Here is a 288,301-nt window from a genome sequence, read left to right as displayed (position 1 = left end):
AAAACAATGTCACAGTACCCAAGGTTGTCAGAGAAGGCCTTCACACCATACTTGGATAGACAGTAGTCTCCTCCATTGAGGGAAAGCCTCCCCCGGGGATACTGGCAACATTGACCACGCTTCCTTGAGCCTTCTTTAAGAGTGGGAGGAACTTCAGGGTCACTTCAATCAGACCTATTAAATTCACATCCAGAACCTTCCTGAAGTCCTCCAGCTGCATCCATTCAGTGGGGCCTATAGGTGAGGTCCTCTCAGCGTTGTTGATCAGTCCCCAGAAACCTGACTCAGAGAGGTAGAGAGAAATATGTGGGGGAAAGGTACACTGCCAGGGTTGATTTATTTCCATGACAGAATTAAAAAGCAATGTTGGACTGACCAAGATATTTTCAAATACATGATACTTAAAAGTTTCAAATCAATACATTTTGATTTGAAATCTTTTGGACATCTGAGCAACCTTGAGGGAATACTATTTGAGGCAGGAAATGATGTTCATATGATAGGTAAGACATACAAAACCTTGCAGAGAGCCTATCCAGCTGACAATCCCGTAGAAAACTATTTTAACTATTGTAACCCGGTGGGTTACACAAAATTGCTCTGGTCAATCATCTTGAAAAAAAAACGTAGTAACCGACACAACCCTGTACATTGCCACTGTTTAGTAAAATAAATGCAGAAACAAAGTATTTTCCACTCAGAGAAGGCTTCTACTGTACTGAACAAAAATATAAATGCAACATGTAAAATGTTGGTCCCATGTTTCATGAGCTGAAATAAAAGATCCCACAAATGTTCCATATGCACAAAAAGCTTTTTTCTCTCCAATTTTGTACACACAATTGTTTACATCCCTGTTAGTGAGCATTTATTCTTTGCCAAAATAATCCAGCCACCTCACAGTGGCTGATTAAACAGCATAATTATTACACAAGGGCACCTTGTGCTGGGGACAAGGCCACTCTAAAATGTGCAGTTTTGAGGGAGTGTGTAATTGGCATGCTGACTGCAGGAATGTCCACCTTAGCTGTTGCCAGATTTGATGTTCATTTATCTACCACAAGCCACCCCCAACTTCATTTTAGAGAATTTGGCAGTACGATCAACCGGCCTCACAACTGCATACCACGTGTAACCATGCCAGCCCAGGACCTCCATGTCCAGCTTCTTCACCTGCAGGATCATCCAAGACCAGCCACCCGGACAGCTGATAAAAAACTGTGGGTTTGCACAAACAAAGAATCTCTGCACAAACTGCCAGAAACCGTCTCAGGGAAGCTCATCTGCGTACTTGTCGTCCTCACCAGGGTCTTGACCTGACTGCAGTTTGGAGTCGTAACCGACTTCAGTGGGCAAATGGTCACCTTTGATGGCCACTGTCACACTGGAGAAGTGTGCTCTTCACAGATGAATCCCAGTTTCAACTGCACCGGGCAGATAGCATGTATGGCATCGTGCGGGCACATGGTTTGCTGATGTGGACAGAGTTCACCATGGTGGCAGTGGGGTTATGGTATGGGCAGGCATAAGCTACAGACAACAAAAACAATTGCATTTAATCAATGGCAATTTGAATGCACAGAGATACCTTGATGAGGTCCTTAGGCCCATTGTCGTGCCATTCATCCGCAGCCATCACCTCATGTTTCAGCACGATAATGCACTGCCCAACGTTGCAAGGATCTGTACACAATTAATGTAATTTGAAAATGTCCCAGTTCTTACATGGCCTGCATACGACAGCGTGTTCCAGTTCCCACTGTTATCCAGCAACTTTGGACAGCCATTGAAGAGGAGTAGGGCAACATTCCACATGCCACAATCATCAACCTGATTAACTCTGTGAAGGAGATGTGCCGCGCTGCACGAGGCAAATAGCGGTCACACCAGATACTGACTGGTTTTCTGATCCAAGCCCCTACTTTTGTTTTTTAAAGGTATCTGTGACCAACAGATGCATATCTGCATTCCGAGTCATGTGAAATCCATAGATTAGGGCCTAATCTATTTATTTTGTCTGATTTCCTTATATGAACTGTAACTCAGTAAAATCTTTGAAATGGTTCCATTTATATTTTTGTTCAGTGTACATGTAATCCTACATTGATGCCCCCTAGTGAAACCTGTGTCCCATCAATAGCTAGTTGAATTCTGGGAATGTCAAATGGCAATTCATCTTTAACCAGATATTTTAAATCTACTATAATCCCAGCTGGGTATATGCAGCAAACCTTTAATAAATCTTCCATTCCATTTCATCTGCTTGTGAAAATGTGTGAAAGGATACATGGCATGCTTGTGGATCTTGCACCACATATACTGTATTTCATTCTATAGGGGTTATGTGGTCTATGTATAGAAGTAGTTTTTCAAAGCTTGGGACAGCCATAAATCAATATGTTTTAGTGTTCATTGGAAGGAAATAGATTAAAGCTTGACATTAAAGCATGAATATTGCAATTAGGCATCTAATTAAAATCCCATAGATCATTTCTGTAATGCAGAAGAAACTTAGCGGATGACTGACAAAAGTTTGTCATCACTGTGTCCATATTATGACAGGTATTCTAGATGTTTCCTCGGCAGCTCTCAGGGTGACAGTGGTTTGAAAATATGCAGATTTATGGGTCAGTTAAGAGGGTTGCGAGGTAGTCAACCACCCCTATCTCGTTTTTATCTTTCCCAGTGCCTGCCTCTGACTGGCACCCTTATCCACCCCCTGAACAGAACTGTGTTCAGTCTGGGAGAGGCCCCAGCCTTCAAATCCGAGCCACCTTTCTCAGTGAGACATGGGGATATTACATGAAACCCCTTTCAGTCAAGCCGACTTGCCACCAAATGTCCAAATCCGCTATCACTGCCCGTGATAAAGACATGTTTCTTGTCAAAATCTTCCATTTTGAAAGAATCTCTAATAAACCAGGCGATGGTTATGGCTGTAACTGAAATGAGTGTGGAAGACAGGGCCAAATGTGATAGACCAACAAATATACATGTTTTATTTCATAATACATTTATTGCAATGTAATACATTTTTTTATTTTTTTAATAACAGACAAAGAACTTTATCAAAAATCTACCAGATATTCTCTTCAGAGACCACAGGGAAGACCTGTAAGGAGTCATTTCAGTTATATAAGGGTATTTCTTCAGTAACACATTTTTTTCCTTCTTCTTCAAAACACTTACACCAGAGAAAGCTGAGTCTAATTGCTCGTTCATTTGAATAGTTTACGTGTTTGCCAGTATAATAAAAACCCCACAACAGTAACGACAAAGTGGAAAAGGCTGTTTCAAAAATAATGAGTCTTCAAAATTAAACAATAGCTCAGTGTTTAGAGCTTAGGCCTACAATATTATTCCTTACTTTATTTTCATAATGCTATTGCTTGTGTATGCCCTCCAACTTCATAATCCTCTTCTATCTTACTCATAAAACTGGTCAACAGCTGAAGGATTCGATTATTGTTTTATCATAATCACATGCAGCAATGCACCTGATCATAAGCACAGTTGGCTGCAAGGTGCTCACAGCTTTTTATATGACATGCAGTACCAGTCAAAAGTTTGGACACACAAACTCATTCAAGGGTTTTTCTTTATTTTTACTATTTTCCACGTTGTAGAATAATAGTGAAGATATCAAAACTATGAAATAACACATATGGAATCATGTATTAACCAGAAAAAGTGTTAAACAAATCATAATATATTTTATATTGGAGATTCCTCACCCTTTGCCTTGATGACAGCTTTGCTGATTCACCTGGAATGCTTTTCCAACAGTCTTGCAGGATTTCCCACAAATGCTCAGCACGTTGGCTGCTTTTCCTGCACTCCACGGTCCAACTCATCCAAAACCATCTCAATTGGGTTGAGGTCGGGTGACTGAGGAGGCCATATCATTTGATGCAGCACTCCATCACTCTCCTTCTTGGTCAAATAACCCTTCCACAGCCTGGAGTTGTGTTGGGTCATTGTCTTATAGAAAAACAAATGATAGTCCCACTAAGCGCAACCAGATGAGATGGCGTATCACTGCAGAATGCTGTGGTAGTCATGCTGGTTAAGTGTGCCTTGATTTCTAAATAAATCACAAAGAGTGTCACCAGCAATGCACCCCAACACTATCACACCATCTCCTCCATTCTTCACGGTGGGAAACACACATACAGAGATCATCCATTCACCTACTCCGCATCTCACAAAGACATGGCGGTTGGAACCAAAAATCTCACATTGGGACTCATCGGACCAAAGGACAGATTTCCACCGGTCTAATGTCCATTGCTCGTGTTTCTTGGCCCAAGCAAGTCTCTTCTTCTAATTGGTGTCCTTTAGTAGTGGTTTATTTGCAGCGATTCAACCATGAAAGCCTGATTCACACAGTCTCCTCTGAACAGTTGATGTTGAAATGTGTCTGTTACTTGAACTCTGTGAAGCATTTATTTGGGTTGCAATTTCTGAGGCTGGTAATTCTAATTAACTTGTCATCTGCAGCAGAGGTAACTCTGTGTCTTCCTTTCATGTGGTGGTACTCATGAGAGCCAGTTTCATCATATCGCTTGATGGTTTTTGTAATTGGACTTGAAGAAACTGGACTTCCAGAGTGACTGACCTTCATGTCTTAAAGTAATGATGGACTGTTGTTTCTCTTCGCTTATTTGATCTGTTCTTGCCATTTTATGGACTTGGTCGTTAACCAAATAGGGCTATATTCTGTATACCACCACTACCTTGTGATTGTCTCAAACGTATTAAGAAGGAAAGAAATTCCACAAATTAACAAGGCACCTCTATTAATTGAAATGCCTTCCAGGTGGCTACCTCATGAAGCTGGTTGAGAGAATGCCAAGAGTGTGCAAAGCTGTCATCAAGGCAAAGGGTGGCTACTTTGAAGAATCTCAAATACTACATAATTCCATGTGCTATTTCATAATTTTGATGTCTTCACTATTATTCTACAATGTAGAAAATAGTACAAATAAAGAAAAACCTTTGAATGAGTAGGTGTGTCCAAATGTTTGACTGGTACTGTACATGTCTAGCAGGGTGAAAAAATCTTAATTTGAGAAGCTCAGCAGGCTATTGGGTATTTCTGGTCGGAGAGAATTTAGCTGAACAGAAAAAAATATCTAAATTCTACAACTCTTTTTGCAATAATTATTTCTGATTCCTTTAGTTGGAATTAATGGTAGCAAGTCACAGGTTTATCAGAGTAAACATATTTTGATCAGGAATTTCTTGCACTGTAAGAGTTTGCTTTTTGATAGGAAGAATTTGCTGTAAGTCATACAGTGAGCTAGGGTACAAGCTAATAGTTCTAACAGAGACAGAATATCACTTACTGTATGTATCAAATGGACTCAATGCAACCACCGCTTCATTTGAATTACTGAAAATCTCTCCATTGGTTTTATTATCAGACCAGGGAAACAGACAGGACAAATCCAAATGTGATTAGACAAAATGCAATTCACAACTATGTTTAAGTTTGAAAACAAATTAGTGTTCTTTTTTTCCCCATTCATTGGTTGAATCCCATGCTATACACTTATTCCATTTACATTTTTCTTCTTCTCCTGTGGGTGTAAATAAAGACTTCCTCCTACATTCGGTCAGAGAACCATTAACATTAAAGAATAGATCCTGTTGGTTTGGCCATATCTTTTAAGAGCATTTTGTCTGCGATCCACGTTGGCAGGTAGGACATAGGCAACCATAAGAACTTGGCATCCCAGCCAGGTGAGTAGCGGGTACGAGGGTGGACAGCAGAGATGGCGTGCTCCATGCAGCTCACAACCTTCATTAGGTCCCCATCCAGCAACGTCGCAACATTCTTCTCCAATGTAACATTTGCTGGAAGAAAGGATTTGCCTCCATCAACAAGCTGATTTCAACATCTTGGAACACAATGAAGAAATTGTATGTCTGACTGTTTGAGGTCTAGGTCAAAGGCAGGCAGGTTGAACTTGCCTGACTGCTCAGTTCACTTGCTCTGGGCAATCCTTGTCAATTCGTTCTTGGAGTGTTTGTCATTCTGTCACACAGGTTACGACAATCCTATTTGCATCTATCATATTACAGCAGCATGCACAACAGATTCATGTGTGTTTGTTTTGTAAAAAAAAATAATGAAATGTTACCTCTCTCTGGGTAATCATGTCCATATTGATCCTTGATTTCTTCAGGCAATTTGTCCCACAATGTCTTCACATTTTTTCTCAGGAGATGTAGATCAGTCACACTTGTTTTGAAAAATCCTGGTTCCAGACACAGGACTTTAACTCCAAAAAACGACATGTTCATCCTGGAATTCAAAAACAAGAATATGCCACAACAAACATGAATACGTCTGCATTACAGTATTCATATGAAGTCGGAGACATAGAAAGAAATGCTCTGAGCATCACAGTTTCAAATTCAAACAAGCGTGATACAGTATATGCAGTATATATACAGTATAGACAAAAAACAGGGCCTCTCACCGTAGACTATCATTGAAAGCCTCCACTCCATATTTTGACACACAGTAGGGTCCCCCGAAGGCGCTTATCCTCCCAAACACACTGGCCACATTCACCACCCTGCCCCTGGCCTTCTTGATGAGGGGCAGGACACTCAGAGTCACACCAATGACTCCAATAAGGTTAACATCCAACATGGACTTGTAGTCGTCGACGGTCATCCAATCACAAGGACCAGATGGTACAGAGACTCCAGCATTGTTCACCACAGCCCACAGACCTGAAACGGCATGAAAGTAGGGCATAGTTAAGTACCAACATCACAGCCACAGCAGGACACAGGCAGCAGTCACAATGAAGGATGGAGGAAAACATTCCATGCCTACAGGTGTCAACAAGTGCTTACATGCCAGTTGTCACACGTGGGAGTGAGGTCTCTTTCAGTGAGAAGGTGTGTTCTGAGATGTTGGGTTAACTTGTTGTTTGTGGTTGTAAATTCCATAGTAACGGTTGACACTGACTCATGGTAGTAGAATGAATGCGTAGACCAGTAGTCGGCCTTGATACTTGGATATTTTTGAATACCAAACGCTTCCCCCAATTTAAGTCAGAAAAGTCTTAGAGGCTATTTTTTTTACAAGAGTTTGGCTAGACTGGTCTTCAAAGACACTCACCCTTCTCCCCAACCAAGGTTTTGATGAATGCTGTTGCTTTGCTGACACTGTCAGTGCTGACGACATCCAGGTGGACTGTGTTCAATCGTTCAGTAGAGACCTTCTTCAGTTCATCCTCCCCCTTCTCAGTGTAGCAGGCTGCGATCACACGGAAGCCCAGCTTGTCCAGATGTCTGGCCAGAAGGTTCCCGAACCCAGAATCACAGCCAGTGATGTAGACATATTTCTGTCCTTTATTGGGTACTCTTGCGAGTTCCCTGTACCAGCGGAACACAAACCAAAAAGCCACCAGTCCAAGAATGTACAGGAACATTTCTGAGACAGAAGAACGAGGTTCATTCAGATAAACACCTATTTTTCATCATATTACAAATCGTACATTTCTATTGCTCTTTTTTGCAAAGATAGTAAAATAGTCAGAACATAAAATGATATGCCCCCGATTAACCTTCATTTGTCTGAGGAACAGATAGTAACAGCTTTGGTAAATTTAAAAAAAAAAGGTACATTTCCATCCATTTCAATTGGATTTTAGAAACAAATTCATATCAAATCTGCTGTTTGCATTAAGTTCAAGTATTTAAGGTTTTCATAGGCCTATTTAAATTTATCTGGTGTGCGACTGCAAGTTTAGCTTAGTGACTAATAGGGATAGGCATGAGTAACTGAGTACTCCAGTATGCGAACAGATGTCAAAGCTCGATCTTTAACCAGATATTGTTTTTTAAATCTAATACTGAAACTATTTGGTGGAATGTGCTTTGTGGCTGCCCGATCAGGTAAGTTACATTTTGTCTTGAAACCAACGTTAACACTCTAGTGTTCCATTTGTACATGTGCATTTGTGGGCCACAAAAACAAAAAAAAAGAACCAAGCCAAGCATCACACAGTTCTTCTCCCTAAATTCTCTTTCCCCTCTGTCTCTCATCCACTTAATTGCATTCCGACCGCTGCCTACACAAATGTGCTGAGTGCGCACGCAAGCTCCCGTTACGTCTATAGAAATAAATGCCTATAAACGTATCTAACTGATGGGATACACAAGCTACATTCCTTGACAACAGTTGACAACAGTTTTGACAACAGTTTTATCACAAATTCAAAATGGACTGGTTGATTGAAGTAGGAAAATATGTGTTCCAGCAACGAGCTGCAGTTTTGGAATATTTGCATCCCGTCTACTTCTGCTTAGGCTATTTTGTGAACTGCTAGTGCCATTAAGAATGGGTTAGCCTAGGACAGGCATGGGCAACTGGTGGCCCTTGGACCCCCTTTTGTAGGCCTGTGGATCAATATCACTGAAAAAGGAACTAATTCGGGGTCTCAATTGACCGTTTAGTTACGATTGTAGAATATACAGTGCCTTGCGAAAGTATTCGGCCCCTTTGAACTTTGCGACCTTTTGCCACATTTCAGGCTTCAAACATAAAGATATAAAACTGTATTTTTTTTGTGAAGAATCAACAACAAGTGGGACACAATCATGAAGTGGAACGACATTTATTGGATATTTCAAACTTTTTTAACAAATCAAAAACTGAAAAATTGGGCGTACAAAATTATTCAGCCCCCTTAAGTTAATACTTTGTAGCGCCACCTTTTGCTGCGATTACAGCTGTAAGTCGCTTGGGGTATGTCTCTATCAGTTTTGCACATCGAGAGACTGACATTTTTTCCCATTCCTCCTTGCAAAACAGCTCGAGCTCAGTGAGGTTGGATGGAGAGCATTTGTGAACAGCAGTTTTCAGTTCTTTCCACAGATTCTCGATTGGATTCAGGTCTGGACTTTGACTTGGCCATTCTAACACCTGGATATGTTTATTTTTGAACCATTCCATTGTAGATTTTGCTTTATGTTTTGGATCATTGTCTTGTTGGAAGACAAATCTCCGTCCCAGTCTCAGGTCTTTTGCAGACTCCATCAGGTTTTCTTCCAGAATGGTCCTGTATTTGGCTCCATCCATCTTCCCATCAATTTTAACCATCTTCCCTGTCCCTGCTGAAGAAAAGCAGGCCCAAACCATGATGCTGCCACCACCATGTTTGACAGTGGGGATGGTGTGTTCAAGGTGATGAGCTGTGTTGCTTTTACGCCATTGCATTGTTGCCAAAAAGTTCAATTTTGGTTTCATCTGACCAGAGCACCTTCTTCCACATGTTTGGTGTGTCTCCCAGGTGGCTCGTGGCAAACTTTAAACGACACTTTTTATGGATATCTTTAAGAAATGGCTTTCTTCTTGCCACTCTTCCATAAAGGCCAGATTTGTGCAATATACGACTGATTGTTGTCCTATGGACAGAGTCTCCCACCTCAGCTGTAGATCTCTGCAGTTCATCCAGAGTGATCATGGGCCTCTTGGCTGCATCTCTGATCAGTCTTCTCCTTGTATGAGCTGAAAGTTTAGAGGGACGGCCAGGTCTTGGTAGATTTGCAGTGGTCTGATACTCCTTCCATTTCAATATTATCGCTTGCACAGTGCTCCTTGGGATGTTTAAAGCTTGGGAAATCTTTTTGTATCCAAATCCAGCTTTAAACTTCTTCACAACAGTATCTCGGACCTGCCTGGTGTGTTCCTTGTTCTTCATGATGCTCTCTGCGCTTTTAACGGACCTCTGAGACTATCACAGTGCAGGTGCATTTATACGGAGACTTGATTACACACAGGTGGATTGTATTTATCATCATTAGTCATTTAGGTCAACATTGGATCATTCAGAGATCCTCACTGAACTTCTGGAGAGAGTTTGTTGCACTGAAAGTAAAGGGGCTGAATAATTTTGCACGCCCAATTTTTCAGTTTTTGATTTGTTAAAAAAGTTTGAAATATCCAATAAATGTTGTTCCACTTCATGATTGTGTCCCACTTGTTGTTGATTCTTCACAAAAAAATACAGTTTTATATCTTTATGTTTGAAGCCTGAAATGTGGCAAAAGGTCGCAAAGTTCAAAGGGGCCGAATACTTTCGCAAGGCACTGTACAAGGTGCAATTTCGAAATTTAGTTGTGCCTCAGAAGTGTTTCTGTTGTTATGTCAGTCACTGACAGTCACTCAATTAGCCGATGTCAGCTAACATGTTTTGGGGTAAATTAGTCTAGCGGCTAACTATCAAGGTCGAATTACTGCCCCCATTGATTTTGTTAGTCACTCTCACTCAGATATCATATTAAAAACGGCAAACGTTTCTCTCCACACTATGGCAAAATGTGTAGGATTGCAGGAAATTAGCAGTTAAACTAAATGTTGCTTAGGGCTCCCAAAACGCTAGGGCCGACTCTGTCTGCATGTTTGGGTATGGGCCTGGATGTGGGTACGCAGACCAGTGAGTCACTGCGGCACCTCATGATGATTTCAGATTTTTTGGTGGCCCCCACCCCATTAAAAAGTTGCCCATCTCTGGCCTAGGATATAGCCCCTTAAACATAGCCAGGTTCCACAATGAAAATATGCAAAAAAAAACATTATTTTGATAAAGACAACAAGCTTTTTTTCATCAGAATCATTAAGCAAAGGCCTACTAAAAAACAGATGTTGTGGCCATAATTCATCACCATGCAGTGTTCAATACAGAATTGTTAATCCATTTTGAAAACATACATGTTCAAAGAACAGGCAGAATAAACTAAATCGAACTGGAAAGAAGACAGATTTTGGTTTGAAACCCTAAAAAGAAATTGTCTTTCAACTCGCCAAATTGAGCCCTGTTTCGAATAATCACTCTGAGAATAATTGTTCCAGATATACAAGATGCACATCACTTCACACTGGCAGCTTTTTTTCAATTGGACTACAGTTCTTTTTAATATTCAACCTTTATTTAACTAGACAAGTCAATAAAGAACAACTTATTTACAATGACGGCCAAACCCGGATGACACTGGGCTAATTGTGCGCAGCCCTATGGGATTCCCAATCACGGCCGGTTGTGACACAGGCTGGATTCGATCGAACCAGGCTGTCTGTAGTGATGCCTCTAGCGCTGATATGCAGTGCCTTAGACCACTGCGCCACTCGGGAAGGTTTATAATTTTAACAAAGAATGATCGTTTTGACCACTATGTGTTATCGATTATGGCTAGTAGGTTGCTCTATATATTGAGGGAAAAAAAATGCCAGATAAATGCCTCACATGCTTGGACAACATTTACATTAACCTACAACAGCACCCAAAACGGCGTTACATGGTCAATCCATAGTCTGCATTGGTTGTGCAGCATTTAAAGTGATACGGCTTCTGCAGAAGTCAGGGCATCCATACGTCTGGTGCTTCGCCGAGCAGCTGTCAACTAAGTGAGTTTGTGTTTATACAGGATACCGTCAACCAATCATGTCTATGCCGTGCCCTCTGCATTGTTACAAAATTTGAGAGGCGCACTGCGATCCCGTATAGAGTTCCCGACCACATTTTCAGATTAAGCATAATTTTAGGTCTACAGGTAAAAAAAAAAAAGTGCCCACTTTTGGCATCACGTGATAACGATGCACCTTTCAACGCCAAGACAAGCCACGCCCACTAGACAATCAATTCCAAGACCGGCACAACAAATATTTAAAATCGACAAAGAAATATGAAAATGGTTTCAGATTCGGACGCAAAGCGATACAATTGGCTCGTTAGAAGTAATAACATATTTCAATAACCATGTCAGTAGGCAGTTTACGTGAATGACTATTCAGTCATTGGTGAACTGCAACTTTTGCAACTTTGTCAACTCATCTAACGGTTGTCCTTTTTGTTTATAGCTTTTTAACTTTTCATGTTCATCAAACACTGAACTGTCCGATAAATATGCCTTCCTCAGAAGTCAAGATATGGCAAAGAAACGTTACTGACACACTTACCCCAGGCGACAAACGTACGCTCCTTGAGTTGCTGGTAACAACAGTGACTCGTTTTTTTTTCTTTCCCTGTGTAATTCACCTTCCGGTGTGTGTGAACTATTGCTCTGTCAGAAGGTTTGGTCAACTATTTTTTGATAGATGGTAGACGTCCTCCATCTACTGGACATTTTAAGTTTACGTTCAAATTTATTCATATGCACAGGATACAAACATGGTGTGGCTAGGCCTACACAGTACCATGAAATGCTTATTTGGGGAGGCTCACCTCTCAACAATGCCCCCCAAAAATATGTAAGAAATAAGAAATTATAAAATTGGGCAGAAATATAAATACAAGGCAGGCACTGCAACTAAATTGTATTTGTATTTAACTAGGCAAGTCAGTTAAGAACAAATTATTAATAACAGCCAAACCCTCCCCTGATGACACTGGGCCAATTCTGCACCACCCTATGGGACTTCTGATCATAGCCAGTTGTGATACAGCCCAGTATTGAACCAGGGTCTGTAGTGACAAGCTCTAGCATTGAGATGCAGCACTTTAGACCGCTGCACCACTCAGGAGCCCACTTATATGACAGCTGGAAACCAGTTGTTAATTTCAAGAGCTTTATTTATATATAATTGAACATGTTATAAAGACAGATGGAGAGGCAGGCAGGTAGGGAAAACATAGCAAGAGTGGAGACGGGATTTAACCCCAGTTGGCCAGTCAGGGAGAGTAGAATATGTGTGATTAATACCTTGAGAGTTACTACTAGACCATAAACTCTGCACGTTAATTTCAAAAGATTAATGTGAACGCAATTTATTATATGGCTGACTGAAATATGTATTCAAAAAAATAATGAAAGGTAGATTACATGATGAGTTGAAATGATTGCCTATTGCACCATGGCTACTGAGGGCCTACCATTCAGGTTTGGTAGGTAGAGCTGGTATGCAGTTGAAGTCGGACGTTTACATACACTTAGGTTGGAGTCATTAAAACTCGTTTTTCAACCACTCCACAAATTTCTTGTTAACAAACGATAGTTTTGGCAAGTCGGTTAGGACATCGACTTTGTGCATGACACAAGTAATTTTTCCAACAATCGTTTATAGACAGATTATTTCAATTATAATTCACTATATCACAATTCCAGTGGGTCAGAAGTTTACATACACTAAGTTGACTGTGCCTTTAAACAGCTTGGAAAATTCAAGAAAATGATGTCAGGTCTTTAGAAGCTTCTGATAGGCTAATTGACATAATTTGAGTCAATTGGAGGTGTACCTGTGGATGTATTTCAAGGCCTACCTTCAAACTCAGTGCCTCTTTGCTTGACATCATGGGAAAGTCAAAAGAAATCAGCCAATACCTCAGAAACAAATATTAGATCTTCACAAGTCTGGTTCATCCTTGGGGGCATTTTCCAAATGCCTAAAGGTACCACATTCATCTGTACAAACAATAGTATGCAAGTATAAACACTATGGGACCACACAGCCGTCCTACCGCTCAGGAAGGAGACATTGTCTCCTAGAGATGAACATACTTTGGTGCAAATCAATCCCAGAACAACAGCAAAGGACCTTGTGAAGATGCTGGAGGAAACAGGTACAAAAGTATCTTTATCCACAGTAAAAACCAGTCCTATATCGACATAACCTGACAGGCTGCTCAGCAAGAAAGAAGCTACTGCTACAAAACCGCCATAAAAAAAGCCAACTGCACATGGGGACAAAGATTGTACTTTTTAGAGAAATGTCCTCTGGTCTGATGAAACAAAAATAGGACTGTTTGGCCATAATGACCATCGTTATGTTTGGAGGAAAAAGGGGGAGGCTTGCAAGCAAGCTGAAGAACACCATCCCAACCGTGAAGCATGGGGATGGCAGCATCATGTTGTGGGGGTGCTTTGCTGCAGAAGGGACTGGTGCACTTCACAAAATAGATGGCATCATGAAGTAGGAAAATTATGTGGATATATTGATGCAACATCTCAAGGTGTCAGCTTGGTCGCAAACGGGTCTTCCAAATGGACAATGACCACAAGCATACTTCCAAAGTTGTGGCAAAATGGCTTAAGGACAACAAAGTCAAGGTATTGGAGTGGCCATCACAAAGCCCTGACCTCAATCCTATAGAAAATTTGAACTGAAAAATAGAACTGAAACTGAAAAGGCGTGTGCGAGAAAGGAGGCCGACAAACCTGACTCAGTTACACCAGCTCTGTCAGGAGGAATGGGCCAAAATTCACCCAACTTATTGTGGGAAGATTGTGGAAGGCTACCTGAAACGTTTGACCCAAGTTAAAAAATTTGAAGGCAATATTTCCAAATACTAATTGAGTGTATGTAAACTTCTGACCCACTGGGAATGTGATGAAAGAAATAAAAGCTGAAATAAATAATTATCTCTACTATTATTCTGACATTTCACATTCTTAAAATAAAGTGGTGATCCTAACTGACCTAAATCAGAGAATTTGTTTTGGGATTAACTGTCACGAACTGTGAAAAACTGAGTTTAAATGTATTTGGCTAAGGTGTATGTAAACTTCCGACTTCAACTGTATGTTGGCTCTGGGTGAATGAACTGTATAGACTGATGGCTGACCTTCAGGTCATACTCATTTTACAACGTTCTGCTGATGACATTCGGGTGATCCACGCCTATCACCAGAACAGAAGTTCTTTAAACAACCCAACTGTTTATTTACATAGGAATAATGTTGATAGAATTGACTTTTACAGCATTCATATTTACCACCACATTGAACATTCATCCCATATTATTTAAGAGGCCATTTTAATTCAGTATTCAAGTTTATTCAAATGTATTTATAAAATGTACAGTATATAATACACACCTGAATCTTTCTTAGAGAACAAATAGTCAGACAGGTATTTTTCCATTCATGTACTGTAATTTATGTTTATCTTTTAAAAAATGGTTCAGAATTTGTCAGGGTAGCTCCTTTTTTTATTCAATAAAATAACTTTCAATTATCAAATGTTATGTCCATATTATAGAGCACTAACGACTTATTCAATGCCTCTTATGGTATCAAGTCCTTCATAGTGCAAAAGTCCTAATTCCCAGCGTGTCATGGACAGTCCGTGGTCATGACAAACAGATGACACAATATTGAATTCCAAAGATTTTAAGATTGTTTTGTTATATATTTTATCCCACAAAAAGTGTTATCATGGAAGTCACATTTGGATGGCAGCACAGACTGTTCCCTACAGTACACAGTACAATAAAGACAGTGAATGTATTCTGTGGATTCCCAGCACGTCAAAGAAGTCTGTGCGCTAAAATGACCATTCTTTCCCATTAGGCCCAGTGAGGAGGTGCCTGTCAGGATGAAGGCTACATAAATGATGGATTCTATTTACCTGAAAAAGTTAACTTCTCTACAGGAGAACACTGACAAAGAATATTGACAAACAAAACCAGACCGAAGAAGAAGGTAAGTGGCCCATTTCTTCCTGTTATGCCACAAATGCCATAATATAAACATGATTATGCCCCAGCAAGAGTTGAAATTATGTTGTTGATCTCTTCCTAAAAAGTTTAAATTGAACTTTGACCTCTCTTTTTGAACAGAGAATGGAAAAGGTTAAGGGTCTGTTTTTGATTGGAATTGAAACAATAGTATGGTTCTTCTTAGCATGATATCTATCATACTGGTATACACTTTTATCATCATGAAAGTATCATATAAACGTATATCATCACCATGCAAGAGCTTTTCTTATTTGATTGTATTGATTGCAGAGATGTAAAGAAAAGCTCTTGGGTGTTGGATTCTTTCAACTGTTTTATCCTTACATTTTTATTCATTATTATTATTTACTTTTTATGCTATTATTGCACAATATTATATCTCCCTTTATTTTCTTAATTATTATTAATTAATGTAATTATTTATAAATGATTCATTTGCAACATGGAAGGATACAACATCACCTGGATTAATGGTTCAATATATGAAATAGCAGAGAGCGCAACGGTCTTCTGTGGGTGAGTTGACACTTTACAATTATATTTTACTCCTGCGTAGAGGTTGGAAAGTTATATTCTATTTTGATCTGTTCATATTACTGTTTATAAAAATATATACAGCATACATAAGCATCTATTATTTTTACAGGGTGGATATTGAAGCACGGATGACCATGTTTGCATATTACTACGCTTGTATTGGATTAGAATATTTCATTGTTAGTTATTTCCAAGTAAGTGGGTTCCACTTCATTCTCAAAGTGCTTTCGTTCCACTGAGTTTTGCAACCTTGATAGGTGATTTAATCTACAACTGTTCTTTTTAAACATGTATTCAACCCTGCTCTGTGTAGATTGTCCTCTGCGTATCTGCTTCTACAAGACAGATCCAGAGAATCAAGAAAACTTACTTTAGGAAGATCATGAGAATGTATATTGGTTGGTTTGACTGCAATTCAGTTGGAGAATTAAACACTAGGATGTCAGAGTAAGACCTAAACCCATGGGTTATTTTCTACAGAGATGTGTGGACAATTGAGGGCATTCCTGAAAGATGTTTCTAGAAAAACCTCTCAAATTTAGGGTTTGACCCATTTTAGCCGGTTCACTATTTTGGACATGTTCTTTCACCTCCTTGACATCAACAAGATCAGCGATGCTATAGCTGACCAGGTGTCTATCTTCATCAAGAGGATCTCCACTTTCATCTTCAGCTTCATGGTGGGGTTCATCAGAGTTTGGAAGTTGACCCTGGTGGTCATCACAGTAGGCCCACTTATAGGACTTGCTGCTGGGCTAATGGCCATGGTGTGATGGGTTGAATACAATGTATTAAATTCCTAAATTCAGTGATGGTCATTCTGCTTTCGGATGTAACAGCCTCTGAGTCTGTGTGTGCGGTAGTCTCACACCACCTCTGTATTCTCTGTGACGCTGTGATGTGTGAAATGTACTATGGATAAACCAGTCTGGTTTGAATGTGGGAACGTTGTGAAGTGTTCTCCACTCATTGACTTCTCAGGCTGTTGCCAGACTGACAGTTCGGGAGCTCCAGGCCTATGACAAGGCAGGGGCAGTAGCTGATGAGGTACCGTCATCCATCAGAACAGTGGCAGCCTTTGGAGGAGAGGGTAACTTGAAATACTGACAGGATCTTAATTCGATCACCAAGTTGTTGCAGGAAATGCAAATGTGTAGTGTATTACATTTTTTTTAAAGCTCATACATTTTGTAATTTACACTTTAAAATGTCAGACTTGATTTGCCCTAACAAAAAATGAATCAACCCCTACAAAAAGGTCAGTTAATTATAATCCTGCTGTGAGAAACTTGTCAAATTAACCGTCCCTTCCCTGACTTCAATGTCTTGGCGCTTGAAATTAGTTATAAAAATGCATTTCACATTTGAACAGGTATGACAAAAACCTTATTGAGGCTCCGAACTGGGGTGTGAAAAAAGGGGACGATCATTGGAGTGTTTCAAGGATACCTGCGGTGTGTCATCTTCCTCTGCTATGCTTTGGCATTCTGGTATGGTTCTAAACTGGTGATAAATGCTGCTGTAAGAGTACTCTTATCCACTTATGGTAACTCAGATTACCGTATAATAAATATGTATCCAATATTTTATACTATGATTGGTGAAAATGTAAGGATATGTTGGCTTGTATTTTGGTCTCCAGTTGTTCTTTGTGGTTCCCATGGCAGCTATGAACCTGAGTCAGGCCTCTCCCTGACTGGAAGCCTTCGCCTCAGGTCCAGCTGCAACCAAGACAATCTTTGATACCATTGACTGGGTAAGGCCAGACTTCTAGAAAAAAACATTAACTAAGAACAACTACATTTCAGTTAAGAAGTATTTTATCAATCTTAACTTTCAGGAGCCAGAAATCTATTGTTTCTCAGAGGAGGGTCACAAACTACAAGGTGAAGGCTGATATTGAATTAGACTACATCACATTTAACTTCCCCTTTCGACCAGAAGTAAAGGTAACCCTTTTTGCTCAGCTCTTTATTTTGTTCACCAAAATTATTTCCCAAAATATACTGCGTCTCGATGTAAAACGACCTGTTTATTTGAGCATGCTGATTAGAGCAGGAGAAACCACAGCTTTTGTTGGGCCAAGTGGTTCAGTTTCTCATTCATGGGTGACTTTGGATGGCCGTGACATCTGCAGCCTGAACATCCAGTGCCTTCGCTCTCTGATTGGCATAACTATTGCTGAGAACATCCGCTATGGGTGACCATGGACGACATTATCCAGGCCACCAAGGAGGCTAACATCTATAACTTCATCATGGACCTACCACCGGTACCACACCTTTAGCAAAGAAATACTGTGCATTTCTCTGATACCGTCTCATACAAGAAACACATTGAAATGTCAAAATTAGGAAATGTTTGTCTGTGGTTATATAGAGGTTTGATACACTGGTGGGTGAGGGTGGTGGTCAGATGAGTGGAGGACAGAAGAAGGATTCATATCGCCCACGCTCTGATCCACAACCCCAGGATCCTGCAGCTGGACATGACTACCTTGGCTCAACGAGAGTGAGGCTGTTACACAGGAGGCACTTGACAAGGTGGGTGACTCCCAGCACAAAATCTATCAATCATTATATCACCACAAAGTCAAAGCCTGTGATCTCACATCCAACTGTCAACTGAAATCATCCCTGATGCTATAGCTGGCAGTATCATAATTAAATCAGACAAATTCCTTAACACAATGGAAAATTAGATTGAACCTCAAAGGTCAAAGGTACTGAGGTCATTCTATAACACTATAACACTCCATAACACTCCATTATGGGTTTATTAATTTAATAAAGGTCCTTAAATGGGTTATTAAAATACTTCTGTAACATTAAGCGAGGCACTAGTTCTGTCGTAAGGCTGGCCATGGAGAGCCTATATTTGAATCAATATGAACAGCAGCTGGAGGCTCCCCATAAATCTGCCAAGAAGGACAATATCTATGACATCTGTTTTGCCTTTGATCAGTGTGTTTTCTTTATTGTGTATGCTGCCTCATTTAGATATGGAGGCTATCTGGTTAGCTGTGAAGGATTACATCACCTGGTGGCAATGACGGACTGGCCATCTGGTGCCCTGGGAGTTTTCCCGGTGGGCCGCTTGACAATTGGGGCCGATGCAACGCAAAATATAAATAACCCCAGCCCCCTCTTAAATAAAAATAACCAAGTGCTGTGTGTCTGACTGGCCCAGGCGAGTGGGCTGCCGGCCCACTGCCACCGCGGTTGGGTATTACATCTGTCAGCCTCTCTCTCCCAGCCAATTACTTTTGGTCTAGTCCATTCTAATTTTACCTGGGCCCCGCCCCTTTCCCATCTCTGTTAAGTGGTGACATTTGGATAAATAGTGGAGTGGCGCAAGATGGACAAACAAAAAGAGAAACAGTGTAAAGGTGGTGCTGAAAAGCCGAAAGAGAAGAGGTTGAAGTCCCTTGAGGCTGATGCAGCCAAATGTTTTAAAATAACAAATTATTCATTTGGCGCCATTACCAGTCCATCATCTCAGCCGAGTGAGCATGAAGGCACTGGCAGCACAGAGAGCAGCCCATTGAGCCCAGCGATACCAGTTCAAATGTTAGTCAAGGCTTTTCAGCTGAAGCGGTAAAACAGAAGACAATAGGGATAAGATAAGCGATGTTTGGGTTTGGCTAGCTGGCTATTTAGTTATATCGGGTGCTTTTGTTCAAGCAAGCGCTCGTTAATGTCACTTTCGTGAACCGACCAATCACAGCCTGGATGGGGCGGGACATTAAAAAAGCTTGACGTGCAACAGCAAACTTTGGAAATGTTGAACTCATTGTTATGCATGAATAGTTATGATTATTGACCAGTTAGTACTTAGCGTTAACAAATTAGAGACTAACCACCAATGTCGACCATTTTCCTTTAAAGTATTTAATGACGGAACAAAACCTACAAAAATTATAAATGTTAGTTGTGTATTTCACTGCTGTATTGTCCAATTGGAATTAATATTATACTAGTGGTAGAAAGTGTACTATTATATGTATATACTAACATTATATAATTAATATACTAATAGCATACCATTACATTACATTAACATTATACTTTTTATTTCATGTTATATTATTATACTAATTTATACTAATTATTCATCCAGGTTGAGGATAGTGCATCTGCAGTGGACAGATGTAGATTGAGCCAAGATGCCACTGCCACCCCAATTTTTTATTATTTTAAGAGGCCGAAGTCAGGGGATCTAGATATGTTTTTTAGTTTCCACCCCCAACAAAAGATGGAAAAGTCTGTGGTGCAGAAGGTATTCTTTTGTAAAGATGGGACCAACAGGAAGTGGCCGTCAGACAGTGAAGTGAACTATGCTTTATTCTACTTAATTTGTATGGCATTTGCAAAGCCCACAGAGAACAGCCCTTTCATGAATGGAATGGCAGACTGGAAGCATATCCATCAGAGAGTGGAAGAGCATTATGCATAGAGGTTATGCTGAGGCCTACTTTCTAAGGTCCTCCAAAGGTAACATTGAGAGCCTGTTCATCGGCAGTCAGATGTATGCTCACGGAGCGCAAGTGCGCAGAAGAAGGCAAGTGCTAGAGCGCATTATAGATGTTGTTAAAGTCAAAGGCAAGAGGGGTCTGAGCCACAGAGGCATGCAGTCTGAAGCAACTTATACACTAGATGACAGCAGCATTGACCATGGCAAATATTTAGAGATTATAATTCTGCTGGGAATGTATGACCTGTCTATGAAAGAGCATCTCAGTGCCTGCAAAGAGAAAAGCAAAAAACTGCATGAGTCTGGGTCAAGAGGGGGCAGAGGCTCTCTAATCACTCTATCATCAAAGACTAACATCGATACCGTCATTACCACAATCCAACACACAATGCAGGCCACCATAGCAAGTTAAATCCAGGAAGCTGGTATGTTTTCAGTCCAGATTGACACTGCAAAGGACATTACAACACAAGGTCAATGCTCTGTCATAGTCAGATATGTGACAAACGTCATCCATGAGAGGCTTGTGGCTGTGGTGAAATTAACAACATAGCTGTGTTCTTCCGTGAATCCTACCAGAGGATGAACATTTGGGAGAAGAAGTGCAAGGACCCAAGACACAGACGTCTTGCTCCAATTGGAGAGACATGCTGGTGGGCTAAAGACAGTGCCTGAAAGAACGTCTTTGGAGCTTTTGGAAATCCAGATGAGGGTGTGTTGATGTCCTTCTCACTCTTTCAACCATACAAGATCAGAAAAACATCAACACTACTGCATGGGTCAAGGCACAAGGATACATTGAGGTGTTGCTGAAGTATGAAACAATACCTCCCGCTCAGATATTCCTCAGAATATTTCAGGTCACCTCACCAGTCTCAAAATATCTTCAAACAAGTGGAATGGACATTCTGTCTGCGCATCGTATGGTTGTGTCTACAGAGGAGCAGCTGAAAGGAATGGCAAGAGATTTTGAAAAAGTCAAAGCAGCTGCAGACACATTTGTTCAGTGGGCCAACAGGAAGTTGCAGGAACGGGATGGGGAAACAGAGCTGGAGTTAGAGATCACTCTGCCAACAAAAAGGGCTTGAAAGAAGAAAACCATGCCTGGAGAGATGGCACAAGATGAGACTTTTTCTGGGGCAGAGAGTGCATTGGATTGGTGTCCATCATCAAATTCTGTATACAGTTACAGATAGCATCCATTGTCGATTTCTGAGTAATGGCACTTTGTATGCCAACCTGGCTCTTCTGCACCCTAAACACTTTAGTCAGCTAACATACAGTGCCACTGGCCTTCCACAGACAGTCCTTCCACAGACAGCCCTTCAAGAACTAAGCAAATGTTTGATCAAATTTGACAGCAGATGGTGGCCAATTTACAGAGTGAGCTCGTGAGTCTGGCAGAACAGTGGACTAGGTTAAAACAATTGGGATTTGAAGAATACACAACCAGGACTATGGAGGATCATGGACCTGAAGGAAATGAAGACGAGGTGGAGATGGTGAACAAGAGCTGTTCATCTTGCAAGTAATGTCCATGTGTTGCTACAATATTCTTAGTCCGTACAACCTATTGACCGACGCATACCACATCCTGGGGGGCTTTGGGTCTGAGTCAATCAGACTAATGCCAATGTTGTGTGATTCCCCAGAGTGATCTCTGCCATTGTGATCAGTGGGAAGGCACTGGGAAAAGCTTTCTCATTAAGCCACAGATTATGCCAAAACCAGATTACAGCTGCCCAGTTGTTCAAACTGTTGATGAGAGAAACGTGTCTAAATTTTTCCATTACAAATTCAATTTATTCAATCAGACATTTTCAGGAAAATTTGGTGTGTAATAATGCCATGCCCTCTCTCCAGGAGCATTTAAAAAAAGGGGGGTTAAAATTCATGAACTGCAAGTTCACCTATCCAACCCGGACTGACATCCAGGTGTTACATGGACTACTGGTGTCTTTGAAGCCGGGCCAGAACCTGACCTTTGTGGGCAGCAGTGGCTATAGGAAGAGCACTAGTGTACAGCTGTGGGAGAGGTTCTATGATCTAGATGAGGGCAGAGTGGATGAGATGCCACACCAGCCACAACCTATTTACATTACCTTTATCTTAGTTCTGCCATGTAGATGGAATCAGAGGGACACACAGTGCCTGTGATAGTTTATTTGTATTTACAATAAACACATCCTTGCTCCCATTTCATTTTAGTTGATTGATGGCTGTCCATCACACACTGTCAACGTGCCCTTCCTGAAGGCTCAGATTAGCATTGTCTCCCAAGAACCAGTGCTGTTTGACTGTGGTATTGCTGAAAATATCCAGCATGATGATAACACAAGGAACGTGAGCATGGTGGAGATTGTTGAAGCTGCCAAGAAAGCTCATCTCCAATACTTTGTGATGACTCTACCAGATGTGAGTAGTGTAACTGAAATTGTACTATCTTTTGTAATACTTCTATGTCATAATATCCCACTTCACTTTGTACTGTGGCGAATGTCAAAGATGAATATTTTATTGTGGTGGGAACATGTTATTATCTTCTGATACTGTTTGCTCTCATTGTATTGTAAGTACTGTACTGGACATTCCTGTGTTTGACTATCGCCAATAGAAACTCAAGATTCTGGTACTGGATGAGGCCACCTCTGCATTGGACACAGAGAGTGAAAAGGTTCCCAGATAGCATAGCCGTCATGTCCCAAGGCGCTGTCATAGAAAGAGGGACTCATGAGAAATTCATGGCTGAGAGAGCTATCTACTTTAGAAATCTTTATACTCTCTTTGGATAATTCATTCCAATCATTTAAAAGTTAACAGCAGGTATTTTGCATAAACTAGTCACAGCAGGGGCTCCAATCAGCTAAACCAAATTTTTCTAGAGATGGGATGCATTACGAGGAGATGGAGTTTGTCACTAACCAAAGTACATCTATGTGATATTTTTATGATACATGTGGAATAACTATAGACTAAACATCAAAGTCCATGGCGGGAAGTATTCAGACCGCTTAATTTCTTACAAATTCTGTTACATTACAGCCTTATTCTAAAATGGAATACATTTTTTAAAATCCTCATCAATCCACACACAATAGCCCATAATGACAAAGCAAAAACAGGTTTTTAGAATTTGTGCAAATGTATTAAAAATACAAAACAGATAACTTATTTACATTCAGACCGTTTGCTAAGAGACTTAAGATTTTGCTCAGGTGCATCCTGTTTCCATTGATCATCCTTGAGCTGTTTCTACAACTTGATTGAAGTCCACCTGTGATAAATGTAATTGTTTGGACAATATTTGGAAAGGCACACATCTGTCTATATAGGGTCCCACAGTTGACAATGCATGTCAGAGCAAAATCCAAGCCATGAGGTCGAAGGAATTATCCGTAGCGCTCCGAGACAGGATTGTGTCGAGGCACAGATCTGGGGAAGGGCACCAAAAAAATGTCTGCAGCATTGAAGGTCCCCCAAGAACACAGTGGCCTCAATCATTCTTAAATGGAAGAAGTTTGGAACCACCAAGACTCTTCTTAGACCTGGCCGCCCGGCCAAACTGAGCAATAGAGGGAGAAGGACCTTGGTCAGGGAGGTGACCATGAACCCGATGGTTACTCTGACAGAGCTCCAGAAGTACTCTGTGGAGATGGGAGAACCTTCCAAAAGGACAACCATCTCTGCAGCACTCCACCAATCAGGCCTTTACGGTAGACTGGCCAGACGGAAGCCACTCCTCAGTAGAAGGCACCTAAAGGACTCTCAGACCATGAGAAATAAGATTCACTGCTCTGTTGAAACCAAGATTGAACTCTTTGGCCTAAATTCCAAGAGTCACGTCTGGAGGAAACCAGGCCCCGCCCATCGCCTGGCCAATACCATACCATTGTTTTTCAGCGGCATGGACTGGGAGACTAGTCATGATCGAGGGAAAGGTGAACAGAGAGATCCTTGATTAAAAACCTGCTCCAGAGCGCTCAGGACCTCAGACTGGGGTGAAGGTTCACCTTCCAACATGACAACGATGCTAAGCACACAGCCAAGACAACTCAGGAGTGGCTTCGGGACAAGTCTCTGAATGTCCTTGAGTGGACCAGCCAGAACCCGGACTTGAACTTGATTGAACATCTCAGTGCTTGAGAGGATCTGCAGAGAAGAATGAGAGAAACTCCCCAAATACAGGTGTTCCAAGCTTGTAGCGTCGTACCCAAGAAGAATCGAGGCTGTAATTGCTGCCAAAGGTGCTTCATCAAATTACTAAGTAAAGGGTTTTGAAAACTTATGTAAATGTGATATTTCTGAAATTTGCAAAAATGTCTGAAAACTTGTTTTTGCTTTGTCATTGTGGGGTATTGCGTGTAGATTTAGGATAAAACATTTTTTAATGAATTTCAGAATAAGGCTGTAACGTAACAAAATGTGGAAAAAATGAAGGGGTCTGAATACTTTACGAATGCACTGTACATTGGGAAATGTAATGTGTTGTCCTTGAGAAACAGTGATGGTGTGTTGATGGCGTGTGCTGCGACCATAAACGACAGGTAACATTGGTTTGTTGTATCTGTCTTAAATTGTCCTTGATGAAAAGAACACCTCAAACCGTATATATTTGATGGATATGTAACTGAATAAATGAATGATGGACTCTAGATATGAAGGAAACTTCTCTTTGGTCTCAATTCTGTATGAAATACTGTATGTCATAGGTGACCTCTGAATGAAGCTGTAGTTTACCATTGAACTGTGGTGTTGAAATGCCCAACACAATTGTGTGCTAGTAAATGCTAACACCTTTCACAAACCACCAAGTAATTGTACATCATTTTGTGCATTAAGTAAGCCAAGGATTTTTCACAAACGATGTACTCCATGAACTTAGTTTGCCAAGTGATTAGTGGGTATATTCTGAAAGCACCTGCTGATTTATCAGCATTATGAACCTCCTGCTGAACCTTTCCAGGTTCAGCATTAACACGTAACAACACACAATCACAGATGTCTCCTCAGGCCTGGATAGGCTGAGCAAGCACTAAGCGGACAGTTATATAATTTATCTAACCAAACTTGCAAGGTAACCATGTAGCCTCCTAGCAACAGATAATGGGGGTAAGCTAAGGAGAGTACCCTGTTAGAAAATGTACATCTTCTTGAAGAGTTACATGTAATATAAAATATGATATTTAGCAGATGCTTTTATCCAAAGCGACTTGATGTAATGCTTCATACATCTTACGTATGTGTGGTCCTGGGATTTGAACCCACTACCCTGGTGTTACACACTCTACCAACTGAGCTACAAAGATCCATGTGTATACCAGACAATGTGTTATGCAGTACATTTTGGTATAGGCCTACATCCAAATTGGCTTGTACAGAGTGACATTTAGATACATTTAAGTTATTACATTATAGTAACAGCTGTGATAAGGATGGGTATTTACTACAGTAGCAAAAAGCAGGGCTGTTAATAATCATTTATTTTTGCTACATTATCATTAGTAGTAAGGTTTATGCCAGAATAATATGGTTATGATGATGAGGTAAATTGTTATTGTCATGAATTCTATATTTTGGTGAAATGGCTCATGTTTCACAAAAAACAAACACTGATAGAACAATTCAAAACTTCTCAAGGAATTATCTGTTATATTTAAAGTTCCAATGCAGCTGTTTTTAATCTCAACATCAAAACAGTTCTGGGAGTGGTCTGAGTGGGGAGAACTGATTTGGAACTCTCTTATTAGTCTTAACTAATTTAATGCTTGGTGATGTCACCAGTCTGACCAAAACTCCATCCCACCTAGCGCTGAGCAATTTAGTGCTTTTTGAGGTCATTTCAGTTCGATAATTTTTTGGACATTAAATGTGCTATTCATTATGTGGGCTGAATGCTGTAACAACACAGATTTTTATTAGATTTTTTATTAAAGTCCCATGATGCTAGTGACTGCCCATAATTGCTTAACCATCATTTATTCACATGACTTTACTTTAATAAAATATTTCAGTTGTTGTGTATATTACATTTGTTTTATTTGATGACTTATTATTTCAGTCATCATCTCATCTCTATAGAGCTGCTGCCTACGCTGTCTGACAAAATCACTATTTTGTAGTTCTTCAAATGAAATAAGACATACTTTTATGACTGCTGAATATCAGCAAGTGTAAAGATACCTCACAGCTGTTCTCTATATCGCCTCAAGGTCTGGTATTCATCTCTCTTCCATAGCAGGCTTAAAAGAAACACAGACAGGACAAGGAGCTGTGCAATGGATTTGGGTCATTGTAGTTAATTACCACATTTAACTCCCTACTACATCACACAGTTCAGCCTGGCTCTGATTTATCTGTAGAGAAACTGTGATGTGCGTGTTGAGCTCACAGAAGAAAAAAAAATGAAATGGAATTCAAATAATTGAACTGACATCAGTCAATTTGTTGTTTTAAAAAAAAGAAAAATAACTGACATTTTGGTTAATCAACCAGCACTAAACACCAAAACAGGCTGAAATTTCAGGCCATCTTTTCAAACTAAAATGGCATCATCATTTTCACAATTTCACAGTATTACTCCAACCTCATAAAATGGAAATATATATATATATATATAGTAACTCTTTCTCAAGGAAAAACATTAATCTAAATTGGAATCACAGTAGAATGAGAACATTTACAGGCTCCTGAGTGGCACAGCGGTCTAAGGCACTGCATCTCAGCGCAATAGGTGTCACTACAGTCCCTGGTTCAAATCCAGGCTATATCACATCTGGCTGTGATTGGGATTCCCATAGGGTGGCGCACAATTAGTCCAGCATCATCCGGCCATCATTGTAAATAAGAATTTGTTCTTAACTGACTTGCCTAGTTAAATAAAGGTTAAAAACAGTAAAGGAAATTGATAAAACACATTTTGTTTACAATTTACTTTAATTTTTTTTGTCTTAAAAAAACACCAGCTCACTCGTTTCACACTGTACATGTAACATACAATTTAACATTGCAAAAACTATAATCCACATTTTCCAACAAGGTAAATAGCTTAGCAAAAGATATCTACATTACAACCATAAACAAATTGCCATAGGAGTCAGGCAATCTATGTTCATTATAATGCAATTCGTCATTGTGTCAAGTGACGATGTACAAACATTTAGTCTAATTTCCTCTCCTTGTCTCCTATCAACAAGTGAACACCGTAGGGGATGAGTGCCACCACACTAAGAGGGACTGCAGCACTCTTACAGAATGAGAGTGTGTAGAACAGGATCTCTGTGTGAGTGGGAATTTTGATGAAATCGTACAGCTGCAGAGAGGTCAGATTGGCTGCTACACACATGAGTTTAAACCTAGTCTTGTAGCCGTTCTTCACTTTGCAGCTCTGGATGAACATCTGAGAGTTAATGGCCAGGCCAAGTCCAAACAATGCTCCCAGGTTCCTCACTAAACCAGCAAAAGGTGTAGTGTCCAGGTGTATCCAGTCTGGATTGGCACACCACTTCTTTGCTTTAGGTATCGACCACAATAGGTCAATGTCTATCATTTTAAGGAGCAAGTAAAGGCTGACGGCAAAGGAGAACAGAAATAAGCTAGTGTGAAGGTAGACTTTTAAACTGGCTGTGTGGATCGAGGGAACATGCTCAAATGCTTCAGCAACTAGAATACCTGTTGAGAATTAAAACATAAATATACTGTAGTGAAAATGTCTACCAAGTGAAAACACACACCATGTAAACACTAATTGGTCATAATAGAAGTCTTACCAGCTAGAACACCAAGGATAACCTGGTGAGGGAAGTGTGTGGCGATGAAGATCCTGGAGATGCCAACACTAATCTGAATGATCCAAAATGCCATCCACAAAAAGGACCACACAAGCCCAAACCTGAGAAGATTGAAGATAATTTAGGCCCTAATAGAGGCACACATTATACAGGCACATACATTAATTCACAAAGCAACATAGTAACAGCATGCTCATGAATATGCCTACCTCTGGCAACCCTGAGTTGAGCTGTCACAAAGGCGTCTGGTAAAGTTGAGTGCTGATGTGATCATTACATACCAGACACACGAAGAGCCCATGGCATGACCGGATGGACTGCCTATACAAATGAACAGGGTTTATCTATCATACAAGCATGACACACATTCAGATCTTCACAAAGATATATTTCAGTTCACAAAACAATACATCAGACAGTTTTGCCATTTTGCAATCCATTACATGGAATAATCCTTCAATCTCCAGAATGCATGATCATAATGATTGTCAGACAGGAAATTACACTGACCTGGTCCTGTTTCACAGGTAATGTGGAACTGCTCCAGCTGGGGGAGTGAATTATTCTGGTAAAAGAGAGTTTCATGCACCCACCAGTATGGCCGTTGACCAAACAGAATCCTAAAAACAAGAGAGTCAGATTTAAGCAATAATGCACGAGAGGGTGTGGTATGTGGCCAATATACCACGGCTATGGGCTGTTCTTATGTATGACGCAAGGCGGAGTGCCTGGATACAGCCCTTAGCTGTGGTATATTGGCCATATACCACAAACCCCCAAGGTGCCATACTGCTATTATAAACTGGTTACCAATGTAATTAGAGCAGTAAAAATAAATGTTGCGTCATACCCGTGGTATACAGTCTGATATACGGCTGTCAGCCAATCAGCATTCAGGGCTCGAACCACCCAGTTTATAATAACATTTATATAACAATATGTGTTTCAATACAATCAAATTCTGTATACTATGACAAACAAACTATATCTGTCAAAATATTTATGCAATGTCATACTGATCCCCTAGACAGCATGAGCATGAGCATAAGCATCAATACGCATAATGTTACTACACTTTCACTCACTATCTCTCCCTGCCTTTACTAGTTATGGCAACACAAGTGTAAAAATATATTTTTTAAACACAGTGAGCAGATGGTGTCCTACCATTTGAAAATTAGGTTGAACCAGTCTCCGATAACTGCCACCCATATCATCTTGGTGCCGACAATTTGGCTAAGCTGAAACCACAGAGGAAAATAGAGAGAAAAGATGTTACGAGGGTCGCCCACAGAGGACATGAAGTCAAGGAAGTCATGGTAGTCCTTGTAGTTGCTCTGGAGGTGCTGGATCACCAGCACCCCACTGCTGTGGATGAGGTCCATCTGGGGTTCAGTCTGTCTGGCACGACTGGGACAGCTGCTCCCTTGGCCACAACTACAATGCTGCACCGTGGACATCAGTCTCTCCCTTTTTAATAGAGAGAGAGAGAGAGAGAGAGAGCTGTCTTCTTTATATGTAAATGTACCATCATAAATCATTCAAAAGCTAAGTGTATGGGTTGACATTGTTTGATTGTGTTGGTATAATGTGAAATCAGCATTTTAAGGCATGTTGCACAAAGTTGTTTACAGGATGATAGTGTGGACATTAGATTGTCCACAGGTCATTACTTTTATTGGTTAAATATTAGCCATTCTATCCACCTCTGAGGACAGTGTTCGCACGCAAATGCACTGTTCGACCACTGGGGTCATTTACATAATGACATCATTTTCCCATTCAGTGATTCTCTGGTGGGGTGATTGGGCACTGTAACAACAATGGGTTTCTAACTGTGAAGTAAAACATCACGATATGTACTATTATTATTATATTGTTTATTATTACAAGTAATTTTGGATTTTAATCATTACCCTAAGATAAGTGAACATCCCCTACTACAGTGGTTCTCGAACCTCTGCTCTGGGACACCCAGATATCTCACAACTTGATTCACTTATCAAGGGCTTTATTATTAGTTGACTGTTCAGCTGTTCTGTCTGGAATAGTTCAAATACATTGAATGGCTGCGGACCCCAAAGGAGCAGTTTTGCTCTTATTTTTCTCAACTGAGAAAAAGGCTACCAGATGCCCCAGTGAGACCAATGGGATATCTAATGAAAATGAAGAACCGTGAACAGACCCCTTTTCTAGACAACTTCCAGGGACTAAACTGGTACTAAACTATGCTTTCTTAACATTCTGTATCTTCATGCAGATATAAACTCGACTAAAATGTACAAATATATTTATGTATAAAGTTGATTTAGGCTTTGCCTACAGGTACATGTCTTATATCGCCACAGGGTGGCGCAAATTCATGAGCACAGACAAAGAGACTAAAAACTTTGCATTGTGAAAAACGTGTCTCATTCCCTTTTTATTTTCATATCTGGTTTTAGACGAGACATAAGGAATACACATCGCATTTGATAAATACTGTGCATTATAATTTGTATTGCATACATTTATTTCTTAAAGGACTAGAAACTTTAACTTTACATTAAAAAAACTCAATTTCCGGTGTGCAGTCACAGTCCTTGTTTCCGTGAGCTGAAATTTTGAAAACTACTGCGAAAAGCTGACAGGAGTTCTGGGTCTAGGAACATCCGAAAATTGCTAAGGTAACGTTGGCTAACAAAATTCACCATATTTTTTTTTACAATTATAGCTAAAATAATTGTTATATGAATCGCGTCGGCCACGTTTGTTCATGAGTTGAGAGGTGGTTTGTTTTAAGCTAGCTGGGTTTGCTTAACCATGAGTTCATATATTTCAGTGTAAAGCTACAACAATCTGGGATTAGCTGTTTTATCAGAAAAATTGAACCCCCGACACTTGATTTATGGATGTGGCAGCTGGGAAAAATATGGCCTAAACTAGCCCAGTATTGGACCAAAGGAGACTAACGTTACACCGAGGACCTTACATGTTCTGATTTACAAGGGCGAATTGGCTCTGGAAGCCAAAACAAATGACATTACTCCATGTAAACAGGAAGCAATTCTCAATTGCGGTACGGTTCTATAAACATATACCACTCCTTTCAAATCACGAATACAAAATACACACTTACTATACCTGTTTTAACAGTTGCAGCCGACAGTATTTATCAGTGACAACACATTTGTGGCTTCTCTTCCATTTACACACAGGTGTTCAGAGACGCAGACCAGGTAGTTCACTCGGTCTTCCATCTGTTTTCCGTTAACAGGAGCTGCGACATGGAAATATGGCGGTGTGGGGACCCTAACCCTATAAGGTTGTGTATCAATGTTATTTATTGTTTAAATCTTTTTTTAGCAAACCTATCATCAATTGAAATTACCTTTATCCTGTCACGTGCACTGTATATAGCATGCGTAAACAGTAGTGAAATGCTTATTGCAAGCTCTTCTTCAACAATGACTAAGTCAGATGAAAATACACACTTGAATAAAGAAATACACAGGAGAAAAGTCACTACATACAGTGCCAATATCAGTGCAGGGATACTGGTGATAGTTGTAACCAGGGTTAAAAGCAACTGAGCAGCAGGATAAATAGTAGCAGCAAATAGTGATTGTGTGTGCATGTGTGTTTGATTGCACCTGCAATACATTTTTGGACTTTTTTATTTTCGAGGTGTGTATATATAAAAATCACACACACACTACCATTCAAAACTTTTGGGTCGCTAAGAAATGTCCTTGTTTTTGAAAGAAAAGCACTTTTTTTTTGTCCATTTAAAATAACATACAATTGATCAGAAATACAGTGTTGACATTGTTAATGTTGTAAATGACTATTGTAGCTGGAAATGGCAGATTTTTTATGGAATATCTACATAGTCGTACAGAGGCCCATTATCAGCAACCATCACTCCTGTGTTCCAATGGCACGTTTGGTTAGCTAATCCAAGTTTATCATTTTAAAAAGGCTAAATGATCATTATAAAACCCTTTTGCGATTGTTAGCACAGCTGAAAACTGTTGTACTGATTAAAGAAGCAATTAAACTGGCCTTCTTTAGACTAGTTGAGTATCTGGAGCATCAGCATTTGTAGGTTCGATTACAGGCTCAAAATGGCCAGAACCAAGTAACTTTCTTCTGAAACTCGTCAGTCTATTCATATTCTGAGAAATGAAGGCTATTCCATGCGAGAAATTGCCAAGAAACTGAAGATTTTGTACAATACTGTGTACTACTCCCTTCACAGAACAGCTCAAGCTGTTAAATTAAATAACCAGAATAGTAAGAGGAGTGGGAGGCCCCGGTGCACAACTGAGCAAGAGGACAAGTACATTAGTGTCTAGTTTTGAGAAACAGACTCCTCATAAGTCCTCAACTGGCAGCTTCATTAAATTGTACCCGCAAAACACCAGTCTCAACGTCAACAGTGAAGCGACTCTGGGATGTTGGGCTTCTAGGCAGATTTGCAAAGAAAAAGCCATATATGATTTCCAAAGCCATGTGGAAACCATATATCCTGAGGCTGCATTTATTGTAGCTGGGGTTTACTAAATTCTATCAGCATATCGAATGCACGGCACGAACTGGTAGCATTCTGGACCATTGCGACTCTAACTTCCGCAATGAATACAAAGCCCTCCCCCACCCTCCTTTCGGCAAATCTGACCATGACTCCATTTTGTTGCTCCCAGCCAATAGACAGACACTAAAACAGGAAACGCCCGTGCTCTGGTCGTATCCAATGCTGGTCTGACCAATCAGATTCCACGCTTCAAGATTGCTTCGATCACGTGGACTGGGATATGTTCCGGGTAGCTTCAGACAACAACATTGACGTATCCGCTGACTCGGTGAGCAAGTTTTTATTAGCAAGTGCATCGGTGATGTTGTACCCACTGTGACTATTAAAACATTCCCTCAGCAGAAACTGTGGATTGATGGCTGCATTCGCCAAAACTGAAAACGCGAATCACCACTTTTAATCATGGCAAGGCAACTGGAAACATGACATAATACGAACAGTGTAGCTATTCCTTCCAAGGCAATCAAACAAGCAAAGCATCAGTATATAGACAAAGTAGAGTCGCAATTCAACGGCTCAAACACGAGACGTATGTGGCAGGGTCAACAGTCAATCACGGATTACAAAAAGAAAACCAGCCCCATCGGACATTGACGTCTTGCTCCCAGACAAATTGCTCGCTTTGAGGACAATACAGTGCCACTGACACGGCCCGCTACCAAAGCCTGTGGGCTCTCCTTCACCGTCGCCAATGTGAGTAAAACATTTAAATGTATTAACCATCGCAAGGCTGCTGGCCCAGATGGCATCCCTTGCCGAGTCCTCAGAGCATGCACAGACCGGCTGGCTGGTGTGTTTACGGACATATTCAATCCCTATTCCAGTCTGCTGTGTCCACATGCTTCAAGATGGCCACCATTGTTCTTGTTCCCAAGAAAGCTAAGGTAACTGAACTAAATGACTTCTGTCATCATGAAGTGCTTTGAGAGACTAGTCAAGGACTAGTCCACCCTCTCTGATACCCTAGACCCACTCCAATTTGCTTACCGCCCCAATAGGTCCACAGACATCGCAATCGCCTGCACACTGCCCTATCCCATCTAGACAAGAGGAATACCTATGTCAGAATGCTGTTAATTGACTACAGCTCAGCATTTAACACCATAGTACCCTCAACTCGACATTAAGCTCGAGACCCTGGGTCTCAACCCCACCCTGTGCAACTGGGTCCTGGACTTTCTGACGAGCCGCCCCCAGGTGGTGAGGGTAGGAAACATCTCCACCCCGCTGATCATCAACACTGGGTCCCCACAAGGGTGTGTTCTCAGCCCTCTCCTGTACTCCCTGTTAACTCATGACTGCGTGGCCATGCACATGGACTTCAGGAAACAGCAGAGGGAGCACACCTATCCACATCGACGGGACAGCAGTGGAGAAGGTGAAAAGATTTAAGTTCACAGACAAACTGAAATGGTCCACCCACACAAACAGCATTGTGAAGAAGGTGCAACCAGGGCTGTATCACCGCCTGGTACGGCAACCGCTCCGCCCTCAACCGCAAGGCTCTCCAGAGGATGGTGCGGTCTGCACAACTCCTCACTGGGGGCAAACTATCTGCCATCCAGGACACCTACAGCACCCGATATCACAGGAAGGCCAAAAAGATCATCAAGGACAGCAACCACCCGAGCCACTGCCTGTTCACCCCGCTATCATCCAGAAGGCGAGGTCAGTACAGGTGCATCAAAGCTGGGACCGAGAGACTGAAAAACAGCTTCTATCTCAAGGCCATCAGACTGTTAAAACAGCTGTCACTAACAGACTCAAATCTCTGGCCACTTTATTAAATCTATTCATTAAACTGATTAAAGGTATCAGTAGTCACTTTAAATAACGCCACTTTAATAATATCTACATATACTACATTACTCATCTCATATGTAGATACTGTATTCTATACCATCTACTGCATCTTGCCTATGCCGCACAGCCATCGCTCATCCATATACAGTTGAAGTCGGAAGTTTACATACTTAGGTTGGAGTCATTAAAACTTGTTTTTCAATCACTCCACAAATTTCTTGTTAACAAACTAGAGTTTTGGCAAGTCGGCAGTAGTATCTATCTACTAACTAAATATCCTTTCCTGCAACCCGGCTCACCCAATGTGGTACGGATCTGCTATTTCTATTCCTTATAACTGGAACCTCCATCAGGAGCTAGCCAGCTAACTAGCTACTAACTATCAGTCTTTGTTAGCCACGGCTAGCGGTCTTCACCTTTTAGCTCGGACACCAGCAAGCATTAGCTCGGACAATACCTGCCAGTCTGCACAGCGCGACATCAACCCAGAGCATATCGTACTGCTTCTCTCTACCACATCACCAGATTCCTGCCACAAGCTCTGGACCATTACATCAGATCATCGCAGCCAGCTATCTGCAATCGAGTGACTACTTTTAGCTAACGCCTATGTCCCGAAGGAAGCACCAGTTAGCCTTGAGCTAGGCCCATATACCAGCTAACTTCTTGGGCTACAGTACCTCTTTTGCCAATTGACCTGAACCCTTTATTGTCGACACGGAGCCCCGCCGATCCATCACGACTGGTCTGCCGACGTAATCGTCCGATGTGGTTTCAACAGACTTTTCCATTGCGTTGACGCTAAAAACCCATCCGCTAGCCCCGGCCCGCTAGCTCTCTGAACTCCGTTATCTCTCGCTCACCTAGTGTAGTAGCGACTATCGAACGGTGACCTAAACTGGGATATGCTTAGCACCCCGGCCGTCCTACAATCTAAGCTTGATGCCCTCAACCTCACACAAATTATCAAGGAACCTACCAGGTACAACCCTAAATCCGTGAACACGGGCACCCTTATACAGTGGGGAAAATAGTATTTAGTCAGCCACCAATTGTGCAAGTTCTCCCACTTAAAAAGATGAGAGGCCTGTAATTTTCATCATAGGTACACTTCAACTATGACAGACAAAATGAGGGGAAAAAAAATCCAGAAAATCACATTTTCTGTCAACTTATAAAGCACGTTTGATCCATAAAAACTACAAAATATTTAAAGTTGCCTATAAACTTTGCCAAAATATTTCAAACTACTTTTGTAATACAACTTTAGGTATTTTTAAACGTTAATAATCGATCAAATTGTAGACGGGTCTGTTGTTCAATACAGGAAGACAACAAACCAGCACTACTTTTCACGTCTTGCGCAACTCTCAACGGTGTTGCCCAATTCCTAGTTGGCCTACTTCTTCATTGCACAAAGGAATAACCTCAACCAAATTCCAAAGACTGGTGACACCCAGTGGAAGCGGTAGGAACCAGTTCCTAAGAAATATCGTTTGCCAACGAGAACTCACTGAACAGACAGAGACCTAAAAAAAATCTGAACGGTTAGTCCTCTGGGTTTTGCCTGCTACATACGTTCTGTTATACTCAGACATGATTCAAACAGTTTTAGAAACTTCAGAGTGTTTTCTATCCAAATCTACGAATAATATGCATATCTTATATTCTTGGCTTGAGTAGCAGGAAGTTGAAATTGGGCACGCTATTTATCAAAAAGTGAAAATTCTGCCTCCTTGCCCCAAGAGGTTAATCGAACAAAAGGACCAATTGTGATGTTTATGGGACATATTGGAGTGCCAACAAAAGAAGCTCGTCAAAGGTAATGCATGTTTTATATTTTATTTCTGCGTTTTGTGTAGTTCCTGCAGGGTTGAAATATGCTACCCTCTTTGTTTACTGGTTGTGCTATCATCAGCTTATTATGCTTTCGCCGAAAAGCCTTTAAAAAAAATCTGACATGTTGGCTGGATTCACGAGTGTAGCTTTAATTGAGTATCTTACATGTGTGATTTAATGAAAGTTAGATTTTTATATTTTTTAATTTGCTGCGCTGCATTTTCCCTGTTTTTTTGCCCAAGTGGGACGTGACTGTCCCGCCTATCCGTAAGAAGTTTTAAATAAGCATGCTCCATCCAAAAAATTGTAGAACAAAGAACAGATATAGCCCTTGGTTCACTACAGACTTGACTGCCCTGACCAGCACAAAAACATCCTGTGGTGTATGTACTGCATTAGCATCGAATAGCCCCCACGATATGCAACTTTTCAGGGAAGTTAGGAACCAATATACAATCAGTTAGGAAAGCAAAGGCTAGCTTTATGAAACAGAAATTTGCATAGATTTTTAGATTTTTGTCCTATATACACTTTTTTTTTGTTGGTTTCAGTAGATGAGTATTCAGGAAAAAACAGGACACGTTTACTTTTTCCTTTAAAGTGATCGTGTCCCCAAACAAAGCCAAGAAAGACAGAATATATCAACAAAGCCAAACAGGGATTTCGGGATTGGAAATTAGAGCAATTTATGGTAAATTGGGAAGAAATCTGTTGGCAATATTGTACCGTTTGAATGTTGACCATGTGTTAAACCACAGAAGTCAAATGATTTGTTTTTCTTTTATTCAAGGTGAGATATTGCATTTTATTTTCCGAGACATCAACCAAAGTGACTGACTGTGCATACATTAAGTCGGAAGTTTACATACACTTAGGTTGGAGTCATTAAAACTAGTTTTTCAACCACTCCACAAATTTCTTGTTAGCAAACTATAGTTTTGGCAAGTCGGTTAGGACATCTACTTTGTGCATGACACAAGTCATTTTTCCAACAATTGTTTAGACTGATTATTTCACTTAATCCACTGTATCACAATTCCAGTGGGTCAGAAGTTTACATACACTAAGTTCACTGCCTTTAAACAGCTTGGAAAATTCCAGAAAATTGTCATGGCTTTAGAACCTTCTGATAGGCTAATTGACATAATTTGAGTCGATTGGAGGTTTACCTGTGGATGTATTTCAAGGCCTACCTTCAAAATCAGTGCCTCTGCTTGACATCATGGGAAAATCAAAAGAAATTGTAAAAACATTGTAGACCTCCACAAGTCTGGTTCATCCTTGGGTTCAATTTCCAAACGCCTGAAGGTACCACCTTCATCTGTACAAAACAATAGTACACTAGTATTAACACCATGGGACCACGCAGCCATCATACCGATCAGGAAGGAGACACGTTCTGTCTCCTAGAGATGAACGTACTTTGGTGCGAAAAGTGCAAATCAATCCCAGAACAACAGCAAAAGGACCTTGTGAAGATGCTGGAGGAAACCGGTACAAAACTATCTATATCCACAGTAAAACGAGTCCTATATCGACATAACCTGAAAGGCTGCTCAGCAAGGAAGAAGCCACTGCTCCAAAACCGCCATAAAAAAGCCAGACTACGGTTTGCCACTGCACATGGGGACAAAGATTGTACTTTTTGAGAGATGTCCTCTGGTCCTTATGTTTGTAGGAAAAAGGGGGATGCTTGCAAGCCGAAGAACACCATCCCAACCGTGAAGCACGGGGTGGCAGCATCATGTTATTGGGGTGCTTTGCCGCAGGAGGGACTGGTGCACTTCACAAAATAGATGGCATCACGAGGCAGGAAAATGATGTGGATATATTGAAGCAACATCTCAAGACATCAGTCAAAGTTGATGTTTGGGTCTCAAATGGGTCTTCCAAATGGACAATGACCCCAAGCATACTTCCAAAGTTGTGGGAAAATGGCTTAAGGACAACAAAGTCAAGGTATTGGAGTGGCCATCACAAAGCCCTGACCTCAATCTGATAGAAGATGTGGGCAGAACTGAAAAAGTGTGTGCGAGCAAGGAGGCCTAAACTTGACTCAGTTACACCAGCTCTGTCAGGAGGAATGTGCCAAAATTCACCCAGCTTATTCTGGGAAGCTTGTGGAAGGCTACCCTAAATGTTTGACCCAAGTTAAACAATTTTAAAGACAATGCTACCAAATACTAATTGAGTGTTTGTAAACTTCTGACCCACTGGGAATGTGATGAAAAAAATTAAAGCTGAAATAAATAATTCTCTACTATTAATTCTGACATTTCACATCTTAAAATAAAGTGGTGATCCTAACTGACCTAAGACATGGACTTTTTTACTAGGATTAAACTGAGTTTAAATGTATTTGGCTAAGGTGTATGTAAACTTCTGACTTCAACTGTACATACACCTTCATGCTGAGGATCCTACCAGAGCGAGTACAGTAAATAGTAGAGTACAATAACAAGCGGTTTGGGCAACTTGTAGCTTTATCATGAATGTTATTATGTATGTGTTTCTTGTTATTCAAAGGCAAAATCAGAATGATAAATCTTTGATCGTACTTGTGTATGGGTGTTACTTTCCTCTTCATCAGTCTTGGCTGTGGCTTTATCTTGGATGAAAGCATTGAAGACATTTTGCTTTCACTGGGGCCTCTGATCTCACACTCTGAGAGGGTCCTTAGTAAATGATGAAGCTCCTGATTTTGACTGGACGAGCCAATTGAATAATACTCTGCTCACAATCCTTTTGAAAACAGAACATAATCTGGTTAGGATGTATATTAACATACTTGTTGAATTGCATATAGTGTTGTGTCATCAAAGGTTATGCTATGGTGTTTGTGCTGTCTAAATCTGAATGAACATGCACAATATGGAATGAACTGTATAGGTTGTAAATTATATAATCTAGGCTAGAATGAATTTGCTCAATGCTCTGACAAATGCACATTGGTTATGAACCTACACTATGTAATCAAAAGTATGTGGACAACTTTCAAATTAGTTGATTCGGCTATTTCAGCCACACTCGTTGCATGGCCGTGTGCTCGATTTTATACACCAATCAGCAATCTCCATAAATTAACATTGAAAGTCACTGAGGCCATTCTACTACCAATGTGGCACCCTCATAGGATGCCACCTTTCCAACAAGTCAGCTTGTCAAATTTCTGCCCTCCTAGGGCTGCCCAGGTCAATTGTACAGTATGTGCTGTTATTGTGAAGTAGATATGTCTAGGAGCAACAACGGCTAAGCCGTGAAGTGGTAGGCCACACAAGTTCACAGAACGGGACATCCGATTGCTGAAGCTTGTAGTGCGTAAAAATCTTCTGTCCTCTGTTTCAACACTCACAAGTTCCAAACTGCCACTGGAAGCAACGTCAGCACAAGAACTGTTCATCAGGAGCTTCATGAAATGTGTTTACATGGCCGAACAGCTGCACACAAGACAAAGATTACCATGCACATCTGACAGTCCAACGGACAAATCTGGGTTTGGCAGATGCCAGGAGAACGCTACCTACCCAAATACATAATGCCAACTGTAAAGTCTGGTGGAGGAGGAATAAGGGTATAGGGCTGTTTTTCCATGGTTCAGGCTAGGCCCCTTAGTTCCAATGAAGGGAACACTTAACGCTACAGCATACAATGACATTCTAGACAATTCTGTGCTTCCAAATTGTGGCAACAAAGGCCCTTTCCTGTTTCAGCATGACAATGCCCCCGTGCAAAAAGTGAGGTCCATACAGAAATGGTTTGTCGATCGGTGTGGAAGAACTTGACTGGCCTGCACAGAACCCTGACCTTAACCCCAAGAATTGAAACACCGACTGCATCCATGCCTAATCGCCCAACATCAGTGCCTAACCTCACTAACGCTCTTGTGGCTGAATGAAAGCAAGTCCTCGTAAAAATATCTAGTGGAAAGCCTTCCCAGAACAGTGGAGGCTATTGTAGCAGCAAAGGGGGGACCAACTCCATATTAATGGCCTTGTGAATGTTGACCTGTTTTAAAGGTCTTCCTCACATCGGCTACGGAGAGCGTGATCACACAGTCGTCCGGAACAGCTAGTGCTCTCATGCATGCTTCAGTGTTGCTTGCCTAGAAGCACGCATAGAAGTCATTTAGCTTGTCTGGTAGGCTCATGTCACTGGGCATCTCACGGCTGTGCTTACCTTTTGTAGTCAGTAGTTTACAAGCCCGGCCATATCCAACGAGCGTCTGAGCAGGTGTAGTAGGATTCAATCTTTGTCCTGTATTGATGCTTTGCCTTTTTGATGGTTTGTCGGAGGGCATAGCGGGATTTCTTCTAAGCGTCCAGGTTAGATTCCTGCTCCTTGAAAGCAGCAGCTCTAGCCTTTAGCTCAGTGCGGATGTTTCCTGTAATCCATGGCTTCTGGTTGGGGTACGGTCACTGTGGGGACGACATCATCGATGCACTTATTGATGAAGCCAGTGACTTATGTGGTGTAATCCTCAATGCCATTGGAAGAATCCCAGAAACATATTCCAGTCTGTGCTAGTGAAACAGTCCTGTTCTTATCTCCTACATCTGACCACTTCCGTATTGAGCGAGTCACTGGTACTTCCTGCTTTAGTTTTTGCTTGTAAGCGGGAATCAGGAGGATTGAGTAATGGTCAGATTTGCCAAATGGAGGGTGAGGGAGAGTTTTGTACGTGTCTCTGTGTGTGGAGTAAAGGTGGTCTGGAGTTTTATTTCCCCCTCAGCTTGAACATGTAACATGCCGATAGAAATTAGGTGAAACAGATATGTTTCCCTGCATTAAAGTCCCTGGCCACTAGGAGTGGCGCCTCTGGATGAGCATTTTCTTCTTTGCTTATGGCCTTATACAACTCGTTGAGTGTGGTCTTAGTGCCAGCATCGGTTTATGGTGGTAAATAGACAGCTATGATAAATATAGATAAACTTTCTTGGTAAATAGTTTATTTACCAAGAGAGTAAATAGTCTATAGCTACCTCAGGCAAGCAAAACCTTAATATTAGATTTCTTGCACCAGCTGTTATTGACAAATAGACAAAGACCGCCACCCCTTATCTTACCGGAGGCAGCTGTTTTATCTTGCCGATTCACCGAAAACTCAGCCAGCTGTATGTTATCCATGTCGTCATTCAGCCACGACTCGGTAAAACATAAGATATTACAGTTTTTAATGTCCCGTTGGTAGGATAGTCTTGATCAGAGCTCATCCAGTTTATTATTCAATGATTGCACGTTGGCTAATAGGACTGATGGTAGAGGCGGGTTACTCAATTGCCGTCGGAGTCTTACAAGGCACCCCGTCCTACCCCTATATCTCCATCTCTTCTTCATGCGAATGACAGGGATTTGGGCCTTGTCTGGTGTCTTTGTCCAGTACAAGGTGATTAATTGCTGTTCTGATATTCAGAAGCTCTTTTCGGTCATTTGGGGGAAACATAATGTACAAAATGTTACAAATAACGCTAAAAAAAACAATTGCACAATTGGTTAGGAGCCCGTAAAAAAGGCAGTTGTCTTCTCTGGTGCCATTATTACAATTCCTCTTGTAATCGCTCCTCTTTCACCCCAGCTGCCAAACAACCCTGATTCAGATTACCTTGATTCCTACCCCTGCTAGATTAGAGACATAATTTATAGATCTGCATGTAAGGGTGCTCTCGAGCGGCTAGATGTTCTTTACCATTCGGTCATCAGATTTTCCACCAGTGCTCCTTATAGGTGTAATGATGTATGCTGAGAGTCCGGAAGCAAGTTCAGGGAGTGAATACATTTAATAAATAAACAAAACAAGAAACACAAACGGCGCACCGACATGAAACAGAAACAATGATGACTGGGGAAGAAACCAAAGGGAGTGACATATAAAGGGCAGGTAATCAAGGAGGTGATGGAGTTGAGGTGAGTGTCATTATGCACAATTGCACGAAATGCTGGTGACAGGTGTGCGCCATAAACGAGCAGCCTGGTGACCTAGAGGCCAGAGAGGGAGCACACGTGACACTAGGACCTCACTGCACTCTATTAAACTGTTCATCTCCGTATACCCATTGCAAGACCCACTGGTTGATGATTATTTATAAAAACCCTATTAGGGCGGTGTGAGGCCTATCTGAGATATCTACTGCAGCCCTCATCCTCCACATACAACACCCGTTCTGCCAGTCATATTCTCTTAAAGGTCCCCAAAAGCGCACACATCCCTGGGTCGCTCCTCTTTTAAGTTCGCTGCTGCTAGCAACTGGAACGAGCTGCAAAACCACTCAAACTCTCTTCATTCAAAGACTCAATCATGGACACTCTTACTGACAGTTGTGGCTGCTTCGCCTGATGTGCTGTTGTCTGTGCCCAATAATGTTTGTACCATGTTGTGCTTCTGCCATGTTTTGTTGCTACTATACCATGTTGTTGTCATGTGGTGTTGCTGCTATGCTAATGTTGTCTTGGGTCTCTCTTTATGTAGTGTTGTGGTGTCTCTGTCGTGAATTGTGTTTTATCCAATATTTTAATTTTAATCCCAGCCCCTGTCCCCACACTTCATGGAAATGAAAACAACATCATGTAGTGTTTTTTCAGCACTATTACAACTTTTATAAACATTGGCACATGACATACTTAGTAGATATTTTATAGAAAAGGTAACCTACTCACTTGTCATTCATCAACTTGGATGCCTTGAGTTTCCCAGCAAACTTCTGCAGTCCCTTGGCATAACTGACCTCCAGCTCAGCCCTAGTCACAGAGAAATGTCATCAAGGCACGTTACTTTTGTCACACTGAGGTGAAACCGTAACTACAGGTAATTCAAATTCAATCCGGAAGTTAGGACTTCAGCATGCAATTATGAATGGATGTGTAGGTACGTCCCAAAAAAAAGAATGGAAATGTCATGAAAAATAAATATGTGCAGTCCAGCTTCAAAAGTGTAACTTTTCCAATCTGAGAGAGCATACTATGCTCAAATAAATTACCTCAAAGGATATTCTCAAGGAGTTGTGTATGCAAATACAGTACATCACATTGACCATACCTTTGCTGACATACTGTCATGACCTTGCAGAAATGCTCCCCATTGTTGGAAAACCTCTTCAGATCTTGGTACAACAGGTTGTACTATAACACATTTGCCAAGTCATGGTGTTGTCAAACTGCGGCTATCTTGAGTAACCACTAATACAAACAGCTTTGAAGAAAATCCATTACATTTTGAATTATGTTACACACATATAAAGGAGAAATAAGCAACATTTGTCTTTGCCATTTGACTAAAAGTTGTCTTTGAAAAGAGGTAGAGTGAGTACTCACCGTACAGTTGCTCACAGGGTCCGGCATTTTCAGTCTAAGGTGGTTTATTGACTTTGCACTTTGAACACGCTCCTCCTAAAGCCATTTATGCGGAAATCACCCGAGCATATACACTGAGCATACAAAACATTAAGAACATGTTTTGCGTCCTCCGTGTATACGTTCAGGTGATTTCCGCATGAATTACTTTAGGAGAGGTGAATCCAGGTAAGCTATGATCCCTTATTGATGTCACTTGTTAAATCCACTTCAATCAGTGTAGATGAAGGGGAGGAGAAATGTTAAAAAAATATGTTTAAGCCTTATGACAATTGAGACATGGATTGCGTATGTGTGCCATTGAGGTTGAATGGGGCAGGCAAAATATTTGTGCTTTTGAATGGGGTATGGTAGGTGCCAGACGCACCAGTTTGGGTGTGTCAAGAACTGCAACACTGCTGGGTTTTTCACACGCATCAGTTTTCTGTGTTTCAAGAATGGTCCACCACCCGAAGGAGATCCAGCCAACTTAACACAACTGTGGGAAGCATTGAAGTCAACATGGACCAGCATCCTTGTGGAATGCTTAACACCTTGGTGTTCCTAATGTTTAGTACACTCAGTATATAGCCAGTGCACAGGAAAATTCCATTGGAAGATTCAACCATTTATGTCCTCACCCATCCACTGTCACTTTGTGCACATGAAAATGTCAATAATGACTTAATTCATGAAAACCCTTTTCCCATCAACAACAGGGATGATCGATACTGCATTAGAGACCTACACAATACACATTCTATTCAATCCATGTGTCCTTGGATGATTCATATATGCCAATACAAGTAAAAAGAGAAATTACATGGGCTCCTGGAGAGCTATTATTTTTCTCTGAAACACAAACGCTACTTGAAGTTGAATATGCAATACATCTAGTTATATTTCAATGAGAATGTATAATGAGAATGGATTAGCGAGATGAATGTCCCGAAAGCATTGTTGAATGAATATCAATGACAAGAATTCATAGTCATAATTATGCAATCACATTAATTATTCACTTAGCCTTGAGAGGGAATCAGTTTTGGAACAAAAAAATAACAATCCTTCATAGTCAACTTGCCATGCCACAAAAATTCTAATTCTGTAATCTACCAATATTACTCCGTTACTTCTCACAAGAACAAGTATGTACAGCAACTGCTAGTTTCAATTAATCAGATCGACAAATATACGTTCTTACTTGCAATCTTTAATTATTGTCAAGGGTTTTAAATGCATCATTGCTTAATAATACCTTCCTCTGTCTTTCAAGAGGGCCATGAACAATTAACGAAATACTTACCAGAAATGTTGTAGAATACTTAACAAAATTTAATTGGAAATATAGCATGGCCCTATTTTTACACACACACATACATAATGCTGTTACTGATATCTCTTACAGCTTATGGATGGATAATGTGTGTTTGTATTTCCCATAATAATGCATTGTTGTAAGACCACATTATTCATTTGTGAGCAAAACAAATGCAATCAGTTTTAGCAAGTGAAGGGGGGGGCATCACTGAAAACAAATCCATTTGTTTAGCATTTTTGCCAATGAAAAGACTCATGCTGTAATGTGTGTACCCGTTGATGGAATAGTGAAATGATATGCATTACGGATTGGTTCACAATTAGCCAATCTTAACACTGACAAAGTCATTGAGACATGTTGACAATAATTAGCAAATTTACAGTACCAATCAAAAGTTTGGACACATCTACTCATTACAGGGTTTAAAAAAATATTTTTAAAACTATTTTCTACATTGTAGAATAATAGTGAAGACATCAAAACTATTATAACACATGGAATCATGAGATTCTTCAAAGTAGCTACTCTGCCTTGAACTTTGCACACTCTTGGCTTTCTCTCAACCAGCTTCATGATGTAGTCACCTGGAATGCAATTAAATTATGTGTGCCTTGTTAAAGGTTAATTTGTGGAAATTCTTTCCTTCTTAATGTGTTTGAGCCAATCAGTTGTGTTTTAACAACGTAGGGATGGTATACAGAAGATAGCCCTATTTGGAAAAAGATGAAGTCCATATTATGCCAAGAACTGCTCAAATAAGCGAAGAGAAACAACAATCCATCATTACTTTAAGGTCAGTCAATGCAGAAGATTTCAGGAACTTTGAGTTACCAGCCTGCTGCACAGAGTTCAAGTAACAGACATTTCAACATCAACTGTTCAGAGGAGACTGCATGAATCAGGCCTTCATGGTCGAAATTGCTGCAAAGAAACCACTACTAAAGCACACCAATGAGAAGAGACTTGCTTGGGCCAAGAAACACGAGCAATGGACATTAGACCGGTGGAAATCTGTCCTTTGGTCTGATGAGGCCAAATTTGAAATTGTTGGTTCCAACCGCCGTGTCTTTGTGAGACGCAGAGTAGGTGAATGGATGATTTCCGCATGTGTGGCTCCCACCGTGAAGCATGGAGGAGGTGGTGTGATGGTGCTTTGCTGGTGACACTGTCAGTGATTTATTTAGAATTCAAGGGACACTTCACCAGCATGGCTACCACCTGGTCTGCGCTTAGTGGGACTATCATTTGTTTTTCAACAGGACAATGACCCAACACACCTCCAGACTATGTAAGGGCTATTTTACAAAAGGAGAGTGATGGAGTGCTGCATCAGATTACCTTTCCTCCACAAATCACCCGACCTCAACCCAATTGAGATGGTTTGGGATGAGTTGCACCGCAGAGCGAAGGAAAAGCAGCCAACAAATGCTCAGCATATGTGGGAACTCCTTCAAGACAGTTGGAAATGCGTTCCAGGTGAAGCTGGTTGAGAGTGCCAACAGTGTGCAAAGCTATCATCAAGGCAAAAGGTGGCTACTTTGAAGAATCTAAAATATATTTAATTTGTTATTTCATAGTTTTGCACTGCTGTTTTTTCACTGCTATTCTACATTGTAAAAAAAAATAGTAAAAATTAAGAAAAATCCTGGAATGAGTAGGTGTCCACATTTGACTGGTACTGTATATCTATCCAAAATAAATAACAGACACATAACATAATTAACTACCCCCAGTATGCCAGTCAGACTACGTTTAAACAGCATGCTTTCGTCATAATAGTGGAATGCGTTCATTCATTGGCTAAACAGAGAGACTGGGCTGTACCGACAGGAGTGCTTTGATATTTCATTGAATGCAGTTTGATGCAAATATAGAGAAAGATAATAAAATGGAGGGGAAACATGGAAATAATCAAACTGAAAACTAAGAACTTCCAGTACCAGACAGGCAATGTTGTTCATGTCGCACACATGTATCTATGAATGGTGTCTGCAGCTTTGCTCCAGTGCTTATAAAATGTCTCATAGCAGTGGTCAGTGTTCATCTAGACAAGGGGCCCCTGCTGACAGGTACCCATTGGTCCCGTGGACTTTATTGGTCCCGTTGGTGGTACTGTTGTGGTGCTTCTGAACAGGAGTGGGCGGAGGACCGTTGTCCTCATCCGAGCTGGACTCAATGTCACTGCGGTCGTCTTTCGACACCTGTGGAGAGGTGCAGACGCTGTCAGAACAGCTCATATACCATCTGATGTCATGACAGAGGAAGTAAAAGCAGTTGGCCATCGCTATTGGTTTCCTCATTTTACAAATAAGATCATGTAAAAAAAGAAAGAAAGGGATGTCATGTGATTGTGACTTGATAGTGAGATGACGTGACAATACACAAAGAAGTTTGTTCCCCTTCTGTTCCAACTACTTACATGTAAAGGATTCCACTTCCCTGCCTTGAAGGTTGAAAGGTTAGCATGAGGGATAGAAAAAGTAAAATCAATGAAGGTTATTGACAACAAAACAGGCTCTTTAGTGAATAGCTTCTGTAGTACATGTACAGTGAGCTTGACTGCTAAGATTACCCTTTGCTTTGCATTTACAATTACAAAAAGTAACATGGTAGTGCTAAATTCTAACTACATACATAATGAGAATGACTTTTTAACTACATAAAGACGGTCCTCTTGAGTGTACTCTGTCATATTTTCATAATGTCTGCCAAATGGCACCCTATTCCCTATGGGCCCTGGTCAAAAGTAGTGCACTACATATGATGCCATTTAGGACCCTGAAATGCGAACTGGGGGAGAATCTCAACGTTTCCTTGACTACTCGCATTCTCTTCTCAACTCAGGAGAAGAGGAGAAGCTCAGAGAGGGACCTCTGACATTCTCAACCAATGAGTTTTGAGAACCAGGCAAGAGGACGCGAGGAGTCAAGAAATTGTAATTGAGACTCTCCCTTTGTCTCTCACCTTTCCTCTGGAGATGGCTCGACAGGCTATCTTCACTATGAGGTAGGACCAGAAGGAGTGCAGGAACTGCAGCAGGATCAGGAGTAGGTTGAACACCCACCAGGAGGGGTACGGCCCCACGATCTCCCAGCTCTCAAACAAGGTAGTGTTTAAAATCCTACGTGAAAGAGAGAGAGAGCAAGAGAAAAATAATTAGTCAACTCATTTGATAAGTAAACCACACTACACACACATTCAGAGCAGCTCATAATGACAGGATGTAGTAATGAGACAACCACGTCATCTCTATTGGGAATTGGGTAACATACTGGAAATACTTATTGGTTTTAATATGGGTCGCTCTCTGAAATTAACAAAAACCTGTCAACTAAAGTACACGCCAGAAAACCCAGTCTGAGGCAGCTGTCACCAAATAAGCTACTTGTTATTGTCTTAGGATTCTAGGTGAACAGAAGACAGTAAATATTCCTGGTGCTCTAAGGTAGAGTGGAGGAATACAGATGGCCAGGTGGTTGAGAGAGACCCACAGGGACAACATAAGAGGCTAACGTCCAGAGCCTTCAGCCCCTAGCTAAGGGTTTCCCAAACTCGGTCCTCGGGACCCTAAGGGGTGCACGTCTTTTCTTTTTTTTTTTGCCTTAGCATTACACAGCTGATTCAAATAATCAACAAGCTTTGATAATTTGAATCAGCTGTGTAGTGTTAAGGCAAAAACCAAAACGTGAAGTCTCCTAAAACCCTTGGGGTCCTGAGGACCGAGTTTGGAAAACACTGCCCTAGCTTGCTCTCCATCCTCCACGACAGACAGGCAGAGACAGACAGACCCTCTCTTAACAGCCAAGGATAATTATCACCCAGGAGAAGACAGACAAATAACTTTATCCCTTCTCCCCGCTATACTGTGCGGAAAAGCTCATGCAGCACTTTACTGTATGAAGTCAATCTGTTATAATGTACACACTACTCAAACCACTTTAAAGAACATATTAAATCCTTCATTCACTTCTCTGATGAATGGCTTGATAGCTATTTCAGGGAAGGTAGAGATATAGTTGGATAATTGTACATGATATGAACCCAGCTGATACTGAAGCCATGGCAACAGTTGTACAGTCACACTACCCTTCTGGTTGCTGTGGTGCGCTCTGCCTGCACTGTGATATACTGTATAACTCACGACGGCATACTAACAAGAGGAAATCACTGAATGAGACTTTTCTAAAGGATTTACATTTCTTTAGAGACAGTGCACTGTACTGTGGAGGTTCATGCTTTAATATCTTTCGAATAAAGAGTCGTTTGTCATTTTGATCTGGTAATTAACCGCGCTGTCCTCGAGTGTGGGCTCAAAATTGGGGTGACGTCTCAGAGCGGGATAGTAAATCACGTCGCTGTTTTCTCCTCGTACAGTGACGGTAGTGCTGAGAGTGTGCTTAGGACATGACACAGTAAGATGGTGCGCACATATTCCTCTACTACGACTAATTTGCTACTGCTTCTCTCTCTCTCTCATATCAAAAAAGGTAGGATGTCTCTCTGACACATCAAAAACATTCCGGTGCAATTCAAATTCATCATCTAATTGGAAGTCCAATATGTAAAAAAGACAACATTCTGGCATTGATACCAACTGATACAGGCACTGTGATAACATAAATCATTTGTTAATTAAGGTTTTCAAAGTGTACATTGAATGTGCCATTTCAGATTCCAGTCTCAAATCGACCCTGGTTTACATAATTAAATTATCTCAAAATAATGGTCCGTCTTTCATTTTTATTTCCCCCTCCCTCTTTACTGGAGAAGATGCTTACGTCCATATTGTTGCTGTAGTATCCATAGTAACTATTACTAAGCAACAAAACTCACCAAGACCTGTATAAAATGAAAACCTTCCTGGAAAAATTGCAAAGCCCATTTGGAAAAAGTGTCAATATTCTGAGATCTACAGTACATTCATGTCTCCTGTATTCGGAGACAGATTATACACTGAAACAAACATGCTCCGATATACAGTATCATCCTGGTCTGTCTCAACTGGCAGCACACAAGTGCATCTAAAAAACACTAAACTCCATTGTTTCAATTGAGCTGTAGTCTTTCACAGAGAAGACATTGGTTGAGTCCCAAATGCCGCATTATTCCCTACATAGTGCACTATTTTTGACCAGTGGCCGTAGGGAATAGGGTGCCATTTGGGAAGTATTCATTCTATGTAGAGACAAAGCCTCCTTACCAGACAGGATAGACACCCAGCCTGGAGCTGATGAAGACCATTGCAAACATGACAAACAGGAGGTTGCAAAGTCTCTGAAACTTGGCATAGTTGGCCATTTTGGCAGCCTGCAACAGATGACACAGACACACGTAAAATGGTTACAAGAACAAAACGTGGATGTTGTATCTATCTTTTTCCTACACTGAAATTGGTTTCGGCAGTACATAATTGAAATCTACAGATGGCCGATTTTCCCTCTGATCACAAGCAAGCACAGTAGCTAAAACAACCACAAAAGAACACAGGACCCTCCCACATGTCCGTGGGGTGTGAAGAACACATCAGGGCCACGTTCAGCAGGCAAACCTTGTGGAACATTGCAGAGAGAAATGTAATTTGTAGAAATAACAAAAATCTCCCCCCCCCCCTACATGCCAGACACCTGAACATGCCTTGCTGAACGTGTCCCTGTGTCTCTACTCACCTCCACCAGGACGTCGGCGGAGTCGTGGAGACACATGACCAGCGTGCCCACTCTAGCCATGTTGTTGACGTAGGCGAAGGTGATGAGGGAGATTGTCGCCAGGTGGTGCAGGAACATTATCAGGAAGTCCTGCGGGGGCGGGGGGGGGGGGGGGGGGGGGGGGGGCACAGGCGTCATAGTCATGTCACACAATGGTAGAGGGAGAAAGCATTCTCTACCATGTGACTCACATCAAGGAGACATGTACAGCATGTGGGTTTTATGAAAGCTTCGGCGTCATGCAGAGAACATGACCGCTGCTGTATTCTTTGTGCTCACAGTAGATAAGTGGACTCCTCTGCACCTTGTACACTTGCTGGCTGCGCACTATGCAGAACATCTATGGTGACAAGGTGCGGGTGACATTCTGACAAGGACATTGCCCCTTTGTAAACATCACACTCCGTAAATGACAATTCAACTTCCCTCCTCATCTGCTTTTGCTTTGTGCTGACAATTCTATTGTTTCTCTGAACGCAGGACTCAAGGGCAGCTGACGCCTTCCTTTCTCATCTACTTTGGTGGCTAGACAGTTATTCTTTTCACAAATTAATGAATATGAAAACTAAGTCTAGTGAAAATGTACTATATATATTTAAAAAAAAAGAGAGGCGAGTCTACATGTACTACAGCTAAAGTAGTCCGTCTAGAAGGTTAATATCCCCTGATGAGTGAGGCTGTGGCTGAATAAGGATGACATGCCCTCCTGTGCCCCACAGGGTTGAAAAGGCTCAGGACAGCAGCAGAGCAGCCAGCCCAGAGCAGGAGGAGGAGCAGTGGTGCAAACACAGAATGGAAGCAACAGAGTGCAGGGAACATACTGGAATTGGCAGGGGGTGCAGAGGACCTCCTCAATGCGTAGCTTTGTGCAATGAAAAAACTGAAAGGAGAAACAAAAAACAGACATGCCAACAGTCAACACGGAGATGAGAGGTGAGGGCATAAACACCACGGCATCATGGGACAGCTGTGAGTGATTGAGTGAGTGTTAGGTGTTCAGTGGTGTGGACAGAGTGGGGCAGAAAGACAAGGAAGAGATTGGAGGCATGCAAATTGGCATTCTCTGAACTCAACTAGGGAGCTGGTTTAAAAGAAAATGCCATGGCCAAGGAGGGCCCTCCATAAACAATACCAACCCCCTATATTCTACCCCTTGTTCTTGACACCGCTTAACAGTGCTAAAGATTGAAAAGCACAGAAGCAAAAAGGGCTATGCTGAGGCAATATTTACAGCTCAAACATGGAGATGCCCTGACCTGGAAAATCTCTGGCAACCCGACTATGGGATGTATTAGAGTGTATGCGTGTGTGTGTGTGTGTGTGTGTGTGTGTGTGTGTGTGTGTATCAAATGTGTGTCTGTCTGCAGATGAGCAGTTCTGCAGTGGTCTTTTCCATAGCGGCTGTGCGTGTACGTTCCATGGATTATTTATCTTTGGTCTAGGGATTAAGTGTGAGTGGGTCACAAAACTGGGCCTGATGTCATCACAGCTGTTTGTTTGACCCTCAGTTACTGTGTTTAAACATCCTTCAGGATGAAGTGGAGTGAGAGGCTAGTTTACGAAAAATATATAAAACATGTGCTACTAACAAAATCACCTCAGATAAACCAGGTCTAAAACACTCACAGATATCAAAACTAACTTGAAACCATTTGTGTCTCAATTCGTATTCAATATGAAATATTTCAAATGAATCTTTTTTTTCTTAAATAATAGTTTATCAGTGGGGACAAGGAATGACATGACACTGAAATAAATAAAAAATTATGGAGAAATGTAATAATCTTCAGATTCTAGGAACTGAATAATGAAATGAGACTCAATCGAAAACAAATAAGAGGGGAAAACGGTTTACAATGTCTGCCAGAAGATTCCAGTAATCCATCTCCTCCTCTCAGAGGCCTGTGATTTCACAGAGCAGAGATTAGACTAAAACACCACACCAAGGCAAAGACCAAAAAATAAAACAAAATCCTAGAACAGACAATAGCAGGCCTGAATGCAGACAAACAATAATTAAGGCTTTCTTGAGATTACCACTGCATAACAGAACTGACTTGCAGACTTGTTTACGTGTTGCTGTGCGTTTTGTTGCCAACCTTACTTTGCTACCTGACAACTTTACGGTTTTTACTTTTTAATTACCGTTTATATTTTTGTTTTTTCCCTCAACTTTTTTATTTTCATTCAACTTTTTCACTCCGGACGCTTTATCTGGACATGGTTCGTCAGGACCTCCAACAGCCGAAGCTAAGTAGTAATATTAACATGATGCCTTCTAATTGCAGTCGCTGTACTCATAATATACAGGAGAACGATCGCCTTACGGCGAGGATAGCTGTGCTACAAGCCCAGCTTCAGACGCAATCGTTAGGCAAGGGTAATTTCAGTGTAGGAAATGATGAAACAGCATCTGTGCCAGCAGTAAATACAGATAGTAATGTTAGTATAAATCCCCTTGCACGGTCCCCACAGCCGGACAACTTTCTCACAGTTTCTGGAGGGAAATGCTGTAGGAATGCTCAACCGGTGTCGCTCATTCAGCCGACAAACTTTCAACCGGTTTTCCCCATTAAGCAGCGAGTCGGAGTCAGAGGCCGAGCCTTCTCTTGTCTCTACTCCTCCCGTTACGGGGTCTGAGACGCCGAAGCTTCCCACCATTAGCTCTGACAAATTGAAAACCCTAGTCATTGGCGACTCCATTACCCGCAGTATTAGACTTAAAACGAATCATCCAGCGATCACACACTGTTTACCAGGGGGCAGGGCTACCGACGTTAAGGCTAATCTGAAGATGGTGCTGGCTAAAGCTAAAACTGGCGAGTGTAGAGAGTATAGAGATATTGTTATCCACGTCGGCACCAACGATGTTAGGATGAAACAGTCAGAGGTCACCAAGCGCAACATAGCTTCAGCGTGTAAATCAGCTAGAAAGATGTGTCGGCATCGAGTAATTGTCTCTGGCCCCCTCCCAGTTAGGGGGAGTGATGAGCTCTACAGCAGAGTCTCACAACTCAATCGCTGGTTGAAAACTGTTTTCTGCCCCTCCCAAAAGATAGAATTTGTAGACAATTGGCCCTCTTTCTGGGACTCACCCACAAACAGGACCAAGCCTGACCTGCTGAGGAGTGACAGACTCCATCCTAGCTGGAGGGGTGCTCTCATCTTGTCTACCAACATAGACATGGCTCTAACTCCTCTAGCTCCACAATGAAATAGGGTGCAGGCCAGGCAGCAGGCTGTTAGCCAGCCTGCCAGCATAGTGGAGTCTGCCACTAGCACAGTCAGTTTAGTCAGCTCAGCTATCCCCATTGAGACTGTGTCTGTGCCTCGACCTAGGTTGGGCAAAACTAAACATGGCAGTGTTCGCCTTAGCAATCTCACTAGGATAAAGACCTCCTCCATTCCTGTCATTCTTTTATTTTTTATAATATGTTTATTATTTTACAATAAAAAATCAAATAAAAAAGACAGCAATACTAACAATGACATTCATTGTACTGTTGAATGGGATGGCCAATTTAGAGGACAAAACAAAACTTAACTCACACATACACAAAATAAAATAAAATCCTATTAGGTGGTACATGTATAAGAAGACAGCATATAGTCATTACAAGCAGTGTAGTTAAGCCAAAAATAAATATTGAGTGGATTACAGCACAGAGTAGCAGCAGATCGTCAACCCAGTTATGAAGCGGGACTAGACCATTTATCCAGTATCGGCTGCCATATTTTGTAAAACATTGGACTTCTATTGGAGGTATTGTATCGAATCTTTTCCATATGCATTACATTCCCTAAATCCCGTAACCACATTTCAAAAGGTAGGTACAGTCTCCAGTTTCCAAAATTGTAATATGAGCCTTTTGGCTAATAGAGTACAAAGAGAGACAGCTTTCCCTTCGTGGTTATTCCCATCAACTGTACCAAACAGAGCGGTCAATGGGTCTGGGGCTAGAACTCTATCAAAGGCTCTAGATAAGTAATCAAAAATGAGAGCCCAGTAAACATGTAACTTAGGACATGTCCAGAATAAGTGGGTCAACGTCCCCTCATCCTGCTTGCACCTCTCACATAGTGGTGAGGTGTCCGGGAATATTTTATGCAGTTTTACTTTTGAGTAATGTAACCTGTGTATCACCTTAAACTGTACAAGGTTGTGTCTGGCATTCACTGAACTGTGGTTTATATTCCTGAGAGCTTCTACCCAGTCCTCATCTGAGATTTCTGACCCAAGTTCTTGTTCCCAAGCCCTTTTAATGGTGTCTGTGGATACCTCTATGTGGGCCTGTAGCACATCATACAGTCTGGAGACCGACCCTTTTGAATGGGGTTTGACAAGGATCAAGCTATCTAATGTAGGACTATTTGCCTTCATGCCATACTGTGGGATATGTGTCCTTACGAAATTCCTGATTTGGAGGTATCTGAAAAAATGTGTTGTTGGCATGTTGAACTTTCCCTGTAATTGTTGAAATGAAGCTAACTGACCATCTATGTATAGATTACAAATAGTTGTGAGCCCCTTCTCCCTCCACTGTGAAAGAGGCATATCCTTCTGTCTCATCGCAGGTAAACTTTCCCTCCAGAAAGACACAATGTTCAGATTAGCAGCCCAATAATACAGTTTAAAGTGAGGAAGGCCAAAGCCCCCCTCTATTTTGTACTTGCATAAATGCTTCTTTGAAATTCTGGCTGCCTTGTTGTCCCATAAAAATAGAGTTACTATTGAATCCAGTTTCTTAAAATAGCTTTGTGGTATGAAATTGGGTAGACATTGGAAGAGGTAAAGAAACGTGGGTTTAATAGCGTTTATACGACCAACCAAGGAGATAGGCAGAGTTTTCTAAAAATCTATATTTTGTTTAAGCTGATATATTTTCATGTCCCAATTCGCTTTCAATAGCTGATCAAGGTCTCGTCACTACAATGCCAAGGCTTGTGAACTTGTCCATCACTGTTCTAAACGGGGTAGATTGCAGAAATTGCATATCCACAGGCATCCATATTGGCATCAACTCACTTTTTTGCCAGTTTATCTTGTAGCCAGAGAAGGAGCCAAATGTGTTTATCAAGTTAAGGGTGGAATAGAAGTTTTAGGGTTGGACAAAAACAAAAGAACATCGTCTGCATATAGTGCTGTGTGTCCTTTATTTTAACAGAAGCTATATCGGCACATGCCCGAATGCGAGTAGCAAGGGGTTCCATGGCTATAGCGAAGAGAGCAGGCGAAATAGGGCACCCCTGTCGGCACCCCTTGAACAAGCGGAATGACTGCGACATTTCTTGATTGGTTACCACGGACGCCATTGGGTGTGCATAAATAATTCTTATCCAATTAATAAATTCCTTTCCGAACCCGAAGTGCTCCAGAACCGACATCATATACTTCCACTCAATCCGATCAAACGCCTTCTCTGCATCAAGAGCTATTACCACTGCCTCAACCTTGTGATCGTGAAAAAGCGTCTCAAATTGTAGTATATATGTCGGCCCGGGATAAAACCTGTCTGGTCAGGGTGTATGATGTCGGAAATGTATGTTTTCAATCGGTTTGCCAATATCTTTGTCAACACCTTGTTTTCTATGGGAAGTAACGACACAGGGGCGATAAGACGACATCTCCATGGAATCTATCTTTTTTCAAGATCAGTGCTATTGTAGCCTCATACAGTGTTTGCGGGAGTTTGGCATTTTCTTTTGTATTGTTTAAACATTCGCAACATAAGTGGAGATAGAGTTCTATAAGAAGTACTGCGCCAGTCTATTACATATCCATCGGGCACAGGGGCCTTGCTGTTTGGAAATTGTGCTATCGCTGTGTTAATTTCCTCTAAAGTTATCCCTGCATCGAGCTCAGCAGCTGCCCCCCTGTCTCGTTTAGGAAGTTCACATTCAGCGAGAAAGCGTTCCATAGTTTGTGGATCAGTAGCATCGCATTTTGATTGGTATAGTTCTGAGTAAAACTGCGCGAAGCATTTATTAATATCCTGCGGATCTGTTACTATTTTACCCTTCTTGTCTTTTATTTTGTGAATAGCTTCCTGTCATTATTAAAAAAGATCATGATACCTCACATCTCAAAATAGGGCTACTTACTGTTAGATCCCTTACTTCAAAGGCAATTATAGTCAATGAACTAATCACTGATCATAATCTTGATGTGATTGGCCTGACTGAAACATGGCTTAAGCCTGATGAATTTACTGTGTTAAATGAGGCCTCACCTCCTGGCTACACTAGTGACCATATCCCCCGTGCATCCCGCAAAGGCGGAGGTGTTGCTAACATTTACGATAGCAAATTTCAATTTACAAAAAAAAAAGATGTTTGTCTTTTGAGCTTCTAGTCATGAAATCTATGTAGCCTACTCAATCACTTTTTATAGCTACTGTTTACAGGCCTCCTGGGCCATATACAGCGTTCCTCATTGAGTTCCCTGAATTCCTATCGGACCTTGTAGTCATAGCAGATAATATTCTAATCTTTGATGACTTTAATATTCACATGGAAAAGTCCACAGACCCACTCCAAAAGGCTTTCGGAGCCATCATCGACTCAGTGTGTTTTGTCCAACATGTCTCTGGACCCACTCACTGTCACAGTCATACTCTGGACCTAGTTTTGTCCCATGGAATAAATGTTGTGGATCTTAATGTTTTTCCTCATAATCCTGGACTATCGGACCACCATTTTATTACGTTTGCAATTGCAACAAATAATCTGCTCAGACCCCAACCAAGGAACATCAAAAGTCGTGCTATATATTCACAGACAACAAAGATTCCTTGATGTCCTTCCAGATTCCCTCTGTCTACCCAAGGACACCAGAGGACAAAAATCAGTTAACCACCTAACTGAGGAACTCAATTTAACCTTGCGCAATACTCTAGATGCAGTTGCACCCCTAAAAACTAAAAACATTTCTCATAAGAAACTAGCTCCCTGGTACACAGAAAATACCCGAGCTCTGAAGCAAGCTTCCAGAAAATTGGAACGGAAATGCTGCCACACCAAACTGGAAGTATTCCGACTAGCTTGGAAAGACAGTATCGTGCAGTATCGAAGAGCCCTTACTGCTGCTCGATCATCCTATTTTTCCAACTTAATTGAGGAAAATAAGAACAATCCGAAATTCCTTTTTGATACGGTCGCAAAGCTAACTAAAAAGCAGCATTCCCCGAGAGAGGATGGCTTTCACTTCAGCAGTGATAAATTCATGAACTTCTTAAATCTGCGTATTCCTTCAAAGCTCAGTTGTCCTGAGTCTGCACAACTCTGCCAGGACCTAGGATCAAGAGAGACACTCAAGTGTTTTAGTACTATATCTCTTGACACAATGATGAAAATAATCATGGCCTCTAAACCTTCAAGCTGCATACTGGACCCTATTCCAACTAAACTACTGAAAGCGCTGCTTCCTGTGCTTGGCCCTCCTATGTTGAACATAATAAACGGCTCTCTATCCACCGGATGTGTACCAAACTCACTAAAAGTGGCAGTAATAAAGCCTCTCTTGAAAAAGCCAAACCTTGACCGAGAAAATATAAAAAAACTAATCGGCCTATATCGAATCTTCCATTCCTCTCAAAAATGTTAGAAAAAGCTGTTGCGCAGCAACTCACTGCCTTCCTGAAGACAAACAATCTATACGAAATGCTTCAGTCTGGTTTTAGACCCCATCATAGCACTGAGACTGCACTTGTGAAGGTGGTAAATGTCCTTTTAATGGCATCAGACCGAGGCTCTGCATCTGTCCTCGTGCTCCTAGACCTTAGTGCTGCTTTTGATAACATCGATCACCACATTCTTTTGGAGAGATTGGAAACCCAAATTGGTCTACACGGACAAGTTCTGGCCTGGTTTAGATCTTATCTGTCGGAAAGATATCAGTTTGTCTCTGTGAATGGTTTGTCCTCTGACAAATCAACTGTAAATTTCGGTGTTCCTCAAGGTTGCGTTTTAGGACCACTATTGTTTTCACTATATATTTTACCTCTTGGGGATGTCATTCAAAAACATAATGTTAACTTTCACTGCTATGCGGATGACCCACAGCTGTACATTTCAATGAAACATGGTCCCAAAATTGCCCCAAAATTGCCCTCGCTAGAAGCCTGTGTTTCAGACATAAGGAAGTGGATGGCTGCAAACTTTCTACTTTTAAACTCGGACAAAACAGAGATGCTTGTTCTAGGTCCCAAGAAACAAAGAGATCTTCTGTTGAATCTGACAATTAATCTTAATGGTTGTACAGTCGTTTCAAATAAAACTGTGAAGGACCTCGGCATTACTCTGGACCCTGATCTCTCTTTTGAAGAACATATCAAGACTGTTTCAAGGACAGCTTTTTTCCATCTGATTTGGTCCTGCCGTACATACCTACACGTACGCTACGGTCACAAGACGCAGGCCTCCTAATTGTCCCTAGAATTTCTAAGCAAACAGCTGGAGGCAGGGCTTTCTCCTATTGAGCTCCATTTTTATGGAATGGTCTGCCTACCCATGTGAGAGACGCAAACTCGGTCTCAACCTTTAAGTCTTTACTGAAGATCTCTTCAGTGGGTCATATGATTGAGTGTAGTCTGGCCCAGGAGTGGGAAGGTGAACGGAAAGGCTCTGGAGCAACGAACTGCCTTTGCTGTCTCTGCCTGGCCGGTTCCCCTCTTTCCACTGGGATTCTCTGCCTCTAACCCTATTACAGGGGCTGAGTCACTGGCTTACTAGGGCTCTTTCATACCGTCCCTAGGAGGGGTGCGTCACTTGAGTGGGTTGAGTCACTGATGTGATCTTCCTGTCTGGGTTGGTCCCCCCCCTTGGGTTGTGCCGTGGCGGAGATCTTTGTGGGCTATACTCGGCCTTGTCTCAGGATGGTAAGTTAGTGGTTGAAGATATCCCTCTAGTGGTGTGGGGGCTGTGCTTTGGCAAAGTGGGTGGGGTTATATCCTTCCTGTTTGGCCCTGTCCGGGGGTGTCCTCGGATGGGGCCAGTGTCTCCTGATCCCTCCTGTCTCAGCCTCCAGTATTTATGCTGCTGGGGGGCTGTGTCGGGGGGCTAGGGTCAGTTTGTTAGATCTGGAGTACTTCTCCTGTCCTATCCGGTGTCCTGTGTGAATTTAAGTATGCTCTCTCTCTCTCTCTCTAACTCTTTCTTTCTCTCTCGGAGCCCTGAGCCCTAGGACCATGCCTCAGGATGACTCCTTGCTGTCCCCAGTCCAGTTTTTCCTAGCCACCGTGCTTCTACACCTGCATTGCTTGCTGTTTGGGGTTTTAGGCTGGGTTTCTGTACAGCACTTTGAGATATCAGCTGATGTACGAAGGGCTATATAAATAAATTTGATTTGAATACAAAGAAAAAAAAGAAAAGTAAAAAGAACACATTTGGTTTCAGAATGTATTAAAACCAGTTATGAGGCATTTCCCTTTGATTTAAAGGGATAATCCACCCCAGAAATAAAAATCATGACACTCCTGTCAATTTGGTGAAATCTTCTGTTCTATCAGTGGTTAAATGAAACATTTTCCCCATTATTTAAATTCTAAGTGGTCCATCTGTGAAATCAGGAAATCATGTAGGAACATGTCATAGTTACATGGTTCTCGTCACTGGTGATATGGTATAGTGTGTTATCCCCTTTCATAAAGCTTTTAAAACAATTACCTGCACTCTAGATTGACAAATCAGTTAATAGATGATATGGGCATACTCGTCTAGAACTCCATTTATATTGTTATGACAATGTTTAATTTTTCGCTTAGATGTGCTCAAGATAAACAGTGTAGCAAATGATTCAACTCAGTTTTTCCTTCAAGTACCATCTCGCAATGCTCCCTGTGTATCTGTGGGAAACGTCTGTTGTTGCCATAGCAACATACGCTGCACTTGCTCTGGGCAGAGAATTGCTAATTGAACTCGGTGAGAGAGACTCCTAAATTGATAGTGCAGTTTGTTTAGCTACTTCACATGCTAATATTGACATTGGTATTATTGTGTGCAGCCAGCCCAGAGAGCATAGCTTTGTGGGTTTAGTAGTTGACTTGAGCTGCAACAGATCTCCACAATGATTTTTACATGCTGCTACCAACCTTGTTATGAACACAAAATGAAACATTTGTTTACCCAAAAATATTGTTCACATACAGTTGAAGTCGGAAGTTTACATACACCTTAGCCAAATACATTTAAACTCAGTTTAATCCTAGTAAAAAGTCCCTTAGGTCAGTTAGGATCACCACTTTATTTTAAGATGTGAAATGTCAGAATAATAGTAGAGAAAATGATTTATTTCAGCTTTTATTTATTTCATCACATTCCCAGTGGGTCAGAAGTTTAGATGCTACCAAATACTACTTCAGTGTATTGCCTTTAAATTGTTTAACTTGGGTCAAACATTTAGGGTAGCCTTCCACAAGCTTCCCACAATAAGCTGGGTGAATTTTGGCAGAGTCAGGTTTCTGGGCCTCCTTGCTCGCACACGCTTTTTCAGTTTTGCCCACATCTTCTATCGGATTGAGGTCAGGGCTTTGTGATGGCCACTCCAATACCTTGACTTTGTTGTCCTTAAGCCATTTTTGTGATGCCATCGATTTTGTGAAGTGCACCAGTCCCTCCTGCAGCAAAATACCCCAACAACATGATGCTGCCACCCCTGTGCTTCATGTTTGGGATGGTGTTCTTCTGCTTGCAAGCCTCCCCCTTTTTCCTCCAAACATAACAATGGTAATTTTAGGACATTTCTCCAAAAAGTACGATCTTTGTCCCCATGTGCAGTTGCAAACCGTAGTCTGGCTTTTTTATGCCGGTTTTGGAGCAGTGGCTTCTTCCTTGCTGAGCGGCCTTTCAGGTTGTTGATATAGGACTCGTTTTACTGTGGATATAGAGAGTTTTGTACCTATTCCTCCAGCATCTTCACAAGGTCCTTTGTTGTTGTTCTGGGATTGATTTGCACTTTTTGCACCAAAGTAAGTTAATCTCTAGGAGACAGAATGCATCTCCTTCCTGAGCGGTGTGATGGCTGCGTGGTCCCATGGTGTTTATACTTGCGTACTATTGTTTGTACAGATGAAGGTGGTACCTTTTAGGCATTTGGAAATTTCTCCCAAGGATGAACCAGACTTTTGGAGGTCTACAATTTTTTTCCTGAGGTCTTGGCTGATTACTTTTGATTTTCCCATGAGTCAAGTAAAGAGGCACTACATTTGAAGGAAGGCCTTGAGATACCTCCAATTGACTCAAATGATGTCAATTAGCCTATCAGAAGCTTCCAAAGCCATGACATAATTTTCTGGAATTTTCCAAGCTGTTTAAAGGCAGAGTCAACTTAATGTATGTAAACGTCTGACCCACTGGAATTGTGATTCAGTGAAATAATCTGTCTGTAAACAATTGTTGGAAAAATGACTTGTGTCATGCAAAGTAGATGTCCTAACCGACTTGCCAAAACTATAGTTTGTTAACAAGAAATTTGTGGAGTGGTTGAAAAACGAGTTTTAATGACTCCAACCTAAGTGTATGTAAACTTCCGACTTCAACTGTATGTGTTATTTAACACGGTTAATTATAGGAATTAGGGGTTTGGAGTGGATTATCCCTTTAATAAATGGCTTTATTATAAAAAAAAATATTAATATTATTTGTTTTATTTTGTATTATTAATAGATGTACCTTGAAATGGGTGTTTAATCATATGCAAACAAATATATATGGAGCAAGCAATGTGATAAACAAACATTGATTGACTATATTATATTAATGAATTGACTAAAATTGGTATACTACCTTCCTTCTGATATCCGTGAACTGGGAGAAGAGTAGGGACAGGTAGAACGACAACTCCAGTATATAGTAATAGTGGATGTCCACCGTCAGTGGCTGTGAAAACACACACACACACACACACACACAGACAAATCAATACAGCTGGATCAAAACTATGTCCTTTCAAATACAATAACTGTTGTAGCTAGGTGAAAAGAATTAACAGGGAAAACATTGGAGAATTTTCTCATGATCAAAACATTACCTGATAAGGATAGTTGTACCAGCACTCTCTTGTGTTCCATAACCATGGTGTCTGCAGACACAAAAATGAACAGAATATTAAATGTATTGTGATGCTGTTTCCCAAAAAATGTATTACATTCATAAAGTGCTATTGATCGCCACACCTGTATGCTATGCTGCCTCTGGCTCAATACTAAATGTTTGCTTAAAAGATCCAGCACATCAATAATATTGCAACCGTAACCATGTCAGATTGTATTTTCATTAAGGGAAACTTAATTTAAATCAAAAGGAAACTTTTGCTGTACGCTAGTAGTGCAAGTTAAGAATGAACGTGTTAGCCCGGGGACAAAACTGAGAATGCTCATTCTGGTCGAAGGCTACATGATGAATGCTGTAGTGAACTGGGGGATGTGGTTAAGACTGTCTTAGGTCTTGACACAAGAGGGACTTCGACTACAAAGGCATGGTAATGAGTTGCTTATCATCATAATCATCTCTCACAGGGTGTTTGCCTTCAATGACAGATGATTCTGGACCAAACCAAATATAACCTACTTAAAACTGCAAACTCTGCTTAAGTTGACATGCAAACACAGACTCTTACATTAGGGATTTAAACGTATTTTGTAGGTCTATAGTGTATAGATTTGTAATAGATACAGTGCACTTTTTCTACTAGCAAGCATGTTGGGCCTATTGAGTCTCAACACACCCGGGAGACTCACTAGGCCCAACTGTAGGAAATGAACTCATTCCACAAAGTGCATCGACATGCAAGTTGTTGCAGTGAGAAATGATCCTCGCCGCAATGTCTTCTATTCACCCCCTAATCATGATTCCTGATCAACGGCATCATCAGCAGCAGCATTCAATTACTGCAGACACAAAAGGCTTTTGGCCTCAGTACAAGATACCCTCGAACTATTTTCAGTTGTATTTCCTTACACAGTGCCTTCGGAAAGTATTCAGATCCCTTGACTTTTTACATTTAGTTACGGTACAGCCTTATTATAACATTGATGAAATAGTCCCCCCCCCCTCATCAATCTACACACAATACACCATAATGACAAAGCAATTTTTTGGGGCTAATTTGGTTGAGTTCACGTGATTTTGGAGGCCAGGTCATCTGATGCAGCACTCCATCACTCTCCTTCTTGGTAAAATAGCCCTTGCACAGCCTGGAGGTGTGTTGGGTCATTGTCCTGTTGCAAAGCAAATGATAGTGGGTCTAAGTGCAAACCAGATGGGATGGTGTATCGCTGCAAAATGCTGTGGTAGCCATGCTGGTTAAGCGTGCCTTGATTTCCAAATAAATCACTGACAGTGTCCACAGCAAAGCACCCCCACACCAAATACACACCCAGAGATCATCCGTTCACCCACACCGCTTCTCACAAAGACACGGCGGTTGGAACCAAAAATCTCACATTGGGACTCAACAGACCAAAGGACAGATTTCCACCTGTCTAATGTCCATTGCTCGTGTTTCTTGGTCCAAACAAGTCTCTTCTCTTATTGGTGTCCTTTAGTAGTGGTTTCTTTGCAGCAATTCGACCATGAAGGCCTGATTCACAGTCTCCTCTAAACAGTACTGTCACGCCGAAGGCGCCAGGCTCCCCAGCATTACGCACTCCTGCCACCATCATTGCACACATCTGCCTTCCACTGTCTGTTCCTGAATAAATATAAATGTTGACTCCCCGTACCTGCTTCTCATCTCCAGCGTTGGTCATTACAAAATAGGTTTATCTTCTGTATACCTACCTTGTCACAACAACTGATTGGCTCAAACGCATTAAGAAGAAAATAATTTAAATACATTCTAGGTGACTGCCTCATGAAGCTGGTTGAGAGAATGCCAAGTGTGCAAAGCTGTCATCAAGGCAAAGGGTGGCTACTGTGAAGAATCTTAAATATATTTTGATTAGTTTAATACTTGTTTTGGTTACTACATGAATCTATATGTTATTTCATAGTTGATGTCTTCACTATTATTCTACAATGTAAAAAATGTAGAAAAAACCTGGAATGAGTAAGTGTGTCCAAACTTTTGACTGGTACAGTATAGAATAACAATAGTGTTAGACTGAAGATGACAGTTGACAGGGAAATAGTTTCTCAACTGTGCATGTGCTCGAAGACAGTAATATATTCATAATGAATGCTGTGCTGAGAGCAAATGTATCCATTATTTGTCGGTGAGCACTGGTTGGAGTGTTTGAGAGGTGCATTATTTGTCACTTGGTCCCCCTTTCATAGCAATATCCACCAAGCAAGATCCACCTCTTCCGGATATCCTCGAGTGCGCAAGCCTCTGTTACAGCTCCTCCTTGAATAGCGTGCCTTCAATACAAAAAGTGCTCTAATAACTTTATCAAAAATAAAAGATTTTGGAAAGTAGCACACTCACCTTTTTAAGGAAACGCACTCCGTAGGTAAATATATAGAGGTAAAATGTAAATCTCCACCTGTGGAAAAAAAAAAAAACAAAGACAACAGAACATCAGTCAGTAACACAGTTTTGGGGTTTGGATGCATCCTCTGTGGAATGTCAAAAGAGAGGCCATGTCTAAGCTGCTGTAAGGGAGGCCAATCCAAGGACAGCCAAGAAAGCCATTGGCTAGTTCCGAATACCCATACTTGCGTTCTAAATAGTAGGCTTTTTGGGGATGCGAAAATAGAACAGAAATGTTGGATTATGCTTTAAATGGCAGGATGTCATACTAATTTCAGCTATTCATCAGGTCGAATTTGCTGCACAGTATTGAGGAAGTGTGTTTGACAACAGCTGATAATCAGAATAGGGCACACACTCTACACGCATTTACTAAATGGCACATGCATCTCCATATTGCTTAGGACCCTTTGTTTTTTTGTCCTATTTTTCTCAATCTAACAGGAATTTTTATTGTAAGCACTGAATCACTGGTGGTAATTATATACACAGCTTTTACTTCTTAGGCCAATTAGTGGTGAACACAATAGAAGTATCATATTCCAAATGATTTTCAAAAGTCACCAAATCAAATGAAAATAGCTTATGAAAAAGTCATTAGTCATGTTGATCAGCTACTCAGTTTAACCTAAGAGAAGAGTGCCAATGTTACATTTCCATGCAGGATTTACCTCAGCGTTTTATCCAAAAGGCTCAGACATTTCTGTTTCCACCTACACTGGGTGGACCTGCTCCCACTTTGGCCCAAAGCCAGGCCACTGGTACTTTTCAGCTTGCATTTACATAACAACAGCTAACTGTGAACTTTTAAATGGATTTTCTGATCGTAACCAGAGTACAGGTAAAGCATCCCGTATTGTGATCACTGACATTTAATACCCCGGGACTGGATTTACTGTAGTGTATTCAGCATTGCATATTGTGGTGCGTTTTCTGTCTACTGCTGTCAGAAATACTTACTTCTTGTAAGGCCAGCTAAAGCTATGCACACTAAAACCACCTGGGATGTATGTAAAACTCCCAATGTCACACAGCATGATCACCATTTTGTCAAGTTCCCCCTCGGAGGCCAGTCAGTACCTATTAGTTTCATGCAACATCCCTGTCACATTGTGCTATTCAGAGTTGGAACTTCTTGTCTGTAATTTGTAGCCTGGTACATGATGGGTATGCCTGTGTGCTGCTCTGACTGTGTGAAAGAGTACATCTGCAGCTGACAGGCAGCTCCACCTATGAGAGGCCATATTAATGGAGAGACTCAGTCCTGAATGATTGATGCATTTTGGCATCATTAATAGCCAGAAGAAGGAATCTGTCTCAGTCAAGTGTTTCTATTAAATAATGTATTTAAGTCAAATATATATATATATTTTTTAAATAACTACTAAACAAAAATATAAATGCAACATGCAAAGTGTTGGTCCCATGTTTCATGAGCTGAAATAAAAGATCCCAGAAATGTTCCATATGCACAAAAAGCAGATTTTTTTCAAAAATATCCCTGTTAGTGAGCATTTCTCCTTTGCCAAAATAATCCATCCACCTGACTGGTGTGGCATATCAAGTAGCTGATTAAAACAGCATGTTCATTACTTTGGTGCACCTTGCGCTTGGGACAATAAAAGGCCACTCTAAAATGTGCAATTCTGTCACAACACAATGCCAGAGGTGCCTCAAGTTGAGGGAGCGTCCAACTGGCATGATGACTGCTGGAATATCCACCAGAGCTGTTTGTTGCCAGATAATTTAATGTTCATTTCTCTACCATAAGCCGCCTTGAACGTCGTTTTACAGAATTTGCCAGTATGTCCAACCGGCCTCACAGTCGCAGACCACGTGTAACCACGCCAGCCCACGACCTCAACACACGTCTGAGACAAGCCACCCAGACAGCTGATGAAACGGTGGGTTTGCACAACTGAAGAATTTCTGTACAAACTGTCAGAAACTGTCTCAGGGAAGCTCATCTGCATGCTCGTCATCCTCACCAGGGTCTTGACTTGACTGCAGTTTGGCGTTGTAACCCACTTCAGTGGGCAAATGCTCACCTTCGATGGCCACTGGCACGCTGCAGAAGTGTGCACTTCACACATTAATCCCGGTTTCAACTGTACCGGGCAAATGGCAGATAGCATGCATGGTGCTGTGTGGGTGACCGGTTTGCTGAGGTCAACGTTGTGAACAGAGTGCCCCGTGGTGGTGGTGGGGTTATGGTATGGGCAGGCATAAGCTGCGGACAACGAACTCAATGTATTTTTTTGAAATGGCAATTTGAATGCACAGCGATACCGTGAGGACCATTGTTGTGCCATTCCTCTGCCGCCATCACCTCATGTTTCAGCATGATAATGCACTGCCCCATGTCGCAAGGATCAGTACACATACTAACCAGACATGTCACCCATTGAGCATGTTTGGGATGCTCTGTATTGACCTGTACGACAGCATGCTCCAGTTCCCGCCAATATCCAGCAACTTCACACAGCCATTGAAGAGGAGTGGGACAACATTCCAAAGGCCACAAACAACAGCCTGATCAACTCTATGTGAAGGAGATGTGTCATGTCACATGAGGCAAATGGTGGTCACACCAGATACTGACTTTTTTGTTGTTGCATGTTGCGTTTATATTTTTGGCCAGTGTAATTTCATTATGTAACCCCCCTTGTAATGTCTGAGAAGGATGTGTTTTTTGTTATTGTCTCTCATTCCTTCTCTCAGTGCAGTCGTTTGTTGGTTGTTATGGCCTGTGCAGCAGCATCTCCCTGCTCAGTGTGGCTTTGATCTCTGAACTATCAACTGGAACAGTTCTGCCCGAGAGCTAGAAAAGTACATGATCACAGGAGAAACTTTCCCATCCAATCAATGTGCAGTAGTTTTGGGTATGTGCAGGGTTATGTAAGTCCAGAGCAGAGCAGAGGTTGGGACTGGGCGTGCCTGCCTCCCTCTTTGCCACGAGGTAGTGCAGTGCAGTGGCGTCCGGGCTCCAGTGGCAGTGACTCACCCTGGAATGCAGACGCTGGGAGGTGAGAGCCCTGGCACTCCGGCCACATCTCTGACAGGCTAGCAGGCCTCAGGGCAGACTAGCATACCGTAGAATTGGTCTAGTATACCCAGGTCTCTGCCACTGGTTGAATTTACACTTGTGCTGCTTTTCGACTGGAATACCAGTGTATACACCCTTATGTTATTTTAGGGAAATTGGGTTGAGGGAAATTGTGATCATGCATAATGTGCATAATCAAAACAGTTGCATTGTGAGAAGGTGTTAAACATTTGAATGAAAAGAAAGGCCATCGTTCATGGAATTCAAATAAGCAAGCCACCAGTAATAGCTCTCTGTGCTTCATTCACTTAAAAAAAACAAATGAGCTGGATACATTGACCTAACCATAGGTCAAGAAGACGGTAACTTAGCAACTGGTTAGTCAAACACTGTCAAACATTGTGCTTCAAGTGCTGCTGAATCAGTGCTATTTATGTACAATTACTATGACTCACAATGACTTTTGCTGAAAATACTTTTGCTGGTGACTGTGTACCAAATACACGGTCCTGTTAAATACTATGCTGTTGCATTCAAAGCCATGAAAGCATGATACTGAAGTAATTACTCTTCATACAGTTCTGTGGTGTTCTATGGTCATCATTGAGCAGAAAGCAGCAGAAACAGATGTGGACATAATGTTCTTTGCTGCTTTATAATAGATATTCTTATAAGTTATTGCTTATATTTATGTCCCTGCAAATTTTCCGCATTAGGACGTTCCAGGCTTTCTATTTTACAAAACACAAATCTGAGCTTTGTCTTTTAAGGTTCAGTGGATTATAATCTGCTGCATTTGGCTCTTTTCTTCTTTACAGAATCGAACCACAGAGGAGTGGAGGCAGAACAGTTCAGACATCCAGCACTGTGGTAGAAAACAAAGCACGTGCCCCACTGGGGACTGGGGACTGGGGACCCGACTGTCCCGTTAAAACTGCATGCAGCTTCTTTGGGATCCGCCGTCTCCAGTCTAAATTTGTCTCTCTTTCTCAAAATTATGAAAAAGGGAACAGTGGCCTCAGCTTTGCCATCCTGAAGTGTCGGAGACGACAGCGTCCTCTCAAACCCAAACACTAATTACAGTAGGATTACTGCTGAGACGAGTGTGCCTTGGTCGGTTTACAAAATTACATTTTAAGCAAATGATACAACAAAGAAACCAATCAGGCATCCAATCCATTCGGAGTCTGTCAACTCCATTCTGCCTACAGACACGACACTGCATATATTTAGAATGTAGGGACATCCTCTATTAAATGTGAGCTTAAAATATTGAGAAAACAGGCAGCGATTTGCTCCAGTTACATAGAGGCTATGCTTTTGAGAGTTTTTATTTTATTATTCCACTAAAAAGTAACCGAATCCAGTTGCTGAACCATGGCACATTTCACACCGACAAACTGAATCTGGTATTTCTCTTTGAAGATCAAATAATGACCACGCCAGTCGTCTAAGCAGAGAATCCCTTCAACAGTGAGCCCCTGAGTGGGCAGCCCCAGGGCATCAGAGACCCGCTCTGTCCCTCACTGCCTCTCCCACTGCCAGTCTGGCTCCAATGGTGTCAGACATGAGCCCACTCTGACAGGCCTGCTCCAGTAAAGGCAATGACTGGAAAGCCTATGTCTCCACACCTAAAATCGGTTTCCACTGAACAAACGCGCACCTATGTGTTTATATTAGTGATAGTATGTAGAATTTTGAAGCTGTCAAGACCTCTTACATGCTCTCACAAAAGCGAGCCAACGTGCTGGGTTTCTCCTGGTTCCTGCGCTGTCGGAACCAGCGCTGGATGGTCCGGACATCCCAGTCCAGCTGTTTGGACAGGCCCTCCAACCTCTTCTCATCTGGATGCTAGGAAACACAAGATCCAGACACCTGACTGTTAACAAGGCTGCCATTATTGTGGGGAAGGTGTGACATGTCAGAAGTTAAAACAGTCTTGATATTCACAGAGATAAAAGGCAATCAGTGTCTGAACGTTTCATCAGCATCACGTACTAAGGGACAGTAAAACTGTTGCAATTGTCCATCAATTGAACCAGTTTACGGTCTCCTGAAAAGAAGAAGCCCTAAAGTGCCTTTGTTTCCACCTCAGAATGTCTACCCAGTGTGGAGGTAGTCTGCTAAATTGCTCAGTAGGTGAATCTGAGCATTTGTTGAAGAATCTCACTTCCTTTCTGAGTGAATAATAACAAATGGTGCAAATATTTTCAAACATGAAGTCTTGCTTTCTGGACTCAAACTGAATCCAATGCCTTTTTTGCAAAGAGATGGCTTTTAATCTCAGTTATCAGTACTAAAATGCAAACAAAGACATGACATAGTGGAAACACAGGCACTACTTTTACCTTGGTGATAGCAGTGAACACCTTCTCCAAAATGGCATTGGGCTGGGCTTTCTGTGGTCCATTGGCTTGTATCTTGAGACCCAAGGCACACGGTCTGGCAATAAACCTACAAAAGAATAAACACAACAATGTCAGAATATTCTCACAGTAGGTACTATATAATCCCCATCCAATTGTTGTTCATCGGAAAAGTGTTTTGTTTGTAGTAAATGGGGACCATCGTGGCAGCAACATTGACAATACTGACAACCAGTTGTATTTTTAACATCTCAAAAGCTTCAAAATCTTATCCAACTATAAGTACAATGTGTGAATTTCTGAATCAGTATTTCTGTATAAATCGGCAGCAATTCGCAATGTAAGAATCTGGCTAAATTTCACAACTGTATAAATGAAAGATGGTATCGTGACGTTATATGATTGAGTAACAGTCACATTCATGGACAAAGGGTTATGGGAGATTACACTGCTGGAAGTGTTGCCAAGATCAAGATGAAATGTCCATGTGCAGACAGCTGTGAGAGAGAGACAGCTGAGAGAGAGAGAGAGAGATTATCGGTCTAGTAGTCTATTCATAAAAAAAGTCCTTACTCTGCAAATGAAGTGTGCCGTCAGCAATCAGAAAATCTAATCTGGAGGGACCAGCCTAAACAGACCTTTCAGTTGTATCTATAAAAACCTAATGTGTTAAAACGCTGCGTTACAAGTTGTGAATTGTGAACACCGACACTTCTAATTCTTGCTGTCTAGCTGCCATTGACAGAGATACTGTGCTCAGTGAGAGGCAACATAAGGGCAACAGCAGTTGTTGGCAGGTTCAATTGGATACTAATCCAGTACTACTATATGTTTCAGTAAATAGTATCCTAGATGCCCTTGAACAATAATAGTACATGTGAGACTTGTGTGTGTGCATACGCAAGCTGTGTGTATAATCTACATTTAAAAAGCAAACATCTTGGTCTTGGCACACATATTTTATACAGTACCAGTCAAAAGTTTGGACACACCTACTCATTCCAGGGTTTTTCTTTATTTTTTTTACTATTTTCTACATTGTAGAATAATAGTGAAGACATAAAAAAAAACTATGAAGAAATAGCACATGGAATCATGTAGTGTAAAAAAAAAAAGAAAAAGGGTTCAACAAATCAAAATATATTTTAGATTTTAGATTCTTCAAAGTAGCCACCCTTTACCTTGATGACAGCTTTGCACACTGTTGGCACTCTCAACCAGCTTCACCTGGAATGCTTTTCCAACAGTCTTGAAGGAGTTCTCACATATGCGGAGCACTTGTTGGCTTCTTTTCCTTCACTCTGCGGTCCAACTCATCCCAAACCGGGTCGAGAGTTTCAAGTTCCTTGGTGTCCACATCACCAAAGAACTATCATGGTCCAAACATACCAAGACAGTCGTGAAGAGGGCACGACAAAACCTTTTCCCCCCTCAGGAGACTGAAAAGATTTGGCATGAGCCCCCAGATCCTCAAAAGGTTCTACAGCTGCACCATCGAGAGTATCCTGACCGGCTGCGTCAATGCCTGGTATGTCAACTGCCCGTAAGGCGCCACAAAGGGTAGTGTGAACGGCCTAGTACATCAGTGGGGCCAAGCTTTCTGCCATCCAGGACCTAGAGAATAGTTGGTGTCAGAGGAAAGCCCATAAAATTGTCAGAGACTCCAGTCACCCAAGTTAGACTGTTTTCTCTGCTACTGCACGGCAAGCTGTACCGGAGCACCAAGTCTATGACCAAAAGGCTCCTCAAAAGCTTCTACCTCCAAGCCATTAGACTGCTGAACAATTCCTAAAAATCCCCACCTGACAATTTACATTAACACCCCCCCCCCGTACACTGCTGCTACTCGATGTTTGTTTGTTACCTATGCATAGTCACTTTGCCCCCACCTACAGTGCCTTGCGAAAGTATTCGGCCCCCTTGAACTTTGCAACCTTTTGCCACATTTCAGGCTTCAAACATAAAGATATAAAACTGTATTTTTTTGTGAAGAATCAACAACAAGTGGGACACAATCATGAAGCGGAACGACATTTATTGGATATTTCAAACTTTTTTAACAAAACAAAAACTGAAAAATTGGGCGTGCAAAATTATTCAGCCCCTTTACTTTCAGTGCAGCAAACTCTCTCCAGAAGTTCAGTGAGGATCTCTGAATGATCCAATGTTGACCTAAATGACTAATGATGATAAATACAATCCACCTGTGTGTAATCAAGTCTCCGTATAAATGCACCTGCACTGTGATAGTCTCAGAGGTCCGTTAAAAGCGCAGAGAGCATCATGAAGAACAAGGAACACACCAGGCAGGTCCGAGATACTGTTGTGAAGAAGTTTAAAGCCGGATTTGGATACAAAAAGATTTCCCAAGCTTTAAACATCCCAAGGAGCACTGTGCAAGCGATAATATTGAAATGGAAGGAGTATCAGACCACTGCAAATCTACCAAGACCTGGCCGTCCCTCTAAACTTTCAGCTCATACAAGGAGAAGACTGATCAGAGATGCAGCCAAGAGGCCCATGATCACTCTGGATGAACTGCAGAGATCTACAGCTGAGGTGGGAGACTCTGTCCATAGGACAACAATCAGTCGTATATTGCACAAATCTGGCCTTTATGGAAGAGTGGCAAGAAGAAAGCCATTTCTTAAAGATATCCAGAAAAAGTGTCGTTTAAAGTTTGCCACGAGCCACCTGGGAGACACACCAAACATGTGGAAGAAGGTGCTCTGGTCAGATGAAACCAAAATTGAACTTTTTGGCAACAATGCAAAACGTTATGTTTGGCGTAAAAGCAACACAGCTGAAAACACCATCCCCACTGTCAAACATGGTGGTGGCAGCATCATGGTTTGGGCCTGCTTTTCTTCAGCAGGGACAGGGAAGATGGTTAAAATTGATGGGAAGATGGATGGAGCCAAATACAGGACCATTCTGGAAGAAAACCTGATGGAGTCTGCAAAAGACCTGAGACTGGGACGGAGATTTGTCTTCCAACAAGACAATGATACAAAACATAAAGCAAAATCTACAATGGAATGGTTCAAAAATAAACATATCCAGGTGTTAGAATGGCCAAGTCAAAGTCCAGACCTGAATCCAATCGAGAATCTGTGGAAAGAACTGAAAACTGCTGTTCACAAATGCTCTCCATCCAACCTCACTGAGTTCGAGCTGTTTTGCAAGGAGGAATGGGAAAACATTTCAGTCTCTCGATGTGCAAAACTGATAGAGACATACCCCAAGCGACTTACAGCTGTAATCGCAGCAAAAGGTGGCGCTAAAGTATTAACTTAAGGGGGCTGAATAATTTTGCACGCCCAATTTTTCAGTTTTTGATTTGTTAAAAAAGTTTGAAATATCTAATAAATGTCGTTCCACTTCACGATTGTGTCCCACTTGTTGTTGATTCTTCACAAAAAAATACAGTTTTATATCTTTATGTTTGAAGCCTGAAATGTGGCAAAAGGTCGCAAAGTTCAAGGGGGCCGAATACTTTCGCAAGGCACTGTACAGATTACCTAAATTAGCCTGTACCCCTGCACACTGACTCTGTACCCATGCCGCCTGTATATAGCCTCATTATTGTTATTCTTATTGTGTTACTTTTTAATTTAGCCTACTTGGTAAATATTTTCTTCTTGAACTGCACTGTTGGTTAAGGGCTTGTAAGTAAGCATTTCACAGTAAAGTCTACACTTGTTGTATTCGGCACGTGGCAAATAAAGTTTGATTTGTTTTGATTTGAAACTTCTCAATTGGGTTGAGGTCGGGTGATTGTGGAGGCCAGGTCATCTGAGGCACCACTCCATCACTTTCCTTCTAGGTCAAATAGCCCATACACAGCCTGGGTACTTACTTGGGTCAATACTTGGGTCATTGTCCCATTGAAAAACAAATGATAGTCCCACTAAGCGCAAACCAGGTGGTAACCTTGCTGGTTAAGTCTGCCTTGAAGTCTAAATAAATCACTGACAGGGTCACCAGCAAAGCACCCCCACACCTCCTCCTCCATGCCTCACGGTGGGAACCACACATGCGGAGATCATCCGTTCACCTACTCTGCGTCTCACAAAGACACGGAGGTTGGAACCAAAAACCTCAAATTTGCACTGAGACAGATTTCCACCCGTCTAATGTCCATTGCTCGTGTTTCTTGGTCCAGGCAAGTCTCTTCTTCTTATTGGTGTCCTTTAGTAGTGGTTTCTTTGCAGCAATTTCGACGATGAAGGCCTGATTCACGCAGTCTCCACCGAACAGTTGATGTTGAGATGTGTCTGTTACTTAAACTCTGTGAAGCATTTATTTGGGCTGCAATTTCTGAGGCTGGTAACTAATGAACTCTGGGGCTCATTTTCCTATGGCGGTCCTCATGAGATCCAGTTTCCTCATAGCGCTTGATGTTTTTTGCGACTGCACTTGAAGAAACCTTAAAAGTTCTTGAAATTTTCCGTATTGACTGACCTTCATGTCTTAAATTAATGATAGACTGTAGTTTCTCTTTGCTTATTTGAGCTGTTCTTGCCATAATATGGACTTGGTTTTTTATCTTCTGTATACCACCCAACCTTGTCACAACACAACTGATTGGCTCAAATGCATTAAGAAGGAAAGACATTTCACAAATGTACCTTTAACAAGGCTTAATTGTTAATTGAAATGCATTCCAGGACTACCTCACGAAGCACGTTGAGAGAATGCCAAGAGTGTGCAAAGCTGTCAAGGCAAAGGGTGGCTACTTTGAAGAATCTTAAATATATTTTGATTTCTTTAACACTTTTTTGGTTACTACATGATTCCATAGGTGTTGTTTCATAGTTTTGATGTCTTCACTATTATTCTACAATGTAGAAAATAGGAAAAATAAAGAAAAACCCTGGATTTTTTGTATTTAACTAGGAAAGTCAGTTAAGAACAAATTCTTATTTAAAATGACAGCTTACAAACAGTGGGTTAACTTCCTTGTTCAGGGACAGAACAACTGATTATACCTTGTCAGCTCAGGGAATCGATCTAGCAACCTTTCGGTTACTGGCCCAATGCTCTAACCACTAGGCTACCCGCTGCCCCAATGGAATGAGTAGGTGTCCAAACATCTGACTGGTATTACAGGTCATATCATCAGTAATCAAGAAAATGTACATTTAACAACAAGCCTCTCAACAGTCCAATGAAGACTTATACAGCACACATATCTAAATGAAAAGTCCAATTCCCATTGTGACTTGAGGTGGTGGGTTGGTGAGTGAGGTGTCATGGTGGTGGTGGACTCAGCAGAATGACCTTATGACAGGCATCCAATCAGTGACATCATGTACAGTATGTAGCCTACAGTAAGACACATTTCAACTGTAGCCTACTGTAGCCTACTGCCTATACATCTATATGCCACATCATGAGCCTTTATAAAAAGTGTGGTATTAGGCAATATTGAGAAACTGCTGTGGGTTCCTGTCTGTGGGTTGATGTCTATTGCACAGAGTCTGTGTCTGAGCGATGTACCAGGCTAGCATCAACACTTAGCTTGGTAGGCTATGTACAATTGGGATAGGCAGGCTTACAACAAATAGGCTACATGAAGCTAAACACAATGATCACCATTAAGGCATAGGCAGCACAGACCCTTGCGAGGTCAATAGAAGCCTAGGCTAAATGAGACGAGCATGACTCGAATAATGCCCTCGACTACTGACAGCTGCAGCTTGGAAGCAAAGTCAACATGTATCTCATTGTGGAAAATAATTCAGGTCTATTGATCCTATACATATCTCGAAAAAGCTTTGTGACAATACAGACAGGCATACAGAGGAACGTTAACGTTACCTTCACTATTGGATAAATCGCATCACCATGTGGATGTCATTGTCTAGAAATTCGGTGTGAGTTAAACATGCTTCAATACCCGATATAGTATTCTTTAAAATAGGCTTTCTTTAGGCTACATGTAAATGAAACGAAACCAACATTATCTTCAGTTATTCCAATCACTTATACACGCACCCACCTTTCGAAAACCAGTCGAATCATAAAGATGCAGAAGGCTAAAGGACAAGCCAGATACAAATCCTCAGCTTGCGGGAAGGTTGCCTCATCTGTGTTTTTTAGGTCAGCCCAGGTTACATTGTGAGGGAGCCAAAATCTCTCGTTCCAAAACCATGCCAAAATACCTGCCATTTTCTTGTATTATGGACACTTTACCAATTGACCAGAAATGAACGCGATATCAATGGCCTATAGCGTAGTTGCAGCAGTCTCACGGGCGATCTTTGCAGGTTTTTAGTGTGATGGATCAGTGTATGCCCCGCCAGTCTATTTACCCCCTCGCTCTTTCCAGTGTAGGGAAGTAGGCATCTGCTCCTCAGCGAGTGATTGGTGCATTGAAATGTCAAACATGCAGTCGCAATCCAGAAGTATCATGTTTAAAGGTCTATGGTTTAGTGTGTTGTAGGTTATGGCAATAGCAAGGTATTTTGTTTAATTTATGGAATAGGCTGGCTGTCCATTGATTGTGGATTAGGTCATAATTTCCTCAAATCCTTGCAGAATAATACGGTTAGGCTATTTTTGATAGGCTAGCCAACTCATAATATATTCGTGTCCTGACTGTTCCTACCACGTTTTGGTTAGGCAAATGTCCCATTTATGAAATATCAGGCAAACGAACAGTATCATCATGAATACTTGGTAAATCATGCCACCTACTGACCAGCACACTCATAGCAGAAGACACGTTATATTTTATTTATTTTATTTTTATTTCACCTTTATTTAACCAGGTAGGCCAGTTGAGAACAAGTTCCCATTTACAACTGCGACCTGACCAAGATAAAGCAAAGCAGTGCGACACAAACAACAGTTACACATTGAATAAACAAACGTACAGTCAATAACACAATATAAAAGTCTATATACAGTGTGTGCAAATGTAGTAAGATTAGGGAGGTAAGGCAATAAATAGGCCATAGTGGCGAAATAATTACAATTTAGCAAAAACACTGGAGTGATAGATGTGCAAGTAGAGATACTGGGGTGCAATGGAGCAAAACAAAAAATAACAATATGGGGATGAGGTAGTTGGGTGTGCTATTTACAGATGGACTATGTACAGGTGCAATGATCTATCTGTAAGCTGCTCAGACAGCTAATGCTTAAAGCTAGTGAGGGAGATATGAGTCTCCAGCTTCAGTGATTTTTGCAATTCGTTCCAGTCATTGGCAGCAGAGAACTGGAAGGAAAGGTGGCAAAAGCAGTAGTTGGCTTTGGGGGTGACCAGTGAAATATACCTGCTGGAGCACGTGCTACGGGGTGGGTGCTGCTATGGTGACCAGTGAGCTGAGATAAGGCGGGGCTTTACCTAGCAAAGACTTATAGATGACCTGGAGCCAGTGGGTTTGGCGACGGATATGAAGCGATGGCCAGCCAACGAGAGCATACAGGTCGCAGTGGTGGGTAGTATATGGTGCTTTGGTGACAAAACGGATGGCACTGTAATAGACTGCATCCAATTTGCTGAGTCGAGTGTTGAAGGCTATTTTGTAAATGACCGCCAAAGTCAAGGATCGGTAGGATAGTCAGTGTGGCAGCATGAGTGAAGGATGCTTTGTTGTGAAATGGAAGACAATTCCAGATTTAACTTTGGATTGGAGATGCTTAATGTGAGTCTGGAAGGAGAGTTTACCGTCTAACCAGACACCTAGGTATTTGTAGTTGTCCACATATTCTAAGTCAGAACCGTCCAGAGTAGTGATGCTAGACGGGCTACACCGGCCAAACCCTAACCAGGACAACGCTGGGCCAATTGTCAATGTCGATGTTATAATAGGATAAATGAATGGATAAGTGTAAATACATAGGCTAATGTACATTTAATAATTATTTTCATTTAATCAATATTAATTAAAAGGCAAACATTATTTTATTAGTGTAAGCAGTTTTCGCAAGAGTACATAAGTCTATATGGCCATTGTATGTGATTGAAGGTATAATATTGCCATCTAGTGGACATATTTGATTAGTGGTCACTGTGATCCTTTGTAGCAACTTTCATGATCCAGGATAGAATGTCACATCTTCATCACTGCGTGATCCAAAATAGATCTGTAACAAATCTAACATTCAGGCTAAACTGTAGCCAAAGCTGAAATGCCGTAGGCTTAAAACAACTGAATTGGTTCAAATTAAGTTATTATCAAGTTATCAACAAATAATAGGCAATTTATTTGATTGATTCATTATTTAATTTGGCGACTACAAAAACAAAACGTTCACTTTTGGAATTGAAAATTGTTCTAAAACGACCAAATGTTATAGGCCTATCACAAATTCAAGTGCACGGTTTTGGACATGATTTTGCGTTATAATTTATTTCCGTCTTTTTGTGCTGAAAGTTGCGCGGCTATTTCCGGATGTTTTCATCACAGGCCGTAGTAATTCTCCGCAGCAGCTGACACTTCTGTAGTCAGGAGGAGAAGGTCTGGGGTCGCTAAGTAGCTCAGTAGCAGCAGCAGCAGCAGCAGCATCATGGCGGAGCAAGGCGGATCTCCTGCTCCTGTCCAGAATCCGCAACCAGTGCTGACAATGAGCTGGCCAATTACCAGGGAGTCTTACGAGTTACAGGAAGTCATAGGTTGGTAGGCTACCTCTTGATATGATTATATTGTTTGTATTGTAATGTTTCGCCATGGAAATGGCTCGGCCGGTTATCAGTGGTGAATGACGACGAGGGCCTACCGGCTTTTTCATATTCAACAGCGTCTCTGTAATGCTTTGCAATGCGGATCTTAACAACCGCAATTCGCTTCTTCTTGTAAGAGGAAACCACTTTTTTCATCACATAGAGAGATATTTATAGTCACGGTAAAGTTCTATGTATATGGGTAGGAATGCCATTTCATGTAAATGCGTTTTTAATGCAGTCGATTTCTTCTATGCCGAACGATGCTCAATTATGGCACGTGTCCACTAGGCTATATTGAAATATATGTGTCTATGTATGGATCATCTGAATGAAAATCGCATGTAATTGTTTTGATCATGCACCTGCCGTCCTCACGGGAATGGCATGGTGTCGTTGAGTAGAGCAGGGATATTCAATTGCATGCCAACTCTGAAGTTAGACATAGGGTCTACTCTTACATCAAAAGTCCCATTTTATTATGAATATTATTATTATTATTTTAGGTCTTTTGTGATGACTTATGTTGAGTATTGTTATTTGGTTATGCCACATTTTTGCCTACTTACAAGAAAAAATAGTTCTCACAGATTAGCGACTGCTCTGGACAATAAATCACAAACAGCCCATTCGACCTATAGCCTCTCATGTCAATTTAATTATGATAGTTGTAAAAACAATTCAATACATTTTAATATATTGCCCTGCCTCACCAAGCACCGTTATAAATATTAGTGAGCCTATAGGAGGAAGCAATATGATCATTTTTTATTCTATAATCCATAGCTAAATCATTACAGTGGAAAGGAATGTTTAGTTTATTGTTTCAGCACGTCAGTCAAGTTTCGTAGGTCATCGAGGTGTATTTGCACTTCTATTAGGTTACATCAAGGAGTTATAGAACCGGTTACAGTACTGAGCTCACTCGCTGCTGGTCAGCATTACTCTCCACAACCTCTCTCTACTGGTATTAACATCAGACTTCATTTGGTAGGCCTATAATGCACTTATTCATGGTCATTTCCCAAAATATTTTTTTTTGCTCATTTAAGAATTCTGTCACGTGCAAACTGTGGGAGACATTTGGATCTGTCTAATTAGCTTTTGTCCAGAGGGATGAATATGAATTTTGCATATAGATGAGCTGACACCGACAGCTAAAGAAAACCGATTCAATGCTGATAAGGGATAGCATTACTACAGCCAAGAGCTGCTGTGGCTAGTTCGTCATCTGTCATGTGCATATAATCAACTGTTGAGCAGTCCGATCTCCTCTCATTCCTACCTGTCACCAGCAGTTGGCATGGTATGTACTGTGTCACATTCTTAGTACAACATAACTATAGCTTAGAGTTGCCTGGTTCTTCGCTCAACCCCTCTTCTCAAAGTTGTCTTGGATACACTGACTGTTATGCATAGGAATTTAGCATATGATTGGAAAATATGTTTGTACATACTGTATTGGTGCAATGGTGCTCTGCATTGTTGTTGCAGTCACATTATTTATCATTTAAATGTCACAAAAAGGGCTTAATATCCCAAACAGACCAACAATGATCCTGCATGTGTCAATGATCCCTTATGCTTTTCACCTTGGTCACTTTTGATGTTACTGTATTGTCATGTACTGTCTCCTGTCCTGGTTGTTAATTGCACCTCTATTTGTCTGTGATTCCAGGCAGTGGGGCCACAGCCGTAGTGCAGGCTGCCCTCTGCACCCCCAGACAAGAACGCGTGGCCATAAAGAGAATAAACCTGGAGAAATGCCAGACCAGCATGGATGAGCTATTGGTGAGCATAACAATAAATAAAGGCAATTTTTTCATTGTGTGTGTCCACAGTGCCTCTGGCCTTCTCTGGCCCACACTTTCCTGATTGAGCAGTAATTTTACTTTGCTATTCTGTGAGGGCTGTGCTACACTAAAGTGTCCATTTGTGTCCATTTGAATAAGAAATTAGTATTTGTTGACATTATTAAGTATTTGGTAAACTATTACTTTGTGTATTTGGAAGTAATATATTTAGTGAAGTAAATGACAAATGAACAATTCTCGTTATAAGAAAGGTTGTCAAAAGTTGTTGACTTTATTTTGTCTGATGTGTGCCTCTTTCCTCTTAAACAATAGAAAGAAATTCAAGCCATGAGCCAATGCAACCATCCAAATGTTGTCACCTACTACACCTCATTTGTGGTAAAGGATGAACTTTGGTTAGTCATGAAACTTCTGAGTGGAGGTAAGCTTTTTACCTTCAACATCTTAGCAAAATATAGCTGCCATCTCTTTTTTTACTCCCACACTAAGCATTGAAAGTGGCCATAATAACATAACACATAAACACTGTTATGGACTACATTGTGAGTTCTTTCATATGTCAGGACATTGATCTCATCAAATGTCAACAAGCGATTGTCCATCCTTTGGACCAGTTCACTGTAGACCTATGTGCAGTGGCATCCCACCATGTAAATGGCTGTAATGAATATTAAAGATGGCACAGTTGAAGTCAGAAGTTTACATACACTTAGGTTGGAGTCATTAAAAGTAGTTTCTTGTTAACAAACTATAGTTTTGGCAAGTTGGTTAGGACATCTACTTTGTGCATGACATGTAATTTTTCCAACAATTGTTTACAGACAGATTATTTCACTTATAATTCACTGTATCACAATTCCAGTGGGTCAGAAGTTTACTGTGCACTAAGTTGACTGTGGCATGGCTTTAGAAGCTTCTGATAGGCTAATTGACATCATTTGAGTCAATTGGAGGTGTACCTGTGGATGCATTTCAAGGCCTACCTTCAAACTCAGTGCCTCTTTGCTTGACATCATGGGAAAATCAAAAGAAATCAGCCAATACCTCAGAAAAAAATATTAGATCTTCACAAGTCTGGTTCATCCTTGGGGGCATTTTCCAAATGCCTAAAGGTACCACATTCATCTGTACAAACAATAGTATGCAAGTATAAACACTATGGGACCACACAGCCGTCCTACCGCTCAGGAAGGAGACATTGTCTCCTAGAGATGAACATACTTTGGTGCAAATCAATCCCAGAACAACAGCAAAGGACCTTGTGAAGATGCTGGAGGAAACAGGTACAAGGGTATCTATATCCACAGTAAAACGAGTCCTGTATCGACATAACCTGAAAGGCCGCTCAGCAAGGAAGAAGCCACTGCTCCAGAACCGCCATAAAAAAGCCAAACTACGGTTTGCAACTGCACATGGGGACAAAGATGGTACTTTTCTGAGAAATGTCCTCTGGAAAAAAATAGAACTGTTTGGCCATAGTGACCATTGTTATGTTTGGAGGAAAAAGGGAGAGGCTTGCAAGCCGAAGAACACCATCCCAACCGAAAAGCACGAGGGTGGCAGCATCATGTTGTAGGGGTGCTTTGCTGTAGGAGGGACTGGTGCACTTCACAAAATAGATGGCTACATGAGGAAGGAAAATTATGTGGATATATTGAAGCAACATCTCAAGACATCAGTCAGGAAGTTAAAGCTTGGTTGCAAATTGGTCTTCCAAATGGACAGTGACCCCAAGCATACTTCCAAAGTTGTGGCAAAATGGCTTAAGGACAACAAAGTTAAGGTATTGGAATGGCCATCACAAAGCCCTGACCTCAATCATATAGAAGATGTGGGCAGAACTGAAAAAGCGTGTGAGAGCATGGAGGCCTTCAAACCTGACTCAGTTACACCAGCTCTGTTCGGAGGAATGGGCCAAAATTCACCCAACTGCTTGTGGAAAGCTACGTTAGACATTTGACCCAAGTTGAACAATTTAAAGGCAATGCTACCAAATACTAATTGAGTGTATGTAAACTTCTGACCCACTAGGAATGTGATGAAATAAATAAAAGCTGAAATAAATAATTCTCTCTACTATTATCCTGACATTTCACATTCACAAAATAAAGTGGTGATCCTAACTGACCTAAAACAGGGAATTTTGACTAGGATTAAATGTCAGGAATTGTGAAAAACTGAGTTTAAATGTATTTGGCTAAGGTGTATGTAAACTTCCGACTTCAACTGTAACAAACTTGCTTAAGGCAGAATAGTTGACATGTAATGACATGTCAGCCTTGGGCATTGTGGGCACTCTGGTTTTCTGTCTGCTTCTTTTTTTTAGGATCCATGTTGGATATAATAAAGCATACATTTAGCAAAGGAGAGCACAAAAATGGAGTCCTTGATGAGCTCATCATTGCAACCATACTAAAAGAGGTCCTTGAGGGACTTGACTATCTGCACAGAAATGGACAGATTCACAGGTAAGATACCCTGGAGTTTAAACATTTATATATATATATGATTTATTTTTTAAATTTTTTAACGGAAGATCGAATATAAAAGTTCCAAAATATGAAACTATAAAATGTAATCTAGGAGTTACATAGTGTTAGATAAATTGTGCTGACTATTCTGTTTCAATGTAATTTATTGACATAGTTTGTTTGAACTTGTGTTGTTTGAACTTCACTTTGATCACACATAGGTTGTGTTTTTTATTTTATTTTTTACTTTCCTGGATGTCAAGGTCATAAAAAACTAAACCACTATTACCCCCTTGGTCTGTGTTCCAAATGACAGCAGGCTGCAAAACAAATTTACACACATTGATGCAATCGATGCTGCCCCACTTACATAGAGAGATACTGTTTGGGCATGACTGGGGTGTTTTTGTGTGTGACTTCAGGGATGTGAAGGCTGGGAACATCCTGTTGGGAGAGGACGGCTCTGTTCAGATTGCAGGTGTGTGAGTAATGTCCCTATTTCACCCCACCTTCACCTGTCACATTCTGTTCTCACAGCTCGCTCACTTACCACAGTTATATATGACTTTTTATGATGTTTCCATACATCCAGTTAATTCAACAGCATAATAGACAAAACGCCAGACTTCAGCAATCAAAAGTAGTTCACAATATTTACTGAATAACATGAACATAAAGGTAGTCAAACAGGTCCCCCATCATAAATCACAAGAGGCCTACGGTCTCTGTCATATAGTTGGATGACCTTTATTCAACAAACACTCAAAAGAAAATCTTTCTAACATGAATGCAACGGAAGATATTGAGTGTGCACAGTTTGAATAAGGTGGAGAACATGAAATAGTTGTGAAAATACTGCATAGCATCAATATATTCAGTTTTATAAGATGTTAATTAGGTATAACATTACATCAATGCATTTCATCTGAATTATACATATTTCCCCAATAGATTTTGGAGTTAGTGCCTTTTTGGCCACTGGAGGGGATATGACCAGAAACAAAGTACGGAAGACCTTTGTGGGCACACCATGTTGGATGGCCCCTGAAGTAATGGAACAGGTGAGACTGTCTTGTGGCCAGTTTTAGTAACATCTACCAGCTGTTTTCACATAGACTGTACAACACTAACAGTAGTGCTGCTATGCCCACAGGTACGAGGCTATGATTTCAAAGCAGACATTTGGAGTTTTGGAATCACTGCCATAGAGTTGGCCACAGGGTCTGCACCTTACCACCGATACCCACCCATGAAGGTGAGCCTGATCACTGTATATCCAGCTGCCAGTGGAATATGCCTACATCTTAACTAATGAACCACGAAAGGCAGATTTCTACCCTGTGTCTACATAACTACCGAGAGACCGCGTGCATGCTTTTGACCCTTCCTCTTCTCTTCCCAGGTCTTAATGCTGACCTTACAGAATGATCCCCCCACCCTAGACACGGGTGTGGAGGATAAAGAGATGCTGAAAAAATATGGGAAATCATTTAGGAAGCTAATAACCCTGTGCCTTCAGAAGGAGCCCGCCAAGAGGTTTGTACATATCTGCCATTCTGTGAACTGCATTAGACCTACACTGTATATCTGTGGACTCTGTCACCGGTTGATGATACAGTAACTCTGATGGCCTTGGGTGGTGATCGAGTCTCTGTAGAGCATCATCCACTTTTACAAGAGAGTCCTGAAATACAGTCATGTTTAGTGGTCTCACCCATACCCACACAATAAGATATATATTCTCACACAGACAGATTGTAGGAATGGTACATTCAGTTCCAGGCCAATGATTTGTAAGTGTTCTTATATCTCCATGTATTTTGCTTCTCTTTAGGCCTACAGCAACAGAACTTTTGAAATGTAAATTTTTCCAGAAGGCCAAGGTATGCTTTTACTGCCAGAATTGTACCTGTTCTATTGGTGGGGTAAAGAATTGGTAGGTTGATGTTTTTAACGCGGGTTGTGATTTTCATTTTCAGAACAGAGAGTATCTGATTGAAAAGCTGCTATGCAGAGCACCGAACATAACCCAGAGAGCCAAAAGGGTAATGTCTAAACAAACATAATTCCCATTAAAGCAATCCCAATATTGACTAAACATTATGAACAAAGTATGCTAAGGTTTGGCAGGACACTCTCCACCAGTCAACAGACATCGAGTGTCCTCTCTCTCTCTCTCTCTCTCTCTGTTTCTCTCTGTTCAACACTTCATTCACTTTGTGCTCCAACTGTTATGTGGGGGTGGCTGCAAATATGAGCCACTGCTGGAACAATATCAGTCATGCAGAATGGATGTGCTGACAACTCACGCATTAGTGGTCTGTAATGTCGCTCAGACGCTCACTGCAAGTGGCAGAGACAAAGACAAATGGGATTTAACGTGAGTGGTTAGGTAACGGAGAGGTGCACTTAAACACACCATTTGCATGCTCAGTTGCCTTGCGGTCACAGCCAACTGGGATGCAGCAGTGTGGCAGGCAAGACTGATGTTTGGTATGCCATCATCCTGCTATTCTCAGGAGGCAAAAAGATCAGGGTGAACGGATTGGATGGAAATTCACTGACAGGGCATGGGTGACTGGGGGTACATGGGTGACTGGGCGGGGACATGGGTGACTGGGCAGGGGACATGGGTGACTGGGCAGGGGACATGGGTGACTGGGCAGGGGACATGGGTGACTGGGCAGGGGACATGGGTGACTGGGCAGGGGACATGGGTGACTGGGGGGGACATTGAGTGACTGGGGGGGACATTGGGTGACTGGGGGGGGCATGGGTGACTGGGGGGGGCTTGGGTGTCGCGCGAAACAACCATTTAGCAGCGCATAATGTCAATAGAGAGGGAAGTGACTCGTGACAGAGTTGTCAGATGGAGGGGTGGACAGTTGCTGGTCAGAACAACAGTCCCAATCATTCAGATCGTGTGGGTTGATTCAATTTGGGAACATAGTTTAATGTGAGATTATGGTTGATTGGAGCATGACAGTACAATGATTAGTATTCTATTCTGAGGCTGTAATGTAATCGTGATGCCCTTTTCAGCCAATCCTGATCCTGCGAACACATCACAGTTTTGTCTTCTGGCGTAAATGCACAGTTCGCACGTACAGTAATGGAGCTGTGTTGAGTCTGTCTCACTTGATTGCAGATGAGGAGTGAGAGTCATAGAGTAGTGTCCTCTGTGTTGCCTCTGTGATAATAGAATGGTTTGCTTGTGTGCTGTTCTGACCTATGGAGAGTCACCCACATTATCCACTCAGCAGACACAGGCCAGCCTGCACAGAGAAGAAACCTAGCAGAAACATTGTCATCTCAGGACACTGTGACCTGTCCACATCATGGACCAGATCAGTCTCTTTCCCTGCTTCCCCCCCCCCCCCTTCTGTTTCTCACTGAGGTTTAATAAGAACTGGAGACTGCGTCCAAGATGTCCGACCATTGTTTACAGGATAATCTACTCACATTTGCATACGCTGATTCATGGACCGCCTATATCCGAGTTGCATCCAGTTTATACGGACCACCATCACATACGCACTAGCACTCAGTGCGCACAGGGTGCAGAGCGAGCAGCGGCCACGTCATCCAAAAACATGGCAGCCATTGGATGAATATAAAATGTTCATATCTTCGGCTGTGAGTGATGGAAAAAAATTGGCCCCAGCGAAAGTTATTTGAGTAATTCAATGGATGTTTTGTGCACAAAGGTGATGACTAAAGTGTCTTATTTTCAAATTTGACTTCCCTATGTGGCCGTGCATGGAAATTGTCTTTCTGAGCCGGGCGACAGTTATGCTGCAGTACCGAAGCAAAACTGTAGGAGTAGTCAAAACTGTGTTCCAGTCTATCACCTGCCCCCTTCTGCAGACTCCCTTCCCCCCTCCCTTAGCCTCCCTTTTCCCCTGCCTCCTCTCTTACCGTACCTCTCTTGATTCAGAGGGGTTGGGTTAAATACGGAAGACACATTTCTGTTGAATGCATTCAGTTGTGCAACTGACTAGGTAGCCCCCTCTCCCTTCTCCCCTGCCCCTCCCTGAGTCTCCCTCCATTCTTTCCCTCCTGCCTCGGCCTCTCCCCCTGCCCCTCCCTCAGTATTTCTCCACTGCGCCTCCTTGAGTATCTCTTCCCCTTGCCCGTCCCTAATTCTCTCCTCTCCTGCCCTCTCTCTCTCCTCCTGCCCCTTCACTGAGCCTCCCCTCTCTCCTGTCTTCCCTTTTCTGCTCTAAGAATCTGCTCCCACGAGCTATAGGCTTGTTAAACATTGGAGTCGCTCCCCAGAGGAGCAAGGAAAGGTAGATTTTGCAATAGAAAAGCAAGGAGTTTAATGTGTAGGGTACATTTTTACATCAGAAGGGAAGTTCTAAACATGGGTTGACTGTGATTTAGCAATCTATAGAGAAGTACATATTGGACCATGGGCTGTGCAGGTGTATTAATTCAACCAGAGTTGAATACAAAATAGTAATATTCAAGGCATTCATCTCCAGGCAAAGGACAGGATTTCAGCAGTTGTTCATTGGCCAGCAGAGGGCACCCTTGCTCCTTAGTTGATCTCCTAAGAGGGAGACCTGCAGGAGGTACTGAGCAAAGATTATTTCTAGAGGCTGACACCGAGGGTGGTCGGCTGCAGCAGTCACTGATGTGTTACGTAATTGAAAGTTGGAAAATAATACTGATATAATGCTGAGTGATTTCCCACATTAGCACACAGATAATACAGTTTAGAGTCATTGCATCTATATGGCTCTTGTAATTTGCCTGTATGTACTTAATCCCATATCTTCTGTTTGTGTGTTTCTCTAAATGTGCATGCTCATAAATATTGACATTCCTGTTCCTATAGTACTAAATGTAGTTGTACACATGTTTTGGCATAGACAGCTTGGTGGTTCCATATATGTGTGTGTGTAGAGAGATATACAGGCCACTGAACTGTCACATGCATCCACACACAGTGGACTGATGCTTTTTTGTTTTGCTCAAGGAGCCAGAGCAGAATTCCAGGAGCATGGGCTCTGTGTCAGGTTCGGAGAAAGAACTTGATGCCGTCAGAAGGGTACATGTTCTTTGACTTAGCTCTAGAATGCTGGGTGCTTCCGCTTAGATTCATCCAGAGTTAGCTTCTTATTAAGGAGTTTTTGTGTTTTGTTTTCTCTGTGTTTCGTTTTGGTGTTCTCTGTTCTTTTGTTTTCTGCTAGCTCACAGCAGCCGTTTTGTAGACCTTAAAAACTCTCAGAGAGGAATCCAAGCCCAAGCTAGTGTTTGTGCAATGTTTGGTCAATTCAACTGCACTCTCAATAGTACGAGTGTATATTTCTAAAATCCTACAAACTCATATAAGACAGATGAATAACATTTGATGTTGTGCTGACTTAGTGAGAGAACCTCAGAAGGGGTATGCTACTAAATGTGTTTTGTCTCTCCGCCCTACAGTTTGATGGTGTGTGTTAACAGTTGTGCTGTGTTTGGCCCAGGTGAGGAGAGTTCCAGGGTCCAGCGGCCATCTGCACAAGACGGAAGACGGAGACTGGGAGTGGAGTGATGATGAGCTGGACGAGGGGAGCGAGGAGGGCAAGGCTGCTGTCAATCAAGGCAGGGTAGGTGAGACCATGACAAGAGATGCGCATCCAAACTAAAGCCACAGGCTGGAGAAAAATGGAACAACTACACTCTTAGGAAAAAAATGTGCTATCTAGAACCTAAAAGGGTTCTTCAGCTGTCCCCATAGGATAATCCTTTGAAGAACCCTTTTTGTTTGCAGGTAGAACCCTTTTGGTTCCAGATAGAACCCTTTTGGGTTACATGTAGTGTAGAACCCTTTTGGGTTCCGCGTAGCACCCTCTGTAAAAAGGGCTCTACATGGAACCCAAAAGGGTTCTCCTATGGGGACAGCCGAAGAACCCTTTGGGAACCATTTTTTCAGAGGGTCATGTTGAAGACATGAAACTCTCCTTTTTTTGCCTTTGTACAGTCCTAGATCCTGCATGGATCTCTGTGAGAGCAGTGAGCTAGCTGTCACTAGAGTCACAAGACTATAGGTAGTTGGTAAGGGTTTGAAGATGGCTGTAGGGGGCTGAGGAGGGAGAGGGGAAGACAACCATGATCAAAGCTCAAAAGGTTATTTGATATAGATGCATAACCTGAATGGCTCTTACAGGGAATAATTACACAAAGCAATTATGTGACAAATGCTTCAGCTTTGAATGTTCAGTTGCCTCCGCGACATTATGCAAATTATTCTGCAGGGATTGAGTTCTACACCTGGCAGTCATATTTAGATTTGTCAAGACTGAGAAGATAATTTTGTTTGTGTTTTATATTGCCTTCCAGTCGCGAAGGGTCAGAGAGGAGAACGAAGATGAAAACGAAGACGTAAGTTAGCTCTTTTCTGTTCTATAAACACATATGCATGGTTTATCATCGTTAGTGTCTTTTTGACATCATTGAGACAGATCCTCAGCTGAAATGTGGGGGAAGATTGATTTTTATAAGTATGTAAACCTGCACATTGACAAGGTTAATAGACTTACTTTGTCCCTGTTTCTTCCTGTATGATTTGATTACTTTACAAAGGGCATCATTGGAGAATCCAATTGCCTGCCTTAACAGGGAGCAGGTTGTGTATAAATGATTAAATCTGGGAAAAAAACCTAGTACATCTCACCCGCCACAATCTCTCGGACTCATTGATTTTAAGCCCAGGGTGAACGTGTTTGCATGCTTTCTCTATTTGATTGATTGTTCAAAAACAACAAAATGTTTTACATATGGATTGTTTTGTATTGACTTCTCTATTTGCTGACTGAGATGAGCGACGTCTAATCTTGTGCAAAGATTTGTTATTGCTAACGATGCTCCTCTATAGCACAGAAAAAAGGACTAGTATATGCTATATCTTTACTGTACGCCTTTCGTTTTGCGCCACAGGATGAGGAGAACGCCAACACTATTCCCATTGAAGGGCTATCCATTCAGCATCCACAGGTGAGGCTTTCAGGAGCAGCAACAGAGGCAGATGTTATTTGTCATGATTCAGTGACCTTGATGCACCACTGAGTGTGTGTGTTTGTGTGTGTTTGAGTGAGTATGTGCCAGTATCCCTGAGGCTCATGGAGGGGCCCTTTCAGCAGTAATAAGTCAGAGTAAATGGCCGTCCTGCTGACACTGCCAGCTCAGGGCTTAGCTGTTAAGGTTACTACAAGCTCCACTGCGTGCGCGTGGGTGGAGTGGGATTTCTGGAGTAGAAGACACCTTTTAGTAACATATATCCTCGCCGGTCCCACTCCCGTTCACAAGGGGGTGATAAAATATTTTGCTATTTTGGTCTTTTCGTTTTGTGAAAACGGGGGAAGTCGCCTTCCATTGCTACTAGGAGCTAGCTGGCAGCCTGGCGGGTTTAGCCTGGCTAAAAACATAGCAAGCTAGTTAGCCTTTTAGCTTCCCACATCTCCATGTGAAATAATCCGATTTATAATTTAAAATAATAACCTCAAACATAACCTAAAACATTATCTCAGTTTGATATGCTGCTTTTGTGATCTTTCCCATATCAACTAAAAATAAAACGTAATGTTTTGGCCATTGAGAAAAATGCACATGGCTAGCTAGTTGGCTACAGCAAGTTCTGTAGTTTCACAATAGCCTGTAAAAATGAGTTATTCATTCTTAACAAAATACCTTTTTTGGGTGAATTCTTGTTGTCTTATTTGTTGTGAAAGCAAAAAAAGAGTCTTGTCTTGCTGTCTTCCCTTTCTAGCAAGTTGGCTAAACAACTTTTTAGCTTCCCACATCTTCATGTAAAATAATCAGATTTATAATGAAATAATATGCCCTGGCAAATATTCTTATACTTGCCGGTGTAACCTACAACGTTGTCCTAGTTTGATATGCTACTTGAATGTATTCACACAAGTTTTGGTCCACTAGCCTGGAATCAATAGTTAATACTTCTAAACAAAATACATTTTTGGGGGAATTGATAAGGCTACATTGTTGTTTGAACAGTCACTGAGATTGTATTTACTTATCAATACAAAATAGACTACTTTATGCATAGCCTGTAGATCAGATCAAGGAACCAAGCAAGCTTCATTGCCTACACAACACTGTCCCCATGGCTACAGAAAGTGTGATATGGCTCGAGGCCATAAGTGCTACTGTGGTTCTTACTTTGTTGAGTCAGGGCCCAGTCAAAGGATTGTGCCTCCTCAAAAACAGAACTCAACGATCTTGTCAGAATACATCAATACAATACACTGTATATATTGAATGTATTTTGTGTGATATAACTGATGTATTCTTCTGTTGCTTTTGTAGTTTAACCGGTGTATAGTCAGTTATATTTTTTTTAATGCTCCAGGAGATATTGAGTACTTTCTGGCTTTATTGACTCACTCTTTACTTACAGGTTCAACCATTTGAGAAGAACACAGGGCCCTATATTCAAGGTGCTCTAAATATGGTCCTAAGGCTAAGGTAAGCAGAGTCTCAATTTGGCCTCATCCTCCTTAAGTCCGCTTCACCCAAACAGAGGTCTGAGGATCACTCAACATGTACCCTGCTGCTCATAGACCTAATGATGACATAATGATGTCTTGGCTCTCTAAAGAGATGATCTGACTTAACCGAGGATCTGGTCTCTCTAATCTGGCCGAGAGGTTGGGTTGGAAGAGGGCGAGTGTTACACTCGATTGACTTTCCATTGGCCCCGCTCCACATTACTGTGTTCTCAGGGACTGAATTAGAGGGCTGTTAATGACCTGCGCTGCCACCAGACTTACCAGCACTGACCTGATCTGACTTCACCTTCATTTCAGCTAGTCCAGACACTTTCAGCCACTGGGACGTATCTGCCAGGTTAAAGACCTATTGCTAAAAGACAATTCAAGGCTGTAGTAAGACTTGTGACCAATATGGAATATGTTTAGGATTAGATTTAGGCTCAGTCTTTATATATTTTGTCCTTTTATGATACATGTATGATAACTAGTGTCGTTTAGGCTTCAGACTCCTCCAAGCAGTCAAATCCTTTCCCAAGAGGATGGCAGTTTATATTTATTACATTGAATTTAAATCCGTTTTACTTCCCCCACAGCAAAATGGAAGCAGGTTTAAACACCGTCTGAAAGCAGGATATGCAAGGCAAATGTGCAAAACTATGACGCACGCACACACACAGATGTCTGCCACAGACATGGACAATGGAGTATTTCTGGACAGTTTGAAGTCTGCCTGCTGCCCCTTGAAGAGCAAAATACAGCACTGGGTGCAGTGTAGCATAGTAGGCTCTGGGTCGATGAGATAGCAGGCAGCATCTGAAGGGCCCTCCCCAGGCCCACTGTGCAACACACAAAGCCATCCTCTCCACTGCATGCCAACAGCAGGCCAACTGGAGGGCTGGCTACTGGAGAAGTGTAATTATTCTAACCTTTACATGTAAATAAATGGACAGTTCTGTGAGCAGTGGGGCTGTCGTTATTTGTCAGTGGCCGTGGTTCTATTCATTGCAGCCGTTTCAGGCTGTTTTCCTTGGCAGTGTATGGGGAGCGATGTATCTTTTGCTAATAAGTGGTTTGCTGTATGTGCTATGTATTAAACCAATCCTGCTCTGCGCTGAGGGCAGTCTCGCCACAGCAAAAGGATTGCAGTGACGTGTGTCTTGGTAGATTAAGTCCAAAGTAAACTGACAAGATCCACACCTCTGATCTGTGCTGAAACAGTCAGTCCCTGTCATGCAGCAGCCCAGGGAGAGCAGCACATTTATCAGGACTCTCAATTTCAAGCCCTCCTTTGGCTGAAGGACTTGTTCAGATAAACTCAAATGGCTTTAGCTTAGCCCTGTCAACTCCCAATCTCCCATAGAGCAATAATGGGGCTTTGTTGCAATCGGTTTTGACACTTTATGTAGAATTATGATGTGGATATATTTGCGGAGAGATTTCTATATAACCCCATTTAGTCCATGAACTGTAAAAGCAGTTCTGGGAGCACTTGAAAGAGCATTACATTACATTTGATTCGCTGGGCTGAATTACATTGGTGACATTGCACAGCTTTTGAATATGTCGTAAACTGGTATAACGCAATACTATATATTCTCCACAGTCCTGAGTCAGTGCAGTAAAACAAGTGTTCCGTTATAACACCATCATCTACACTCACCATCTCTTTTCCGCCTGACAGAAAATATGTTTGCCACTACAGTTTGTAATGCATCAGCCTAAAAGACGTCTGCCGTACCCAGTCCCCAGAGGTTCAGGAGATGACATGGGCACTGGTCAGACTATGAGTGACAAACAGGTCCTTAAGCAGATACAGTAAAAGGGGGAAATACTTTTGACGCGTGCCTTTTTTGGATGCAGCCGTACTCGCAAGGACAGATGACGGAGAACGACCGACCTCTTTGTCTGAGAGGACGGGTGGAACAGATGTTAGAAACCCAGAAATCCGTCTTTTAACGACGTGTCTTGAGTGAGAGCTTGACAACAGGATTAAGGCTAAAGCTTCATAAAAGTCAGAGCTTGGAGGTCCCTGTAGAAAATGTACTGAGGGTACTGAGGGTGCATGTTTGGTGAAAGGAATCACAGAAAGGAATGTTATTTTGAATAATTCATAGGGCATCCCCAGGGAGCAGAGGAAATGTTTTCGTACAATTCTTCCATTGTTTCTGTGCTGACTATCTAGTTAACATAATAGTAGGACAAGTGAGATAAGTGTAGTTTATTTCCATTCAAAGTGAATTTATGTTGTGGGAAACAGACGGGGAAATTGTTGGAGCTATCTAACCTGATTCAACCTGAAACCTATAGCATTATTTAAGCCCATATGGAATAGTGCCGGCGTTGTTTCTTTCCAGTCACAATGGAATTACAGTAATCACTCTCTTCTAGGTACGTCTTTCTATTTGAATCAGTGACTGATCGGCAGTCAGATGGGACACACCACGTTCCACCGATCGTAATATTATGTTATACTCTTCCATACAATAGTAACCAGATGTATCTCGTTGTTTTTACAAAAGACTTGCATTGACAAGTTTCTTAGGCTTCAGTTTTGTAATCATAATAATCAATGCAGATTTCAAATGTAATTATAGTTTTAATCCAACAATTGCTTCACTGAGAGTAAACCATGAACAGAGCTCTGGTGGTATAAGAGCTGCGTCGTGTGGTGGTGGGGTTCTCTTGGGTAAAAATACAAAACTCATTTGAGAAACTTAATTGCATCTGAAAGAACAAACACAAGACTATATAAATTCTCCTCCCAAAACTGATAAGGATGTTAAGGCTGATTAGAAAGGGATTTATGCTAGCGTGAACCCATAAATGAAGGTTCTTTCGAGAATTGTATTCAGATGGGATGCTATGGTGAGTTGACCACGGCTAGGGTTGCAAAGGCAGGGTATGTTACTGGAAATGTTCTAATTTTACATGGAAACTATCAGAATGTTGATATCTTTCAAGGATTTCATGTAATCTAACACAAGATGTCTAGTGGCCTTTATGGGTACTTCAGATTATCTAAGGTGTCTGTAATTATGTCTGGCTCTCTGTGTGGCCTTATCACATGTAAAATATATGACACAATTAAATAAGATGATTTAAAACATAAAGCAGAATGACAAAGCTGTAAAATATCCTAAATATAAACCATGAATTTAGTGAATACCATTGGTGCTTAATATGAGGGTTTCAGCATAATATCCTTTAAAAAATGTTTACACTTGTATTTATTTGACTGAGTCTATGTATTTGTTGTCAATATTTTGGCGGCAAACTGGTGGCAGTTGTGAAGTCAATAGTTTAGTTGGGGGACTTGGAACCGGCAGGAAACTTCTATTAAAAGACAATAAGAATGACAGGAAAAGTTTGAATGACCTGGGAGCTGACATTTTTATTTATTTGTTTTAATTTTTTTTATTTTGTACAGAAGAAATTGAACATTTGATCTGCTCCATGAAAGAAAGACTTTGGCACAGATATTGACGTTTCATCCTCACTGGCAATTGATTGCTGATTCAATAGGGTATGTAATCATGGGAGGATAGAAGTCAGACAATTAACCAATAGAGCTCCAGGCAGATGTGGCATATTTATTCCGTCTGTCCATGGGCTGGTGTTATCATGCCCACACAGCCCATCCTGCCTTGTGTAGACTCAGACAAAAAGTTTTGATTATTGTGCGTTGCCGTGTGTAAACTCATTCATTTAAAACCCACGAGGAAGTCAAATTACTCTCCTTTATTTTGAAAATTAATTACTAGCACATTAATACTATCTCCTCTCACACAGTGGGCCCGTTCATGTAGGCTTTTCCAAGGCCGGAGCTCTGAAGTACTTTCCCTCTGACTCCAAACACTCCCCAGATGTGTGTATTGATTGTTTGTTGGTGTTTTAAGAAATAATCTACCTGTCAATGCCACACAGGATTTAGAGTTCTCCTGTGTAGTCAGGGGCGGAGTGACCATCTGACATTTCGGACAAATACCAGATAGGCTGGTCCATTTTTATCCTGGTGGGCCTGTCTAACCTTCTCTTTTTTTGGGGGGGGGGGGGGGGGGGGGGGGGGTTATAATTAACTGGCTAATAATTGGGGCCTCAACGAATAAAATGGGCAGGTGTGGGGTCATCGAGGAAAAAAATGGGCCGGTGTGTTAGAAATGTCAACGCCGATTTCTGGTCACTGTCAGTCCCTGTGTGTAGTCTATACACAACAGACCATCTGTTTACCTGGCCTCGGCCTTGAACTGCAGTGAACACTCTCTGTGCTAGAGAGCTTTACAGCTAACTTTCCCCAACATACCAATCATAAGACTGGACAGGACACATTGCAAACAGCTTCAGTGTCAGAGTGCAGTTCAGGAGTATTAAATTGTTCTATAGACAAACATTACTTGAATTACTCAGGGGACCAGGGAGTGATGACATTCTGTCATGTTTTACAGTGGAGATTCTCCCCTCCTTGAATGGAACTCTCTGTGTTTGCCAGTCAAGTGTTTGCCTGAGTCCCCTTTGCCTACCAGGGGAAATCTATTTTAGTAGATACAAGACCTCTCTATATTAATTATTTCAGCTCATGCTTTACCTGGTAAACACTCCAATCGCCCCAATGCTTGTTAGTGCCCACTGACGTCTCATGGTGATTCATTTGGAAGGTGTGGGATGCTGGGATTTGAAGCTGACTGAGCAAAATCATGGTTTATTCTGTCTGTTTATTCATGGCTTATTCTGTCCCTGTGCTGATGGGTTGATAGTAACACAGTTGTTTAAGAAAATCTTAACACTCCTAGTAAGACTCTGGAAGATTGACGTTTTTAAAAGTAGCACATAAAATCCCTAAAACTTCTAAACGGTTTCTCAATCTGTGTGTGCGGCTTAGCTCCAACTGTCCTCTGCGATCTATTTACCTCCTACAATGTAATCTGACAGGGACTTTCCAGGAATCTGCTGCCGATCTCTCTGGAGACGGACTTAGTTGGTAGTTGGAGACGCAGGGCTCAGGTCCTCTGCCACAGATGTGGCCGCAGAAACACTTTCAGCACGCTCTCCCACTGTCCGTGGATGAACTGGAGAGATCTTATTCATCCTACATCCATCTGCTAAACTCAAGTTTCACCCCTGACTTCTCTCTAGTTGTGAATCTGCAGAATTGGACAAGTAAAGTTGACTCACAGACAGCTGATGGAAATCCACTCCTACTTCTCTTCCTACTGCCTCTCTCTCTATCTCTCTCTCGCTCTATCTCGCAGAACTAAGTTAGCCCTCACAGATGTGTCGGAGCATGTTCCTTACAAAATCTCCTGTAAAATGTAGGTCAAGAGCTACCAGGCGGGCGGAGATGGATGTGATTTATGCATCTTAAGTACAGCCCAATTTAATCCCACTCCCACAACGCTGTGTACAGTAGCCTGCCCAGCCACTCCCCTCCTTTTGAAGCTACCAGTCATTGTGCTGTTGTTATACTGACTCCATGTACTGTATTAATGCCAATGTTAGAGAGAATTTAAGATGGGGTAGTACAGTGTAAAATTGACATAGGATAAACATGCAGATGGAACTTTATGCATCATTGCTGGTTTGAAGTTGCTGTATAAGAAAGCTGTATGAATTAGTAGGCTGCTTTAGTTCATAGCCAGATGGGAGCTCTGAGCCAGGAGAGCTCACAGACAGATGTTTCCTTCACACAATATGGAACTAGTAAAACTACAAGTCCCCCTTTTACATTATTATCCTCAGCCAACCTCCTGCTACTGTAATACTTCTATCACCCTCTGAAAGATTAAAAGGTTCTACCTGTTTTACATTAAATCAATTATACAACGCATTTGAGCTGCTATATTCTATGTTTCAGCTGCATTTCAACACTTCATTTGACCTTCGGAAAGGATCAATCGGGCATGTGACAAATATGGAAATTCACTGGATGGCCTTCATGGAGTTTTTTTTCTTCTTCATGTATTTAACCTTTATTTCAAGAAAGTTTCTTCAAGTGAAGTCGCAAACACCATCAAGCGCTGATGGTTGAAACGGGCTGTCATGAGTACCACAACAGGAAAGGAAGACCCAGAGTCGCCTATGCTGCAGAAGATAAATTCGTTAGAGTTAACAGCCTCAGAAATTGCAGCCCACATAAATTATTCACAGAGTTCAAGTAGCAGACACATATCAACATGAAATGAGTCTAAATTTGAGATTTTTGGTTCCAACCGTTGTCTCTTTGTGAGACGCAGAGTAGGTGAACGGATGATCTCCGCATGTGTAGTTCCCACCGTGAAGCATGGAGGAGGAGGTGTGATGGTGTGGGGGTGCTTTGCTGGTGACACTCTGTGATTTATTTAGAATTCAAGGCACACTTAACCAGCATGGCTACCACAGCATTCTGCAGCGATACGCCATCCCGTCTGGTTTGCGTTTACTGGGATTATCATTTATTTTTCAACAGGACAACGACCCAACACACCTCCAGGCTGGGTAAGGGCTATTTGACCTAGAAGGAAAGTGATGGAGTGCTGCATCAGATGACCTGGCCTCCACAATCACCCGACCTCAACCCAATTGAGATGGTTTGGGATGAATTGGACTGCAGCATGAAGGAAAAGCAGCCAACAAGTGCTCAGCATATGTGGGAACTCCTTAAAAGCATTCCAGGTGAAGCTGGTTGAGAGAATGCCAGGAGTGTGCAAAGCTGTCATCAAGGCAAAGGGTGGCTACTTAAGAATCTTAAACAAATCCAAATATATTTTACATTTAACACTTTTTTGGGTTACTACATGTTCCAACGTGTGTTATTTCATAGTTTTGATGTCTTCAGTGTTATTCTACAATGTAGAAAATAGTACAATTAAAGAAAAACCCTTGAATGAGTTGGTGTCCAAACTTTTGACTGGGTCTTTATATTCCTGACTCGGACATTGCTCGTTTTGTTTTGTTAGGTATTGCTGCACTGTTGGAGAAACATAATTTTTCTGCACCTGCGATAACATCTGCAAAATATGTGTGTAAGCAACCAGTAACGTTTGATTTGATGACGTTGTAGTCACCACAATAGGCTATATACAGTACGTAGATGAGTTTTGCCCAACCTGTACAGTATGCATGTTCACCACTGGTACACAGACCAGAAGGAGGGTTTGGCCAATGCACAGAGAGGCTGCTGTTTACTATAAACATCAGTCAGCTGTTCTTTGGAACTCTTCATGAGACTTACCCCCATCATGGCAACTCAAAATAATCACATTTATTGGGCTTTACATTGCAGCCTATTTAATATACATGAGTCACGTGCAAGTATAAACATTTTACCACTAATGCTACACCAACTGTGTCGTCCTTAAATAAATACAGGTGGGATATTACAGTAGCTAGAAGTAACACTGACTTAAGCAGTTAGTTAGGAAAACGATGGGCTTAACATGGCCCAGTGTGTGAAGCTTAGAGAGTTAAAGTGTCGATGTGGTAGACGGGCTGTCTCTTTCCACTCTTTCCGTTCCTGAGGGTCTGCTTGTCAGGATCCTTTTCAGACAGTCTGAATCAAATAGAACACACGGGGACTCTTGGCCTGGCCCCAGATCTGTATTGTAGCCAACTCCTCTGACTATTGTTGTCATGCCATGGAGTTGTAAAGCACAAACAGGATAACCAGATCCTGGACCCACTGTCTGTTCACATGTGACTCATCTTAAATACTTATCACCTTCCCAACTCTCTCGCCAGGAACTCCAAGAAGGAGCTCAATGACATCCGGTTTGAGTTCACCCCTGGCCGAGGTAAGAGGTGCAGACAATGAAGAAGCTAATGTTAGAATGTGGTGGTTAGCACCATTTGATGTAGTATTGAAGTGTAGTACCGTATGTCACATGTTAACTTCTCACCTGGTTCTAATGTTATATGTTATTCTCTCCATAGACACTGCCGATGGGGTTTCCCAGGAGCTATTCTCAGCTGGCCTCGTCAATGGACACGATGTTGTTGTCGGTAAAAGTCTCATCCTTGTTTTCTGATGTAATGCAGGGCTTATTTAAACCCACATGCTTAGCATGTATTCTCCATACCTAGGTCAAATACATGTGTAAAATACTTGAAAGTATTTGAGATGCGTTTGATTTAACTCGGGAGTTGGTGCATTTGGGACAATTTTACCGGGCAAACTAAATCAAGTGCGGTTCAAGTATGTAAACGTATTTGACAAATGTATTTGACCTAGGACTGGTATTTTCAAAAGAATCATATCCCTCTCAAAGTCAATGAGAGGTATAAGAGCAGTGATGTACGGTTTTGATCTATGGTAGATAATCTGATGTGACTGTGCAATAACACTAGTAACACATACTCTATATATGACATTACCTTTCAGTTGCTGCTAACCTTCAGAAAATTGTAGATGACCCGACCACCTACAAAGTGTTGACCTTTAAACTGGTGAGTGCCCAGATGATAAATGTCACACCACCTCATGTCTCAAGCTAGCTACAGTACATGAAGTAAGAGGGACGCTTCCAAAAACCAGAACGTTACATCACACAAATTGATTGACTTCCACAACTCTCAAGCTACATAGAAAATATTTCTCACACCAATTAAATAACAATGCTTTAGGGTGGTGGTGTCTGGAAATACTGACACATTCAAATCCCAAATGAGCACTGGTGCTAGAGAATGGGAGAAACCTGTGATGACAGTGTCGCGGTACTGACTTTGTCCTCTAAGTGAAATAACTGATGGTTGACACTCCTTATCTGCACATATGCTTCCCTCTGTGCACACCACTATGTGATTGATCGACAACGAGCGGAACAATGCAAATTCTCGACAGAGAAGAATTAAGGGAGCAATTAATGCCGCTCCCGGTGGGTTTGCTGTAATATTAGGGCTATTTATTAGCACCCTTTTGGAAGGTGTGGATGAGGTAAACAACATCTGTGCGGTTGGTCACAGTACATCACTATTTGACCTTTCTGCCATGTACGTCTTATCAGCAGCTGGTGAATGTCGCTGGAGATACTCCCTGGTGTGCAGAACTGCATCAGAGGGGTTAGTGCAGCAGCATCCAGACTGTGCTGCTGGCTGGGGCATGGCTGGTTAAATATATTGGCCCGAGCACTTTCCCATTTCAATTTGTTAACACAGTGTTCCAGTTCTAGACGGCACAAAATCACACACAGCCACTCAACTCCAAATATCGACTAAAAACACTGAACTATGTTTGTGGTTTCACTACACATTCCAACAGTGAGAATAATTATCTTCGCTCAGAGAACAATTCCGAACGTTTTACCAAGAGGGTTTATACCACAGGACAGACCCACCAGTCTATCCGGGGAGTGACAGAACATCTCTCCATTCTCAGCTCTAAATTGCTGGTGGCGGGCAGACATCAGGCCACTGACTCATGCTGTACCACTTCCAGGGGGATAGCGATGTGAAAAATATATAACAAGACTGCACTCAAACCATTCTGAATGTGTCTGACCAGTAATAAGGCATTCTTGTGGGTCAGCATAGGAGCATAACGAGTTTAGAATTTAGCCATATTTAGCCACACTCACTCTCCTAATGAACTTTCAATAAAATACCACTTATATTTCAGCAAAAGCTCCTCTAGTTCTGAAACACTTCTGCGAGCAGGCCTTTCTAATAGCCCTTGGTTCACTCCAGACCTGACTGCCCTCGACCAGCACAAAAACATCCTGTGGCGGACTGTAATAGCATCGAATAGTCCCTGCGATGTGCAACTGTTCAGGGAAGTCAGGAACCAATACACACAGTCAGTCAGGAAAGCAAAGGCCAGCTTTTTCAAGCAGAAATTTGTATCCTGTAGCTCAAATTCCAAAAAGTTCTGGGACACTGTAAAGTCCATGGAGAACAAGAGCACCTCCTCCCAGCTGCCCACTGCACTGAGGTTAGGTAACACGGTCACCACTGATAAATCCATGAGAATCGAAAACTTCAACAAGCATTTCTCAACAGCTGGCCATGCCTTCCTCCTGGCTACTCCAACCTCGGCAGTTGTAAATGAGAACTTGTTCTCAACCAGCCTACCTAGTTAAATAAAAATTTAAAAAGGGCTTTTGTGGAGTTAGCCATGCCAATAACTCAAATGCAGACAAAATAATTCTCTGTTTGTTGTATGTTCTTTTTTCAAACGGCACGTCTCATTTACAAAAAGCATTGAACATGATAGGGAGCTTTGATATTTCTGGATCACTTTTAGCTTTTCCTGCCTGTGAAACCCCCCCAGGTCTCAGGATGCCAATATCATCATGATTAAATGCAACACAGACCTGTGCAACATAGGCATAAAGCTTTTAACAAGGAACATATCCAATCTTTCTCAGTTTAAAGCACAGCACAGTAGTTTGCACTGCAACCCTTCACAGTAGAAGATGTTGCATCAGAATATTGTTAGTTATTAGATTAAATGAATACCTGAAGGGAAATTACAGTTGTCTTTGTGCATTTTGCATTGCTTGTTTCACATGATTTCTAGTAACAACGGTAATGAAAGATACCTTGATGTAGTAATTAATAGAGCTGTTAAAGACGTAGTCACGGATGATATGAAGCATTTTCTACTATCAAATGGAGGAATTACATTGTTCTACCACCTTGGCTGTAGGTGAAATAGTGTAGATACTTTTCAAAGCTCTCGCCGTAAATGTTTCATTGGCAAATTATCTTTTGAAGGACTGTAATTCCTCCACTCTGCGCTCATGTCTTCATGGCCCTTTAAAAAGGGGACAAATCTCCTGTACTTCAAGTTTTATTGGTTTATAGGATTTTAAGAGCAAAAGAGGTCAAAATAATATTAATCCGTTAAATAGTGGCTTACTACTTAAAGTAGGATCAGTCCCAAAACCAATCTGTATTGTTAGGGTACAGCTGTTCATTGGGTGTTGGATCATGTCTGGTAATGTTGTGGTGTACGCAAGTGTTAGGATTTCATGGCCCACACCAACCCTGTTGATCTGTTCCTCCATCAGGTCTCTGGCTGTGATGACACTGAGATCCCAGACAACGTGAAGTTGATTGGCTTCGCCCAGCTGAGTGTTAGCTGATGCCCGCCTCATCGTGGCCATAGCAGGTGAGATGGAGGAGTCAGGTCAGAGCAGACAGTCAGACAGACGCCCCTTCCTTTCTTACATTCTCCCCTGCCCCGATGCCCAGCTCTGTCACAGATCCACTCCGCTAGCTCCTCCCCCGCCCCGCCACTGGCTCACCGCCCCCCAGGCTAGGTCATGTGTACAGAACAGGATTCAGCCAAGAAAACTAAAGATGTTCTCAGGTGGTTATAGCTGGGGATAAAACAGTGGCTTAGGGGTTGTGTTTTTTTGTTGATTATGTTACCTCTGCTTTCAGCGAAGCTCTTACTATTATTTATTGAATTTATAAACTTTTATTTGTTTCTCACCGTCATGTTTTCATGGTGGAAAATATTTGCTTCTTCAACTTCCATTTCACAGACTACTCATTTGAGATCAAGAAATGTTTCCCTTAGCTCTGTGTTGTAGTCCCTCTTCAGAATGTAAGATTTCATTTGATGGAAGAAGCACATTTTCATGATAACATTATGAATGTTGTAAAAGGAATGAACTGTACTGTGTATAGATGAACGTAAACCAATACATTGAAGGGACCCGTTTTCGTTGAAAGTGAAGGATAGGTGAAACCTGAATGCTGCCGTGTGTAATGTGCTGCTTATTCATATGACAGTGTTGATGCTTAAAAATGCTAGAGGTGCCTTGTTCATTGATCTGTACCTAAGAACGTAGGTAATGAGTGAGACCGCGAAAAGCAGAACTTGTTTATGTTGGTTGATTTTAAGACCATTTCACAAACATACATCTGTATATTCCAGCAGTGATACAACTCAATGGTAGTATTTTCTCAAGTCAATAGTTATCCTCTAAGGACAAGCTACAATGCACTTTTGGGCAGAGTATATGCACCTGACAAAACAATGCTTAGCCCTGGGAGAATCACGTTATGAATTGTAATGAGAATTTAACCTGTATGCTTTGTCGTCAGACAACAATGGTCATTTGAAACATAACACAAACCATAATCCTGTAATATGCTTCAGCTGATGTGTTTTCGGAAGCCAAATTAATTGATAAAGGGCTCTATTCAATCAGATCCGCTTTAGCCAGCATCCGCCTGGCGGTTGCTTTGTTGGTGTTGGAGGTGGAACTGCGGTAGAGCTGTCACATCCACAAGTGGCTGTTGGCATTATACCTAATGCGGACATTGCCATTGGTGGCACCAAGTTGGCCAAGGTGGCATTAAGAGAAATTCCATGCAGCCACGTTTACAATTTCGAACACTGGAATGTGAGATGTCATCTACACCTCGATTAGGCTGGTAGAAATGAATCGATTAATGATTTTCTATTTGAGTGTCGTCATTTCTATACAGCCTACACTTTCTCGTTCCGAACTTCTAATGCGAGTGGGATGGGTGTGGCTTCGTGACAATGATCAAGAGCAGCTGCTCACCGATTTGACAGCTCCAACGCAGTTACACTTATGACACCGCCAGAAACATCAGCTATGCGGGTGTGGGCTACCGACGGTTAATGCTTGATCTGATTAAATCTAGGCCAAAATCTTGAAAAATGTAGTTTCTTGCTCTGTCTTACTGCACTACAATATGTTTTTTCCTAAATATATTAGTCTGAAATGTACTGTATAACAATGCATCTGCAAACGAAACCCAAAGGCAACTATTGAAAGGTTGATGAGCCATTTGTTTGTCCAAACAAGTACAGTAGCTCTAAATTATAATTATTTTCTAAAGTGGAAAATAAATATTAACTTGTATTAAATACGTTATTTGAATAGCTAAATGAATGTGTTTTTTTATGTACAGTATGTGAACCATTTCTGCATATTATCTTTGTTCCCTTTCTGTAATCGGCCGATTTAAACATTTCTGCATATTATCTTTGTTCCCTTTCTGTAATCGGCCGATTTAAACATTTCTGCAGAGGAGCAACAAATAAAAATTAATTGCAATTATTAAAACTAATGTTGTGGTGAGTTGGTTTTCATTTTACTGCAATAGATGTTGATTTTCTTAAAAGTTAACTGACTGAAGTAATCCTGTCCAGAGTGTAACACATTACAATGTTCTAATGCAGTGGTTCCCAAACTTTTTATAGTCCTGTACCCCTTCAAACATTCAACCTCCATTTGCGTAGCCCCTCTAGCACCAGGGTCAGCACACTCTCAAATCATTGTAAGCCTGCCACAACACACACTATACGATACATTTATTAAACATAAGAATGAGTGTGAGTTTTTGAAATAAATAATAATATAATAATAATACATTTTGCTCTTTATTTAACCATCTTACATATAAAACCGTATTTGTTCATCTAAAATTGTGAATAACTCACCACAGGTTAATGAGAAGGGTGTGAAAGGAAGCACATAACTCTGCAATGTTGGGTTGTATTGGAGAGAGTCTCCGTCTTAAATCATTTTCTACACACAGTCTGTGCCTGTATTTAGTTTTCATGTTAGTGAGGGCCGAGAATCCACTCTCACATAAGTACGTGGTTGCAAAGGGCATCAGTGTCTTAACAGCGCAATTTACCAAGGTAGGATACTCTGAGCGCAATCCAGAAATCTGTCAGTGGCTTCTGATTTAATTCAATTTTCACAGAACCATTGTTCAAATTGTTGCAATTTTGACGGCTCTCTTGTTCAGATATCGGTAAGTGGACTGGAGGCAGGGCATGAACAGGATAACAAATCCGGTTGTTTGTGTCATCTGTTTCTGGAAAGTACCTGCGTAATTGCGCACCCAACTCACTCAGGTGCTTCGCTATATCACATTTGACATTGTCTGTAAGCTTGAGTTCATTTGCACACAAAAAAACATACAATGATGGAAATACGTGTGTGTTTTCCTTGTGGTGCAGACAGAGAAGAGTTCCAACTTCTTAATCATAGCCTAAATATTAGAGTCCCTGTAATCCTAGATTCAGATCATTCAGGCGAGAAAAAACATCATCATCAGGCAAGCGGTCAGACAAGTGAAAATTATGGTCAGTAAGGAAAACTTTAAGCTCGTCTCTCAATTTAAAAATGTGTCAATACTTTACCCCTTGATAACCAGCGCACTTCTGTATGTTGTAAAAGTGCTACATGGTTGCTGCCCATATCATTGCATAGTGCAGAAAATACACGAGAGTTCAGGGGTCTTGCTTTAACAAAGTTAACCATTTTCACTGTAGTGTCCAAAACGTCTTTCAAGCTGTCAGGCATTCTTTTAGCAGCAAGAGCCTCTTGGTGGATGCTGCACTGTACCCAAGTGGCGCCGGGAACAACTGCTTGCACGCGTGTTAGCACTCCACTATGTCTCCCTGTCATGGCTTTTCCGCCATCAGTACAGATACCATCATGAGCAGCAGCTACGTTTGGCTACATACGAACCGAGAGAGTAACAGTTAATGTGATTGGATGTTAATTATTTGACTAGGCTACCTGTATTTGACATTGTGTTGTTTATTTCGCTGAACACTAGATGGTTTTAATTGTATTTATTTAAAAAAAATGTGAATCACATTTTTATTTGGCGTACCCCCGACGGCATTGCGGGTACCCCTGGGATTACCTGTCCTAATGGGAATACCTGTCCTAATGGAAATGAATTAGAACAGTTTGGACAACTTTATGAAGGACACTCCTCCCACATCCCAAGTACATACGGAAGAGGCAATGAAATGGTGAGGAATCCTTTCACCCAAGTAGTTCCTCCATTTATTATAAACAAGTTACAGAATTTGGCATCGTCTCCATCTGGCAGATACACTGCTGTCGGGAACAGTCTGCCAAGTGACACTATGTGGCATGTGGATGTTTGGCAGATCCACAAGGGGAGTTGAACTGGCTAGATCCACTGAAAATGAAAAATGTTACTAATGCACACATTTACATGGAAATATAAAGAAAAATATTTGTTGCTGGGGGTAATTTGTGGATGGTACTCGAGTTTGTTGACAAATACAAAACATTTGATGAACATGAAAATCCATACAAGTAGCTGTAATTCAACAAATCTAAACCCCAAAAACAAATGTCATCGACATGAATGCATAATTAGGGTCAACAAGTATACAAGGCATTGAATAGGATTTATTATTTTCAAGTATGTATATATTTTTTTATGTAAATAAAACACACTGTATGTCACAACAACCCCTTCAGGATGGATCTTTAAACTTTCACAGTCAAATATCACAATAGCTTATACACTGAACAAAAACATAAACGCAAAAGGTGTTGGTCCCATGTTTCCATACGCACAAAAAAGCGTATTTCTCAATTATTTTGCACAAATTGGTTTACCTCCCTATTAGTGAGAATTTCTCCTTTGCCAAGATAATCCATCCACCTGACAGGTGTGGGATATCAAGAAATTGCTGTTACACATGTGCACCTTGTGCTGGGGACAATACAAATATAATTTAATGTTCATTTCTCTACCATAAGCCGCCTCAAACATTGTTTTAGAGAATTTGTTAGGATGTTCAAATGGCCTCACACCCGCAGGCCATGTGCATGGCGTTGTGTGGGCAAGCGTGTGCCGATGTCAGCTTTGTGAACAGAGTACCCCATGGTGGCGTGGGGTTATGGTATGGGCAGGCATAAGCTACGGACAACGAACACAATCACATTTTATCGATGGCAATTTGAATGCACAGAAATACCATTAAATGATCCTGAGGTCCATTGTTGTGCCATTCATCCACCGCCATCCCCATATGTTTCAGTATGATAATGCACAGCCCCATGTCGGAAGGATCTGTACACAAGTCCTGGAAGCTGAACATGTCCAGTTCTTCCACATGGACTGCATACTGTACTCACCAGACATGTCACTCATTGAGCATGTTTGGGATGCTCTGAATCGACTTGTACGACCGCGTGTTCCAGTTCCCACCAATATCCAGCAACTTCACACAGCCATTGAAGAGGAGTGGGACAACATTACACAGACCACAGTCAACAGCCTGATCAACTCTATGCAAAGGAGATGTGTTGCGCTGCATGAGGCAAATGGTGGTCACACTAAATACTGACTGGTTTTCTGATCAACACCCCTACCGTTTTTTTTTTAAGTCTCTGATGCATATCTGTTTTCCCAGTCGTGAAATCCGTAGATTAGGGCCTAATTTATTTATTTCAATTGACTGATTTCCTTATGAACTGTTTCTCAGAAAAATCTGGGAAATTGTTGCATGTTGCATTTATATTTTTGTTCAGTATAATACTAGACTTTAAAAAAATACTTGAATTACATTTGGACCATAACAGCCATCCAAGTTCTAGAAAATATAATTATTTCACATTACTTCAAAAGCAGTGCTTCAGTAAAGATATGCCAAATAGACATGATAATACATTCATTTGTGAATGTAGATAGTTGTTGCTATGTAAATTGTCACTTGCACAAGATGATATTTATGCCTGTTGAGACTTGGTAGCGGTAATGAATTGTTAATGAATCAGCTCTCTACGTACAGTATAAAGTAATAGAAGCCAGTTTTATCAGAAGCCTGTAGCATGACACCATTAATTACTTAAAGTACACCGTAAGAAAAATAATAGAGTAAAAAAAGATATAAATTACATCGAAATGTTTCTTTCCCAAAGAAGTGGCAGTTAGCCTACATTTACACCGATATTTAAACAAGAAATACCCAGGAAAATAAAAATGTATAGCATCTGTTTTACCCACACATGTAGTTTTGAACACTGCAGTAGTGAACATCACTACCGACAGTGTTGAATACCATCCAGCAGAGATGTCTTAATTTCTTAATAAATGGCAACAATATGAAAACAACCAACAACATTCACACTTGGTCTATGTTTGTTGTCATTGTTGCAGCGTTATTTGCCATTTCAAATTGTATGTATTATTGTGTGTACAGTAGTTGACCAGCCATAAGATTGGTAGGAGGGATGAGACATGATGTGGGTGAGGCTTTGTCCCGCTGTAAGGAAATACCGGCATCCCCCAAAACAGCATGAGAACTTGACATAAAGTATATAGATTTACACTGACAAATAAATCGTTTTTTTCTTTCAATAATAACTCTGGTTTCACCTGTAAATGTTACTTTAAAAAATGTACATTAGAGAGTAAATGTTCATCAAAATGAGTTTGTGAAGTCTATAGTTGGAATTCTAGACAGATTACAAAATGACTAGCAACAAGACGATTTTAGTGTGTGTTTGAATGAGAACATGCGCTTTACAAGCTTCATGCACCCAACAGCTACAGAGTGGATCCAGTAGTATGCTAGTAGCCCACAGAGAGCTAAATGCTGTCAGAAAATTAAGAAGAGTCCAAGTTGAGTTGTCCTCAGGTGCCACTAGCATCTGAGGTGTTTCTTGCTAGACATGTCGTTCCAGATTCGGTGCATTTCTTCCGGTGAGATCTGATGGACAGTGATAACACGACGGTACCTGCACAGGCTGTAGGCCATTTTCCAGTGATTGAAGCCACTGTTCTGATAGGGGTGGATGCCCAGCTTCCTCAGACACAGTCCCACGTACACATCCTCCAGGTGGAGCAGTCTGGTGTGCAGAGAGGTCTTATAGATCAGCTCAGCCACGTCCACTGAGAACACGTACCCCGTGCCCGAGCAGAACGGGGGGTACTTAGCCTCGGGGTACAGGTCTCTGGGCATGTACCACTTACTGCGCATGTCTCTGATGGGACCGCCGTTGATGACGTAGCCCGTGAAGTACCTCCTCTTGGGCTTGGTGGTGGGCTTCAGAAGCTTGTAGACCAGATTGTCCATGTTGACGAAGATGTCACTGTCCGTCTTCATGACGTACTGGGCCTGGGAGCAGAAGGTGGCCACCCAGCGCATGCCCATCAGGGTCTTGAGGGTGAGGTTGTGGTACGAGTCTATGAAGTCCTCCACCACAATGTCGTGGAAGATCTGGCTCTCCTGTTCTACCATCTGGTTGAGGACGGCGTCCGTGTTGCGGCCCAGCAGGAAGAGGGTGATGATGCGGATGTCGCTGTAGGTGCTCTCATCGCCCCAGGTCTCCCGGATGGCCTGACGAGCATCAAAGTCTTTGTGTGTGGTGCTGATCAGGATGACCAGGAAGGGCGTGTTGGTCTCACATTTCTTAGGCTCGTTGATGACAAAGTCGAAGGCGTGTGGGTTCAGCGTTCGCGTCCGGATGTTGCTGAACGTAGTGTTCTTAAGGGTTTTCACAGTCTTCCGGATCGACAAAGACATCTGCCCACTGACATAGGAGGATGTCGGGCGGGATATACCCAAGTACCAAAGAGCACTTGCCCAGCAAACGACTGTCAACACGTACAAGCATGAGACTTTTGAAGGCATTCTGCTGCATTTATATGTATTTAATGCATTGAATCTTATAAGGTTTTCTTTCCATTAGCAGTGTTCCTTCCAGCAAGGCAGCATAATGCTGCACCGATGTGCTGCTTGACATTAATTGTCAGTTATGGATTGCATTAGAGGAAAGTGGTGGGATGTTGTTGTTGGCCTTTTAACGCAAATCCGGTTTGCAGCCGTGCAGATGTCCTGTTTTTCTTCTTGACACTTCTGCTTCTCCATTTACATCTGAAAAACAGAGACAGAGGAATATCTTAACGCCAGAACAAACAGAATGGTCTTAATAGAATCAGAGAGTACACCCTTCTGAGAAATAAAATAACTCAAAAGTTTTATCAAAAGGCCGTGTTAAGAGTTTCTCTAAAATCAGTACTCAGCAGTTATAACCAACAGCATTTGATTAGAGTTATGCCTTTGTACTGCATCTAGACTCAATTTTGCTTTAACGCAGGAGTGTGTACTTTAAAAGAAAATGCTTAAACAGAATTCTATGAGTTCTAAGCTGCTCAAAAAACAACTTGGCGACATTGAACAAGTCTATTGATCTTTTGGATGGCTAATTGAATTGAAGTCTATACATTTCAGTTTATAGAATGAAGTACCTGTATCAGAAGTCCTGAGAGAGAATCTACTCTGAGGTTTAAAAGAATGAAGTCTTATTGAATCACTATCTCTCACACAAGGCCTTACACTAATGCATTAAGGAAATGATTAAATGCTGCCAACTGCAAAGTGTCATACTCCTCCTGAGGTCCTAGAAAGAGTGCATCCCCATTCAGTGTATTTAGAGAACTCTGACACCAAACCTGTAATATCTTCACTAAACACAGATCAACTGACACTACACATTGATTTGGTGCAGTCATATAGCTTACATTCTTATTAATAAGTGGTTGTGATGGAGCAAGTTTAGAAATGTCTGCAGTTGGCATAATTGGGCAATTACTGTCTTAGCCACAACAGACTAAAACAAAGTGCATGTTGCTAGTGCTTCGGCTACACTCGGGATACTTGGCATAGAACTACCCACTTTATAGGCATGCCCTTATGCTTTACAAAACACTTTAATGATGGGTCAGAGGTAGTAAATGGTTATAAGACTCTGCTGCACACATTTCCAACTTCAACCGTGCCCTTACAAAAAAAGATAGCCGTTTTGAAACGGCAGTAAAAGTGCATTAACTGTGCATTAAAGTGCATTAACTGTGCATTAACTGTGCATTAACTGTGCATTAACTGTGCATTAACTGTGCATTAACTGTGCATTAACTGTGCATTAACTGTGCATTAACTGTGCAGTCGACTGTTGAACTGCAGTAAAAAATAACAGTGTTATTATGGACGCAGTATTTGTAGCATACTGCAGTTATGCTGCACTCTGACTGTAGTTATACTGCAGTGCACTGCAGTTATACTGCACTCTGGCTGCAATCTTTTTTCGGAAGGCTTGTTAACAGAATGGACCTCATTTATTAAACAAGGCCACATAAAAATACTGCATGTTCAATATATCACTGAGATGCTCATTTTGACATGAAATCTGTAGCACAAAAGCGTTTTAAAGTAGTGACATTGTAAGTGGCACATCAAAGGACTTTCAGATTCCCACCGTATGAAACCCATATCAGTATTAGCACACTGCACTATACTGAGAGCGCGCAGGCAACAAAAGAGAACACAAAATAAACATGATTGACCTGACTTGATCTTTTTGTCCATCCGTCACTAAAAAGCATTTTACAAGCAACATTTTTCCAATCCAGTAGGCATATATTTTAAACGATTGACTTTTAATCTATCAGAGAGAGAGAGGGAGAGAGAGAGAGAAAAGAACCAGGACAAATATATTCTGACTTGTCATTAATACAGAGCTGCACTGAGGCAGTTTAAGAAAGGTGTTCACTTCAAAATGCTTGTCTGTTTAATTCTTGCTTTAAATCTTTAAATACTCAGACAGAGACATTACAGGCTCTTTGTTATGCTCCTGCACATGACAAGCGACCTTGGCAAGCACCTGTTTAATGACACTGCAGTGAGCTGAGGACACATCCCTGCATGCTATTTATGAGAGCAAATGCTCCAGAATGAGCCCCTGGTGATTTGCATCTTGGGCTATTCTCCGTGGAAACAAATCATGTGGTTAAAGAGCCCCCTTGGTATCAAACTGATTAAATGATTACAGTGTAAGTCAACAGTATAGTATGTGTGCATCTCAAAGGGCACCATATTCTCTATATAGCACACTGATTTTAAACAGGGCCCATAGGACTCTGGCCAAAAGTAGTGCACTATATAGGGTGCCTCTGGTTAAAAGTAGTGCACGAAACGGGGAATAGGGTGCCATTTGGTGTCTCCCACTGTATGCAAATATGAATCCACCTAGATGTCTAGCCTATATTTTAGGTTTAAGAACAGATTTCTCTCAGTCGACTGTTTGCAGTTATGTATTATCCTCAGCATTAAACTTGCATGGACAAATGTCCCTTTAAAGCTAAAACAGGACAAAATCACGTTAATAGTAGAATAGAGGTAGTGATGGTGTGAGCTCTCTGTCTCCCTGGCCCAGGGCAGCTCTGGCTTTGGCAATGCTCTGTCCGCCTGCTCTCTATGACAGAGTGATATGCTGGTGAAGGGAACATAGCTCCCTGGAGTGAAAACGGTAGCATCTATGGGGAAAATAATGAACTGCTGTCATGGTGCTATTACTGAGTCAACTGAAATCTCACACTCATATACTGTATAACATCCTCATATTTTTCAGCCATTCAAAGATTTCAGACAGTATGGAGGTACTAGACTGTGGTGTCCTTTTGCGTCAGTGGCTTGCGAAAGTATTCACCCCCTTGGCATTTTTCCTATTTTGTTGCCTTAGAACCTGGAATTAAAATATTTTTTGGGGGGTTTGTATCATTTGATTTACACAACATGAAAACCACATTGAAGATGCTAAATATTTTTATTGTGAAACAAACAAGAAATAAGACAAAAAAACAGAAAACTTGAGCGTGCATAACTATTCACCCCCCACAAAGTCAATACTTTTGTAGAGCCCCCTTTTGCAGCATTTACAGCTGCAAGTCTCTTGGGGTATGTCTCAATAAGCTTGGCACATCTAGCCATTGGAATTTTTGCCCATTCTTCAATGCAAATTGCTCCAGCTCCTTCAAGTTGGATGGGTTCCGCTGGTGTACAGCAATCTTTAAGTCATATGAAAGATTTTCAATTGGATTGAGGTCTGGGCTTTGACTAGGCCATTCCAAGACATTTAAATGTTTCCCCTTAAACCACTCGAGTGTACCTCGGGTGAACCTCCGTCCCATTCTCACATCTCTGGAAAACAGAAACAGGTTTCCCTCAAGAATTTCCCAGTATGTAGCGCCATCCATCATTCCTTCAATTCTGACCAGGTTCCTAGTCCCTGCCGATTAAAAACATCCCCACAGCATGATGCTGCCACCACCATGCTTTACTGTGGGGATGTTGTTCTTGGGGTGATGAGAGGTGGTGGGTTTGCGACAGACATAGTGTTTTCCTTGATGGCCAAAAGCTCAATTTTAGTCTAATCTGATCAGAGTACCTTCTTCCATATGTTTGGGGAGTCTCCCACATGCCTTTTGGAGAACAACAAACGTGTTTGGTTATTTGTTTCTTTAAGCAATGGCTTTTTTTCTGTCCACTCTTCCGTAAAGCCCAGCTCTGTGGAGTGTACGGCTTAAAGTGGTCCTATGGACTACTAATTCCAATCTCCGCTGTGGAGCTTTGCCGCTCCTTCAGGGTTATCTTTTGTCTCTTTGTTGCCTCTCTGATGAATGCCCTCCTTGCCTGGTCCGTGAGTTTTGGTGGGCGGCCCTCTCGGCAGGTTTGTTATGGTGCCATATTCTTTACATTTTTTAATAATGGATTTAATGGTGCTCCGTGGGATGTTCGAGGTTTCAGATATTTTTTTTATAACCCAACCTTGATCTGTACTCCACATCTTTGTCCCTGACCTGTTTGGAGAGCTCCTTGGTCTTCATGGTGCCGCTTGCTTGGTGGTGCCCCTTGCTTAGTGGTGTTGCAGTATCTGGGGCCTTTCAGAACAGCTGTATATATACTGAGATCATGTGACACTTAGATTGCACACACATTATTTAACTAATTATGTGACTTCTGAAGGTAATTAGTTGCACCAGATCTTATTTAGGGGCATCATAGCAATGGGGATGATAACATATGCATGCACCACTTTAACGTTTTTTATTTTTTTAAATATTTTTTAAAATGTTTTAATATATTTTTTTACATGAAATCCAACTGTAAGAGAACCCATTCCATGTAGAAAGTACAAAAAGTTTAGCACAACTTTTGTTTTACATAATGATCACTTATTTTAGAAATAGCATCAAAATTATGCTAAACTTCTGCGCCTTGTAAAAATTACACAGATTCATATCAGTAGATAGAGTCCTGTTCATGCTGAACTCTTCAATATCCTACAGTACCTGTCCCACAAGTCTGTTTAAAAGACAAATTGTTTTTAATCTGCTAGAATCTCAGACAGTTTATATTGTTCCTTTTTGGCAGTGATTACCATCAGAAACCGCTCTCAATCTTTCTATTCTATACCTGCCTTATCCTCACTCTCCCTTCATCAGACAGTGATTATTGTAATTCCATTCTCCCCCTAAATCCTTCCCTTATTCTCTCCTTTCTGTAATGGTTGTCGTTGGTGGAGGAAGGAGTAGAACAAAACGCTGCGTGGTAAGTGTTCATGTTGTAAATTTAATCAAAACTGAACACTAAACAAAATAACAACGAGGAATAACGAGAACGAAACAGTTCTGTCATGTGATACACACAAAACAGAAAACAACTACCCACAACTCAAGGGCGAAACTAGGCTGCCTGAGTATGGTTCTCAATCAGAGACAAAGATTGACAGCTGCATCTGATTGGGAACCATACCAGGCCAAACACATAGAAATACAAACATAGAACAAAACATAGAATACCCACCCACATCACACTCTGACCAAACTAAAAATAGAAACAGTCTGCTCTCCCTCTGGCCCCTTTTCCTATTTTCTAGATAGTATTTTGTCACGATCTTCTTGACATTGAGAACTCTAGCAGTATCAAAGCATCAATCTAAGATGCTCTCAGTGTGTTGTACAGTTGAAGTCGGAAGTTTACATACACCTTAGCCAAATACATTTAAACTCAGTATTTCACAATTCCTGACATTTAATCCTAGTAAAAATGCTCTGTTTTAGGTCAGTTAGGATCACCACTTTATTTTAACAATGTGAAATGTCAGAATAATAGCAAAGAGAATGATTTATTTCAGCTTTTATTTATTTTTATCACATTCCCAGTGGGTCAGAAGTTTACATACACTCAATTATTATTTAGTAGCATTGCCTTTAAATTGTTTAACTTGGGTCAAACATTTCAGGTAGCCTTCCACAAGCTTCCCACAATAAGTTGGGGGAATGTTGGCCCATTCCCTGACAGAGCTGGTGTAACTGAGTCGGGTTTGTAGGCCTCCTTGCTCTCACACGCTTTTTCAGTTCTGCCCACAAATTTTCTATAGTATTGAGGTCAGGGCTTTGTGATGGCCACTCCAATACCTTGACTTTGTTGTCCTTAAGCCATTTTGCCACAACTTTGGAAGTATGCTTGGGGTCATTATCCATTTGGAAGACCCATTTGCGACCAAGCTTTAACTTTAACTGATGTCTTGAGATGTTGCTTCAATATATTCACATCACACTTCCTTCCTCCTGATGCCATCTATTTTTTGAAGTGCACCAGTTCCTCCTGCAGCAAAGCACCCCCACAACATGATGCTGCCACCCCCGTGCTTCACAGTTGGGATGGTGTTCTTCATCTTGCAAGCATCCCCAGTTTTCCTCCAAACATAACAATGGTCATTATGGCCAAACAGTTCTATTTTTGTTTCATCAGACCAGAGGACATTTCCGACATTTTACGATCTTTGTCCCCATGTGCAGTTGCAAACCGTAGTTCTTATAGTGGTTTTGGAGTAGTGGCTTCTTCCTTGCTGAGTGGCCTTTCAGGTTATGTCGATATAGGACTCGTTTTACTGTGGATATAGATACTTTTGTACATGTTTCCTCCAGCATCTTCACAAGGTCCTTTGCTGTTGTTCTGGGATTCATTTGCACCAAAGTACGTTTATCTCTAGGAGACAGAACGCGTCTCTCACCTGAGCGGTATGACGGCTGCGTGGTCCCATGGTGTTTATACTTGCGTACTATTGTTTGTACAGATGAACGTGGTACCTTCAGGCATTTGGAAATTACTCCCAAGGATGAACCAGACTTGTGGAGGTCTTGGCTGATTTCATTTGATTTTCCCATGATGTCAAGCAAAGAGGCACTGAGTTTGAAGGTAGGCCTTGAAATACATCCACAGGTACACCTCCATTTGACTCAAATGATGTCAATTAGCATATCAGAAGCTTCCAAAGCCATGACATAATTTTCTGGAATTTTCCAAGCTGTTTAAAGGCAGAGTCAACTTAATGTATGTAAACGTCTGACCCACTGGAATTGTGATTCAGTGAATTATAAGTGAAATAATCTGTCTGTAAACAATTGTTGGAAAAATGACTTGTGTCATGCACAAAGTAGATGTCCTAACCGACTTGCCCAAACTATAGATTGTTAACAAGAAATTTGTGGAGTGGTTGAAAAACGAGTTTTAATGACTCCAACCTAAGTGTATGTAACCTTCCAACTTCAACTGTAAATGTCTTATTTCTCTGTGGAGGCACACTATATTCCAGTCACTGAGTTATTCAGCCTGTTTGCATTCCATATACAGTATCTCCTATTGAATTAACTGACCTAAGAATGTATTTGAGACAAAAGGTTATTATTGCTCTCTGTTGTAACTTTCCACTCAAAACCCCACAAGTCAACCTGGAAAGCCCATTCTTTCTTGTATGAGACATAGGACAAGTACACCTCATCTCTCGTTAACTTGAAAAGTTAGCACTAAAGAGGGGCTTTCTTTCAGCGGTGGAGGACAAATACATCACAGTAGCACAAGGTCTGCCAGCAATGCCACCACACACACAGATACAGACACTGATTAGTGAAAAATACCATGTGGTTTGTCACTTTCCAAACCATTTCTTTCCTGACTTCAGCACAAATTTTATTTGGGAGGACGTTATTATGTGACATCACATTCAGCTGGCAATTTGTAAAACATAAAGTCCTCTAGTGGCTATTTAGACTGAACCATTTCTAAGCTCATGTCTCATGAATTCTCAGCTACATTATGCCCCAATGCATTCAAATCTTACATTACATTTGTCCCTGATTCTGCAGGCAGTCACAGAAAATGTGCCCTATTTTTTTCTACAATGTGCAGTGCTAGACCTAATTCAATGAGAATAATATCCAATGCATCTAAGCCTTAACTGTACAGAGTAGCATTAGTAGTCCAGCCATGAAAGAGTTCATTGCCAGCAGATGTAGCGAGCCTGAGTGACTACAACCAAAACTGCAGCCAAATTCCAAGCAACATGCAGGTGACTCAACAGCCAGATGACATTGTGTTAATAATATTTCTCATTATAGTGTTTTTTGAATACAAACATAATTGCTGCAATTGAAGGCATCTAAAAATGTCCAAAATCAAATCCAACTTGATTGAGAGACAGGGGCTTTTAGTTGCCATGGAAGCGGGCTGAAGTCAACAGCAAAAAGTGGGGTGAGCTAGGGAGCATGAAGCTGAGAGAGAAAAACAGAGATGGCGAGAGAAACAGAGAGAGAGAGAAACAGAGAGAGAGAGAGAGAGTACACAGCAGCAGTCAGGAAGTATGGTCTGAACAGCTCTTACAGACTCACTTTAACAGTCCTACAGTGTAATTATGTGTTCCAGTGCCACTGAATTTCACTAAGCAATGCCTACAGGTGACACGTTGCAATTTTAAGTTGATTAAGTAAAATGGCAATAAAAGGTTACTCTTTTAAATTCATAGCTAAGTGATTGACTCGTCTAAGTGTTTGGAAACTGGGGGCCATAATGGAACAAAGAACAGAATGTGCCTTAATTCTTAAATGTGTAAGCCGTTGGAATTAGAATTGTTTTAAGTTGGTTAATACTATGGATCATTTAGCTATTTGATTTAGAATTTTAGGATCCCTTTAGGTATAAAAAAAATATATAACATTTTGTTTTGGATAAAATATTGATTTGGACTTTTACTACTATAGCCAAGAGAAACACATTGAATAACACATTCATAATGGCAAAAAATACAGTCAAAAAATAAATAATTTCGAAACAAGGTTTTGAAGTGTTTGTCCTATATCTATGAGATATTAAAAAGCTCAAAAAGCTCAGGAAATATTTTTCTATGTTTTTTTACACATATTTACCCCCTTTTTTGGTTAGGCCCAAAACTATCTTCATACTGTACTTCATTTTCTAAAACCGGTGACACTTGTCGGGGTTGTAGAGTAAAACAGAGAACACCACCATGTTTGTGAGAATCTCCCCTTTCCACAGGGTCACATTAGTTTGTAGCCCAAACGGTTTGGACACTACAAACAGAAGTTGGCACATCGATGGTATTGACTTCAGACGAGTCCCCTGACACTTGTGGGGTCAAATCAAATCAAAGTTTATTTGTCACGTGCGCCGAATACAACAGGTAGACCTTACAGTGAAATGCTTACTTACAGGCTCTATCCAATAGTGCAAAAAAGGTGTTAGGTGAACAATAGGTAAGTAAAGAAATAAAACAACAGTAAAAAGACAGGCTATATACAGTAGCGAGGCTATAAATGTAGTGAGGCTACATACAGACACCGGTTAGTCAGGCTGATTAAGGTAGTATGTACATGCAGATATGGTTAAAGTGACTATGCATATATGATGAACAGAGCGTAGCAGTAGTGTAAAAGAGGGGTTGGCGGGTTGTGGGTGGCGGGACACAATGCAGATAGCCCGGTTAGCCAATGTCCGGGAGCACTGGTTGGTCGGCCCAATTGAGGTAGTATGTACATGCATGTATAGTTAATAAAGTGACTAGGCATATATGATAACCAGAGAGTAGCAGTAGCATAAAAAGAGGGTTTGGAGGGGGGGCACACAATGCAAATAGTTTGGGTAGCCATTTGATTACCTGTTCAGGAGTCTTATGGCTTGGGCGTAAAAACTGTTGAGAAGCCTTTTTGTCCTAGACTTGGCACTCCGGTACCGCTTGCCATGCAGTAGTAGAGAGAACAGTCTATGATTGGGGTGGCTGGGGTCTTTGACAATTTTTAGGGCCTTCCTCTGACAGCGCCTGGTGTAGAGGACCTGGATGCCAGGCAGCTTAGCCCCAGTGATGTACTGGGCTGTATGCACTACCCTCTGTAGTGCCTTGCGGTCGGAGGCTGAGCAATTGCCGTACCAGGCAGTGATGCAACCAGCCAGGATGCTCTCGATGTTGCAGCTGTAGAACCTTTTGAGGATCTCAGGACCCATGCCAAATCTTTTTAGTGTCCTGAGGGGGAATAGGCTTTGTCGTGCCCTCTTCATGACTGTCTTGGTGTGTTTAGACCATTCTAGTTTTTTGTTGATGTGGACACCAAGGAACTTGAAGCGCTCAACCTGCTCCACTACAGCCCCGTCGATGAGAATGGGGGCGTGCTCGGTCCCGCTTTTCCTGTAGTCCACAATCATCTCCTTAGTCTTGGTTACGTTGAGCGATAGGTTATTATTCTGGCACCACACGGCCAGGTCTCTGACCTCCTCCCTATAGGCTGTCTCATCGTTGTCTGTGAACAGGCACTGTTGTGTCGTCTGCAAACTTAACGATGGGCAAAACGTGAGAGTCTCCCCTTTCCATAGAGTGGTCATAATAGTTTCCAGGTCAAAACATTCGGACGCTACAGACGTTTTTGTGAGAAGACCGATTATCGGGATGTCTTGCGGTCTAACAAACACTGCTCTAGCTCTGCCACATTTCACCGCAAATGTGGAAGTGCGACAACGGCGGATACTCTGGATTGAGACGCAGTTCAATGCAAAACAGATATCTCTAGCTTCAATTTACGGATTGTGATGGGGACTTTTTTTTAGTATGTTACTTCGATTTAACAGTATTTTTGGAATTGACCATGGAAGAACTTACTGTACTGGGAAAACATAGCAAGACTCATGCCAATTCCTGGTGGCAATAGTAGTTTTTTAACCAAACCTGGACCAGACAGATCTACTGGTGGATCGGAGTCTGTGTCATCTCATTCTAGATTTTTAACAGGGTTTTTTTAATCCTAGCATTTCAAGTCATCCAATAAAGCCTGGACAATTTGACTTCCATCACCATTAAAGGTATCAATACGACTGTGCAGGGAGTATAGTATATTGTATAGCAGATTCTCTGGCATTGTATATTTTCCTGTTTGTATGCATGTGTATGTTTTCTGCTGCTGTATGTAAGGTCTGTGTCGGTGTATAAGCCTCTGTTTAGATTGCTGTAGCGTGTTGCAGCCCCCTGGGCAGCCAGCCAGACCTTTGCAGGGCTATTGTTGGATGTCATGCAGAGAGCCAATCATAATGTCTGCTACATGACTGGACCAGGCTGCTGACTGTCTGTCAAGAGAGGACACTATAACAAAAAGACCACTGACCTTATCTCTCTCCTGTTTAGACTCAGAAACACACATTGCTGCAGGTGCTTTAATCATATTGAACTGAACTTTGGTTTGAAATGCACATGGTAGGCTGCATCTCACAGCCTCGTATAAAAACTGAGGGAAAGCAACCCAACAAACCTTGGGGACTGTCGAGAAATGGTCAAATAATTATTCAAAGCAACAAAAAGAGACCCAATTTGTCATGATGGATTGTATGGCAAGGGGCAAACCCATGTTAGGAGCGCAATACAAAGACAAACATTCATCACAAAGTGACATGCCTTTCTCCCTGGCTGAAAGTGGAGCGGTTTGAACACTGGTTTGTAAAAAAGGGCTGTTATACAGTCCTCTCCACACAACAAGAAACGACTTGATTTATAGCCCCATGCCGATCTATGGACACACCTTTCAAATGTTTTTCCAATAACCACGTCTAATAGGTGCCAGGTTCTATTAACAGATCCACACATTACAGGGAAAGGTTGCACCTATCCTACCTTTCTTTTCACAATCACTTTTTGTCAATGGACCTACAGAAACAATTTTTCCTTCACCTGAAAGACCAGTCCAAGTACTTAGTCGATTGAACAAGACTGTCAATTATGTAAAGGACCTGTTTTCTTGAGTGTTTTTTTCAGCTATTCCCCATTCTAATATTGTGTTTAATAATTCTCCGTGAGCCTGGTTGTTGCCTTACATTTTCAAAACATTATACATTTCCCCTGATGTTCAATGTGGTATGGTCTTTTGGGGGTCAGCTTTAATATTGCAGATATATTGTGGCTTCCATCAATGTAAATGTCCACATAATTTCCAATCCCCCATATATCTTTTTCTAAATATACAGTACCAGTCAAAAGTTTGGAGCCACCTACTCATTGAAAGGTTTTCTTTATTTTTTAAAACTATTTTCTACATTGTAGAATAATAGTGAAGACATCAAAACTATGAAATAACACATATGGAATCATGTAGGACCCAAAAAAGTGTTGAACAAATCAAAATATATTTTATATTTGAGATTCTTCAAAGTAGCCACCCTTTGCCTTGATGGCAGCTTTGCACACTCTTGGCATTCTCTCAACCAGCTTCATTTGGAATGCTTTTCCAACACTTGATGGAGTTCCATCATATGATGAGCAATTGTTGGCTGCTTTTCCTTCACTCTGTGGTCCAACTCCTTCCAAACCATCCTAATTGGGTTGAGGTCGGGTGATTGTGGAGGCCAGGTCATCTGATGCAGCGCTCCATCACTCTCCTTCTGGGTCAAATAGCCCTTACACAGCCTGGAGGTGTGTTGACGGGCCACCCCCAGGTGGAAGGGTAGGTAACAACACATCTTCCATGCTGATCCTCAACACGGGGGGCCCTCAGGGGTGCGTGCTGAGTCCCCTCCTGTACTCCCTGTTCACCCATGACAGCATGGCCAAGCATGACTCAAATACCATAATTAAGTTTGCAGACGACACAACAGTGGTTGGCCTATAGGTGCAAGCATAACACCCTCTCCCTCAACATGATTCAAAACAAATGAGATGATTGTGGACTACAGGAAAAGGAGGACAGAGCACGCCCCAAATCTCATCGATGAGGCTGTAGTGGAGCAGGTTGAGAGCTTCAAGTTCCTTGGTGTCCACATCACCAACGAACTATCATGATCCAAACACACCATGATAGTCGTGAAGAGGGCACGACAATGCCTATTTCCCCTCAGGAGACTGAAAATATTTGGCATGGGTCCTCAGATCCTCAAAAAGTTATACAGCTGTACCATCGAGAGCACTGGTTACATCACCGCCTGGTATGGCAACTGCTCGGCATGTGACAGCAAGGCACTACAGAGGGTAGTGTGTACGCCCCAGTGATGTACTGGGAGAAGTTGCACAATATTGGTGGCTGACTGTCACGTTCTGACCTCTATTTCTGTTGTTTTGTATTTATTTAGTATGGTCAGGGCGTGAGTTGGGTGGGCAGTCTATGTTTGTTTTTCTATGTTTTGGGGCATTTCTATGTTTTCGGCCTAGTATGGTTCTCAATCAGAGGCAGGTGTCATTAGTTGTCTCTGATTGAGAATCATACTTAGGTAGCCTGGGTTTCACTGTGTGTTTGTGGGTGATTGTTCCTGTCACTGTGTTTGTTGTCACAGGATAGGCTGTATAGGTTTTCACGTTCTGTTTGTTGTTTTGTAGATTTGAGTTATTTCATGTATCGTTCAGTTTTCCATTAAAGAACATGAATAACCACCACGCTGCTTTTTGGTCCGCTTCTCCTCCTACAGACGAACGTCGTTACAGAATCACCCACCTACCAAGGACCAAGCGGCGTGGTAAACAGAGGCTGCAGCAACAGCAGCAGCAGGAGAAGCGACTGGTGCAGCAGGAGCAACAGCAGCAGCAACAAAGGCAGCAGCAGGAGGAGCAGCAGTGGGAGAGGCTGCACTACTTGGAGAGATGGACTTGGGAGGAGATTCTAGACGGGAAAGGACCCTGGGCAGAGCCAGGAGAATATTGCCGCCCCAAGGCCGAGCTGGAGGCAGCAAAAGCAGAGAGGCGGCATTATGAGGAACTAGCACGGCAGAGCGGATGGAAGCCCGAGAGTCACCCCCAAAAATTTCTTGGGGGGGGGCACAGGGGGAGGGTGGCAGAGTCAGGAGTCAGACCTGAGCCAACTCCCCCCGTTTATCATGAGGAGCCAAGGAGGAGCTCAGAACCAGAGCTGGTGTTGGAGGTGAGCGAAGCAGAGACTGTGAAGGAGTTAATGGGGAAATTGGAGGAGAGAGATATGAGGGATTTGCTGGTTTGGTGCATGAGGCACGACATTCGCCCGACGGAGCGTGTCAGGGATTTAATGGCACCGGGGTCAGCTATCCATACTCATCCTGAGGTGCGTGCGAGGGGTCTGGTGAAGACTGTGCCAGCCTCACGCACCAGGCCTCCTGTGCATCTCCCTAGCCTTGCACGTCCTGTGCCATCTCAGCACTACGGTGCTCCTAGCAGTGCTAACTGTGGCGGGCGTGGTGCTGGTCAGGCACCGTGTTATGCAGTTGTGCGCACGGTGTCCCCAGTACGCGTGCTTAGCCCGGTGCGCTACATCCCAGCTCCCCACATCTGCCGGGCTAGGGTGAAGATCCAGCCAGGGCGGTTGGTGCCAGCCCTGCTCTCAAGATCTCCAGTACGCCTTCACGGCCCGGTCTATCCGTCACCACCTCCACGCACCAGCCCTCCGGTGGCAGCCCCCCGTACCAGGCTGTCTCTCCGGCCCATCCTTACAGGGGCTCCCTCCTCTCCAGCGCTGCCGGAGTCTCCCGCCTGTTCGGCGCTACGAGAGCTACTCAGTCCAGCGCTGCCGGAGCTTCCCGTCTGCCCAGCGCCAGCTGAGCTTCCCATCTGCCCAGCGCCAGCTGAGCTTCCCGTCTGCCCAGCGCCAGCTGAGCCTCCCGTCTGCCCAGCGCCGCCCGTCTGCCCAGCGCCGTCCGTCTGCCCAGCGCCGCCAGTGCCGCCCGTCTGCCCAGCGCCGCCAGTGCCGCCCGTCTGCCAGGAGCCGCCAGTGCCACCCGTCTGCCAGGAGCCGCCAGTGCCGCCCGTCTGCCAGGAGCCGCCAGTGCCGCCCGTCAGCCAGGGGCCGCCAGTGCCGCCAGTCAGCCAGGGGCCGCCAGTGCCGCCAGTCAGCCAGGGGCCGCCAGTGCCGCCAGTCAGCCAGGGGCCGCCAGTGCCGCCAGTCAGCCAGGGGCCGCCAGTGCCGCCAGTCAGCCAGGGGCCGCCAGTGCCGCCAGTCAGCCAGGGGGCGCCAGTGCCGCCAGTAAGCCAGGGGCCGCCAGTAAGCCAGGGGCCGCCAGTGCCGCCAGTCAGCCAGGGGCCGCCAGTAAGCCAGGGGCCGCCAGTGCCGTCAGTCAGCCAGGGGCCGCCCGAGCAGCTGCCCCTCTGTCCAGAGCAGCTGTCGCCCCTCTGTCCCAAGCTGCTGCCGCCCCTCTGTCCCGAGCAGCTGTCCCTCTGTCCCGAGCAGCTGCCCCTCTGTCCCGAGCAGCTGCCCCTCTGTCCCGAGCAGCTGCCCCTCTGTCCCGAGCAGCTGCCGCCCCTCTGTCCCGAGCAGCTGCCGCCCCTCTGTCCCGAGCAGCTGCCGCCCCTCTGTCCCGAGCAGCTGCCGCCCCTCTGTCCCGAGCAGCTGCCGCCCCTCTGTCCCGAGCAGCTATCGCCCCTCTGTCCCGAGCTGCTATCGCCCCTCTGTCCCGAGCAGCTGCCCCTCTGTCCCGAGCAGTTGTCCCTCTGTCCCGAGCAGCTGCTTCACCTCTGTCCCGAGCTGCCCCTCTGTCCCGAGCAGCCCCTCTGTCCAGTGGGGTCATTGAGAGGGGTGGCCATGGTGAGTAAGCCAGGGAGGCGGACAATAAGGCGGACTAAGACAATGGTGAAGTGGGGTCCGCGTCCCGCGCCAGAGCCGCCACCGCGGACAGACGCCCACCCAGACCCTCCCCTATAGGTCAAGGTTTTGCGGCCGGAGTCCGCACCTTTGGGGGGGGGGGGGTACTGTCACGTTCTGACCTCTATTTCTGTTGTTTTGTATTTATTTAGTATGGTCAGGGCGTGAGTTGGGTGGGCAGTCTATGTTTGTTTTTCTATGTTTTGGGGCATTTCTATGTTTTCGGCCTAGTATGGTTCTCAATCAGAGGCAGGTGTCATTAGTTGTCTCTGATTGAGAATCATACTTAGGTAGCCTGGGTTTCACTGTGTGTTTGTGGGTGATTGTTCCTGTCACTGTGTTTGTTGTCACAGGATAGGCTGTATAGGTTTTCACGTTCTGTTTGTTGTTTTGTAGATTTGAGTTATTTCATGTATCGTTCAGTTTTCCATTAAAGAACATGAATAACCACCACGCTGCTTTTTGGTCCGCTTCTCCTCCTACAGACGAACGTCGTTACACTGACTAAATAATTTTTGCCCCACTGTATACAGTTGAAGTCAGAAGTTTACATGCACCTTAGCCAAATACATTTAAACTCAGTTTTTCACAATTCCTGACTTTTAATCCTAGTAAAAATTCCCTGTCTTAGGTCAGTTAGGATCACCACTTTACTTTAAGAATGTGAAATGTCTGAATAATAGTAGAGAGAATGATTTATTTCAGCCTTTATTTCTTTCATCACATTCCCAGTGGGTCAGAAGTTTACATACACTCAATTAGTATTTGGTAGCATTGCGTTTAAATTGTTTAACTTGGGTCAAACGTTTCAAGTAGCCTTCCACAAGCTTCCCACAATAAGTTGGGTGAATTTTGGCCCATTCCTCCTGACAGAGCTGGTGTAACTGAGCCAGATTTGAAGGCCTCCTTGCTCACACATGCTTTTTCAGTTCTGCCCACAAAATTTCTATTGGATTGAGGTCAGGGCTTTGTGATGGCCACTCCAATAACTTGACTTTGTTGTCCTAAAAGCCATTTTGCCACAACTTTGGAAGTATGCTTGGGGTCATTGTCCATTTGGAAGACCCATTTGCGACCAAGCTTTAACTTCCTGACTGATGTCTTGAGATGTTGCTACAATGTCTCCACATAATTTCCCTCCTCCCGATGCCATCTATTTTGTAAAGTGCACCAGTCCCCTCTGCAGCAAAGCACCCCCACAACATGATGCTGCCACCCCCATGCTTCATGGTTGGGATGGTGTTCTTTGGCTTGTAAGCCTCCCCCTTTTTCCTCCAAACATAACAATGGTCATTATGGCAAAACAGTTTTATTTTTGTTTCATCAGACCAGAGGACATTTCTCCAAAAAAGTACGATCTTTGTCGCCATGTGCAGTTGCAAACCGTAGTCTGGCTTTTTTTAATGGTGGTTTTGGAGCAGTGGCTTCTTCCTTACTGTAGAGCCTATCAGGTTATGTCGATATAGGACTCGTTTTACTGTGGATTTAGATACGTTTGTACCTGTTTCCTCCAGCATCTTCACAAGGTCCTTTGCTGTTGTTCTGGGATTGATTTTCACGTTTTGCACCAAAGTACATTCATCTCTAGGAGACAGAACGCGTTTCCTTCCTGAGTGGTATGACGGCTGCGTGGTCCCATGGTGGTTATACTTGCATACTATTGTTTCTACAGATGAACGTGGTACCTTCAGGCATTTGGAAATTACTCCCGAGGATGAACCAGACTTGTGGAGGTCTACAATTTTTTTTCTGAGGTCTATTTTTATTTTCCCATGATGTAAAGCAAAGAGACACTGAGTTTGAAGGTAGGCCCTGAAATGCATCCACAGGTACACCTCCAATTGACTCAAATCATGTCAATTAGCCTATCAGAAGCTTCCAAAGCCATTACATCATTTTCTGGAATTTCCAAGCTGTTTAAAGGCACAGTCAACTTAGTGTATTTAAACTTCTGACCCACTGGAATTGTGATACAGTGAATTATAAGGGAAATAATCTGTCTGTCAACAATTGTTGGAAAAATGACTTGTGTCATGCACAAAGTAGATGTCCTAATCGACTTGCCAAAACTATAGTTTGTTAAGAAATTTGTGGAGTGGTTGAAAAACGAGTTTTAATGACTCCAACCTAAGTGTATGTATACTTCCGACTTCAACTGTATATACAGTGCCTTGTGAAAGTATTCGGCCCCCTTGAACTTTGCGACCTTTTGCCACATTTCAGGCTTCAAACATAAAGATATAAAACTGTATTTTTTTGTGAAGAATCAACAACAAGTGGGACACAATCATGAAGTGGAACGACATTTATTGGATATTTCAAACTTTTTTAACAAATCAAAAACTGAAAAATTGGGCGTGCAAAATTACAGCTGTAAGTCGCTTGGGGTATGTCTCTATCAGTTTTGCACATCGAGAGAATGACATTTTTCCCCATTCCTCCCATTCCTTATTTTTGAACCATTCCATTGTAGATTTTGCTTTATGTTTTGGATCATTGTCTTGTTGGAAGACAAATCTCCGTCCCAGTCTCAGGTCTTTTGCAGACTCCATCAGGTTTTCTTCCAGAATGGTCCTGTATTTGGCTCCATCCATCTTCCCATCAATTTTAACCATCTTCCCTGTCCCTGCTGAAGAAAAGCAGGCCCAAACCATGATGCTGCCACCACCATGTTTGACAGTGGGGATGGTGTGTTCAGCTGTGTTGCTTTTACGCCAAACATAACGTTTTGCATTGTTGCCAAAAAGTTCAATTTTGGTTTCATCTGACCAGAGCACCTTCTTCCACATGTTTGGTGTGTCTCCCAGGTGGCTTGTGGCAAACTTTAAACAACACTTTTTATGGATATCTTTAAGAAATGGCCTTCTTCTTGCCACTCTTCCATAAAGGCCAGATTTGTGCAATATACGACTGATTGTTGTCCTATGGACAGAGTCTCCCACCTCAGCTGTAGATCTCTGCAGTTCATCCAGAGTGATCATGGGCCTCTTGGCTGCATCTCTGATCAGTCTTCTCCTTGTATGAGCTGAAAGTTTAGAAGGACGGCCAGGTCTTGGTAGATTTGCAGTGGCCTGATACTCCTTCCATTTCAATATTATCGCTTGCACAGTGCTCATTGGGATGTTTACAGCTTGGGAAATCTTTTTGTATCCAAATCCGGCTTTAAACTTCTTCACAACAGTATCTCGGACCTGCCTGGTGTGTTCCTTGTTCCTGCGCTTTTGACGGACCTCTGAGACTATCACAGTGCAGGTGCATTTATACAGAGACTTGATTACACACAGGTGGATTGTATTTATCATCATTAGTCATTTAGGTCAACATTGGATCATTCAGAGATCCTCACTGAACTTCTGGAGAGAGTTTGCTGCACTGAAAGTAAAGGGGCTGAATAATTTTGCATGCCCAATTTTTCAGTTTTTGATTTGTTGAAAAAGTTTGAAATATTCAATAAATGTCGTTCCACTTCATGATTGTGTCCCACTTGTTGTTGATTCTTCACAAAAAAATACAGTTTTATATCTTTATGTTTGAAGCCTGAAATGTGGCAAAAGGTTGCAAAGTTCAAGGGGGTCGAATACTTTCGCAAGGCACTGTATATATAAAGTTATAATGGTTGCAAGAATTTTGTATAATAATTTAAATGGAAAAACTCTGTTTTGAATACATTTTTGTTTTGTGTATCAGTTCATAAATCATGTGCCAGGAATGTTATTTTTCACAATTTTCTTTCGGCAATGTTGGTCTTTAATGCAGGGCCAACAGACAAGTTCCTTACTTTTCCCCCCTTCCACTTGCCTCTTTCATTTTTGCGGTAATGCTGCTATTAGTTGGTTGTAATTTTGAGTTAGAGCAGACATTTCCATAAATGTTTGTTAGCTGCATGTGTGAAATAACTCTTCTGGCCCTATTTATGATATAATTTACAAAGATTATACTTTAAAAAATTACATTTTAATTTTTTTTTTTTATCAATTAGTGTATGTGACCGACCGCTTTGGTTTGGTGTTATGCAGCAAAATTGGGAATTGTGTTTTTTTCATTGATTAAAAGCAGAGACACAGAGCTACAAAATAGTATATCATACATTGCATTTGAGGAACAATGGGAAAGTAATTCTCTGAAAGTTGATAAACTTGTAAACTCACTTTTGAGAAAATGTCACTTGAATATTTTGGTACACCTACTGGAGAGCTCTTCATTGTCTACACCCATTCAGCATGGTTCACATCCTCTTAAGCCAGCCCCACCCATCTCTTTAAGGATTCACATAGCGAGGCTATGTGCTAAACTGTGAGTAGTGTAGTAAAGATTAAGACTAAAAGTGGTAAAAGTAGTAGCCTACAACAAGGAAAAAATCCAGGTAAACAGAAAGTGTCCAGTTAAAAATATTTGATAAATATTAGATGATGCTTACCCAGACACACTTGTCTAAATTGATGTGTCATGTGAAAGACACGCGATAACCCCCAGCCACATCTTGCTAAGTGGATGGGTGTCTACAGAAAGTGTAAACGGTACAGCGAAATAGTTACTTGCATAGTAGCAATATCGAAAATAGATAAGTGTCAATATAAAGAAAACAATATACAGTATGTACAAGAACAATATCAATAAAGATTTAAGCGATGGATGAGGTAGTTATATGCATACAATCAGGGGTAAAAGTGGCTGAGCAGCCGGATAAAAAATAATAGTAGTGGCAGCAACGTATGTGTGTTAGGAGAGAGACATTTGAATAGAGGAACTGCAGATAGTGCTGATGACTGGGAACTCGACCCCAGTGATGAACTGGTCAGTCCGAACCACACATGAGCAAGGGAATCTATATTTGGAGAACTTGTTTCTGTCCTGCCCTTGACTTTGGTGCAGGGTTCAACCATAATACTTGCTGTAATATTTGTCCTGTCTTTTCTGGTGGATTAAACTGAAATTGCAACCAACTTTCTATGGCTTGTTTTAAAAATAGCGATATTTTGGATATGATTTCATTTTCAAAGAACCACAAGTGAGAGGTTGTAATCTGAATAAAGGGGAAAAGGACATTCTTGAACATGGGGTGAGGCAATGGTGCATGGTCTTTCTCAAGGTTAGATTCCTACTTACTTTCTTCAGAATTTCTAATATACATTTTGTTGATAAGACTACTGGCATGGCTCTGGGTTTTCTCATGATATCACATAATTGAACGATTACTGGAATGAAATGCTGAATGCAAGACAGCCTGGCAGAGAAGAGATGTGTGAAAAATAATATGGAAGTTGACAGGATGCAGTGCAGAATGGTGTGGTGTGTTTAAACTTAGATTTAAAGTCCCCCGTTTAGGTGACCTGCGTGGTTCTGGTACTGGTTCAGACTGACATTTTTACTTATAAATCGATCTGTGGACACCATAGATTGAAATGGCTTGCATTGAGCGATAGCCTTGGTTCCCACAGACACAGCAGTATATTTTCAGAGCCTGTGTGACATAGAATGTGAAATGGGAGCATGCAATTGGCATGCTGACTGCAGGAATGTCCTTTAGAGATGCTGCCAGAGAATTGAATGTTCATTTTTCTACCATGAGCCGCCTCCAAATTCGTATTAGAGAATGTGGCAGTACGTCCAACCGGGCTCTCAACCAAAGAACATGTGTAACCACAACAGCCCAGAATCTCCACAGCCAGCTTTTTACCTGCGGAATCGTCTGAGCCCAGCCACCCGGACAGCTGATGAAACTGTGGGTTTGCACAACCAAAGAATTTCTGCACAAACTTTCAGAAACCATCTCAGGGAAGCTCATCTGCATACTCGTAGTCCTCACCAAGGTCTTGACCTGACTGCAGTTTCGCGTCGTAACTGACTTCAGTGGACAAATGCTCACTTTCGATGGCCACTGGCACGCTCTTCACGGATGAATACCAATTTCAACTGTACCCTGGCAGATGGCTGACAGAGTGTATGGCGTGGTATGGTCGAGAAGTTTGCTGATGTTAACATTGTGAACAGAGTGCCCCGTTATGGTATGGGCAGGCATAAGCTACGGGCAACGAACACAATAGCATTTTATCGATGGCAATTTGAATGCACAGAGATACCATGACGAGATCCTGAGGCCCATTGTCGGGCCATTCATTCACCGTCATCACCTCATGTTCTCATGTTTCAGCATGATAATGCATGGCGCCAGGTCACAAGAATCTGTACACAATTCCTGGAAGCTGAAAATGTCCAAGATCTTCCATTGCCTGCATACACACCATCCATTGAGTAAGTTTAGGGTGCTCTTGATCAACGTGTACGACAGCGTGTTTCAGTTCCCGCCAATATCCAGCAAGTTCGCACAGCCATTGAAGACGAGTGGGACAACATTCTTGCAGGGAGTCAACACTCATCTCAAGTGAACAATTTCCAACAGATGAGAAGTGTTTTCTACGAGAGGACTGCACATCCTTCATCTCAACGTTAGAAGCCTTCTTCCCAAGAAATGTGCCTACTCTCCAGTAACTGTAAGGTGGCAGTGCTTTGCTTTACCGAGATTAAAGTGGAAAATTATGCAGTAATTTAGAAGAGATCACAATCTCAAAGGCAGGCAAGTTTGTATTCATGTGAGATCAGATATTGGGTCCAACTGTAGATCAAATTTACGCCATGACGAGATTAAAGCTGTGTGGTTGGACATTCTATTACCAAAATGCAAACCCATTATAGTTGGAAACTGTTACAGACCACCAGACCAGTACAAGTGTTATGAATTGTTGGAGGAGACTTGCTCCAACTGTAAAGAGTTTGGTAAATCATTCTCAAAAAGGATCATGCTACATTTTAAAGCTCTTAAGAATTTCTGCAATCTGTTTTCCTTACACCTGCTGATTGAGCCCACCAGGGTCTGTCCTTCTACCCAAACCATCATTGACCTTGTGTTGGTATCAGATAGATCAAGGATGTCAAACAATGGGGTTGTAAACTATGGAATTTTTAAATGTATTTATTTAATATTTATTTAACCAGGTAGGCTAGTTGAGAACAAGTTCTCATTTACAACTGCGACCTGGCCAAGATAAAGCAAAGCAGTGTGACACAGACAACAACACAAAGATACACATGGAATAAACAAACATACAGTGAATAATACAATAGAAAAAGTCTAAATACAGTGTCTGCAAATGAGGTAGAATAAGGGGGGTGAGGGAATAAATAGGCCATAGTGGCGAAATAATTACAGTATCGCAAATTAAACCTTGGGGTGATAGGTGTGCAGAAGATGAGTGTGCAAGTAGCGATACTGGGGTGCAAAGGAGCAAAATAATAAAACAATATGGTTATGAGGTAGTTGGATGGGCTATTTACAGATTGGTATGTACAGGTGCAGTGATCAGTGAGTTGCTCTGACAGCAGGTGCTTAAAGCGGAGAACTGGAAGGAAAGGCGGCCAAAGGAGGAATTGGATTTGGGGGTGACCAGTGAAATATACCTGCTAGAGCGCGTGCTACGGGTGGGTGCTGCTATGGTGACCAGTGAGCTGAGATAAGGGGATTTACCTAGCAACGACTTATAGATGACCTGGAGCCAGTGGGTCTGGCAACGGATATGAAGCGAGGGCCAGCCAACGAGAGCATACAGGGCACAGTGGTGGGTAGTATATGGGGCTTTGGTGACAAAACGGATGGCACTGTGATAGACTGCATCCAATTTGCTGAGTAGAGTGTTGGAGGCTATTTTGTAAATGACATCGCCGAAGTCAATGATCGGTAGGATAGTCAGTTTTACGAGGGTACGTTTGACAGCATGAGTGAAGGATGCTTTGTTGCGAATAGGAAGCCGATTCTAGATTTAATTTTGGATTGGAGATGCTTAATGTGAGTCTGGAAGGAGAGTTTACAGTGGATCAGAGAATCACCAGCAGCAAGAGCGACATCATTGATGTATACAGAGAAAAGAGTCGGCTCAAGGATTGAACCCTGTGGCACCCCCATAGAGACGGCCAGAGATACGGACAACAGGCCTTCCGATTTGACACACTGAACTCTGTCTGAGAAGTAGTTGGTGAACCAGGCGAGGCAGTCACTTGAGAAACCAAGGCTGTTGAGTCTGCCGATAAGAATGTGGTAATTGGCAGAGTCGAAAACCTTTGCCAGGTCGATGAATACACCTGCAAAGTATTGTCTCTTATCGATGGCGGTTATGGTATCATTTATGACCTTGAGCGTGGCTGAGGTGAACCCATGACCAGCTCGGAAACCAGATTGCAAAGCGGAGAAGGTACGGTGGGATTTGAAATGGTCGGTGATCTGTTTGTTAACTTGGCTTTCGAAGACCTTAGAAAGGCAGGGTATGATAGATACAGGTCTGTAGCAGTTTGAGTCTAGAGTGTCTCCCCCTTTGAAGAGGGGGATGACCGCGGCAGCTTTCCAATCTTTGGGGATCTCAGATGATTACGAAAGAGATGTTGAATAAGCTAGTAATAGGGGTTGCAACAATTTCGGCGGATAATTTTAGGAAGAGAGGGTCCAGATTGTCTAGCCCTGCTTATTTGTAGGGGTCCAGATTTTGCATCTCTTTCAGAACATCAGCTATCTGGATTTGGGGAAAGGAGAAATGGGAGGCTTGGGCAAGTTGCAGTGAGGTGTGCAGGGCTGTTGACCGGGTTAGGGGTAGCCAGGCGGAAAGCATGGCCAGCCGTAAAAAATGCTTATTGAAATTCTCAATTATCACGGATTTATCGGTGGAGACAGTGTTTCCTAGCCTCAGTGCAGTGGGCAGCTGGGAGGGGGTAATCTTATTCTCCATGGACTTTACAGTGTCCCATAACGTTTTGGAGTTAGTGCTACAGGATGCACATGTATGTTTGAAAAAGCTAGCCTTTGCTTGTGTATATTGGTTCCTAACTTCCCTGAAAAGTTGTATATCGCGGGGGCTATTCGATGCTAATGCAATATGCCACAGCATGTTTTTGTGCTGGTCAAGGGCAGTCACGTCTGGAGTGAACCAAGGGCTATATCTGTTCCTGGTTCTAAATTTTTTGAATGGGGCATGCTTATTTAAGATGGTGAGGAAAGAACTTTTAAGGAATATCCAGGCATCCTCTACTGACGGAATGAGGCCAATATCCTTCCAGGATACCTGGGCCAGGTCGATTAGAAAGGCCTGCTCACTGAAGTGTTTTAGGGAGCGTTTGACAGTGATAAGGGGTGGTCGCTTGACCGCAGACCCATTATGGACGCAGGCAATGAGGCAGTGATCGCTGAGATCCTGGTTCAAGACAGCAGAGGTGTCTTCTATCATTCTATCAGTGTCTGTAGTATGAAGGTTTAAGTGTCATAACTCATTAGAAATGAAGAACTCTAGTGCAGATATATTTGTTAATTGTTTGAGCAAATTGGACTGGTCTGCTGTATTGAAATGCAATGAGGTGGGAAATGCTTTGAGCCATTTTAAAACACTGTTTTTAGATGCTGTAGACAAGAGTAGAATTAAGCAAAGAACAGAACTATGGAAATTAACACTTTCTGGAGTTCAGGAACTCCAGGGCAGATTATGTTTTTATAGACTATAAGAAATTAGGTAAACAGGATGATAGAGAAGGCCAAAAAATATACTTTTTTATGACAAAATAGTTGAGAATAGGAACAATCTAAGTGAAAAATTATGGAAGTTTCTGAAGACCAAAGCTTTTGTACATTAGAGGAATGGTTACATCAGACAAGACCATGGTTGCAGACAGTCTGAATATCTATTTTACAACTATAGCTAATACATTAGTTAGTAAGTTACCTTGTCAATCAGGTTGCTATGGGGAGAGTCAAGTCAAGCAGTTTTACTCACAGGAGGGGATTCAAGTAGATACTTTTTAATTGGAAAAAGTGTCTGAGTCAACTGTGCTAAAGAAGCTGAAAGAATTAAGCCTTCCAAGCAACTGGCCGTGGCAACATTCCTGCCAGATTTCTAAGGGACGCTCCGGTAATTATCACCCCCTGTGAAACTCACATTGTAAATCTGTCTATTGAGAGAGGTTTTTTCCCCCCAGGGAACTAAAACTTGCAAAGGTCATTCCTCTATATAAAAAAGGGAATAGATTTGATCATGGAAACTATTGGCCTGTCTCAATCCTGTGTATTTTATCGAAGGTCATCGAAAAATTATGTTAGAGCAGATTGACAGTTATATTTCCTTACATAACCTACTATATGAGCTCCAATCTGGCTTTAGGAAATCCCATTCCACCTCGCACTTGCCTACTATATCTAACTGAACACATCAGGAAGGAAGTAGATGGAGGTAAATGTTGTGGTATGGTTGGATCTCCAAAAGGCATTTGATACAGTGGATCATGAGATTCTCTTAATCAAACTAAGAGCCAAGTGCTTCAACAACTTAGCCGTAAAATGGGTTCGCTCTTATCTGCAAGGAAGAAAACAGATAGTGGATGTGGATGGAATCCTGTCTAAATCCCAAATCGTGAACTGCGTGGTACCCCAAGGGAGTGTGCTGGGTCCACTTTTATTTCTGTTGTATATAAATGATCTGAAATCTGCCTGTACATGTGACCTTTTACTCTATGCAGATGATTCTGCACTGTTGGTTTCCCACAAAGACAAAAATGTGGTTGAGAAAGCCCTCAGTGCTGAACTTCTGAATGTCAGTAAATTACTATTTGACAATAAACTGTCACTTCACCTTGGAAAAACAGAATCCATCTTGTTCGGGTCCAAAGTGGAATTGAGGAAATCCCCTGATTTTAAGGTGGTAGTAGGTGACAGTAGTCACAGCAAAAAACTACTCTGTTAATTATCTTGGATGTGTGCTAGATAACCATCTGACAGGGGAGGTTTTTAAAGGGGCATGGCACAAAAATGTATCTCCAAAGTGAACTATAAAATTAGATTTCTGGCAAGAACCTCCAAATATATGGATAAGAATGCAATGGTGTCATTGGCAGGGGCTCTTGTTCAGTGCCACTTTTACTATGCATGCTCTTCCTGGTACAATAGTGCCACTAAGATAATAAAAACTAAATTGCAGACATCGCAGAACAAATGATTATTCTTAAACTTCCAGCACATACTCATCTTGACCATTCCATTTTGAAAGCCTCAGATGGTTCAAAGTGGAGGAGAGAGTCTCTCAGATGAAATTGTCTCTTGTACATAAGATTGTCCACATTATGGTCCCAAGGTACCTATGTAACTACTTTAACTTAGTAAGGGATAACCATAACTATTCCACTAGAAGGAGTGAAACTGATGTTGTTCCTTTTAGATTTAAAAGCGGTATGGGGAAAAAAACTATTTTGTACTTCCAAAGAATTTTAAGTTCTCATTGAAAAAAATGCTAAATAGTAGCATGTCTCAAAAGTGAGTCGTAAGATTGTAGTACGTGGCTGAGAAGAAAATTCCCGGGATAACATACGGTCTACCTTTTGGTGTCTATTGCGTATAATATTGTGATTGTCTTGTATTTATTAGGAATTGATTGTGTTATATAGTAAGGGTATGTGAGACAAGGGAGATGTGCCTGTCCATAGTTGTTTATTAGGAAATGGAACTGTACTAATTAGATAATTTTATGAATCAAACAACAATTTTGTCTGTCATTGTTTGTTGGCACTACAATTGTCGCCTAACCTTGCTGCATCCCCCCTTCCCCCTAAAAAAGGAACACAATAGAAGTAAGCGTTTAAGTTTTATTGTGTTGTCCTTGATGATTTTCTTAAATTGTATGTGGAGGCATTACCGGCTGGAGCAACCTTATGTGTCAGGTGCGTGAATGAGGACCCAAAAGCGAATTAACAAAACAGAGTTTCTTTAATGACGAAACACACGTAGGCTCAGATGGACAGGCAGATTCCGACAGGACAGGACAAGGTTAGATGAACAGGCAGATTCCGACAGGACAGGACAAGGTTGCAGCAAACACGACGATAGTCTGGTTCAGGCATGAGTAACACAAACGAGAATCCGACAAAGACAGAAGCAGAAAGAGAGAGAGATATAGAGACCTAATCAGAGGGAAAAAGGGAACAGGTGGGAAAAGGGGTGAACGAGGTAGTTAGAGAAGACAAGGGACAGCTGGGGGAAAGAGGGGAAGAAAAGGTAACCTAGTACGACCAGCAGGGGGAGACAGGGTGAAGAGAAAGGACAGAAACAAGACACAACATGACAATACATGACAGTACCCCCCCACTCACCGAGCGCCTCCTGGCGCACTCGAGGAGGAAACCTGGCGGCAACGGAGGAAATCATCGATCAGCGAACGGTCCAGCACGTCCCGAGAGGGAACCCAACTCCTCTCCTCAGGACCGTACCCCTCCCAATCCACTAGGTACTGATGACCACGGCCCCGAGGACGCATGTCCAAAATCTTACGGACCCTGTAGATAGGTGCGCCCTCGACAAGGATGGGGGGGGGGGGGGGGAAGACGAGCGGGGGCGCGAAGAACGGGCTTAACACAGGAGACATGGAAGACCGGGTGGACGCGACGAAGATATCGCGGAAGAAGAAGTCGCACTGCGACAGGATTAATGACCTGAGAAATACGGAACGGACCAATGAACCGCGGGGTCAACTTGCGAGAAGCCGTCTTAAGGGGAAGGTTCTGAGTGGAGAGCCAAACTCTCTGACCGCGACAATATCTAGGACTCTTAGTTCTACGCTTATTAGCAGCTCTCACAGTCTGCGCCCTATAACGGCAAAGTGCAGACCTGACCCTCTTCCAGGTGCGCTCGCAACGTTGGACAAAAGCCTGAGCGGAGGGGACGCTGGACTCGGCGAACTGAGATGAGAACAACGGAGGCTGGTACCCGAGGCTACTCTGAAAAGGAGATAGCCCGGTCGCAGACGAAGGAAGCGAGTTGTGGGCGTATTCTGCCCAGGGGAGCTGTTCTGACCAAGACGCAGGGTTACGAAAAGAAAGACTGCGTAAGATGCGACCAATAGTCTGATTGGCCCGTTCTGCTTGACCGTTAGACTGGGGGTGAAAGCCGGAAGAGAGACTGACGGAAGCCCCAATCAAACGGCAAAACTCCCTCCAAAATTGAGACGTGAATTGCGGACCTCTGTCCGAAACGACGTCTGACGGAAGGCCATGAATTCTGAAAACATTCTCGATGATGATTTGTGCCGTCTCTTTAGCAGAAGGAAGCTTAGCAAGGGGAATGAAATGAGCCGCCTTAGAGAACCTATCGACAACCGTAAGAATAACAGTCTTCCCCGCTGACGAAGGCAGTCCGGTGACAAAATCTAAGGCGATGTGAGACCACGGTCGAGAGGGAATGGGAAGCGGCCTGAGACGGCCGGCAGGAGGGGAGTTACCGGACTTAGTCTGCGCGCAGACCGAACAAGCAGCCACGAAACGACGCGTGTCATGCTCCCGGGTGGGCCACCAAAAACGCTGGCGAATGGAAGCAAGCGTACCCCGAACGCCACTGTGGCCGGCTAACTTGGCAGAGTGAGCCCACTGAAGAACGGCCAGACGAGTAGGAACGGGAACGAAAAGAAGGTTCCTAGGACAAGCGCGCGGCGACGGAGTGTGAGTGAGTGCTTGCTTTACCTGCCTCTCAATTCCCCAGACAGTCAACCCGACAACACGCCCCTCAGGGAGAATCCCCTCGGGGTCAGTGGAGGCTACTGAAGAACTGAAGAGACGAGATAAAGCATCAGGCTTGGTGTTCTTAGAGCCCGGACGATAAGAAATCACGAACTCGAAACGAGCGAAAAACAGCGCCCAACACGCCTGACGCGCATTAAGTCGTTTGGCAGAACGGATGTACTCAAGGTTCCTATGGTCAGTCCAAACGACAAAAGGAACGGTCGCCCCCTCCAACCACTGTCGCCATTCGCCTAGGGCTAAGCGGATGGCGAGCAGTTCGCGGTTTCCCACATCATAGTTACGTTCCGACGGCGACAGGCGATGAGAAAAATACGCGCATGGGTGGACCTTGTCAGAGAGGGAGCGCTGAGAAAGAATGGCTCCCACGCCCACCTCTGACGCGTCAACCTCGACAACGAACTGTCTAGAGACGTCAGGTGTAACAAGGATAGGAGCGGATGTAAAACGATTCTTGAGGAGATCAAAAGCTCCCTGGGCGGAAACGGACCACTTAAAGCACGTCTTGACAGAAGTAAGGGCTGTGAGAGGAGCTGCCACCTGACCGAAATTACGGATGAAACGACGATAGAAGTTCGCGAAGCCGAGAAAGCGCTGCAGCTCGACGCGTGACTTAGGGACAGGCCAATCAATGACAGCTTGGACCTTAGCGGGATCCATCTTAATGCCTTCAGCGGAAATAACAGAACCGAGAAATGTGACGGAGGAGGCATGAAAAGTGCACTTCTCAGCCTTCACAAAAAGACAATTCTCTAAAAGGCGCTGGAGGACACGTCGAACGTGCTGAACATGAATCTGGAGTGACGGTGAAAAAAATCAGGATATCGTCAAGGTAAACGAAAACAAAGATGTTCAGCATGTCTCTCAGGACATCATTGACTAATGCCTGAAAGACAGCTGGAGCGTTAGCGAGGCCGAAAGGAAGAACCCGGTATTCAAAGTGCCCTAACGGAGTGTTAAACGCCGTCTTCCACTCGTCCCCCTCCCTGATGCGCACGAGATGGTAAGCGTTACGAAGGTCCAACTTAGTGAAAAACCTGGCTCCCTGCAGGATCTCGAAGGCTGAAGACATAAGAGGAAGCGGATAACGATTCTTCACTGTTATGTCATTCAGCCCTCGATAATCTATGCAGGGGCGCAGAGACCCGTCCTTCTTCTTGACAAAAAAAACCCCCGCTCCGGCGGGAGAGGAGGAGGGGACTATGGTACCGGCGTCAAGAGCTACAGACAAATAATCTTCGAGAGCCTTACGTTCGGGAGCCGACAGAGAGTATAGTCTACCCCGGGGGGGAGTGGTTCCCGGAAGGAGATCAATACTACAATCATACGACCGGTGTGGAGGAAGAGAGGTGGCCCTGGACCGACTGAACACCGTGCGCAGATCGTGATATTCCTCCGGCACCCCTGTCAAATCACCAGGCTGTGAAGAAGAGACAGAGGAAACAGGAGGGATAGCAGACATTAAACATTTCACATGACAAGAGACGTTCCAGGAGAGGATAGAATTACTAGACCAATTAATAGAAGGATTATGACAAACTAGCCAGGGATGGCCCAAAACAACAGGTGTAAAAGGTGAACGAAAAATTAAAAAAGAAATGGTTTCGCTATGATTACCAGAGACAGTGAGGGTTAAAGGTAGCGTCTCACGCTGAATCCTGGGGAGAGGGCTACCATCCAAAGCGAACAAGGCCGTGGGCTCCCTTAACTGTCTGAGAGGAATGTCATGTTCCCGAGCCCAGGTCTCGTCCATAAAACAGCCCTCCGCCCAGAGTCTATTAAGGCGCTGCAGGAAGCTGACGAACCGGTCCAGCGTAGATGGACCGACAAGGTAGTGCAGGATCTTGAAGGAGAGACAGGAGTAGTAGCGCTCACCAGTAGCCCTCCGCTTACTGATGAGCTCTGGCTTTTACTGGACATGAAGTGACAAAATGACCAGCGGAACCGCAATAGAGACAGAGGCGGTTGGTGATTCTCCGTTCCCTCTCCTTAGTCGAGATGCGGATACCTCCCAGCTGCATAGGCTCAGCACCCGAGCCGGCAGAGGAAGATGGTAGTGATGCGGAGAGGGGTGCAACGGAGAACGTGAGCTCCTTTCCACGAGCTCGGTGACGAAGATCAACCCGTCGCTCTATGCGAATAGCGAGTTCAATCAAGGAATCCACGCTGGAAGGAACCTCCCGGGAGAGAATCTCATCCTTTACCTCTGCGCGGAGACCCTCCAGAAAACGAGCGAGCAAAGCCGGCTCGTTCCAGCCACTGGAGGCAGCAAGAGTGCGAAACTCAATAGAGTAGTCTGTTATGGATCGATTACCTTGACATAGGGAAGACAGGACCCTGGAAGCTTCCTCCCCAAAAACAGAACGATCAAAAACCCGTATCATCTCCTCCTTAAAGTCCTGATACTGGTTAGTACACTCAGCCCTTGCCTCCCAGATTGCCGTGCCCCACTCACGAGCCCGTCCAGTAAGGAGAGATATGACGTAGGCGATACGAGCTGTGCTCCTGGAGTAAGTGTTGGGCTGGAGAGAAAACACAATATCACACTGGGTGAGGAACGAGCGGCATTCAGTGGGCTCCCCAGAGTAACACGGCGGGTTATTGATTCTGGGCTCCGGAGATTCGAAAGCCCTGGAAGTGGCCGGTGGATCGAGGCGGAGATGGTGAACCTGTTCTGTGAGGTTGGAGACTTGGGCGGCCAGGGTCTCAACGGCATGTCGAGCAGCAGACAATTCCTGCTCGTGTCTGCCTAGCATCGCTCCCTGGATCTCGACGGCAGAGTGGAGAGGATCCGAAGTCGCTGGGTCCATTCTTGGTCGGATTCTTCTGTCAGGTGCGTGAATGAGGACCCAAAAGCGAATTAACAAAACAGAGTTTCTTTAATGACGAAACACACGTAGGCTCAGATGGACAGGCAGATTCCGACAGGACAGGACAAGGTTAGATGAACAGGCAGATTCCGACAGGACAGGACAAGGTTGCAGCAAACACGACGATAGTCTGGTTCAGGCATGAGTAACACAAACGAGAATCCGACAAAGACAGAAGCAGAAAGAGAGAGAGATATAGAGACCTAATCAGAGGGAAAAAGGGAACAGGTGGGAAAAGGGGTGAACGAGGTAGTTAGAGAAGACAAGGGACAGCTGGGGGAAAGAGGGGAAGAAAAGGTAACCTAGTACGACCAGCAGGGGGAGACAGGGTGAAGAGAAAGGACAGAAACAAGACACAACATGACAATACATGACATTATGTATGTATTTAAAAAATGGTCTAATAAATTCACTCAAATTCAATCATGTGTCATGCTGGATGAGGCAAAAATGGTAGTCAGGCCAGATACTGACTGGTTTTCTGATCCATGCCCCTACCTTTTTTCTGAAGGCATCTGTGACCAACAGATGCATATCTGTATTCTCAGGCATGTGAAAACCATAGATCAGGGCCTAATTTGTTTATTTAAATTGGCGGATTTCCTATGAACTGTATCTTTTGAAAATGTTGCATGTTGCGTTTACATGTTTGTTCATGTGTATATTTAGAAAGCATATCAGTCATTTCAAGCCTTATTCATACAGTTTTGTTGAGTAGGATATACATCATATCAAATATGTCACATTTGTACTGCGTACCTCAGCTTGTGTTGTAGATTAGACTTTTGATCACACTGAGTAACATTTAACTGGTTTTCAGTGTGCTTTCCCCCATAATGGTGCAGTCATTTGTTATCTTAGTCAAGATTCTACCATTGAAGACTATCCCCAGTTTACAGGCAATAACCAAGTTTTCATGCAACTGTCATTGAAAACTAATTCCACTGCCCGTTTCATCAATATAGACAGACCTTGTGTAATCTATTGTTCCCGGTGAGATAAATGGCTTTGGAGTTTTGGCAATGTCAGTGAGGAGGAAAGTGACATAGCTGACAGTGCTGGTAAGCTATTTGTGGTGCTTTGAGCTGCAATTTGAATTTGAGCAGAGCCTTGAAACGACGACAGTATTGTAGCTTTATCTTTGTCTATCTGCCGGTTTACCGTACGTTCTGACAATGGACTGGATCGTTATAATTCTGTCATCATAACACTTCTGAAATGTGAAGTGTATTAAGGGGATCAATAGAGCATGTATTGGTTAATGTTTTCTTGAGTGTACATGGAAAAGAAAACATGCATAATAAATGACATCTATCTCCATATTCCACTGATTCATATTCCACTACACCTCTGGGTAACATTATCTCTCTGTTTAACCCCCGCGTGCACTCAGAGGAAGAGAGTAATGACATGCAGATATTGTGTGAATCAAGGAATCAATATCCCTGCCTTCCAAAATTGAACCCTCCTATCTCATTTGTTGCTCGATCACTGAAACATTAGAGAAATGTTGGCATTTACATGTTTCATGCTCAGGAGGTTGATTTACATTTTGTTTCACTGCCAAAGCAAGGGAAACGAGATGGGAAATCTATTAGACAGTTAAATGAGCGAAGCCACATTAAGCTGAATGAAAACGTAAGAAAAGACTGAAAAAGACAAACAAGCTCATAAAATTGGCATCACTGTTACATTATTCCATACATAGAGAGTTCAAGTCTCAGAGGCAATATTATGTTACATGCACAGTGCCTTCAGAAAGTATTCATACCTCTTGACTTACTCCACATTTTGTTGTGTTACAGCCTGAATTCTAAATGCATTCAATATATGTTTTGTCTCACCTATCTACAAAAAAATGAAATACAGAAATATCTTATTTACATCAGTATTCACACCCCTGAGTCAATACATTTTAGAACCACCATTGGCAGTGATTACAGCAGTGAGTCTTTCTGGGTAAGTCTCCAAGAGCCTTGCACAACTGGATTATACAATATTCTCCCATTATTCTTTTAAATATTCTTCAAGCTCTGTCAAATTGGTTGTTGATAATTGTTGGACAACCATTTTCAAGTATTGCCATAGATTTTCAAGCAGATTGAAGTCAAAACTGTAACTCGGCCACTCTGTCTTCACTGTATTCTTTGTAAGCAACTCCAGTGTTGATTTGGCCTTGTGTTTTAGGTTATTGTCCTGCTGAAAGGTGAATAGATGTCCCAGTGTCTGGTGGAAAGCAGACTGAACCAGGTTTTCCTTTTGAATTTTGTCTGTGCTGAGCTCCATTCCATTTATTTTTTATCAAGAGTAACTCCCCAGTCCTTAATGATTACAAGCATACCCATAGCACGATGCAGCCACTACTATGCTTGAAAATATGGAGAGTGGTATTCAGTAATGTGTTGTATTGGATTTGCCCCAAACATAACACGTTTTATTCAGGACAAAAAGTTAATTGCTTTGCTACATTTTTTGCAATATTACTTTAGTGCCTTTTTGCAAACAGAATGCATGTTTTGGAATAGTTTTATTCTGTATAGGCTTTCTTCCTTTCACACAATGTTGTTGATCCATCCTCAGTTTTAAAGTCACCATTGAGCTCATGGTGAAATCCCTGATTGGTTTCCTTCCTCTCCAGCAACTGAGGTAGGAAGGACGCTTGTATCTTTGTAGTGACTGGGTGTATTGATACACCATTCAAAGTGTGATTAATATTTTCACCATACTCAAAGGGATATTCAATTTCATATTTTTTTGTATTTTTACCAAACTACCAATAGGTGCCCCTCTTTGCGAAGCATTGGAAAACCTCTGTGGTCTTTGTGGTTGAATCTGTGTTTTAAATTCACTGCTCAACTGAGGGACCTTACAGATAATGTGTGGTGTACATAGACTAGGTAATTATTCAAAAATCATGTTAAACACTATTATTGCACACAGAGTGAGTCCACACAACTTATTATGTGACACGTTAAGAAAATGTTTACTCCTGAATTTATTTTGGCTTGCCATAACAAAGGGGTTGAATACTTATTGACTCAAGAAAATGTCAGCTTTTCATTTTTTATTAATTTGTAAACATTTCTAAAAACTTAATTCCACTTTGTCATAATGGGGTACTGTAAATCAAAATGTAATCCATTTTAAATTCAGGCTATAACTCATAATATGGAAAAGTCAAGTAGTGAGAATGCATCTCTATCACACCTAAAGCCCTGAGGTAAATTAGTCAGCATTGTTTCAGTTGAGGCTGCTAGACTTTCTTTTTCTAGTTGGAACCTAAATTATTTCCATAATTTTTTCTGTTCCGTTCCACTGTTCTGACCAGCAAAATAAAGTAACAGTTTATATAACTCCTTTCTACTCCTTTTTAAACCTCTGAAATCAATTACTTTTTTACATTCAGAGCGATATTAAATTACTTCACCAATCAGTGTGGATAGAGCAGCTTGCTATGGAGCAGGCAAGCAATAGTTGTTTACACATGCATTGGACCGAAGTCAGAAAAGTGTAGGGCATGTCACGACTGAAGTTTTGTGGGAGGGGAGAGAGCGAGAGAGGGTGGAAGCGGGGAGGCTTGGCTTTAAGTGCTGGGCATGTTGTTATGACATGCATTACCTGAATTAGGCCCACACAATTATAACTTAGGAACTTTGAATGTCTTTGACCTTAACGTTGGACCAAAGCTAGCTAGGTAGCTAGCTAACACGCTTGAAATAAAAACACATGTTACCTTTTTGTAGTTAATAAATTCGATGTGAAACATGACAACTATAGTATCCTGAATTAGCACTGAAAAAGTTCATCCATTCTTCTCAAATGTTTCCCTTGTTTCTGAATCACGCTTGTAATGTCAGCAGCCAGTGCTTTAGCGTGAGAGGGGCAGGTAGCCTACACACACTGACAAAAAAAAATAGATTTTCTTAGTGACAGAGTGAAGGCTTTGCATAGGCTCTTTGTTGAGTTTTTTGGGGGGGGACTGGACATGCCCGGAACGTAAAACATTGTTATTAACCGGTTCCCATGCTTTGAAAATAACAATTCACTTGCGTTCCCGGTTCTGATTCTGTTCCTAAAATGTTTTCGTTATTTTCCGGTTTTAGATTATTTACCCTGAACCGGTTCCAACCCTTGCCAGAATCTTTATGGTGCAATATTCATGCTAAAAGGCTTGTCATAACAAGGGATATGAGTCTGAACTAACAGGAAACATATCAACATGCTTGTCATTTTTCAAATTTAAGTTTTATTAGTCGTATGTACGTACAGGATACACATGGTTTACACTGTCCAAAAAAATGCTTACTGGGACTTGTAAGCAGTGATTGAAGCAGACTGGAAAAGGTATCAGTACTCACTGTGATTGTACGCATCCAGGCCTGTGTTCCTATTTTAGATCCAGCATTCTATAAAAAGTGAAAATATTAGAGCCACTATAGTAAGTTTCTGTATAACGTAAGTACAACAAGTGGAAGGTTAACCTTGTTAGAACCTCTGAATGGAAAAGGAAACTATGTGGGGAAATGTCCTGGTTTCAAATATCTCCACAACTTTTCCACACCTGTCAGGGAACCTTCTCCCCCTGCAGATACCCCAACTGCTGATACACACCAACCTAACAGTCTGCAATGACTCAAGGCCAGGTTATCCCATTGAGCTAAAGCCTATGTCGCAGGCAAGGTTACTGAGCTTCAGGTCTCAGAATACTTACACAGAACCACCTCCTCTACACAAGCTGCCAAGCAGCCTGAGGCTGAGCCCACCCACACAAAGGAATACCATATGTCCACTTGAGAGCCCTGTACAGCAGCCAATTCACAGCCTAACCAATACAATAGTTGGACGTAACATCTGGAGAGGATTTAATTAGCTGACCTGTGGGCATGGCCACACCTATCAGAGGGGCTTTTCTTTAGAAGCACCTTGCGAAGTCAGTACAGGTGCAGGCGAGGTCAGTACAGGTGCATCAAAGCTGGGACCGAGAGACTGAAGAACAGCCTCCATCTCAAGGCCATCAAACTGCTAAACAACAATCACTAACTCAGAGAGGCTGTTGCCTACATGGAGATCCAATCACTGGCCACTTTAACAAATGGATCACTAGTAACTTTAACTTCTTATGGCTGGGGGCAGTATTGAGTAGCTTGGATGAATAAGGTGTCCAGAGGTGCCCAGATTAAACTGCCTGCTACCTGGTCCCAGAAGCTAATATTTGCATATATATATATTTGACGTCTGTGAGTATAACAGAACTCATATGGCAGGCAAAAACCTGAGAAAAAATCTAACCAGGAAGTGGGAAATCTGAGGTTGGTCGTTTTTCAACTCATTCCCTATTGAAGATACAGTGGGATATTGGTCATGTTGCACTTCCTAAGGCTTCCACTAGATGTCAACAGTCAACAGAACCTTGTTTGATGCTTCTACTGTGAAGGGGGGCCGAATGAGAGGGGAATGAGTCAGAGGTCTGCCAGAGAGCCACGAGCTGGTGATGCTTGTTCACGTGAGAGCGAGCTCTGTTCCATTGCATTTCTACAGACAAAGGAATTCTCCGGTTGGAACAAAGATTGATTCTATACTTTGTTTGACATGTTTCTACGGACTGTAACAGAACTTTTTGACTTTTCGTCTGCTCCTAGTGAACGCGCGTCATGAATTTTGATTTGTGAACTGAACGCGCTAACAAAATGAGCTATTTGGACATAAATGATGGACATTATCGAACAAAACACACATTTATTGTGGAACTGGGATTCCTGGGAGTGTATTCTGATGAAGATAATCAAAGGTAAGTGAATATTTATAATGTTATTTCTGAGTTCTGTTGACTCCAACATGGCGGATATCTGCTTGGGTTGTTTTGGTCTCTGAGCGCCGTACTCAGATTATTGCATGGTTTGCTTTTTCTGTAAAGTTTTTTTTTTAATCTGGCACAGCGGTTGCATTAAGGAGAAGTGTATCTAAAGTTCCATGTATAACACTTGTATTTTCATCAACATTTATTATGAGTATTTCTGTAAATTGTTGTGGCTTACTGCAAAATCACCGGATGTTTTTGGAACTACTGAACATAACGCTGCAATGTATCCTGAGATTTTTCGATATAAATATGAACTTTATCGAACAAAACATACATGTATTGTGTAACATGAAGTCCTATGAGTGTCATCTGATGAAGATCATCAAAGGTTAGTGATTAATTCCATCTCTATTTCTGATTTTTGTGACTCCACTCTTTGGCTGGAAAAATGGCTGTGTTTTTCTGTGACTTGGCTCTGACCTAACATAATCGTTTGTGGTGCTTTCGCTGTAAAGCCTATTTGAAATTGGACACTGTGGTGGGATTAACAAGAAGTGTATCGTTAAAATGGTGTGAAATAGTTGTATGCTTGAGGAATTTTAATTATGATATCTCTGTTGTTTGAATTTGGCGCCCTTTCACTGGCTGTTGTCATATCGATCCCGTTAGCGGGATCTCAGCCATAAGAGGTTTAAACAACGGCACTTGAAATAATGTCACTTTAATAATGTTTACATATCTTATATTACTCATATCACATGTACAGTTGAAGTCGGAAGTTTACATACACCTTAGCCAAATACATTTAAACACAGTTTTTCACAATTCCTGACATTTAATTTGAGTCAAATTTCCCTGTTTTAGGTCAGTTAGGATCACCACTTTATTTTTAGAATGTGAAATGTCAGAATAATAGTAGAGAGAATTATTTATTTCAGCTTTTATTTCTTTCATCACATTCCAAGTGGGTCAGAAGTTTACAATCAATTAGTATTTGGTAGCATTGCCTTTAATTTTTTTTACTTGGGTCAAACGTTTTGGGTAGCCTTCCACAAGCTTCCCACAATAAGTTGGGTGAATTTTGTCCCATTCCTCCTGACAGAGCTGGTGTAGCTGAGTCAGGTTTGTCGGCCTCCTTTCTCACACACACCTTTTCAGTTCTGCCCACACATTTTCTAAAGGATTGACGTCAGGGCTTTGTGATGGCCACTCCAATACCTTGACTTTGTTGTCCTTAAGCCATTTTGCCACAACTTTGGAAGTATGCTTGGGGTCATTGTCCATTTGGAAGACCCATTTGCAACCAAGTTTTAACTTCTTGACTGATGTCTTGAGATGTTGCTTCAATATATCCACATACATTTCCTGCCTCATGATGCCATCTATTTTGTGAAGTGCACCAGTCTACTGCAGCAAAGCACCCCCACAAAATGATGCTGCCACCCCCGTGCTTCACGGTTGGGATTGTATTCTTCGGCTTGCAAGCATCCCCCTTTTTCCTCCAAACATATCGATGGTCATTATGGCAAAACAGTTCTATTTTTGTTTCAAAAGTACGATCTTTGTCCCCATGTGCAGTTGCAAACCGTAGTCTGGCTTTTTTATGGCGGTTTTGGAGCAGTGGCTTCTTCCTTGTTTAGCAGCCTTTCAGGTTATGTCGATATAGGACTCGTTTTACTGTGGATATAGATACTTTTGTACCTGCTTCCTCCAGCATCTTAACAAGGTCCTTTGCTGTTGTTCTGGGATTGATTTGCACTTTTCGTACCAAAGTACGTTAATCTCTTGGAGAAAGAATGCGTCTCCTTCCTGAGTGGTATGGCGGCTGTGTGGTCCCATGGTGTTTATACTTGCGTACTATTGTTTGTACAGATGAACGTGGTACCTTCAGGCATTTGGAAATTACTCCCAAGGATGAACCAGACTTTTTTTTTTAACCTTTATTTAACCAGGCAAGTCAGTTAAGAACAAATTCTTATTTTCAATGACGGCCTAGGAACAGTGGGTTAACTACCTGTTCAGGGGCAGAACGACAGATTTGCACCTTGTCAGCTCGGGGGTTTGAACTTGCAACCTTCCGGTTACTAGTCTAACGCTCTGCCGCCCCAGGGTAGCCTAGTGGTTGTGGAGGTCTACAATTGTTTTCCTGAGGTCTTGGCTGATTTCTTTTGATTTTCCCATGATGTCAAGCTAAGATGCACTGAGTTTGGGGGTAGGTCTTGAAATACATCCACAGGTACACCTCCAATTGACTCAAATCATGTCAATTAGCCTATCAGAAGCTTCTAAAGCCATGACATAATTTTCTGGAATTTTCCAAGCTGTTTAAAGGCACAGTCAACGTCAACTTAGTGTATGTAATCTTCTGACCCACTGGAATTGTGATACAGTGAATTATAAGTGAAATAATACGTCTGTAAACAATTGTTGGAAAAAGTATTTGTTGCATGCACATAGTAGATGTCCTAACCGACTTGCCAAAACTATAGTTTGTTAACAAGAAATTTGTGGAGTGGTTGAAAAACGAGTTTTAATGACTCCAACTTAAGTGTATGTAAACTTCCGAATTCAATTGTCCTTATTCATACTTGCCATATTTATTAATGTATACCAAAGTACACACAGAGCAGGGGCATGGCTTGGCTTAATTCACAAAGCTAGTCAGTTCGTTCTTTGATGCCACACTGGAAATAAATCTTAATCGTCTTACATAAGCCTCTACAAACAACTACAAAGGACCAACAGATAGAATCCTCTTTAAGATGAATGAGGACGGCAATTACATTACCTCCCCAGTAGAATCACTGATTTATCCCAGATGCCAGGGAGAAAATGCAGCTTTCTATGAGATCCTACATAGACCCACTTGGTGGGAAAGCTGTTGTTGCTAATTTTAAGCATGACACAGCAGAAGCTGTAAATAAATCATTAGGCATGTCTGAAACAATAAGGCTCATCTCTCAGGCTGCACTGTTAGACGGCAGGTGGTGTCGAGCTGTGGGCTGGGGGAGTAATGATGAGGACAGGAGAGAGGGGGGAGAGGGGGGGGGGGGTCTATCTGTCTGGAGAGATGAGTCAAAGATCCTAACTCCCAGTCCTGCGGGGAACCTATCAACCCCTTATCAACCCCCTAAACCCTCTGGTAACAGATGCTTGAGACGTACTGTATCTCCACCAGTATTGAGCTGCTCTGTGCAGAGCTGCTCTCAAACACAGAGCTGGATCCCAACTGGGTTGAGGCCAACAGCACTCTGCACAGATGATGCTGCCCACTGATCTTTGCTCTCTTCCCCAGGGCCTGCCATTCAGTGTCCAAAAATGCACCAAACCAAAGAAGGACATGTCATGGACTTCCTATTTATCAAAAGTAGAGCACACCTTGACAGTACAGTGTGCCGTTTTCTTACAAAAAACGTCTCCACTCTTCACTCATTCCCTCTCTCTTCTGAATGGTCACAACAAGGGAACAGTTTTGTGGCAAAAATATTACTGTATTTTGACTTCAAGTGAAGACTGTGTGTAGCTGTGTAGGCCAATATACAGTAATGTGTCAGTGTTATTCACCGCTGGTCTGAAAAGAGGGAGCCCAGACCACTGCAGGGAGCTATGACACATTACTGCAGAGGAAATTAAGCGCTAACTTTTACATCATTACTAGTGCCCTGTGCAATTACCCACCATGCACTGCTCAACCTAATGAAGAGACACGTAGACACCGTAATACCTACATTTTTATCATCACAACAGGACGATATCAGATGGTTATGCACTACATGGCCAAAAGTATGTGAACAACCCTTCAAATTAGTGGATTCGGCTATTTCAGCCACACCCGTTGCTGACAGGTGTATAAAATCAAGCCCACAGCCATGCAATCCCCATAGACAAACATTGCCAGTAGAATGGCCTTACTGAAGAGCTCAGTGAATTTAAAAAAGTGGCACCATCATAGGATGCCACCTATCCAACAAGTCAGTTCTGTTCTGCTACAGCTTCCCCGGTCAACTGTAAATGCTGTTATTGTGAAGTGGAAAAGTCTAGGGGCAACAACAGCTTAGCCGCACAGTGGTAGGCCAAACAAGCTCACAGAACGGGACCCCCAAATGCTGACGCGCTTAGCGTGTAAAAATTGTCTGTCCTCGATTGCAACACTCACTACCGAGTTCCAAACTGCCTCTGGAAACAATGTCAGCCTGAACTGTTTGTCGGGAGCTTCATGAAATGGGTTTCCATGTCCGAGTAGCCGCACACAAGCCTATCACCATCTGCAATGCCAAGCGTCGGCTGGAGTGGTGTAAAGCTTGCCTTCATTGAACTCTGGAGCAGTGGAAACGCGTTCTTTGGAGTGAAGAATCATGCTTCACCATCTGGCAGTCCATGGGAGGAATAATGGTCTGGGGCTGTTTTTCATGGTTCGGGCTAGACCCCTTAGTTCCAGTGAAGGGAAATCTTAATGCTACAGCATACAATTACATTCTAGACAATTCTGTGCTTCCAACTTTGTGGCAACAGTTTGGGGAAGACCCTTTCCTGTTTCAGCATGACAATGCCCCATGCACGAAGCAAGGTCCATACAGAAATGTTTTGTCGAGATTGCTGTGGAAGAACTAGACTGGCCTGCACGGAGCCCTGACCTCTACCCCATCAAACACCTTTGGCATGAATTGGAACGGCGACTGCTAGCCAGGCCTAATCTCCCAACATCAGTGCCCGACCTCACTAATGCTCTTGTGGCTGAATGTAAGCAAGTCTCTGCAGCAATGTTCCAACATCTAGTGGAAAGCCTTTCCAGAAGAGTGGAGGCTGTTATACCAGCAAATGGGGGGGCCAACTCCATATTAATGCCCATGATTTTGAACGAGATATTCGATGAGCAGTGTATGTAGTGTACAATACCGGTCAAAAGTTTTAGAACACCTAATCGTTCAAAGTTTTTATTTATTTTTACAATTTTTTACAATGTAGAATAATAGTGAAGACATCAAAACTATGAAATACCACTATGGAATCATGTAGTAACCCAAAAAATATATATTTGAGATTCTTCAAATAGCCACCCTTTGCCTTGATGACAGCTTTGCACACTCTTGGCATTCTCTCAACCAGCTTCACGTGGTAGTCACCTGGAATGAATTTCAATTTACAGGTGTGCCTTCTTATTAAAAGTTAATTTGTGGAATTTCTTTCCTTCCTTATGTGTTTGAGCCAATCAGTTGTGTTGTGACTAGGTAGGGGTGGTACACAGAAGATAGCCCTATTTGGTAAAACTTTGAACGTTTCTTCAAGTGAAGTCGCAAAAACCATCAAGCGCTATGATGAAACTGGCTCTCATGAGGATCGCCACAGGAACGGAAGACCCAGAATTACCTCTGCTGCTGTTCATTAGAGTTACCAGCCTCAGAAATTGGAGCCCAAATAAATACTGCAGAGTTCAAGTAACAGACACATGTCAACATCAGCTGTTCAGAGGAGACTGTGTGAATCAGGCCTTCATTTTCAAATTGCTGCAAAGAAACCACTACTAAAAGGACACCAATAATAATAAGAGACTTCCTTGGGCCAAGAAAAATGAGCAGTGGACATTAGATTGTTGGAAATTTGTCCTTTGGTCTGGAGTCCAAATTTGAGATTTTTGGTTCCAACCGCTGTGTCTTTGTGAGACGCGGTGTGGGTGAACGGATGATCTCCGCATGTGTATTTCCCACCGTAAAGCATGGAGGAGGAGGTGTTATGGTGTGGGGGTGATTTGCTGGTGACACTGTCTGTGATTTATTTAGAATTCAAGCCACACTTAACCAGCATGGCTACCATAGCATTCTGCAGCAATACGACATCCCATCTGGTTTGGGACAAATACACCTCCAGGCTGTGAAAGGGCTATTTTACCAAGAATTAGAGTGATGGAGTGCTGTATCAGATGACCTGGCCTCCACAATCCCCCGACCTCAACCAAATTGAGATGGTTTGGGATGAGTTGGACCTTAGAGTGAAGGAAAAGCAGCCAACAAGTGCTCAGCATATGTGGAAACTCCTTCAAGACTGTTGAAAAAGGATTCCAGGTGAAGCTGGTTGAGAGAATGGCAAAAGTGTGCAACGCTGTCATCAAGGCAAAGGGTGGCTATTTGAAGAATCTCAAATATAAACAATATTTTGATTTGTTCAACACTTTTTGGGTTACTACATGATTCCATATGTGTTATTTCATAGATGTGATGTATTCACTATTATTTTACAATGTAGAAAATAGTAAAAATAAAGAAATAGTAAAATAGTAAAAATAAAGAAAACCCCTTGAATGAGTAGGAATAAAACTTTTGACCGGTAGTGTATATGAAGACATTGTGCTATTTAAAGCACTTTCTTGAATATATTAATATAAATAATAAGTCACAAATCTAAATTAGATGGCTAAGATAAGCAATATGTCAACTGCTCTTGAAAAAGTATTCTAAAGTCATATCAACATGAATTAATTGATATGACTTTTAAAGAGCAATCTTTTCCGAGCCCAGCACCTACTAGGGCTACTACAGTTGTACTTTCAACAGAAACTTTACATTTGACGTTATGGAACAATTGCCTTCACCATCCTCTGACACCCTGCCTCTAGCCCCATGGTGAAACCAATACCTCTATAGAAAAAGTATCCAATTTGGGAAATGGAAGGTATATACACACATGATGGATGTCTAAATGAGGCAAGACTGACATCTTCTTTGTGGTGGAAGCAAAGTTATTCACATCTCTCTAGCCAAGTCTTTCAAATCTGAGCCATGCTGATAAAATGGTAATCAATGGTTAGGAGGTGTTAGTTTTACAAAGAAGACTGTGTAGTTCCTTATGAACCAGCTTAATAGAGACTTTCCATTCTGCTTTCAGTGAATCTGCTCTCAGGTTCTCCGGCTGTCCCCATAATTGCTATTTCTGAAAAGAGGGAACGGATCAAATTTAAATAAAGATAGGGGAGTTTTCTGCAAGCGCAGCCACCAGCTTCGCAAATGATTCCTTAAACACAGTTATGCCATGCCAAGTTAATTGGCTCTGATGTGTCATCCCAGGTGACGCCGGCCAAACTTGCATTACTTGTTATCTAAAATATGGAAAATCATATGAGACAAACGCTGGTTTCAGAACTCCATCCAACTATGCTAATCCAGTCAAACTTCTGGAGTGAACATACCATGACAGGAATTTATTGACCCTGGTGTCTGGGAGACGGAAGCTGCTGTGGTAAATGCTGATGAACCGCGTCTGAGAACGGTGATGGTTCATGAAAAACGACCCTATTCTGGGGGAGGGGAAATACATCCCACTGTAAACAAACAAATACAGATGCCGTTGCAAATGAGCGCAATAAATTCTCTTTTGAAATGTAATTGGCGTAAAAGACATCTGCCAGAAGCTGACAGCTTTCGGATGAGGAGAGAACGGAATCCCTGGTTCTCTCTCTTCCAGCACACTGATTGCTCTGTTAGCCACAGGGACAGTGCTGCCAGAGTGAAACTAAATTCATTATTGGTATTCTATTAAAGATGGCTGGCTCACTAGGGGAGAAGATGAGATGTTTGACATGAGTAAAAGCAGGGACAGGACGTCTTAAAGGGCATTGGACACTACATGCTTCTGCTGTCTGAATGCAGGGAAGTGAACACAACCTATTCTAGACACATGAGACTTTCACAGGAGGTTTATAGAAATACAGTACTTTCCATTTATTCTCCAGGTTTGTGGTGTGTCATTGGGATTCACGAGTGGCATTTTGTAGAACCCTTTGTTCATTGTCTTTTTCAAGCTCAATTTCCCTCATTTGGATTATCCTACCCACGGACCCAAGTCAAAATATCATGAGCTTGGATGTTTGTCTAAATCATCATGGCTAATATGTGAGCAGTGAAATGTACATCTTGGCCATACTATTTTCTGTGCAATAACACATCACAGCTGGAATGTTGTTGACAAATGTGCACTATCAAGGTATTATGCAAATATTAATCTTTGTGGAAATGTCAACGAGAATCAGTCCTGAAATGCCAAGCAAACACACTCTGCTCTGGGTGATATTACAACCTATTCTGAAGAAATCATGCAAAAATCAAAAAATTCCAGATTTTAGTATGCAAGCCTTGACTTCAGGGCAAAAAAACACAAAAACCTACTTATTTTATGTACTTAAAAATAGTCAAATGTTTGCCTTCAATTGGAAATCCATTTAAGTGTTTGACAGTTAAAACAATTAGTCATTATCACAAAACATAGCAATGATGGAGAGATTTGCATACTCCTGCACACTATAAACATGGTGCAAAGTAAAACCACCTTGTTTCTTCAGTGAGAGGTCAACGAGTTCAGTGAGGCAGGTGCTGTTAAAGCCGTGTTTCTGTGTGTATTTTAAACCAGACAGCCCTAATCATCTGCTCCTCACACCTAGCAGCAGGTTGAGATTCCTACGTGAGCCTGAGCACATGTAATGAGGGGGATGTTTGTTGCAGAAGAGATCTCTCCAACCAAAGATGCCAGAGCACTGAGCAGGTAGGTAGTCACTAATGTGGCAGATGGGGTGCTTCTGCTGGTTGGTCTCTATGCTGGTTTTCCTTTCCTCATCACATACAGTGCTGGAGCTCTGCCGCAGATAAGAGGCATGCACACTCCAATCAAGTGAAAGGGTGTGTGGACTACTGTAATCTACTGTAACATAGAAACAGCTCTAGAGGCTTCATTGTGCTTGCGCAACACTACCACGCAATCAATCATTAAATCCATCAATCAAACTGAGAAGATGTGTAGCAATAGATCAAAAGTGGGGGAAATCGCATGAGTGAACATTTGAGAAAATGTTAGCTTCTCCCTACTCCCTGTTATCTCATCAATAACTTGACTTCAACGTGTATGGACAGAGAGTCCCTCTGTGCCAAATTGATTACATTTTCACAGTAAGGTTATCATGCCCTGCATTCATTCATAATGTATTCCACCAGAAAGCAGAGCAGAGGGAGGCCTAAGGGCTTCCAGAGCATGCAATGATCTTCTCAGCAGTTGGCCAGAACAACTATCGGAATTATCGAAAATGTTCAATGATGTTGTTACATAATTATGAAAGCAAGAACACATCCTGAAAGGACATCTCTTTTATGTAAATGCATTTATACTGCTTGCCATTAATAAATACAATATTCTTAAAATGCGCCGGTCCATCCATGTACAGCTTATCAGAGCAACCTTTTCATTCAAAGAAATGATTTGTTATTTTCAATAAAAAAAACATGTACTGGCCCTTTAAAGGCACTAGTCCTGAATTGAGATGAACATTAAGATGTTAGCTACTGCTAACATCTAAGCAGTGCAACAATGGTGGTGCTACTTTCATTTTTTCCTACTCTAACATAGAAAGCATTACTCTGTATTAAAATTACATTAATATCTCCATTCTGCCTCCAATTAGGCTTGATTTATGATTAGTTCTCTGAGAAAGAGCACTGAGAGGAATTACTGCACCAACACGACGGTGGTAGGCCTGATCACTGACGACGACAAGACTGCCTACAGGGAGGAGGTTAGAGACCTGGCAGTGTGGTGCCAGTACATCAACCTCTCCCTCAACGTCAGCAAGACAAAGGAGCTGATCGTGGACTACAGGAAACGGAGGGCCGAGCCACGCCCCCATTCACATCAACAGGGCTGTAGTGGAGAGTGTGAGCTTCAAGTTCCTCAGTGTCCACATCACTAAGGACCTACCATGGTCCAAACACAGTCGTGAAGAGGGCAGAACAATGCCTCTTCCCCCTCAGGAGGCTGAAAAGATTTGGCATGGGCCATCACATCCATAAATTCTACAGCTGCAACATTGAGAGCATCTTGACCTGCTGCATCACCACTTGGTATGGCAACTGCCTGGCATCCGATCGCAAGGCGCTACAGAGCTCCCTGCAATTCAGGACCTCTATACCAGGCGGTGTCAGAGGAAGGTCCTAAAAATTGTCAAAGACGCCAGCCACCCGAGTCATAGACTGTTCTCTCTGCTACCGCATGGCAAGCAGTACCGAAGCACCGTGTATGGTATCTAAAGCTCCTGAAAAGCTTCTGCCCCCAAGCCATAAGATTGCTGTACACTTAATCAAATAGGCTATCTATTTCTGCAACCAAATTCGTCATTCGTAATTTCCGGTCACAACTCGCAGACTTGTTTACGTGTTGCTGTGCATTTTGTTGCCAACCTTACTTTGCTACCTGACAACTTTACGGTTTTTACTTTTTAATTACCGTTTATGTTTTTTGTTTTTCCCTCACTCAACTTTTTTTTCATTCAACTTTTTCACTCCGGACGCTTTATCTGGACATGGTTCGTCAGGACCTCCAACAGCCGAAGCTAAGTAGTAACATTAACATGATTTCAGTGTAGGAAAGGATGAAACAGAGTCTGTGCCACCAGTAAGTAAATCAAATCAAATCAAATGTATTTATATAGCCCTTCGTACATCAGCTGATATCTCAAAGTGCTGTACAGAAACCCAGCCTAAAACCCCAAACAGCAAGCAATGCAGGTGTAGGAGCACGGTGGCTAGGAAAAACTCCCTAGAAAGGCCAAAACCTAGGAAGAAACCTAGAGAGGAACCAGGCTATGAGGGGTACAGATAGTAACGTTAGTATAAATCCCCTAGCACGGTCCCCGCAGCCGGACAACTTTCTCATGGCTTCTGGAGGGAAATGCTGTAGGAGTGCTCAACCGGTGTCGCTCATTCAGCCGACAGAAACTTTCAACCGGTTTTCCCCATTAAGCAGCGAGTCGGAGTCTGAGGCCGAGCCTTCTCTTGTCTCTACTCCTCCCGTTACGGGGTCTGAGACGCCAAAGCTTCCCACCATTAGCTCTGACAAACTGAAAACCCTAGTCATTGGTGACTCCATTACCCGCAGTATTAGACTTAAAACAAATCATCCATCCATCCATACACTGTTTATCAGGGGGCAGGGCCAGCGACGTTAAGGCTAATCTGAAGATGGTGCTGGCTAAAGCTAAAACTGGCGAGTATAGAGATATTGTTATACACGTCGGCACCAACGATGTTAGGATGAAACAGTCAGAGGTCACCAAGCGCAACATAGCTTCAGCGTGTAAATCAGCTAGAAAGATGTGTCGGCATCGAGTAATTGTCTCTGGCCCCCTCCCAGTTAGGGGGAGTGATGAGTTCTACAGCAGAGTCTCACAACTCAATCGCTGGTTGAAAACTGTTTTCTGCCCCTCCCAAAAGATAGAATTTGTAGATAATTGACCCTCTTTCTGGAACTCACCCACAAACAGGACCAAGCCTGGCCTGCTGAGGAGTGACGGACTCCATCCTAGCTGGAGGGGTGCTCTCATCTTATCTACCAACATGGACAGGGCTCTAACTCCTCTAGCTCCACAATGAAATAGGGTGCAGGCCAGGCAGCAGGCTGTTAGCCACCCTGCCAGCTTAGTGGAGTCTGCCACTAGCACAGTCAGTGTAGTCAGCTCAGCTATCCCCATTGAGACTGTGTCTGTGCCTCGACCTAGGTTGGGCAAAACTAAACATGGCGGTGTTCGCCTTAGCAATCTCACTAGGATAAAGACCTCCTCCATTCCTGCCATTATTGAAAGAGACCGTGATACCTCACATCACAAAATAGGGCTACTTAACGTTAGATCCCTCACTTCAAAGGCAGTTATAGTTAATGAACTAATCATTGATCATAATCTTGATGTGATTGGCCTGACTGAAACATGGCTTAAGCCTGATGAATTTACTGTGTTAAATGAGGCCTCACCTCCTGGTTACACTAGTGACCATATCCCCCGTGCATCCCGCAAAGGCGGAGGTGTTGCTAACATTTACGATAGCAAATTTCAATTTACAAATTTTTTTGAGCTTCTAGTCATGAAATCTATGCAGCCTACTCAATCACTTTTTATAGCTACTGTTTACAGGCCTCCTGGGCCATATACAGCGTTCCTCACTGAGTTCCCTGAATTCCTATCTGACCTTGTAGTCATAGCAGATAATACTGTAATTTTTGATGATTTTAATATTCACATGGAAAAGTCCACAGACCCACTCCAAAAGGCTTTCTGAGCCATCATCGACTCAGTGGGTTTTGTCCAACATGTCTCTGGAGCTACTCACTGTCACAGTCATTCTCTGGACCTAGTTTTGTCCCATGGAATAAATGTTGTGGATCTGGACTATCGGACCACCATTTTATTACGGTTGCAATCGCAACAAATAATCCACTCAGACCAAAAAATCAGTTAACCACCCAACTGAGGAACTCAATTTAACCTTGTGCAATACCCTAGATGCAGTTGCACCCCTAAAAACTAAAAAACATTTGTCATAAGAAACTAGCTCCCTGGTATACAGAAAATACCCGAGCTCTGAAGCAAGTTTCCAGAAAATTGGAACGGAAATGGCGCCACACCAAACTGGAAGTCTTCCGACTAGCTTGAAAAAACAGTACCGTGCAGTATCGAAGAGCCCTCACTGCTGCTCGATCATCCTATTTGTCCAACTTAATTGAGGAAAATAAGAACAAGCTGAAATGTATTTTTGATACTGTCACAAAGCTAACTAAAAAGCAGCATTCCCCAAGAGAGGATGGCTTTCACTTCAGCAGTAATAAATTCATGAACTTCTTTGAGGAAAAGATCATGATCTTTAGAAAGCAAATTACAGACTCCTCTTTAAATCTGCGTAATCCTCCAAAGCTCAGTTGTCCTGAGTCTGCACAACTCTGCCAGAACCTAGGATCAAGCGAGACACTCAAGTGTTTTAGTACTATATCTCTTGACACAATGATGAAAATAATCATGGCCTCTAAACCTTCAAGCTGCATACTGGACCCTATTCCAACTAAACTACTGAAAGAGCTGCTTCCTGTGCTTGGCACTCCTATGTTGAACATAATAAACGGCTCTCTATCCACCGGATGTGTACCAAACTCACGAAAAGTGACAGTAATAAAGCCTCTCTTGAAAAAGCCAAACCTTGACCCAGAAAATATAAAAAACCATCGGCATATATCGAATCTTCCATTCCTCTCAAAAATGTTAGAAAAAGCTGTTGCGTGGCAACTCACTGCATTCCTGAAGACAAACAATGTATACGAAATGCTTCAGTCTGGTTTTAGACCCCATCATAGCACTGAGACTGCACTTGTGAAGGTGGTAAATTATATTTTAATGGCGTCAGACCGAGGCGCTGCATCTGCCCTCGTGCTCCTAGACCTTAGTGCTGCTTTTGATACCATCGATCACCACATTCTTTTGGAGAGATTGGAAACCCAAATTGATCTACACGGACAAGTTCTGGCCTGGTTAAGATCTTATCTGTCGCAAAGATATCAGTTTGTCTCTGTGAATGGTTTGTCCTCTGACAAATCAACTGTAAATTTCGGTGTTCCTCAAGGTTCCGTTTTAGGACCACTATTGTTTTCACTATATATTTTACCTCATAAGGGTTGTCATTCGAAAACATAATGTTAACTTTCACTGCTATGCGGATGACCCACAGCTGTACATTTCAATGAAACATGGTCCCAAAATTGCCCCAAAATTGCCCTCGCTAGAAGCCTGTGTTTCAGACATAAGGAAGCGGGTGGCTACTTTCTACTTTTAAACTCGGACAAAACAGAGATGCTTGGTCTAGGTCCCAAGAAACAAAGAGATCTTCTGTTAAATCTGACAATTAATATTGATGGTTGTACAGTTGTCTCAAATAAAACTGTGAAGGACCTCGGCGTTACTCTGGACCCTGATCTCTCTTTTGACTAATATTTCAAGACTGTTTCCAAGGACAGCTTTTTTCCATCTATGTAACATTGCAAAAATCTGAAACTTTCTGTCCAAAAATGATGCAGAAAAATTAATCCATGCTTTTGTTACTTCTAGGTTAGACTACTGCAATGCTCTACTTTCCGGCTACCCGGATAAAGCACTAAATAAACTTCAGTTAGTGCTAAATACGGGTGCTAGAATCCTGACTAGAACCAAAAAATGTGATCATATTACACCAGTGCTAGCCCCCCTACACTGGCTTCCTGTTATGGCAGGTTTTCTGTACAGCACTTTGAGATATCAGCTGATGTAAGAAGGGCTATATAAATACATTTGATTTGATTTGATCTAGACTATTTGCATTGACCTCCTTTTTTTGGAGACATACTTTCAAGCACTAGCTCTATGCACACTCACTGGACTCTACCCACACACTCACACATACTACATTGACACTTCAACACACACACACACACACACACACACACACACATACAAAACACACACACACACACACACACACTCGTTACATACACTCACACATACAAAACAAACACACGCACACATGTATATTGACGCCACATTCACTCACTCACTCACTCCCACACACACACACAGACACACTTTCATACTCTTTCACACTCTTCACACCTGCTGCTACTCTGTTTATTATCTATCATGATTGCCTAGTCACTTTTACCCTTACCTACATGTACATAGTACCTCAATCACCTCAACTAACTTGTGCCCCAGCACATTGACTCGGTAGTGGACCCCTGTGTATATTGTTATTTTATTGTTATTTTATTATTACTATTCCCTTATTTGTAATTTTGTGCACATTTTGTACTTGTTTACTCTGCCTTGTTGGGAAATGGCTCGTAAGTAAAGTCTACACCTGTTGTATTCGTCGCATGTGACAAATAACATGGGAAAAACAGATGATTTCTGATAGGGCTATAATTTGAGACTGGGATAATAGGTTATGTGAGGGCACTTTGCTTACAGCGAGGTCACACTCAATTCCCTCAGCTCCTTACAATCATAACAGCTTTAATCAATGAGTCAAAAACCTCTAATGCATTTCATGGACATTGTTACCTTGAGGCAAGATCATGTAAAAAAAAAAAAAAATGAAAAGAGCAAGTCAGGAACGGTTTGCTGCACACTGTTGGCTTGTGTGAAAACAATGGTTTTACTTAATCACTCCTTTTTGAGCTGATTACAATGGCTTTAATCCATCATCTTGGAATAATTCATGATACTTTCATAGAAAATCTACAGAAGAGTCAAATTATTTTGCTAATTTCCACGTTAACCTCAGGGGGCACATATTTGAACCCTGATGAAGGACAATTTCAGCTGAATATATATATATATATATATATATATAGTATATATAGTTGCATTTGTTCTTCTTCTTTCTACATTAAAATAACTGCCCGGTGTTTCCTGTCACGGATCCCTCTGGAACTTTCATTGTGCATACCTGGCCCCTATTCCCAATGATTGTATTTCCTCATACAGTATATGTGCCCTTTGTTCACCATGGTAGTGTTGATTATTGTTGCAATGTCCTTTGGTGCATGTGAGTACCTGTGCTGTGTGTATTGGGCTTTTGTGGATTGCGCAGATGATGACAGGTCTCGTCCCGTGTGTTAATCATTGTGCGCGTGTGTTATTTACTCGAGGTACTCCTCGCTCTTTTGTTTTGGGATTCTACCCTGTGTTTTGTTACGTGTTTGTTTGGTCTTCGTTCCAGTGACTTTACACGGCACGCCGTAATTTGGGGCTTAATAAAAAAAAAAATGTACGCCTTCCTTCGTCTGTCTCCCGAATCATTCATACCAACATGACACTTCCAAGTTTCTATACATTTTTGGAATGTATTTTTAATTGAATTTTACCATTATTTTATCAGGTAAGTTGACTGAGAACACATTCTCATTTACAGCAACAACCTGGGGAATAGTTACAGGGTAGAGGAGGGGGATGAATGAGCCAATTGTAAACTGGGGATGGTTAGGTGACCGTGATGGTATGAGGGACAGCTTGGGGGTTAACACCCCTACTCTAACAATAAGTGCCATGGGATCTTTAGTGACTACAGAGAGTCAGGACACCCATTTAACATCCCATCCGAAAGACAGCACCCTGCACAGAGCAGTGTCCCCAATTCCTGCCCTGGAGTATTGGGATATTTTTTTTAGACCTTAGGAAAGAGTGCCTCCAACACCACTTCCAGCAGCATCTGGTCTCCTATCTAGGGACTGACCAGGACCAACCCTGCTTAGCTGCAGAAGCAATGGGATGCAGGGTGGTATGCTGCTGGCTTACTGTATATACTGTATGATACTGAAATACTGTATGACATATAATTACTTACAGTATGAGTGAAATATGGTAATTTTTTTAATTTATTAAGTATGTCAAAATCTGCTTTTCTGTGTTGGAATGGTGTGGGCGTATAAAGGTCATTAAAAATATTCATGCAAGTGAATTGGCCAATTCATTCACTGATTGGCCAATTCATCCTCCTCAGGGAGATGACATCATGTTCTATGAAGAAATAGGAAGCAGTTTTGAAACGGCCTGTTTGACATACAAGTTTGAGGTGGGTTTATTTAAGTGTTTTTCCTGCAATTTATGCTCTGGCCAAACATAAAAGGATGAGTCAACAACATTATTTGGATATGAGTTAACAGAATATTAACATTTAAAAGTGAGATTTTAACTGGGCAGTGACTTTAAGCTCCATCAATTATTTTCGGAAAACTCACAGTTAATGTTCTCGTATACAGAGCCCTTTAATTGTACTATGACTATGATAGTGTGACTTTTAAATAACATTACTTAAGACATGTCTTAACCAAAGATTTCTTAAACATCCCTCTTGATTTTCTGCCCCATTAAAAACTACGTAACAGCATATAGTGTATCTTGAAAACCCAAATCAGTCCCTCCATGATTCGCAAAGGTTTTTGTAAAATCAACAATTCCCTGCATATTATGTGTGGGCTTGCAAATTTGACCAATTACAACACTATTTCCTCATAAAACAGTCAAATTAGCATAATATAATATAATATATATATAATATAATACTTTACTTTTGGTATATATTACTACAACTACAACAAAAAGCCGTTAAAATTGTAAATATCGGTTATCGGTATCAGATTTTTTGGCAAGGAAAATATCAGGTATCGGACAGCTAGCATGTCTTTCTGTGCTGCCGATGGCTAATGTGCCGCCAACGTATGCCAGCGCTGCATGATGGGAGATTTTGCACTCTAAAATCTGAATAAATGCAATTTCACATTGTAGCTTGCTTGTAAATACAATGTTTTTGTACATTAGTTGTTTTATTTGAATACTGTCAACACTGAAAGCACCTAGCAATGTATTAGAGATGTGAGGCAGGATATGTATGCCTTTTTTCATGCTCCTCTATAGAACAACTTGTCAGATGGTGCATTGAAGACTGACGTGTTCCTGTCCTGTCTTTTCATCATTTCATTGCAGGTGTGGTTTTATTGTCTAAGAATTACCACCTTTACGGTCTTTGTATTGAAGATTGTTTATTATTTTATTCCACACCTAATGGCTTTATGTATGAATGTGATAGTGTGAGTCCGTGAAAACAATGAGAGAGGAAGGACAGTGCATTGAAGACACGTGTTCCTGACCTGTCTTTTTCATAATATCATTGCAGATCTACATAAAAGCCCTGAAAGATAGCTGTGGTGTCGCTCTTCATTTCTCGGCGGTTCTGTGAGACATGTAAAGACCGCTACATTGTCATTAGCTAGATAGGCAGAATGTCAGACAAAGCGTTGAAATTGTGGAATTGTGCACTTGTCTTGACTCTGGTTCTCCCATTAGAATCATCAAAGGGAATATTTGAGAGGGGGAGAACACAATAAAACCAGAAGATGATAGGTATGACAAGATGTAGCCATTACCGTCTCATCAAAGTGAATATCAGTGTGACACAACTTCCTCTGCAAAAAAGACTGTGTGATTAAAACATGGCACCAAAGCCACAGCGTGTTGTTAATCCAGCGACCATATTGCCTTAAAGCAATATTAGCCATGATTATAACATCAACTCCAATTGATGATCACAGAAAAGTACACACAAAAACTCACAAGGGCAGGGTAAAGCAGATCACATGCAGACAAACAGAGAACAGATGATCACATCTGAACACTAGACTACCAGCTTAATCCATTTAAAAGTCGGACAAATGCAGAAATCAAAGCATATCTATGGATGTGATTGGGCAATCTTAGTTAATCAATGGCCTAAAGGGCTGCTCATAGACAGGTTAATAGGAGTCAGCAAATTGTTGTGATGAATCCAGGCAGTGATGCATTGATAGATAGACACAATAAAAGATGGGAGAAGGGGAGGTAATTAAGGTTCCATTATCCAAATGTCCTTATCTCTGCACACTGTTAAAGGCTTACAACGTCTCCCCTTGTATCCTCTAAATGCATGACCTCAGTCAATGCAAACAGTCAGGCATGGCTCTGCTCTGCTGTCAGATCCGTCCCCATCGGGATAGGATCACCATTAATTGACATATTATTTTGCAAGAGATTCCACAGTTTTCATCTCATTATCTGACAGTTTGCAGTTCCCCTGTCAACCTTGGAGAACCTCTGTCACCGTGAGATTAATCCCTCTTCTTCAGCCTGACGGCACAAGACATTTCCTTCCACTTTGGTATCGTTCAACAGCAAACACTGAACAGGCATGAGACAGGCCTATATGCTTGAGGATTAAGCTGTATAAGGTGCAGGTGACACTTTTGAACTGTATTATGCCCATGACGTTATGAAATGAACGTTCCATATCAAAACAAATTATACCTGACTCATGTTTGAAAACATGAAATAGCACCTAATAATGGGTTGAAATCCCTACATGTGTGAAATCCATATTACCACGGCAATGTGATTTCCCCTTCATTTCCATACACAAAACACATTGATTATGCGTGAAGTGAAGGGTCCATATGTCTCAAAAACATAGCATTCTGCACTTCTTAAAATGTTTTTGTCATAGATACCGATTGTTGTTTTGCATGTTGCATGTTGAAGCTCATTCAGTTTACAGTTAAATTTACTCTAGATTAGAATGATTTTTAGAATGAAAAGGATTATATTTTTTTCAGAATTTATATATATTATTCAATCAATGTTTATCTGTTAAGATACAGTTCCCATGGGAATGGGGTAATAGCTGCCGTTCACAAAGAATATTCCATTACAGAACCTTTTAGTTTTGTTTATGGCAGAGGGATATTATACCGAACAGTAGCTAGCATGCGACAACAAGCACTAGACATATAAAGTACATGCCAGCACTTAATGGGCAACAATAATTAGAGTTGCATTACAAAACAAAGTTGAAAAGAATACAGGCACTAAATTACCCTGTTCACATTCAATAAAGGTTTGACTCACATAAAGCTATATAGCCTAATCTATTAAACTCTCCAACTCGCAAGCACAACTGCCACATTCCACGTGCTTGTCAGGACTAGGAAACCCAGACATTTCCAACTTGCTAACTGGTTGTAGTTACGTGCTGTGTTCAACCAGTAAGCAAGTGGGACATTTCAGAGTTCCAACTAGCATGTGAACGCGGCATCATTCCTATTGGTGTGCAACTGTTACACTTGACATGTAATTAAAGTAGGTAAATCTTCTGTAACTGAGATCATAAATCAACAGGTGTGATTAATACACTTTTCTTAGACAAATAGAGAATCACTCTCAGAAAGAAAGTGTACGGTTAGGGTACAGTATTGTTCACAGGGGTTCAAAAAGATAAAAACACACAATGTACCTTCAGAGGTGCACATATAATTTCACATGGTACTGTTCGTGTGGATAATCTAGTATGGTATATTTTTATACCCAATATTTTGAATATAAAGGCAAAATCATCACACACTCTTATAAACCATGCCTTTCATGATCATATTTCCCAGAATGCTCTATTGCAGATAGATTTTTGGAATTGTATGTTTCAATATGTGTGTTTTTGTATGCACATTGATTGATTGACTGATCTTATTCTACACAAACACGTTTTCTAAACTAATTCAATCTATTAGTAGTTAGATTTATTGCACCCCTTACTGAGATGGTTGTTCCTGTTTAGATGTTTTAGGCAGTCTCACTTGTGCATTTTCTCATTCTAAATGCAGGTTGCGGCTGATTAAAAGTTGTTTTTTAAATTATATCCTACATCTGGTTGGATTCTAATAGGAATTACATTTTACTTTGCAAACCAGCATAATGTGACTTGCCTGATTTGGCCTGCAAACCAGGAGTTTCAGACCATTGTAATGGGGTAAAACTAGGCTGTCAAAGTATGGTCTTATGATACATGTAATGTATTGTCATAAAGAGTTTAATTTCAATGATAAAATAATAACTTACACACTATGGTTGTATATTTTCCCGGTATTTTACAAATAATCTATCCTGACAATAAATCACTTTTCTCCCGGGTATCCCGGTATTTCCCGGCAAAACCGCAAGTATCATTTTAAGGCATATAAAATATATAATATAGGTTTGGAAAGTATTCAGACTTATTTACATAACTATTCAGACCTTTTGCTATGAGTCTCAAAATTATGCTCAGGTGCATCCTGTTTCCATTGATGATCCTTGAGATGTTTCTATAATTTGATCCACCTGTGGTAAATTCAATTGATTGGACATTATTAGGAAAGGCACATACCATACCTGTCTATTTAAGGTCCCACAGTTGACAGTGCATGTCAGAGCAAAAACCAAGCCATGAACACAAAGGAATTGTCCACAGAGCTCCGAGACAGGATTGTGCCGAGGCACAGATCTGGGGAAGGGCACCAAAACATTTCTGCAGCATTGAAGGTCCCCAAGAACAGAGTGGCCTCCATCATTCTTAAATGGAAGAAGTTTGGAACCACCAAGACTCTTCCTAGAATCAGGGGAGAAGGGTCTTGGTCAGGGAGGTGACCAAGAACCCAACGGTCACTCTGACAGAGCTCTAGAGTTCCTCTGTGGAGATTGGAGAACCTTCCAGACGGACAACCACCTCTGTAGCACTTCACCAATAGGCCTTTATGGTAGTGGCCAGACGGAAGCCACTCCTCAGTAAAAAGCACATGACAGCCCAATTGAAGTTTGCCAAAAGGCACCGAAAGACTCTCAGGCCATGAGAAACAAGATTCTCTGGTACGATGAAACCAAGACTGGCCTGAATGCCAAGCGTTACCTCTGGAGGAAACCTGGCACCATCCCTACGGTGACGCTTGGTGGTGGCAGCATCATGTTGTGGGGATGTTTTTCAGCGGCAGGGACTGGGAGAGTAGTCAGGATTGAGGGAAAGATGAACAGAGAGATCCTTGATGAAATCCTGCTCCAGTGCACTCAGGACCTCAGACTGTGGCAAAGGTTCACCTTCCAACCCTAAGCATACAACCAAGACAATGCAGGAGTGGCTTCGGGACAAGTCTTTGAATGTCCTTGAGTGACCCAGCCAGAGCCCGGATTCGGTGTGCGTGTTCATTAGAACGTGCGTTGAAGATGTCGTTCCCATAGCAACGATCAAAACATTCCCTAACCAGAAACCGTGGATTGAAGGCAGCATTCGCGTGAAACTGAAAGCGCGAACCACTGCTTTTAATCAGGGCAAGGTGTCTGGTAACATGACCGAATACAAACAGTGCAGCTATTCCCTCCGCAAGGCTATCAAACAAGCTAAGCGTCAGTACAGAGACAAAGTAGAATCTCAATTCAACGGCTCAGACACAAGAGGCATGTGGCAGGGTCTACAGTCAATCACGGAGTACAGGAAGAAATCCAGCCCAGTCACGGACCAGGATGTCCTGCTCCCAGGCAGACTAAATAACTTTTTTGCCCGCTTTGAGGACAATACAGTGCCACTGACACGGCCTGCAACGAAAACATGCGGTCTCTCCTTCACTGCAGCCGAGGTGAGTAAGACATTTAAACGTGTTAACCCTCGCAAGGCTGCAGGCCCAGACGGCATCCCCAGCCGCGCCCTCAGAGCATGCGCAGACCAGCTGGCCGGTGTGTTTACGGACATATTCAATCAATCCCTATACCAGTCTGCTGTTCCCACATGCTTCAAGAGGGCCACCATTGTTCCTGTTCCCAAGAAAGCTAAGGTAACTGAGCTAATCGACTACCGCCCCGTAGCACTCACTTCCGTCGTCATGAAGTGCTTTGAGAGACTAGTCAAGGACCATATCACCTCCACCCTACCTGACACCCTAGACCCACTCCAATTTGCTTACCGCCCAAATAGGTCCACAGACGATGCAATCTCAACCACACTGCACACTGCCCTAACCCATCTGGACAAGAGGAATACCTATGTGAGAATGCTGTTCATTGACTACAGCTCGGCATTCAACACCATAGTACCCTCCAAGCTCGTCATCAAGCTCGAGACCCTGGGTCTCGACCCCGCCCTGTGCAACTGGGTACTGGACTTCCTGACGGGCCGCCCCCAGGTGGTGAGGGTAGGCAACAACATCTCCTCCCCGCTGATCCTCAACACTGGGGCCCCACAAGGGTGCGTTCTGAGCCCTCTCCTGTACTCCCTGTTCACCCACGACTGCGTGGCCACGCACGCCTCCAACTCAATCATCAAGTTTGCGGACGACACAACAGTGGTAGGCTTGATTACAAACAACGACGAGACGGCCTACAGGGAGGAGGTGAGGGCCCTCGGAGTGTGGTGTCAGGAAAATAACCTCACACTCAACGTCAACAAAACTAAGGAGATGATTGTGGACTTCAGGAAACAACAGAGGGAACACCCCCCTATCCACATCGATGGAACAGTAGTGGAGAGGGTAGCAAGTTTTAAGTTCCTCGGCATACACATCACAGACAAACTGAATTGGTCCACTCACACAGACAGCATTGTGAAGAAGGCGGAGCAGCGCCTCTTCAACCTCAGGAGGCTGAAGAAATTCGGCTTGTCACCAAAAGCACTCACAAACTTCTACAGATGCACAATCGAGAGCATCCTGTCGGGCTGTATCACCGCCTGGTACGGCAACTGCTCCGCCCTCAACCGTAAGGCTCTCCAGAGGGTAGTGAGGTCTGCACAACGCATCACCGGGGGCAAACTACCTGCCCTCCAGGACACCTACACCACCCGATGTCACAGGAAGGCCATAAAGATCATCAAGGACATCAACCACCCGAGCCACTGCCTGTTCACCCCGCTATCATCCAGAAGGCGAGGTCAGTACAGGTGCATCAAAGCTGGGACCGAGAGACTGAAAAACAGCTTCTATCTCAAGCCATCAGACTGTTAAACAGCCACCACTACCATTGAGTGGCTGCTGCCAACACACTGACACTGACTCAACTCCAGCCACTTTAATAATGGGAATTGATGGGAAATGATGTAAATATATCACTAGCCACTTTAAACAATGCTACCTTATATAATGTTACTTACCCTACATTATTCATCTCATATGCATACGTATATACTGTACTCTATATCATCAACTGTATTCTTATCTAATACATGTATCACTAGCCACTTTAACTATGCCACTTTGTTTACATACTCATCTCATATGTATATACTGTACTCGATACCATCTACTGTATCTTGCCTATGCTGCTCTGTACCATCACTCATTCATATATCCTTATGTACATATTCTTTATCCCCTTACACTGTGTACAAGACAGTAGTTTTGGAATTGTTAGTTAGATTACTTGTTATTACTGCATTGTCGGAACTAGAAGCACAAGCATTTCGCTACACTCGCATTAACATCTGCTAACCATGTGTATGTGACAAATAAAATTAGATTTGATTTGATTTGACTTGAACCTCATCGAACATCTTTGGAGCGACCTGAATAGCTGTTCAGAGAAGAATGGGAGAAACTCCCAAAAATACAGGTATGCCAAGCTTGTGGTGTCATACCCAAGAAGACTCAAGGCTGTAATCACTGCCAAAGGTGCTTCAACAAAGTACTGTGTAAAGGGTGTGAATTCTTACGTAAATGTGAAATTTCCATTTTTTATAAATGTGCATACAATTTTAAAACCCTGTTTGCACTTTGTCATTCTCGTGTTTTGTGTGTAGATTAATGAGGGGGGAAAAAACAATTTAATCCATTTTAGAATATGGCTGTAACATAACAAAATGTGGAAAAAGTCAAGTGAATATGTACAGTGAATACTTTCCAAATGCACTGTACATATGTCTGGATTTGATTAGAACTTTAATCAACATGAAAATTCAAGCCTACATGAGCCTGATGAGTCATACATTAAATGATTGTGCCATTGTCCATTACAGCATATATATTATACTGTATATGCTACTAAACGTTACAAATAACAGAAAAACATTAAAGCCCATATATGTAGCTACAGTATGCTCTCTTGGGTAAATAAACAAAACAAGATCCAGTAGGCTGATCTTTTTGAGTGTGGACTGTATTACTGTACTGTATTTAATTGTAATGTATTTTATGATTTGAGTTACGCACCTCGTTGAAACCCTGAAGCTGGAAGATAACATGGAATGCTGGTGCAGGACATGTGTCCTACCAAGTTACAATTATAGGCTAGCAAATGTGATTTTGGGCCTTTTTAAATTGTTATAATTAGTAGGCTGACACATACAGTACCAGTCAAAAGTTTGAACACACCTACTCATTGAAAGGTTATTCTTTATTTTTTACAATTTTCTACATTGTAGAATAATAGGGAAGACATCAGAACTATGAAAAAACACATATGGAATAATGTAGTAACCAAAAAAGTGTTAACAAATCAAAATATATTTTTGTATTTGAGACTCTTCAAAGTAGCCACCCTTTACCTTGATGGCATTTTTGCACTATGATCTTTTTTTGGTTACTACATCATTCCATATGTGTTATTTCATAGTTTTGATGTCTTCACTATTTTTCTACAATGTAGAAAATACCTTTCAGGATACCTTTCATAATATTTCCCCTAATGTTGTACGACATGCGTATTAGCCTACCTTCTCTTTCGCTCTTTATTGTTGCTTCATTTCTTCCTTACTTTTGTAACCAATGTGAAATGGCTAGATAGTTAGCAGGGTGTGCGCTAATAGCGTTTCAATCCGTGACGTCACTCGACTGAGACCTTGAAGTAATTGTTCCCCTTGCTCTGCAAGGGCCGTGGCTTTTGTGGAGCGATTAGTAACGATGCTTCGAGGGTGGCTGTTGTCGGCGTGTGCAGAGGGTCCCTGGTTTGAGCCCAGGTAGGGGCGAGGAGAGGGACGGAAGCTATACTGTTACATTGGTGCCGTGACCCAGATCACTGGTTGCTGTGGAAAAGGAGGAGGTCAAAAGGGGGGTGAGTGTAACTGATGTGAAATGGTTAGCGGGGTACGCGCTAATAGCGTTTCAATCGGTGACGTCACTCGCTCTGAGACCTTGAAGTAGTTGTTCCCCTTGCTCTGCAAGGGCCGCGGCTTCTGTGGAGCGATGGGTAACGATCTTTTGAGGGTGGCTATTGTCGATGTGTGCAGAGGGTCCCTGGTTCGAGTCCAGGTAAGGGTGAGGAGAGGGACGGAAGCTATACTGTTACACTTTCAACAGTTAAATGAAATAAGTTTTGTTGTCCTTATCTTCATCACTGTAGCGACATGCTTGAATACTATAGGACTAGAATAAGATGTAGACGGTTTTCCCTTGTCTTCACAAAGATTGAATTGTTATCACTTCAATTGGCTGCTGTATTTAACATTCAGCTAACAAGAGCCTGCATCCCTCTTCGAAAAGTCTATCGGTATAAGAAATGCAAAAAAAGCTTTTCTCGTCTAGCTTTTCTTGGGACTCGTTTTTTAAGGAGAGACCAGAGACCATAAGTTAGAAGCTTATGCATAACCCTTAATTAATTAGCTAAATAAATACAGGCTACGGCTATTACTGTATTGAATTAATTACCTGAAGGAGGTAGGCTAGGACATAAAAAAATTATCTTTACAATAAAAACGTAAGGTGACCCCTGAAAGCCAGATGGAGATGTGTAAATTAGATGCGCATTCAGTCCTTATATTAGTGAAGCATAGGCTATGCTGCAGATAATGTATGCCTACCTGTCACAAGAAAAAAAGGTACCATGATGAGATGAAATTCTACATGCATTGTGAACTGCGCTCCATACTGAGATGCGCTGTCAATCCCAACCCTGAGTGTTGATGATTGATCATGCTGATAGCAGCGAGGAGGCCATAGAGAAGCCAGATTTAGACATCACATACAATTTAACAGTTCCATTTCACGTCATGCTGTTGATAGAAATCATTTAGAATAATATACCAGTTTCTAGCAGTTATTTGTCTCGGGAAAGGGGAGTGGGTTTGGTCCGGAAATCTTGGGAAATCTCCGTAACCCATTTCCCGGTATTGGACCATATTAGACACTCACTTGGAGAAGGCTACAGGACTGGAAGCCATTGAATGCAACAACCATGTCTCTGTCATTGGTGGTACTGGTAACTGTAAAATGAACTTGAAAGGCACCCTGGGGAATATGCAAATAAGTCTTTACCCCCTATAGTGTTAAAACAACACCCAATCTAAAGGTTTGCTTTGTATCTGTGGACTACATATACATTGCCTTCAGAGGGTGTTCACACCCCTTGACTTTTTCCAGATTTCAATTCAGATTTGTGTCACCGGCGTACACACAATTACTCATAATATCAAAGTGGAATTATGTTGTTAGATATTTTTACACATTTAAAAAAAATGAAAAGCTTGAGTCAGCATAAATAAGTTGCATCGACTCACTCTATGCACAGTAATAGTGTTTAACAGATTTTTGAATGACTACCTCATCTCTGTACCCCACACATCTGTAAGGTCCCTCAGTCAAGCAGTGAATTTCAAACTCAGATTCAACCATAAAGACCTTGGAGGTTTTCCAATGCCTTGCTAAGAAGGGCACCTATTGGTAGATGGGTAAAAAAAAGCAGACATTGAATATCCCTTTGAGTATGGTGAAGTTGTTCATTACACTTTGGATGGTGTATCAATACACCCAGTCACTACAAATATACTTCCTAACTCAGTTGCCGGAGAGGAAGGAAACCGCTCAGGGATTTCCCCATGAGACCAATGGTGACTTTAAAACAGTTACAGAGATTAATGGCTGTGATAGGAGAAAACTGAGGATGGATCAACAACATTGTAGTTACTCGACAATACTAACCTAAATGACAGAGCAAAAAGAAGGAAGCCTGTACAGAATAAAAATATTCCAAAACATGCATCCAGTTTTCAATAAGGCACTAAAGTAAAACTGCACAAAATGTGGCAAAGAAATTAACTTTATATCCTGAATACAATGCAACATATCACTGAGTACGAGTCTTCACATTTTCAAGCATGGTGGTGACTGCATCATGTTATGGGTATGCTTGTCATCGGCAAGGACTAAGGAGTTTTTAGGATAAAAATAAATGTAATAGAGCTAAGCACAGGCAAAATCCTAGAGGAAACCTGGTTCAGTCTGCTTTCCAACAGAAAAATTCACCTTTCAGCCGGACAATAACCTAAAACACAAGGCCAAATATACACTGGAGTTGCTTACCAAGATGCCATTAAATCTTCCTGAGTGGCTTAGTTACAGTTTTGACTTAAATTGGCTTGAAATCTATGGCAGTACTTGAAAATGGCTGTCTAGCAATGATCAACAATCAACTTGACAGAATCTTTTAAAGAATAATGTGCACATATTGTACAATTCAGGTGTGCAAAGCTCTTAGAGACTTACCCAGACAGACTCAGAGCTGTATTTGCTGCCAAAGATAATTCGAACATATATCGATTCAGGGGCCTGAATTCTTATGTAAATGAGATATTTTCAATAAATTTGAAAACATTTCTAAAAACATGTTTTTACTTTGTGATTATAGGGTACTGTGTGCAGATTTTGAAACAAGGCTCTAACAAATCGAAATGTGGAATAAGTCAAGGGGTATGAATACTTTCTGAAGGCACTTGTCATGCCGTTGGCCTGTTGGGGGAGGTTTATGACCCCCATAAATACCTTTCCCTTTTTTTCTCTCTCTACTTTATAGAGTTGACTCTTGTAAAGACTTTGTAACATAGAGAGTCTGGTAACATCGAAAGGTGGGAAACGGAACCATATTTCGGTAATCCAACCAGTTGAAAATATGCGTTGGTACATAATGAATATGATCTCAGATCAGTTGTTGTCTGAGACATTACTACTAATGACAAGATGACATAAACTGTATCTTGGAAAGTCGACACATTCTAGTTATCAGATTCACATGGAACTGTTGTGCAATTTAAATGTTTATCAATTAAACTATTTGTGAAAAGATTAAATGTTATTTTAGCTTCTTAAATGAGAGAACGGTTTGTGAACAGACTTTGGTTGTAAACTATGAAACGCCCCCTTCTTTCACCACTATATAAACTTGTTGACGAAAATTAAACTTGCTGTTCCGAAGACGTGAGGATGACGGTCCTACGTTAAAAGGGCTCAGATAATAACCTAACGAAATTATCATCGTTTTCAATGTGAAGGTGACGATCGACATGCCGAAAGGATGAATTTTGACTATATCAGCCAGAATATAGCACGAGCTTAAAAGTATGGCAACTTGGTATGAACTTTGAACTCTTATTCACTCCAGAAGTGATACCTCCTAGCCTTTGAGTTAGCAGCAGCCGCTGTAAACGTGGGCTAGGAAAGGACAGACGACGTATCCAGTCTAACACACACAACAATACTACAACGTATCCAGTTTACCACCAGAGACATTTTTCAGAGGACAAGAGATCCCTGCTGGGCAACCTGGCCTTCCATCTACGACCAACCTATTGAAGCGCAGCTCAGAGTAAATATTTATTGCATTTTCCTTTTTCCAAATGGACGGTTATTTAGAATGCATAAGATTCTGTATTTACAATACCATAGCTTCTCCCTTTGTTCCTCAGTCTTCCCGCTCTTTCATTCAAAACCCAACCCCCTTTCTTCGTGTAACCAGCCGTCATTTCTGTTCCGTCCACTAGGGATGTTTTACTGTATGACATAATTTATAATCAATGTATGACCCATTCTGCGTAGATGTAATTCTGTGTGATTATTTAGGTATTTAGTAAATAAATAATTAAACCAAATTTTGTATTGCTGATTCAATTTGTTAGCTAGGATTCGTGAAGATAACCAAGAATTTACAACTTTCAGATGAGACTGAATAAGGTGAGGATTAATTATTGACTGCTACTGATGTAAAAGATTACTAGGTCTTAAAGAGTTTATTTGGAAGAAAACAGCTCTATAAACATTCTTTCCTGGTGCTCCGACTTTCTAGTTAATTACATTTACCTGATTAGCTTAATCAGGTAATATTAATTACAGAGAAATTATTTTATAGAACAGCATGTCATATCACTTAATCCGGCATAGCCAAAGAGAAGACACACTGTAAGAAAGGTACTTTTTCATACCTTAAGTTACACTATTGGCTCTTTTAAGGTACGAACTGCAGGGGTACAATTATGTGCCTATAACTAAAGGTACAATGGGTACACAGTAAAATCGCAAGAGTTAATTAAAATCCTATGGAGTAAAATCTAACACTATTTTGGGGTTTATATGGTCTTGACCTTTTTTTTGTTTTGTTAAAACAACACTAAATGGAGTAAATATCTAACTCTCAGAAAGTTACTTAAATGTATATCCAATTGACATTTTACTATTTTCAGTGTAATTTTTGATAATCTCAATTAGCATTAAAAAACAATTCTGTGTTGTTTTGAATTAACAACCATCTACAGCAGAGTACTTTTCTCTTTCAGTTCACTTCCTTTGAGTTATAAGGGGCCTTACTTGAATAGCTCTTCATGTGTTATCTAATCTCTGTAGGAAGCCAACTTGCAGGAAGATATTCAGGATTTTTACATCACTCACAACCTGCATTTAGAATGCCTGTCAGAGTAGGGAAGCTGGAACAACTGGAACAACTATCTCACCAACGGTTGCTATAAATCCAACCACTTGCAGATTGGATTTGTTTGAAAAGATGTTGTGTAGCATAAGATCAAAAACAATCAATGTACATGCAAAAACACTGATTTTTAAAATAACCTGCAACAGAGGATGCCGGAAAATATGACAATGAGGCATCATAACGCCATAGATTTAACACCCTGTCTCTGGTTACTCTTAATGGTGTTAAAAGTACTCCGTTGCCAATGAACTCCAGCTATTAACACTAACTCTCTTGAGGGTTAAGATAACTCCCAGTAGAGTCAATTTAACCCTAACTTTTTAACACTGTGATTTCAACTATCCTTGATTTACTATGTACCACTTCAGTGAAAAGTGTTTTTAACCCTTTAAGTACAATTCTAAACCTTTTTTCTGAGAAATGTACTGTATATGCTACAAGACACAGAGAGAAAAAATAATGACCAACCACATGACTGCACTGTCCTGTTTCTACACACTTGTGTTTGCCTGTAGCCTTCTGGAAGTGCTTCTCTCCTTGGCCTTTTAATTTCTCACTCTCTCCCAAACGCTGTGTTGAAATATGCATTCGGATTCAATATGTAGTAAAAGCTAGGGATCAAAAACAGAACGGCAGAAGAAGGCCTTTTCCCTCTGCCACTCGCATGTGATAAAACCTGCTTTATTTTCCTTTAACATTTTCATGCAAACAGCATTCCATCTATAATTTATGATTCCAGACACAGCTGTGAAGCAAACACAATTACAGTCGGTCACTTGCTCAGACCTTTTGTCTCCATTAGTCACCGCCTATAAAGATGGAACACTTTTACTGTTAGATGGCTTCGCCACTTCCCTTTACCTCCCCTGTCCATTCCCCTCCTCTCTCAAATCAACACCTCTCATTCCAGCATCGCTCTGCTATGGTATGTTTTTGGATGAAAAAATATTCATGTTGTACTTCCTTACAATATTGTACTTTTTCAAAACATGGACTGACTATCATTTTGCTACACTCCCAATACACATCCGCTAACCACATGTGTGTGACCAATAACATTTGATTTGATTTATCATTCGAGATAATTGAAGGGCATTATCATAGAATGTTGGAGGCTGACAATGAGAGAGTATGACACATTTTCTTGTCTCTGTTTTAGCCAACACATTTTCAAATGCTCAATTTGCCCTCTTATAACTTTGTCTGTGTGTGTGTATGGTGTGTGTGTGTGTGTGTGGTGGCAGAGAGGTGATAGATCAGCAGTGAGAGCTCAGAGGCCTCAGCAGAGGCATTTCAGGAGCCAGAGGGGACGCAGGGAAGAGGATGGTGAGTCTGCAGCTCAGTGGCCGTTCCTCACTGTCACATCGCAGGACAGAGGTCACATCGCAGGACAGAGGACAAGTCTCTCTCTAGAGGTACCAGAGCTCCAACTAAGTTTGGGCTGCAGTGGGATGATGTAAGGAGCCAGATCCAAAAGCCTTACAGGGTAAAATGAGGTGATGCAGGCTGAAATGTAGCCCTGCTTAAATTCAATGCACTCTTGGTGAAACTTCACTTACAGCCCAATCACTGTACCGTGACATAATATGTGAATTAGGGGACAGGAAATGGGGCCTAAAGTTTGCTTAGAGGAGAAAAGTTGGACGTTTTTAGCCAGAGTTTCAAGGTTCACAACCAGTTACATAATTATGCAAGTGGTTGTACAATATAGGTTAATGAACACATACATGCAAATATGGTATTTCCCCAATACACTGTACACAGCCAAGAATGGCAAGGTACAGTACGAAATACATGAAGAATGCTAATCATGTTTTTGCACTGGTCTTGATTGGTATGGCCACTCTTTATGAGCAGATGGCCCCAGCAACCATGGCAGAGCTGCAATAGCTCCAATTCCTACCATGGAGATATAGAGATGGGCTGGAGCATTTGGGCCATGTGATGAGAGGCATGTGCCCCAGGGATGGGAAAAAATATTGTCCCTCCAACAGTCCAACTACTTTAGCGCCACAGGCATACATAATCCCTTTAAACAGTGCATGGCCTTGAAAACAGCCTGACTTTAATATTTTTCCAGAGATCATTTGAAAGCTATTCACTCCATTCATGGAGAGAAACACTGCTAGCTAAAAATGTTTAGTGTAAAATCAATACTATCTTTATTCTCGGCGGTACGACAACAAAGTGACTTGTGTTCACCGCATCACATGACTTCTCAAGCTTTGTTCAGCCCTCATTCTCAGTTCAATGGACTCACATTCTCACGTGATGGATGGAAAGGGAAGTGAAGGAGGACACGGTAAATGCTGCGTCCATAATCCATGTGTTTCACTCAATCTTCTCTTGGATGAGGTATCAAAGTATAACCCTAGCATTCCTTCAGGAACAAAATGGAAAATGCAGTGCCTGAGGTGTTCAGACTTGAATAGATGTTGGCGATGTAACATATCTTTGCTTGTTTATTCTTTCACTTAAGTTTTAGACTATTCATCTAGTCGTGGTTTATAGTCTTTGTGCTGCTCCTCTTCAGTATTGCCCTCGGCTGTGAGACACAAAAAAAAACGAAGAAAGTAGCAGATGCTGTCGATGATAATTATCTTTAATGTAACACAAGCAACTCCAACAGTAAGGATATGGTACACATCAAACCCCAGCCATTTCCTATAAACAATCTGAAAAATACCAACCGCACTGCTCTGAGCCAGCAGCAATCCCCTTTTACTATAAGCATTACATCATGTGAGACATCGTAGCTGTTATTGCTTTTTTATTGATTTTCTTTTGAACTATTAACCTCAGCAATGGGCTTGACCCTTAGTTGACCTTATTGCAGTTACTACCATTTAACACTACTGCCTATAATGGTGATAGAAACCTGTAATAAAAATGTGTACTAGGTATGAATTATGCTTGCGATGTCAGGATTAATCTCCATTCATTATCACAGTAGTCTTTTGCAAATAGATGAATCGATTTTTAGCCCCATTTGGTATTGATTTGTAAAGTTAACATACAACATGTGCTACTAGCACAATGTTCTTGCTAATAAACAACTACCCATAATATTTCGAATTCATTTAATGCTCCAAATTTGCGCCAATAGCTTTGTGAAGGTTTTTCTACACAATTACACCTCAGTGATTTTAAGAGACTGTGCATGTTGGCATTGTACTTGGCACAGTAAATGCAAAAGCAGCATCATACAGTAGCCGAGTGAAAAATGATTTCTCTCTCACATCTACATGAAGAGCCTTTAGCTACTGCCAAAATGAATGAGCTCCAATAAACATATGAGTCTGTCAATCACAAAATGTCTGGCTGCCATGTGCCTCATAAAAAACATTGACTTCTCATAGGAATATAAGACAGATGTTTGATTTTGCTTAGAGTAGAGAGAAGTAGAGAGATATTTTTCACATAGTAGTAGAGCAGTCGTCACCAACCGGTCAATCTTAAATACATTCCTAGTTGATCACCTAACACACCTACAGCGTCATTGCTTTCGGTACACCAGAAGTACATTCATTTCAACTGGAACACTGTGTTTGCCTTGCAGCATTGTGTTGCAGAGGCAGTTTTATTGCATTCTCTGTGGTGCATACGTTGGACAAATCAAACATTTTCATCAAATTGTATGCGTAGAAGGCTTGACAGAAATGGTAGCAGAGGTGAAGGTTGAACTTCTGTTGCACACATATCCAGATGACGCTGTAGGTGTGTTCAAAAGGCATAAAGGCTTGCACTCCTTTTTTGTTTTTGATTTGTTTTTGGTTAGGCAAAGTGTTCCCATTTTGAACCATTTCATTTGTCTGAAAAGAGAAACTCTGCCTGTCTAGCCGACCGGGAGATCTGTGGCTCTAGTGTGCTTACTGCACTGGTCAATTGGATAGGTCAAATCACTGTGCCTACAGCTTCCATGACCCCAGGACCAGCAAAGTTTTAAACTAGTTTAAGTGAGATTTCAGAACTTTTAAAACACAGCAAATAGCTGCTGTTTTTATGAGTGAGTTCATGTCTAAGTTTTTATTCAGCACTTTCATCACTGTTTTTATTCAACACTATTACAAAACATAAAATGCATTTTTCCCTACTTACACTCGCGCTGCAATGAATGAGCAGCCAAGTGTATCGATAGCCATGCGTTTTTATTATTAGTAGCAGCTTGTCGTGTCTATTTTAATATTGAGGAATATTTCACTTTCTCTGGTCATAGGAACAACATTCATTTGTGCATGTGGCAGGTGGGATACTACTCGAGTTTCACCATCAGTTTGAAGACGATGTCCCTCTCTCTGGTTATTCTCACTGGAGGAATGGAAGGAAAGAGCAGGGACCGTGAGAGGGGGACCCTCTGCTGCTCTCTTCCTCCAGCCACTGAGACTAATGCCGTGTTCAAAACAACTGGGAACTTGGAAATTTCCAACTTCAAGACAACTAGGAAAAATCGTCAGGGTAAAATCAATTTGAACGGTCAATTTAACGAATTTAACGAAATTTAATGAAACTCTAGCATCTTTCTTGAGCTCCAACATTCCAACCTGAAGATTACTGACATTATGATTTGACTTTGTTTTTTTCCCATAGTTCTCAGTTGTCTTGAAAGCACCATGACCATCAGATACAGGTACCATCAGTCCAGTAAATTAAAAAAGCAAATTATTTGCAAATTATTAAAATTTATGCTCAGCTGTGCCTCACCAACTGAATTTTTTTTATTTTTATCAAAGCTTGAGTTTTGAAATATAATATGTTCTGAGAAGAACAATATTGTCAGACCAGGCACATACTGTAGCCAATTTGTTGTGATCCTGTTGATCTGTATTACTACTGTATTAGGCCTACCTCATTTCTACAGAACTGCTGTATTAGGTTAATGTAAAAAAAATATATATTAAGTAATGTTTTTAAACTAATCTGAGCGGTAGATCTCGGCTTGCTTTTTGACTGTGAAAGTGATCTTGACTCAGAAAAGGTTGGTGACCACTGTCGTAGAGGGTTAGAAACAGGAATGTGTTTTACATGGGTATCTTCACTGCAGAGCCACAGCTTGCCCAGCCAGTCACTTCCGAGAGGTACAGAGACTGAGAGAATTTAAGACACTCTGGAGACACTGTGCCTCTGAGAACTTGCATATGGTGAATAATTTATCGTGCATTCAACTGATGATTATTTATAAAATGCTGCCGTCTGTAGTTTTTCAGAACCTGTTTAATGAAATCATACTTCAAGGACAGTGACTCTGCAAAACAAGGACAGCAGCACCAGACTCATATCAGCTTTGGTCAATAGCTAATAGATACTGTACAGTATCAGTCAAAAGTTTGGACACACCAACTCATTCAAGGGTTTTTCTTTATTTTTCCTATTTTCTACATTGTAGAATAATAGTGAAGACATCAAAACTATGAAATAACACATATGGAATCATGTAGTAAACAAAAAATTATTAAATAAATCAAAATGTATTTTAGACTTTAGAGTCTTCAAAGTAGCCACGATTTGCCTTGATGATAGATTTGTACAGTCTTGACATTCTCTCTACCAGCTTCACCTGGAATGCTTTTCCAACAGTTTTGAAGGAGTTCCCACATAAGCTTAGCACTTCTTGGCTGCTTTTCCTGCGGTCCAACTCATCCCAAACCACCTCAATTGGGTTCAGGTCGGGTGATTGTGGAGGCCAGGTCATCTGATGCAGCACTCCATCACTCTCCTTCTTGGTCAAATAGCCCTTACGCAGCCTGAAGGTGTGTTGGGTCATTGTCCTGTTGAAAAACAAATGATTGTCCCACTAAGCGCAAACCAGATGGGATGGCGTATCGCTGCAGAATGCTGTGGTAGCCATACTGGTTAAGTGTGCTTGAATTCTAAAAGAAATCACAGGCAGTGTCCCCAGCAAAGCACCCCCACACCATAACACCTCCTCCTCCATGCTTCACGGTGGGAACCACACATGCAGAGATCATCCGTTCACCAACACCGTGTCTCACAAAGACACAGCGGTTGGAACCTAAAATCTCAAACTTTTTTAGTCCCATCCATTTTTAAATTTCAATAGTCCCATCAGTAGGGTAGAGAGAGGAAAAGGGGGAGAGAGGTATTTATGACTGTCATAAACCTACCCCCAGGCCAGCGCCATGACACCAGTCTCTGTTAGCTGAGATTTGAGGAAAGACTGACTGCGTCACTTCTTGTTTTTAAAAGAAACATTAATGTGTTGCAAATTCCAACTTGTTTGCATAGTCAACTTACACACACAGACACACGCACACTTAACACACCAGACATGCCACCGGGGGTCTTTTCACAGTCCCTAGAACAAATTCAAGGAAATGTACAGTATTATACAGAGCCATGAGTGCATGGAACTCCCATCTTATATAGCACAAGTGAACAGCAAACCTGGTTTAAAACAACAAATAAAGCAACAGCTCACGCCACAATGCCTCTCCCCCATGTGACCTACTTGTTGTGTGTCTGTACTGACATGTATGTGTAAATGATAGTTACACTGCATGTTAATGTTTTTAAATGTATGTACAGTGCCTTGCGAAAGTATTCGGCCCCCTTGAACTTTGCGACCTTTTGCCACATTTCAGGCTTCAAACATAAAGATATAAAACTGTATTTTTTTGTGAAGAATCAACAACAAGTGGGACACAATCATGAAGTGGAACGACATTTATTGGATATTTCAAACTCTTTTAACAAATCAAAAACTGAAAAATTGGGCATGCAAAATTATTCAGCCCCTTTACTTTCAGTGCAGCAAACTCTCTCCAGAAGTTCAGTGAGGATCTCTGAATGATCCAATGTTGACCTAAATGACTAATGATGATAAATACAATCCACCTGTGTGTAATCAAGTCTCCGTATAAATGCACCTGCACTGTGATAGTCTCAGAGGTCCGTTAAAAGCGCAGAGAGCATCATGAAGAACAAGGAACACACCAGGCAGGTCCGAGATACTGTTGTGAAGAAGTTTAAAGCCGGATTTGGATACAAAAAGATTTCCCAAGCTTTAAACATCCCAAGGAGCACTGTGCAAGCGATAATATTGAAATGGAAGGAGTATCAGACCACTGCAAATCTACCAAGACCTGGCCGTCCCTCTAAACTTTCAGCTCATACAAGGAGAAGACTGATCAGAGATGCAGCCAAGAGGCCCATGATCACTCTGGATGAACTGCAGAGATCTACAGCTGAGGTGGGAGACTCTGTCCATAGGACAACAAACAAGGACAACAAACAAGTATATTGCACAAATCTGGCCTTTATGGAAGAGTGGCAAGAAGAAAGCCATTTCTTAAAGATATCCATAAAAAGTGTAGTTTAAAGTTTGCCACAAGCCACCTGGGAGACACACCAAACATGTGGAAGAAGGTGCTCTGGTCAGATGAAACCAAAATTGAACTTTTTGGCAACAATGCAAAACGTTATGTTTGGCGTAAAAGCAACACAGCTGAACACACCATCCCCACTGTCAAACATGGTGGTGGCAGCATCATGGTTTGGGCCTGCTTTTCTTCAGCAGGGACAGGGAAGATGGTTAAAATTGATGGGAAGATGGATGGAGCCAAATACAGGACCATTCTGGAAGAAAACCTGATGGAGTCTGCAAAAGACCTGAGACTGGGACGGAGATTTGTCTTCCAACAAGACAATGATCCAAAACATAAAGCAAAATCTACAATGGAATGGTTCAAAAATAAACATATCCAGGTGTTAGAATGGCCAAGTCAAAGTCCAGACCTGAATCCAATCGAGAATCTGTGGAAAGAACTGAAAACTGCTGTTCACAAATGCTCTCCATCCAGCCTCACTGAGCTCGAGCTGTTTTGCAAGGAGGAATGGGAAAAAATGTCAGTCTCTCGATGTGCAAAACTGATAGAGACATACCCCAAGCGACTTACAGCTGTAATCGCAGCAAAAGGTGGCGCTACAAAGTATTAACTTAAGGGGGCTGAATAATTTTGCACGCCCAATTTTTCAGTTTTTGATTTGTTAAAAAAGTTTGAAATATCCAATAAATGTCGTTCCACTTCATGATTGTGTCCCACTTGTTGTTGATTCTTCACAAAAAAATACAGTTTTATATCTTTATGTTTGAAGCCTGAAATGTGGCAAAAGGTCGCAAAGTTCAAGGGGGCCGAATACTTTCGCAAGGCACTGTAAATTGTAGTCTTTTGTCTGTAATTTTGTTATGTGTCGGCTAATGGGGATCCTAACAAATCAAATCAGTAATCCACATCCCACCCTTGAACTAGAGTCATTCTTGAAGGCTTAGACTAAAGGACACATTTGTGGGAAACCAAGCTTTATCCACCCTCTAGCTACAAGGAGTCCCTGAGGCCTGTGTTAATGGTGCATCTTCTTAATTACCCTCTATAATTCAGACCCGATTGACTGGTGATATTGATTGATTAATTAAAATGAGGAGGGCTATGGTAAAAAGATCATTAATTTAGCAACTCCAATAGCTCCATTAGCTGAGCTTTACTGGGGCTTGAGGAGAACCACTGCCACACAAAACCCACCCCTTGCTCATTGGGCCACCTTTCAGTTGTCTTGGCACCATTGTCCAGACAATAGACACAGAGGGAATATGGCCATTTGTATACTGTAGGGCTCATCCTAAATTGACTTGAACAACAGATGTAAATCATGCACTGGTAGGAGATTTCCAAGCAACATTAGTCACTAGGATTCAACTCGTAACTAAACACATTGTGGATAATCAACATTTCTTCTGAGGAAATATTCCATTAATGACAATAATTAGATGCTGTAATTGCCCGTGGAATTTGAATATTGCTTTGAATGTTCTTCAAAATCCCTTTGCAAATATTGAATGTGGTGACCTTTTATCATCCTCTCTAGGATGAATTGATTACACTGAATTAAAATATTCATTCCTTAAAGGTCAAAGTTATTCATCAAAGTGTCATTGCTAGGCTTGAGTGACACACTAAGTGAGGCACTGGGGTTGATTTGTACTGAGCCTTACAAACAGGCTTCAGGGAGAAACTAAATATAAAGTGGTATACATTTCTTATTATTTATATTAGTAGGACTACAGTATATCATTTTGAAAAGTTACCACACATAAATATAAAACCTCATCTGTAGTCTTTGAAAAAAAAACAAGCGGTCAGTGAGGGGTCAAACAAAGATTATGATTTGATTATGATTTGTTCCAGGAGATTCACAGTATTTCGCTGAAAATGAATGTAAATCAATTATTCCTTTTCCAGTGGACTAAAGAGCTACTTGCAGAAACTGGAAAATCAGAGCTCATTGTAGGTAGTATAGATCACAAGCTAAAAAGTATTTGATGTTGTTATTAATGCTAATAGTTTGTCATTTGAACAAACTCCAACATGATCCTCAGGCAGAATTTTTATTCATTCTTGAGAGAATTATCAGACCAGGGCTAATTCATCACAGACTAATTAGTCAGACTCTTCAACACAAACCCTGAGCATGATTATGTGTTTCTTCTTTCCCCAATACAAATAATGAATGTGCTATCACGTAATAGCTAAACGGTCACAAATTAATTGTCAAAGACCTTAAGGCTTAGGCAGACCATTGGTATATGAATTAGCAATGTAATTTATTATTATTGACACTAGGACTAACTACATTCACTCAGCAATTAACTCAGTTAATTAAAGACCAATGCACATTTGAAGGAATTTCAAAGACCCCTAGTACTAAATGCTCACCAAATAGCCTTTAACTCAATAATATGGATTCAATGTTTCAAGGTGGTATAACTGTGTGCAATGGGAGCAGGTCTGGTCAATGCCTAGTGGTAATTGCATTGCACTACCAAGTGAAGGGGAATAATGCATCTTGAATTTACACTGATGCCAGCATTATGAGAAACCTTTCCACTCTGTTGCATGGGTGCAATAGTGTCACGATTTGAAGGTCATCTCTGCATAAGCGTCTGTTCTTGTCCCATACTATACACTGTTCATCATCAGGCGATACTAAATCAAATTAGAAGGTAGATATCCCAAAGTCTAAGTTTGACTTATGAATAATTAAGAATAGATACAGCCGGTATTGTCCTTACGTCCAAATCTTTAATTGATACTGATTACAGACATGCTCTGTAATTGCTATACATAGTTTCATTTCCAACTGATGGCAGCATCTTACTTGTCTTTTACCCAATGTAAAATCTCAACGTATTGATGCATGCGTCTCTATGGGATATTAGTATTCTAAACCCCTTATATGTAGGAGAAAAGAACACATGGAATATTCTGTAACGAAACAGTGTTTCTGACCTGATTAAGATGTTTTCATGGTTGACAGCATTGACAGATACAGTTGAAGTCGGAAGTTTACATACACTTAGGTTGGAGTCATTAAAACTTGTTTTTCAACCACACCACAAATTTCTTGTTAACAAACTACAGTTTTGGCAAGTCAGATAGGGCATCTACTTCGTGCGTGACACAAGTAATTTTTCCAACAATTGTTTACAGACAGATTATTTCACTTAATAATTCACTGTATCACAATTCCAGTGGGTCAGAAGTTTACATACACTAAGTTGATTGTGCCTTCAAAAAGCTTGGAAAATTCCAAGAAATTATGTCATGGCTTTAGAAGCTTCTGATAGGCTAATTGACATAATTTGAGTCGATTGGAGGTGTTTCTGTGGATGTATTTAAAGGCCTACCTTCAAACTCAGTGCCTCTTTGCTTGACATCATTGGAAAATCAAAAGAAATCAGCCAAGACCTCCAAATTGTTTTAGACCTCCACAAGTCTGGTTCATCCTTGGGAGCAATTTCCAAATGCCTGAAGGTACCACGTTCATCTGTACAAACAATAGTACGCAAGTATAAACACCATGGGACCACGCAGCCGCCATACTGCTCAGGAAGGAGACGCGTTCTGTCTCCTAGTACTTTGGTGCGAAAAGTGCAAATCAATCCCAGAACAACAGCAAAGGACCTTGTGAAGATGCTGGAGGAAACCGGTACAAAAGTATCTATATCCACAGTAAAACAAGTCCTATATCGACATAACCTGAAAGGGCGCTCAGAAAGGAAGAAGCCACTGCTCCAAAACCGCCATAAAAAAGCCAGACTACGGTTTGCAAATGCACATGGGGACAAAGATCGTACTTTTTGGAGAAATGTCCTCTGGTCTGATGAAACAAAAATAGAACCATAATGACTGTCGTTATGTTTGGAGGAAAAAGGGTGACGCTTGCAAGCCAAAGAACACCATCCCAACCGTGAAGCACGGGGGTGGCAGCATCATGTTGTGGGAGTGCTTTGCTGCAGGAGGGACTGGTGCACTTCACAAAATAGATGGCATCATGAGGAGAGGGAAATTATGTGCATATATTAAAGCAACATCTCAAGACACCAAGTTAAAGCTTGGTTGCAAACGGGTCTTCCAATTGGACAATGACCCCAAGCATACTTCCAAAGTTGTGGCAAAATGGCTTAAGGACAACAAAGTCAAGGTATTGGAGTGGCCATCACAACGCCCTGACCGCAATCCTATAGAACATTTGTGGGCAGAACTGAAAAAGAGCAAGGAGGTCTACAAACCTGACTCAGTTACACCAGCTCTGTTAGGAGGAATGGCCAAATTCACCCAACTTATAGTGGGAAGACTGAGTCAGGTTTTGTGACCCCAGTTCAATCCTTTAAAGGCATGCTACCAAATACTAATTGAGTGTATGTAAACTTCTGACCCACTGGGAATGTGATGAAAGAAATAAAAGCTGAAATAAATCACTCTACTATTATTCTGACATTTCACATTCTTAAAATAAAGTGGTGATCCTAACTGACAGGGATTTTTTGCTCTGATTAAATGTCAGGAATTGTGAAAAACGGAGTTTAAATGTATTTGGCTAAGTTGTATCTAAACTTCCGACTTCAACTGTATGTACATCAAATCCACTCATCAGTGTTTATATTTATTCACTTATCAATGGGTTTGACAATCCAGCTCAAGAGAATTCTAATGATTTAAGATGGATCTGTCGAAGGTCATGTGTTTACTCATGTCCTCATGAGGCCTGTTATCAATCTGTCCTCCCACATAACAAATATAATCATCAAGAGTTCCTGTGATGTTGTGCATTTCAACATACAGTGCATTCGGGAAAGTATTCAGACCCCTTGACTTTTTCCTTATCCTCTCTGATCTCCCAAACCCGGATCCGGTATCGTGACTACAGCATCAAGCTCATTACCATAACGCAACGTTAACTATTCATGAAAATCGCAAATGAAATGAAATAAATATGCCATCTCTCAAGCTTAGCCTTTTGTAAACAACACTGTCATCTCAGATTTTCAAAATATGCTTCTCAACCATAGGAAAACAATAATCTGTGTAACAGTAGCTAGCTAGCGTAGCATTTAACGTTAGCATTAGCGTTAGCATCCAGCACGCAACATTTCAACAAAAACATAAAAGCCTTCAAATAAAATCATTTACCTTTGAAGAACTTCTGATGTTTTCAATGAGGATACTCTCAGTTAGATAGCAGATGCTCAGTTTTTCCAAAAATATTCTTTGTGTATTAGAAATAGCTCCGTTTTATACATCACATTTGGCTACCAAAAAAAAAACGAAAATTCAGTCCTCAAAACGCGAACTTTTTTCCAAATTAACTCCATAATATCGACTGAAAACATGGCAAACGTTGTTTAGAATCAATCATCAAGGTGTTTTTCACATATCTCTTCATTGATATATCGTTCTTGGACGCATGGTTTCTCCCCTATATCAAATGGAAAAGTACAAGCAGCTGGCAATTGCGCACCGAATTCCACGCAGGACACCAGGCGGACACTTGGAAAATGTAGTCTCTTATTGTCAATCTTCCAATGATATGCCTACAAATACGTCACAATGCTGCTAAGACCTTGGGGGAACGACAGAAAGTGTAGGCTCATTCCTTGCGCAATCACAGCCATATAAGGAGACAATGGAAAACAGAGCTTCAGAAATTCTGCTAATTTCCTGGTTGACACATCATCTTGGTTTCGCCTGTAGAATGAGTTCTGGGGCACTTACAGACAATATCTTTGCAGATTCTGAAACTTCAGAGTGTTTTCTTTCAAAAACTGTCAAGAATATGCATAGTCGAGCATCTTTTCGTGACAAAATATCGCGCTTAAAACGGGAACGTTTTTTATCCAAAAATGAAATAGCGCCCCTAGAGATCCAACAGGTTATTTAGTTACGTTACAGCCTTATTATAAAATGGATTCAATCGTTTTTTCCCGTCATCAATCGACACACAATACCCCATAATGACAAAGCAAAAACAGTTTTTGTAAAGGTTTTGGCAAATTACAACATTTAAAAATATAAATAATACATTTACATATGTACGTTTAGACTCTTTACTCAGTACTTTGTTGAAGCACCTTTGGCAGCAATTACAGCTTTGAGTCTTTTTGGCTACGATGCTAAAGGCTTGGCGCACCTGTACTTGGGGAGTTTCTCCCATTATTCTCTGCAGATCCTCTCAAGCTCTGTCAGGTTTGCACAGCTATTTTGTTGTCCTGTTGGAAGGTGAACCTTCGCCCCAGTCTGAGGTCCTGAGCACTCTGGAGCAGGTTTTCATCAAGCATCTCTCTGTACTTTGCTCCGTGTATCTTTCCCTCGATCCTGACTAATCTCCCAGTCTCTGCCGCTGAAAAACATCCCCACAGTATGATGTTGCCAACACCATGCTTCACCTTAGGGATGGTGCCAGGTTTCCTCCAGACGTAACGCTTGGCATTCAGAACAAAAAAGTTCAAACATGGTTTCATCAGACCAGAGAATCATCCTCTTGTGGCATGTCTTGTGGGGTATGCATGGGTGTCCGAGCTGTGTGCCAGTAGTTTAGACAGACAGCTTGGTGCATTCAACATGTCAATACCTCTCATAAATAAAAGTAGAGATGAAGTCAATCTCTCCTCCACTTTAAGCCAGGAGAGATTGACATGCATATTATTAATATTAGCTCTCGGTGTACATCCAAGGGCCAGCCGTGCCGCCCTGTTCTGAGCCAATTGCAATTTTCCTAAGTCCTTTTTTTGTGGCACCTGACCACACGACTGAACAGTAGTCAAGGTGCGACAAAACTAGGGCCTGTAGGACCTGTCTTGTTGATAGTGTTGTTAAGAAGGCAGAGCATCGCTTTATTATAGACAGACTTCTCCCCATTTTAGCTTCTACTGCATCAATATGTTTTGACCATGACAGTTTACAATCTAGGGTTACTCCAAGCTGTTTAGTCATCTCAACTTTCTCAATTTCCACATTATTTATTACAAGATTTAGTTGAGGTTTAGGGTTTAGCGAGTGTTTTGTTCCAAATACAATGCTTTTAGTTGTAGAAATATTTAGGGCTAACTTATTCCTTGCCAACCACTCTGAAACTAACTGCAGCTCTTTGTTGAGTGTTGCAGTCATTTCAGTCACAGTAGTAGCTGACATGTATAGTGTTGAGTCATCCGCATACATAGACACTCTGGCTTTACTCAAAGTTAGTGGCATGTCGTTAGTAAAAATTGAAAAAAGTAAGGGGCCTAAACAGCTACCCTGGGGAATTCCTGATTCTAACTGTATTATATTGGATAGGCTTCGATTAAAGAACACCCTCTGTGTTCTGTTAGACAAGTAACTCTTTATCCAAATTATAGCAGGGGTGTAAAGCCATAACACATAAGTGTTTCCAGCAGCAGACTATGATCGATAATGTCAAAAGCTGCACTGAAGTCTAACAAGACAGCCCCCACAATGATTTTATCATCAATTTCTCTCAGCCGTTCATCAGTCAGTTGTGTAAGTGCTGTGCTTGTTGAGTGTCGTTCCCTATAAGCATGCTGGAATTCGTGTGTGTCAATTGGTTTACTGTGAAATAGCATTGTATCTGGTCAAACACAATTTTTTCCAGAAGTTTACTAAGGGTTGGTAACAGGCTGATTGGTTGGCTATTTGAACCAGTAAAAGGGGGCTTTACTGTTCTTGGGTAGTGGAATGACTTTAGCTTCCCTCCAGGCCTGAGGGCACACACATTCTAGTAGGCTTAAATTGAAGATGTGGCAAATAGAAGTGGCAATATCGTCTGCTATTATCCTCAGTAATTTTCCATCCAGATTGTCAGACCTTGTTGGCTTGTCACTGCTGACAACATTACGTTTTTCAGCTCTTCCACACTGACTTTACAGAACTCAAAAGTACAATTCTTGTCTTTCATAATTTGGTCCGATATACTTGGATGTGTAGTGTTACGTCCATCGTTAGAAGGAGACCAAGGCGCATTGAGGTAAGCGTACATCGTGCTTTATTAAGATGAACACCAACAAAAGAATACACGATCGTAACGTTCTGCAGGCTACCTATTTACTGTGCAAAAACAAGATCCCACAAACTCAGGTGGAAAACAGGCTGCCTAAGTATGATCCCCAATCAGAGACAACGATAGACAGCTGCCTCTGATTGGGAACCATACCCGGCCAACAAAGAAATAGAACACATAGATTTGCCCACCCAAGTCACACCCTGACGTAACCAAATAGAGAATAAAAAGGCTCTCTAAGGTCAGGGTGTGACATGTAGTGTCAGTGTTTGTTGCTGTCATGTCATCCCTAAGTTTGCTTATCTTGCCAATGAAAAAGTCATTAAAGTAGTTTGCAATATCAGTGGGCTTTGTGATGAATGAGCCATCTGATTCAATAAATGAAGGAGCCGAGTTGGCTTTCTTTCCCAACATGTAATTTAAGCTTTTTACTGTCATTCTTTATATCATTTGTCTTTGTTTCATAGTGTAGTTTCTTTTTTATTTAGTTTAGTCACATGATTTTTTAATTTGCAGTACGTTTGCCAATCAGTTGGGCTGACAATTTTTTCAATTCCTCATCAATCCAAGGGCCCATTTTCCTGAACCTGTTGCCATATTACTTCAACAGTATTTAACATTAGATCGTCTCTAAGCTTTACAGGAATGTGGTTCTGAATATAGACCGCAACACCGCCTCCGTTGGCATTTCTGTCTTTTCGGTAGATGTTATAACCAGGTATTGCTACTACTGTATCATCAAAGGTATTATCTAAGTGAGTTTCAGAGATAGTGTCACGTTCTGACCATCGTTCGTGTGTGTTTTCCTTGTTTTAGTGTTGGTCAGGACGTGAGCTGGGTGGGCATTCTATGTTGTGTGTCTGGTTTGTCTATTTCTATGTTTGGCCTGATATGGTTCTCAATCAGAGGCAGGTGTTAGTCATTGTCTCTGATTGGGAACCGTATTTAGGTAGCCTGTTTGGTGTTGGGTTTTGTGGATGATTGTTCCTGTCTCTGTGTTTGCACCAGATAGGACTGTTTAGGTTTTCACATTTCATTATTTTGTAGTTTATTCATGTATAGTTTTCCTTTATTAAACAAACATGAATCATCACAACGCTGCATTTTGGTCCGACTCTTCACCTAAAGAAAACCGTTACAGATAGTCAGAATATGAATGTCATCTGTTACAAGCAAGTTATTGACTTCATGGACCTTGTTTCTTAGGCTACATATGTTAATATGGGCTATTTTTTAGCACATTGTTTTTAATGCTTTACTGTAACAAATCTCTTCTTCGTCTGAGGAAGAGTAGTCAAGATCGGACCAATATGCAGCGTGGTAAGTGTCTATGTAAATTTATTAGAACTGAACACACAAAACAAAATAACAAAGTGAATGAAAGTATCGAAACAGTCCTGTCAGGTGAAACAACACACTAAACATAAAATAATCACCCACACCTCAAAATGGGAAAACAGGCTACCTAAGTATGGCTCTCAGAGACAGCTTGTCTATCGTTGTCTCTGAGAGCCATACTTAGGTAGCCTGTTTTTCACTTAAATTATTTACATTGTGTTTGCCCCTAAGATCATGTACATTTGATGCAGCATTATGACGACTCATTGTCACAATGGTAAGGATTAACTGAGCTGGTCTTGGATCATTTACCAGTCTTTGTTTCAACGCAGCCTTGAAATGCGTGGACAGAGTTCAGGAAGCATGATGATTTGGATGGACTCATGGATGGACTCATCATTCCTGTAGAGTATCTTCTGTTTCCAGAATGTGTCAAAGTTATCAATAAAAGTGACTCAAGCAGAGCTACAGTAGTCTTTTAGCCAGATGTGTTATGCCAGTAGTCTGCTGGATCTTTCACACCCGCGGCCCAACGATGCTACTGGACCTGAAATTATTGGCAGTTTTTTGGAGTCTTTATAATGCTAAAATCAGTTCTTTAAAATCGATTTTCAAATGTTTCAAGCTAGCCCTCCTGATGTTGATTTAACCCCACATGGACTACGACAGTGTCAGCTCACGGCATCTGTAGAACAGTCTTGTTACAGTGCCTTGCGAAAGTATTCGGCCCCCTTGAACTTTCCGACCTTTTGCCACATTTCAGGCTTCAAACATAAAGATATAAAACTGTATTATTTTGTGAAGAATCAACAACAAGTGGGACACAATCATGAAGTGGAACGACATTTATTGGATATTTCAAACTTTTTTAACAAATCAAAAACTGAAAAATTGGGCGTGCAAAATTATTCAGCCCCCTTAAGTTAATACTTTGTAGCGCCACCTTTTGCTGTGATTACAGCTGTAAGTCGCTTGGGGTATGTCTATCAGTTTTGCACATCGAGAGACTGACATTTTTTCCCATTCCTCCTTGCAAAACAGCTCGAGCTCAGTGAGGTTGGATGGAGAGCATTTGTGAACAGCAGTTTTCAGTTCTTTCCACAGATTCTCGATTGGATTCAGGTCTGGACTTTGACTTGGCCATTCTAACACCTGGATATGTTTATTTTTGAACCATTCCATTGTAGATTTTGCTTTATGTTTTGGATCATTGTCTTGTTGGAAGACAAATCTCCATCCCAGTCTCAGGTCTTTTGCAGACTCCATCAGGTTTTCTTCCAGAATGGTCCTGTATTTGGCTCCATCCATCTTCCCATCAATTTGAACCATATTCCCTGTCCCTGCTGAAGAAAAGCAGGCCCAAACCATGATGCTGCCACCATGTTTGACAGTGGGGGTGGTGTGTTCAGGGTGATGAGCTGTGTTGCTTTTACGCCAAACATAACGTTTTGCATGGTTGCCAAAAAGTTCAATTTTGGTTTCATCTGACCAGAGCACCTTCTTCCACATGTTTGGTGTGTCTCCCAGGTGGCTTGTGGCAAACTTTAAACTACACTTTTTATGGATATCTTTAAGAAATGGCTTTCTTCTTGCCACTCTTCCATAAAGGCCAGATTTGTGCAATATACGACTGATTGTTGTCCTATGGACAGAGTCTCCCACCTCAGCTGTAGATCTCTGCAGTTCATCCAGAGTGATCATGGGCCTCTTGGCTGCATCTCTGATCAGTCTTCTCCTTGTATGAGCTGAAAGTTTAGAGGGACGGCCAGGTCTTGGTAGATTTGCAGTGGTCTGATACTCCTTCCATTTCAATATTATCGCTTGCACAGTGCTCCTTGGGATGTTTAAAGCTTGGGAAATCTTTTTGTATCCAAATCCGGCTTTAAACTTCTTCACAACAGTATCTCGGACCTGCCTGGTGTGTTCCTTGTTCTTCATGATGCTCTCTGTGCTTTTAACGGACCTCTGAGACTATCACAGTGCAGGTGCATTTATACGGAAACTTGATTACACACAGGTGGATTGTATTTATCATCATTAGTCATTTAGGTCAACATTGGATCATTCAGAGATCCTCACTGAACTTCTGGAGAGAGTTTGCTGCACTGAAAGTAAAGGGGCTGAATAATTTTGCACGCCCAATTTTTCAGTTTTTGATTTGTTAAAAAAGTTTGAAATATCCAATAAATGTCGTTCCACTTCATGATTGTGTCCCACTTGTTGTTGATTCTTCACAAAAAAATACAGTTTTATATATTTATGTTTGAAGCCTGAAATGTGGAAAAAGGTCGCAAAGTTCAAGGGGGCTGAATACTTTCGCAAGGCACTGTATGTCCTGTACTCGTGCTCCTGGGTAACACAGGGTTATTGCCTTGGGGACCGAGATGTTTCTCACCATAGAGCTGCCTATGATGACAGCTGGTGATGCTGAATGGGCCGGTCTCTCAGGCAGCCCCTCTGAACCAGAGGTAGAACCCTCCGGAGAGGGAGACAGAGCCGAGGACGAAGATGCAGGTACCTCCGGATCCAATATTGATTGGGAAGCCAGCAAGGACGAAGGTGCCGGCAAATCTGGATCCAGGGCGGCAAAGCTGTTTCTGGTCTGTGTCAGTTCCGGGTTCAACATCTCCATGGACACCCCTGTTGCCAGAGGACGCCTTCTTCAACTTCCACATAACTTCCACATTCCATATAACAATGATGAAGGCCACTGTGTTCTTAGGGACCTTCAATGCTGCAGACATGTTTTGGTACCCTTCCCCAGATCTGTGACTCGACACAATCCTGAGCTCTACGGGCAATTCCTTCGACCTCATGGCTTGGTTTTTGCTCTGACATGCACTGTCAACTGTGGGACTTCATATAGACAGGTGTGCGCCTTTCTAAATCATGTCAAATCAATTGAATTTACCACAGGTGGACTCCAATCAAGTTGAAGAAACATCTCAAGGATGATCAATGGAAACAGGATGCATCTGAGCTCAAATTCGAGTCTCATAGAAAAGGTTCTGAATACTTAAGTAAATAAGGTATTTCTGTTAAATGTTTTTATACATTTCCAAAAATGTAAAAAAAAAATGGTTTTGCTTTTTCATTATGGAGTATTGTGTGTAGATTGATGAGGGATTGATAATTGATTTTAGAATAAGGCTGTAACGTAACAAAATGTGGAAAAAGTAAAGGGGTCTGAATACTTTCCGAAAGCACTGTATGTCATCTGATTGCCATGAGACTGAGCTGTTTGTACGAATAAAAGGAAAATACATGCTTTGACCATATGAGACAATACTGATCGTTTTTGTTAGTTGTAAGACATCAGCTGTAAATGATGTTGTTATCCATGTTGTTATCCAACAACTCCAACAACTTCAGTATTTAACTTTGCCAAAAGGATGACTTATTCTGCAGATATGCAGATTCTGCTTATAGTTAATGACTACTGAAATGGAACTGCAGTTTAATTACAGTGGGATATTCTTCATATTTACTGTCCACACTTGTGTCAGTGATGAGTCCAATTGAGTGTAAGCTTCCTCTAATCGCTGATTGGAGAACGTGCAAGAGAAGAGGTTGCAGAAGTCCATAAATAAATTCAACCAGCTCTGTGGTATTAAGCAAAAGCACATTTCCCTTGAAGCAGTAAACCGTTGAATTCACAAATGGAGATTACACACAATTAACAGTGTTGGCACTTTTCTTAAAAATTATAATTTGGTACCTTGTGTGCATTCTTTTGATGTCAGGTTCCTGCCTGGTTTGCTCTAAGACCTCTCAGATACAGAACAGGATTGCTCTCAGACGCAATGCATTTTTCTCAGCTCAAGATCTAGATTGAGAGAGGGTGGCAATGAGAAAACAGTGCCGTTTCTCTCTCAGCATCACATCACTAAGTAAATAGCAAGCTGCTAGATCATTCACCAGGGTGGATGTTTACACAAAAGCCTACTCAAAGACCTGTCAGAGTTAAGGAGAGGACTTGTTGGGGACCAAACAGCAGCAGCACAAGAATGCCGTAGAGCAGGTACAGAGCCCTACAATCATCCTGTCAAACAGAAGGGGAGAGAGAGTGAGAGAGACGAAAAGAGAAAGAGAAAAAGAGAGAGCAGAGCATTGGAAATCCTGGTGAGCAGTTTGTTGGGTGAGCCCAGAGAGCTGAGAGATGCTATGTCATTGCAGCCCTGGCTGTCACCAGTGGGTGAAAAGGTGTAGGAGGACAATGTCTGTGTTAACTGAGAGGAATTATTCAATTCACACTCCAAGGCAGCAGCAGAGCATAATCAGTCTGAACCCCGCCGAAACACAGTCCCCTTTAGCCTTGTTAAAATAGCTGATGGTGTTTGATTTGCAAATCCCCAAAAGGCCAATAGCAATCTAAGGCCTATAGCCATAGGTGGCCTATCACACTCAAACCCTCAGCGCAAATGTGACAGCTGGCTAATAGTCGTATATATCTTCAATGAACCATACGCCCCAGGTCAGGGGTAAATTGACCAATCACGCAGTGATCACCTCTCACTTTTCAGAAGTGTACACCCCGGACCATTTGTGAAACTAAATCCATATTACTCAATTCCAGTGGTGCTTACTGCTTAGTGCTAACCAGTACATTCCCCCCAGTTTAAATAAACATTGCATTTGTATTTGTGGGGTTCAATGTTACTAATAACCTGACACCTTATAATTTCTCTGCTAAGAGGCTAGTCTTCATTCACTGAACTCTCCCTTCCTATACACACTGCTGGACAAGGCTTAAATGGAAATAAGTCCACAGGTTCTTTAGCCAATTAGGTACTCAAGTCCAAATCAGCTCCTCTTCAGTGTTCCAGCAATTATTTGCTGAACACTAAATTAGATTTGGTATTCAGGAAACTCTTAATTGCACTTAGGCTAAGCTGATAGCCAGGGTTTGATCAGCACCATCAGATCACCTGTCCTCGGCACGCCACACCCCTAACCCAATGACTCCCCTGACCTCCAGTGACCCTGGATGACCTGGTGTCTCAGGAGCATGAATGACTCTCCAGTTTACTGCACTAATAAGAGACCTGCAGTAGTACATAAGCACTGGGGCATTGTTGCCACACACTCCACCACTGACTGGCCTGCACAGACTGTCATATCTGAGTGCTCATTAAGCCTGGACAGATAGAGAGAGAGCTTCAGGGAACCTGGCATGGTCTTCCTTCTCCAGTGTGGTCAAACAACCCAGTGGAGATAGCAAATCCCCTCAGAGATAAACACCTTAACCCTCACTCAACATTAGATGTTAACTCACATCACCAGTTCTACCCGTCACAGACGTGCCCATATGCACACATGCTTCCATACACCATTATGAATATTCCAAGTATGTGAAGATGGATGGATGGACCATGCCCTGGACCCAGTTTCAGTTCGCCTCTGATTTGGAGTGACTCCCCCTCTGAATCTTCCCTGCAGTGAGCGTGTTTTGGCATGATACACCTCAACATCAACCATGAAATGAAAAAGGGTCCCCTTTTTGCTAGAGATGTGACCCTAAATTGTGATGTATGTGAAATACATGTGATGTATTTCCCTACCAGGATAATATCTCACCAGAGAAGTTCCTTGATTGAAAGTGCATTTTTAACCTACACAGCAAATTAGCGATTATACTGTATGTGACCATATCAAAGTGTTAAACAAACACTTTTCAAAGTGTTGATGACCTAACACACCAATAGTGTTGGGTCCCTAACACCATCCCACTGGCCACAAACTGGTTTATCAAGATTGCTTCAACGTCATTTGTCCACGTATTGTAACGTGGAATCTACGTGGAAAATACATTGGATTGAAAAAAAGTCATCAACTGTTGTTTTGAGGGTACAGTGCATTCAGAAAGTATTCAACCTTTCACTTTCCCACATTTTGTTACGTTAGTCTTATTCTAAAATGGATTAAATAATTTTTTCCTATCAATCTACATGAATCCCCTTTCCGATTGCTTGGGGCATCTGGAAAAAAGCTTGTCCGGAGAAGACAAGGTGAGCGATACCATCAGTCCTGTGCCATGCCAACAGTAGAGCATCCTGAGACCATTCATATGTGGGGTTGCTTCTCAGCCAAGGGAGTGGGCTCACTTACAATTTTGCCTAAGAACACAGCCATGAATAAAGAATGGTACCAACACATCCTCCGAGAGCAACTTCTCCCAACCATCCAGGGACAGTTTGGTGATGAACAATGCCTTTTCCAGCATGATGGAGCACCTTGCCATAAGGCAAAAATTATAACTAAGTGGCTCGGGGAACGAAACATCGATATTTTGGGTCCATGGCCAGGGAACCCCAGACCGTAATCCCATTGAGAACTTGCGGACAATCCTCAAGAGGCGGGGGAACAAACAAAACCCCACAAATTCTGACAAACTCCAAGCATTGATTATGCAAGAATGGGTGCCTTCAGTCAGGATGTGGCCCAGAAGTTAATTGACAGCATGCCCTTCTTGAAAAAGAAGGGTCAACACTGCAAATATTGACTCTTTGCATCAACTTCATGTAATTGTCAATAAAAGCCTTTGACACTTATGAAATGCTTGTAATTATACTTCAGTATTCCACAGTAACATCTGACAAAAATATCTAAAGACACTGAGGCAGCAGACTTTGTGAAAATGTATATTTGTGTCATTCTCAAAACTTTTGGCCAAGACTGTAGATTTAAGTTTCGAATTAATAGGCAAATTAAAATGTGTGATGATGATAGGCAGACTGATTTACAGGATTGCACAGGTGCTAAAATGTTCCGTGAATGGTTTGGTGTTTCTTCTTAGTCTTTGATCTAAACTGAATGTAAGGGTTAGATTAAAAGTCTGAACATTTGTTATATTGTGGCTACTCTCCTAGCGGATGTGAATCAGAAACAAATCATTTTGATAGAGATTTTTGACAAATTTTACAAGGTTATAATAATATACAAAAATGTCATTTAAAGGATTTAAAGTTGCTCCGATGCACATCGGCAATCATTTGGGCCTATGGCCGCCAGGGTTCGGTTGAATCAGCCTGCTCCCGGATGGTAAATTAACACAAACTAACGGTATGCTAAATTAAATTGGTAAAGCCAATAGTAACTAGTTTAAGAAGGTATATATTAAACCAATTCTTTCCCATGGGGCGGGACATTTTGATCTTATTCATTTTGGCTAAGCTATTTATTTCTCTCTCCACACCTTTTCCACGTTTTGTAAAACAGCCTAAGTTTTGGAACAGCAACCCTGGTGCAAAAAGGGATCTCTTGGAAAAGCCTAATATTTTAAATACAGTACCAGTCAAAAGTTTGGACACACCAACTCATTCCAGGGTTTTTCTTTATTTGTACTATTTTCTACAATGTAGAATAATATTGAAGACATCAAAACTATGAAATAACACATATGGAATCATGTAGTAACCAAAAAAGTGTTAAATTAATCTAAATATATTTCATATTTGAGACTTCAAATAGCCACCTTTTGCCTAGATGACAGATTTGCACATGCTTGGCATTCTCTCAACCAGCTTCATGAGGTAGTCACCTGGAATGCATTTCAATTAACAAGTGTGCCTTGTTAAAAGTTAACTTATGGAATTTCTTTCCTTCTTAAGGCGTTTGAGCCAATCAGTTGTGTTGTGACAAGGTAGGGGCGGTATACAGAAGATAGCCCTATTTGGTAAAAGACCAAGTCCATATTATGGAAAGAACAGCTCAAATTAGCAAATGGATATGACAGTCCATCATTACCTTCAAGACTTGAAGATCAGTCAATGGGGAAAATGTCATTAGAGTTAGCAGCCCAAGTAAATGCTTAACAGAGTTCAAGTAACAGATACATCTCAACATCACCTGTTCAGAGGAGACTGGTAACATTTTTTATTTTATTTTATTTTTATTTCACCTTTATTTAACCAGGTAGGCTAGTTGAGACAAGTTCTCATTTAAACTGCGACCTGGCCAAGATAAAGCATATGTCACGCCCTGGCCTTAGTATTTTGTGTTTTCTTTATTATTTTGGTCAGGCCAGGGTGTGACATGGGTGATTTATGTGGTTTGTTTTGTCTAGGGGTTTTGTAGATATATGGGGTTGTGTTTAGTATAGTAGTCTAGGTAAGTCTATGCTTGCCTAGAGTGGTTTTCAATCAGAGGCAGGTGTTTATCGTTGTCTCTGATTGGGAACCATATTTAGGCAGCCATATTCTTTGAGTGTTTCGTGGGTGATTGTTCCTGTCTCTGTGTTTGTTGCACCAGATAGGGCTGTTTCGGTTTTGCACGGTTCTTGGTTTTTGTATATTGTTCGTAGTTTCATCTTTCATTAAAGATGTTTATGAATAACCACGCTGCATTTTGGTCCTCCTCTCCTTCGATGGAAGAAAACCGTAACAGCATAGCAGTGTGAACAGACAACAGCACAGAGTTACACATGGAGTAAACAATAAACAAGTCAATAACACAGTAGAAAAAAAGAAAGTCTATATACATTGTGTGCAAAAGACATGAGGAGGTAGGTGAATAATTACAATTTAGCAGATTAACACTGGAGTGATAAATTATCAGATGGTCATGTGCAGGCAGAGATACTGGTGTGCAAAAGAGCAGAAAAGTAAATAAATAAAAACAGTATGGGGATGAGGTAGGTAAATTGGGTGGGCTATTTACCGATGGACTGTGTACAGCTGCAGCGATCGGTTAGCTGCTCAGAGAGCAGATGTTTAAAGTTGGTGAGGGAGATAAAAGTCTCCAACTTCAGCGATTTTTGCAATTCGTTCCAGTCACAGGCAGCAGAGAACTGGAAGGAAAGGCGGCCAAATTAGGTGTTGGCTTTAGGGATGATCAGTGAGATACACCTGCTGGAACGCGTGCTACGGGTGGGTGTTGCCATTGTGACCAGTGAACTGAGATAAGGTGGAGCTTTACCTAGCATGGACTTGTAGATGACCTGGAGCCAGTGGGTCTGGCAACGAATTTGTAGCGAGGGCCAGCCGACTAGAGCATACAGGTCGCAGTGGTGGGTGGTATAAGGTGCTTTAGTAACAAAACGGATGGCACTGTGATAAACTGCATCCAGTTTGCTGAGTAGAGTATTGGAAGCTATTTTGTAGATGACATCGCCAAAGTCAAGGATCAGTAGGATAGTCAGTTTTACTAGGGTAAGTTTGGCGGCGTGAGTGAATGAGGCTTTGTTGCGAAATAGAAAGCCGACTCTAGATTTGATTTTAGATTGGAGATGTTTGATATGAGTCTGGAAGGAGAGTTTACAGTCTAGCCAGACACCTAGGTACTTAAAGATGTCCACGTATTCTAGGTCGGAACCATCCAGGGTGGAGATGCTAGTCGGGCGTGCGGGTGCAGGCAGCGAACGGTTGAAAAGCATGCATTTGGTTTTACTAGCATTTAAGAGCAGTTGGAGGCCACGGAAGGGATGTTGTATGGCATTGAAGCTTGTTTGGAGGTTAGATAGCACAGTGTCCAAGGAAGGGCCAGAAGTATATAGAATGGTGTCGTCTGCGTAGAGGTGGATCAGGGAATCGCCCGCAGCAAGAGCAACATCATTGATATATACAGAGAAAAGAGTCGGCCCGAGAATTGAACCCACCCCCATAGAGACTGCCAGAGGACCGGACAACATGCCCTCCGATTTTACACACTGAACTCTGTCTGCAAAGTGGTTGGTGAACCAGGCAAGGCAGTCATTAGAAAAACCGAGGGTACCTAGTCTGCCGATAAGAATATGACGATTGACAGAGTCGAAAGCCTTGGCCAGGTCGTTGAAGACGGCTGCACAGTACTGTCTTTTATCGATGGCGGTTATGATATTGTTTATTACCTTGAGCGTGGCTGAGGTGCACCCGTGACCGGCTCAGAAACCAGATTGCACAGCGGAGAAGGTACGGTGGGATTCGAGATGGTCAGTGATCTGTTTGTTGACTTGGCTTTCGAAGACCTTAGATAGGCAGGGCAGGATGGATATAGGTCTGTAACAGTTTGGGTCCAGGGTGTCTCCCCCTTTAAAGAGGGGGATGACCGCGGCAGCTTTCCAATCCTTGGGGATCTCAGATGATACGAAGGAGAGGTTGAACAGGCTGGTAATAGGGGTTGCGACAATGGCGGCAGATAGTTTCAGAAATAGAGGGTCCAGATTGTCAAGCCCAGCTGATTTGTATGGGTCCAGGTTTTGCAGTTATTTCAGAACATCTGGTATCTGGATTTGGGTAAAGGAAAGCTGGGGAGGTTTGGGCCAGTAGCTGCGGGCGGGGGGGGGGGGGGGGCGGAGCTGTTGGCCGAGGTTAGAGTAGCTAGGAGAAAGGCATGTCCAGCCTAATCAGCATGGCTACCACAGCTTTATGCAGTGATATGCCACCTCCAGGCTGTGTAAGGGCTATATGACCAAAGAGAGTGCTGCATCAGATGACCTAGCCTCCACAATCACCCAACCTCAACACAATTGAGATGGTTAAGGATGAGGTGAACCGCAGAGTGAAGGAAAAGCAGCCAACAAGTGCTCAGAGTATGTGGGAACTCCTTCAAGACTGTTGGAAAAGCATTCCTCATGAAGCTGATTGAGAGAATGCCAAGAGTCAAGGCAAAGGGTTTCTACATGATTCCATATATGTTATTTCATAGTTTTGATGTCTTCACTATCATTGTACAATGTAGAAAATCGTAAAAATAAAGAAAAAACCTTGAATGAGTAGGTGTTTCCAAACTTTTGACTGGTACTGTATATTAGACCTTTTTTGATCAACTCAAAGATCCTCTATTAGCATGTTTTAACCACTCCAATCAAGTAAACTATCAGGTATTCAGTAAGAAGTTTTGATTTTACTATTGCTGAAACATGACCCAGCTGGTAAGTACAAATATCCAGTCTATCTAAAAAACTGGAGGCCTCTTACACTTCAGTGTTGTGACGCAAAAATCCTAGCAAAATGCGTAGCACATGGAATTAATAAAAAATGTTTTGTTAGATATTATACATCCTGATCAGGCCGTTTATGTTTTACATGGACGATACTTTGGAGATTGTTACGGTTTTCTTCTGTTGAAAGAGAGGAGCGTGGTTATCTTTATACATCTTTAATGAAAGATGAAAAATACGAACAATTTACAAAACAAGAATCGTAACGTGAAAACCGACAACAGTCCTAACTGGTGCGAGACAGGAGCAATTACCCACGAAATACTCAAAGAATATGGCTGCCTAAATATGGTTCCCAATCAGAGACAACGATAAACACCTGCCTCTGATTGAGAACCACTCTAGGCAACCATAGACTTACCTAGAATACTATACTAAACACAACCCCATTCATCTACAAAAACCCCTAGACAAGACAAACACATAATCACCCATGTCACACCCTGGCCTAACCACAATAATAAAGAAAACACAAAAATACTAAGGCCAGGGCATGACAGAGATAATATAAGACAAGTATTTGAAACTATGGAACATTAGGAACATTAGGAAACCAGGTGTGGTATTCATAGCAGAATTTATAGATACATTCCTGGACTATTTTAATTTTGGAGAATCTCTTATACAATGGGTTAAAGTTATGTATAGTAACCCTAGGTGTAAAATAGTAAATAATGGCTACTTCTTAGAAAGTATTAAACTGTCAAGAGGACGAAACAAGGTTGTTCACTATTAGCATATCTATTTATTACGGCCATCGAAATGTTAGCTATTAAGATCAGATCCAACAATAATATAGAGGGGCTAGAAATCAATTTCCTCTTAAATCCACAATATAGATCCCTGCACAACCTAAGAGAGGATCTAGATCATTTTTCTAACCTCTTTGGATTACACAGAGAAACATAAAGCACAGGCACGAGGCAAAGTCTATGTTAAGTGGAAGACCACAGCACAAAGAGACCCAAGTCTGACTGTGTATCAGTACATTTGTGCTCATTTAATGCAACGTCCATTGGGTATAATGATCACATGAAACACTGAGCTGCAAATCAATTCACGTGGGCTACTCTCCGCTCACAGCCGCCTGCTGTCAAATCAAATGGGATTATTGAAATATAAAGTACAATCTGCGGAGTCTCTCTGAGTATGATTAGATTCAAGACATATTTTTGAAGTTTCAAGATCAAATGCTGCTGCCTGTGAGTAATATCTGCAACATATAATGTGCTATGCAACACCAAGTAAAGGGGATGAAAATATTATTCTTTGCGAAAAGCATTTCATCTATCCTACAGTTGGCATAACGTGTGAGTCTTATGCGCCATACAGAACTATCAAACCACCCACTTCGGTACCCATTTGGAGTACCCACCCAGCCTCAGTTGGACCCAGACAGGCATCACCCATTGACATAGTCACATGGAGCTTCTATGAAGAACACCAAACCCCGAGGAGGAAATCTGACTTTCATCTGAACAGAATAAAAAAAGAGAATCTGCAAAAACAAATTATTGCTGCTATATGTCTTTCTTCCAATTGGAACCCAGCGTGCATACATCGAATAAAAGCCTATTGGCTGAATTGAATTGCTCTGACTAATGACACCTCAGGCAGACACCAGAGGGAGAAATATTCCATTTGTTTCCAATAGATTCACACCCTGCTCGTTCTCCCATTGCCTGTTTCTACAGGGGCCTTCTTCCACTTCCATTAGCGCCATACCTTGTCATAGTTAAGAGAAGAAAGTACAAATTTTGCCTTGATGAAAACTCATTTGATCTCCCAAAATAAGTTATTTATTTTTGGCTACTGACAATTTGATTGCCCTGTGGTGCAGCCTCTTCGCCCCAATCTTCATCACTTTCCACCACTGCAGGACTGCCTTGCTCCCTGAGTCTCTCCCTCACCCTCCATCTCTCTTTCTCTGTCTCTCTCTCTCCCTCTGATTCTTTCACCCACCCCTGTCCAATATTGCCCTGGTCCAGGCATCAAGACCTTCCACAAGACGCTCTTTAATTTTGGCCTAAAATGGGGGCTAATGGAGCTGGAAGATCCAGTGCATTTATCTCCGTCTCCGTCTTTGAAAATGCCTCGATTATCTATTGTTAAGGGGCTGTGCCTGTGCTTTGTTTCGTTATCACCACTAATTGATGCAATTACTGGCCTACCTTGAGAGAATAGCTCAAATAGGAAAGTGTTATGGTGAGGGATAAGCATTACACCACAGGGGCAGATAAACAATGTACACACGCTGTTTACACATGCACACATGGCTTTCTGATCTTTGGGTGAGTAGCTGTGCTCTCGTGTGGTTAACACTGTGCAGTGATTGCATTCCACATGTTTTAGATTAGGAAATTCCAGCCTCACATGTGACTTAAGATATTCTGTGTCCAGACCTGAAACGACACACCATTACTCTCCACTACATTCATCCGACTACGAGTCCACAGTCTACCAAAACAAATCAATAGCAACTCCAGGTCCCAGCTAATACCAATCACGTTTTCTCATTAAACTAGTCTAACCGGAGAGCCGTTTACTCTTGCACCTTGACAGGACTGATAGAGGTCTTTGTGTGGTCTAGCCAGCCACCCATCAATGAACACAAAGCAAAAGGTGCTGACGAGTTGAGCTTTTCTTCTCTTCTGTGTGAAATTGTCTCCGTGAGGCAGAGATATTGCAACACATATTCCGTGGACATAAATCATATTCTGTTTCCTAATAATGTAAAAAGCTCAAGTAAAATTGGACAAATGATAAACATTCCATTTAAATTCAGCACAATTGCAATGCCACTATGGGGCTTTAAATAAACAACTGGAGGATGGCTTTTACTAGACACCTCACAAAACATGTCAAGACACAGCCGCGGTTGACAAGTGGAAAATAAATGATTGGCGAACACTGGAGAGGAGTGATTATGTGGTTCAGGGACATCTTTTCTTCAGTAACACCCCCGCTGGTTCTCATAGCAGCAATGAGTCTCTCCCTCATGCCTGTATTTAGGGCTCCCGGGTGGCGCAGCGGTCTAACGCACTGCATCTCAGTGCAAGAGGTGTCACTACAGTCCATGGTTTGATTCCAGGTTGTATCACATCCAGAAGTGATTGGGAGTCCCATAGGGTGGCGCACAATTGGCCCAGCGTCGTCCGGGTTTGGCCTGGGTAGGCCGTTATTATAAATAAGAATTTGTTCTTAACTGACTGCCTAGTTAAATAAAGGTTACATTTAAAATATATATATATACATGTAAAAAATATACGTTTCAAACAACGCTGACTGTGACAGCTCCCAGGCTGTAGGATATACATTCTGTATAGGTTACCACTTGAACCACTGATGTTGGCCTTAAAGCACATCATATGTTAGTCAAACAAAACCCCTTTCATCCCCTCTGAGCCATGCCCAGTGGATTTTCTGCAAAGTCAGTCACAAGTCTCTGTATCGGCAACTCGCTGTAGCTGACAGTGTCACCTTCAGAGGCCATTCATCTGTGCCTGCTGTAGTAGTGATAAAGGTGGGCTCAGTGTAATCTGAAGGTGCTCTGTGTGATCACTGTCATATATCAACTGATGGAGATTGGCAGTGTTTTAGACCTCATCTCAGAGTAAAGAAAATGGCCCAATGCAATAGCTTGGTTGAAGTAGTGTGTTGATGGTCTGACGGTCTACAAAGGGAACAAAGAAGTTTACCAATAGGAATAGAGAGCAAACAATGAGTGAACCTGTGATTATAGAGTGCTCTTTAATGCTATTTGACAACGTGATTACATTCTCAGAGTGTCTCCATTTTCAGATGACCAATTTCGTTTTCGGAAAATTGTTCATTTTGTATTCTGTTGAAGCGGTGTGTAAACAGTGCCCGATAAACTGAAAGGGTTTGTAGCACCCTCAAGCCTGCTGTTTGCACCCAAGTAGAGGTTAGGTGTCTGTTTCAAATGTTTCAAACTGTCTCAAGCCTGCGTCATACAAATGCTGGTAGTTGGTAGAGAAATGTGGCAAGCCAAACATAAGTTTGTCGTCAAAACATACTTTAGCTTAGTACAAGACAAGAAAAGGAGGGACGCAGGAGACGGAGATTCCAAATGTCATAGATGATCCTCTGTTCCTCATTGTGATTGGAGACGTATCTCTTGTGTGTGTGTGTGTCGTGCCTCTCGTCTCATCTCTCCTGAGTCCTGGACCTGGAATTGGCAGCTGCTTACTGATCTGTTGTGAATCACTAGCTGTGTTACCCCAACACTTCCCAACTGCAACCCGCTGCAACCACAATTTGACTTCTACAAAGACATACAATCAGAAACTGTGTTCAAACTGTTCAATGTCAAACTGGGTTCAACTGCATAACTTCACCAAGACCACTTATCCCTTGTTGGGAACAGCGAGCAGGCTGCCAAAGTAGGGCTCACAGAGCCTCCAGAACAACAACAAATACAGCTTATGAATTTAAGTGATGCCTAACCTCACAAAGAAGGATTGAGAAGAGCAGCACAAAACATCATGAGATGGGCAGAAGAAAAACTGTCCAAAAGAGGTAAAAATTGCATTATGGACGTTTCAAGGATATAATCGGCTTCAGTATTGAGTCAAAATACTCAGGTTGATGTGATGATGTTTAATGAGTGAAGCTCATTGGTGCGTGCTGAGGCATGCTGCATAAAATATTTTGCTAAGGTCTGTGTAAGTCCTCAGAGTTTTTCCTCGGCTGGAACTATAGTGGCATGCAGTTTAAATTAAGGGACCAAACTCCACTGGGACCGCCCCCTCCTCTCAGATAGAGAGCTAATTTACTCGGTGACTTCACAAATTGCTCTTCTGCACTAGATGAGATTTTGCTTCTTAACTAATGGTAGCTTAATGATGTATGTTTAATTTATAAACATACACATCAATTCAGCCCAGATGTCATGAGGTCAGAGAGAAGGGGCAGGAAATAGAATCTGCCATCCTAGAAGTTGTTTGTGTGAGGTCAAATTTAGATGCGTTGTACAATACAAATGTATCAGCGATCGGGTCGTCTCTAACAAATCTATCCAATCAAAGAGCTCTTAATAATCTCAGGCATGAACGCCGGACTAGGACGCAACACTGCCCTGCTCAGATCATCATTGATGGCGAAACAGTGGGGTCAGGCCAAGTAAAAAGACAGCATTCTTCAAGGAGTTCTGGGCCAGAGGTTCACACAGTGTTTCACTATGGGAGCAGAAAGTGTTTCACCAGTGGGTGGCTAAAAACAGACACAATGACAAAACCCTCATGACACGCAGAGATAGCCAAGGCATACAGCTTGATGGTGGACGGCGCACGTTGCATGTCAAACAATGATGTCGCTCTTGCTGCTGGGGATTCTCTGATCCACCTCTACGCAGACGACACCATTCTGTATACTTCTGTCCCTTCCTTCTTTGGACACTGTGTTAACTAACCTCCAGATGAGCTTCAATGCCATACAACTCTCCTTCCGTGGCCTCCAACTGCTCTTAAATGCAAGTAAAACTAAATGCATGCTCTTCAACCGATCGCTGCCCGCACCTGCCCGCCTGTCCAGCATCACTACTCTGGACGGTTCTGACTTAGAATATGTGGACAACTACAAATACCTAGGTGTCTGGTTAGACTGTAAACTCTCCTTCCAGACTCACATTAAGCATCTCCAATCCAAAATTAAATATAGAATCAGCTTGCTATTTCGCAACAAAGCATCCTTCACTCATGCTGCCAAACATACCCTGGTAAAACTGACCATCCTACCGATCCTCGATTTTGGTGATGTCGTTTACAAAATAGTCTCCAACACTCTACTCAACAAATTGGATGCAGTCTATCACAGTGCCATCCGTTTTGTCACCAAAGCCCCATATACTACCCACCACAGCAACCTGTAAGCTCTCGTTGGCTGGCCCTCGCTTCATACTCGTCGCCAAACCCACTGGCTCCAGGTCATCTACAAGTCTTTGCTAGGTAAAGCCCCGCCTTATCTCAGCTCACTGGTCACCATAGCAGCATCCACCCATAGCACACACTCTAGCAGGTATATTTCACTGGTCATCCCCAAAGCCAATTCCTCCTTTGGCTGACTTTCCTACCAGTTATCTGCTGCAAATGACTGGAACGAACTGCAAAAATCACTGAAGCTGGAGACTCATATCTCCCTCACTAACTTTAAGCACAAGCTGTCAGAGCAGCTCACAGATCACTGCACCAGCTCACAGATCACCTGTCCAATCATAGAGCTCTTAATAATCTTAGGCATGAACGCCGGATTAGGACGCAACACTGCCCTGCTCAGATCATCATTGATGGCGAAACAGTGGGGTCAGGCCAAGTAAAAAGACAGCATTCTTCAAAGAGTTCTGGGCCAGAGGTTCAAACAGTGTTTCACTATAGGCCATCTGTAAATAGCCCATCCAACTACCTCATCCCCATACTGTATTTATTTATTTATCTTGCTCCGTTGCACCCCAGTATCTCTACTTGCACATTCATCTTCTGCACATCTATCACTCCAGTGTTTAATTGCTATATTGCTATAATTGCCACACACCTCCCACTGACGGAGCTTGACATGTCCCACTCTATCCCATCAAGGATACGTCTGTGAAGACTGGGATGAGCGAGGACACTCTGCACATGGGAATGTGGTGCGTCAGAACGTGTTGGTTTCTCCAGTGATCTAGATTTGCTCTGAGAGAGCGGGGAACCACCAACATAGGACGGCGATGATGCACAAGATCTAGCCGTAGCTGCGCAAACCACTGCTGTACCTGGCACATGGGCAAAAGTTCCAGAGGGACCAAAATGTGGGCCATTGACATAAGACCTAGAAGGGAGATGACGTTGTGTACTGACACTGTGCTCAATGGATGAAACTGGTTGAGGGCCGACAAGATAGCGGACTTCCAGGGATCCGAAATCCAATCCGTGAATCTCTTACAAGGCATGCTCTTTTCCCAGTTCACTGCAAAGCCCAGACGCATTAGAAGAGTCTCCAGTCTGGTCGTGTGCGCGATCGCCAGCTCTACTGGTGGGGAGAGAAACAGCAGGTTGTCCAAGTATGCCAGAATCCTAACTCCCTGGCGATCGCACATTAGGAAAATGTGAGAGGAGCTAGAGCATACCCAAAAGGCACCCTCGTGTACTCATAGGCCACTCCTTGGAAAGCAAAGCGCAGAAACCTCCTGTGACGCTAAAGCTCATGGTCATGAGCATGCGGAAAGGTCGTTTGGCTCTGGACTTGTTCTACCCGCAAATCCAGAATCGTCCTTCTTCTTTTGCACGAGAAAATAGGATGAGTAGAGCCCGTTGTTTATTATTCAGATCTTTTATCCTTCTCTGGTGATGCCATTACCATTTTCATGAGGTGGGTAACAAAATTAAATGGTGCAACCCCGCCTCAGCGTCCGGTCTAACCAGGTGGGCAGAGTACAGCTTCAACGCCACTCCCAATAATGCTCTGATAGCGAGGAACACAGTGTGTGTGGGCCCTATGCCAATACTCAGAATGGTTGCAACGGGGGCCAAAGAACATATGGCAAGAGGGCACATGTGGGAAGGCCTTGTGTGGTAACGCAGACGCCGAAGGTGGTCATGGTGAATGAGGGGCGAACGCGCTCTACCCCTGCGTCTGTGTGCATGAGGACCAGCTCCAGCACTTATCCTAGAAGCAGAGTGAGGTATGGAAACGGGCAGTGGCTCTGCCACCACTTCTCTAACAGCCGGGGTGGCGGGTGCCGCCGGACTGGGAGTGGAGATCATCACACGTGTGATGTCAGTGGTTGCCTGCCGGCGGGCCCGGCGACGGGCTGACACTACGGGTCAGGCCCACGCTTTCACAACTGTCTCTTCTCTTTTCCTTGAAGCTCTCCATGGCCTCCACAACGGCGACTCCAAAAAGTCCATTATTTGAGAGGGAAGCATTCAAAAGGGGTGTTCTGTCAACCTCTTTTATGACTGTCACAGAAAGTCAAAGGTGCCTCTGTGCAACTACAGAGGTGACCATAACTCATCCCACACACACAGCCAGTGCCTGGGTAAGGTGGAGTACGGCGCCAGACAGATGTGACACCTCCTTGACTTTGGCCTCGGAAAAGGTCGTCTGACCCGTTGACATTCGGGACAGGGCCGTAGTGAGCAAGACGACGTTGTTAGGCTTGCCATAATTGGGTAATTTCGAAAAACATAATTCCACTTTGACATTATGGGCTATTGTGTTTAGGCCAATGACAAAAAAAATCTAAATTGAATCCACAACAAAAATGTGGAAAAAGTCAAGGTGTGTGAATACTTTCTGAAGGTACTGTATGGTTCTTCGGTTGAATAGTTAAATTATTCTGGGGAAAAGGGTTCAAGAAAATGTTGAATAGCCTCGATACCAGTCTGACTATGAGCAATAACTTATGTGATTAATAAATGGAACTAAACAAGATCTATCTCTGCCCCCCAAAATGCTATACTTCTAGATGTGGGTACAGTTGGACTTTGAAAACGCCAACCCAGTCTCCTGCAGTGATAGGTTCGTCCTGTGCACAATTATGCAATGGAAGATCAACATGAACTGTGTTGTTTTGTTCATTCAGAGGCGTTGTTTCCATACGGCTGCCTCAAACATCATTTTGCACTAATGATTAAACAAAACATAAACCAGGATAAGCAGAAGAATGCTATCAATAGAGATGCTTGTGTTCTTTCGATCCGACATTGACCTCCTGTGAAGTGAAGATGGTAAACCATTACCATCAGTGTACTGGCATAACACTAGACAATTATTTAAAAACCAAATTAATGTTATTCGATCTCTTTAAACTGTAGAGAATGCACATATATATTTTTAAACGTTTTCTTTACAGGGGAACTAAACAAATTGACAGTATAATATTTTAAATAGAATTTTCAGTGAGCATATTTCTTCTCTTGAGATGCCTGGACTTAGTAAGGTTTGGGTGAATTGACTTTGAGGCATTTGAATATGGGAGCACTGGGAGGAGATTTAAATTCAGCTTTCAGACACTGAGGGCTGGGAAGTTGCCCGTCTGACTGAGACAGATTGTCAGCGAGAGAAAGTTGAGTCTAGAGAGGATTACAACCTCTCTAGACTCTCTAGACAATTCTCAGTAAGTCTAAAGGCACAATGCATTGCTATATCAATAACATCCATACACAGCAAATTCTTAAAAGCAAGGCCAGTAGCATATTAAAATTAAAATGATCATCATCATCATCGCCTGGCCAATCAGTCATAGATTAAAGCGACATGATTGCATAATTAAACCATTGACCTTTAAATGAATTGATGAAATACTGTTATCATTCTTTTCAAGTGTAGTAAAGAATTGTGAAGATAGTTGATAGCTGAAGTTGCTCTCGTCCAAGCTCCTACAATGGAAACAAAGGATGCACATAAGATAAGGCCTACTCAGCTGTTACTCAAAGAAAAATAGTAATTCACTGATTGTTTTCCAATATCAGACCTTAAAACGGCACCAATTATTTTATATCGAATGACTGAATAAATTATCTACAATTCTCAAAAGTAATTAAAAAAGCTAGTGTCAAGCGTCTTAATTGAACACATATGTTATTGTGAGAACAGTGTGGTATAAACCATAACATTTTCACACCTCTTCTTTTCATGACACACATCCCTGAAGTTCCTCAAATTGTCATCAACACCTAGACAATCAAACACAGACTGCAAAATGCAATTTTTGGTAACACGTTATTTGGATAGTCCACCTGTAGACGCTCTGCAGACTCATCTACAGACTATCAGCGACATTTCCACTAACTATCTACTAACCCTAACCCTAGCTCTAACCCTAACCTTAACCCATATCGTAACACTAAACTTAACCCTAACCCTTACCCTCATTCTGACCCTACCCCTAAACGGAACCTTAGCAACAGATAGCTTGTTGATAGTATGACCATCTGTAGAGCATCTATCTATCTGGACTATCCAAATAAAGTGTGACACGATTTTTATATACAGTTTTCCCTTTGATAATTTCCATTTCAGCCCTATCTTTCCCACTGGGATCCTCTAGTGGCACGCCACTTCCATTCTGGGCTCCATCCTTAATGATGTGGCTGCTCCGTTCAGATGTGTATACAAACAGACCGATTAGAAGCTCACCTTTTTATATTCTACACAGGAATACCAACTGAATCGAGAAACCATTACTTTTTAGCAATGTTTTAGCAAATTATATCGGCATATTTTGGTATATGACTAAGATCCTTGATAGAGTATAAGGACTTTAATATTGAAAGGCAGGGGGGGGTTCAAAGGGAAAAATGTAATGATTCATAATATGTGGTAACTTAGGAGCCTGGTTCTTAAAAGCAGAAGAGTTGAAAAGTCACAAACTTCTCCAGTTGGATTCCTCAGCTTAATCCTAAACAGCCAGAGAGTGAGTGTCGGACAGAGATTCACATGAATACTTGTACGTGTGCAGAGCGCTGCAAAAAAAGCAAATCCCGTCTTTCACAGCCCCTTATTCCACACACAGGGCTCTAGCAGTATGTCTAAAACGCCAACAGAAAGAACAGAGCCTCAACAACAACATCTGCGTTTCTCTCATCAACCCCCTAAAACAGGGCTATAAAAACTGTTCACTTGCTGTGCTTTTCTTACGGAAAATAATGCCATTTTGTTGCATTGCTTTGTTTATTAGTGTATTACAATGACAACACCTGAAGTCCCTTTGTCTTTTCATGGCTGCTTTTAGACTTCCCGTCATCTCAAGGTCACGGGTTCAGATGACTACATAAAAGGAAAAGCTTTGTGAAATCCCTACAAACATGCCCTGGTCACAAGGGAAATCAAGTCAATCATCAAAAGCCCTCAGACCCACTCTTCTCCTACCAGGCAGCTGGAACAGGGAGAGAGGCAGACCAATATTCTGCAAGTGCTCCATTCCCATATCGTTTTCCTTCAAATTCAGCATTTCCTCCATTCCTTATGAACATTTGCATATTTATTACTGAATGGAGACAGAGAACATACATAATTCTGTGGAAAATGTGATTACTAAATAAACGGTTTGCAAGTTATTCTAATGTGCAGTGAATCAATCAAATCAAAGGAAAACAAAGCAAGGTAAATAACGATCAATGATTTAAGCCTCTCTACATAATATAACATTTTTATCAGAGAGGACACACATTTCAATGATTATGTTCTGCATGTTGTGGCTTCCTATTACATATTAACGATACATCTAAACTTGGATGACAAATAGCGTCTGCTCCAAGCTATGTTTACCGACTTCGAGTGCTGATGTAAACAACCAGCCAAACGTTTCCACGGAAGCAACATAAAGTTAATTTACACTTTAGCAGACGCTCTTATCCAGAGCAATTTACAGTAGTAAGTGCATACACGTTTGGGAATTGAACCCACAACCCTGGCATTGCAAGCACCAACTGAGCCACAATCAACGCCGTATCTTTGTCTATTGCCTTTTGAGTAGCAGTACACAAGCGCAGCGCTTCAGTCAGTTAGCAGCTCATCAGTATGCACTGAGAGGAACACCTGCTGCGGGGGTGTGTGTTTCCTTCAGAGAAGTAATGAGACCTGTGCAGGGATGATGAGCACAAAACCCAGGATGCAACAGCTGAGGGAGGGCCTGAGATGTTGTTTAGAGGCTGGGATGTATTCTGAGCCCGTTTCTGCTGTGCACAGAGAGTTATTGCTTTGATTTTAAGACCACTCTTGCCACCACACCTCCCAATAAATTGCGTTGCCCAATATTGTAGCAGGGAGGTGTCAGAGATGGAACAGAAGTTGGCACAAGGTTTGTTTTCTATCTATTAAGCCCTACGCAGCTCTCTGAGCATTTATTGCACTCTCCTCGTGATGAGATATTGGGGCAGCTAAAGAGATACATACAGTAAGTAAAGAAAGTAAAGACAGGACACTAAACCTACAAATTCAAGCACATTTCTTTAGCTTTTTTTCTGTTTGGAAATTGCCTGTAAGTAGCCAGGCATGGAACGTTTCAACATTGTAAACCTGCATACTCTGCATAATGAAAATCAGAATTCCTAGACTAATCTTAAAGTCCCATGTCCTTGGATGGCTTAGTAAATGTTTATATTATTTGAACATGATCCAAGCACTGTGATGGATGCTTACAGCACAACTTTTAAAATGCATTCTAACCGTATTCTAGATAAGGCATCTTCTCTGAATAATTGCACTTCACCATTTTCATTTTTTTTAAACGTGTGTGCAAAGTAAAAAATATTAAAATAACATTTTTGAAATAGAAAGAACTTAACAGTGCAGTGATTCAGAGTAATACACAAGGCTTAACTGGGATTAAACTTTAAATGAAATCACCATAAAATTCTAGATTGAAATAGATGAACCACTGAGAATGCAAAATACTATCTTGCGTACAAGATAAAAACTAAGCAGATTATGTTATCAGAATATGCATACTTCCTAATCGAGTTTTGGGCCAACTATGGAATCAATATTTGAGACCAGAGCTAATAATCAGTATAGTGAACATAAGCTCATAGAGTTTGTTCACAACGAGTGCCATCAAATTTAGTTAATGATACACTCAAACCGACAATATCAGGAAAATGAGTGGCGTCAAATTTAGTGAGTGATTACTTTCAAACCAACAATATCGGGAAAATGAGTGCCATCAACTTTAGTGAAAGATACAATCAAAACGACAATATAAAGAAACATTTGCCAAAATGTGTAATTATGTCTGGATACCAAAAACATGAAAGAACTGAAGATGTGTTTTATGAAACAGTACTCAGCAAAGACACAAATGATGTGTGTCACGTCCAAGCATAGCAAACCAGTTTGAAACATGCTGAGATGCCTAAAAGGAGACTGGAATTTTAATAACAATGAGTCTGTGATCCACTTGACCAAGAGCTGTGGAACACCACACTCCACAATGACCATGCCAGTGTGTTAGAGAGCAGGCAAATCCCCTCAGAGAAACACCAACTATAGCTCCAGTGCCTCTACAGGAACGGGCTTTAAATATATACTGTACCACCCAAAAGGAACAGGGGAAGGCGACTCCTAAAGTTCAGCAAAAGCTCTGCAGAAATACCCCGTCCTATCTTTAATCAAATACTAGCCTTGGTTTGGGGAAAAAAGAACATCATGAAAAGGCAAGGGAGGATTAAACAAATATCCAACAGTATTACCCTGCTCAAACCTACTTCCTCTATATTGAATCTGATAAACCAAGGTTCTAAATGTGTTTTTGAATTCATAGGGCTGCAGATTTTCATATTGACAAACTAAAATGATTTCCTTGGCATTTTATGTTCCACTAGAACTTCTGCAGGAGTAGTGAACCCAACCAGACCCAACATTGGAAATCATTCCTTGGAATTCATTTCACAAGTCACATTCATTCATATTAAAGGTTGTGCGGTACCCTGCTTAGCCTGCTGGTGCAGTAAATGCCACGGTATGTCAACGCAACCAGAGGAATCAATTAACTACCACTATTACTGAAGTTGCAATCAATGCATCAATGTCAAGGAACTGGATTCAAAGCTGTAATTAAAACAGGTGTAAACTCCATAAGGTAGAAATGGGAATACGATAGTGTGTGTGTGTGTGCGCACAAGGATTTGTTCACACACCTGTGTCTATATGTCCCACAGATGTGCAGGTTTTGTCCGTGCATGTGTGGCAAGAATGAGCAAAGAGTTCTGACTTGTATTGATGTCATGGCTAAAGGGATGATGTAATCCATTCAATTGAGCGCAAATGGCAATGACAACGATTATTACAGTGGAGCTCTAAGGAAGATGGATGAGGTGCACAGTAGAATTGGTTAGATATCAAACCAATCCATTCCCTGGAGGGAATTGGACACCACACGCTCCACATCAAGGTTAAGGCATACCATACAGCACATGACTGACAGGGATGAAAAGCCAAAGGGAGAAAATGTATCTTTTGAAATACGCATTCCCCCTCTGTTGCAGACGTCAACAGGAATCTAGAATAAAATCATAGATTTTATTTATAGCAGAGTGTCAAAACACTGGTTTAAATGTCCAATTAATATGCTGAAATAAGTAGTGACATTTTGAAGACATAAAAAATACTTGCACACATCACATCTCTGTTCAGATCATTTGTATTTTGCTGAATTAGTACCTTATAAACTGCTCACCCACCAATACTTACCAGGGGGTCACTCTAGACTGGAATTGATTGGCTTGTTCTTCTGTAATCAATAGGACGCTAATGAATCACTCACATCGATATTTGTATTGAAATCAATGAAACTGGGACATTAACTGGGGTGACAAGTACCGTTGGTGCTCTTCTAACAGACAAACCTCAATGAACTTGGGTATACTACATACAGTATACCAGTCAATTGATGAGAACCTGTAGTAGCCATTTAACAACTCACACGTCTGTGAGAAAATGTTTACGACAGACAAAAATGAATCTGCAAATTCATGTGAGGCCTGAGACATCCCTGACTATAGACAGGCGTAAATGACAAAAACACGGGTACTAAACCAAAGATACTGATCTGTTTCAAGCAATCAAATTTAAGATCGTGATGAATATTCATTTTTATACCACCAATTTGAGGTAAAAATGTAATTAATGGAATGATATCAAACACATCAAACAAATGGAAACCACATGTTTGACTCCATTACATTTATTCCATTCCAGCCAATACAATGAGGCTGTCCTCCCATCGCTCCTCCCACCAGCCTCCACTGGTTGACACTGATGTCATGTACAGGTAACAGTATGCAACGAATGGGGTCGAGAAGGTCAGTGTGCAAAATCCAGACATGAAAGATTGCTGCGAAAGAAACAATGTTTTGTAGGTCAAAAACGTCAACAAAGGAGAGAGTTTTCCATGCAATTTGTTAACCTTTTTTTGATTAATGAATTCTGCTGGAGGATTTAGCATAGGTAGTTCGCTACTGTTTGGTAGCTAACTAGCCTAGTGTTGGTTAGCTAGCTAACTTTTGTTGAGCCTATCTAGCCTAGCTAGCTAGTTACCATCTACAAAATAGACTTTCCATGCAATCTGTTTAGTTTTTTTGGATTAGCTAACATGCTAGCTAGCATGCTAGTTTTCTAACCTTGACTAGCTAGCTAGCTAAAGCTGGCAAATATGCTATGGTCGCTATTCACTAACTAGCTAGCTAACATAGGCTGGGCTCAATGGTCTTATCTTCCCTGAACCGTGTTCTTAGGGTATCCATTACTCAAGGGTAATACATAAGAAACACCCAGCATGTTAACGTTAGCTAGCTACTTGCGTCAACACACTTTGAGTAACACAAGTTCCTTTATCATGTAGCTAAACACTAGCAAGTACTATTATAGCTAGCTAGATAAGACAGAAACTAGCTAGGTAGCTAGCTAGGCCTAGCTAGCTATATGCCTAAGCTATAGAAATGATAATGATGATAACTATGGGTAATGTAGCCCTTGATCATGACTCTCAGTTCCATTTGACAAAGGCCTCTTCTGTAGGGAGGTGTTTTGTTTACAGCCATGAACCCTGGTCTGAACATTAACAAGCATCGCTTGCGGTACGGTTTTGGTCGAATAGGGACATTGTCCTTCATATCGGCGATAAATAATTTTCCAAAACCGAAGGTTAAATTGATACACACCTTTATAGGGTTAGGGGTTCCACAAGGCCCTAATAATTCCGTGTTACAGTGCTTGTTTACGGAAAACAGACAGAAGACAGAGTGGACTAATTAGCTAGCATCTCCGAACACCTGTGTGTAAACGGAAGACAGACGCCTCAAACGTGTTGACACTGAAAAATACTGTTGCTGCAACTGTGTCAAAACCGGTTAAAACAGTTTACAGTAAGTGTATATTTTGCATTTTGGAAATGATTTTTATGTCATGTGAAAGTAAAGGGATTTATGTTTCTAGAACCGTATCGCAATTGAGAAGCAATTCACGTTTAGATGGAGTATTTGGCTGTTTTGGCATCCAGAGCCAATTCGCCCTTTAAACAGAACATGTAAGTTCCTTGGACTAAGGAGTAACATTTAGGCTCCTTGATTCCAATATTGGGCTAGGGGTAATGTAAAGTGTCTATGTTAGATTGTTATACATGCTTTGTCTCTACCACATATTAACAATGGTACCGGAGAAGAAGGCTGACGTTTTACGCGTCCTCAACGGATTGTGTCTTTTGTTTGTTTTTGTTTGTAACGTTGCTGCTATTGTCTCTTATAACCAAAAATAACTTCTGAACATCAGGACGATCAGACGATTACTCACCACGGACTGACAGAATCCTTTTTTTTTTCTTTAACGAGTCTGACGAGGCCGACGAGAATGATATATTACTTTCTCGGGAACAGGCCCAGATCCCTGTGATTTGCATGAAGAGGAGGCAGAGGAAAAAGGGGCCAGAGGGCGGGCTGTTGTGGCTGAACGACGACACTATCAACATACAGCTGGCTGGTTATACGCTATACCGGCAGGATAGAACAGCAGCGTTTGGTAAGACAAGGATTGGCGGACTATGTATTTTTGTAAATAACAGCTGGTGCACGATATAGAAGGAAGTCTCGAGCTATTGCTCGCCTGAGGTAGAGTATGTTATGATAAGCTTGTAGACCACAATATCGCTACCTAGAGAGTTTTCATCTGTATTTTTCGTAGCTGTTTACATACCAACACAGACTGAGGCTGGCACTAAGACAACATTGAACGAGCTGTATTCCGCCATAAGCAAACAAGAACATTTTCATCCAGAGTGCAGCGCTCCTAGAAGCCTGGGACTTTAATGCAGGGAAACTTAAATCCATTTACCAAATTTCTATCAGCATGTTAAAAGTGCAACCAGAGGGAAAAAAACTCTGGACCACCTTTACTCCACACACAGACACGCATACAAAGCTCTCCCTCGCCCTCCATTTGGCAAATCTGACCACAATTCTATCCTCCTGATTCCTGCTTACAAGCAAAAATTAAAGCTGGAAGCACCAGTGACTAGATCAATACAAAAGTGGTCAGATGAAGCAGATGCTAAGCTACAGGACAGTTTTGCTAGCACAGACTGGAATATGTTCCGGGATTCCTCCAATGGTATTGAGGAGTACACCACATCAGTCAATGGCTTCATCAATAAGTGCAACGATGACGTCGTCCCCACAGTGACCGTACGTCATACCCCAACCAGAGGCCATGGATTAAAGGCAACATATGCTCTGAACTAAAGGCTAGAGCTATCGCTTTCAAGGAGCGGGACTCTTTTTTTAAATTTATTTTTTTAAATATTTTTTTTACCCCTTTATCTCCCCAATTTCGTGGTATCCAATTTTTAGTAGCTACTATCTTGTTTCATCGCTACAACTCCCGTACGGGCTCGGGAGAGACGAAGGTTAAAAGTAATGCGTCCTCCGATACACAACCCAACCAAGCCACACTGCTTCTTAACACAGCGCGCATACAACCCGGAAGCCAGCCGCACCAATGTGTCGGAGGAAACACATGGCAACCCTGGCAACCTTGGTTAGCGTGCACTGCGCCCGGCCCGCCACAGGAGTCACTGGTGCGCGATGAGACAAGGATACCCCTACCGGCCAAACCCTCCCTAACCCGGACAACACTAGGCCAATTGGACCTCCCGGTCGCGGCCGGTTACGACAGAGCCTGGGTGCGAACCCAGAGTCTCTGGTGGCACAGCTGGCACTGCAGTACAGCACCCTTAACCACTGCGCCACCCGGGAGGCTCGGAGCGGGACTCTTAACTCGGAAGCGTATAAGAAATCCTGCTATGCCCTCCGACGAACCATCAAACAGGCAAAGCATCAATACAGGACTAAGATCGTATCGTACTACACTGGCTCTGACGCTTGTCAGGTGTGGCAGGGCTTGCAAACCATTACAGACTACAAAGGGATGCACAGCCGATAGCTATCCATTGACACGAGCCTTCCAGACGAGCTAAACTACTTCTATGCTCGCTTCGTGGCAAAAAACACTGAAACATGCACGAGAGCACCAACTGTTCCGGAAGACTGCATGATCACACTCTCTGCAGTCGATGTGAGTAAGACCTTTAAACAGGTCAACATTCACAAGGCAGCGGGGCCAGACAGATTACCAGGACATGTACAGTGACTTCACTGATATTTTCAACCTCTCCCTGTCCTAGTCTGTAATACCAACATGGTTTAAGCAGACCACCATAGTGCCTCAGGGATGTGTGTTCAGTCCCCTCTTGTACTCCCTGTTCACTCATGACTGCACAGCCAGGCACGACTCCAACACCATCATTAAGTTTGCAGATGACACAACAGTGGTAGGCCTGATCACCGACAATGACGAGACAGCCTATACTGAGGTCAGAGACCTGGCCGTGTGGTGCCAGGACAACAACGTGATCAAGACAAAGGAGATGATTGCGGACTACAGGAAAAAGAGGACCGAGCACGCCCCCATTCTCATCGACGGGGCTGCAGTGGAGCAGGTTGGGAGCTTCAAGTTCCTTGGTGTCCACATCAACAAAAAACTAACATGGTCCAAGCACACCAAGACAGTCGTGAAGAGGGCATGACAAAACCTATTCCACCTCAGGAGACTGAAAAGAATTGGCATGGGTCCTCAGATCCTCAAAAGGTTCTACAGCTGCACAATCGAGAGCATCACTGCCTGGTATGGCAACTGCTCGGCCTCTTTATTTTTTTTACTATTTTCTATATTGTAGAATAATAGTGAAGACATCAAAACTATGAAATAATACATATGGAATCATGTAGTAACCAAAAAAGTGTTAAACAAATCCAAACATATTTCTTGAGATACTTCAAAGTAGGCACCCTTTTCTCTTGATGACAGCTTTCAACACTCTTGGCATTCTCTTAACCAGCTTCATGAGGTAGATGCCTGGAATGCATTTCAATTAACAAGTGTGCCTTCTTAAAAGTTAATTTGTGGAATTTCTTTCCTTAATGTGTTTGAGCCAATCAGTTGTGTTGTGACAAGGTAGGGGTGGTATACAGAAGATAGCCCTATTTGGTAAGTCCATATTATGACAAGAACAGCTCAAATAAGCAAAGACAAACAACAGTCCATCATTACTTTAAGACATGAAGGTCAGTTAATACGGAAAATTTCAAGAACTTTTAAAGTTTCTTCAAGTGCAGTCGCAAAAACCATCAAGCACTATGATGAAACTAGCTCTCATGAGGACTGCCACAGGAAAGGAAGAACCAGAGTTACCTCTGCTGCAGAGGATACGTTCATCAGAGTTACCAGTCTCAGAAATTGCAGCCCAAATAAATGCTTCACATAGTTCAAGAAACAGACACATCTCAACATCAACTTTTCAGAGGAGACTGTGTAAATCAGGCCTTCATGGTCAAATTGCTGCAAAGAATCCACTACTAAAGGACACCAATAATAAGAAGAGACTTGCTAGGGCCAAGAAACACAAGCAATGGACCGATGGAAATCTGTCCTTTAGTCTGATCAATCCAAATGTGAGATTTTTGGTTCCAACCGGCATGTGTTTTTGAGACACAGAGTAGGTGAACGGATGATCTCTGCATGTGTGGTTCCCACTGTGAAGCATGGAGGAGGAGGTGGGATGGTGTGGGGGTGCTTTGCTGGTGACACTGTCTGTGATTTAGAGAATTCAAGGCACACAGAACCAGCATGGCCACCACAGCATTCTGCAGCGATACACCATCCCATCTGGTTTGTACTTAGTCCCACTATCATTTGTTTTTCAACAGGACAATGACCCAACACACCTCCATGCTGGTAAAGGGCTATTTGACCAAGATGGAAAGTGATGAATCAGATGACCTGGCCTGCACAATCACCAGACCTCAACCCATTTGAGAAGGTTTGGGATGAGTTGGACCGCAGAGTGAATGAAAAACAGCTAACAAGTGCTCACCTTATGTGGGAACTCCTTCAAGACTGTTGGAAAAGCATTCCAGGTGAAGCTGATTGAGAGAATGCCAAGAGTGTGCAAATCTGTCATCAAGCAAAGGGTGCCTACTTTGAAGAATCTCAAATATAAAATATATTTTGATTTGTTTAACACTTTTTTGGTTACTACATGAGTCCATATGTATCATTTCATAGTTAATCTACAATGTAGAAAATAGCAAAAAATAAAGAAACGCTGGTACTGTAAGTACTGTTTTATATATAATCTGAGATGACACACGTATGGTAGACCCCAGTCAGTGAGGTTGACCTATCTATATCTGATCTGTTTTTGTAAACTCAACCAAGTTAACCCAGATGGTACTCTTTTTGAGTGGAGATTTTGAAGATTGCGCAGTCACGGGTAGGTAATTAGAGCCTATTGAGCCTCCAACCTTTGTAATCTCAGACGCCCAGCGCATCTGCCAACAAGAGATTACAACCTTGTGACAGTTATACTGAATCGGATGCAGCTGAGAAGAAAATAAACACTAATTTGGGGAATTTAGTGGAAACCTTCCCGTTTGTAACGAGCATTTGTTGTTACACCTGTGTAATTACATGCTGCAATTACCACCAGTTACATGTTGTTATTACAGTGTAACTATGAGTTATTACAATTAACTACAATACTTGTTAGTGTAATTACACATGTTTTACACTGTAACAAGGACACCTTCAAATGAATTGATACCAAATAATTTAATATTAAGATTTAACATGATAGTACATGAAGCACACTCACCTTACTTTTACAACAATGACATCTATATCTTGCTAATTTAACCATGGAGAGAGTTGCTCCTAAACACAATTTAACCGAGCGCTCTAGACTAGACCTTCCATTGTGACTGTGCAGCAGGCTGAACGTCGCACGTCTCTACTAAACGCATAATCAGATGCATGGCCATATGGGATTCATCTGGGCACGATTTGTTTAATAAACACACTATAAAAATTACTCAACTGCAACGTAATAGAATTTTGCCAAATTGCCATGATGAACACAGCCACAGAGTATGTAAGGGACAGTTCGAAAATGTGGATATCGACTGCCACTTCAGCACGCTTTTGTAGCACAGTCGATGCCATGCAGGGCTAGGGGCCATAAGGATGAGGGTTCGCCGACCACCACGGACGAGCCCACTCTCCCTGCCTGTTTCATTAGGCCTGCACTACGATCAGAGCCGGCTGCAGACAATGATCAGCTAGGGGGAAATAAGATTTTCACCATTTTGTACCATATTTATAATTATATAAAATATAATCAACAAATGTTCCACCACACAACTAATAAACAAAGCATACTGACTTTGGCACTTCAATATCATGGTTTGCTGTGGTAGTTTATTCCACTCAACAGCGCCGGTGTACAAAAATGTGTTCTTACCAGATAGACTCTAATATTTAAAACAGTGAATAGTCTCTGGCTGTTATTACGCTGGTGGACATCTCTAACAAATGAAAAATTGCTGAATAGGTACCTGGGGGCTGAGTCCATGATCATTCTGTGGACCAGAACAAGTTGAAGTAATACTACTCTTTTTTTCCACAGATAGCCAGCGTAGCAGCCTAAAAAGCTCGACCTCCAGATGAGTATGAGGGGGAGTTTAAGTACAATTCTTACGAGCTTGTTTTGGCTGGTCTGTATCTTATTCTTTAGGTGTTTGGGCCTGCTGGTGAACCATGATGTGCAGGCATAATCAAACTGACACTGGACTAGTGCATTTGCTAGGGTCTTTAGGGTGTCTATAGCTAGGCTTCCATCCAATTGGCGACAGATTATTAAAAAATCTGCATAAAAACAATATGCCCATTTTCCCATCAGAGTTTGATTTCCAACAAATTGACTAGTGCACATAAAAATGACTTTTGCAGTTAAATGCCCATGTACCGAATAGAAAATACAAGTTAAATGGGTTTTCATCTCATTTTCAACTCTAAACCTACTGATGATTTTGTGCAAAAAATGTTGTGCAGGTATAGCCAATGTGCCCACTCTGGTATTGGCACGTGTGCTCTCAGCCAGCAGCTCGCAGATACAATGTGGGTAAAGCCTACATGGTGAGATTATTATGGACAAAAGTGCAAGATTATTTTGATTTGTCAAATGGCAGCCAAGCATCAATCATCATGTCACCAGAATAAGACCCTCAATATTTATAAAAGGAGCATCAAGCTCATCACCTTGCACTTTCACCACCCTGTGAAGTTCATCATAACTTATGTCATCTAGCCTAATAAACTGCACGCTTTCCCATGATGTTGTGACATTTTTTTATACAACATGTACATTACTCCCATAAAAAGGTTGGACGTAAAGCCATTTTGAGGATGCTGGAATTAGATTTTGGACGGACGAGACTTTTGAAGAAGTCTTTGTGACTAGTTTGGTTATGCTACAATTAAAAGTTAAAAGTTAAAAGTTAAATGACAAATATACTGCTAAAAATATAAATGCAACATGTAAAGTGTTGGTCCCATGTTTCATGAGCTGAAATAAAAGATCCCAGAAATGTTCCATACATACAAAATGCTTGTTTCTGTCATATTTTGTGCACACATCCCTGTTAGTGAGCATTTCTCCTTTGCCAAGATAATACATCCACCTGAAAGGTGTGGCATATTAAGAAGCTGATTAAACAGCATGATCAATACACAGGTGCACTTTGTGCTGGGGACAATAACAGGCCAATCTAAATGTGCAGTTCTATCACACAACACAATGCCACAGATGTCACAAGTTTTGAGGGAGCATGCAATTGGCATGCTGACTGCAGGAACGTTGACCAGAGCTGTTGCCAGACAATTCTCTACAATAAGCCAAACATCGCTTTAGAGAATTTGGCAGTATGTCCAACCGGCCTCACAACCGCAGACCACATGTAACCATGCCAGCCTAGGACCTCCACATTTGGCTTTTTACCTGTGGGATCGTCTGCAACAGCCACCTGGACAGCCACCTGGACAGCTGATGAAACTGGGGAGTATTTCTGTCTAATAAAGCCCTTTTGTGGGGAAAAACTCATTCTGATTGACTGAGCACCTGCCCAGTCATTTGAAATCCATAGATTAGGGCCTAATTCATTTATTTCAATGTACTGGTTTGGTTTTATACGAACCAGAATAAATCAAATCTTTGAAATTGTTGCATGTTGCATTTATATTTTTGTTCAGTATATTTAGATTATAATATATATATATATATATATTGAAGCGTTAGGTTCTAGGTGGGCGAGGATTGGAAAGGAGGCAGAGCGTTAAACTTTACTGGGCCTGCCCGTAGCATACGTGGTCACATTATTATAGGACGACTTTGGAGAATGAGCATCTTCAACAGACGGCGCATCTCAGTATCAGAAGTAAAAATACAGCCAGACTGGCCTGGTACTGTGCCTTTCTAGACCTTATACATTGTCAAGAGTACACCCACAATTGATCCAAATGGAATTAAACATTCAATTCACAGGGCTTCAAATGCGCCGGTATTCAAATGACATTTTCACTGCGCCTAGAGTAGAATTTTTTACTCACTTGAAAACAATAATGCAATTATTCATTGCATTGTGGTGTTGTAGGCTAGTCTAGGATAATTGTATTGTCCCGAAACAAGATCAATAGGGGAGCTTTTTGAGCTGTGTGTCTCATATCTTCACTGTTATTACAATGTTGCATCTGGCCTCTCCGCTGCCTATGAGCTATTCCTATTTGTTCTTGTGGCTTCATATTGAAAATGTATGCAGGTTTGAATGCTTGTATGTGTTGTATGATTGCCAATTAAACATATGCCTTCTATAACCATACCAAATGTAACATATCATATTAATTTGAGTCTCCCGGATTTATGTTGACTATAATACATCTAGACTGATATACATATACACAGCATAGACACTGAGTGTTCAAAACATTAAGAATAATGAGTTGCACCCCCCCTTTTTCCCTCAGAACAGCCTCAATTTGTCTGGGCATGGCCTCTACAAGGTGTCAAAACCATTCCACAAGGATGCTGGACTATGTTGACTCCAATGCTTCCCACAGTTGTGTCAAGTTCGCTGGATGTCCTTTGGTTGGTGGACCATTCTGGATACACACAGGAAATTGTTGAACGTGAAAACCACAGCAGCATTGTAGTTCTTGACATAAATCATTGCGCCTGGCTTCTACTATCATACCCTATTCAAAGGCACTTGAATCTTTTGTCTTGCCCATTCACCATCTGAATGGCACACATACACAATCCGTGTCTCAAATGGTCTCAAGGCATAAAAATCCTTATTTAACCTGTCTTCTCCCCTTCATCTACACTGACTGAAGTTGATTTAACACGTGACATTCATAAGGTATCATCGTTTTCACTTGGATTCACTTGGTCAGTCTATGTTATGGAAAGAGCCGGTTGTCCTTAATGTTTTGTACACTCAGTGTATATTGACCTGTGTTATAGTAAAATTTTGCACACAGAAAAGCATAGTTCAAAAGGGAAGTACCAACACAACTTGATATAGGGGAGGTGCGTGCAAGCATATGAGGACATTTGGCTAGGATGGAATAAATTATATAGTACAACCTGCAAAAGAGCAAATGTAAACCGGGGGAAAAAGACACAAAACCTCCCCTGTGCCCAATAAAAAAACACAAAACCCTCCCCAAAACAAAAAAAAAGGTATACAAACCCTTCTCTATTTTGGACCACCTCCCCCACCATAGTAAATTTCGAACTGTCTCTAACATTATGGTAACACTTCACTTTACAAGTTGCTCAAATACCTGTGTATAGGCGAACATTGCAATAACTTAATACCTAAAATGAGGGCCATAGACATTCCTTTCTTTCAGTCGTTTTATCTTTGTGTATGTTGTACATAGGGAGGGTGATATAAGAGACATGACGGTATGAGATGAAAATGCCTCTGTATAACCAGGAGTAAAGCAGGAGTTCTAGAGCTCCAGTAGTTCTTGAGCAGTCAGAATAAAGAGAAATAAGCAACTGCTAGGTGGCCCCCAACCAAAAAGAATAATAAAAACACGGTTGTGCATCAGCAGTTTTTCTCTCCTTATGACAGTCACTCAATTAGCCCATGTCAGCTAAAAACGTTTTGATTGATAAAATAGTCTAGCCAGCTGGGCATGTGCCCAGAATTGCAGGAAATGAGCTTCAAAACTGCAAAAAAAATCTCCACCACATGGCAAAACTTGTAGAAATGCATGAAATTAGTTATTAACTTGCTTAGGATCCCCAAAAGGCCAGGGCCCGCCCTGTACACAGCACATAGATAGACAGATAATAATACCTAGACAATACGTCAATTAAACATGTCATGTGGCAGACAGGACCAGAAAGACTAGCAGATTCAATTTTTGTAACGAGATAATGATGTTTGTCATGCTTTTTCACTGGAGGCATGAGTGTACCAAAGTCCCCTCCTACATCTTGACCTTAACATCCTAGGCAACAGACATTTGTTAGGCTACTATCAAGGAAAAAAATACGTGGAATACAAAATGAAAGACCGTGTGTCAAGGTCACGACTACCATGTTCAAATGTGTCCCAACATCTTAAAGTGTTCCTGTAAGTATGGTGGATTTTGTCAACTCAAGCTCATTTCAGTATTTCGGCTATTGCTAAATAAAGTTAAATGCTTCTTCATACCAACTTTCTAGTCTAGACTAGCCAAACGGAGTGTAGTATGAGGGGACATTTGCGGCAATAAAAATCATCCAAAAATTGTTAGGCTGTTTTTTTTAAATTATTACCATGGACAGTTCATTTTGAAGCAGGCTAGTCCATTATCATTATCAAAATATCCCCCATAATATAATAAGAGATGTGCCCAGTGCTGCACAGCTGAGCAGAAATCCTATTGATGGGCTCGCATCCATCGTAGGACACAGGAACACGCGGATCCTAAAGCTACACGGTGAATTTAATGAGTCAATGAACGAAATACCTCGAGACCGAATAAAAACAATTTGAACAGTAAGTAGCCTGTGAGGTGGTTGGGATTGTGAACGCAGTCGTGTACCCTAAACATTAGGTTATGGTAAACTCATTAACATGTCATAATAAACGGGAGAGTGAAATCCCCGGGATAGGCTAGTAAACAGCTGATAAAAAGACTCGAAAACAATATAACAGACGGCAGAAACAAGCAAGCTGAGCTTACCTCTTTTATCGTCCCCATCCCATTCAGACTTCTGGTCCTGATGCGACAGCAGTACCTTGTTCAGCATCCTAAAGCGATGCCTATTTGTCTCGAGGAAACGTGATCGTAGAGCATGGAGCTGGAGCTCATGCGTTGGTTGACAAGAGACCGCTCCAATCAGAGTAATCCGATGGGGTTGTAGCCAATCCACTTGAAAGAAAGAAAGCTACTTCACATACTGTAGCAAGGTGGATTGACGTTATAAGAGTATTTCCAGGCAACTCTATTTATTTATTTATTATTTTTACACATTTAGCAGAATTAGGCTACTGGCTATATAGCCCAGTTATTTCTAAATGTAACACCAGAGGCCTAGCCTACTTGATAATGAGAGAAATTGTGGGATATTTTTTATGTACATAATATGTATAGCTTTACAAAGACTAAAGACTAAAAACAAAAACCACAAAAAGAATGTAAAAGTAATATCCACCTTAATTTCTTAACTTTACAAATTTGGTGAGAAAACCCCCACACATTTATTCTCCGTAGCTACCCAGTGGCAGCTCCCTTACAAAAAAAGATTGCAGTCAGAGTGCAGTATAAACTGCAGTATGCTGCAAATATTGCTTCCAAAATAACACCGATTTTTTTTTTTTTTTTTTGCTGCAGTAATTTGGCATTGTAACTGCAGTTAGAGTGCAGTATATTCTGAAATTACTGCTCCAAAATACCACAGTCGACTGCAGTTACTGCAATTTTACTGCAGTTTCAAAACGCTATCTTTTTTTTGTAAGGGCCGGCATTACAGAAGATTCAGCTCACACTGTGCTCAAACCTATACAGGATAAATGACATGAAGACAGCTTGCCTTCTTGGGAAATAAGTAGGGAATACTCTATACTAGGCTATTCTTAATAGCCTAAGAGAGTTTACAACTCTGCAAAAATAACAAATAAATTACTAGGCTGTTACATGAGTTCGTTCGTACCACCACATCAAAGCTGTGGGGGTGTTCAAAAAGCAGGTTGACGCTAATTGTTCCGAGTCTTGTCCTGGAGGCAGAACTGAGCGAGATATGCCGTCTGCAATGTCAAAATTGTGTAGTTTGTAAAGATTCATGAAAAAAAGTTGCTTTTTTTTCCTTATTTTAAGGTTAGGGTTCGGCATTAGGTTAAGGCTTTTATGACTTTGTGGCTTTGACAGCTAATGACCACTCTGCAGAGCAGCTTCCATAACAATATTCATGACGAAATAAGCTAACCTGCATTGAAAAATCGAAAAGGATTTGCACATTGACAGGAGTGGATGGAATAGCTCGACAGGGTGGAGTCCGCATTGTACGCATGCCTAAGGAGGTAGGATGACCTGCAACATTTGGTCGTAAACCTATTTTAAATCGGTAGTTGCATCTATTTTAAGACAGGGATGTGACGAGCTATCCACATGCTTGTCTCACGAATGTCTTGCCTCTCTTGATTCCTCAAAATACTTTTAAAAAGTAAAGTAAATTTAAAAAATACATTTCAGTGTGAATGGGATCTTAAACTTGAACTTGTTTCTGGCACACCTGGGGATTGAGTTAAGTTTCTTGTTCCACTTAATCACATAGGGTAACTGCCAACATGGATAAGGATTAAGTTAAATTACATTACATGCCTTTATTTAAAGCCTGTGTTGTCTGGAGTAGATTGAACCATAGGTTCAACATAGTGTATGCAATTATTTTATTATAGTAGGCTAGTTATCAATCAGTTTATCAATCGATGTGATTATAAGCATTATAGGGAATTTAACAGATGCAAAACAAGCACTTTCCCACAGCAAACATTTCACCTGTCCGTAACAGCAGCAGAGAACATGCTATTTGGGTTGTTTGGGAGTTACAGTACAGTATCAATGTGTTTGTAGGCAGGTTATTCAGCAGTTACAGCTTTATTACACCAAAATGGCTAAATGTATGTCATATGTGCAGTCAAAAAGGCCCAGTGCAGTCAAAAACGTGATTTACCTGTGTGTTATATGGATTTCCACACTGTGAGGTTAGAATAATACTGAAATGGTGAAAATTATAATAATGCCATTTTAGTGTAATTGTTTATATTTTTTATTTAACCTTTATTTAACTAGGCAAGTCAGTAAAGAACAAATTCTTAATTACAGTGACGGCAAAACCCAGACGACACTGGGCCAATTGTACACCACCCTATGGGACTCCCAATCATGGCTGAATGTGATGCAGCCTGGATTTGAACCAGGGACTGCAGTAACGACCTCTTGCATTGAGATGCAGTGCCTTAGACCAGCGGTCCCCAACCACTTGGCCGCAGCAAATTCGCTTCCGGGCCACACAGAAAGGATTTAAAAAATGTTTTAACCATTTTTTATCTGTAAAATAAAATAATAATTATATACAATTATAGGCTATTTGTGCAGTAATTACATTGAACTTGGTGCAGTCTGTTGGTCCTTTTCTCACCACTCTAACATCTCTGTCACACCCACAACAGTTTACAGATTTTGAACTAATAATGCGAGTTCATCACGGTCTGCCTGAGTTGTGTTGCCCGCCAACTTTGTACTAGCTAGCTATGTTAGCTGACATGAATAAAAACAAACAAACGTCGCCGGAGAGCTTCTTCAGAAGGAGTAAGGGAGATAAAAGGCCCAATGACGATGTCGATAATGCAGAGACAGCAGAGTCCGAGACTACAAAAAAAACTGAAAGCCTCATTCAATAGAAAATATGATGAGTCCTATCTAAAATATGGCTTTATTGCGACAGGTGACTCACATGCTCCAAGCCCCCTGTGCGTAGTATGTGGAGATAGGCTATCTAACGAGACAACGAATCCCTCAAAACTGCTTCGGCACATCGAATCCAAGCACTCTGCACTTAAAGACAAACCTGTTGAATTCTTTGAGCGAAGAAAACGTGAAACAGAAGGACAGAAGCAAGTCTTGAAAGCCACCGCATCAACAAACGTGGCTACACTGAGAGTGTCATACTTAGTGGCTAGCCGTATTGCTAAGGCCAAGAAGCCTTTCACTTTTGGCAAGGAGTTGATTCTACCTGCTGCTAAGGACATGTGCAGTGAACTCTTAGGAGAGGCTGCAGCTAAAAAGATAGCACAGGTTCCTCTTTCAGCTACCCCCGTCACTAGGCAAATTGATGAAAGAGCGGGAGGACGTCGAGGCACAATTGTTAGAGAGGCTTAACGAGTCTCGGTGGTATGCAATCCAGGTTGACAAATCTACCTATGTCGACAACAAGGCAATACTGCTTGTTTATGTGCGATATACATTTCAAGATGATGTGCACGCGGATATGTTGTGTGTGCTATCTCTGCCGACTAACACAACAGCCTCAGAAATATTCAAGTCTTTGGATGATTACATGTCAGGAAAATTGGATTGGTCATTCAGTGTTGGCGTATGCAAAGATGGGGTTGCTGCCATGACTGGACGGCTGTCTGGTTTCGCTACCTGGTTAAAGAGGTTGCGCCTGAATGTGAGTCTACGCACTGTGTCATTCACAGAGAAATGCTGGCTAGCAGAAAATGTCGCCTGAACCGAACCTTGTATTGGATGATATTAAAGTTATCAATCACATCAAAGCACACACCCTTAACTCGCGTCTGTTTGGGCAGCTTCGCGAGGAAATGGGACGCAGAGGACAAATGCCTTCTCTTATACACAGAAGTCAGATGGCTATCCAGGGGGAGGTCGCTTGCCAGAGTGTTTGAGTTTGAGAGCCGCTGCAGAGATTTCTTTAAAAAGAAAAAGTCACCACTGGCAGCACATTTAAAGGACGAGGAATGGCTCGCAAAACTCGCTTACCTGTGCGACATATTCAACCTGCTCAATGAACTCAGTCTGTCACTTCAGGGGAGAAGGACAACTATCTTTAAGTCGGCAGATAAAGTGGCTGCAGTCAAAGCTAAACTGGAACTGTGGGGACGGCGAGTGGACAGGAGCATATTTGACATGTTCCCAACATTAGCATGGATTTTTGGGAGAGACTGAGACGGGGCCATCTTTCTCCCAGCTGGTGCTCTAGCTTCGCTGTCAACGGAGTTTGAGCGTTACTTCCCAACCGCCAAAGACCCACGAAGTGCGAAGGAATGGATCTGCAACCCATTTGTGAATGTCCCAGGTGAATCGTCCATGTCCGCGCAGGAAGAAGATCAACTCCTTGAGGATGCAAATGACGGTGCCCTTAAAAGTATGTTTGAGATAACTTCATCTCTGCCGACCTTCTGGATTAAAATCAAGGCGGAATATCCTGAGATAGCCACAAAAGCACTGAAAACGTTGCTTCCACTTCTATCTCTGCGAAGCCGGGTTTTCCGCAATGACGGCAACAAAAACGAAATAACGGAGTAGACTGGACCTAAGGAACACGCTTCGGGTGTCACTGTCTCCATTCACCCTTAGATGGGACCATCTTGTTGCCGGGAAACAAGCTCAGGGCTCCCACTGATTCAGCGACATGGTAAGTTGTCATGTTTTTATTACATATATGGTCATTAGAGAAAAATATGCACTTTATGTTTCTATAACATCATCACGTTAGACCTAATTAAACTAAAATGTTATGAAAAGCGGCTATACTAAACTTATTGGCCTAATCAATATTCTGCTCGTATCGTGACCCCCCCGACGGCCTATCTGGTAAAATATTGTCTGTACGAGACCGGTCTGTGGTGCAAAAAAGGTTGGGGACCGCTGCCTTAGACTGATGCGCCTCTCGGGAGCCCAAAAGCTTACACAGCTTTTGAAAAGACCACCTGAAATGTACGCATGTTTTGGTGGGATCGAGTTTTCGCCTTCCATTCTGACATCACCATGCAATAAATTAGTTAATAGACCAATAGGAAAAAGAGTTCCAGACCTCTCTGCCAATAACAACACATTTTCAGCTTTCCCCTCCCACTCAGACCACTCCCAGACACTTTTAGCAAAATTCTGTCTTGAGAAATAACTCTTTGCTTCAGAAGCTATTTTGTTTCTTTTGGACCATTTTAATTGAAAACAATCACAGTAAGGTACTTAATTGTTACCCAGAAATGATTTGATGTTGATATAAAAAACGTTTGCATTGGACCTTTAATTCATGTGAAAGAAGGCGATTTGAGACTGACCAATTCAATGATTTTATTGCCCCTGGATCAGCAATACATTTGAACGAATTGTTGAGTAACCAGTCTCTTGTACAATTCTCTTATACAAAGCAAGGTAGTCTAATCTTTTAAAAAAAATGTGCATTGCAAAATATGATATAAATGTCCAAAACAAACATGATTAATACCAATTAAGAGGATATATATTGTATATATTATAAAGAAAGTATTTCCAAGATCATTTTTACTAGGCTGCACACCAGGTGCTAGAAAAAGGTAAATTTAAAAATGTCGATATGTTGAAAGAAAAAGCCAAGGCAAATTTATGACTGTGTCTTAGATATCTACAATACTCTCTCCATGGACTTAAACTAATTGATAGATGACTGAACAAGGTAAATTTAACAAATCAATTACCCCGAAGATGTGAGCCCCGTTGAACTTATCAAAATTATATTTTATAGATCAATTAAACGTGACTAATGTGGGTCAATTCCATGTGAAATACAGAGCTAATGTCTTCAATTATCAAACTTGAAAGACCAATGAGGTTGGCCTCCTGAGCAAATTTCTAAGCATAACATTTCATGTTTCTCTCTGTCATTCTAGTCGTCTTTGCCTCTAACCCTAAGCACTTTCTGAACCATCTTCTTCCACTCTCACACAATATAAATATATACACAATTTCTACCATTCACATCTCCTTTCGTGTCTATTGCACTTGTACTTTTGTCCTTCAGTCTCAGACTTTTTCCAATTCCAACTGTCTCTTTGCCTTCATAGGTTGCCTTACCATCGACTGCTTGAAGTTTCTTCAGTTTTCTCTGGCATACATGATGCCTTTTTCTACCTGCCATGGTGGTGGAAATGCTCTCTTTCAAAGAGAGCTCCTGGAAATAGCTTTCCTATGTTGTTGTTTGGGTGACTTCGGGGAATTGTCCTGCGGAGGCCATGGCGGCTTAGTTAGTCCTCACCTACTTTAAAGGATTTTTGTGGGGAGTGGGCTTGTAGAGGCCACACAACAGGTATCTTATTACTATTTTGTTTGTTCTCGTCATTTGATTTCATAAATTATTTTTCAAAGGTGTCCTTTTCAGTTGAGCCTATGCTGCTCTGTGAATTCCTCCAATCGAGTTGCTCTGAGGTGATGAGTCAGTGGTAAGTGTCTGTCCATATCCATTATCGTAGTTCCCTTTGGAGTTGTTTGTAGTGTGGTAAACAGCACAGATGTCCATGGAGAGAGACATAGTTGCCAAGGCTGGAGGAGACAGAACAAATTATTATTCAAAACAGTGAAGCTGATTCCACAATCATGTCATGTTATTGCTTAATTTGCAAACAGAGTACAACAGAATTGGTGTCCTGTGTGCAGACACAAACTGTAGGAGCAAAACCATTTTTTTTTTTAACTAGGCAAGTCAGTTAAGAACAAATTCTTATTTTCAATGACGGCCTAGGAACAGTGGGTTAACTGCCTGTTCAGGGGCAGAATGACAGATTTGTACCCTGTCAGCTCGGGGATATGAACTTGCAACCTTTTGATTACTAGTCCAATGCTCTAACCGCTAGGCTACCCAGCAACCCCCATTCAAGCACTGCTTACCAGTTCACAGCCAAAATCCACTTACTTTGAATTCACCTTGGTTGGGTGATATGTGCTTTACCTTCATTTATTTTGGCAGTGCTCGCAGCAGAAACAGGATTTATGGAATTTTTTTCTGTCCGCTATTAGAGCTTCCATCGGCTAGACCCTCCTCTGACACACAGTGCAATGCTCCGACTGGGGAATTCGAGTCTGCCAGAGAAAAGTTATCATTCTAGTATTTTTATACAACATACACAATGACTCAATAATATTAAGAAATGTTATCAAGGCATAATTATCATGATCATGCGTAGTATACGCTGAGTGTACAAAACATTAGGAACATCTGCTCTTTCCGTGACTAGACTGACCAGGTGAATCCAGTTGAAAGCTATGATCGCTTATTGATGTAACCTGTTAAATCCACTTCAATCAGTGTAGATGAAGGGGAGGAGACAGGTTAAAGAAGGATTTTTAAGATTTGAGACAATTGAGACATGGATTTTGTATGTGTGCCATTCAGAGGTTGAATGGGCAAGACAAAATATTTAAGTGCCTTTGAACTGGTTATGGTAGTAGGTGACAGGCGCACCGGTTTGTGTGTGTCAAGAACTGCAACGCTACTGGGTTTTTCATGCTCAACAGTTTCCCATGTGTATCAAGAATGGTCCATCACCCAAAGGACATCCAGCCAACTTGACACAACTGTGGGAAGCATTGAAGTCAACATGGGCCAGCATCCCTGTGGAACACTTTCGTGACATTGTAGAGTCCATGCCCTGACACATTTAGGCCATTCTGAGGTCAAACGGGGGGATGCAACTCATTATTCTTAATGTTTTGTACACTCCGTGTATATACTCTGTATATGTATACCAGCCTGGTCTCATAGACTAGATGTAGCATAGTCAACGTAAATCCGGAACACTCAAATAAGTATAAGATGTTACGATATGTTAAGATCGATGGTTACTAAAGGCAAAAAATGAAAGTAGAATGGTTGGTCGTGTGGATGGGTAAGTCTAGCATCAAGTTCAAATCTCATCACGAACAACTTTAGCATTTTAGCTAATTAGCTATTTTTCAACTACTTACTACTTTTTAGCTTCTTTGCAACTACTTAGCATGTTAGCTAACCCTTCCCCTAACCCTAACCTTAACCCTTTTAGATAACCCTTCCCCTAACCCTAATCTTAACCCTTCAATTTAACTCATAAACCTAACCATAACCCCTAACGTTAGCCAGCTAGCTAGTTTTGCAAATTCGTAACATATAGTACCTTTTTTTTAAAATTTGTAACATATTATATATTTTGCACATTTGTAACATATAATACAAAATGTAATTCGTAATATATCATATGAAATCGGTGATGGACATCCACAAATTAATACATATTGTGTCCTCGGATTTACATACAGAATAATACAAAATGCTCTGAGACTAGGTTGTGTATATACATCTTCAAACAAGTGCAATCACATTAAAGATTAAATCAAAAAATAATTTTCAGAAATCTCAAACATTCTTTACTGATGGCAAACAGTATTGACCCAAACTTGTACTTTGTGTTGATTTTTATGGTCAAACATGAATGCTTGCATTTAAATAGGATGTGTGTGATTCTATTCCATAATGTCCCTCATGTTATCATCATATCATGCTTAGCTCTTGCTCTTTTGCCATGACTCATTCATTGAAGCATTAGTTCTTTGTCCATTCACAATAATCTCTCTCCATTTAAAATCAGGCACATGTAAAAATGTTAGGTCTCATTGAATATCGGAGAGGGCATTTTTACATGCCATTATATCCTGTTAGTTTCAAGTCCCATCATGCAGGCAGTACAACTGTCTTTACCAGTAACAACGGTCTTTGTTTGATGTGACACAACATGTGATGTTCTCTCCTCCGAAACACTGTAGCCGAGACTCTTGAAAACACTCTCACTCTCCATCCATGTTTTGTGGAAATTCCTCAGCAACTCTTCAGTGGAAGCCTCTTCCGGGGATTCAGACGGCGTCACCTCAGATCCCCCCTTTTTTTTTACCACGTCAGCATATGAGAAGGGGGCATGGTGGGTTATTGTGCTCTCTGAGTGCTGGGAAACAGTTGTGCTGCTCAATGATCCAATTGTCTTGTTGCCGAATTCATCTAAGCTTGAGAAATGCTCTGTGACTGACTTTTCAGAGAAGCCCGTTGGGTCTGCTGACATGATTTGCACTTCTTTCTGGGAAGGCAGGGGCGAGATCTGCCCGAAGCCCCTCTGTGTCTCCTGGGTGTTATCCTGCTTTGAACTATCTCTAGTGTTTTCACTCAGGTTTGACTCCAGCGCCTCCTGTTTATTTTTCTCCCCTTTGAAGGAGGGACTTTGCTCAACCATTTCAAAAACATTTTTAATAGCCTTGATGTCAAACGTTGGCATCTCTTGTTCTTGAATAACTGTATTTTCAGTCTCTGTATATTCCATCTCACTTTCACATCTTTCTCTCATTGTGATAGGCTTTCTGACGTAAACTTTATCTTCCGGTGTTTCAAATTTGTTGACTAATCCTGACAAGTCCACCTTTGGAAGGTCCTCCTTCTCGTTCTCTTGGTTTTCTGGTTTGAGCTCCTCTATGTCTGGACCCAACCGCTCGGGGATGTCAATGGGATCCCTTCGAACATACGTCTTATTTACTTTAGCTTTATGAGCCTCTTCAAAAAACTCTCTCTTGTCTCTCACTGATGTAGTTGCTGCTAATGAGTTTGACATTTTTGAAGCTTCCATCAATTCTTTATCAGTTGACTTTGCAGATCCCACTATTTCAGCATTGTTCTCTGTGACCTTCTCAGATGTGCTTTGTGTGTCATCCTTACTCTCTTGGTTTGTTGTTTTGTGCTCCTCCCTGTCTGGGCCCAAGTGCTCTGGGATGTCGATGGGATCTTTTCGCACATTGGTCTTATTTACCTCAGCTTTTTGAGCATCTTCAAAAAACTCCCTCTTGTTTCTCACTGACATAGTCACCATTGACGAGTCTGACATTTCAGAAGCTTCCATGACTTCTTTATCCGTTTGATGGAATGACTCTTTATCTGTGACCTTTACATCAGCCTTTTGAGCCTCTTGAGTGACAATTGTTGCGTCTGACACTTCTGAAGTTCCCTCAGCTTGTGCCTCAATTTTGATCTGCCGATGGAATGATGCAGGGGATTCCACAATCTCAGATTTCTTTTCTGTGACTTGCATAGGAAGTAAAACTGGAGGCGGCGTCACCCCACGGGAAAGCTTGGCTGTAGTATCTTTTAGCCGCGCCAAGTTCTCTGCCCTAGAGAAGGTGGGAGAGGGTGTGGCCCTATTGATGCGTGTTGTAGGAGTTTCCGATTTGCGAGGGGGAGGTGTTGGGGGAGTGGCTGGTCTGTGCGCTAGGATAGGTGATGGGGTTATTCTCTGAGGAGAGTCAGTTCTCCGGGTAGATTCAATGGTAATAAAGGTTGGTGAGGGTGAGCGCATCCTTAGTAGTGGCGAGGGTGAGCGCATGGATTTTACACTCAACTCTTGCATTTTACTTTCATGTGATGTTGCTTTGCTTTCCACAACTTTCTTTTGACTTTCAACTTTCAAAGAGCCAATACTTATTTTATGTATCCTTTGAGTTGCACCACCAACAATGATATTTTTACAAGTAGGTTCACACTCATGCTTCTCCAGATTAGTGTGGATCCCCTCTAAACCCATCAACTTTGCCTTTGCTAGTTTTTTCACATACGAAACTATTTCTGTAAGCTTTTGTACATTATGCTCAACTGCAGTTCCCTCCAAATAAAGATTTTCCTCAGGACCAATGAGCCACTGTGGAATAGTATTGAGCAGTGTCTTCACAGATTTAGAATCTATTTTTCCTGAAGCTCCCTCTAACTCTGTTATATGCGAGATTAACTCCTGGGCATGTTCTCGTCTTTGAGAATCCTCAGTGCTCTCTGTTGAGGGCCTCGCAGGTTCCTTTCGGGCTGACATGTTTGTCATTTTTCCACTTTCCACTTTGACTGGAACATTTCTGTACTCTTCCTTTGGTTTCTCTTGGATCTGTTGGCTTCCTGTCAACTCTTTCTTCTTTTGTGATGGCTTGACCTGCTTTTCTACTTTAACTGTTCCCTGTTGCTGGACACTTTGATGAACTTTTCTTTCAACTTTGCTTTCAGTGATAATAACTTCCTTATGTACCTGGATCTGCTCCTCTTGATGGGCTGTTTGCATCTCCTGACTTTGAGTGGAACTTTCAGAAAGAGATTTAGTTGATTCTGTGGTGGCAGCTGCATCTTTAGCTTTTGACTTCTTCTTCTTCTTCTTTCTTGCAGAAGTTGGAGTTGCTGGTTGGTTGTCTTTAATAGCAGGAGCTTTCTGACTGTCCTCCTTGACCTTGACGTCAGTCTGGGCATGTGTTTGCTCACTAGAAACCTTCAACTTTGTGACTTCCTTTACTTCCACCTTCACATCCTTCACCTGTGAAATGTTTTCTGTCTTAGTTTCATCTGGCTGTTTTGTTTCTTTTACTTCTACTTGCTTTTCTGTCCCTTTGGCCTTCTTCTTTTTACCTGATTTGACATTAATTTCTGGGGTCAACTTTTCTAATTTGATAGGTTGATTAGCAACCTTCTCAGGTGCTTGTGATACAGAATTGTCATTTTTATTTTTGTCTTCTGAGGTTGATTTCGCTGCTTTGACATTTGTTTCTTGGGTTCCCTTTACTGTTTCGGTAGGCTGGTCAGAAACCTTCTCGGGAATTTGGGATGCAGAATTATCCTTGTTCTTTTTCTCCTCAGATTTATGAGAACCTTTATTTTTTACATCCTTCTGGACGTCTGTTTTTGTTCCTTGAGAGTAAACTTTAAAATTTTGAACATCTGCTTTTGTATTTTCAACTTTTTTAGCATCACTGGATAAGATCTGGACTTGAGAGCTACTTACAGCAGAGTGTGAGTGCTTGGCGGATGCTGAAGTTACCTGTTGTTTAGTTGCAGTAACTGTCTGTTGCTTAGTGGAGGAAATAGATGTGGTCTGGTGCTGAACTGAGACGACTTTGGATGTCTGATCAGAGACAATATGCTGTTTAGTTGCAGAAATAACCGCAGATTCAGGGAGATTTTTCCCATATACAGCAGAGATCAAAGTCTTGCTTGAAGGAGTATCTGAGATTTGCGCCTGCTTGGATAAATCAGATGATAGTGTGTCTGACTTAACATTAGTCACAGTCTTTTCAGCCACGTCTTGAGTGAAACCAAACGCCATGCTCTTTTTTGATTGCTTCATACCTGCCTCCTCAGTGGAAAGCATTTCAAGGGCAGCAGTGACTGACTCATGCATGAAAATGGGACTCGGTGTAGCAGGTGGTGTACTATCCACTTTCTGTTTTCTGTACTTTTCTTCTGCCTGTATTAATGGAGTTTTGAATTTAGTGGATCTCATGAAGGGAGGAGGAGAAGGTGGAGGAGTAAATCTTATAGGGGCGACGTAAACTTTCTTTAATGGTCGTGGTGATTCTGGGGGTTTTGGGATTTCAGACAAAACAGTTAATTCATTTTGAGTTTTGCTAATTTCCAACACAGATTTGTTGGCTGTGGTTGTATGTTTCTCCGAGGTTGCCTGTTGAATTTTCTGAATCTGACTGGTTGGTTCAAGTTTCGAGACTTGATGCAATGCAGGACCTTTCACCTTTTTGACCGTCATTTTTGTGGCTTTTGCTGGTGATGGATGAGGTGTCTGGTATGGCATAGAGTCCAGTTCATGCTGTGAGGGAGGGGGTGGAAGGAAATCCTGTGGTGGCGGAGGGAAATGATCAGGCTCAGAGTCAACAGGTGGTGGGGGAGGAGGAGTTGGGGGAGGAGGAAGGTCCAAGTCCAGCCTATTGATAGAGGATGCTGGGGTTAGGGATGATTGATCGTCACATGGTGGAGGTGGGGGAGGGAGAGAAAGTTCAGACTCAGACAATGTCCGTGTTGGGGTATGAACATTTGTTTTCACTTTGGTTTTATCTAGTCTGATCATACCCTTTCGACTTGAATTAAGGTTACGGAACTTAGTCTCCAAAGTTTTAATGCCATGGTTTTGAGTGATGGTCGTGTGTTGCATTACTGTCTTTGATTGTTGAGTAGTCTGTGATTCAGATGCATTGGTTGCGGTTTGAGTTGAGAGGGATTGATTATCTTGTGTTGAGCTCTCAGTTTTGGCCGAATTGGCTGTCTTTATTTTTTGAATGTTTCTCTGTGCTTCAATGCTTTGAGACTTATTTTTAAGTGTCTCATTCTCAGTTTTGGTTGCAACAGAACATTCAGGGCTACCTTGCTGTGAACGCGATAGAGGGCTTCCATGCTGTGAGCGCAATGGAGATTTCACAGGGACTTTGACCCTTCTAGCTCCCACTCTGATTTTAGGAGCTGCACGCTGAGCTGATTCCAGCAAGGATTTGATTGTGCCTTTAACATCACCCTTTATCACCTCCTCTTTCTCTGGTTGAGTTTGTTCCTCCCCCGTCTCATGCACCTCATGTGTCTCGTAGAGTGACTTAATGGACATTTTCACATCACCCTCGAAGCTGGGCCTCCGTGTCATTCTTGGAGAAGCTGGTGGTTCCAATAAGAGCTCAATAGTGCCTCTCACATTTCCCTGAACATCTATTTCCTGTTGACATGTCCTTCTGTCATTAGAAGCATCTCGTAAACACTGCTTTGCTGTATGAATGTTACCCTTTACAATCTCTTCCTTCTCGATCGCCCTGACTGTTTGCTTTGCCTGCTTCAGGGATTTTAAGGTACCTTTGATGTCTCCAGGAACTAAATCTTCGATGACAACTTCAACTTTGGAGGTTGCCGATTTCTCTAGGGACTTCAGTGCTCCTTTGATGTTGCCGTGGACAATCTCTGTCTTTTCCACCTCTTTGGGCCGTCTATGGGCACACTCAAGGTGTCTTCTGGTTTCGTGTATGTTACCTCTCACCACCTCCTCTTTCTCTACAACCACTGTCTGATTTACAGACTGAGACAGTGAGTTCATAGCTGCTTTCAAATCACCCCTCACAATTTGCTCTTTTTGTAGGCCATCCAGTGAGTGTGTGGGTTCGCTCATGAAAACCTTGACGGATTTGCGAACATCTCCACACACTATGTCCTCTTCAACTACCGTACGCTCAATTTGTGCTCGACTACTGCCAAGAATGAGCTTTGTCCCCTTTATATCTCCTCTAATGATCTCCTCTTTCTCTATCTTTTCAGGTGGAGTCTCATCTGGCTCTACCTGGAGTTGTTTGAGATAGTCAAGCGCCCCAGATTCAATGCATGTGGAGTAAAAGTTTACGTTTCCCTTTTCTGTCTCATCCACCTTTATCCTCATCTGCTCTTGGTTTTCTGGGTTGGATAGTCTTTGGAGAGCATTCCTTATATTGCCTTTGATTATATCCTCTTTGTCAACACTGATGTCCTCTTGTTTATTTAGAAGAGAATAAATAGTCATTTGCACATCTCCCTTCTCATCCTCTTGAAGGAGTATACCACGTTTAGCAGATCCTCCCTCCTTGAGAAGATTGTTTACAGCTTCCTGGATGTCACCTCTTAATATTTCCTCCTTTTCCACATTGATGCCCCTCTCTTGGTTGAACAATTGATGCACTGTTGTACTGATATTACCCTTCTCCTCTGACTCTACCACTACTCCCCTCTCAATTGTTTCCCGACGGTTCAAAAGATTCATCATAATGTTGTTCAGATCACCGCTGATAATTTCCTCTCTTTGGATCTCTGGAGAATCTGTATTCATTAGCTGGTATTTTGCCATTCTAACATCCCCAATTTCATCTGCTTCAATGAGTATTCCTTTTGAATTAACAATTTTCTGGCTATAAAGTTCCTCAAGGGTTCCTTTGATACTTTTACCTAGGATTTCTGACTTCTCAACACTGTTCTCATTAAAGTCATGGAATGGAGTTGTTTCAAACAGCCATGTTGTTGTCTTTACATCGGCTTTGGGGATCTCCTCTTGAACAACTACTGTATTGTCCTCATCTACCTCCTTTATATGGTCAAGGGGATTCTGTTCAAAGAGCCACACTGATTGTCTAACATCTCCCTTTAGGACCTCCTCTTTCATGACGGTTTCTATTAAATTCTCTTCGCTCTGGCTACGTATTTTATCCATTGTTTGAGTTTCAAACATCCATTTGGCTGTCCTGACATCACCTTTTTGGATTTCACTCACATTAACTGTTCGCACAGACTTCTGTGACAGCTCATCAGATTCAAAACGCTCTTTATTCATTCTAACATCTCCTCCTTGAATATCTTCAACGGTTTTAACTGACATTTTTATGTCCTCTGCAATCTTATCAAGAGGTTGTGTTTCAAATCTCCACTTGGCTGAAGTAACATCTCCTTTCTGAACATCCTCCTGTGTGACAGATTTGATTATATAGACCTCATCTGTATCCCTGATAGAATCAAGAGGCTTAGTTTCAAACAACCACCGGGACCCGATCACATCACCCTTCAATATCTCCTCGCTTGTGACAGTGGTGACCTCATGATAATGACCCTGTTTGTCTTGAATGGCATAAAGAGGCTGAGTTTCAAACATCATGGTGTAGTTCCTTACATCCCCTTTCTCTTCCTCTTCACGGGTGATTTTCTGCAACTTTGTGATATCCGTCTCTGTCTCCGAGGACACCTCCTGGATTTTGTCCAAGGAGTAGGTCTCAAAAATGAAACGGCCTTTGTCCACATTACCTCCTTGTACATCCATCACAGTGCGGGTCTCCAGAGCCTCTTCTTGGGTATCATGTATTGCATCTATCGACTGGTTCTCAAAGAGCCATTTGCAGTTCCCCACATTTCCTTTCTGGATGTCCTCTGATTGTGTAGTTTTGAGCATTTGCATAACCTCCTCAGATGTTGAGGTCATGATATCAGAGGACTGGTTCTCAAAGATATACTTTATTCTATTCACATCTCCTGACTGAATGTCTATATCAGTAACCCTCTTAAAACTTTCATCCTCCCCTGTGATATTCTCGAGTTTTTCTGTCTCAAATAGAAAACGAGCCATTCGTACATCTTTGCCCTGGACATCTTCTTGATTTACTGTGCATGTTTGAAGAACAGTTTCGGTTTCATCTCGGATAGTGTCCAGTGCCTTTGTCTCAAACAACCAAGTGCAGGTTTTTACATCTCCTTTGTGTACCTCCTCACTCTCATTTTCACTCTTCAACTCCTCCTTCTCGTATGGGACATTCATTAGTTTAGTCTCGAATAACCACTTACCGGTTTTAACATCACCTTTTACAATCTCAACACTTTCCTTGGTTGTAGTTTCCTCATCTTCAATATTGCTGAAGTATTTAATTGCATCAAGAGGCTGTGTTTCAAACAGCCACTTGGCAGTTTTAACATCACCAGACTCAACTTCTTTGGATATTCCTTTAATAATTTGGTAATTAGTGATACTTTCATCAAACTGGTCAATGGGGCGTGTTTCAAACATCCATTTGCAGCTTGTTACGTCTCCCTTGACAACCTCTTCTCGATGCACTGTTTTCACTTCATGGTAATGGCCAGAGCTGTCTTGCATGGCATACATTGGTGTAGACTCAAACAGATGTTTGTTAGATTTCACAGAGCCACATGTTACACCCTCCACGAGTATCTTTTGAGATTCATCCCATCTGGTTAAGTCTGTGGTTTCAAATATTTGCTTGTAGTTTGAGACATCCACTTTATCGATTTCCTCCAGGTTAATGGTTCGGACGACTTCCTTCTTTTCCTCTTTAATGTGCTCCAGGGGTTGACTTTCGAAAACCCACTTCTGGTGTCTCACATCCCCCTTCTCTTCATCAAGTCTCACCATTTTTTGTAGTTTCCCAACCTCAGCAAGGTCTTTTAAATTGTCAGCTGGAGCAGTTTCAAAGTAATGTTTAGCTGATCTGACGTTGCCTCTGACAATTTCCGTCTTTGAAAAGGCTCTAACATTTGAATCATCTTTCAAAGTGTCCATTGGCTGAGTCTCAAATACCATGCAATTCTTACGGACATCTGCATTGTAGCTTGTACCTTCCTCTTCAGTCAGATTTTCAAAGTTCACAGTACGAATAGTCTCCTTCTTCTCATCTCTTATGTTCTCTAGTCGTTCATTCTCAAACATCCATTTTTGGTGCCTTACATCACCCTTCTCTTCTTCAGCTGCCACTACCTTTTTGAGCCTCCCTACCTCATTGATATCCTTCAAAGCTGCCTTGGGACTAGTCTCAAAGAAGTGTCTTGCAGATCTAACATTACCGCCAATAACGTCTTCGATAGTCGGGGGTCTCGCATTTGAATCATCTTTCAGAGAATCCATTGGCTGAGTTTCAAACGCTAAGCAATGTTTTCGGACATCAGCTCCGATTATCTCTTCCTTTTGCAGCGTCGAGCTTTCCCATTCATCTTTGTTAATGGAGTCTAAGGTCTTTGTCTCAAACAACCATCTACCCCTGTAAACATCTCCTTTGTAGTTGTCTTCCATGGACAGGCTACACACAAGTTTCACTGGGGCAGGGAGTCTATTAGTCATGTCCAGGGCTTGAGTATCAAAAAGCCAGGTTGATGTTCTAGTGTCCCCCTTCTCAGTCTCCACTTTGCGTATAGATGTTATCTCCAACATCTGGCCCGACTGTCCCATGAGGACACATATAAACTGAGTCTCAAATGTGCTTGTGATCGTCTTCACTTCTCCCTTTATATCCTCAAGCGCTGACCTCAGACTCAGGAGGTGACTGTCATCAATGGTCTCAGTATGACCTAACGTTTCCATGTACTGATATTCAAGCATGTATATGGTAGAGCTGCCATCTTCCTGGGTAAATACTATCTCTTTGGTTAGCTCTTCATCACCATGCATTTTGTTCAGGGTCTCCATAGGCTGGTTTTCAAACAACCAGGCTGCAGCACGGACATCTCCTTTGTCCAACTTATTGAATCTATTTCTATATTTAGTTGAAGCTATGTTGTTGGATCCCAACGTGTCCATGGGATTGGTCTCAAACATCCATGCTTTGCTTTTTACATCACTCCCAACAATCATCTCCTGTTCCATGTTTTGGTCGTCACCCTCATTTGAGGCGTCGTCTTTGATGGCATCCAGAGGTTTGTTCTCAAACATCCAGCGCATTGACTGCACCTCCCCTCTGAGGATCTCATCCCATTCCAGGTACTCTTCTTCTGGGCTAATGCAGTCGTTGGGGCTGCTACCATTATCCTCGTATATATACCTGGTCTCCCCCGTGAACTCCTCCTGACTCCCCTGTCGGATGTTCTCATACTCAGCCGCATCACTATACATCTCTATGTTTTTACGAACCTCAGGATGGATATGCTTGTAAAGGCGCTTCAACTCATACTGGTTTCTCTGCCTGAAGTATTCCTGTCTACTGAGTGGACGTTTAGAGGGGTAAGCTGATTCCGGAGGCTCAGGTGAGTAGTAGCACTCTACTGGCATATCTGGACTTTCTGATGGGACCTGCAGTAAGTCTGGGGGTGGAGGTGGGAGGTACTCTAAGTCTTCTGGAGGTGGCGGAGGGAAATATTCTGTATTCTCGTAGTCAACAGCAACAGCAGATGTGTCCTCTATTGCTTCAGTAGCAGAATCTTCCCATATCTTACTTGATGAAACATTATGTATCTCACTTGATGAGAAATTCTGTATATTACTTGACGATAAATTGTGTATCTCACTTGTTGAGACTTGTTTTTGTGATACACTTGAGGCCCACTGAGACCTATTGATGTCAGCTCGGCCAATCTTTTTGGGAAGAAAATAATGATTGCGGTCATTAGAGGTCCCTGACATGTTTTCAGATACAAAATTGAATGCAAACATTACATGTATATATAGCATGCCAACTCTTTGTTTGTCACTAATTGTCAATATCCAGTCTCATTGTTATTAACTGAGGGATTGGTGCCTGACATGGTTTAATTGAAGAATCTTGATCATTTTTAAAACAAGCTAAGAGAAAACGTCTTATAGTGTTATTAAACAAGCTGTATTTACACATTAGCTACACTGCAACAAATTTCAATTCAAAGTTAATAACTTGTTCGGCAGTGGTGATAAAAAGCAGAAGGGTTTGTGTGTAACCTAAGCCAAAATGATGCACTTTCTGTCCACTTAAGTAAAACGGGTTTAAGACAAGCATGTCCAATTACCTTCATTGGCTTGCTTGGGGCAGCTTCCTCGATGGTTCTCTCAAAATGATCTCTCAATTCCTTGGTTGTAAGTCTAGGACCTTCCTCCTCTAACAATGTCAAGAGGACAAACAATATAGAGTGCATTCAGAAAGTATTCAGACCCCTTGATTTTTCTCACGTTTTGTTACGTCTCAGCCTCATTCTAAAATGTATTACATTGTTTTTCCCCCTCATCAATCTACACACAATACCCCATGAACAGGTTTTAGACATTTTTGCAAATGTGTGTGACACTACAAGCTTGGCACACTTGTATTTGGGGAGTTTCTCCCATTTTTCTTTGCAGATCCTCTCAAGCTCTGTCAGGTTGGATGGGAAGTGTCGCTGCACAACTATTTTCAGGTCTCTCCAGAGATGTTAGATCGGGTTCAAGTCCAGGCTCTGGTTGGGCCACTCAAGGACATTCAGAGACTTGTCCCGAAGCCACTCGTGCGTTGTCTTGGCTGTTTGCTTAGGGTCGTTGTCCTGTTGAAAGGTGAACCTTTGCCCCAGTCTGAGGTCCTGAGTAGTCTGGAGCAGGTTTTCCTCTGTACTTGGCTCCGTTCATCTTTCACTCGATCCTGACTTGCCCCCCAGTCCCTGCCACTGAAAAACATCCCCACAGTATGATGCTGCCACCACCATGCTTCACTGTTGGGATGGTGTCAGGTTTCCTCCAGACGTGACTCTTGGCATTTAGGCCAATTTTGGTTTCATCAGACCAGGGAATCTTGTTTCGCCTGGTCTGAGAATCCTTTAGGTGCCTTTTGGCAAACTCCAAGTGGGCCGTCATGTGCCTTTTAATGAGGAGTGCCTTCCGTCTGGCCACTCTGCCATAAAGGCCTGATTGGTGGAGTGCTGCAGAGATGGTTGTCCTTCTGGATGTTTCTCCCATCTCCACAGATGAATTCTGGAGCTCTGTCAGAGTGACGATTTGGTTCTCTGTCACCTCCCTTACCAAGGCCCTTCTCCGCCGATTGCTCAGTTTGGCCGGATGGCCAGCTCTAGGAAGAGTCTTGGTGGTTACAAACTTCTTCCATGCAAGAATGATGGAGGCCACTGTGTTCTTGGGGACCTTCAATGCTGCAGACAGTTTTAGTACCCTTCCCCAGATCTGTGCCTCGACACAATCCTGTCTCTGCTCTACGGACAATTCCTTCGACCTCATAGCTTGATTTTTGCTCTGACATGCACTATCAACTCTGGGACCTTATATAGACAGGTGTGTGCCTTTCCAAATCATGTCCAATCAATTGAATTTACCACAGGTGGACTCCAATCAAGTTGTAGAAACATCTCAAGGATGGTCAATGGAAACAGGATGCACCTGAGCTCAATTTCGAATCTCATAGCAAAGGGTCTGAAAACTTCTGTAAATAAGGTATTTCTGTTTTTTTGTTATATACATTTGCAATAATTTCTATAAACCTGTTTTGACTTTGTCATCGTGGGGTATTGTGTGTAGATTGATGAGGAAAATATTTTTTAAATCCATTTTAGAATAAGGCTGTAGCGTAACAAAATGTGGACAAACGGAAGGGGTCTGAATACTTTCTGAATGCAAGATTCATCCATCAACCTCATATGATTTAATTAAAAATAATTTTAACAGTGTTATTTATCTTAATGATGTGCATACTGTAAAATATGACGAACATAAACTGTAGTAACATCCTACCTGCTTCATTGTTATGGTTGTTTTCATAACTGGAGGCCAAGTTTTCTTCATGTGTGACCTGTATCAGAATGGCAGTCTATTAGGACAATTTCCACATGTAAAGCGAATCTGTGTTATGTAATGGCCATTAACGGAATGATCAAGCTGTTTAGAGTTAATCCACTCTCTACTAGGTCTCTTGTTGTCAGCGTACTGACCGTGGTCAGTAAAGATCTTTTCTCTAATGAAAAAGTTTTTACAATTGTTAACACATATAAGGCATTAACGTCTGGGTTTTCAGCCCAGCTTCACTGTTGTGTGATGACTCAGAGGTATCCAGAAGGTCTACATGTACCTGTTCATCCTGATGGGAAATAGCCTGCTGAGAGGCTGGGATGACTTCCCTGGAGCTGCTCATCATTGTCAACTCAGAGTTCAATTCCACTTCCTGTGAGATCGAAGACGTTGGCTATCACATAAAGGCACACACACACACACGCACGCACACAGGCACACACACACACACATACAGCAGGGAATGGCTCACACTCATTGACAGCCCAGCACAAGCAGCAGCGGCAGTGAGTTTAATTAATGCTCAAACAGTAGCAGATAGAGTGTGCATCACTGAGAACAATATGGGATAGAAGCTTGATAATTAGATGGCTTACTGCAGTTAAATTACACTAATCACAGACAAAGAGAGGATGACAGACGAGAAGGGACGATTCCATGGATGGTTCACCTTAATCAAAAACAGTAGCTTCACCTTAATCAAACACGGTAGCTATCACAATGAATACAGGGACAAAGAATACTTCATTTGTTTCATGCCCCTTTGTGTCTCTTCAGCTGAGGATTCCAAGCTATACACATAGTGGCAATTAAAGCAGTAGCAATGTGAGTGTGAAATCCAGGGGTTTTGACAGACACGGGGATCTGTATTCTTCTCCATTGCCAAGTTGGCCAGCACTGTCTAGCAGTGCATCAAATGAAATCTAACATCTGTACTTTAAGCCTTTGGAGAAAAATAATACAGCAGCAGGCACCTCCCCAGCATTTTCAATAATTGACTATTCGCCCAGATTTGTGGTCGCTCCCTGAGTGAGTGACTTACACTCGGCAGGGGACGTAATGCGGGCAGGGACACAGTGGTGCGGATGGATGGATAGCTAGATTGTAGGCTGGGATTTAACCAGCGTAGGTCATACCACATCTGCGCGTTCCCCCCATGCACCGCATGCCTGAGATTAGCCTGCATTAATTACAGTACCTGCACCTCTCTGTGGCGGAAGAGGAACTGGGTGACGTTGTGCGATGTGGCAGTTTCCTGGGTCTCGAATTGTGCCCTGATGCCGGCGAGCCCCCCAGGCACGGAGCAGACCTCCGACTCCTCCATGACCTAATGAAGCGGTGAAACATCATTAGCTGCCTGCATGTCTACATGGCCTGGGATCAGACTTATGCCTGATAGGCCTATTGAACTTGGGTTTCATTGCAGACTTCTGCAAATTCATAGAAAATACTGGAGCAGCCAGTACTGAGACTGCAGAGTGTTTACACACACATATGCACACACACACACATGCCCATTTCAATGTAGGCCTCCTGACACCATGTGGCATTATGTTTACACAATGGCAGAGCAATCTTTCTAGTTGCTTGCTTTTTGGGGGTGGTGCGTCACAGCATGTTGTCCAGGCAGATAGTTGTTTTGCCCACCCTGCAGAGTGGAGTTGACAGCTTTTGAGGTCTAAAACATGACTAATGGGATCCTGCAGGGGGCACAGATTGCCCATTGTGTTGCCTGTCTGCCCTTGTTTCCACTCTGAGCCCCATGAGAGGAGTCATGTTTCCGTGGGTCTGCAGGGCCACTGAACTCTCCCACTGGTCAGCTGTCATCACTTTCCACTAACATAGCACCACAAAGCCATCAGTGGCTTTCACAACAATCACAACACTTTGACTCTTTCTTTGCATGACTGCAACTGCTTAAGAACATGCTCGGAATGATCTACTGTGAATACCAGAATTATGCAACCTCATTCAAAATGTGGAATAAATGACTTCTAGACTGCAAAATCTAACGTCCCAAGTCCTTACAGTCACACTAAACATGGCAGGGTTACCAGGGTGGGCATGACGAAACACACAATTCATCTAAAAATGATGTAGTTGGCTCATTACAATGGACACTAAAAATATATATTTAAAGAAAATCTTATCACCTACATTGTTAGAGGCTTCTATGGTTAGGTATGTCAGTAAGTCAGGTAGTACGGCCTAAAACTGGTCATTGAAGAATACATCCATAAATGTATGACCATATCTTTATCATGTATTGTGTGTGTCTGCCTACCCCGCTGGAGAAGATGTTGTCATGCTGCTTGGAGTCAGCTGCCTGCTGGTACATGGCCATGGGTACGGACAGTGGATCCTGGTGTCAGTGGATCCTGGTGTCAGTGGCTACTGGTGTCAGTGGATCCTGGTGTCAGTGGCTACTGGTGTCAGTGGATCCTGGTGTCAGTGAATCCTGGTGTCAGTGGCTACTGGTGTCAGTGGCTACTGGTGTCAGTGGATCCTGGTGTCAGTGGCTACTGGTGTCAGTAGATCCTGGTGTCAGTGGATCCTGGTGTCAGTGGCTACTGGTGTCAGTGGGTACTGGTGGTCAATATATCCCGGTGTCAGTGGATCCTGGTGTCAGGAGGTCTTGTCAGTTGGTTCCTGTCAATGGGATCTGAGTCTTCAGAGTGAATCCTGTTCCTCTGAGTTCACAGCTTCCTCAGGAAGTCCTAACCTGGTAGTTACACCTGCGCTGCCAGGGAACAACTGTCATTAATTATAACATTTACCCAACCGTCTATGCTATACACAATCACATGGTTGGACTATTTCACTAGTAGAGAATTTAGGGCAATGTGTTGTCTGTGACCAGCGTTGAGTTGCCATGGGGGCGATAATAAGCTTGCTTATGAAAGAGGTGCATTACATGGAGTTGCAGAATATCAATTGCCCCACAAGCCGTCTGATCTCGCGGGTTTACATGGATATTCGCTTCGCAAAGCGCGCGAGATCAGGCGGCTTTGCAGAGGTACAATATCAATACCTCCCTCACCAGTTCAAATAGGGGACACAGATTTAAGAGAAGGAGATCTATTTTGTAGCTACACAGTACATTTATAAAGGGAACAGTGCAACCACATGGCAGGCTTTCGACTGTTAACATACATTAAATGAGTGCAAACTGGCGACAATTGTTTTAATACAGCTGAAGACCTTACAACGAGTTTACAGTCCAATCTTAAAGCACAGGGATAGACAGTATGTTCACTTTGTGCCATTCTGCCATTTGGCATTATTTTAAAGGAAGGGTACATACACAAACATCCACATGAATGACTGGCAACTGAGCTTTGAAAAGGCTTTCAATCTTTAAATCTAACATTGACAGTAGACTATAATTTTTTGTTCTGTAATCAACATCGTGACATGGAGAGTGGGTGAAGTCATTCTTTGTTGTAACCGTTTCTTACACAGCGACCATACACATCCAGGAGAAAGGGAATTCACAGTGTTTCCCATGAGGGTGCACAAGTGCTCTAGTGAATGAGACAGTCCCTCTCCAACATAGGAGCATCATTCAAATCAATTACAGCTGTCCCAGTGGATGGTCAATTAAACAGTGGGAGAATAAAGATTTATGTTTGTCGCTGTGCTGTAAAACATGGTTATGGTAATGTTTCCCTGACACCCCAAACTGTTTATAACCCACACAGAGTGCACATTAGCCTTGGTGCTGAGCCAGCATGGACACCACATGACATGTGATGGGGGCATACTTCAGCTCTGGTGGTCTGGTTTTAGGGAAGCATGGATGCACAGTTTCACGTTGCACTACAGAGGCACTAAAGATAATTTGGGGTTTGTGGAACATACAGCACCGTAAAAGCATCACTTTGGAATCACGTAAGGGACACTCATTAAGAGGAAAGTCCTAATTCATGAGAATTTCAGTTTTTGTTTAATTGGCAGGCTGTATGAAGCCTAATCAGCATGAATCAAATTAAAAACAGATTCAACGTGCATTACACAAAATCTCTGTACAGCCACAAATGGTTGGTTTCTCAAACTGAATGAAAAATGAAGAATACCGTCAGCAAAAAATAGACTGGAGATGATATTTCACTTACATAATATGAATTATGACAGGAAATTACAGATTGAATCACTTCAAATCAAACTGTATTTCATAGCTTTAAATGCTGTAAATAATATATTTTTTTATCTGAAGGATATGCATACTGCCTTGAAGCCACAAATAGGCTAGTCACTGTTACACTTATCTATTTGTGCTCTAAACATTCTATAAACGTATTTGAGACTATAAACGTTTGATCACCCAGGAGGACAATGAAAACCTGATGATAGGCATACATAGTCCTGCTGGGGATTGATGCTGTTGATAAGTACAGTATCATAGGATTGTGTGGACAAGACAGTGTTGGGGCAAAGCTGTAACGGACCATCTATTTTAGCCTAGAGGCATGATCAGCATGCTAGTGTAAACCTATCAGCCTGTCAAGAGGGATGGGAGCGGGACAAGCATAGCCACCTCCCAAAATAAGATACGTTTCGCCTTGGTCCAAAACCATAAATCCAGGTAGCTTCAACATACCTGGCGCCATAGGAAATGTTTTCTTATATCAGATATAGGAGAAAGTTCAATCTCTACCATTGCCTTTGGCAACTGGAGGCCATGCAGCTATAATGTTAATTAAGGATTTTGGAAACTGTAAGGCCCAGAAATGTGTCAACAATCTTTGGATATCTTGTGACATGTTATGTTCAGTTGAGAGCTCACATAACAGGAAAGTGAAGTAATCTAGGCGCCAACTACCTGCAAAAATAAATCCACCCTATTTTAAACTTTGGAGTCCTGTAGAGTCGTATTTCTCAGTGAGAGCTGGAGACAAACTGGGAGGACAAGATTTTTAAAGCTTGGAAGACCCATTTCCAGAATCGTGACACTGTCCTGTTTTGGACTTATTGTAAGTAATATGTAAATAAATGTTTTGTGTGTCTGAGGTCACACCTACAATGTTCTTACCTCCATACATCAAGTGAGTTTAATTGTATTTGCCATTCAAAACTCTCAGTAGTCTATGGCAGTAATAACCTTCTGAGGAACTGTTTTCAGACAGACAGGAGCCTTGCTTTTGGTATGCAGAGCTCAAAAGCTATATTGAACTCAGCTGTGGTCTATGACATCAGCACAGCTATCTGCGATTATGAGACAAGGAATGACAGTCTGTCCACTTGGGCAATAAGGCTACAGAGGCGAATCCAGTATTTTCCAGATAAAAATGCAGTTCACATTACTCAAGGTTAGCTTACTGTCCGAATCCAAAATATTTAATTACAGTTCTACTGGCCCTTGGGAAGTTCTGATTTGCCTGTTACTTCGCAAGAAAGAACCTCAAAGACAATGTCTGCTCTGTGAGGAAAATAATAAGGCTTTCAAACAGCACAAGAACAAAACCTTGCCCCTCAGCTCTCCTTCTAACTACTAGTTATGTCCATGCATTAAATAACATAATCGAATACTGACACATAATGAAAACATGGGAAAGGAGAACTAAAGCACATTTTTATTTCTCCACTGCGAATATTAATTCAACTGTTCTGCTTCCTAACATCATATTAATGACTGAAATCAATGAATACTACATGACTCAGAAAGCCTATGATGTGCAAAAGTAGCAAACGGAGCCATTTATGCATGCATCAATGAATCACTTTTGAATGGCTTATGAACAACAACATTAGCTATGTAGAAGTCAAAGACCACCCAACCAACACAGACAAAGTTGCTCCAAGACGCTTCTCCACCTACCAGGTCTGTGAAAAAAAGAAAAATGCAACTCAGTCGATAGAATCCCACAGGAAGGCCACTGAAACCCCTGGCCCGCAGGGCGTCTTTCCTCGCCACAAGTCAAATCCCTTTTGGCGTTGGAGTCCAGCTCCAGCAGTACGTGATCACCTCTGTCCAACGAGCAGACAGTGACAGCTGATTTTATTTTAGACCCCCCCCCCCTCCGTAAGATGGGCCAGAGGTGCTTTTTTTAGAGGGTGAGGCCTTGGTGCCTTCCATGTTGAGTCCGGGGAATATACATGTGAATACTTCCTAGGCCACCCTCTTTTACAGCCTACTCTACTAATAAATCCGAACACTGCAGTTTCATCATCACAGATTCCATCATAGCTCACTGTCCACTCTGCAACTACAGCTGTCATCATGACCTATTTATACACGCCAAAAACATACACATTCAGTCATATATCTAATGCTTTAGGTATCTCTACCGTTCTACAGTCTTAAATTACCCCTCGCAGCGTGAGCTGCTCGATCCCAGGAAAGTGCTGCTCATTTGAATGATAACAGTTACAGTTAGAGAGAAATCGGACCCATGTGATGCGTCATCCAGGGGTTTGGAATGGGGTCAGTGGTGATGTAATGCTAAAGGCAGACATTGCAAGAGACACCTGAGGTTCGGAGAGCTCTCGCTCCTCTCACTCCTCTCATTCGTCCTCTTTAGCCCAGCTGGAGTGCAGCGGTGCTAGGCTGACTCTGCTATGCCCTGAAGGCCGGGGATGTGTGGAGGCCAGACGTGGCAGCCATGCATCACCGCAGGGCCCGTCTACCCCATGTGTAACCCACACCCGCCTCTCTATATGTCACCTGCCCTAAAGAACCCCGTCTGACGCATTCCTACCGCCGCCACTCTACACGGAAACCTAAGATCTTTCGAACACCACACTCTCCAATGAATCTTGATCATGGAGACAGCCTCAATTCATTTGACACAGGACGCTTCTCGTGGCTTGAGTAAATGTCCAAACAACAAGTCACATTACTCTTAAAGGGTAGGGAGGTGCCGAAGTTAGTTATCCATTCAATCTCAGTGAGTGAAAGAAACTGTCAATGTGAATACAATCAGCCAACTTTCAGGGAATTTATTAAGCCTCATCTTATTTTCATAGCGGCTCTTTTTATTCTGCTTGGAGTTAGTTCTCTGATCCATAACAGAGGGGTAAGTCATGCAGAGTGGTGGAGAGGAGGCAGCAGCAGCCTCTCCACTAGCAGAGCCTGTCAGGTGGACCCATTCCCATACCCAGCCCCTCACTGGAGATAAGAAGTGACTTCCATCAGACACTAAAGCCTTGTTCACATTGGTTTGAAGTGACTCAAATCCTATTTCTTTGCATATCCTGAACAGCCAAAAAAGCACATGGAATTGGATATTTCAAGCCACAGATACAAATCTGATTCCTGGCCATGTGACATGTCTGAACGGTCAAATCTGATTTATTTGCCCTCGTGTGGTTTTTAGACTGTTATTTGGCATATCTTGTTGGTCACTAGCTACTCTGTTGACAGTTTGACAAGAACATGTGGAAGATAACTAGGTTTTAATTGTTTACAAACACATTAGTGAACGTGCTAGAGAGCTAAACAGCTAACGTTACCTGGCTAGCTAGTTGACTGGTGTGGCTAGCTAGCTAGTTGACTGGTGTGGATAGCCAAAAAGGACTCGTTTTAAAAGTTGGATAATTTTTTCCTTTGAGGCTTTAAAAGTGTTCTTACACTATGATTTTGAACATGCAAATCAACTGGGAAACATCCATGGCAGTCATTGTTGTTACGTTAGCTTGCTACACAACTTTTGAATGATAGGAAGCACGAGCACCACCACCAATAAGCCTTCACCACTGCTCACATGCCCGTCATTACTATGACAACTAGCATAGCCATGTCAGCAAATGACTGCTGTCAGAACACACACAAATCTGATTTGGTCACATGTAACTTGCTGTTTGGACAGTCAATAATCCAAAACGGATTTGAGCATTAAGACACGCAGTGTGAACAAGGCTTTAGAGCCTTTGCATATCATTGAACAGATGTCAAGCGTGCCAGGAAAGGAATAATGCGCTAACTGTTTCAGAGACAGTATCTTTCACTACCTCTGCTCCATGGGAGAAGCGCCATGCTGTCTTTCATTCTGGCCCCAGATACATGCTACTATGAGTTACTGTTTCTCTACAGACAGCTTTAGAATACAGTAGGTCAGAACCCTATACATACTGTAGGTAACAATACAGTCTGGGATTATGTAAGCGTACAGTATGTTTATATTAGCCTACCGGTAAGGACAGACAAGCACACTATGCATAATATCTTACATATGAAAACTCAGCAAACAATCTAAACTGGTCTCAAGAGAAACTGCAGCGTGAGCTCGTTCATTGCCCTTTACTTAAATCAACAGACAATGTTTCCCATAAAGGAAAATGTTGAAATTCTTATATTTGTCACTGCCTGCTGCAGAGAACACAATGTACAGTATCAAAATGCATTTACATCTTTCTTAAAGGGACACTTTCTCTTCTTGAACGGCTCTTTTTGTTGAGCGTTGGGGATTGCATCGCAGAAAGAGACGTTCATTTGGCTCCTTGATTTGCATACTACTACTGCTTTTTGAGCTTCAAACAAAGATTATCTGCAAAATGTTTAAAAAAAAAAATATTATCTGAAGACGGTGAATCGTCACTGCAGATACAATAAATAGTGGGGAGAGCACGTCATTCTGGTCCACGCTCATTTTTGCACTACTGTTCAAAAGTGTATGGTCACTTAGAAATGTCCTTGTTTTCGAAAGAAAAGCACATTTTTTGTCCATTAAAATAGCATCAAATTGATAAGAAATACAGTGTAGACATTGTTAATATTGTAAATGACTATTCTATCTTGAAAAGGCAGATTCTTTAAATGGAATATCTACATAGGTGTACAGAGGACCATTATCAGCAACCATCACTCCTGTGTTCCAACGGTACGTTATGTTAGCTAATCCAAGTTTATCATTTTAAAAGGCTAATTGATCATTAGAAAAACATTTTTCAATTATGTTAGCACAGCTGAAAACTGTTGTCCTGATTAAAGAAGCAATAAAACTGGCCTTCTTTAGACTAGTTGAGTATCTGGAGCATAAGCATTTGTGGGTTCGATTACAGGCTCAAAATATCTAGAAACAAAGAACTTTCTTCTGAAACTCGTCAGTCTATTCTTGTTCTGAGAAATGAAGGCTATTCCATGTGAGAAAATGCCAAGAAACTGAAGATCTCATACAACGCTGTGTACTAGTCCCTTCACAGAACAGGGCAAACTGGCTCTAACCAGAATAGAAAGAGGAGTGGGAGGCCCGGTGCACAATTGAGCAAGAGGACAAGTACATTAGAGTGTCTAGTTTGAGAAACAAATGCCTCACAAGTCCTCAACTGGCAGCTTCATTAAATAGTACCCACAAAACAGGCGACTCCGGGATGCTGGCCTTCTAGGCAGAGTTGCAAAGAAAAAGCCATATCTCAAAGAAAAGAGTCAGATAAAAAGAACACAGACACTGGACAGAGGAACTCTGCCTAGAAGGCCAGCATCCCGGAGTCATCTCTTCACTGTTGACTTTGAGATTGGTGTTTTGCGAATACTATTTAATGAAGCTGCCAATTGAGGAACTGTGAGGACTTTTTCCACAGTTTGTTATGTTACAGCCTTCTAAAATGTATTAAATCATTTTTGTTCCTCAGCAATCTACACACAATACCCCATAATGACAAAGCGAACAAAATATTTTTTGATGAGGTGAAAAAACAATTTAATACATTTTAGAATAAGGCTGTAACGTAACAACATGTGGAAAAAGTCAAGGGCTCTGAATATTTTCAGAATGCACTGTATATATTTTGAAGGCCAGCTAAAAAATGTATTTGAAGGTGCATATCACCATCTGACATAATGCAAGCCTACATTTTTGGCTTTACATTAGAGATTTGCACGTTTTACATGGTCCTACAGTAGGTCGATTTTCAAGCATTTTGAATGTAGAGCCATTTGGGAGCCAAATGACGCGGCTCTTTTACGTCAACAGAGCCAAATGACGCGGCTCACTGGAATGACTCAGAATGCACATCACTATTTTTTTCTATGTGACAAATAAAACGGCACATGCAAGGGAGACAAGAAAGGTCCAGGACCAAGATCTACAGTACACCGGGATGACAAATAGGCCTACAGTACACATCCTGTACCTTTCAAGAGAGACTAGTGAAACATGTCTTCAAGCTATATTTATATAAACAGACACTCGGTGAAAGCACAACATGTTCTCCTCTACTGAGCGGGTTTAAGAGAGTTCAGACAGAGTTAAGTCACAAAAGCCATCAAATATCGTTGTCTGATGTATTTCTGGCACAATCTCCATTGCCTGAGAGAAGCACTTTATTACCTTTCCTTTTGTAATGAATTCTTTAAATATATTGTAAGCTCTCCTTTGAGTCATCAAATGGCGTGTTTCAATCCCTACACGATTTAACTCAGCAGGGAATTGTATTATTGGCTTTTTATTCTTATTGTTGTACAGTAGGCTTACAGTTAGATGCAGACCAAATTATAAATGCAAGAAAATGTGCATTGAGCAGCATTTCTTCCTATGTAATGGTCATGTTATGGCTACGAAACATCATCATATTCCAGCTAATAAAAAACCCATTTGTTTGTTTAATGTGTGTCTACAAATAGTTATTTTTTCCCGATTGAATGCTAATGTTCTCCCGAACATTCTAAAATTACAATGAGAAATGTAATCTACCTTTTCCCTGCTGTGCAGCAGTTTAATCATTGGAGAATCACGCAGAATGTTGCCAGTGTTAATTAAATAGCCCAGCCGTCAGACACGTCAACTGAAATGACTGTACCGTCACCAATTCTAACTGTAGAGTAATAACCAAGTGCTATTACTGTTACGTGAATGTCACCTCTTTCCATTCTCTGGTTTATGTGAAGTGAGTGATGATCCTGCACACTGCAGGGAATTAGCCATTCCAGGGTTTCAGCGATAACACCATCTGGTGGTCTACAACTGACCCTCATGTCTGGAATCAGCATGCCTGTCACTAAGTGCCTAAAGCAGGCACTTCAGAGACAAATGTCACTGTCCGTGTCCAGCCTCTCCCAGACTGGTTGTCACATAGTGCTATTTTACTAGACTCCTCACAGCATCTGTACAGTAAAGTACAGCACTGCTGCAATATAACTGCTTTTGATTCTGGCTCTAGAAGTGAGAGAGCCTTACTGTCGTTGGCGTTACTCCTGAGCTCATTGAACACTGCAGGGCAGGCAGACGAAAGGCAGATAGATACCACGGTGGGGTGCATCCGAATGAGGTGAGATGCTATTAGATATGGAACAATAAATTACTAGGCGTCTTGGATTTTATCACACTCTTTTATCATCCGATAATACGACTGTGATTGACAGTGCACTATCTGTAATAAACATTTGAAAATGATTGACACCTCTGTTTTCAATACCTCACTTTGCCTTTTTCTAAAAAACACAGACCATTCCTCCATACAGAATCCTTCCAGATCCTTGATATCCTTGGTCTGCGCTTATAGACTGCCCTTTTCAATTGAAACCACAGGTTTTCAATGGGTTTCAAGTCCGGAGACCGTTGCAAAATGTTGATATTGTGGTCAACTGAAGACATGCTCTTTAACGTTTGTATTTTTTAAACCTCCCACTTTGGGCTGAATGTGTCAATGTGTAGTTCATACATGCGTAATCTATGAGCATAATTACTGTCTTACCTAAATTATCCACGAAATCCCTAGTTTTAAAGTGACTGTTTCCTAGAAGTTGTGCTATGCCATTTTCCCCAATTTTTGGGCCAGCCCCCTAGCAATTCGGATTTAAGCCAATGAGCTTCAGCCCCTCGCCATTTGAGTGACAACTGGCAAGAAGCACACACAGCAGAGCGAGAGAGAGAGCGAGCAATGACGTGGTGCACATACTGTATCTGTACATATTTTCCAGGACCACTTTTGTCTCCTGAGCACTACTTTCAGAAATACTGTCTAAAAAGTGGTGGCATCCTATTTCCTATTTAGTTCAGTACTTTGGAACAAAAGTAGTGCACTATGAAGGGTATAGGGTGCCATTTGGGAAACACTTCTCTGTCACACTGGTGGTCTGTTCCTCTGACCTACAGTTCTCCTAGATAGGCCATCCAGGCACGTCTCCCCAGAGAGATGTCTGTGATGTGCTGTCTGATGTACTGGCAGACATTTCTGTCCCAGAGAGAGATTGGGGCGAGGACAACCAAGGAGTAATGATGACAGTGCTATTCATGCTCCCTGTCTTAACAGCATACCCTAAAAATAATCCAAATCCCACTGCAAGATGGGTCTTTTTTGTATTCATATAAATTCCCCACACATTCCATACATCATTTGCAGTGAGTTTTGTGTGGTATGCCATCCTCACTGTCTGAAACAGGATAGAAACATTTCACTGCAACAGATCCATGGCAGCTGTATCCTAATTGCCACGGAGGAGAAGATAAGTGACATCACACACAAAATATGCTTACTTCTTGTGTTTTGTATAAAAGCTCTTAGGGGAGCGAGAAGCTAAAGCGGTGAGTATATATTCCTAGCTGCTAATCAGCCCTACAGGGCACAGAAATACTTCTCTTTTGTTTTCAAAATTGTTTGCAAATCAAAATACGCCCCTGACTATGCTTCCCAAAAGGCTCTCTGGGGGATTAGGTAGAGAAGGGGGAGGTAGATAGAGCCAAACCTCTCTAACAACCAGCAAAGCACAAGTAACTCAAACCTCACTTTTAAAGCTTTGTGTGATGCCTGCCTGTAATCCCAAGCCCGGGAAGATCAGTAATGCTAAACAGTCAGAGGAGAGAATAAAAAAATAATTGAAAGCCTCCCCCTGGATCAAATTATTGCCTTCCTTAGTTTCCTCAGAACGTCTGCTTTCCCTCTTTAACATATCTCAAAAATACACTGTGATCTTTTGTACCCCACACTGCAGCTCATAGCACATAACACAGATTGTTCCCCACTAATGCATTCTTGGCTTGCGGCGAGGTAAATAAAATATTTATGTTGAGCAAAAAAAAACGGTTGTTTTTTTATTCTTCTTACTGACATATCAACGCTGATACATATAGACGTGCTGCGTTTGAGGGCAGGATTAAGCGTGCCGGATTTAAACGGGAGTTCGGAGTCCGGGTTTCAGGAACATATCCATATCTATGTTTATCTCAGACATATTTAGGTCCCAGACGGTGTTGGATTACTGGAGAAAGTAACACCTAATCTGTCTATGCTTAAAAAGGAAAACATCTATACTTACAAAAGTAAATAGCAATGTCATTTGCAGTAATTGCAACAACATTCCATTTGGCACTAAATCCAGTTTGTCCTCAAATAGCTCTAATACAGGATTCTGTTGAAATATACTGTACACAGACAATACACATAAACATCTGAGCTATCAGCAGCAAAATTCATCATTCTACACTCATGGTGCAGCCACTATGGTTTCATTCACCCAACCCTGCCAATCAGTTATGGGGGAAAGCATTCCCGGCCACCACCACGCATCAAACAGTGTGGATCTGTCTGTCAGTTTTTCGGGTGTGCCAACTGATTTCCAATTGTGATTACCCAGATCAGCGAGACAGATTGAGATGTAACCTGTGCTGCTGTAGACTGTTGAGCACCACCGATGATAGGAAGCAGCTCTATATCTCCCTCCCAGCTTGGCAAAGCCGGCCTTTTGGGGATGCCTTATTTGAAAAAGCTGACGGACAGAGGCAGCTCATGTGTGACTGTTCAGGAGGAGTGTTCAATTCAAATTCCAGATCTCTCTCCTGCTCTCTCTTTCTCCCAGGCTCATAATTTTGTGCATAACTGCCTTGCATGATCGTTTTCTGGATTGGGACGTTTTCTGTTGCAATCTCTGTCAAGTCTTTGCTGCTGATTAGCGTCAACTTTCTGCCTAAGAAGGTGGACATATTCAACAGGCCTATTACACAATCAGTTGGTAACAGTAAAACACAGACAGAAAAATAATGTCTTATGAATATCAAAGCTGAGGACATTAAGCTTCAAGTACATATATTTCATGTGATTTACCTCGCCTCAAGTATTGTCCATATTGATTCAGAGCTAAAACTGTCAATGTACATAAGTCTCTTATTTGCATCTACATAAGCATTAACACTGGAAGAATACATTAGCCTGTGTATTCACAACACAGCCCCAATATCAAATCAAATCAGACTGTTATGATGCTCTATGCAGTTCTTTGTTTCTGATGTGAGAGGACAAGTGCAATGGCAGGGGACCGTGGATGAGCAGTGGACCGCGGACCTGCTTCCTCACCAGGCACAGTATGTGTGTGTGTGTGTGTGTGTGTGTGTGTGTGTGTGTGTGTGTGTGTGTGTGTGTGTGTGTGTTTGTGAGATGGTAATTGGAGACCAAGTGCACTGTCCGTCCGCCCTGATGACTGGATAAATGTGTAGCCAACACTGTAGGCTTTATCAAGAGGTATTTTCCTACATGCAGCCATGGAGCTGCAGACACAGCTCTGCCACTGTCTCAGACACAACAGAGTGCTGAACGCTGCACTGAACTGGCTTCTAGGGGTTTGCCACCGTTCAAGCATGGGAGAGGGTAGACTAACCTGGCTTATGGGATTGTCTGAGTGGATGTCCGAGGACTGTTTGGGGCCTTTAGTGCTACAGTACATACAGTATATAAAGATAATGTGTTTGTTGCTATATCAGGGCCAATAGATTATGTAGTTGATGACACCTAAGAGGGAATATGTGTGCTATACAACTAGCAATGGTCATCGAAATTGTTAAAAGGTTTTAAAAAAAATTCTAATAAATGCAACAGTTGGACAATAGATGAAGATACTCCAAATGTTTTGCATTTTTATAAAACAGCAGATATTGACTTAAATTTAGCACATACAACATTTTACTCTTGTTCAGTGATTTTGATGGCAATTCAGATATTGCATTTATTGCATTTATGTCTTTTTTTTCTTAGATGTATTCATATACACTGCGTGTACAAAACATTAAGAACACTGTAGTGTCTTAGCTCTTATTAGTTATTTATATAATAAGAAAGACTCTGAATACAATAAATTGAACTGGAGCTTCACATTTACTAAAACAAGTTAGTACCAGAATAACATAGAACAACACTGCACTTGACCAAGGGTGCTCCATCCTTAAAGGGGACATCAGTAATTACCAGAACATAACATTCCTTCTCTTATACAGTTATTTTGTACCAAACCACAACTGAAACATTTCCCAGAACTTGTTGTAGTTATTTTGCATCTTTTAATTTGAACAGTTCATTTTTGTTTGTTTGTTTATAAGTCTAGTCTGTCTGGTGGGCGGTGCCTTTGTTCTGGGTAGCGCCTCGGATTGTCTGGAGGCTCCTGAACATCCTCAGTGTGTGCTTGTTCCATTATAGCTTCTGCTATAGCAGCACCTTCATCAACACGTTCCCTTCTTTCAGCCTGGGGTCTCTTTACTGCCCCACCGTCCTCTACAGTTCCCTGTGTCACTCTCAGGATCTCTCTGTGCCTGTTCTCTCTCGATTGTTGTGCTGTTTTCCGTGGAATGCATTTGGTTAATGTGACGCCGCCACATTATGTCTGGGCTCACTTGAACCTGGTAAGTTCTGGGTCCCGTTTGTGTGTGTACGTTCCCTCTTGTCCATTTCCCTCCTCTTCTGTAGTCTCGCACCATCACTTCCTGTCCTGTTTGGAGATGGCGCTCCTGGCCACTGGAGAGCATCTTGGCTTGTTTGTTCAGCACTTTATTACGCCTGTTTGGCTTCATGATGTCCAGCTGTGTGCGGAGAGGCCTCCCGAACATCAGTGCGGCTGGTCTTTCATTTGTCGTGGCATGTGGGGTGTTTCGGTAGGAGGCCAGGAAGTTGACCAGTTCTGTTTGCAAAGTCCCTTCCTCTCGTTTTGCTGCACGGAATCCTTGCTTTAGGGTTTGCACAAAGCGTTCTGCCAGCCCGTTGGTGGCAGGGTGGTACGGAGCTGAGTTTGAGTGTTTGATTCCATTTACTGACATGAATCTTGTAAACTCGTCACTTACAAAAGCTTGCGCGTTGTCACTTACCAGCTGCAGCAGCAATCCGAAGCGTGCAAACGTTGTTCTGAGACACTCTATCGTCTGAGCTGAGGTAGAGGAGTCAGTGCAAAACACCTCTGGCCATTTGGAATGGGCATCAACTATAACAGAAACATGTGCTTTTCAAAGGGACCAGCGTAGTCCACATGCATTCTCTGCCATGGCTCTGTGGGCCATTCCCATGGGTGGACTGGGACAGGAGCAGGCATGTGAAGGGTTTCCAAACATCCACTACAGTTCTTCACCATATTTTCTATCTGTTGATCCAGACCTGGCCACCAGAAGTGGCTCCTTGCGAGCAGCTTCATTTTGACAATTCCAACATGACCTTCATGTAGTTGCTGCAAAACCTGATGTTGGCATTTCTGGGGTATCATGACTCTCATTCCAGACATCAAACATCCTTGGTACGTTGTAATTTCGTTTCTCCGCTGGAAATACGGAGTCAGCTCCTTTCTGCCAGTAGCTGGCCATCCTGACATGGTGTAGGTGTACACTTTTGACAAGGTCACATCTTTCCTTGTCTCCTGTTTGATAACTGGAAAATGGAAAATGTCCACAGCATCCACACCCCTTTGTCTTTCTCTTGTACACTGCAGTCTGGATAATCCATCTGCATTTGTGTGGAGGGACGACGGCTTAAACTCAATGTCATACATATGACTGGCAAGGAACAGGGCATATCGCTGTAACCTGGCTGCTGTGATTGCCGGAATGCCTTTCTTTGGACTGAAAATGGAAAGCAACGTCTGGTGATCCGTAACCAGTGTGAAACGCTTGCTATATAGGTATGCGTGGAATTTCTTGACGCCCCACACTAGTGCCAGTGCTTCTTTGTCGATTTGTGAGTAGTTTTTCTCTGCATCATTCAATGTTCGTGACGCAAATGCAACTGTCCTCTCTGACCCATCTTTCAGTGTGTGTGAAAGGACGGCCCCTAAGCCATAAGGGGACGCATCACAAGCCAACTTCACTGGCAGTTCAGGGTCATAATGCATCAGGACCTGTTCAGATGTGATGAGCCATTATGCCTCAAGAAATGCATTTTCACACTGCTCTGTCCACCGCCATGTCCTATTCTTTTCCAGGAGCTGATTTAGAGGCTGGAGTACTGCTGAAAGGTTTGGGAGGAATCTTCTGTAGTAATTGATCAGTCCTGTTAAAGATCTCACTTCTGTGATATTTTGTGGTCGTGGTGCCTGTACCACTGCCTCGATTTTGTCCTGTGTTTTGTGCAATCCATTGCAGTCAATTTCATGTCTACAGAAGACAATCTTGTCTTTGGATAACTCACACTTCTGTAAGTTTGCCTGTAGACCATACTCTTTCAGTCTTTTCAGGACCTCTTCCAAGTTAGCCAGGTGCTCTTTGCGGTGTGTCCTGTTATGATCATGTCATCCAGGATACACTGGGTTCCTGGGATTCCTTGCAAAATCTGGTCAATAGTTCATTGCCAAATGGCTGGGACTGATGCAATGCCAAAGACCATACCTGTATAGACCTTTGTGTGTGTTTATTGTCAAGTACTGTTTGGAGCTCTCTTCAACCGGTAGCTGCAGGTAAGCCTGTTTCAGATCGATTTGACTGAAGTGTTTCCCACCAGCTAGTGCAGCAAAGATTTTATCCAGACATGGCAGGGCATATTGGTCCACTTGCAACATTGAATTCACAGTTACCTTGAAGTCCCCACACATTCTAACAGACCCTTCTTTCTTCACAATAGGAACTATGGGTGTGGCCCATTCGCTTCTGTCCACTTTCGTCAGATCCCTGTATCCTGCAAGCGATCGATTTCCGCTTCCACCTTTGGTCTCAGGGAGTATGGAACAGATCTGGCTTTGCAGAGTTTTGGGGTTGCGTCATCTCTTAGTATAAGTTTTGCTGTGTTTAACTCCATTGTACCAATTAATCGTTCATCTGAATCACTGCCACTGTTCTCTGCTAGTGCATTCACAGACCCTTTAATTTTCTCAGTTTTCCTGTTGTGACTGAATTTTGTTCTGCATGCTCTTTGAATGTGCCCCCTTCTACTGCATTTGTGACAAATTTCGTCTTTGAAACGGCAATCTCTGTGACCATCTCTGTCACACCTGTTGCATTTTTCAGCCACACGGGGGCGCTGTCGGCTGTGTGAAAACTTGTGCAGGGAAGTTTGTGACAGGTTAGTATTTCTTTTACTTGAACTCAAATGCATCTTTAGTCGCGATTTCCATAGCCACAGCAATTTCAACAGCCTTTGCAAACGTGAGATCTGATTCTGTGAGCAAACGTTTTTGAATGTGTTCATGTTTCAGTCCACAAACAAATCTATCCCTTAATGTATCATTTATGTTCTCTCCAAACTGGCAATGTTCAGACAGTTTCTTCAACTCTGCTACATATGTACTAACACCTTCCCCCTCATTCTGATCTCTCTTGTGGAAATGAAAACGTTCCGCGATGAGGAGTGATAGGTGATTTTGCAATATCTCCACAATCTCTGTGAATGTTTTATTTGAGGGCTTCAGAAGGGCAGTCAGATCTCTTAGCAAACTGTACGTTTTTGGGCCAATTAAACTCAACAACGCTGGTACTCTCTTGTTATCAGCAATGTCATTGCAATGAAGTACTGTTCCAGTCGTTCAATGTAAGTTGCCCAGTTTTATTGCATGTCTTCAAACACATCTCTTTTCCTGATGCTAGCCAATCTCTTTACCTCCGGCTCCACGGGTCTTTGATCTGCCGCCTCGTTCTCGTCAGCTCTCCCCTCGTCGTCACTGCTTGCTAGCTGTTCTGCTACAGGGTCAAAATCTTCCTCTCTTCCTACGAGCTCCATCTGCATTCGTGATGCACACTGCAGGTAATCATCCTCGTCGCCATTGTAGTGTCTTAGCTCTTATTAGTTATTTATATAATAAGAAAGACTCTGAATACAAGAAATTGAACTGGAGCTTCACATTTACTAAAATGAGTTAGTACCAGAATAACTTAGAACAACACTGCGCATAACCAAGGGTGCTCTATTCTTAAAGGGGACATCAGTGATTAACAGAACATAACAAACACCTTCCTAATATTGAGTTGCACCCCACCTTTTGTCCTCAGAACAGCCTCAATATGTCGGGCATGGACTCTACAAGGTGTCGAAAGTGTTCCACACGGATGCTGGCACATGTTGACTCCAATGTTTCCCACAGTTGTGTCAAGTTGGCATGATGTTCTTTTGGTGGCGTGAAAAACCCAGCAGCATTGCAGTTCTTGACACAAACAGGTGCTCCTGGCATCTACAATCATACCCTGTTCAAAGGCACTTAAATAGTTTGACCCTGTGCAACTGGGTCCTGGACTTCCTGGTGGGCCGCCCCCAGGTGGTGAAGGTAGGAAACAACACCTCCACTTCACTGATCCTCAACACTGGAGCCCCGCAAGGGTACGTGCTCAGCCCCCTCCTATACTCCTTGTTCACCCATGACTGCATGGCCAACTCAATCATCAAGTTTGCAGACGGCACAACAGTAGTAGGCTTGATTACCAACAATGACGAGACAGCCTACAGGGAGGAGGTGAGGGCTCTGGGAGTGTGGTGCCAGAAAAATAACCTCTCACTCAACGTCAACAAAACAAACGAGATGATCGTGGACTTCAGGAAGCAGCAGAGGGAGCACCTCCCTATCCACATCGACGGGACCGCAGTGGAGAAGGTGGAAACCTTCAAGTTCCTCGACATACACATCACTGACATACTGAAATGGTCCACCCACACAGAGTGTGGTGAAGAAGTCACAACAGTGCATCTTCAATCTCAGGCGGCTGAATAAATTTGGCTTTGCACCTAAATCCCTCACCAACTTTTACAGGTGCACAGTTGAGAGCATCCTGTTGTGCTGTATCGCCACCTGGTATGGTAACTGCACCGCCCGCAACCATAGGGCTCTCCAGAGGGTGATGCGGTCTGCCCAATGCATCACCAAGGGCAAACTAACTGCCCTCCAGGACACTTACAGCACCCGATGTCAAAGGAAGGCCAAAAAGATCATCAGGGACAACAACCAACCGAGCCACTGCCTGTTCACCCCACTATCATCCAGAAGGTGAGGTCAGTACAGGTGCATCAACGCTGGGAACAAGAGACTGAAAAACAGCTTCTATCTCAAGGTCATCAGACTGTTAAATAGTAATCACTAGCATGTTAGAGGCTGCTGCTTATATACATAGACATTAAAATCACTGGCCACTTTAATAAATGGAACACTAGTCACTTTAATAATGTTTACATATTTTGCATTACTCATCTCATATGTATATACTGTATTCTATTCTACTGTATCTTAGTCTATGCCTCTCTGACATTGCTCGTCCATATATTTATATATTCTTAATTCCATTTATTTACTAAGATTGGTGTGTATTGGGTATATGTTGTGAAATTGTTAGATATTACTTGTTAGCTAATCCTGCCCTGTCGGGGCTAGAAACACAAGCATTTCTCTAAACCCGCAATAACATCTGCTAAACACGTGTATGTGACTAATAAAATTTGATTTGATGTTCACCATGTCTCAATTATCTCAAGGCTTAAAAATCATTCATTAACTTGTCTCCTCCTCTCCGTTGAGGATAGAAGTGGCTAAATACAGTTGAAAAATGCAATGGGGAAATGTTTAGGCCCTTGTGACAGTCGCAATGGGAACCGTGCTAACTTACTTACTGGCTAGGGGGAGGCTGCATAACGAAACGAAACGTGAATTTGGCAATGCTCTATGTTGGTCAATGGAGAAAGCGTACCCAATTGCAGAGGCCACAACCCTGGATTTATTAGTGGGGACTCGCGAGTCAGTCTCCGGTCTGCTAGGCCTGCTACGCTGGAGCAGGCCATAAGTACTGCTTCCGATATGGAAGTCATCAGAGGTTTGGAACATAGTCACATAAACCCGATGCCAGGGTTCGGGGCGTGTCAACTAGTGATGCTCAAATGGAGGTTTTTCTCGGTGTAGTAGAAGGATTTCGACAAGAGGTAAAAGGCTTGCACGCAGAGATAAAAAAGGGGCCAAGCCCCTCCCTCCAATAGACCAGCTGACCCGGTACACGTGACAAGTGTACCCGATGCTCTGGGATAAAGTGGGCTTGCTTTTGACCAAGGGAACAGAGGCCGGGGCGAAGTCTGCTGGGAATGTGTATGTAACAGTCATATGTGGCGAAACTGCCCCTACCTGCCGGGAAACTAGAGGGGGCATGCACGGCAGGCCAAATGCTCGTCCCCCTTCCTCCTTCTTCTAGACTGGCTTCTCGATGTGACAAGAACACTTCCGGGGTCTACCTCAATGCTAAACTAAGTTGGTGGGACACTCATCTACTAGTTGATACTCATGGGAGAATCATGGGAAAATCTAAAGAAATCCGCCAAGACCTCAGAAAAAAAATTGTAGACCTCCACAAGTCTGGTTTGTCCTTGGCAGCAATTTCCAAATGCCTGAAGGTACCACGTTCATCTGTACAAGCAATAGCACGCAAGTATAAACACCATGGCACCACGCAGCCATCATACCACTCAGGAAGGAGACGTGTTCTGTCTCCTAGAGATGAACACACTTTGGTGCGAAAAGTGCAAATCAATCCCAGAACAAAAGCAAAGGACCTTGTGAAGATGCTGGAGGAAACAGGTACAAAACGATCAATATCAACAGTAAAACGAGTCCTATATCGACATAACCTGAAAGGGCGTTCAGCAAGGAAGAAGCCACTGCTCCAAAACCACCATAAAAACGGCAGACTACGGTTTGCCACTGCACATGGGGACAAAGATCGTACTTTTTGGAGAAAAGTCCTCTGGTCTGATGAAACAAAAAATATAACTTGTTGGCCATAATGACCATCGTTATGTTTGGGGGAAAAAGGGGGAAGTTTGCAAGCCGAATAACACAATCCCAACCGCGAAGCACGGGGTGGCAGCATCATGTTGTGGGGGTGCTTTGCTGCAGGAGTGACTGGTGCACTTCCCAAAATAGATGGGCATCACAAGGAAGGAAAATTATGTAGATATATTGAAGCAACATCTCAAGACATGAGTCAGGATGTTAAAGCTTGGTCGCAAATGGGTCTTCCAAATGGACAATGACCCCAAGCATACTTCCAAAGTTGTGGCAAAATGGCTTAAGGACAACAAAGTCAAGGTATTGGAGTGGCCATCACAAAGCCCTGACCTCAATCCTAAAGACAATTTGTGGGCAGAATTGTTAAAGCTTGTGCGAGCAAGGAGGTCTACAAATCTGACTCAGTTCCACCAGCTCTGTCAGGAGGAATGGGCCAAAATTCACCCAACTTTTTGTTGGAAGCTTGTGGAAGGCTACCCGAAACGTTTGACCAAAGTTAAACAATTTAAAGGCAATGCTACCAGATACTAATTGAGTGTATGTAAACTTCTGACCCACTGGGATTGTGATGAAAGAAATAAAAGCTGAAATAAATCATTCTCTCTACCATTATTTTGACATTTCACATTCTTAAAATAAAGTGGTGATCCTTACTGACCTAACATGGAACCCAAACCGGCTGCACGCGTGCGCTGTCGTGCATACATTGATTTTGCCCCCCCACCCCAAACGCGATCACGACACACAGGTTAAAATATCAAAACAAACTCTGAACCAATGACATTAATTTGGGGACAGGTCGAAAAGCATTAAACATGTATGGCAATTTAGCTAGTTAGCTTGCACTTGCTAGCTAACGTTAATTTAGCTGTATTTGGCTTCAGTGTATGTAAACTTCCGACTTCAACTGTAATTAATGTGACTGATGAGGCCCAAACTCTAAAACTGGGCATGAAAATTGGCACACTGTTCACTCAGGTGGAGGTACACAGTGAAGCAGGAGACTCCGAAACGTGGAATGAAGAGGGCGTCACGCCGCCCTGGTCTGTAAACACCCTTGTGGTACAATTTGGTTTGGAAGATAGGTTTCAAACCCGGCGAACTTCCTTCCATTTGTGAACTGCTCCATCGACACACTTCTGTGTTTAGTTCAGTAGATACAGATCTAGGGCGAACTCGCCTTACGATGGATCAGTTAGATACCAGTAAGGCAGATGGCCCCGCTCAGAATCACCCTTCAACTGAAATAGGAAGCCATAGACCACATTGACCAGATGTTCCTGGCATCCTCCTCCCGTCATGTAGCTCATGGGCAGCCCGTTACGCTTCTGTGCTGATTATCGGAGACTCAATGATGTCACTGAGGAAGATGCTTACCCACTCCTGAGAATTAACAATGCTTTTGACAGTTTGAGCAAGGCTCGCTGGTTCTCCACCCTCGACCTGGCCAGTGGCCACAAGCAGGTCGAAGTGGACCCCAAAGACAGACCAAAAACTATATCTTGTTTAAATTCGTTTGAAGTTTTGGTTTATGCAATGCACCAAGAACCTTCCAGAGGTTGATGGACGTAGTCCTAGCAGATTCACATTTGGATGACGTTATCGTGTTCGGTTGTACCTTTCAAGAAAATCTCCTCCATTTGTATGACGTTTTATCCAAGCTGTGCCAGGTTCATCTCAAGGTCAAGCCCTCCAAGTGCAATCTCTTTGTCTCTCAAGTACAGTATCTGGGCCAAATGTCAGCCGAAAGGGTGATGGCAGATCCAGCCAAGGTAGAAACTGCATTCCTAAGAACCAGACTGAAGTAAAGAGGTTTGTGGGGCTGGCGTCTTGTTATAGGTGGCCTGTGAAAAGGTTAGCTGAAATAGCCCCGCCCTTTGCACCAGTTTGCTGAAAAAGGAAGACGGTTTCAACGGGGGGGGGAAACTGCCAGCGGTCATTCACGCAGTTGAAAGTTAACCTCACTACGCCACCAGTCTTGTCCTACCCAGACCCTCACAATACGTTTATCTTAGTTACTGATGCTAGCAAAGAAGGTATAGGAGCTGTACTATCCCAAGAGGAGGGAGGATTGGAGCATGTGGTGGGGTATACTAGCTGATCTTTGATAAAGCAAGACACCTGTTACGTGTTGTAGCATGTTCTTTGACATGCAAATTAATTAGCTAAGCTTGATCAGTGTTTGCAAACAGAGCGTGCGTGTAGTGTTCTCCTCTATTCTACGTAATGAATCAGGCTAAAACCACCCCTGCGTCAATCTTCGTAACACAATAAGAAAATCAGCATCAAAATCCGTTAGTTTAAGCATGGGCTGCATCTCAATCCACAGCATCCTCCTATGTCGGTCGTCCGCATCTGGAAGTTGGAAGTTGGCCGAGCTACAGCGGTGTTTGTCAGACCATGAGACGAAAACGAAAACATCTGAACGGTTTGGCCTACAAATGAATATGACCATCCTATGGAAAGGGGAGACTCTCACAAACAAGTGTCACAGGACTCGTCTGAACATAACCCATACAAACAAATACAAACAATACAAACAAATGGAAGTATGGTAGTTTTGTGCCAACAAAAACAAGAGGTTAAATAATATTTAACCCCTTATTATGTGTCCAAAAAAAACATTGTTTCATGTGTTTCTACGGGCTAAAGTGGTAAAGGCCAAATTAAATATTTTTTTGATACCTAAAATTCAAAATCAAATAGCAAAATGATCCATGGTATGACTTATTCAGTGCACCATGGACACTTATCCACTGCCGTATTGCCATTAGCCACACCAACCGCCAAACCCCATGGGGGGAGGGGGTCTAATACTTTATTATCATGTGTGGGTCTCTGGACCGTGTGTAGGTTATTATGACTCTGTGTGCAGTGAATTTGAAATGGTTGTTCGATTGCGTTTCATTGGGCTAGGCCCGGTTTGCAGTGAGGTAGTAGCAGAACCTTGGATGTTCAGTTCTCTTTAACTGTATACCTCACTAGTGTGTGTAGTGTCACATTTTAGCACGTTATCACACTTGATAGCACGTGTGTCTTACACCTTCTTCAGGTCATTGCTGCACTTCTGATTGGGTTACAGAGACTGCAGGAATTAGGTAGGTCGCCTAGCACTTCATGCACGCCGCCGTCTTGTGAAATTATGTTGTTAATAAAGATCATTGTTTGCTATATCTGTGTTGAGTTTTGGTGTTCTACCCTCTGACGCTGACCATACCGGTCAAACGAATGTGGTGGCAGCATCACGCTACTCTGCTCAATCCAGTACTTGCCCCACCTCTCGGGTTTTCTAGTGAGCTTTATTACATTATGTTCCACAAAGAAAACAATGCACCATATACTGTATAAAACCCCTGACTGTATTTGGCTAAGAAGCTGTATTGTGGTGGTCTGCGACAGGGTGTGCCTGAAGATAACACTTTTTGTTGGAATAATTCATGCTGAGGCAGAGAGCATATTGCTTCCTCTCACCAAGGATGTCTGGGTCTCACGAGGATGTGGGTGGATTAAAAATTCTAATTTGTGTGAAGCTTAGTGGCAGCACAGAAAACTCCTCACTGGAAAGAACCAAATGGCAGTTTGACAATGTGAGGAATGACCCGTTTGGATTCATGCAGGCAGGCAGGCAGAATGGGAAAAGGCTGGATGTATGGGCTGGATGTTTAATTCAGAGTAGAGACATAAGGCTGGGTGCTGGAGGGTCAGTGCTGAAGGACAGAGTAGAGATGTAAGGCTGGGTGCTGGAGGGTCAGTGCTGAAGGACAGAGTAGAGACGTAAGGCTGGGTGCTGGAGGGTCAGGGCCGAAGGACAGAGTAGAGACGTGAGGCTGGGTGCTGGAGGGTCAGTGCTGAAGGACAGAGTAGAGACGTGAGGCTGGGTGCTGGAGGGTCAGTGCTGAAGGACAGAGTAGAGACGTACGGTTGGGTGCCGGAGGGTCAGTGCTGAAGGACAGAGTAGAGACGTGAGGCTGGGTGCTGGAGGGTCAGTGCTGAAGGACAGAGTAGAGACATGAGGCTTGGTGCCGGAGGGTCAGTGCTGAAGGACAGAGTAGAGACGTGAGGCTGGGTGCTGGAGGGTCAGTGCTGAAGGACAGAGTAGAGACGTATGGTTGGGTGCTGGAGGGTCAGTGCTGAAGGACAGAGTAGAGACGTAAGGCTGGGTGCTGGAGGGTCAGTGCTGAAGGACAGAGTAGAGACGTGAGGCTGGGTGCTGGAGGGTCAGTGCTGAAGGACAGAGTAGAGACGTAAGGCTGGGTTCTGGAGGGTCAGTGCTGAAGGACAGAGTAGAGACGTAAGGCTGGGTGCTGGAGGGTCAGTGCTGAAGGACTGGAGTATAGCATTAGCTTGGTCTACCTGTGTTCTTCATGGTCACCACACCACACTACAGGCCCTAGTTTTGTCGCACCAAGACTACTGTTCAGTCTTATGGTCAGGGGCCACAAAGAGGGATTTAGGAAAATTTAAATTGGCTTAGAACAGGGCAGCACGGCTGGCCCTTGGATATAAACAGAGAGCTAACATTAATAATAAGCATGTCAGTCTTTCCTGGCTCAAAGTGAAGGAGAGATCTACTTCATCACTACTTGTATTTGTGAGAGGTACACCCATGCATACCCCACAAGACATGCCACCAGAGGTTTCTTCACAGTCCCCAAGTCCAGAACAGACTATGGGAGGCGCACAGCACTACATAGAGCCATGACTACATGATACTCTATTCCACGTAAGTAACTCATGCAAGCAGTAAAATTAGATTTAAAAAAAACAGATACAAATATACCTTATGGAACAGCAGGGACTGTGAAGCAACACAAAACATAGACACATGAATAGAAACACATGATAACACTATACACACACGTACCCATGTATTTAGTGTTATAGATATGTGGTAGTAGAGTAGGGGCCTGAAGACACACAGTTAATATGTTGTGAAATCTGTTATGAATGTATTGTAATGTTTTAAAATGTATAACTGCCTTAATTTTGCTGGACCCCAGGAAGGGTAGCTGCTAATGGGGATCCATAATAAATACAAATACAAATAGGAGGGATTCAGCACATGTGAGAGAGCTCTAGACCAGTCAGAGAGCTTTCCTCACCTCAATTAGATCCGTGGCCAAGTTTTGAAATGTAATTCAAAAATTAGATTGGCAGATTTTTGGGAGGAGGATTACTACTTGGGAGGATGATTAAAATGACACATCCAATATTCCAATCTGACTCACATATTGTGATTCAAATGGTTTACCCTCTTACTTTACTCTGTCACACCACAGGAGATATAGAGCCATTAAAAAAAGATTTTGTGAATTAGTATCACTTCTTTTGCTCGATGTCTGACATGACTTGTAATAAGAAGATTGCACAGAGGTTGATAAACTATTTGGGTAGTTATTCTACCTGAGCAGGCACATCATTCAAATGTAATGTCAGGTATGGCCTTCCCCACAAATCATTATGTCGAACAGAAACAAGGCAGACATATGGCTGTTCTGCCTACCCACACACATACATGCACAGCTGTCCGTGACTTACACCCTCAGGTCTCTGTAAAACAATCCCCCGTGACTTCACCCTCATCTACCAGAAGTTTGTCCATCTCTTAACTTTACCACAACATGAGGCCCAGCTGCCCTTAGGAGCAGTATAAAGATAATGGTGAGGCTAGGAACAAGACCATAACAGACAAATGTGTCAAATCCAGCTAAACGAGACACCTAAAAAAGGATGCATTCACACAGAGAAAACAAGTGACGTGTGGGCTGAGAGATGACAAATATCCCAACGCAACCATGTACCCAACTCGGCTTCAAAGACTTGTGACCAAACATATCTTAAGGTGTGAAATACACAGCAAACACAGCGGCTGTCAAGCAGACAGCAGGACATGTTAGGATGAGCACAAGGTCCACATTGATAGTAACAGGAACATATATTTAGCCTGTGCTTGTCCTATGACACACTGTCAAGCCTGAGCCTGACACCCAATCCCAGACCCTCAAAGCCACGACGGAAACTCAAAGAAATTATCTAAAAATAACTGTCTTAAGATAAAAAGAGCCATGACACAAGCGGACATCATCCGTTCATCCGTTAAAATATATTTTACCCATGGGAATGTGTGCAAAGCTTTATTTAACCAGGTAGGCTAGTTGAGAACAAGTTCTCATTTGCAACTGCGACCTGGCCAAGATAAAGCATAGCAGTGTGAACAGACAACAACACAGAGTTACACATAGAGTAAAGAATAAACAATAAACAAGTCAATAACATAGTAGGAAAAAAAAGGTGCAAAAGGTATGAGGAGGTAGGCAATAAATAGGCCATAGGAGTGAATAATTACAATTTAGCAGATTAACACTGGCGTGATAAATGATCAGATGGTCATGTGCAGGCAGAGATACTGGTGTGCAAAAGAGCAGAAAAGTAAATAAATAAAAACAGTATGGGGATGACATAGGTAAATTGGGTGGGCTATTTACCGATGGACTGTGTACAGCTGCAGCGATCGGTTAGCTGCTCAGATAGCAGATGTTTAAAGTTGGTGAGGGAGATAAAAGTCTCCAACTTTAGCGATTTTTGCAATTCGTTCCAGTCGCAGGCAGCAGAGAACTGGAAGGAAAGGCGGCCAAATTAGGTTTTAGCTTTAGGGATGATCAGTGAGATACACCTGCTGGAGCGTGTGCTACGGGTGGGTGTTGCCATCGTGACCAGTGAACTGAGATAAGGCGGTGCTTTACCTAGCATAGACTTGTAGATGACCTGGAGCCAGTGGGTCTGGCGACGAACATGTAGCAGGGGCCAGCCGACTAGAGCATACAGGTCGCAGTGGTGGGTGGTATAAGGTGCTTTAGTAACAAAACTGATGGCACTGTGATAAACTGCATCCAGTTTGCTGAGTAGAGTATTGGAAGCTGTTTTGTAGATGACATCGCCCAAAGTCGATAGTCAGTTTTAATAGGGTAAGTTTTGCGGCGTGAGTGAAGGAGGCTTTGTTACGAAATAGAAAGCCGACTCTAGATTTGATTTTGGATTGGAGATGTTTGATATGAGTCTGGAAGGAGAGTTTGCAGTCTAGCCAGACACCTAGGTACTTATAGATGTCCACATATTCTAGGTCGGAACCATCCAGGGTGGTGATGCTAGTCCAGCGTGCCGGTGCAGGCAGTGAACGGTTGAAAAGCATGCATTGGAGGCCACGGAAGGAGTGTTGTATGGCATTGAAGCTCGTTTGGAAGTTAGATAGCACAGTGTCCAAGGAAGGGCCAGAAGTATACAGAATGGTGTCGTCTGCGTAGAGGTGGATCAGGGAATCGCCCGCAGCAAGAGCAACATCATTGATATATACAGAGAAAAGAGTCGGCCCGAGAATTGAACCCTGTGGTACCCCCATAGAGACTGCCAGAGACCGGACAACATGCCCTCCGATTTGCCACACTGAACTCTGTCTGCAAAGTAGTTGGTGAACCAGGAAATGCAGTCATTAGAAAAACCAAGGCTACTGAGTCTGCCGATAAGAATATGGTGATTGACAGAGTCGAAAGCTTTGGCCAGGTTGATGAAGACGGCTGCACAGTACTGTCAGGGTGGCTACTTTGAAGAATATCAAACAAATCCTAATATATTTAACACTCTTATGGTTACTACATGATTCCATATGTATTATTTCATAGTTTTGATGTCTTCACTATTATTCTACTGTCGTGACGTTGTATTAGTTAATGTGATGACTGTTGTTCATCGAATGATTAAAGTTTCCAATTGCGTGATTAACTGATTCAAGCAATTATTAACTCATTAACCTGGGGCAACATGGGAAAACTAGTTTTTATTGAGTTTCTATTTCCCAAATTAACTCAAAGAATATCAGAATATCGATTTTACAACAGCTGCTAATTAACCAGTTGCCTCTACCAATCTCGTTCTGAATGTCATATAGCCCGTGAATCTGCACGGACCCGGGTCTCACCAATGAGTTTGTACCACACCAATCCTAGTTGAATATTTATTTACTAAAAAGCTAAAATGATGATAAAAGATACACATAGACAAAACACATTATAGGCTATTGATTAGAACTTAGTATAACGGGCCAATACACTATGGCGCATGTTACCCACAATGGGGATTTCAAAAGAGAGAGAAAAAAAGAAAGTACACAAGAGAAATATACATTTGGGTGAATTTGTCAGCTATGCTATTCTAACCCTAGCCTTGCCCCAAACTGTCGCTCTTATGGGTCAGAATATAATGATGTAATTACGTGGGGATGACCTCCGAGGATTCTCTGCGTGGACCGTTCAGCTGTTCGATGACGCACTTCTCCTGCGCACTTCCCTGATCGTCCTCCCGATGTCAGTGTCCTTTTGGCTTTGGAGTCTGTTCCCTCACCCTTTGTTCTGGAAGGGGTCTTCTGAGGACAGACAGATCTGTAACTCAGAGCTCACAGCATAGGAATGAAACCCTTTAGATACCATGATTCGATGGGAGATGGAGGCTAGGTGGTTCGACTTGAATTCACCCGCTTAGACACAGCTACTCATCCGTAGCTTGGGTAGAAAAGGATGTCTTTGTCTTCAAACTTGCGTTGCGTTCTGGGTTCGTTGACTTTTTAGACCTTGCTGCAGCTTGGGTCACGTAGTCTTCCTGTAAATTCTATACTCACAGGTTTTATACCCTTGGGTCAGAAGTGGGCGTAACCGCCTTTAGGGCAATTCTCTGGGTGTACCAAGTTAATGAGGCAAGGTCTAGATTTTATTCAAATCCAATTTTAGACAACTAACTTAACATTTCATCTTCCCCAAAACATTCTCTTTGATTTGGATATTTTCCATACAACGTACAATGTATAAACATCAAACATATACTAGGAAAACTCTTCACATTACAATGTTTTCGTAATAACGTAATCTATTAACCTTTAATAACAAAACAAAAATTACATACATTTTCATATTCCATCTATCGTCATGAACACCATTGTGGCTGACAGAAACCATTGTTCCAAAGTCCCTTTATTTCATGTTTAATGTTCTGAGGCTGGTTCTCCGTAGTAACAGGACAAAGGAATTTGTCTGTGGCCTGAGATTTACCAGGGGCGTGAGGGGTCATAAAACCCCCCCACATCTTCAGACCCCTAGAGCTCTCCTCCTCTGTTGGGGTTGAGAGATAATCTGTAGGGCTATGGTCTCCTGTAACCTGACCTGGTCAGGACAGTCATGACACTACAATGTAGAAAATAGTTTTAAAAAATAATTACAAAATGGAATTAGTAGGTGTGTCCAAATTTTTGACTGATACTGTAGCTGTGTGTCTCGTTGGAGTGTTGCCTGAAATTACTGCTTATGTATAGGTACAGTACATGAAACAACATCTTCTCAGGAGGCCATGATGACATGGGTGTGATACTGACTGTATCTGACAAAACCAAAAGGCTCTATGCACTGCAGCCAGAGACTCACGAGGCCATCTCAGAAGAAATAACACGAGACTGATATGTAACATAAAAATGCCTGTCAAATCCTGCTATGATAAACATATTGACACAGGGCGACATTTTTTAAAATTATATATATATTTTTTTTATACAGATATTTGGTTTTGGCAAACTTATTGACAAACAACCAATACATCAACTGCCACAGAACCTGTCTGTCACATTGTGAGCTCAATTTAGGCAGTCTTTCAAGAAGGGGGCCCAAACCTCAAAGAGTCAGTCCATGGTACATAATAGAAAAGGTTGAGGAACACTGGATTTGCTGGTGTCTAGACTCTTGGCTGCCACTCTATGGTAGAGTCAAGTCATTACACTATACTGAAGACCGCCTGCAATGCATTGCAGAGAGCCTATACAAAATTCTCAACTATGAATCGAACATGACATAATCACACAACACCTTACAGTGTTCAACTATGGTAGGGATCGTTCAAAGTCATGTTCAAGCACAAATCTTTTACCTGCACTGCCATACAGCTACTAGCTAGACAATGGCGAGCCTCTCATGGATCACACGGCTGTCATTTACTCACTAATGTCCTGTCACTCTGATCCATCAGCCATACACAGGGCTGACAAGCGACAAGATTGGCTTCCATTAGCAGAATAAGAAGCTAGTAATCATGCATGTCTTGCTATAGGACTGCCTTTCCAAATAAAATATATTTGTATTAGTGTAAGTCTACGTGCTTGTTGTCTCTTGCACAACATAACCGTCCAATAAAGCAAAGTTAAATCTGAAACATTAGAGAAAAATTCATTACCCAATTGACTCGGCTAAGGCTTTGTTGTATTTAATGTAAAAACAACGAGGTCTATTACCCTGCATTGTGTTAACAGCCATAGCCTATATTACGTTACGAAGTTCAGCCGTGACTTTGTCAGGGGGGGGGGTACACAAATGACAGTGATGAAGAACATACTGACAATTTGATTGGCTTTTGAATCCCCTAATCTACAGAATTAAATGTCATGAGTTCAGTCACAATGCCACAACTTGATCGAGTATAATTACCACCAGCATGAGACATGCTCATTATTTATATCAGGTCACCTTGTTGCAAACGAGACCACAGCAATAATCTGATTCAGGATGAAAGTGAATTAAACAATCCCCACAGACAGAGGGGGACAAGATGGTGGCCGTAAAGAAAATGACAAGAGGGCATGTGTCATTAAAACTCATTATTTATAATACAGGGAAGGTCAAAATATATTACTCAAGCAAATTAGACACAGACAGAAGTGACAGACATTCATCCCAGACATATCAACCAGGTCACTCCTGGATAGAGAGAGTGTGTGAATGCACTGGGCATTCTAATCAGTGGTCACCGTGAGCCTTGCCGTCTCACACAGTACGAGGATTGGCTTTTTCCTACAGAGGAGCAAAACTTGGTGCACGTTTTGGTCAGGGCAACATTAGACTAGCAATTAGGGTCGCTGTTAGGTCTGTCCTAATCCTGCTCTTCTATCCCAAAGTTAGACAAATCAAGACAAGTCTAGTCCTCTCATAGCCACACGCTCACAATCCACAAAGTTAGTCAAAGCCTGACCTAAACTTTCACACTGCTATCAGATAATAGTAATGAGAGTTAAGGGTCACCCGAATCTGGAACAAAGTGGATGTCATGTTTAATGTTTTTAAATGGTCATATTACTGTATCAAGACGGTGAGTCATCCATAGATCCCTATTCGTATACATTTTAATGGAATCAAATGTCTTTGACTTGCAGGAATAATGTATTTTGAGTTTGAATCTTAGGCCATTAAAACAAATGTTATTTGTTCTTGCGGGGTGCAAATACCCAGCATTTACAGGGCTGTGTTACTTGAAATCAATAATTCAGATATTTCTACAATGAACAAAAATATAAATGCAACGTGCAACAATTTCAGCGATTTTACTGAGTTACAGTTCATATAAGAAAATCAGTCAATTGAAATAAATTCATTAGGTCCTAATCTATGGATTTCACATGACTGGGAATACAGATAAGCATATGTTTATCACAGATACCTTTAAAAAAAGGGTAGGGCCGTGGATCAGAAAACCAGTCAGTATCTGGTGTAACCACCATGCAGTGCAACATCTCCTTCGCATAGAGTTGATCAGGCTGTTGATTGTGGCATGTGGAATGTTGTCCCACTCCTCTTCAATGGCTATGTGAAGTTGCTCGATATTGGCAGGAACTGGAACCCGTTGTTGTACACGTAGACCCAGAGCATCCCAAACATGCTCAATCGGTGACATGTCTGGTGAGTATGCAGGCCATGAAAGAACTGGGACATTTTCAGCTTCCAGGAATTGTGACATGGGGCTGTGCATTACCATGGTGAAACATGAGGTGATGGGGGCAGATGAATGGTGCGACAATGGGCCTCGGGATCTTGTCACATTATCTCTGTGCATTCAAATTTTCATCAATAAAATGCAATTGTGTTCATTGTCTATAGCTTATGCCTACCCATATCATAACCCCACCGCCACCATCGGGCACTCTGTTCACACCGTTGGCATCAGAAAACCACCTGCCCACACTACGCCATGCCATCTCCCCTCTCTAGAGTGCCAGTGGCCATCGAAGGTGAGCATTTACCCACTGAAGTCGGTTACGACGCCGAACTGCAGTCAGGTCAAGACCCTGGTGAGGACGGCGAGCACGCAGATGAGCTTGCCTGAGACGGTTTCTGACAGTGTGTGCAGAAATTCTTCAGTTGTGCAAACCCACAGTTTTGTCAGCTCTTGGGATGGCTGGTCTCAGAAGAAGCTGGATGTGGAGGTCCTTGGCTGGTGTGGTTACATGTGGTCTGCAGTTATGAGGCCGATTGGACGTGCTGCCAAATTCTCTAAAACAACGTTGGAGGCGGCTTATGGTAGAAAAATAAACAAATGCTTTGGCAACAGCCCTGGTGGACACTCCTGCAGTCAGCATGCCAATTGCACGCTCCCTCAAAACTTGAGACATCTGTGGCATTGTGTTGTGTGACAAAACTGCACAGTTTAATGTGGGCTTTTATTGTCCCCCGCACAAGGTGCACCTTTGTAATGATCATTCTGTTTAATCTTGATATGCCACACCTGTCAGGTGGATGGATTATCTTGGCAAATGATAAATACTCACTAACAGAGGTGTAAAAAAATGTGTGCACAACATTTTAGAGAAATAAGCTTTTTGTGCATAACATTTCTGGGATCTTTTATTTCACCTCATGAAACATGGGACCAACACTTTACATGTTGCATTTATATTTTTGTTCAGTGTATATCGTAGGAGTAGCACCCAAGGATTTCAGACTGCTTGAATTCCCTCTGACATGACAGAAAACACATTATTCTAACAAGGTATTATATCAGGATAAGGGGAAGGGGGGAAAAAATCACCCAACTCAATGAACCAGAGACACAACCTGCCACTGGTTAGACACCAAGAGAATGTTGCCTAATCATCACAAATAGGCTACAGTGAAATCATAATCATATAAATGAGTGCGAAAAATCTAGGCGGGTGGGTCCTCAATTACCTTGGATCATCTCATAGTTGTCATCATAAACCCCACAGAGACGTGGAGTGCTTTTGACTGTTTATCTCCTCACTCACTGAAACTGTTTTCAGTTTTTAACATTATCCAAACCTACTTGTGATGCGAAGGTGAAGCAGCAGTCCTTGAATGTTGAATGAAGATTGTGTGCGGTAATGTACTACTCGTGTACTTAAAACGGCACTCAGGCCATGTTTTGTTGAGGTAACGTCATCACTTGCTCAGGGTTTGACACTATCCCTAGTGCTTTTATGTCGAGCACTTATGATTGTAAAAGGTGGGATGGATGAAACATGAAAGAGGATATCATGTTTGCTGGTGTATAGCCTCTGCCGAGTCCCAAACATCTGGATGTTCCAGTTTTCAGCTGAAATGGAAAGAAAACTTCTGATTTTGGACGTAAACAAGGATACACTCCTCCCCTGACAGTTTTTTTCCCCTTCTAGTCAAGACCAGTTTGCAGGGGATCTTCTGTTGAATCTGACAATTAATCTTAATGGTTGTACAGTTGTCTCAAAAAAAACTATGAAGGACCTCGGTGTTACTCTGGACCCTGATCTCTCTTTTGACGAACATATCAAGACTGTTTCAAGGACAGATTTTTTCCATCTACGTAACATTGCAGAAATCAGAAACTTTCTGTCCAAAAATTATGCAGAAAAATGAATCCATGCTTTTGTTACTTACAGGTTAGACTACTGCAATGCTCTACTTTCCGGCTACCCGGATAAAGCACTAAATAAACTTCAGTTAGTGCTAAATACGGCTGCTAGAATCCTGACTAGAACCAAAACATTTGATCATATTACTCCAGTGCTAGCCTCCCTACAATGGCTTCCTGTCAAGGGCGGATTTCAAGGTTTTACTGCTAACCTACAAAGCATTATATGGGCTTGCTCCTACCTATCTCTCTGATTTGGTCCTGCCGTACATGCCTACACGTACGCTATGGTCACAAGACGCAGGCCTCCTAATTGTCCCTAGAATTTCTATGCAAACAGCTGGAGGCAGGGCTTTCTCCTATAGAGCTCCATTTTTATGGAATGGTCTGCCTACCCATGTGAGAGACGCAAACTCGGTCTCAACCGTTAAGTCTTTACTGAAGACTCATCTCTTCAGTGTGTCTTATGCTTGAGTGTAGTCTGGCCCAGGAGTGTGAAGGTGAACGGAAAGGCTCTGGAGCAACGAACCGCCCTTGCTGTCTCTGCCTGGCCGGTTCCCCTTTCTCCACTGGGATTCTCTGCCTCTAACCCTATTACAGGGGCTGAGTCACTGGCTTACTGGTGCTCTTTCATGTCGTCCCTAGGAGG

At 42.0% G+C, this 288,301-nt stretch overlaps 7 protein-coding genes, 1 long non-coding RNA gene and 1 pseudogene across 19 annotated transcripts; 4 read left to right on the top strand and 5 right to left on the bottom strand.

Moving 5' to 3' along the window:
* Positions 1 to 5,156: 5,156 nt before the first annotated feature.
* rdh3 (Retinol dehydrogenase 3) lies at positions 5,157 to 12,131 on the bottom strand. Of its 2 annotated transcripts, none has more exon segments than NM_001165081.2 (5): positions 5,157 to 5,859; positions 6,147 to 6,310; positions 6,489 to 6,747; positions 7,142 to 7,456; positions 11,984 to 12,055. In NM_001165081.2, coding segments are annotated over 4 exon segments (960 nt in total). In that variant the 5' UTR covers positions 7,455 to 7,456; positions 11,984 to 12,055; the 3' UTR covers positions 5,157 to 5,635.
* Positions 12,132 to 15,924: 3,793 nt separating this feature from the next.
* LOC110504168 lies at positions 15,925 to 21,580 on the top strand (annotated as a pseudogene).
* A 556-nt stretch (positions 21,581 to 22,136) lies between these two features.
* On the top strand, positions 22,137 to 23,795 carry LOC118936376 (bile salt export pump-like; the record flags this gene model as incomplete). Its single annotated transcript, XM_036964913.1, has 2 exons — positions 22,137 to 22,553; positions 22,701 to 23,795. Coding segments are annotated over 2 exons (756 nt in total), but the record flags the coding sequence as incomplete, so codon positions are not given.
* A 3,605-nt stretch (positions 23,796 to 27,400) lies between these two features.
* On the bottom strand, positions 27,401 to 31,536 carry LOC110520084 (glucose-6-phosphatase 2). Its single transcript, XM_036974375.1, has 6 exons — positions 31,403 to 31,536; positions 29,447 to 29,749; positions 28,790 to 28,899; positions 28,489 to 28,600; positions 28,259 to 28,380; positions 27,401 to 28,160 (listed from the first exon to the last, which is right to left on the bottom strand). Exons 2-6 carry the CDS (start codon positions 29,737 to 29,739, stop codon positions 27,649 to 27,651), a joined length of 1,149 nt encoding a protein of 382 aa, XP_036830270.1. The 5' UTR covers positions 29,740 to 29,749; positions 31,403 to 31,536; the 3' UTR covers positions 27,401 to 27,648.
* On the top strand, positions 29,748 to 44,313 carry LOC118958775. 2 transcript variants are annotated; one of them, XR_005047558.1, is made up of 3 exons: positions 29,748 to 31,337; positions 31,477 to 31,583; positions 44,278 to 44,313. It is a non-coding gene; the product is annotated as an uncharacterized LOC118958775 (long non-coding RNA). The 2 variants fall into 2 exon arrangements; XR_005047559.1 differs by lacking the exon at positions 44,278 to 44,313 and having other exon boundaries at positions 29,748 to 30,945; positions 31,101 to 31,337; positions 31,477 to 31,577.
* A 2,285-nt stretch (positions 44,314 to 46,598) lies between these two features.
* On the bottom strand, positions 46,599 to 77,209 carry LOC110520083 (ceramide synthase 6). Its single transcript, XM_021597122.2, has 11 exons — positions 76,730 to 77,209; positions 70,708 to 70,813; positions 70,080 to 70,210; positions 65,269 to 65,326; positions 62,872 to 62,922; positions 62,628 to 62,720; positions 50,808 to 50,936; positions 50,342 to 50,448; positions 48,106 to 48,262; positions 47,561 to 47,584; positions 46,599 to 47,342 (listed from the first exon to the last, which is right to left on the bottom strand). The coding sequence occupies exons 1-11, from the start codon at positions 76,897 to 76,899 to the stop codon at positions 47,175 to 47,177; spliced, it is 1,194 nt and encodes a 397-aa protein (XP_021452797.2). The 5' UTR covers positions 76,900 to 77,209; the 3' UTR covers positions 46,599 to 47,174.
* Positions 77,210 to 79,011: 1,802 nt separating this feature from the next.
* LOC110520082 (STE20/SPS1-related proline-alanine-rich protein kinase) lies at positions 79,012 to 105,205 on the top strand. Of its 5 annotated transcripts, XM_021597117.2 has the most exons (20): positions 79,015 to 79,351; positions 81,078 to 81,190; positions 81,526 to 81,634; positions 83,540 to 83,681; positions 84,107 to 84,162; positions 84,636 to 84,745; positions 84,838 to 84,939; positions 85,087 to 85,220; positions 85,519 to 85,567; positions 85,664 to 85,729; positions 88,669 to 88,740; positions 89,159 to 89,281; positions 90,015 to 90,056; positions 90,612 to 90,668; positions 92,092 to 92,159; positions 99,896 to 99,948; positions 100,088 to 100,156; positions 100,536 to 100,600; positions 103,162 to 103,262; positions 103,642 to 105,205. In XM_021597117.2, the coding sequence occupies exons 1-19, from the start codon at positions 79,246 to 79,248 to the stop codon at positions 103,234 to 103,236; spliced, it is 1,611 nt and encodes a 536-aa protein (XP_021452792.1). In that variant the 5' UTR covers positions 79,015 to 79,245; the 3' UTR covers positions 103,237 to 103,262; positions 103,642 to 105,205. The 5 variants fall into 5 exon arrangements, with proteins under 5 accessions (XP_021452794.1, XP_021452792.1, XP_021452791.1 ...); XM_021597116.2 differs by having other exon boundaries at positions 79,016 to 79,351; positions 103,162 to 105,205; XM_021597118.2 differs by lacking the exon at positions 88,669 to 88,740 and having other exon boundaries at positions 79,022 to 79,351; positions 103,162 to 105,205.
* Positions 105,206 to 108,371: 3,166 nt separating this feature from the next.
* On the bottom strand, positions 108,372 to 231,604 carry LOC110520081 (beta-1,3-galactosyltransferase 1-like). Its single transcript, XM_021597115.2, has 2 exons — positions 231,442 to 231,604; positions 108,372 to 110,801 (listed from the first exon to the last, which is right to left on the bottom strand). The coding sequence occupies exon 2, from the start codon at positions 110,556 to 110,558 to the stop codon at positions 109,569 to 109,571; it is 990 nt and encodes a 329-aa protein (XP_021452790.1). The 5' UTR covers positions 110,559 to 110,801; positions 231,442 to 231,604; the 3' UTR covers positions 108,372 to 109,568.
* A 4,953-nt stretch (positions 231,605 to 236,557) lies between these two features.
* Positions 236,558 to 258,534, bottom strand: LOC110520080 (xin actin-binding repeat-containing protein 2). Of its 6 annotated transcripts, none has more exons than XM_036974362.1 (9): positions 257,905 to 258,077; positions 254,371 to 254,821; positions 253,285 to 253,413; positions 252,367 to 252,480; positions 252,033 to 252,090; positions 250,334 to 250,422; positions 239,990 to 249,926; positions 238,208 to 238,338; positions 236,558 to 237,801 (listed from the first exon to the last, which is right to left on the bottom strand). In XM_036974362.1, exons 2-8 carry the CDS (start codon positions 254,428 to 254,430, stop codon positions 238,247 to 238,249), a joined length of 10,479 nt encoding a protein of 3,492 aa, XP_036830257.1. In that variant the 5' UTR covers positions 254,431 to 254,821; positions 257,905 to 258,077; the 3' UTR covers positions 236,558 to 237,801; positions 238,208 to 238,246. The 6 variants fall into 6 exon arrangements, with proteins under 6 accessions (XP_036830257.1, XP_036830256.1, XP_021452784.2 ...); XM_036974361.1 differs by having other exon boundaries at positions 254,371 to 254,826; positions 257,905 to 258,071; XM_021597109.2 differs by having other exon boundaries at positions 252,367 to 252,459; positions 254,371 to 254,826; positions 257,905 to 258,070.
* Positions 258,535 to 288,301: the final 29,767 nt, after the last annotated feature.

The sequence above is a fragment of the Oncorhynchus mykiss genome, chromosome 3, assembly GCF_013265735.2.
Source record: "Oncorhynchus mykiss isolate Arlee chromosome 3, USDA_OmykA_1.1, whole genome shotgun sequence".
NCBI classification, from domain to species: Eukaryota; Metazoa; Chordata; class Actinopteri; order Salmoniformes; family Salmonidae; genus Oncorhynchus; species Oncorhynchus mykiss.
The sequence above is the reverse complement of the archived record's forward strand: the minus strand, read 5'-3'. Positions and strand labels throughout refer to the sequence as shown.

Bases quoted from the DNA above. Each gene is read 5' to 3' on its own strand.
- rdh3 (XM_021581815.2), bottom strand. From the start codon at position 7,454: ATGTTCCTGTACATTCTTGGACTGGTGGCTTTTTGGTTTGTGTTCCGC. The intron at 6,748-7,141 runs GTGAGTGTCTTT...ATGCCGTTTCAG, and splicing joins AACCTTGGTTGGGGAGAAGG to GTCTGTGGGCTGTGGTGAAC. The intron at 6,311-6,488 runs GTGAGAGGCCCT...TTTGAATTCCAG, and splicing joins GCTTTCAATGATAGTCTACG to GATGAACATGTCGTTTTTTG.
- LOC110520084 (XM_036974375.1), bottom strand. From the start codon at position 29,739: ATGTCCACGGTGCAGCATTGTAGTTGTGGCCAAGGGAGCAGCTGTCCC. The intron at 28,601-28,789 runs GTCAGTGTAATT...TCATTTGTATAG, and splicing joins TACCTGTGAAACAGGACCAG to GCAGTCCATCCGGTCATGCC. The intron at 28,381-28,488 runs GTAGGCATATTC...CAATCTTCTCAG, and splicing joins TCAACTCAGGGTTGCCAGAG to GTTTGGGCTTGTGTGGTCCT.
- LOC110520083 (XM_021597122.2), bottom strand. From the start codon at position 76,899: ATGGCAGGTATTTTGGCATGGTTTTGGAACGAGAGATTTTGGCTCCCT. The intron at 70,814-76,729 runs GTGGGTGCGTGT...ATTCTTTTGTAG, and splicing joins ATTCGACTGGTTTTCGAAAG to GTTTATTGCCAGACCGTGTG. The intron at 50,937-62,627 runs GTAGTATACCAA...CCGCCCCCGCAG, and splicing joins TCACGGATATCAGAAGGAAG to GACTTCCTGATAATGTTCCT.
- LOC110520082 (XM_021597117.2), top strand. From the start codon at position 79,246: ATGGCGGAGCAAGGCGGATCTCCTGCTCCTGTCCAGAATCCGCAACCA. The intron at 81,635-83,539 runs GTAAGCTTTTTA...TCTTTTTTTTAG, and splicing joins CATGAAACTTCTGAGTGGAG to GATCCATGTTGGATATAATA. The intron at 88,741-89,158 runs GTACATGTTCTT...TGTTTGGCCCAG, and splicing joins AACTTGATGCCGTCAGAAGG to GTGAGGAGAGTTCCAGGGTC.
- LOC110520081 (XM_021597115.2), bottom strand. From the start codon at position 110,558: ATGCCTTCAAAAGTCTCATGCTTGTACGTGTTGACAGTCGTTTGCTGG.
- LOC110520080 (XM_036974362.1), bottom strand. From the start codon at position 254,430: ATGGCCATGTACCAGCAGGCAGCTGACTCCAAGCAGCATGACAACATC. The intron at 252,091-252,366 runs GTACATGTAGAC...ATTCTGATACAG, and splicing joins TTTCCCATCAGGATGAACAG to GTCACACATGAAGAAAACTT. The intron at 238,339-239,989 runs GTAAAGACAGTT...TTTCTCTGGCAG, and splicing joins AACAAAGACCGTTGTTACTG to ACTCGAATTCCCCAGTCGGA.